The sequence below is a fragment of the Cyprinus carpio genome, chromosome A6, assembly GCF_018340385.1.
Source record: "Cyprinus carpio isolate SPL01 chromosome A6, ASM1834038v1, whole genome shotgun sequence".
Lineage (NCBI taxonomy): Eukaryota > Metazoa > Chordata > Actinopteri > Cypriniformes > Cyprinidae > Cyprinus > Cyprinus carpio.
In genome coordinates this window covers 11,201,140-11,489,497 of record NC_056577.1, presented here as the reverse complement: position 1 = coordinate 11,489,497, position 288,358 = coordinate 11,201,140, and the positions used below count along the sequence as shown (strand labels likewise).

At 38.9% G+C, this 288,358-nt stretch overlaps 5 protein-coding genes, 1 long non-coding RNA gene and 2 pseudogenes across 14 annotated transcripts in view; 4 read left to right on the top strand and 4 right to left on the bottom strand.

Annotated features, from left to right (window-relative positions):
* Positions 1-39,342, bottom strand: part of LOC109054663 (serine/threonine-protein kinase 11-interacting protein-like) — a 67,346-nt gene extending 28,004 nt beyond the window's left edge. Inside the window, 21 exon segments of the mRNA XM_042758049.1 lie at positions 439-617; positions 10,545-10,642; positions 10,882-10,982; positions 12,213-12,516; positions 12,610-12,764; positions 13,863-14,031; positions 25,389-25,499; positions 25,588-25,790; positions 26,256-26,699; positions 30,969-31,050; positions 31,202-31,369; positions 33,481-33,522; positions 33,883-33,972; positions 34,261-34,364; positions 34,919-35,048; positions 37,080-37,151; positions 37,243-37,350; positions 37,446-37,541; positions 37,647-37,721; positions 37,998-38,197; positions 38,971-39,342. Of these exon segments, the coding sequence (XP_042613983.1) occupies positions 439-617; positions 10,545-10,642; positions 10,882-10,982; positions 12,213-12,516; positions 12,610-12,764; positions 13,863-14,031; positions 25,389-25,499; positions 25,588-25,790; positions 26,256-26,699; positions 30,969-31,050; positions 31,202-31,369; positions 33,481-33,522; positions 33,883-33,972; positions 34,261-34,364; positions 34,919-35,048; positions 37,080-37,151; positions 37,243-37,350; positions 37,446-37,541; positions 37,647-37,721; positions 37,998-38,197; positions 38,971-39,022 (2,983 nt within the window). The 5' untranslated portion in view covers positions 39,023-39,342.
* Positions 17,148-19,505, top strand: LOC122145286. Its single transcript, XR_006160230.1, has 3 exons — positions 17,148-17,795; positions 18,201-18,282; positions 19,090-19,505. It is a non-coding gene; the product is annotated as an uncharacterized LOC122145286 (long non-coding RNA).
* A 2,040-nt stretch (positions 39,343-41,382) lies between the features above and the next one.
* LOC122145283 (insulin-like growth factor-binding protein 2-A) lies at positions 41,383-82,157 on the top strand. Its single transcript, XM_042758050.1, has 4 exons — positions 41,383-41,919; positions 78,240-78,409; positions 78,944-79,084; positions 81,763-82,157. The coding sequence occupies exons 1-4, from the start codon at positions 41,559-41,561 to the stop codon at positions 81,922-81,924; spliced, it is 834 nt and encodes a 277-aa protein (XP_042613984.1). The 5' UTR covers positions 41,383-41,558; the 3' UTR covers positions 81,925-82,157.
* LOC122145285 lies at positions 49,542-50,490 on the bottom strand. Its single transcript, XM_042758052.1, has 2 exons — positions 50,286-50,490; positions 49,542-50,169 (listed from the first exon to the last, which is right to left on the bottom strand). Exons 1-2 carry the CDS (start codon positions 50,358-50,360, stop codon positions 49,633-49,635), a joined length of 612 nt encoding a protein of 203 aa, XP_042613986.1. The 5' UTR covers positions 50,361-50,490; the 3' UTR covers positions 49,542-49,632.
* Positions 82,158-84,893: 2,736 nt separating the features above from the next.
* LOC109065433 (insulin-like growth factor-binding protein 5) lies at positions 84,894-89,712 on the bottom strand. The gene is made up of 4 exons (XM_019082418.2): positions 88,966-89,712; positions 86,257-86,465; positions 85,983-86,102; positions 84,894-85,828 (listed from the first exon to the last, which is right to left on the bottom strand). The coding sequence occupies exons 1-4, from the start codon at positions 89,297-89,299 to the stop codon at positions 85,691-85,693; spliced, it is 801 nt and encodes a 266-aa protein (XP_018937963.1). The 5' UTR covers positions 89,300-89,712; the 3' UTR covers positions 84,894-85,690.
* Positions 89,713-150,322: 60,610 nt separating this feature from the next.
* Positions 150,323-264,413, top strand: LOC109112830 (tensin-1-like). Of its 9 annotated transcripts, XM_042758039.1 has the most exons (35): positions 150,323-150,616; positions 150,693-150,876; positions 197,785-197,899; positions 226,345-226,382; positions 235,467-235,535; positions 235,982-236,028; positions 236,425-236,596; positions 237,490-237,540; positions 237,621-237,743; positions 238,562-238,626; positions 238,722-238,805; positions 239,371-239,483; positions 239,610-239,670; positions 241,710-241,785; positions 241,939-242,068; positions 242,159-242,227; positions 242,354-242,470; positions 253,268-254,773; positions 255,965-256,042; positions 256,741-256,928; positions 257,119-257,194; positions 257,954-258,037; positions 258,307-258,333; positions 260,202-260,349; positions 260,475-261,118; positions 261,221-261,310; positions 261,493-261,618; positions 261,691-261,786; positions 261,944-262,021; positions 262,156-262,227; positions 262,312-262,341; positions 262,595-262,763; positions 262,854-262,922; positions 263,048-263,077; positions 263,165-264,413. In XM_042758039.1, exons 2-35 carry the CDS (start codon positions 150,781-150,783, stop codon positions 263,304-263,306), a joined length of 5,079 nt encoding a protein of 1,692 aa, XP_042613973.1. In that variant the 5' UTR covers positions 150,323-150,616; positions 150,693-150,780; the 3' UTR covers positions 263,307-264,413. The 9 variants fall into 9 exon arrangements, with proteins under 9 accessions (XP_042613973.1, XP_042613975.1, XP_042613974.1 ...); XM_042758041.1 differs by having other exon boundaries at positions 150,579-150,876; positions 226,345-226,376; XM_042758040.1 differs by having other exon boundaries at positions 150,579-150,876; positions 242,162-242,227.
* On the top strand, positions 183,201-184,890 carry LOC122145282 (annotated as a pseudogene).
* Positions 264,414-272,033: 7,620 nt separating the features above from the next.
* LOC109055447 lies at positions 272,034-272,947 on the bottom strand (annotated as a pseudogene).
* Between the last annotated feature and the right edge of the window lie 15,411 nt (positions 272,948-288,358).

Sequence of the window (288,358 nt, the reverse complement as noted above, 5' to 3'; positions counted from 1 at the left end):
GATTTTAATGTGCTTACGCAATAAACCATAAATCCAAGTTACCTTATGATGACTCAGACAGGGAAGTCAGACAGGGAAGCATCCATTACTTTCTGTTTGTAAATTGATAGGACTTGTTTTTAATACAAACCACCACCACTACAAAGAATGAGAACCTGTGTACACACATTTTTGGAGGGGTGGTGGAGGTTTTGGCACCTTCATTCATTCAGCACTTCCTTGTAATCTTGTTTGAATTGTTCTTTTAATATAATCTAGGAATCAAATATTTTGTTATAATAAATAATGTCATGGTGAACTGCTAAACAACTGTAAAAGTATGAAACCATCAATTTTTCACAATTTTTAATGCAGTTTCTTAGCAAGTCTACTAAGTGCTACTTCTCATTTCCTTTTAAGAATGTTCTAAACTACATGGTATGCAAAAGGAAGTCTTGCCTGTAAGCTTGCTGAAGAACCATTTGCAGCGGGCACTGTTTCGCACTAGTAGTGTGTACGCTGCCGCCCCCTCATCAAACTCTAGGTGGATACTCTGAGAGCCCAGACCCACCTCCATATAGCTGAGTTCACACAGCCGATGGCTTTCATTTTTCTGCAGCCAGTCTGAGGGCTGCCCTCTGCAACAGAAATGAGAGACAGTGTAAGAAAATGTCAGAAATATGAAAAGAAATGTAAGAGATATGGAAAGTGATATGCTTGTAAACCATTAGTAAAGCTAGTCGGTCAATATACTACCCATTTCAATTGTTTCTGCTAAAACATTAAATTCAGGATTTGTGTATATTTAATGAGATGTATTTCCTTTTTCCATGATTTGAAAGATATGATCATTTAGTGATGAGATGGTTTAAAGCTATAATCCCTTATGATTAAACCTTATCTAGATTTATTAAGCCAGTAACACATTGGACAAAAAGCTCCATGCAGAGTCATGTTGAGGGTGTGACAACACACACGCAGTATTTAATGCCAGACATCATTCTGTACTTGCTTTCAAAACTGAATCTATCACCATGCAGGCAAAAGTTCACTTCAAGAATGAACAAGTTGGTAAGCATGACGTTTGCTGTATAAAAAACAGCAGTGCAAACAGCAGTTTAAATTTTAAGATTACAAGGGCGATGTACTGTATGTAATAGAAGTTATATATACTTTATTCAATTAATATTCAGACACCACTGGATAACTGAACAGAACTGGATGATGGCATCACTGTTTTCTACAGGGCTGCTTAACAGCTGTATTGAACTACTTTTATAATTGATGATCTTTATGGATCTAATCAACACTGAACTGACCTTATCTGAACAATGACACTATTGTTTTTGAGAGCTGCTTTTCAGCAGAATTGACCTCTAAACAGTCATTAAACCATTATCATTTTCCTGTTTAAATTTAAGTTGTTTCCAAAAAATCTGTATTATATTATGTGCTATACAAATAAAGGTGACCTTGAAGTTATGCTGTCAAATCACAAAACTTAGAAAAAAAAAAAGAAGAAAAAAAAATGTCTATACAAATGTACTATGTACATTAACAAGGAAAAATATATTTAAAGGAAAAAAATTTTTTGAGCAGCCTCAGAAGTCGTAGTTGGGTGAGTGGCGCAGTATGTGCAAATTCATAGAAAACAATGTGTTCAACTTTTAGGACACTTTGTGTCATCCACCAGATGTGTGCGGCCTCCTTTAAAGTTTTATGTAGGTTTTATGTAGGTTCAACGAAACATAAACATTTGCTGAAAATTTACTCAACAGGCCATCAAAGATGTAGATGAGTTTTGTTTCTTCAGATTGGAGAAATTTATATAGCTTGCTACTTACATCACCTCTGCATTGAATAGGTGCTGTTAGAATGGCAGCTGCATGTTTCTAAGAAACAAATTCATCATTAAGGTGTTTTAACTTTAAACCGTTGCTTCTGGCCAAAATACCAGACCTTAATTCATAATAACTAGGGCTGCACAATTAATCAAAATTAAATCGCAAAGCCAATAAATTGTGATTAGGCAGAAGCTGCAATTGTCATGCATATCTTTCAGTGAAGCATGGTTCTGTGATCAGCTGTAAATCTCCATCCAAAGGCCAGAGGGTGCTCTCGTGCTGAAAATCCAAATATGCCCTAAAGAAAAAATCCAGGAAATCGCTGCAGCTGAATAAACAGAAGATCTAACTGCTTTCATTGATTCAAAGTGGCTAATAAACACAGGACTATGGCAATATATGGTTTATCTGAGTTCTTATTATAATTTTCATCATAATAAAGTATATCTATAATGAAATGCTAATCAACATAGCCTTTATCACTGCTTAGAATACAATGAAATATTGTGTGCCTTAATTATGCTGTTTAAGAAGCCACATCATCTCATAAAAGGATTTATTTTAAACACTCGACTGATGTTATGAAGTGAATTTGGAGTTAAAACATAATTAAAGTATTTTCACATGCTCTCAGATGGAGCAGCATTAACTACACAGAGCTGTAGTTCACTGAGAAGATAAGCAAACAGCTGTCATAATCAAAAACGATTTCGACGATTTCACAATCTTACAATTATATCGTCTGCGATTATGAATGCAATTTTGCATAGCTTGTCAGAGAACTATGGCTCTGCGTAGTAAATGCTGCCTCACCTGAAAGCAGGTGATGGAGATTTACTGCTAATCACAGAACCGGCTTTACTGACTAAATGCGCATGACACTCAGTAATCACGTGCAATTAATCATGCAGCCCTAATAATAATAACGCTTCCTCAAGTGAAAAAGTCCATCCTCTATTGTCCTCTCACGAGATTTAAATTTTTCCCTTTTCTTTGGAGTGTTACAAGCTCTTGGTGCATAAAGAAGATCTGTAAATTTGCAAAGACTAAAGTCTCAAATCCAAAGAGATATTCTTTATAAAAGTTAAGACTTGTCCACGCCCTCCTAAAATGGCTCATTCTAACACGCCCCGACACGTATACATCACGATGTGGGAAGATTTGCATAACACTGCCCAAATGTTCACACAAACAAAGGCGGCGTAACTTTTATTCTTGCTGTTGCCGCTGGCACCATGTTGTGGAGATGCTGTGTTTGGTTGTGAAAGCCAAGCTACTTTGTTTTGCCTTCCAAAAGAGGACACAACTAGACATCAGTGGTTAAGTTGTATTTACAACACTGCTGTATTCAACCCAAATATTCAGATGTGTACAACGCATTTAACAGAGGACGATGAATGTTTCCTGTGAGAGTAGCCTACAAAGCAAGTGTCTTTTTCTATAAAGTGGGGCATTTACAACTTTGCAAGGACAGTCTGGAGCTTCTGACTCACAGTCTATAAGTACGAAGTAAGTTTACATATGTAAAGAATTTGCCACTGATGATTCAAACTTGAGTTTTAAGCAGTGTAGCGTAGCGTTTGTTGTTTGTCTTTCTCCAATCACAAATGCAGACATGGTTTTATGTTTACGCGGCGTGATACGCAAGTATCACAGTATAACACAGTATAAGTCATTATAATCAGTAATTATGTTCCCACTGGATGCAACAAATGCCTCGTCTATAATGGGTTGTATTGTTTTTGTCTTGTCACGCTGGGACATGCCATCACAGTATGGTAAGGCAGCGTTTCCCAATCTCAGTCCTCTTATCTCGTACGATGGATATTCCACCATGATTCCAGTTTGAAATGAGTGTATATGTTCCATTCAAAGGGCATTAAACTGTGCAAGACATGAATTTAAATTGTATTTATTTACAGAGGTATATGATGTCACACTCGTCTGTGTGCAGGCAGCAGCGCAGCACAAATCCATGAATGAATGTTCGGAAGTGAAGTAAACTTCAACGGATTTCTCCTGCTCAGGGAGAAGGGAGCAATGAACACAGTGCAGTGAGCAGGGATCATATCAATCATAACGCTGTTCATGCACGTAGCTCTCTTCTCTTCGAGCTGGTTATATGAATCAGGTGTGTTAAGAGAGAGGAGGGGTGCGCGAGGACTGGGATTGGGAACCAATGTGGTAAGTGCATAACATTTCCATCACGAGCTTGAGGCATTCAGCCAATCACAACACACTGGATAGCTGGCCAATCAGTTTACACCTCACTTTTCAGAAAGGCAGGGCATAGAGGAGCAACAATAATGTACATGATATGGAAAATTATGTTTTTTAACCCTTAAACTGCATAAACACATTGCATTACTCCAAATACACAAATTAATGTTCTTTTTAGCAATGTCATAAGACCCCTTAAATTGACTAATCATATCAGCAGCACATGTGAAAGTGTGAATGAGTACTAGTTTGGTGAAATCCCTATCATACTAATTAGATTGTAAGAACAGACTGATTGCTATAAAAGGAGGAAAGAAGCGCTTCCAATCATTGTGTTCTTGTTAGCAATGGTTACCCCCAAAGAAAAACGGACAGCTATCATCGCTTTGCATCAAAATGGCCTCACATGCAAAGAAATTGCTACAAAGAATATTGCACCTGAAAGAACCATTTACCGGATCATAAAGAACTTCAAGAAGAGAGGTTTGACTGCAGTGAAGAAGTCTTCAGGACGTTCCAGAGTGTCTATCAAGCGCCAGGACTGTCTCCCTCCTGAGGAGGGAGCTACGGAATCGTGTAACCAACAGTGCAGAGCTTACTCAGGAATGGCAGCAGGTTGGTGTGAAAGCATCTGCATGCACAGTAAGGCCAAGACTTTTGGACAATGGCCTGGTGTCAAGAAGGGCAGCAAAGAAGCCACTTCTCTCCAAGAAAAACATCAACGACAGATTAAAATTCTGCACGAAATACAAGGATTGGACAGCAGAAGACTGGTGCAAAATAATTTTCTCTGATGAAGCTCCCTTCCGACTGTTTGGGACATCTGGAAAATCGATTGTTCAGAGAAGAAAAGGTGAACACTTTCATGAGTCCTGTGTTGTGCCAACAGTGAAGCATCCTGAGACCATCATTGTGTAGGGTTGCTTTTCAACCAAGGGTGTGGGCCCTCTCATAAGTCTGCCCAAAAACACTGCCATGAATAAAGTATGGCATTAAAATGTACTGCAAGAGTGACTTCTTCCAACCATCCATGAGCAATTTGGTGATGATCAGTGCATTTTCCAGCATGATGTGATGAAGTGGCCCGAAGATCATTACATCGAAATTTTGGATCCATGGACAGGCATCTCCCCAGATCTCAATCCCACAGAGAACCTGTGGTCAGTCCTCAAAAGGCGAGTGGACAAGCAGAAGCCCACAAATCAACTCCGAGAACTTATAAGGCAAGAATGGATCGCCATCAGTCAGGATTTGGCCCAGAAGCTAATATCCAGCATTCCAGAGTGAATTGCAGAGGTTATGAAGAACAAGGGTCAACACTGTAAACATTGACTCATTCTATTTTTTTTTTTTGCCAATGAATGCCTTTAAAACGTATGATATGTTTATCATTGTTTTTCAGTATCCCATAAAAACATGGAAAAATAATCTACAAAAACAGACTGGCGGCAGTGGGCCTCAACCCTAAAGGGCCATGAGCCATATTTCGGCGAGTCCTGAGCATGCACGCAGGCAGTTCAGCGCAATGTGCGCAGTCGGACTCGTCCAACATTGCGTCAGCGTGGGCCAAGCCCAGGCAGGCGACACAGTGATTATGTTTGGTTGGCAGGTCAATGAGTCCCAGGCAGATACTGCAGTAGGATGTCATCTTTGTTCTTGATGCGTGAGCCAACGTGAAGGAGAAGATTCTGACGTAATTGTCGCATGCAAAGCATTTATACTGCCTCTCGAGCTTGTCAGTATTTGCATGCGATTTGCATACTTCCCGACAATTGGCCAGTCAATTGGACTGGCGCAAGCCATTAGGACTTCAGGAAATGTGGAAGGAGAGGAGTTCCCAAAGCAGATGGTTCGCTATGTCGAGAGACAGCTTGAAAGGGAACTTTCTTTTTCTTTTGTTATAACAGGGAGATCTGTGAGCATGTGGAATTAGTGAAAACAAACATTAGTTCAGAGCGGATTCTGACTAACTCTGATTGGCCATTGCTTTAAACAGAGATGCCTGTGATTGGCTCCAGTATTCAATGCTGCAAGAAACTTTTGGTTTTGTAATTCAAAACCAGACCGCGCACACAGGTTGTGGCTGTTGTGAGAGGGGTCTGTGATGATGTGTTATGTTCGTTTTTTTTCTCTGTGGTTTTGTGAGTCGTTAATGTTGGTTGGGTGGGTGCAAATTATTTTTTCTTTTGTCTTTACTGTCTGTTTGTGTCTTCTTATATCTGATTTGCTGGCTGACCCAAACCAGACAGTTATTGAAGTGCACAGAACCGATTCAATAAAAGCTGAGTAAAACGGTGTCATCTGCACCTGTGGAAGGCTGAACTTTTTCAGTTGACAAAGGAAGTACAACGTCTGCTGGGTCTTTTTCACAAAGGAGTAAATGTGAATGTCCCACTTCAGGTCCTGTGAGATGGTGGTTCACAGGTATCTGAATGAGTCCACTGCTGCCACAGTGCTGTTCATGATGGTGAGTCAGGGGAGTGCAGGTTTTTTTCCCTCTAAAGTCCACAATCATCTCCACAGTTTTGAGCATGTTCAGCTTCAAGTTGTTGTGACTGCACCAGACAGCCAGCTGCTCAACCTCTTGTCTGTAAGCAAACTCGTCACCATCCTGGATGAGACTGATGACTGCGGTGTCATCAGCAAACTTCAGGAGTTTGACGAAGGAGTCTTTAGAGGTGCAGTCATTTGTGTAGAGGGAGAAGAGCAGTGGAGCGAGGACACACCCCTGAGGAGCTCCAGTGCTGATGGTGTGGGTGTTGGATTTAAAGGGATAGTTCACCCAAAAATGAAAATTATGTCATTAATGACTCACCCTAATTGTCGTTCCAAACCTGTAAGACCTCCGTTCATCTTCAGAACCCAGTTTAAATATCAAAAACTACGCCTTTATTAAGCATTGTCTTCTCTCCCGGGTCTGTTGTGAACGTGTTCACAGCACTGCAGTTTAGTGATATCCGGTTCGCGAACGAATCACTCGATGTAACTGGATCTTCTTGAACCAGTTCACCAAATCGAACTGAATCCTTTGAAAGGGTTCGCGTCAACAATAAGCATTAATCCACAAATGACTTAAGCTGTTAACTTTTTTAACATGGCTGACACTCCCTCTGAGTTCAAATAAACCAATATCCCGGAGTAATTCATTTACTCAAACACTGACTGAACTGCTGTGAAGAGAGAACTGAAGATGAACACCGAGCCGAGCCAGATAACGAACGAAACATTGACTCGTTCTCGTTTTCAATGCTTCAAAAAATTCTAACGGACCCTCTGATGTCACATGAACTACTTTGAAGATGTTTTTATTACCTTTCTGGACGTGGACAGTATACCGTGCATACATTTTCAATGGAGGAACAGAAAGCTCTCGGACTAAATCTAAAATATCTTATACTGTGTTCCGAAGATGAACAGAGGTCTCACGGGTTTGGAACGACATGAGGGTGAGTCATTAATGACATAATTTTCATTTTTGGGTGAACTATCCCTTTAAGTTTTCCCAGCATCACTAGCTGCTGCCTGTTTGTCACGAAGCTATTGATCCACTGACAGATGGAGGTGGGTACAGAGAGCTGTGTCAGTTTAATCAGGAGGATATCCGGGATGTTGGTGTTAATAGCATCGCTAAAGTCCACAAACAGTATTCTTGCATAAATCCCTGGTTTGTCCAGGTATTGGAGGATGTAATGCAGTCCCATGTTGACTACAGTACATCATCTACAGCCCTGTTTGCTCGGTAAGCAAACTGCAGGAGGTCCAGCAAGGGTCACGTAAAGTCCTTCAAGTAGGCCAACACCAGTCTCTCAAATGACTTCATGACCATAGATGTTAAAGCAACAGGTCTGTAATCATTTTATCCCGTGATTTTTGGTTTCTTGGGTACAGGGATGATTGTGGAGTGTTTGAAGCTGGAAGGGACTTCACACAGCTCCAGCAATCCATTGAAGATCAGTGTGAAGATGGATGACAGCTGGACAGCATAGACTTTGAGGTAAGCTGGGGAGACACTGTCTGGGCCTTTGGCTTTTCTAATATTTTTCCTGAAGACTTTGCGTACATCATCTTCACAGATCAAGTGCAGGCGGAGAAGTAGTAGGGGAAGGGAGGGGGAGGGTGTTGATGGCTGTGTTGTGAGACGGTCAGAGTGGGTATGGTGTGTGAGACCAGGCTTTTCAAACCTTCAGTAAAACTCATTCAAACCGTCGGCCAAATGTTGATTCTCCACAGTGCTGGGGGATGGGGTCTTATAGCTGGTGACGGTTTTCAGGTCCTACTACACTAATGTAGGGTCGTTGCTTGAAAATATTTTTTCAGCTTTTTAGAGTAGCTTCTCTTAGCTACTCTTATCTACCTATTCAGTGTGTATTTGGCTTGTTTGTTCAAGGCTTTGTCCCCACTCCTGTAGGCATCTTCTTTGGTCTGGCGAACTGTTTGACTTTTCCACTGAACCAAGGTTTGTCATTGGTAAATGACAGTGATCAGAGAGTCCCAGAGCTGCTTGAGGTACAGAGTGGTATGCATCCTTTAAAACTTTGTAGCAATGGTCTAGTATATTGCTGTCCCTGGTAGGAAATGCTGTCCCTGGTAGGAAATGTGATGTGGTGTCTATATTTTGCCAGTTCGCAGGTGAGATTAGCTTTATTAAAATCACCAAGAATGATAATAAAAAAGTCCAGGTAATGCTGCTCTGTGTGTGTGATCTGATCAGCCAGCTGTTCTAGTGCCGCGTTGCGTCACATCAGGGGGAATGTATGCAAATTACCAGAATAAACAAGGAAAACTCCCATGGTGAATAAAAGAAAGCTTCCAAATTTGGGCAGCACATATTTTTAAACACAGTCACATCTGTACACTAGCCTTCGTTGATATAAAAACATAATCCACCTCCTCATGTTTTCCAAGATGACTCGGGGATGTGATCCACTCTGAACAGCTGGAAGCCATTAGATGAAGCTCGCTGACCAGGATGGCTCCGTTCAACCAAGTTTCCACAAAGAAAAGTGCAGCAGAGTTTAAAAAGTCCTTGTTTGTGCGGATGAAGAGTAGTAGTTTGTCTGTTTTATCTGCTAGGAAGTGGAGATTCACCAGATGAATGCAAGGCAGCAGAGTCCTAAAACTGAGCTCTCAGAATTTCATGAGCGCAGCAGCCCAATTCGTAAAATGTCTGAATGCTCAAAAGTCAGCAAAAAACTACTTGGTGTTATTTCTGAATGGTGTGCTATTTCTGATGTCTAGGAGTTCATCCTTAGTAAAGCTGATTGGAAAAAAGTTACTTAGAACAAACAAACAAAAACAGTTAAAAGTTCCTAAGGAGCTATAAACCGAGGTAGCCATGCATGGCACCATCTTGTTCGAATTTTACTTTGAATTTTACATTGGTCTTACTAACCGATCTTACAAAAGGGAATGACTTTTGATTAAATAAATCAGTGAAACTATCGTAAAATCAACACCAATGAGAAATCGTATGAAATCCAAACACCAGTAGTCTCAGGAAAGACAGTTGTCCATCACTACATTCATGACTGCAGGTAAACGCAGCTTACGAGAAGAGAGTCGAGAAGAGAGCTTATCTGATAGCGAAATGATCTTGAGACAAAATGCTTCCTTTAATTTTCCTCGAGGAAGAGTGGTTAAAGAACAGAAAACACAAAGCGCTGTAAGAAACTTTGCTTAGCACAACATTATCTATGTGTCTCTGGAACATCTGTGTTGGCACGTTCTTATTATTATCAAACTGAGGAGCCAACTTTCACCCGAGCATGTGGATATTATTGTTTTTCTCAACAATAACACGTGAAACAATATAAACATGATAAACATAGGCTGACTTGAGTGCATGGACGTTCTGTACTGTAATTGGCATGGTCCGCTTTATTTTTTTCTGTTTGCTCTGCTTAAGCTCAAATGCTTTAATCCTTATATATGCATATATATTATTTCAGTTGAAAATGTGTGTAAACGTATATATTTACTCTGCTGACACATAAAACCCACAATACTGCTGAAAGTTTCAGTGTTTCTTTTTTCTGGACTACCCATTCCCAGCTGAAAGATGCTCTTTGAAAGCCTGCATTTAAAGGTGCACTAAGCAATATTTAAAAAACGCTTTTGATAACAGTGTCGGAACAAGTCCCAAAACACACTCGCTGCCAATCAGCAGTAAGGGGCATATCTAGTAATGATAGGGAGAAGAGAGTGCTCAGTGAGTGCACTGGATGGATATTAGCAGATTGACTACAGAAAGCGAGAGATGGCAGATAAGAAAAAGAGGAACATTTTGAAGAAACAAAACATTTAAAAGAAGGGTTATGATCGGGCAATGCTGTGGCCATCAGGCATAGCATATTTTGCCATCGTCACTGCCAGGGTTGTGTACGTACGTGTGGGGCAGAGTTATCAAAATAGGGGCAAGGTCCTGTTGGGGAATGGGAGTGTTTGTTTTGATGCTTTCAAATACTCAGTATGCCTTTAACTGAAGAAATTTAAGTTGCTTACTCAGACTGTGAGGTGATTTCTAAGATGTAGATGTACTGGTCCAACACAACCAAAAGAGAACGGAACTCCACTACATCCCCAAACTTCACAATTGACATCTGAAATCAAGATAACCCAAGAATAGGATACTATAACTAATTCCAGCTTCACAAACACGCAGAATGATGCAGTTAGAAATGCGGAATTACTTTAAACACTTTAATCATAATTGGAATTTAAACTTAAAGGGAAATACTGGTTCTAAACTGTGAGAGAATAAAAGGCTGGTGCGGAGGGAGTTTAAATGTCTCTCTATGTGTTTGGTTTTATTGAGGGCATTGTATACATGTTATCTTGCCTTTAAAAAGCAGCGAAACTCCTCTTCTCCCCCAAACACTTCCACATCCAGGAACAGCTGAAGCCGATGGTCCACTGTCTCTGACAGCAGGTCAAACTGAGCTGAAATGAAAATAATGTTTAAATCCCTCATTGGAATAAAGAAGTAAAAAGGTACTATGCCAAACATTATGATTCCTTCTCTGGTACAAAATTAATGTGTTGCATTAAATTGGTTAAATTAAGCCCCTTTCACACTGCGATTCTGGAAAATACACTGGTAATGTGTCCCGGCAATTGTTCCCGGGTCTCTAGCTTTTGCCCCTTTCACACTGCCAGCGATTTCCCGGAATATGTGCGTGCGTTCACACACAACCCGTAAAGGTCCCGTAATGACACGTGACATCAGGATGTGACGTGTAATGTACAAGTCGAAAACGCTAGGCACGTTAACTTTCACTTAAGCTGGCGAACGATCTCAGCTTCAGTGTGGATAGTGAGGAGCTAACTGATCTCTGCTTTATTACAGTTTGCACATATATTTTTTGTCGCGAACGTTGATCTGCCTTCCAAACAGAGTTGCACGATAATGTTAGTCATCACTACGACACACCCTTTACGGCACTGGTTCTGGCTTTTGTTCACACAGAGCTTGTTCTGGGACTGAACACGGCAACGTTACTAGGTCCCCAAATGTGTTTGCGTTCACACAGAATGAAATCCGGCAATTTTCTGGGATCAACGTGCAGTGTGAAAGGGGCTTTAATTAATGTTCTGCATTATCTTCTACAAATACAAGAGGAAAAAGAAAACTATTACTTTTATCATTTTGGTCATGTTTACAAAGCACTCAATGAGTTTCAAAGCTACGTTATTTAACTGGCAATCCTAAAATTGACTTGGGCCCAATACATTTACATTTAATCATTTAGCAGACGCTTTTATCCAAAGCGACTTACAAATGAGAACAGTAGAAACAATCAGATCAACAAGAGAATAACAACGGTATACAAGTGCTATGACAAGTCTCAGTTAGTCTAGTACAGAACACGTAGCCAGGGTATTTTTTTTTTTTTTTTTTTTTTTTTTGAATGGAATATATGAAAGACAAGAAAAAGAATAAGTACTAGTATTAGTTGGTTAAATGCAGGCGAAAAAGATGAGTCTTTAGATGTTTTTTGAAAATGAGTAAAGACCCAGCTGTTCGAATAACTACAGCTTTTCTTGCCATTTCCAATCACAGTCTGAGTCCATCCTTTTCAGGGTAGTTTTTACTTCTTTAAAACAAATTCTCACTGCTGTCACCCTTTCTAACCTCTCCACTGATCTTCATCCCAAGAGTGGACCACCTACCATTGTTGGAGCATTTTGTGGACTTTGGTGACTGTTGGTCCTGATGTTTCTGATATCTGTTGTTGCAGGAGTATTCAGCCACCTTCTCCTTAATCTCCTCTGAGTGACCCTGCACTTGTCCATCAGTTTTGCTGTAGTTGATTAGTTGAGAGGTTCTCTGATCAACCCATGTCTCATTATGGTTAGTCAGACAATTAGACAGGAAGTTATGGGCTGTGTGGAAGTAAGCTGTGGCTCCCTCTGAATGCTGAGGCGAATGGAGGGGGCTGCCATGGCATAGCAAAGACTGTCCTGGGACCAACGCCTAGGGGAATTAAGCAAATTAAGTGAGTGAAAAGAGAACATTAACATTATACTGTCATGAAAATATCAAGTCAAAAAGAGCATAAACCCAGACCTCATTGAGCATGGGTTGAACCATGTTGTCCCTGTCATCAAAAGTAAAGTATCTGGCATCATTCTGTTCAAATGGTGTACTAGTGGATGGAGCTGATTGGGCAGCCAACTGAACTACATGATCACTATTGCACTCTAAGCAGATGACAGTACAACCTGCAAAAAATAAAATAAATAAATAAATAAATAAATAAATAATAATAATAATATAAAATAAGGTATATAAAGATAAATGCTCCTATCCTGAGACATCCAAGACCATCTAATACAGCTCACATGTTCAAATGACGGCAAAAAAGAAAATCAAAGAGATGCACCTATGCCATTCAAGGTACACTCACTACAGGACAGAGTGTTCTTACTCTTTCCTTCAGATTTATTTTAAGGACATTAATGCTCCTAAAATAAACACCTTCACTGATCAGTGCCCCATGCAGAACCAACTAAATGTTTGGCCTAGATGATCCGCAGGACACCAAGCAAACAGACTGAAAGCAGCTGAACAAATGTCCCAGAACCTCTGGTTTGCGTGTCAAAGCACATTTTAAAACTATGCAGCACTGCAGAGGAGGAGGATGAACTGTGTATTAGACCAGTCATTAAACAGAAAATAGCCTGCAGGATGTAACAGTGGAGAGAGAGGGAGAGAGAGGGAGAGAGAGGAAAAAAAGAAAAACTCTATTAAGCTGGTTACGCTGAAAATAGGTCATATGATAAAATTATTGGCTGCCTGATGGAGTCCCAAGATAAAAGGCTCTCACACCCAGTGCTTGGCAACCACTCCATATTCATGAAATTCTTTAATAACATATTTTATCCAGGTTCTCTCATGTTCCAACAAGATGATCACCCACTCATGGTAAGCATGATTCATCTTTCCTGATTAACTTTATCTTGTGTTGAAAGCTGAGATGAAAAAAATTTTTTTTTTTTAAATAAATCAGGACCCAAAAAAATGAAAATAAAAAATATTTGCCATGCTAACAACCAGTATAAATCAACTGGTGTAATCTCAACTATTATGAGACAATAGAATATTGTGTTTTATTACAATGAGGTGGCGGCAACCACAAGCTAGTCATGCCAGAATGATTGTAATTGCTGTAATACTAATGAGAAGTGTGCTGGGAGTTGCATGTGTTTGTACCACTCCCTGGAATATTCTGGCAGGAGAGTATGTCCGCCTATGCTTCCAGGGCCTTGCTCATGACCGAAAAATAATTATCTTTATGACTGTTAGGGCCATATGCTTACGGTCATTCCTTAGCTCATCCAGGTGGCTCAGGCTGCTGTCGGATTCAGTCACTGACCGGCAAAATTCAGTCTGACACTTTAGGCACTGTAGCCAGACTGTCTCTGGTCTCTCATCATCAACCTGCTGCTTGTTTTCCTCCACGACTCTGGAGAGAACCTCCACTAATACCTGAGGAGTTAGAATTGTAAACTCAATTAGGTAACATTACATTGCTTTAAATTTTAAAGTTCCATCAAAGAGTCAACAAATTGTGTATGAATGTGTCAAGAGATTTAAAAATATAGCTGCAAACAGCAATTATGGGGCCAAGCACAACAGAGGTAAAATGAAGTGCTAAAGAGTTGGCTTGAATTACTCAGTAAAGACCACTTACAGTTCTCCTAAATAGCAGTAAAAGTTTTTAGCTAAGAGTTTTCTCTTAAAAACCATTCACAAAGCTGCTGAGACAAACTTTTACTAAGGAATAGAAAGAAGTCTTAAGCTAAGAGTAAGGGTGGGGTTGACCTCGTTGTTATGGATGACGTCAGCATACTTACTAACTATGCACACAGTGATTGGCTGATAGGAGAGGGGTCTCTGTCACAGATTTATTCATAGAAATATTGTAGAGCACAATATTATTTTGCCATATTCAAATAAAGGTTTAAAAATAAAAATGTTGCCACATTCAAATTAAGATTTTAAAATGCATGCCAAGTGTCACTAATTAATTAAGTACATGTTCAGCTAATTGTCAGCCTCTTACATGGCTGCATCTCAAGAGACTGCATAATTTAAGCCACAAATTATGTTTTATAACTTTATTTTCAACTAGACTGCAATGATTTATTTTCCATCATTCAATACATTTTGCCTGTAAATAAATGAAATTTTGTTATGTCATTGCAGATATAGATACATAAATCACAATATTGCATTAATGAAGAAAAGCCTCAGCATTCAAGGCTCTATCGCCTGTTGCCACAATGGAGTACAGTGTCTCTGGGTGGACTGCTGAGGCTGATTGCCAACAACAACCATTTTATGATTGTTTGTGATTTGGCCTTAGTGATTTAGGAGTCCTCTTGTCTTATCTTAACTTTTCACAGATTTAGGAGTTAGTTTTAATGTTAAAATGCTTTGTGAATAATAGAACACAAATGTAAAAAGTCCTAATTTTAGGACTGACATGCCCATTATTTGTAATTTAGGAGCTACTTTTAGCCTTAAGATGTTTTGTGAATACGGCCCCAGGGTTCTCCAACCCTGCTCCAAGAGAGCTACCTTCCTGCAAACTTAAGTTACAACCCTGCTTCAACACACCTGTCTGTAGTTAAGTAGTCCTGAACACTTTGATTAGCTGAACTCTGCAGTATGGTAGCTCTACAGGAGCAGGGTTGGAGACCCCTGTTAAAGACATTTGATATAGCATTTTGCTACAAAACTCAAAATGGTCCAAAAAGGCTGACATAGGAAAATTAGGTATTGTTTGGTCAGAAATTATAAACAGAAATGCAGACAACTTTTATATATTTTGACCAGTAGGTGGCACTGTGCCCTCAGGTTATGCTTGTTATAATACAGTACATAACAAGTTTGGTCTGAATCCGCTTAAGCAGGGGTCTACAAACTCAGTCCTGGAGAGCTGGTGTCCTGCAAAGTTTAGCTCCAACTTGCCTCAAAACACCTGCCTGGAAGTATCTAGTATGACTAGTTTCTAGTATACCTTAATTAGCTTGTTCGGGAGTGTATAATTAGGGTAGGAGCTAAACCGCTGGAAACTGGCCCACCAAGGAGGAGTTTGGAGCCCCCTGCTTTGCGGAGATATAGCCTCACATCCATTTTTGCACATATTTCATCAAGTTCATTAACACACTTTATTGAAATGGTTTGGTATGACAAAAAGTGTTTGATAACTTTTTCCATCATTCTCTGAAGATGATCTGTGCTGTCTAGGACAAGTTCGAAAAAGTAGATTTTTTTTCAGAGGAAAAAGATATTTTGCTTCTAGCTTCGACCTTACAGTTCAAAAATTATTGACAGAAATATGAGTGCAAATTTGGCCTACGGTTGTGCTACATAGTTTGAGATAGAGACTCCAAATTTGCTATGGTTAATACTGAGACTGTTCTCTATTTGTGTGCCAAATTTCATAACTCTCCTACAAACAGTTCTATAAGTTTCATAAGATACATAAAAATTAGTAATATTAATTATATATTGATCATTAACTTTAGTTCATAGTTCATTTATAGTTAATGTTAACATAATCAAGTTTAAAATGTAAAAATGTATTTGTAATTTTTTTAATTAACAAGCTCTAACAAGCACAAGGAACAATACTTTTACAGCTTTTATCAGCCTTAGTTATTTCTTTTCGTTTCAACAGTCATGTTTAATGACCATCTTTAGATATCTTCACAAAGGCCATAGCATTAAAATGACATACATATGGATACTCTCACACTTTATTTGCTTCTATTTTAGAACACTTGATTCTCTAATCAAAATAACAAAATATGTTTACTATTCACACCGGCATAAGTGCACCGCCGGGTCACATCTAGGAGAACTCGCAGATATCACACACACCAGACGCTATGGATTTTTGCTGATAGTTCCTACAATCAGCTATCTGTGCCAGTTCAATCAATCAATTGGTTCGACCTCTAGTTTGCCTCCACATGACCCAAGGAATCAGATGAATGAAGAATTTTGCCTCTAGACCTTACAGTTCAAAAATTATTAGCAGAAATATGACTGCAAATTTGGCCTATGGTTGCACTACATAGTTTTGAGATAGAGACTCCAAATTTGCTATGGTTAATATTGAGACTGTCCTCTATCTGTGTGCCAAATTTCATAACTTTCATGCAAGCTGTTCTATGGGCTGCCATAAACTTACAGAGAGGAGGAGGAAGAGGAAGTTGAAGAAGAAGAAGAAGAAGAAGAAGTAGAAGGAGAAGATGACGAAAAAGACTAACGGATACAATAGGTGCCTGAGCACCTTGCGTGCTTGTCCCCTAAAAAAGCATGTGTTGTTGTCAGATGTACATTTGTTAAGTGCAACCTTTTCAAACACTGCAAAGGCTCAGGTTGCATAGGTTGTGAAATAGCTAATCGCTTAGCTTGTAATTAGTGGTGCACCAATCGGGAATTTTGAGGTTAATACTGATCACAGACTTTTTTTTTTACAGTAGGTGGCCAACCAGAGTGTGCTTTCTACCACTGCGAGCGCCGCCGCCGCCGTGTCCACAAAGTGCATTTGCAGCTTTTGACCGCTGAATGGCACTTTAACCACAAGTTATCAAGCAAATGCATCAAAGCACATTTTCACAAATAGCTGTCAGCTTTGCCTTGCTGGTGTGTTACATTTAGGCTGCGGTCAGAGGAAAATGAAAGAAAAACACTGTAGTTAAAATATTTAATATTCACAGATGAAACTTTAGTAGCCTACTTAATAAGTTATGTTCACAGCGAGCACAACATGCTAACTGCTCCCAGGTTCACAGTCCGCGGTTTGATTTTACAAAATCAGTTTGGGCGAATGCAACTTATTGATCATGAGCCAAACATTTAGCAAGCCAGGAACACATTCAGTCTACCTGAAGGAAGACGTATTTCATTGTAAGTTAATGCTGTTAAATAAAGAGAAAAAAATACATTAAAAACAAACAAACAAATTATAAAAAAAAAAAAAAACACCTACGCTGCGTCCGAAATCGCATACTTCCATACTATATATTTGGTGGGAGAACAGTATGCGAAGCAAGTAGTATGTCCGAATTCTTAGTATTCGAAAAACAGTAGGCGAGATGTACCCGGATGACCTACTACTTCCGCCCGAATTCCGTAACACGCATACGATGGACACTACACTATCCCATGAGGCCACGGGAGAGGACTCGTCATACTGAAAATAACGGAAAACCGCGACGCGGCTGTTTTGAAGTGTGAGTACCTTATGTAAAAACGTTTTTCATCGTGATTAAAGTGTACTTGTTTAACATAATCCAAGTAAACGACTGACTTGTTGAAGGTTTACACATTGTAAACCGATGAGTTGATTTTGTGTATTGAGTGTAAAAAGATGTTTAATAATCATTATCGATCAGATGCTGTGCCTCAGCTTGTTAACGTTGCTTTCTTTAAACAGACCGCTCGTTAAGTAATTTAATGAGATAAAGTTACAAAACTTTAAGTAATTAAAAAGAGTTAATTTATATTTTACTAGTGTTGATATTTTGATAAAAAAATTGTTGGATAACTTACATGGCAAACTATTGTTAATGAGTGCCTCAGCTTGATCATTGATCATGAATCATCAGTAATGTTTAAATCCTGTTTTGATGTTACAGGGACTGATGAACACAGCCTTGTTCTCATCCACGGATGAAGACTTCTTCACTGAAAGCATAATGCTGCAATCAAAGGGTTTCAGTAAGTATATAAATGAAAATTAAACTTAACTACACACTCTTCACTAGATCTTCATTGATTTATGCTGTTTTTTTATTATAATATTAATTTCCAGGTATTTCCAGTAGCTATTTTGTCAGTTGTAAAGTGCTTAATAATGAGTAACTTTGTATGTTACATTTGTGCACACTTATTTTGTAGAAGTTTCCAGCTGTTTTTTAAACAAGCAACCTCTTAACATCTGAAGAATGTTGTCTTGAGAATGGGTGCCACACTTTAGAGAAATACCCATGAACCAAGTCACATTTAAAATTATTCTATTTATTTATTTTCTACATGAATAAGAGAACAAAGCTTCAGAAAAAACCACATTAACTTTTGCATAAAATAGTATAATAGAGCTTAAAGCAACACCAAAAGGGAATTTCTTAAGACGTTTTTATAATAACGTCAGGAAAATGAACTTCAGGGGCTTCAGTTCAGTAACTGTATGTGTACAAGATGAGGACTTTAAATTTGGGTATCAAAAATGAGTGGGAAAAAGTGAAAATCTAAAATTTACCCCAGGGATAAAGTAATACATTTGTAAAATTAAACTCAAAGTAATATAACCCCCAAGTGACATTTGTGATATGTTGCTAGAATTTCAAATAACTGTAATATGAATTCCCAGTTATGTGTGTATTGTGTATATTTATATGTATATATAAATACACGTTTAAATTAAAATATTTAAAATTACCTTCATAACTTACACTAGCTTAAACAATAGCAATATGAGAACATGAACTGATTTGCAGAGTTTTAACCTGTTCAATTGTCCTACAGGTAATCATGCTCTTGAAGAGCTGGCACACTGTTGTCTGGTGTGACACACCTGTGGACAGATTGTCCCAAACATGCTCTCCTGTGCTGGCTTCTGTTTCGGGATTCCAGTGTATCATTGTCATGATCCTCCACAACTTCTGGATCAACAATGTCCTCATTCAGAAGACCGAGGTCGTGGAGCACCACACAGCATGCAGCAACATCTGGCACAAAGGCAGGGCTCACTTCCAGAGCCTTGAAGAAGAAGAAGATGGAGTGCCAGCTTGTCTTCAGCATCCTGAAGGCTCTCTCAACAATGTTCCGTGCACAAGCATCATTGGTGTTGAAACAAAGCTGTACAGGTTTCTGTACAGGCTGTCTGTATGGTGTGATGAGGCAGGTGGGCACTCAAACAAGGACACTCACCATCTCCCAGGATGTGTTTTCCTGCAGGTGGATAGGCGGCCAGTGTAAACAGGGCTGTTCTCCAGCACCATGGCATCGTACACAGACCCAGGATACTCAACAAAGATATCAAGGTACTTCCCCTGGTGGTGGCCTGCAGCTGAACAGATTGAAACCATTTCCTGTTGAAATAACATTGGGCTTCACTTGCCGGTGGTTCAGTTTGTATGTGACAGCCTATTGTTCCAGCTACCAGAAGGAAACCTGGTCCCACTACCTCCAGGTCATCTGCGGTGGAGAGGGCAATCAGCCTCCTCAAAATCTCCATGACAGACTGCTCATTCTGTGCACAATGTTATGCAGCTCTTGGATGTCGAAGGCCAGAGACAGCAGCCTGTATGATGCTGCTCAGAGTCTGTTAATATGTCGGGGGTTTTTTTAGAATATAATTTCAATAGGTTACACATTTTTTGCTGATTTATCTATATCTATCTATCTATATATGTGTGTATATTATCTTTAATGTATATATTATGTATTTATGTATATATTGGGTGTGTTTGTACAGATATATGTATGTAGCTATATATATATATATATATATATGTATGTGTATGTGTATATCAAAATTTGTAGTTCTTTTTTGAAAACTGGGACGCCATGTCATCCGGACTAAAGAGGACAAGGACAACCCAAGTTGTTATCAGCGCTCAGTTCTGAAGCCTGCATCTCTGATGGTATGGATTTGCATGAGTGCGTGTGGCATGGGCAGCTTACACATCTGGAAAGGCACCATCAATGCTGAAAGGTATATCCAAGTTCTAGAAAACAACATATGCTCCCATCCAGACGTCGTCTCTTTCAGGGAAGACCTTGCATTTTCCAACATGACAATGCCAGACCACATACTGTATCAATTACAACATCATGGCTGCGTAGAAGAAGGATCCGGGTACTGAAATGGCCAGCCTGCAGTCCAGATCTTTCACCCATAGAAAACATTTGCCGCATCATAAAGAGGAAGATGTGACAAAGAAGACCTAAGACAGTTGAGCAACTAGAAGCCTGTATTAGACAAGAATGGGACAACCATTCCTATTCCTAAACTTGAGCAACTTGTCTCCTCAGTCCCCAGACGTTTGCAGAATGTTATAAAAAGAAGAGGGGATGCCACACAGTGGTAAAAATGGCATTGTCCCAACTTTTTTGAGATGTGTTGATGCCATGAAATTTAAAATCAACTTATTTTTCCCTTAAAATGATACATTTTCTCAGTTTAAACATTTGATATGTCATCTATGTTGTATTCTGAATAAAATGTTGAAATTTGAAACTTCCACATCATTGCATTCTGTTTTTATTCACAATTTGTACAGTGTCCCAACTTTTTTGGAATCGGGTTTGTACATACACACACACACACACACACACACACCCATATATATATATGTGTGTGTGTGTGTGTGTGTGTGTGTGTGTGTGTACACAGTATGTATGTGCATTCATTCAAGTTTATTAATTGATTCATGTTCCTTTTGTTTCTTCTGTGTATTTTTATTTGTATTCATTTATTACAATAAATTACTTTATATCCTTACATAAAATTAGGCTGTCGTTCTGTTCACAGCTGTAGCTGTTGTTATTCTGAGGTAAAAATAAAAAAAAATTATGAGCTAAATTTATATTTAGTAAAGAACGCTGACAAAAGCGGTAAGAATAACGAAAAACATCGCCGATGTTCGCTCAGTAGAGTGGGCTCTTTAAATTTTTGCGCTGTTGTGACGATGTATGTCACGTGACAATGTCAACATGGCGGATGTAGTACGTCCGAATTTCATTCATACTACCCACATTCATACTATATAGAACGTACTTTTCTAACGGTCGAGTAGTATGTTCAAATTCAAATGTAGTACCCAGTACTGGCTATTCTTAAACTTGGACCTCATTATACTGAAGCATCAATCCAAACACCAGAAGCAACCTACACTCTCTTAAAGTGTTCTTTCATTGACAAGTATGCATTTTTATTCATTCACAGGCTATATGGTTTAATAATGTTTTAGTTCAAAAATATAAGTGCCATTGTTTAAATTAAATTGCTTTATTGACTGGTCTATTTCATAGACCTTCATTTTTTTTAATACTGAATTTAACTTGAATCTCAATACTATTAAACTGACTTTAACATCTCAAGGAGTTTATAAGTTGAAACGGGTGAAAATGTCACAGTGCATGTTAAATAGCTTAAATTAGCCTAACTTGTAGTAACTGAAGACCTTGATTGTATTTTACCATGAAACTAACAATATAAATTGATTGTTTTTAAAATGAACAATTCCTGTATAAAATGAGACAGCAACCTTTATATCAAACTTTTTAAATTGTCCACAGATGAGCAACGCAGAAGGCAGGTTCTGCGCCAGAGCGCACAAAGTGAATGCATACACAATTTTTAAAAGCACGCAAAAATAAATAAATTATGTTTTTGAGAGGAAAAAAAAAATGTCATGTATAAGTCACATTTTATTACATTCAGAAATAATAACGGCAGCCCTAATAATGTTACAATGTACCAACAGGATATTTTTTAGTTCCCCTCACTTTAAAACAAATCCTTTAAATGCAACTATCAGAACAGAACAAGAATTACAAATATATAATTCTAATGGACAAATATAATTGCAGTATATAATAATATAGGCTTAGCTATAAACAAAATAATGATAATAATTTAAAGCAAAACATAAGGTAAGGTTGGGCTTACCTCTTTCATTTGGGACAAATCCAAACGTTTCCATATTCAAAATGTTGAAGCTAAACTATTATTCACTAGGTAAAATAGGCTTTGTTGTTCACATATGTTTTAGTATCGATGGAAAAAAATCATAATGAGCAAAAAATATGCCAAATGTGCTGTTTCCAATGAATATGTGCGCGTGAGGCACCAGCGCGATCAAACAGCTGAAACAGAAAATACTTAATTTTTGGTCACACAGTAAAGGCAAAATTAAAGGCAAAATTCGAAATGCTGAACCGTTCTCATTTCGCTCTGCATATGGAACCTGAAGGATTTTTTTTTCTTTTATTTGCCAAGAACGAATTGAAATGAAAACATTTACCTTTTAATCTGTGTATTTCTGTTTAATAACAATAGCATGCAGAAAGAGCCTTTGTGTAAAGGTCTTTCTTAAAATTTTTGATGCGTAGACTGTAGCCTAAGACTATCCCACGGTTTGAAATTAACTCACTGTAAATTTTCTAATGGTTTTAAGTATGTTCCAATGTTATATTATAATGTTATTGTTTTACTTTGTCGTTTCATCTCCATTTACAAACCAAAATTTTAGTTTGCAACCCATGCCTTTGCGCCACCTGGAGGTAGCTTTGCAAATAACTTTAACACACGACTGACTTGCAGTTAACGCCGTGGCCCTGTGGTGGCGATACACGCAGCGGTATTACCTATTTTGGTTGTCCACCTACTGTTTATATACACAGTGTACATTTACATTCATACAATTCACATTTTGGAAATACTAACATTAAAATTAGATATGAACAGTTTTGTTGTTACTATCAAAAATATTTTTTACACACTGGCAATCAGTAAATACAATGAAATCACATGCAGCATAAATAGGTTAAAAACATCCAGTGAAAAACAATAAATTCAAAGATTAATTTTCTGTCTTAGAGTTTTGTTGTGACACAAACCACTAATCAATAACTAACCAAACGTGGTGCAGTTATTGAAGGTTAAACTGTTATTGCTGTATAACACATAAATCTCTGTAGATAAAAAGTAAGAACATTGTTGAACTGAGAGAGCAAGTTTGAGTGAATGAGACGGCGATTGTGCAAAAGCACGCAAACTGCCTCTATCGCTCCAAACTCTTTGAGTGTCACGACTGACGTCACAGCAAACATCAGTCCCACCAGTTGTTATGCGATTGTGGAACACAATGCAAAATCAACAAAATGCTAAATTGGCCATTTTAACGCATAACTGGTAATTTTGCCACAAAACAGAAACTACAGTTTTCCCTAGACTACAAATGTCGCACTTGATGGCAAATTCTTCTGTCATATGGCATTCTTAATTTCAGGAATATTTTTACTAGTAAAAACACAAATTCTTGATATATCAAAAATGACATAAACAGCAGAAATTAAATTCTTGATATCAAAATTTAATTCCAAATAGCAGAAACTATTACTGATATCTGTAATTGAATTTTCAGAATTATTCAATTACATATCATACATTTGCAACCAGATTTGACTTTAAAGGAGATTCATATTTATATCAACAATTCAGTTTTAACTAGTTAAAGGGGTCATATGACATTGCTAAAAAAAGAACATTATTTTGTGCATTTGGTGTAATGAAATGTGTTTATGCAGTTTAAGGTAAAAAAAAAAACACATTATTTCCCACATACTGTCCAGTATTGTTTCTCCTCTATGCCCTGAATTCTGAAACGCATCAATTTTTACAAAACTCATCGTTCTGAAAAGCGAGGTGTGCTCTGATTGGCCAGCCATACAGTGCGTTGTGATTGGCCGAATACCTCAAGCGTGTGACGGAAATGTTACGCCCCTTACCATACTGTTATGCCGTGTCCCGGTGGTGCAACAAGACAAAAGCAATAAAACCCATTATAAAAAAGACATTTGTTGCATCTAATGGAGACATAATTACGGATTATAATGACTTATACTGTCTTTTTACACGTTGCGTTGCATCACGCCGAGTAAACATAAAACCATGTCTGCATCTGTGATCGGAGAAACGACAAACAGCAAGGGCTACTCTACACAGCTCAAAACTTGCTTTTGAATCGTCAGTGGCAAATTATTTAAATACGAAAACGTACTTACAGGCTGTGAGTCAAGCAGACGGCATTTTAGGCTACCCTTCGCCGCTTTCTACCGCCAGTCTGACAAGCGGGTCTGTGACTAGCGCCGAGAATGGCTGCAGGACCGGATGGCTGCTTGCCTGTGCTGGGTTACCTCAACCACCCACTCCACTTCCCTGTTGCAAGTCGTGTGTTTTTCATGCTGTAGTGATTATGTGCTTATGTTGCTGAGGTGTTTTTTCCTGTTCCCACACTGTACTCCCCACAGGAGCATAGTCTGGGGGTTGTTTTTTTTCTCTCCTCCCCTCCCTCATGTTATGCTGTGTTTCTTCCTCAATTCCCTGTCTTCCTGTCCAGTCTACCCCCTTGTCATATTGTATGTATGGACAGGTTGATGGCTAATTTTGCTGGTACCTGTGACCAGTGACAATAAAGGCTACTACTACTACTACCCTCCCAGATTCAGGAAACAGTCCTTCGTAAAATGTGCAGCAAACATCTAAATATTTGGGTTGAACTGTCCTGAAACAGTGTTGTAAATATGACTTAACCACTGATTTCTAGTTGTGTCCTTTTTTGGAAGGCCAAGCTAAGTATTTTCGCTTTCGCAGCGAAAGGCAGCTTCTCCACGACAGGGCGGTGGCGGCAGAAACAATACTACATTGAGAATCAAAGCTATGCCTTTTTCTTTTTGCGTAAACATTTGGGCGGTGTTATGCAAATCTTCACACACAGTGACGTAGATATGTGGGGGCATGTTTAAACGAGGCATTTTAGGAGGGCGTGGATGAGTCTTAACTTACACAAAGAATATCTCTTTGGGTTCGAGACTTTAGTCTTTGGAACTTTAGATATCTCACCTGTTCACAAATATCTTGTAACACTCCAAAGAGAAAGGAAAACTTGAAATCGCATCATATTGAAATTGAATTTATACTAAAGAAAGGTGGATCCATACAGCCAAACTTGAAATATCGGTTGTACCTTTTAGGATTATATCCCAAGCAATGGTTGATTATGCTTGATTCTATAATGATGAATGATCCTTCTGACCTGTAATGCTTCCTGTGGCTTGTCATCCAACATTATGTAACAACGTTTACATCTTTCACGGCTAATGTACCGTAAGTGGAGCTCCAGGGCTGGGTGAGTCATCTCCATGTTCTATAAAATGTAAGAGAGAGTGTGAAACTAAGACAAATATGCTCCATCATCTTATAGATCCTTATAAAGAGAAAATATGTCATCTGACCTCCACCGTGCAGATGGCCTCAGTGGTCACGACACCTTGCAAACTGTCTAGTTCCACACGTTTTATAACACACCCCTGGTGCATGTCTACTTCCAGCAGGCAACCCTGCCGCACTCGTAGGAAAAGCGGTTCAGAGGTCCTTTTCTGATCTCTCTCCACATCCTCTAAGAGCAGCCCCACCAGCATTGGTCTGCACAGGTCCACTGTTAAAAAAAATTGTAATGATGAAAAAAAAGTTCTGACCACAAACTAGACAGGTTATAGGACATTGAGGAAATAGAGATGTATCAAGAATTTTTAGGTGAGTACCAGATCTTTTTGTCATTATAAATACATAAAACAATATGTACAGAAACAAAGTGCTGGTGTTTCTGTGTATGGTAATCAGAGTTGAAGAAACTATTTTAAAAGTGTAGCTTGCAAATTTGAAGTAGTTAAACAACAGTCAAGCTACTGAAAATAAACAAAAAAGTAGCCAACTGCAAGTTACTTAAGAATACACAACTGTTCAACAGTTTTGGATAAGTAAGATTTTTTTATTTTAATAAAAACTTTTATTATACATTAGTGAAGACTGATAGTGGATGGTACTATAATAACAGTTTAAATATCAGTATGTAAAGTATATTTATCAGTATCAATGTATCCCTAGGAAGGAACAGACAGACCTCCCCTATCATCATCTTCTTCTGCTGGAGGTTTTGGGTCAGAGTAGGCCTCAGTTGTAGCTTGAGTGTTTCCTAGACTCATCTCAAGAGTTGATTCTGTGTTTGGGGGGCTGTTGCCTGTATACTGCAAGGTGGACTCTGTCTCAGGCTGCAGGTCTGTGCTCTCCATCTCTTCTTTGTCCACTTCCTCTTTCAGTTCAGAGGACAGCAGCGGAGGAGGGAGCAATTCCAGACTAGTTGGAGGTGTGTTCATTTTAAGCAGGGGGGATGGAGGTGTACAGCGGCACTTGGAGTTCACTTCATTGGTTACACTCTCCACTACTGGGAAAGCTGGGTTTACTGGAGTATCATCAAGATGATGCTGGTAGCGTAGCCAGTCCTCCCCTAACTGCTCTCAAAAACTGTCCATTCTCTCAATTTCCTCCTTATGGGGGAGGAAAATATCTGAAAAGAAAGAAAAATTTCACATGAGAAGCGTAATACATATGCTTGTTAAATAAACAAGCTTGTCAATTCATTTTAACTGTAAACGTTATCATTGAAAAGAGTGAACTTTAAAATGCTCTGTGAAGAGTTAAAGGGATAGTTCACTGAAAAAAATTAATATTTGCAAAATCATTTACCCACCATCATGTAATTCCAAACCTGTAAGACTTTCTTCTGCTGAACACAAAAGTAGAACTAGAAAAATGTTGGTAACCAAACAATTTTGGCTCGCAAATCACTAGCCCGACGTCCCAGGGATATTGTGTTTTCCATTCGGGCTACCAAAATGTATCACCGCCCTGTCCAACGGGCTATCTTGAACAGTGACATAAAATTCCTTCCTTGAATTGCATTGTTCACTAGCTTGTAAGGGTAAAACGTATCATAGTTGATCGTTTGCACGTGTTTCACGTTTACACTTGGCATTAACATGCGATCACCGTGATCCGATCAAGTAGAGATCTGATCAGGCGATTCTCTGCAGACTTACAGGTGCTGGTAATATAATTAGAATATCATCAAAAAGTTGATTTATTTCATTAATTCCATTCAAAAAGTGAAACTTGTATATTATATTCATTCATTACACACAGACTGATATATTTCAAATGTTTATTTCTTTTAATTTTGATGATTATAACTGACAACTAAGGAAAATCCCAAATTCAGTATCTCTGAAAATTAGAATATAACTTAAGACCGATACAAAGAAAGGATTTTTAGAAATCTTGGCCAACTAAAAAGTATAAAAATGAAAAGTATGAGCATGTACAGCACTCAATACTTAGTTGGGGCTCCTTTTGCCTGAATTACTGCAGCAATGCGGCGTAGCATGGAGTTGATCAGTCTGTTGCACTGCTCAGGTGTTATGAGAGCCCAGGTTGCTATGATAGTGACCTTCAGCTCTTCTGCATTGTTGGGTCTGGCATATCACATCTTCCTCTTCACAATACTTAGATTTTCTATGGGGTTAAGGTCAGGCGTGTTTGCTGGCCAATTAAGAACAGGGATACAATGGTCCTTAAACCAGGTACTGGAAGCTTTGGCACTGTGTGCAGGTGCCAAGTCCTGTTGGAAAATGAAATCTGCATCTCCATAAAGTTGGTCAGCAGCAGGAAGCATGAAGTTCTAAAACTTCCTGGTATACGGTTGTGTTGACCTTGGACCTCAGAAAACACAGTTGACCAACACCAGCAGATGACATGGCACCGCAAACCATCACTGACTGTGCAAACTTTACACTGGACCTCAAGCAACGTGGATTGTGTGCCTCTCCTCTCTTCCTCCAGACTCTGGGACCCTGATATCCAAAGGAAATGCAAAATTTACTTTCATCAGAGCACATACTTACATAACTTTGGACTACTCAGCAGCAGTCCCGTCCTTTTTGAAGTGAGACGGCTGTCTGTTGTTCAAGAGTGGCTTGACACAAGGAATGCGACAGCTGAAACCCATGTTTTGCATATGTCTTTGTGTAGTGGTTCTTAAAGCACTGACTCCAGCTGCAGTCCACGCTTTGTGAATCTCCCCCACATTTTTGAATGGGTTTTGTTTCACAATCCTCTCCAGGGTGCGGTTATCCCTATTGCTTGTACACTTTTTTCTATCACATCTTTTCCTTCCCTTCGCCTCTCTATTAATGTTTTTGGACACAGAGCTCTGTGAACAGCCATCCTCTTTTGCAATGACCTTTTGTGTCTTGCCCTCCTTGTGCAAGGTGTCAATGGTCGTCTTTTGGACAACTGTCAATTCAGCAGTCTTCCCCATGATTGTGTAGCCTACAGAAGTAGACTGAGAGACCATTTAAAGGCTTTGCAGGTGTTTTGAGTTAATTAACTGATTAGAGTGTGGCACCAGGTGTCTTCAAAATTGAACCTTTTCACAATATTCTAATTTTCTGAGATACTGAATTTGGGATTTTCCTTAGTTGTCAGTTATAAACATCAAAATTAAAAGAAATAAACATTTGAAATATATCAGTCTGTGTGAAATGAATAAATATAATATACAAGTTTCACTTTTTGAATGGAATTAGTGAAATAAATCAACTTTTTGATGGTATTCTAATTATATGACCAGCACCTGTATTTAAATATTGCGCGGGAAAGACAGATCCGATCGGTTATCCAGATAGAAATGTCAGTTGATGTTGCCAAGTGTAAATACGCTGTGCTCTGATTGACTGATCCGACCTGCTTGATCGGATCACGGTGATCGCATGTAAATGCCAAGTGTAAACGCAGACTAAGTTTTGCTGATTTTAACATTCAAGTGTTTTAAACCATTCACACGCATTCAGAGCTGTGCGCATTCATTCAAAGCGCACACAGAGAGCCGCGTTTCAGACCATGCGCATACACAGAATTGATTCCTCTTTTGCATATCCTTGATTCTTAATGAACACATACACAACAGAAATATCTCAAAATAACTGTCTCGGCAAGTATTCTCGTAAACACAGTCGGTTATGTCTAAAGTGAATGTAAACAGCGGTGAAAGAAATCTCAAGTGCATCACTGAATTGGATTCATGCATTCGGTCTTAAAGAGGCAGCAGCCTATTGTTCCATTAGTGGCACCTGCTGTCAGAGAGTGACATTTGCGTCTCGTTCACAAAGCTAAAATCAGACCATTCTGTTTTTGCTTCAAATTTCAAAATTATACAATCTAATTGCAATCTAAATAAAATATATTTAGCATCTTTGTTTGGATCATGATTAAAATGCAGTGGATGCCTCTGATTTTAAATGGAAAAAGCACAGCCAAAGCCTTAGTTTGTTTATATGAAGAGATTTATTTTATTTGATTTTATTTAATTATTTGATTTGGGATTTGTTAAAAAAAATTCAAGTTAGTTTTATTATTTGACATATTTCAATTTCACAAAAAAATGTGCAGTATTTTTTGGAGAAATAATAAAAGGACACCTTTTCATTCATAATTTGTCTTTAATCTCATTTAATCTCAAAATTTTATTGTGAAATCAGTATCGTGAACAGTACATTCCTATATGCTACTAGTTTTTGCTGTGGTATCAAAGAAGTATTCTGTTATTTAAATAATAAAGAACCATTTTTTTTTTGTTCATCTGCAAAATGAACTGATCTGTTACTCAAAATCTGATGTGATAATGCAATATTATTCCAGTCGTGGGTTTTGTGATCCGTCGCACCCCTACTCTCTTGACTTGTTATTTGAAGAAAAAAAAAACAATCACTGAAGTTTTAATCATGCTGATTTGTCTGCAGTGAAGTTCAGCCGATGTCTTTTTTCTATTTTTTTTTTTTATTCGGGCTACTTAAATAAATTTCGGGCTACCCAAATCTGAAGAATGTCTGCCCGAAGGGCTACTAGCGATTTTGAAATTTTGGGAGCCCTGCCTTTACATGCATTCAAAACAAAACACTGGCTACGTTTACATGCACAATTTTTGGTTCAATCGGACTAAATTCATTCCGATTGATGAATCTGAATGTAGTGTTTACATGAACTCTAAATAAAGTGATCGGGTTAATGTACACGTTTATATGTCACAAGTTTCAAATTGGAATTGATTTTTCTTTTGAGATGCGCACACTACACAAATATAGAGTTTCTCATTGTTTGCACATAATAACCAATCTCCTACTTGGTTTCTCTATTTGTTTTAAACAGCAGAATTAACATTTATCTATTTATGGACAAATATAGACTACATATAAACCACTGTGCCGTGCTGCTCATATTTATCACGTCGTAAAAATCCCCCTCCCCTCCCCTCGCCCCGCAAAACGGGTTGCCTGTGGATGAGCATCCAAAACAAGGACTGGTGGAAGGTTGTTCTGCTCCACTTCACAGTTGCCGAGTGTAAGGATTTACACAACACTTTATTCAAAAGGAAGAGCCGTTCGTTCCACGCGTCATATGTCATTATGCTATTTCTGTGTCATTGCACATGCACATGCATTTCAAACCGATCAAGTGTTTACATGTGCTCTCAATCGTATTAGAAAAGGAATAAACCACCCCCTTCAATCCGATCAAAATTTCATTCAGATCGAGCTCAATCGGATCGATTAAGGAGTTTACATGAAGGCTTTTCAATCCGATTGAGCCATCAATCCGATTACAAATGGATTATTTGGTTGCATGTAAACATAGCCACTGAGAGTTTTGTGACAGAATTTCCATTTTTGGGTGAACTATCCCTTTTAAGGCTTGTTCATCACATAAGTCATGTGTTCATCACCTTGTAACGCAGACTGCACTCTGACCTCATGGTCTGTGTCACTGGGCTCTGAGATACTGGCTCTCCTCACCTTTACCTTGTTCTGCTAATGGCAAGAATTTGCACTTCATGTCATGCATCAGATCTTATTAACATTTTTAAGGTGGCGTCACATCACTCCATCAACAGTCATGTTCATTTAGTTTAACAGTGTAGCACAAAAACGTTTGGGCAGATACTAAACATGTACTTACTCTGTGTTTCCTCTTTCGAACTCGGGTCACTCCTGATGTGCTTACAGTCACACTGTCAGTCATGTCCCCGCCTCCACTGGACACTTCCTGCTCTCCTTGGTCAGGTGCCATATAAACTTGAGAAGTGTGGGAGGTCTGACCAACCAGCTGTCCGGGCTTGGGTAAGATCTTTGGAGAAAAAATAAATAACACACATATATATATATATATATATATATATATATATATATATATATATATATATATATATATATATATATATATATATATATATTTAATTAAATAATTAAGGAGCCACAGAACTTAAATATTGACATTAAATCTCACACACACACACACACACACACACACACACACACACACACACACACACACACACACACACATATATATATATATATATATATATAAACAAAATTATATTTTTTCTTAGGATACATTTTGAGTTTGGCCAATACAAAACTCACAATATGTGTGAAAATGGAATGAGTTAATTAACATCTTTCCACCATGAGTCCACATAAAGCTATTTGTAATAAAACCGATATGAACCAACAGATATGTGTCCAACATGGCTAAATATTTTTGAAAATTCAAAGTAGTTATTTTTATTTATTTACATTATTTACAATATTAGTTTTCTCTATTAATTACTACAGTTAATAACAATGAATTTAATATCTTATGAGATTGTCAAAATTAGTGACATTGCTGTAGTAACATAACCATTCATGTTAGATTTATGTTTGACCTTGGTCTGTGTTGGCATGCAAGACATTTGAAATACAAAAAATGATTTAGCCCTATTGTGAAAAATAAATAAATAAATAAATAAATAAATAATAATAATAATAAAATAAATAAATAAAATAATAATATATTCATTATACAGTATGAACAATGGGTGTCACTGTCACATGCAGTCAGTGAAGCATTATTGACCTAAGTGAATGTCATCTTTGGCCTGTACTTGTGTTAAGGAAGCATTGAAGAAAAAACAAAGGGAAAGAGAGAGAGAAAGAAAGAGAGAGAGAGGGAGGGAGAGAGAGAGCATGAGTATGTGAAAAAACACAGTTGCACAGTCATTGCTAAGTCATGTGTCATGTGAGTGCTGATGTCATGGACCCCAAACTGTTTTTCTGCAATGTGTTGAGACTAATTTTTTGCATTTCAGATGAGCTTCTCTGTCTGAAACACAACAATCAGTAAAGACCTTTCTGAAGACATTCTGTGTCTTTTGCCACTGAACACATGAATTTCATGTAAACTGTTTCATTTTAACAGAAAGGATCTTGAATTTTGCTAATGTAAACAATCCTGAAAAAAACAAAACAAAAAAAAAAACAATCTGTAACAATTCCACCATCCTTGATTGCAGAATTTTACCACTATATTTAAAGCAACACTATGTAACTTTTTCTGTGTTCAAAATGTGCATGTAATAAGTAAGTACATCACAAATGAATCTACAAAACCAACTTTTTGTCTTATCCCAAGTCACTACGGTACATTTATAAGTGATTATTTTTGGACTATTGTAGCCAGTTCGGGTTGTCACCGCTGCAGAGTAACACATACAGTACCTGCGTGAATCACCATAGACATAAACTTGGAGAAGTAGCTCTGGTTAGAACGTTCTTCCGCGGGATGCGTGCAGTTCCGTTTATTAACCGCTAGAGCGCCACAATTTACAGAGTGTTGCTTTAAGACTTTGTTGCCATTGAAGGACATGAAACTGTTCTAAATCCTTTTCGATGTAAATGTGGGGAAAAGTACAGAAAATGTAGCAACTCTGACCTATAGGCATAAATGTGTTTTATTTTTTGACAGCAAAACTTAGTGGCTACCTCTTTCACACCAGGATGCATTCCATACAGAGTCCCTTAAAATGTTTTCATATCAGTGAAAGATTAAAAAAATCAGAAACGTATTCAATTTATTTATTATTATTATTTAAAATCACATGATTCATTAAACATCTGTGATTAACTGTTAAATGTGATTCATTTAATACTTTATTTTTTATTTTATTTTTTTATCATCAGCTGTTGTGATTAAACATTCATTAAAGACTAGATGTCATTGTGATTGTTGGGCTATGCCTGCAGCCATATGAAGTTTAAACACCACTTGGTCAGAGGAAATAAAGCGCTTTGTTGCCCACTATTCTACTGTAAATTAAAAGCAGATTTGCCTCCCACAATACAGCATGAATTACATGAGAAACAAGTAGAGATGAATGACCTGAGATGGCACATTAAGTAACATTTGATACCCACCAGCTGATCAGACTGGGACAGAGGGGTGCCATCCAGCTGGAGCTGAAACGCAAGCAGACATTAAAACTTCAGCTTACAACTCTAAAACATCTGCAGAACAGCGAGAAAGATCTACAAGCAAACATCTCACTATTACTTTTAAAAATGATATCAGAAAAAATGTGGAACTGGCACCTCCCTGTGGTAGCTATGATAAACATGAATACAATCAATGTATATTATTTAGACATACTGTAGTTGGTCATTTAAAAAATCAATAGAGACTGCTTCATATTTTTCAATGCCACATCATATAACCTGATCATACTGTACTGTACTGTACAGCTTTAACATGAGGACCAATTAAAATAATGACTTGGATGTGCACTGTTTATAGCTGTTCGCAAACAAAGAAAGACTCACCCCTTGGAAAACAGCTCGTGCAGAGAGGTGGTGGATAGTCGATGCCCTGTGTGTCTTTTGAAAATACAAAGGGTTTCCTTCCAAAGTTAACTGAAAAAAGATCAGAAAACAGTCAAGGTGATATATAGGAGAAGGCAAAAGAAAATCACATCTTCACATCTTGACATAATCACATTCTTCAGAGGAAAATATTCATGATCCAGTTGGCTGAGCTAGAAATACAAATGTGTCATTATGATCCTCATCAAGGCCAAATTTGTAACTATGGCGTCATAAAAATGCTGAGACTACAATCTGGGATTAAGGATAATCACTTTTCGATAACTGAAAAAAGCAGTTTAAGCTAAGCTTTACGTAGGCAAGGCGGGTTTATCTTACTGTATTAAGATTATGAAGGAGGGACAGAGGTGCCAACTGAGAATGCTCCATAAGAAGGTTATAAACCAGGTCAAGAGACTGAAGTGATGACAACTGCTCCACCCCTACATTTAGGAAGATACATTTAAATTAGATTAATTTTTATTTTAGTAAACTAACTGTTTATTCAAACTAATCACAGTTTGTTAAACTATTAAAAGACAAACAAATGATTGCATCACATATACAGTATTTTGCAATCAAGAGTTCTTACAAATTGTAGATATTAAATACAAAATTGTTTTAAAAATATGCAGTGTACAAAATATTAACGAATTTCTTTATATAATATATAATAAAGACTATGCTGTCGTTTTGAAACTCAAAAACGTTCTATTCATTTTTCGATTTTTGTTTAAAGTAATTTCTTTCAAAATGTTCTTAAACATTTCAAAAAGCCAACATGTGTCAACTAAAAAGCTCAAAATAATTTCAACATTTAATTGTGATAGAGAAAACAAAAACAAAAACAAAACAAAGAACAACAATATTGAAGAAATGTTCTGTAAAGATCCAAAGTGGAGAATAATAGGTTAAAAGGTGGCATTTTACAATGTTCTTCCCAATGATAATATAGTCACAGTAATTCAGCACTGGAATACAATCATGGAAAACTTACCACTGATAGTTTCCAGTTCATTGTTTCTAAGGATCAAGGTTGTGAGTTTGGCTTGGGCACTGAGGCCCAGAACAGGTGCTTTCTGGAGGTTGTTATAGGCTAAATTCAGATGCTCCAGTTCAGTAAGAGGCTTGATGGAGACAGAAAATGTATGAATAAATTCACTCTGTCCTATCATTTAACATACCGTTAATCTAGGGGGCCCCCTGAAACAGTTGATTGTGACATAATGCATGAGAATTTGTATTGGGTGTGAAATGGTATCCCATCACAGATGTAGACAGAAAAGGTAAAAATAAATTCACACTATTTTTATTTTGCCCAATTTAGCCCTTTTTAAAGACTTCCCATCTACAAACCCGATTCCAAAAAAGTAGGGACACTGTACAAATTGAGTAAAAAAAGGAATGGAATAATTTACAAATCTCATAAACTTATATTTTATTCACAATAGAATATAGATAACATATCAAATGTTGAAAGTGAGACATTTTGAAATGTCATGCCAAATATTGGCTCATTTTGGATTTCATGAGAGCTATACATTCCAAAAAAGTTGGGACAGGTAGCAATAAAAGGCCGGAAAAGTTAAATGTACATATACGGAACAGCTGGAGGACTAATTTGCAACTTATTAGGTCAATTGGTAACATGACTGGGTATAAAAAGAGCCAGAGTGGCAGTGTCTCTCAGAAGTCAAGATGGGCAGAGGATCACCAATTCCCTCAATGCTGCGGCAAAAAATAGTGGAGCAATATCAGAAAGGAGTTTTTCAGAGAAAAATTGCAAAGAGTTTGAAATTATCATCATCTACATTGCATAATATCATCCAAAGATTCAGAGAATCTGGAACAATCTTTGTGCGTAAGGGTCAAGGCCGGAAAACAATACTGGATGCCCGTGATCTTCGGGCCCTTAGACGGCACTGCATCACATACAGGAATGCTACTGTAATGGAATTCACAACATGGGCTCAGGAATACTTCCAGAAAACATTGTCGATGAACACAATCCACCGTGCCATTCGGCGTTGCTTGCTAAATCTCTATAGGTCAAAAAAGAAGTCATATCTAAACATGATCCAGAAGCGCAGGCGTTTTCTCTGGGCCAAGGCTCATTTAAAATGGACTGTGGCAAAGTGGAAAACTGTTCTGTGGTCAGACGAAACAAAATTTGAAGTTCTTTTTGGAAAACTGGTATGCCATGTCATCCGGACTAAAGAGGACAAGGACAACCCAAGTTGTTATCAGCGCTCAGTTCAGAAGCCTGCATCTCTGATGGTAAGGGGTTGCATGAGTGCGTGTGGCATGGGCAGCTTACACATCTGGAAAGGCACCATCAATGCTGAGAGGTATATCCAAGTTCTAGAACAACATATGCTCCCTTTCGTCTCTTTCAGGGAAGACCTTGCATTTTCCAACATGACAATGCCAGACCACATACTGCATCAATTACAATATCATGGCTGCGTAGAAGGAGGATCCGGGTACTGAAATGGCCAGCCTGCAGTCTACATCCTTTACCCATAGAAAACATTTGGCGCATCATAAAGTGGAAGATGCGAAAAAGAAGACCTTAGACAGTTGAGCAACTAGAAGCCTGTATTAGACAAGAATGGGACAACATTCCTATTCCTAAACTTGAGCAACTTGTCTCCTCTGTCTCCAGATGTTTGCAGGCTGTTATGAAAAGGAGAGGGGATGCCACACAGTGGTAAACATGGCCTTGTCCCTACTTTTTTGAGATGTGTTGATGCCATGAAATTTAAAATCAACTTATTTTTCCCTTAAAATTATACACTTTCTCAGTTTAAACATTTAATGTCATCTATGTTGTATTCTGAATAAAATATTGAAATGTGAAACTTCCACATCATTGCATTCTGTTATATTCACAAATTGTACAGTGTTCCAACTTTTTGGGAATCGGGTTTGTACCAACCATTCCGTGATTGTTTACTATTTTTGCTAATTTGATTATACGTTCAGTTATCAACAAGCGTGTAGAACTCTGTTTAACATGATATTACATATTTTTTTCACACACATCCACAGATTTTCCTTCAAATTCATAAAGAAAATGAGCAAGAAATGCAAAATAAATTCTGTCTAATACTTGTCATGAGCAAATAAATAAATAAAATTGAACAAAAGCAACCTACCTTCAAAAATTCAGCACAATCTTGGATCTTGTTGTGGCTCAAGTCAAGCCACTTTAGGACATTTAGCAGACTCTAAAACAATTTAGAAAACTGTTACATGCAGATTCCAATATATGTTACTCTATTTGACATAATTCATAAGTTTAAAACAGGAGCTTCTTACTAGTGACTCGTCAAGAAGGGAAATGGAATTGTAACTGAAATTAAGGGTATGAAGTTCTAACCAAGGTAAAGCTGAGATGAGATCTCCTCCACACAGAGAGAGAAGCTCCTATTAAACACACACATAACAGTTACTTTTTTTATGTATACAAACATGGTTAAGTTTATAGTCACTGTGCCAATGCTTGTTGGAGCAAAAATGACCTCTAGAGAACTGACACCTTTTGAGCAAGTGAAGACTTCCAGCTGAGAATACACTCCTCTAAGACCTTCCAGACAATGAGGAGGAATACGCTTGAGCTAAATAGGAAGATGAATCAAACAAAAAGCAACATTTAGGACAACATGGCAGAATAAAAGCAACAAACATAATTGAATGAATTCGGTTAGTTTGTTCTGAAATACCTCTAAGTGTTTGAGGGACTTGAAGAGGAAGATTTTCACAACATACTGTAGTTTCACGCCAGGTGGATTTACAAGCTATTTTACAGACACATATGATCAGATCATTGCAGCTCAGTGTATTGGACTGGCAAATTATGATGCATTTCAATACACAAAAGAGATAAAAAAATAAAGGGTTAATCAGGACACTTTGAGGAAGTCAGAAAATCATCTTAATCGAAGATGATATACAAAAATGTAGTACTAATTAATATGGAATAATTTTTTCCTCAGACTATCAAAATCAAGCTGTACTCCTAATAAATTTGGAATTTCATAGACACATCAAAGCATCATCAGAACCTTTAGTACCTTGAGTGATACTGTCTTCTGCAGCATGTCAAAGAGGAACTAGACTTCCAGAGGGGCAGTGTCTGCTGGGTGGGACGGAAGGGCCAGAAAACCATGCTGATGTGTTCGTGAGAGAAGATGCCGCTCGAAGAGTTGTGTCAGGTGCTGTAAACATCCCACCTGCAGAGTGAGAGTACTGGAATCATCCAGTACCGAGTCACCTATAAAGAGAGCAGCGAGAACATAAGGCATAGCTTGAGCATGCGAAGCATCCTCAAACATATGCAAAAGTGCTCTCAGATTTTATTGACTTTATCTCTGTCAACGTGCAAACATAATCTTTGTGCATTATTTTGTATAGCAGTGTCCACATTAGCAGTTGGATATAGGGAGTACATTGCTTTATCCCCATGTCTTCAACATAAAGAGAATAGCATTCAATTCTCAAGTTGCACTTAATCCTACTCAATCTAAATCCAAACCTTGAAAAACTGTAGATGAGTGACTGTGGACAACTTCTTTGTTACACTTTTTGCTGTGTGGGTTTTTAATTTTTTTATTTTCCCCCTGGAACTGGGCCTAGTGAAACTGCTTTAATATACAATGCTAAAATTAAAATACTGCTTTTATACCATTATTTCACAGTAACGTGGCAAGTCTGTGTACAACCGTTAACTGGCTAGCCTGAGTGGATGACATCCTAAAAAGGGTGAAACATATTATATTAACAGAAAATTATTGCAAGCAAAAAGGGAATTATTATAATCTAATTATCATAAATAACATATTTATAATTGCAATAAAGACAGAACAGTAATTTGGGTAATAAAATAGGCTTATAAAACTAGATGTAGGTGAATAGAGGGTGCATTGCACAACCAAACATTCCTCACACTGTTTCTCAACTGTAAATACATGCAAGCCGGGTGCCATCTCTTCCTATTTCAGTTATGTTTACAACTAACAGCGAGAAAGCAATATTAATTATTTTTACCATTATAAAAGATATGAGCACATAAATTCAGGTATCCAGACATGCTCCACATATTAAAATTTTCAATTACAATATGCTTACACCGGCACTTAATTTTAATCTTAACCGAAAACTGGCAACTCTTTCTGACGTTCCAAAAATGAGGGTTGGTGAATATCTGTTCTCATGAGATGCGCTAAAACATATCTTATGCTCCAAGAAATACGTGACCCATAGCTTCAAATATCGGTACATCCGGTTTTAAACCGGCATTGGGATTCATGGAATTAGGTAAATTCAATTCCCTGTCACATTTGTTGATATCCTGATAGTCGTCAAATGATCTTGTTTCTTAAAGGTACGGCGCCCGAAGAAGCCAAACAAGTGAATATTTAACTAAGCGCGCCCTCCTGCGTCTTTCACGTACACAATAAAAAGAAAAACAAAAGAAAACAAACAGAAAGAGAGCATTTATTAAGGCGAGCCGTTTAAAGACCTGAAAATGTTAAATAAACTATCCCTTAAGACTTAAACTGTGATTTTTTTTGTTTATTAATGAAAAATCCTTTTTCTGTGTTAATTGCCCTCACTGGTGGATATCACAGTCAAAACTCTTATCTCGTTGACATCCATTTTTTCAATAGCCTAAAATGCAAATCTACTTGCCTTACCAACCTGATTGTGTAACTGCTGTTTTTATGGTAGACATGTAACGTGCAACTATGCTTGTTCTCTCTTTGCCTTATGTCCACACTGGCTAAAAATCTACTCTTATTATCTTGGAAATCAAACAACCTCAGGAAACAGTATTCCAAAGTACACACTATAGTGTGCACTTACAGAATCCAATAAGTAGCCTATTTAAACATATATGTTTAATATAGCTTAAAGTCACACATATCCAAATCTACTTATATTTGAACATTATCTCCATTAAGATAATGTTGATTCTGATGATAGTTTATTAGATACAAACAAAAATCACTGTGTTAGACACATAAATCGCTCTCTTTGGGAAACCAGTTTAAACCAGGCCAAACATTATGCCTTTTATTTATTATATCTGACCTTCAGAATAGGCCTATTTTTTTCTTAAATCTCTAATATAAAATCACTGAAATGCCTTGTATCTTAATGTGAAAAGTTTCTCTAACCAATTTCCACAGTGGAGTATGCCATATAGACGTTCCTCTGGGCACTTGTTTACTCAGAAAAGTCCTTGATGGAGAACTGCACTTAACCAACTAGAGATACTGTGGCTTATAGCCCTCAAAATCTTAGAGAAACCCAGACACTTTACAAACTCTGGGTACACAGACATGGGTTATGAATATGTGGGTCTCCAGTTGGATTCTTTAAAAAAAAAAAAAAAAAAAAAAGAAGACATATGAGGTTCTGCATAAACACTCCTGCTTCATCACAACACCCACATGACCTGACATTTCAAAAGTCCCCTTTCTCCATCAAAAATCTCCAAGGTGAAAAGGAAGCTTGCCAACCAGAAATACATAAAATGCCATGAAATCAGAGGGCACCCACAACGAAAAATAATCCTCATTTATATCCGCTGTAGCTATAGGTCTCACATGGAGCAGCTATTTTTGTACCCTTAAATAAACAACGATTAGTCTCAGAGGGGAACAGAGTGTGCTGGGCTTTGCTCAGGACGGGTTAATGGTTGTTTGGTTGGTAAGCATGATACCTCGACTCCTGGCCCCTGCAATCAATAGGCAACAGAGAGATTACATTCAGCCAGTCCTATAAGTACATGAAGGACCACTGACATTTAATTTTAATATGCACAGAGTTATAACCATGACTACAATGGCACAAAATAGTTTGCTTATGTTTATTCACTATATCAGTGAATAAACATAATGCTGAGATACTTAATGCCAACTACAGCCCAGACAGAACAGACATGTGAGGGACACTTCACTGACCACTATCTCTCTCCACGCCAGTCATTTTAGAATGGACTCAAAGATTATAAATTAATCTTTTTTTCATAACATATTCAATAAATATGACCATACTGCACATATTTAGCCTATGTGCATTTTTTGTAGTGCGTGCCTTAATTGTCAGATGAGAACAGGCTCCCCCTGTTGAAAATAAATAAATAATTTTAATATCTTAAATTCCCCTTGTATTTCAAGAATTCAATTTTATTAAGCCATTTAATTTATCAAGAGCCTGCTGGTTTAGCTTAGCTCAGGAATTCTCTCAATGCCTGTTGGAGCTAAACATGACTTTCTTACTCCAGCTGCTATAAGCACTTTTATTTAATGACAGTCTTAACATTACACATTAAAAAGTTACGATTCAAATATTTATTCTAAAATATATGTTCTGAAATTGAGGCAGAACACAGGACTAACATAAACACAAACGACCAAAGGCGCTGACACTGTAGTCCTTTTGAGGATTTGTTTGACAAAGCTGCAGCCCGCCTGTCATCTCCTGTGATGTCAGCAGCATATGAACTCTGATAGAAGCCCACAGCAGCCTCAGTTAGCCGTCACCTGTCCGCTTACACTTCTTTATCTTTTCTTCATACCTGCATAAGTTAGTCCTCCGATTCTCAGAGTTTCTGCATCGTGGACACGATGCTTTTCTACGGGAGTTGCAGTTTGCTGCTGGCACTGGTGACTTTTCACGGAGCCGCTCGTTCGGAAATGGTGTTCCGTTGTCCGAGCTGCACTGCGGAGCGCCAGGCGGGTTGCCCGATTCTCACGGAGACGTGTGCTGAGATTGTTCGCGAGCCGGGCTGCGGCTGCTGTCCAGTGTGTGCCCGGCAAGAGGGCGAGCTGTGCGGCGTTTACTCACCAAGATGCTCCAGCGGTCTGCGGTGTTACCCCAAGCCGGATTCGGAGTTGCCCCTGGAACAGCTGGTTCAAGGTTTCGGGAGATGTGGACGTAAAGTGGACACTGAGCCCACAGGAAGCGCAGAGCCTCGGGAAGTCAGCGGTAAGTTATTTAAATGGTTTACAGGCTATAGGCTAAGTGATTTAAATTTATGATTTGTTGCAGTAGCCAATCTACCTAAAGTGAGCTATAATATGAGATTTTAATAATTTTCCTCTTCCTGCTAGCCTACATAATGATAACAAATCGATTTAGTAGGCTTAAAGTTTCCGTTAACATTTTAGAATGTGCTGTGTTTGATTATTATTTTTATTCCTTTTGAACAATTGATGAAAAACGCATTTCAATATGTAATAGTGACAGAAGGCATTACATTAGATTTTTTTAATAACATATGAAAAAAAGTACAAATATTTAATAAAATACTATTTGTCCTTGACAAAATGAACGATATAGGCTAGCCTATATATCTTTTCACAAAAGTTTTCTATTCTGTGTTTTGCTGATACTGCGGTTCTACTGCAAATTATCAGCAGTCATCGATAAAAGACTTGATTAATTGGTTGGAGCTCGATATCAGTTGAGTGAGCCTTCTCTACAAAAGACAGCCCACATATTTTAACAGCCTTTAGGCACTTGTAGCAGTCTGAAGTCTATGTTTATAGTTTTGTCTCTGAAATTAAACATTAGGTGAAGAAGGAAAAAATTAAATAAAAAGAAATCGTTTTCTGGAGAACTAGGGAGTAGGCTACATGGAATGCAATAGTGATAGCAAGACGGATTTTGGGCTTTGACCCTGTCCTGCAGTAGGCCTACATTTATCAAATTGTGTGCGTGTGTGTGTTTGTGTGTGTGTGTGTGTGAGAGAGAGAGAGAGAGAGAGAGAGGATGGGTCTATACAGGAGGACGGGTCTCGACCAAGAACAAGCAGTGGCGCCTTTAGGAAAATTTTAATTGGGTAGCCAGATGGGTCCAGTAAAAATGTTAAGGTGGCACGCCAAAAGTAATTTTAAAATAGTGCTTTGTCTTAATAATATATCACTTGCTGCATATTCATATATGCACTAATTACATAGCCTAGGTAAATAAATAGCCTACATATGAAATAAATTATGATTATGGGATTATTGAGTTTTTAGTGCGAAACAACACAAAAACGGTCGGAAATAGCATTAAATAAAAAAAAAAAAAATCATAATAATTTAAAAATTAAAAAAATCGAAAGAATTTATGGCGGGGCTGGGAAGGTTAGCACAGTTTGCACCAAAAATATGCATGCAAAAGTTTCTCAGTCAGATATTTGCGGAGTGGATGATTTTTAACATACCAACCTCATTGGGGTAATTTATCTTGAGCAAAGAGAGAGAGAGAGAGAGAGAGAGAGAGAGAGAGAGAGAGAGAGAGAGAGAGAGAGAGAGAAGTAAATGTAAATTTAATTATTGTAGCCTCACCTAGTGTTGGACTGATGCATGTATGTATAGGCTACCTGTATTTGTATATGTAGATAGCCTGTGTATATATACCTGTATATGTGGGATTTGGGATCATAGCCTATCAGGTTTAAGGGTCTCTGTGATTTACATCTCTGAGGCTCAAACAATTTTAGGGAAGAAAATTATTATTATTATTTTAAAAAGGTCTCCAGAACTTAGCACTTTAGGTGCCTGGTCAAGTGGCTAAAGAGGGCTTTAGTCCTACACTTGGGATGAGGAGTCTGCTTTTCGACTCCATGATAAATTTTTTTACAATTTTAGAACTTTTGATCATGAATATTGATGATGAAGCAGTTCCAAGTGCTTTTAAACAGAAAATAAGTTTAGACTACATTGGCCAAATTCCTAAATATATCGATTATTAGTTATTAGTGTGAGTGAATTGGATCGCATAGTTTGGAATCGTTTACAAAAGAATTAGTTTGAATTGGATTGCAAAACATCAAAATGTTTTTTTATTTTTTTTTTATTTTTTACTGTAGTGAATGTGTGTTTGTTAAATGCTACTAAAGGCTCCTCCACAGGTCTGCAAAAAAAAAAAAAAAAAAAAAAAAAAAAAAAAAAAAAAAGCACAGTTTTATCAATATATCTGTCGTAACAGACTTTCAAAACAGGCCTGATTTATATCTGTAGTACAAAGTGTTCATGAACCGTGCAAATACTGCATCTCCACGTCCTGTGCTGGTGTTGTTAAAATAGTGGCACCAACATGCTGGATTGTACAGCACTGTCTTGGTAAACGTGGCCAAAAAGCTGTCGATAAAAACAAACATTTTTGGACTGTCTGTGGGCAAATGTTCGTGCCCAGTGTGAATAGGTCCATAGGAATCCATTGTTTTTGTTTAAAAATCTTGAACATTCATAGCGAATATTTGATCTTGGTTCTTTGAAGCTCTACACAAGGGCTCTCCAAATCCTGTTGTGGCAGAGGGCATGTTTTCTGGTGAAAGACAGGAAAACATACACTTCCTGCGAATGACGAGTGTAGCTGTTTAACACCATCTGCCTCACTTAACATTGTCGTGACTTCAAGAGTCCACTTACACTTACTTACACTTACCAACTACTCCATCTTTTCTCCTTTTACTAAATATTTATTGATTTACATTTACATTTAGCAGACGCTTTTATCCAGACTTACAAATGAGGACAATGGAAGCGATCAAAATCAACAAGAGAGCAATAATATGCAAGTGCTATAACAAGTCTCAGTTAGTTAAATGCAGTACACGTAGAAAGTTTTTTTATATAATAAATAAAAAGAAAACAGATAGAATAGAAAAAGAATAGAGCAAGCTAGTGTTAGAGGCCTTTTTTTTGCATTTGTTAATTGTATAATGAATAAAAAGAAAAAAAAAAACATATAGAATACAAGATTAGAGTTTTTTTTTTTTTTTTAAGAAAACAATCAGTTAGTGAATGAATAGCGTGCAAGTCTTTTTTAAAATAATATAATTAAAATAGAGAGTGCTAGAGTAAGAGGGTCAAATACTGATATAAAAGTCTGTGAAAGTGATTTTGTTCCTCTTTGGGATAGCACAATAAAAAGCGATGTTCACTTGCAGAACGCAAGCTTCTAGAGGGCACATAAGTCTGAAGTAATGAATTTAGGTAAAGGGGTGCAGAGCCAGTGGTGGTTTTGTAAACAAACATTAATGCCTTGAATTTTATGCGAGCAGCTATTGGTAGCCAGTGCATATTGATTTTCACAAAAACAGACCAAGAAAAAACAATAATTTTGTTGAATAACTGCAATTTAGAAAACATACAATATAATAAGAGGTATGTGTGGAAAAAAACATGATGAATATTCCATTGCACATAAATATTCAAATATAACTATGTCTAATTGTTTAAGGATTTATGAATGATAAAGTTCCATATGAATTCTAATCTTCAGAAATTTAATTAAATTGAGCAGTATTTAGAAACTGAGAGAGGATTATCAATTTATTCATTCTTTATTAGATGACAGAGAAATTAAAGAGAAAATAAAGCAACTTTTAAAAAAATATTTTGAAATCAGTGATGCTGTGATGTTCATCTCATTATCTTATTGGAAGGGGCAAAGGCAGTACAGAACACAAAGACATGACTGAAAATTATCAGAAGGAAATGCATTTGCTGTTGTTGTTGTTGATGATTATGTTATTTATTTATTTTAACATTAATTTACAAGACAAGAACGCCTTGATCTTTATCATATGCAACCATACAAACGAAACCCTGTGATAGACTCCAGCATCCCCCTGACCCTACATGCGTATTAGAAAATGGATGGATGAATGGATGGATACATGGATATATGGATGGTTGGATATCACAAAATCCATCAGAATTACAAGTACTCAACTCAAGAGCAGGCACGTGTCATAAACACACTGGTGTGTAACACACACAGTTTTACTGTTTACTGCATTTTATTATTCTAAAAAAGAGATGGCCACTGGTATTGCAATGAATGAGAAAAAGAAATTTGACTTTTCAACAAATGCCCTTGCTCTCAAGTTATCTAAATAGTTTGGTAGTCTGAAATTGCCAAAATTAAGACACTTATAAAGCCACCCTTATTAAACATATAATGATGAGGATAAATGAAGAGTCTACAAAATCGTGGAAAGATGGAAATTTATCAGAGATGACTGGATAATAAATACTGTATAGGGTTTTTAATAAGATTAATTGGTAGTAACATCTACACCACCGAAGTCATAAATATAAATTAATAAAATATCTTTATTAGTACTTACATGCTTTAAATAAAATAACATAAAAATATCAGTTTAAGCATGTCATTGTTCGTTTACAATTATAAATCATTACAATCATAAACACAATTGTAAATGTTATAATAATATTGACCCCCATTTTTGCATTTTCAAATTTTTTTATTATTTTCATTGAAGTTATTTATTAAAGAGAGTTAATAAAAAATAAATAAGAACAATTCACCCATTCATTTACAATATAACCAATATTTTCAGGTTTCATTAAGTTATCGACAGGGCAGGGTGAAACAGAGAATGGTAACAGGCAAACAGACAGAGAACAGTAAAGAACAGGGCTGGACGGATTGACAAGGCAAAAATGTCACAAGACAGCAGTCAAAGGGAGAATTACAGTTTTTTTCAATTGCTTAAGCACAATTTTGAAAACAGGGCCCAGTTTTTCAAACCCCTTCACACAATTAGCACAACACAACACCAAAGTAGCACAACACCATAGATAATTTGCAAAATGGAACACTTTTGTAAAAACTATACAATGTCTTATAAAAACCTTATTTTGTTGTCATAACATAAACACAACCATCATATGGTCTGAGTCTGTTTGAATCAGTTAAACACTCCTGTGCTCAACCTAAAACACTTTTAACATTTACACAGAGAAAGTGTAAAAATAAATTCACCAACACCACATGACACCAATTGTGCAGATTAATGAAAATATTAATTTTATGTACTCAAGTCAGACAATACTGAACATTTCAACAAAACATTCATAAAACATTTTCCAGTTTTCATACAGTATTACTGAACGTACCATTGTACTGTAAGCTTAAAGTAATACTGTAACATAAATTTCATATCCAGTTCAGTACCAAATAAAAAAATAAAATAAAAACCTAAACATCTTTCCGCCTAGCTGGATCTGGCCACAGGGCCTCATCAATGTCACAGGCAACATGGGAAGAATCGTTTGGAGTGACGAATCCACCCTTATATGGATGCTGCTTCAATTTGATCACATGCTTCCTCCATAGCTTGAATGAGGGCCATCTGGACATAGGGCTGGAGATCATAAACCTTCCACCGCCATGCTGAGAAGAACTCCTCAAAGGGGTTTAGGAAGGGGGAGTATGGTGGAAGGTGGGTGTTGGTGAAACCAGTTTTGGACCAGAGCAAAACGATGGAAAGTTACATTATCCCAGACGACAATGTATTGCATCTGGTCCCTTTGGTTTGCTGCTGTGATAGTGTAATCTGTCTACAAATGTAAGAATAAGGTCAGTGTTGTAAGGACCCAAGTTGGCATGGTGGTGGAGGACCCCATTCTGTGTAATGGCAGCACAAAGGGTAATGTTACCCCCACATTGCCCTGGTACATTGACAACAGCCCTGTGGCCTATTATGTTTCTTCCCCTTCTTCTCACTGTTGTCAGGTTACTTTTTTTTTTCAATTGTTTACATGCAATTTTGAAAAATGGGTTCTTTTTTTCCAAAATATAATCACAATTATCCAAACACCAAACTCAATTTGCATAATTCCTAGATTGTTTGCAAAATGACACACTTTAGTCAAAACATACATATTTGTGAAAATGCTATTAGTTTTCATTTAACAGTCCTCAATGATCAGACACTATTGCAGCCAGTTTCACACTGCTGTGATAAACACATTTGTAAAAAATGTGATTTTAGGAAATAGCATGTGTTAGATCTTTGGTCAGACATTGTTATGTAAGGGATAATTTAGATTTAAAAAAAAAAAAAAAAAAAAAAAAAAAAAGTGACAAACCTACGGAAGTTCTAAGCGGCCATGCATTATAATTTTTTTTCTTTTTGTTTTCTCGTTATAACGACTTAATTTTCTCGTTATATCGACATAACGAAGTTCATTTTCTCGTTATAACGACTTAATTTTCTCGTTATATCGACATAACGAAGTTCGTTTTCTCGTTATAACGACTTAATTTTCTCGTTATCTCGACATAACGAAGTTCATTTTCTCGTTATAACGACTTAATTTTCTCTAAGAATTTACAAAACTGCGCCAGCAGGTGGCACTATAGACCTGAATATAACTGATGGGGTGTTGTATACTATCCACTTTACTGTATGCGGACCTTCCTCGTGATCGCTATAATTTTTGCAGTCTTGTTTATTACTGACATTTAATTAATTCATAAATGTTAAATGCTTGAATCAATATGAATATTTTGTGTATTAAGTTCCTGCTAGATGCATGAGTTTCACCAACGCATTCTGTTTCATCAATAACTGCTTATCAAAACCAAGGTTGACATCACTGTATTCTGTTTGCACCAATATATATTATATTTGTGCTTCTTTTAGGCTCATGATTAATTTAAATTTAATTTTAATTTAATGATTAGGTAGTTAATAAGCGGGAGATGTTCTGTTTATCTACAGTAGGACGGGATTTAACGATGTAGGCTGATGTGCTTCTTTTCCTTATTACTAATCTTTGTTGTTAACCATATTGATGAGAAATGTGATGTATATGTAAAATCCATAGGCTAATTTAATTCAGTTTTGTTCTGTAATGTTGTAATGGTTTTTTTCTACACACATACATTACACGTACACATGAACGCTCTTTTCAAACAGAAGCTTATAACACACATGATATCTGCCACATAATGACTACTACAAATTACAAATTATATATAATTTTATTTCATATAAAGGGAAAATTAAAAGTGAGTTTAATCCAAGCAGCTCTAATGGCACGGTGTTGCCATTTAAACATTTTAATTACAAAAAACAAAATGTTCGTTGTACTGTCTCTGGAAAAAATCAACAGTGATTGATCAGCCTTTATTTATACAGTATTGTAGACGTTATTATTACCTAGGCGAAGCAAAATTTGCTGAAATATAGGCTACAGTAAGAGCGCCTGCATGGCTGTCCATCAGATGCCTGTCAAAGTTGAGTTCGTTACTATAGCAACAGTAAAACTTTCATGTCGTTATAACGAGAAAACAAACTTTCGTTATGTCGAGATAACGAGAAAATTAAGTCGTTATAACGAGAAAACGAACTTCGTTATGTCGAGATAACGAGAAAATTAAGTCGTTATACGAGAAAACGACTTTCGTTATGTCGAGATAACGAGAAAATTAAGTCGTTATAACGAGAAAACGAAAAGGAAAAAAATTATAATGGATGGCCGCTTAGAACTTCCGTACAAACCCACCACATTCTTCATGATTAGTTTGAGATATAGGGAGAATGTACACAAATAGGCCTACTATAAACTTACCAAGCACTGCACAACACTGATGCTGCAGACTGAATATTTCAAGTATTTATTTCAATACTTTCAGTATTTATTACCATATTCAGTTACAGTAATCAACCAACAATGAAATAAATGAAACAAATAAAATCTGTAGACAAAAATTACTGCATGAAGTACATACACTTTGACTTGAAGAAAAACTACTGTAAAAGCAACAAGAATACTGTAACTATTCATCATCTCTCCGTCTGGCTGGATCAGGCCATAAGATTTCATCCACATCACAGGCTATGTCTTCATTGGCAAGCCACCATTGGAAGAATCGCCTGTGACAAATCTACCCCTGCACAGAAGCTGCTTCGATATGATCACAGGCCTGCTCCATGGCCTGAATGAGGGGCAAACCGTCATATGGCCGCAGGTTGTATACCTTCCACCGCCATGCTGAAAAAAATCTATTGGATTCAGGAAGGGGGGAGTATGGGGGAAGGTATAATACTTCAAATTCAGGGTGCTCATGGAACCAATTCTGGACCAGAGCAGCCCGATGGAATGAGACATTGTCCCAAACGACAATGTACCGCATCTGGTCCACTTGGTTTAATGCTGTGACAATCTCGTGCAATCTGTCAAGAAATGCAAGTATTAGATTTGGATTATAGGGTCCCAGATTTGCATGGTGGTGGAGGACCCCATTTTGTGTGATAGCAGCGCCAAGGGTGATGTTACCCCCTCGCTGCCCTGGCACATTGGTGATTGCCCTGTGCCCAATTACATTTCTCCCTCTTCTTCTTGTTTTTGCAAGGTTAAATCCAGCCTCATCCACATATATAAATTCATGTTGAATTTCAGCAGCATCCATTTGCAAGACTCTCTGAAACACATTAAAGAAAATAGGATGCTATTCAATATCTATAGCACAGTATTTTTGTGACAGAACATTATAAGCAGTGCACAATACCACACCATAGTAAGATGAACAATACATACCTCCACATACTCATTGCACAGATGTTTCCCTCTCTCTGAATTTCTGTCAAATTGTTCCCGATACAGTTGTTTCATGTATATTTGATTTTTCTTGATGTTTCGACCTAATGTTGACAGAGAGACTTGTTGGATGTTATTGAAAATATGGTCATCATTGATGATATTGGCTTGGATTTCTCACAGCCTGATACAAGTACAGGTCCTTCTCAAAAAAATTAGCATATTGTGATAAAAGTTCATTATTTTCCATAATATAATGATAAAAATTAAACTTTCATATATTTTAGATTCATTGCACACTAACTGAAATATTTCAGGTCTTTTTTATTTTTTTAATACTGATGATTTTGGCATACAGCTCATGAAAACCCAAAATTCCTATCTCAAAAAAATTAGCATATTTCATCCGACCAATAAAAGAAAAGTGTTTTTAATACAAAAAAAGTCAACCTTCAAATAATTATGTTCAGTTATGCACTCAATACTTGGTCGGGAATCCTTTTGCAGAAATGACTGCTTCAATGCGGCGTGGCATGGAGGCAATCAGCCTGTGGCACTGCTGAGGTGTTATGGATCACCAGGATGCTTCGATAGCGGCCTTAAGCTCATCCAGAGTGTTGGGTCTTGCGTCTCTCAACTTTCTCTTCACAATATCCCACAGATTCTCTATGGGGTTCAGGTCAGGAGAGTTGGCAGGCCAATTGAGCACAGTAATACCATGGTCAGTAAACCATTTACCAGTGGTTTTGGCACTGTGAGCAGGTGCCAGGTCGTGCTGAAAAACGAAATCTTCATCTCCATAAAGCTTTTCAGCAGATGGAAGCATGAAGTGCTCCAAAATCTCCTGATAGCTAGCTGCATTGACCCTGCCCTTGATAAAACACAGTGGACCAACACCAGCAGCTGACATGGCACCCCAGACCTTCACTGACTGTGGGTACTTGACACTGGACTTCAGGCATTTTGGCATTTCCTTCTCCCCAGTCTTCCTCCAGACTTCCTCCAGATTTCCGAATGACATGCAAAATTTGCTTTCATCCGAAAAAAGTACTTTGGACCACTGAGCAACAGTCCAGTGCTGCTTCTCTGTAGCTCAGGTCAGGCGCTTCTGCCGCTGTTTCTGGTTCAAAAGCACACCCTGTGCACGGTTGCTCTGGATGTTTCTACTCCAGACTCAGTCCACTGCTTCCGCAGGTCCCCCAAGGTCTGGAATCGGTCCTTCTCCACAATCTTCCTCAGGGTCCGGTCACCTCTTCTCGTTGTGCAGCGTTTTTTGCCACACTTTTTCCTTCCCACAGACTTCCCACTGAGGTGCCTTGATACAGCACTCTGGGAACAGCCTATTCGTTCAGAAATTTCTTTCTGTGTCTTACCCTCTCGCTTGAGGGTGTCAATGATGGCCTTCTGGACAGCAGTCAGGTCGGCAGTCTTACCCATGATTGCGGTTTTGAGTAATGAACCAGGCTGGGAGTTTTTTTAAAAGCCTCAGGAATCTTTTGCAGGTGTTTAGAGTTAATTAGTTGATTCAGATGATTAGGTTAATAGCTCGTTTAGAGAACCTTTTCATGATATGCTAATTTTTTGAGATAGGAATTTTGGGTTTTCATGAGCTGTATGCCAAAATCATCAGTATTAAAACAATAAAAGACCTGAAATATTTCAGTTGGTGTGCAATGAATCTAAAATATATGAAAGTTTAATTTTTATCATTACATTATGGAAAATAATGAACTTTTATCACAATATGCTAATTTTTTGAGAAGGACCTGTATTGGTCAAAACCATGTTCACAATGGCTGCCTCTTGTGCACGAGTGAACATAGGGTCCCTTCCACCTTGGTGTCCTCAACCCTATGTAAAAAATAAATATATATATATATATATATATATAAAAAAATAAATAAATACACATGCAGCCTACTGTCAAATGTCACAGTAAACAATATTGATAAGTACAGCAAGCTTCAGTTTCAATGTACTGTGTGGTTAGCTTACCTGTTTTCTCGATGAAATGTCCGAATTACTGACACAACAGTATTTCTGTTGAGATTTGGTTGAACTCTTTGTCCAGCTTCCATCAGTGTCAGTCCATGGTTGATGATTTGGTTAGTAAGTGTTGTATGGATTTATTGTTTAATTTTTGTGCCTCGTCTTTTTTGTTCAGGTTCTATCAACTCTTCAAGTCCTTCTCTACCTCTTCCTCTACCTAGGCCTCTTTCTCTATCTCCTTCTCCTCTTCCTCTACCTAGGCCTCTTTCTCTATCTCCTTCTCCTCTTCCTCTACCTGGGCCTCCTCCTCTATCTCCTTAATCTCCTCTTTGAGCTCCCCTCTCATTCTCACTCTTCTTCTTCTTCTTCTTCTTCTTCTTTTTCTTCTTCTTCTTCTTCTAGTTCCTTCCATTTTTGTTAAAGACAGGTGAACTCACCTGCTGCCTTTTATAGCACACCTGAGTGCTGCGTTTTCAAATTAGCACATGTGTGCTTCCACACCTGGTGGATGTGATTATCCAATTCGTTCATTAGTGTGGTCATTGGCAATCCGGGGCTTTGTAATGACAAGCAAGTAACCTCACAATTCTTATCTGTGTCTAAGGTGTGAAAATGTGTGTAGAGTTCACAAATCACTGTGTGTAATGGTTTGCAAAAAGGGTAAAGCAGACATTGTGTGTAATGTTGTGCAAATCTGTGGAGGTGTTTTGCTCATTGGAGTAGAATTTTGCAAATTGTGTGGAAATTTTTATTTTAGTGTGTAAACAATCGTAAAAACTGTAAATCCAGCCTCATCAATGTATATAAACTCATGCGGGACTTCCTCCACATCCATTTGCAAAACTCTCTGAAAACAGCAAAATATCACATTGTGTAGATCAATATACTGTAGGTCTGCTATACATTAAAATTACATGTACAGTAAAGAGATTATGTGTGCAGTACGCAATACTACAGTCAGTGAACAAAACGTACCACCACATATTCACGCGCAGGACTTTCACCCTATCTGAATTTCTTTCAAATGGCACTTTATACAGTTGTTTCATCAGAACTTAATGTTTTTTTAAGGATACGGGTTATTGTTGACAGAGAGACCTCTTGGACATTATTGAAAATTGAGTGATCATTGACAATATGGGCTTGAATTTCTCTAAGTCTGATTGCATTATTGGCCAAAACAAGGTTTATGATCTGGCTCTCTTGCTCCTGTGTGAATATGGGGCCCCTCCCTCCTTGGTGTTCTCGATGTTCAATTCTATGTTGGACAAACAAAATACATGTAGCTTACTGTAAAATGATACATGAATAGATACTAAAACTGTTGATACAGTACATGCAGTAAGCTATGGATTTTCTGTTGACAGAAGAAACGTTTCTCACCTGTGCTCTTGACGAAATGTCCGAACCATAGATGATTGTGTTGATGATTGGTGTACCTGCTTAGGTTAGGCTGTACTCTCAGTCCAGCCTCCCTCAGTGTTATTCCATGGTTTATTACATGGTCCACAATTGTAGCACAAATTTCGTTAAACAGATTTGGTTGTCTTCTTCTCTGTGCATGTCCTACCCCTCCTCCAGGTCTCCCTCTCCCTCTCCCTCTCCCTCTCCCTCTCCCTCTCCCTCTCCCTCTCCTTCCACCTTCTTCTCTCCAGCTTCCCTCTCTCATCCGGATTGTCCCTCTTCCTCTGACACCGTCCATTTTTGTTGAAGACAGGTGAACTTACCTGTTGCCTTCTTATTGTGCTTAAACCTGATTGGTGTGTTTACAATTAAGCAGCAGTGTGTGTGCACACTGATGGTGTGTGGCTGTGTTTAACCATTTGGTTCATGGGTGTGTTCATTTGAAAGCCTTTGCTTTGAAATTGAAAGGAAATGACATGATAAATTTCTGTCAAATGCATACACGTGTGTTTAGTGTTTTGCAAATCACTGTGTGTAATGTTTTGCAAAAAGTGTGAAGCTGACAATGTGCTTACAGTGCAAATCTAGGCCGGTGTTTTGCTCCTTGAGTGTAAGGTTTTGCTAATTGTGGGAAAGTTTTAATTTTAGTGTGTAAGCAATTGAAAAAAACTGTAATGGGGAGGAAATCAGGGAACAGGTGTGACAAGTAATGACCAGCAGCTAAAAGGGAATTCAAAAGGAAACACATGAAAGAATACAGAGCACTCAGACAAGCAGGAGAACGGGATTAAACACCCACAGATCAGGCCAGACTCCTAACAGTACAACTTCTAGGCAATGGAACTCATTGATTAGCGACCAGTTCAGGATGGCTCTACTGATGACATTTAATGCTGCACCCCACCCAATCCACAAAACAGCAGGAGTAAAGGGACTGAGACAAAATAATTTGATGCAGCAGACACTGGGTAAATCAAGTGAAGGGACTGCAGCAGCACCACCACCAGACTGAGAACCTTTGACATTTGATACAATCGCACCGGTGTGATTATAATCAGCTCATTATCATCAGTCATTGCTGATACGCTGCAGAGGTTTGTTCAGTGTGCATGCTCTCTGGCTGAATTCTGCACTCTCTCATCTCATTGCAAATTTTCTAATCATAAACATCAGATTGCAAACGTGCATACTATGTAATTAAGAGATTCATTTCACAGTGTAGACAGCTTCATTGATAATAGGCAAACAGTAGTTTTTTGAGAGTGCTTAAACTCACGCTATATTTAAGTCAATGAAAATGTTATTTGATAATGTAAATGTTTGATAATGATAATGTAAATTTGAAATATTTAAAATAAAAATAAAAATGAAATAAAACCAATAGGCCTACATCAGTTATACACTACTGTCGTGGCTGTTGTGTGTCACATAACCCAACCATCCCCCCTACATGCCCCACTGTTGCCCCCTCAAAAATTTGATGTGCATGAAGTTCCTGCCCCAGAGGAATGTTATTTCTACTTAGGGGGGCACCCAAGGACTGCTTGCTTAGGGACCCCAAAACATTAAACATGCCCCTGCTTGTGAGTTGGCACCCATAAGGGCATAAGGGTGAGTTGGCTTGTTTGGAGCATTTGTTTCAGAATCTGGTGCATTTTCTCCATCAGTTTGGTTAGTTTAGGCATATATGAACATGGAAATTTAAAATTAATTGAAAATTAACTTAATTTAAAATTAACTCTAGAGTGGTTTGATTGTGGTGAGAAAGAAATCATATCAAATGGACCAACGAACCAATCTGTATCATAATTAATAATGGTAAATGTGTTATATAAAAAGCAGCAGTGTCTACGTCTGTGACTGAGCATATTATTTTTTTTAAAAAAATATGCTCTTTAAAAACAAAAGAGCACCTTCATATGCTCTTTTTCAAAACAGGTGCACTGAAAGAATGCTAACCCGATTCAGCCTTGGTTCTCACTCGAAATTACTCTGGTCAGTGAGAGGACAGTTTTACTCACATACCTGCAGACAACACATTTTTGTATGCTTTGAAATGTTGCCTTATTAAAGTAAACATAACTAAGAAGAAAATTAAACATTGTAACAATTTCAGTCCTTGTTTCAGATCAAAGCAAATGATCTAAAGGTCTGAAAATGCCCCAAGAGGCTGGCATTTGGTAGAGAGACAGCCTTTGCACACAAACACACCTGGGTGCCTGACAGTATGCAGCCTTTATACAGCCTTAAGAACCTTCTCAAGATTCAAGATTTTTATTCGTCACATACACGATTATATAGAGAATATATAGCCAGCAGTGAAATGTGAGTACAATAGCCTTTCACTAGCCTTTCTCCAAGTGGAATAACATAGCTGAATGAAAGCCTGGGAGGGATAAAGAACTGGACTTACTGGACTTATTTTTAGCATGAAGCAAGCAGTCACAATTCAGTAGATATTACAAAGCCCTCAGCACCTGGCAGAGGGACTCAAAAATAAACGGACTGCTTATGAGTAATACCTACAGGGCTGTGGGGAAGCAGCACCCATTGGACTAAAATAGAGCAAACTAATCCCCCAGTTTTCTGCAAGAGTGGGTATGGCTGCGCTCCCCCCTAGGGTGACTCAGCAACTCAAATACCAAGAATCTTACTGTGTCTGTGTCCAGAATAAACTCTGTAGCACCCCGCAGCAGCTTGGAGATAACACAAACAATGTGAGAAATGTTGAGGCGAGCACGCTCGGGGTGGAAGCAAGCAATGGTGTAAGGTCCTCTTTGGAATTTGCAGAAGTGGTGATTTTTTTAAATTAGATTTTTTTTTTTTCAGGAGTTATAATTCATACATGCTGATCTGGGGCCGAGGATGTAGGGCAGCACTGTTTCCCAAAGGCCCGAATTGTGGTTACTCAGTGAATGTGCGATAACCTCACAAGAGGCAACCAAAATTTCTGACATGTCAGAGTTTCATCCGACCGTCCGATTGCCAATCGGGAGAGGCTATTCACCTCTCGTTACCCCCTATACATTGTATGTCAAAAGACACATGACAAAGCTGAAATTTGCCCCGACTCTTAAAAAAAAACTCTGTCTGTCTGGCTGGACACCACCCGCACGAAAAATTCAAAATCAAATTACTAAGCAACCCTTGAACAGAATAACACAAAATAGTATCATTTTAAAGCTTAGAATCTCAGCTTTTTAATGCATGTAATTATTTAGATCAAATCTTAAAGAGCGCTGAGCAGTCCCTCTAAACCAAAGTGTATCATATTTTTCAAACCACTGCCTTGATCAACAAAAAATATAATTTGAAAGCTCAGAGTCTAAAAAATATCAAACATATCATAGTCATTGTTAGTCATTGGAACCTTATTAAAGAGTTTCAGATGGTGAGTAACGTGCTGCATGTGAAGTTAAGGATGATAGCTGTTTGGAAACAGAACAGCCCTGTGTGGGACTATTTTCAGTTTAATTATGAAAATGGAAAAAGCAAATGCATTATCATAGCCATTCATATGATTTACGGTGTTAAAATTAAAAGGAAAAAAATCCCACAAAAAATAAATTGTTCAAAGCGATTACCGCAAAACACAAATTATTCATGACTAAAGATGTGTAAAAGGAGAGTACCATAGAAAAGGCAGCCTGTGCTAGTAGCTATCAGTGTGAGGAACAACAGACTTTGACACTGTGTTTCCAAAGATCTGAGGTTTGGATAAAAATATATAAGAAACTTGATAATTTGCTTGGAAATTTTGTTTGAGAGTTTAAAGGGTTCATATGATGCAATTTCAATTTTTCCTTTCTCTTTGGAGTGTTACAAGCTCTTGGTGCATAAAGAAGATCTGTAAAGTTGCAAAGACTAAAGTATCAAATCCAAAGAGATATTCTTTATAAAAGTTAAGAGTCAACCACAAAACCTAAAACGGCTCGTTCTAACATGCCCCCATATCTCTACGTCACTATATGGGAAGATTTTCCTAATGCCGCCCAAATGTTTATACAAAGAAAGAAGGTGTAACTTTTATTCTCTCTGTTGCCGCCGCTGCCATGTTGCGGAGTCACTGTGTGTTTCGTTTTGAAAGCAAAATTGCAGTACTTTGTTTTTGGCCTTCCAAAAGAAGACACTATTAGAAATCAGTGGTTAAATTGTATTTCAACACTGTTCCAGAACAGTCCAACCCACATATTCAAATGTGTGCTGCACATTTTATGGAGGACTGTTTTCTGAACCAGTAGCCTGCAATGCCTCCATGGCAAATGGCTGTTTCTATAAAGTTGGGCAGTTCAAACTTTGCAAGGACAGTCTGGCGCTTCTGACTCACAGCCTGTAAGTAAGTATTTTTATATTTAAATAATTAGCAAATGATGATTTAAACGTGAGTTTTGAGCAATAGAGCAGGCTTATTGTTTGTTTTATGTTTACGCAGCGCGATACATAACACAAAGAGTAAAAAGACATAAGTCATTATAATCAGTAATTATGTGTGCCTTGCTGGTTCAATTGTGGTTCTTTTGGAAGTTGGGTTGTGTACGGCATGGGTTGTGGCTGACAACAGCCCTAATAAACACCCCTCGTGCATCAAAATGCCTTGTACTTGTCTGAGAAGAAAAAGAATCGAATACAGCGGGAAGGGCAGTAGCTGATTGAGTCCTGACTGAGCGTGCATTAGCCGAGTAGCTTCTATTGTCTGCTGGTGAGAATTGATAATCCAGTTCGTATTAAGATGAAGGTTATGCGGGAGCTGGGGCAGTCCATATGTTTGGTGTGCACACTGCGGCAATTTCCTATCAGTAAATGGTAAATCCTTTGAAAAAGGAGCTGTGTGAGGCTGCAGCTGTGAGTGAGAAAGCGAGCTGGCATTACCCGCCACTGCTGAACGCCATGACATTAGTCGGTGGTGTCGCCGACGCGTCAATTTAGCAAGAAGTGAGGGGCCTAAAGGTAAACATGGCTCCCATGAACTGAATCAGCCGATTGGAATAAAAAACATCAAAATACTCTGGCAGATCGGACTGTGAGGCTTTTCATGCCCAATTTGAGTTATTAGCTCATGCATTTGCTTGGTCAGAGGAACAGAAAGTTCTTCAGCTTGCTCTTTGCCTGACAGATGATGCACTTTAATGTTTGTTGCTGCTTGACACTAGTGAGAGGGCTGATTATAGTGCATTGGTTGGTGCATTGAGATGCCGCTTTGGACAGTGTTTCCAGTATTGTTCTGAGTTACACAGCTGTCAGAGAATTCCAGGAGAACCACTAAGGGCTCAGGCTAGCTTATGCACATATTCAGCCATCAGTGCAGAGCGGGCTGGCCTGCGATCAGTTCATTGGTGCTCTTTCCCCAGCAGAGCTGTGCATACATACACAGATCGCATACCCACATGATTTGGCAGAGGCCTTGGAGTTGGCACTGGAGAGGTAAATGGCAGTTGAAGCAGCAAAGTGAGGGTCAGCAATTGACCCCTCCCCCACCATCAGGGCAGCTGGAGGGGATGAGATGGCATCTCCAAAAGTGGCTGAATGAGATTACAAAGATGATTCGTGGGTCGGCATTGCCTCCACCCAGGCAGCAGACACAGGTCGCCTTTGGGGGTGTGGTCAGCCGAGACATCTGGTTAAGAAATACCCTACGCTGGCTAAGAATTCGGGAAACAGGAAGGGGTCACAGTAGGTGGGACACTGCAGACCCCCAAGCCCATGTCCCACTCATCACCAAAACAAACAGACTGCCCACAATGAATAATGGAACCATAATTGCATTTATGGCATTGAATGCTAGTTGATACAGGGTCTACAGTGACTGTGGTTCGTCCTGAGGTGGTGCCAGATGGAACGCAACTAGAAAACTTGCATTGATTACCAGAGGATCAATGCTGTGACATGTAAAGACTCGTAGGTGTGGGTACTGGCAGGTGCTGCTGACGCCAGAAGCTTGACCCAGGCCAGCTTTCTGCACAAGTAGAGGTTTGTGGCAATTTAAAGTTCTCTTTTTTGGTCTTTGCAATGCACCGGCCACATTTGAGCACTTAATGGAGAGGGTACTGGAAGGCATTCCGCGACAGCAGTTTCTCGTATTTTTGGACGATATACTGGCACATGGAAGCTTGTTCCAGTCAGCTATCACAGCTTTAAGGGCAATGATGGAGAAGATCTGATTGGTGGGTCTTAAGTTACATCCCGATAAATGCCGACCGTTGGGCAGGGAGGTGACCTTGGGGCATCGGATAGGCAATGAAGGGATCGGCACTGTGGAGGACAAAGTGAGAGCCGTACAGGAGTGGCCTGTCCCAGTGAGCCAAAGAGAGTTAAAAAGCTTCCTGGGTTTGGCATCCTATTACAGGAAATGTGTTCAGGGTTTTTCCTGTATCGCTGCTCCCTTATATAAGCTCATGCAGAAGTTTCTGTGCTTTGTCTTGACGGAAGTTGTCAAAATGCTTTCAGTACTCTGAAACAAGCTCTTGCATATCCATCCTGGCGCCTCCCAAACCCCAACTGCCTTTCGTGCTGGGGATGGAATAGGTGCAGTCTTATCCCAGGTGTGGCCAGATGGAGAGAGAGTATAGGCCTATTTCTGCAAAGTGCTCAGCAAAGCTGAAAAGAGGTATTGTGTCACACGGCGAGAGCTGTTTGCTGCAATCTCTGCCATCAGGCATTTTAAGTACTACCTGTTTCACCATATGCTGATCATGCCTTCTTGCAGTGGCTGATGACGTTCAAGGAACCAGAGGGCCAGATGGCTCGTTGGCTTGAGGAATTGAAGAGTTATGGGTTCACTGTAACACATCGTGCTGGGGAACGGCATGGCAATGCCGATGCTCTGTCGAGACGGCCATGTAGTATGCAGGAATGCAAGTATTGTGAGCGCAGAGAAGGCAGAGAGGTTAGCCTGAAGGTGGATGGAAGCAAGGGACCCAAACTGGTCTGCCGGGAGCTACAAGATGTAGATGTCACTCAATGGATGGAGAATCAGAGGCAGGACCCAGACATGCAGTCGGTGATGCTGTGGATAGAGGCACAGCAGCGGCCATCATGGGAGGAGGTAGCGGCCCTCTCCCCATTTACCAAGGGATTGTGGGCTGTTAGACGGCTGGTAGATGGGGTTCTCCAACGAGCATGGGTGGTGCCAGCAACAAGAGAAAAGAGATGGCAGGTCGTGGTTCCTGGGGACATGCAAGAGGCAGTGTTAAAGGGTATGCATGGCTTTGCTGGATCAGGCCATTTTGGGGTGACAAAGACACTTTGACGTCTGCTTCAGGCCTTCTACTGGGGACGGCTGAGGCGTGATGTGGAGAACTTCTGCAGGCGCTGTGATCTTTGTACAGCATGCAAAGGGCCACCGGGTCTAGGGCCCAGCTACTGTACAGCAGTTTGGACATCATGGGGCCATTTCCTTGCATCACGATGGGAAATCACTTTGTTTTGACTGTTATGGATTACTTTATGAAATGGCCTGAGGCCTTTGCACTGCCTGGCCAGGAGTCTAAGAATGTTGCCAATGCCTTGGTGGAGGGCATGTTAAGTAGGTTTGGGGTTCCCCAGAGTATCTATAGTGATTTGTTTATAGTCTAAGGTGTTCTCTTCCATGTGTGAGCATTTGGGGATTAACAAGACCTGCACCACCCTACTCCACCCCCAAAGCGGTGACATCCTCATTCTCTCTTATTTTGAGGTCACTGTAGCCACCAGATCCAGTCTGTATCCAGATCAGATGGTCACTGCAGTCACCCGGATCCAGTACGTATCCAATCCAGATGGTGGATCAGCATCTAGAAGGGACCTCTACAGCCCTGAAAGACAGCGGAGACCAGGACAACTAGATGAGCCCCAGATACCCTGTAAAGACCTTGTCTCAGACGACCACCAGGACAAGACCACAGGAAACAGATGATTCTTCTGCACAATCTGACATTGCTGCAGCCTGGAATTGAACTGCTGGTTTCGTCTAGAGAGTGGGATTATCTGCTGGCTAGCAAGCCTGGTTTCTCCCAAGGTTTTTTTCTCCATTCTGTCACCGATGGAGTTTTGGTTCCTTGCCGCTGTCGCCTCTGGCTTGCTTAGTTGGGGACACTTCATTTACAGCGATATCGTTGACTTGATTGCAAATGATTGCACAGATACTATTTAAACTGAAGTGAGCTGAATGATGACATCACTGAATTCAATGATAAACTGCCTTTAACTGTCATTTTGCATTATTGACACACTGTTTTCCTAATTAATGTTGTTCAGTTGCTTTGACACAATCTGTTATGTATAAAGCGCTATATAAATAAAGGTGACTTGACTTGACATCCACTCATCAACACAATTGGGACACCCATCTGCCACTGGTCTTAATGGCATGTCGCTCTGCTATTCAGGACTCTACCTCATGCACACCAGCCCGGCTTTTTTTGGGGATGGAGATTAGGACCCCTGCAGAGTTGGCCTTTTGTCGGCCCCCGTATGCTCCATCTATACCTGCTGGACCCGAATGCTAGACAGCTCCAGGATCGCTTGGACTCTGCCCATGCATATGCCAGGAGGCAGCTGGTGACTGCAGGTATGCGGCAAAAGAGGGCTTATGACTTGTATGCCTGGGGCCATGACTTTGGGGTGGGGAGCTAGTTTGGGTTTACAACCCACTGAGGAAAAAAGGAATGTGCCCGAAGCTGGACAGCCACTGGGTGGGACCTTGCCCAGTATTGGAAAAGCTGGGGGAGGTTGTGTATAGTGTACAGTTGCCTCCTAGGGGGCGCAAACTGGAACTGCATCAAGATAGGCTGGCTCCTTACCGGGGCGCTGCAATACTGCAAGGCAGCACGGGACATCTGTCACAAAACACTCAGACTCCAAGGGGGACAGATGGGGTTATCGACTGATATGGCCAGTAGCGGCCAGCAGGTGACATCGCTGTCCAACACCCCTGAGGGTGATCGTTCAAAGGGCTCAGAGGAATCATTACCAGAAGGCCAAGCTCACGCGCTCCTCAGGGGGTGTACAAGGAGGAAGAGGAGACCCCCAGTCAGATTTAGAGGGTCGAGGACTTCACTAAGATGGGGGTAGTGTAGTATGTTTAAAATGTTGTTGTGTTGTGGGTAACAATGTGCTTAATGTTAACTTTGCATTTATTAATTTTTGTGTTGCAAACAGTTATTGGATGTTCGAGTTGGATGTAAAAAGAGGCTCCGCCCACTGTGTGTGTTAGGTGAAAAAGACAGAAGGACAGAAAAAGAAATGTGTTATTTTATTTTATTAATATCCATTAGGCCTATACACTTGGTCAGGAGAGATGTTTTTACGCGGGACAGCCATGAGTTTCCAGTTCATTTTCAGTTGCCAGCTCTTGAGCAGCAGCACTTGCACAGCTCATGGGAGTCGTGACTCATGTATGAAAGATAAAACGACTACTGAGCGAAAATATGCAATAATAATAATAATAATAATAATAATAATAATAATAATAATAACATTAAATAAGCAACATTTCTTTAGTTTTGTTAGGTTTTAGCTCTCATAATACACTATTTATACAGTAATCGCATCAGGTGCAGATTCACAAACTAGTGGGTATTGTTTGTTACCACGGCAACCACTTAAACCACTTAAAATGCTCTTAAATCTAGCAGTTATTAACTATGTTTATTATAGTAAAGGCAGATCACTAAAGGATGAGGCGATTGTGCCGGCTATACTGTAGCCATAGTGCAGCAATTCAAGAATATTGTTTGGATGCAGTAGACATTCAATAAAATTAAGACTTTTAGATTAAGAATTAATAACAAAGAAGTATAGCTAAATAAATAGATACAGACAATCAGCAGGACACCAGGATCTCTCTTTTCCGGTCTGCTCCTGATGGCCTGTACAAGAATGCCGTAAGTTTAGAACTGTGTCTAACAATAAAGATTATTCAAGATTCAAGATTTTTATTCGTCACATACACAATTATATAGAGAATATATAACCAGCAGTGAAATGTGAGTCAGGTCCGCTCCATGGACAGTGCAATTATTAAAGAATACAACACAGAGGAAAATATACATAAATATGAAGGTTTGAAAGAATGAAATAAAAGTAAACAATAAAAATATAAGAATAATATATATATAAAAAAGTATACTGGAGAATTAAATAAATAATAGAAAATAAAATGTATATGAAAGTATACTGTAGTCTTAAATATTAAGATACACAGGAATGTACAAGAGGCGAATGTGCAAACAGGTTGTGACACTTTCAATATGTCAATATGAGGTAGGGAATGATGAATATCTTACTGATTAAACAATTATTAAGTGGAGACATGTAGATGTAAAGAGGCTGGTTTTGAGTTTAGGAGCCTGATGGCCTGGGGGAAGAGACTCCTCCTAAATCTCTCAGTTTTTGCCATCAGGCTATGGAAGCGCTTACCAGATGGCAGCAAAGTGAAAAGACCGTAACTATTAGGGTGTTTTTTTTACTTGTTTGTTTTTGCAGCGTTTGAAGTAGATGTCCTGCAGCGAGGGAAGAGCAGACCCTGTGATGCGCTCAGCTAAGCGCACAACTCTCTGCAGGGCTTTGCAGTCTTGACTGGAGCTGTTCCCATACCACACTAATAAACACTGAGGGCAAATGATATACAAATGAGGGCACTTCAGGTGGAAAAGCTTGTCCTCGGTGTTAGGCCCAATCCCAATTATACCCCTAACCCCTACATTTTGCGTGTTCACTTGAAGGGGCAGGGGTGTCTCAATTCTCTTTTGGATGGAGGGGGAAGGGACCGATAGCCCTTCAAACTAAGATTTTTTGGGACCTCACTTTAAACGAAGGAGTATGATTAATTTCCCTGCATACGGCAACATGGCTACCCAAGCAAGCAGAGAGACCCATAAATGTAAGTATTTTTTAGCATATATAAGAATTTTAATAACAATTATACTACGGGGCCGTTGAATGCTTGAATCTGATTGGCTGACGAACGTTCTGAGGTGTGCAATTACTTTCAGGGAAACGCACGGCGAACGTAGTTCCAGGCAGCTCTCTTGACTGCATTACAGTTCCATATCACTTAGCATAGTTAACTGTAATAATGGACATTAGCATACAGTACCTATACAGCACACTAGACTAACAAAAACAACAACATGACAGACGATTTTCCGATTTTGTAAATACACATGACATTTCTCACTAGCGAGGTAATAACAGCGCTGTTTAGAGACTCTGCTGCAGAACACTGTTGAGGGACGCACAGAGGTAGCCTAATTCACACAAGCTCTGTCTCTCTCTCTTTCTTTCTCTTTCTCTGTGTCTCTGTTTCTTTTGCTCTCTTTCTAATAACTTCATTAATAACTGCATTAGAATGCTATCAATGGCTCAAGCCTCCATTACCAGCTTTAAAATGGCATTTTGGAACAAGCAAAAAAGGCGTTGGATGAGATGTGGAAGAAATAATCCTAACCACAATAGCAATTTAAGTACAAAAACTGGGCGAATCCCTTTAAATATATCATCTGATTGATGTCTTGAGGTGTGGTTACCATAGTATAAGCGGGATAATTGACTTGGGGCCATTTCTCGTCGAGGCCGCATCACCAACACCCGGGTGTGCATTATTTTTCTAATAATTCAACGGCCTGTCATCAATTATTCCTTAAATAATCTTTTTTTTTATGTTGCATTAAATCTTGTGTTCATATGTACGGTTATGTTCTCCAAAGAAACATTTGCGAAAAATTGCCATGATAAAAGTTTGCTAATGTTATTGACTGCACGATAGTTCCACAACATATTTTACTGATACCCGCTGATTTGACAACTTAAATACTAGTACGGTGGCAGGTAACTTTTTAATCTTTTAATGCATGTCTGATCATTGTTTTTACGTCCATGAATACATGGAAGTTTGTGATAAACATTTGCGCATTTTCATTGATGTAGGAGCTAGCGACTACGTATGATGACTTGTAACGTTGTAGTAGTGGTGTCCCATTTCTTAGGGGAATAATTTCACCCCTACCCCTTGACACTCTGGGTGCTTCTCAATTTTTATTTGTGCATCCTTGTTTCCTTTTCTCTTTTTCTTCTCGTCTTAGCTCCACCCCTTCAGGATGCGAGGGAAGGATACAAGTAAAAGACGCGGATGGAGGATGGAGGAATTGAATCAAGTGAAATGATATATCCTCTTTCCCTTTAGCGTCACTTCAAAGCATCATCAGCTCCGCTAAAGGGATCTGCCCTTATGTTATTAAAATTAAAGTTTAAGACATCCATAATAAATATGAGGGCAATAAGACCAGCCATGGCCCGATTATTGATGACTTTATAAAGTCTTGAGGAGTGAGTGTGAGGAGTCCAATTAAACCTCCAATTAAACTTATCTATGTCAAAATATATGATTATTGATTTTAGGAAACAAGCCCACCCACATGAAGTTACATCTATTAAAAGTCAGAAAATAGAATCTGTGCAATCTTACAAATACCTTGGGACCATCACTGACTCTAAGTTGAACTTTGAAGCAAATTGTGAAGCAGTGTGTAAAAAGGAGCACCAGCGTCTGTTTTGTTTAAGGAAATTGGTCCATTTTCACATTGTGTGGACCATGAAGATGTTATTTTATCGTGCTTTTATTGAATCACTCTTAACATTTTCTCTGGTGTCTTGGTTTGGAAACTTGTCTGTAAAGAACAAGAATTCACTAGAGTCAAATTGTAAGATGGTCTAGTAAGCTGATTGGGGAGCTTAGTCCAGCATCCCTGTATACCAGACAGTTACAGCGGATGAATTACTCAATTCTAAATGATGACTCTCATCACTTGAACAATGAATTTAAACTTCTGCCATCTAGACGTAGATTTGTATTTCCATATTGTAGAACTAAGCGGTATAAAAACAGCTTTGTGCAAGCTGCTATCTCTCAGTTGAATAAGGATTGGTCTTAGGAACATTATTTTTATTTTATTTTATTTTATTTTATTTATTCGTGATTCTGGGAACCTTAAAGCACTTTTATCATATATGCTGTTTAATGTCTGTGGTGTCTGTAAAATGTGAAAGATGTGAGAACTTATAACACTGGAAACTTAGTCTACCTACTGTATGGGTACAAATAAAGTGAACCGGAACCTGAATATTAATAAAGCAAGATGCCCTGTTTTGAATATATGACATGTAGCCTATGGTTTATTTAAACTGCAAAGGTAAAATATAAATTATAATTTTTACAACAGATGTAAAGGGGGAGGAGAATTTATATGTGCATCAGGTTTTTCGATGAAAAACACTTCCGCAAAGGATAGACCTGTGTACCCTCGCTCATAACTCCTCAGGAAGCCTCCTCACTGCTCAATCCTCGTCTCCTCACGGTGCAATTAGAGAACTGAGAAGTCCCTCAAGATGGCTGACCTCGATCGGTTTCCGGGACATAGAATGGAGAACCGAGGAAACGAGGAGGGATATTGAGAAGCACCCTCTGTTTCAAGGGGCAAGAGGAAGGGTTCTATGAAATATTATATATTATTATGAAAATCCTGTCAATTAATACTCCCATTATTACACTTCTTTTTTCATTACATGTTGCCCCCCAAAAAACATTAATATGCAACTTAGATTTAGTTTATAGATACATTGTATATAATGAGAAACACATTTATGGTCATTTTACCCACATTTTGCAGAAAGAAAAATGGTATATTGAATCATTCTGTTATAACATAGCTGAGAATCATCTTTATACAAAGTTTGGTAAAAAAAAAAAAAAAAAAATCTTGAAAACTAAAGATGTCCTGTATCGAGGACATAGATATGGTGGCCATGAAGGGCAAACCAGATTACAATTCTGAAAACAAAATAACAAATTACAAACACAAATGCAAATCTAAAAAACAAAACAACAATTCAGAAAACATTATAACAAGTCAGAAAACACAATGACAAATTCGAAAACAAAGTTACCAGTCAGAAAACACAACAACAAATCCGAAAACAAAACAACAAGTCAGAAAACACAACGATAAATCAGACAAACTGGAAGAGGTAGGTATAGTTTGAGACAGCGCCATTGGGATTACTCACAGCTGACTGGATGAGACATCTGTCAATCAAAGTATACAGAAAGAACCAGCCAAAAACAGCAGAGTCCTGGTAGAAAGTTCAGAGATGGTTTTAAAGTAGCTCGGTTTAAATGTATTGTATGAATTACGCTTACTATTTAATAAAACATACGGAGTGTCTATTTATACTTTATCCAAATAACCTGCCTTATTAGCATCTTGGTAATGATGCTTTGTCTGCTCTAGTGGTGCATGTGGTTAAGTGTGTTTTTTTGGCTTTTTGATGCGATCGACCCAGGTTCGATCCTACCTTTTGCCAAACTTTTTTTTCTCTTCAGTATTGTAGTACATTATAAAATAGTATGCAATAATAACGTATTGAATGTAAATTATAATTTTAATTCAAATTATTAAATAGATGCCACCTTATTGGTACAATAAAGCCCTCCCTACACCTACCTATTACGAAATACCCAGGAGGCTGAGGATAACAGAAAGACAGTTTTATTCAGGCACAAGCAGAGGAGCGGGTAGTGCTGGGAAAAGTGATATGGAGACTGGCAGTGATGAATGGATCCGTAGTAGAGGGGTAGAGACGTCAAGGTAGGGAGGTGTACCACACACACGCACGGAGATGGCTGGGAACTTCTGGAGATCGCTGGAGACAGGTAAGTAGAGATAGAGTTAATCCTTAGAGTTAGCATAAAGGTAAGTCCTTGTTGCGAACGAGACCGGACACTGACTGAGTGCGTGTGTGTGGTATTTGTAGTGCAAAGGTGATTGACTGTTGATGAGGGTCAGGTGGAAGTGCTCAGTACTCAGGTGAGGGCGTGCGCTGTGATTGAATGGAGGTGGAACCTGGCGTGTCTGTAACACTACCCTAACCCTACTCAATAGTTTATTTTCATCTTTTTGATTATTTCCTCATAAAATAAATGCCTTTACGATGTGATACGAGATTTGAAAAGGGAGAAAAAAAAGTTTGGCAAAAGGTGAGATCGAACCTGGGCCAATTTTATTTTTTTGATTTGCATTTGTAATTTGTTATTTTGTTTTCAGAATTGTAATCTGTTTTGCCCTTCATGGCCACCTTACATAGTGTAACATGAATGAAATATCTCATATTATTTTTAATGCTCTAAACAATGTAAAGACATTGAAAAAAAATACAAACATTTCCCTAAAACTTTTTTCTCGGGTCTTAAGAGTTTAATTTATTTATACAATTAATTTTGAAGTCAAGATTTCGCAAAAGTAAAAAAAAAAAAAAATGTTGAGAAAATGGCAAATATCCATTGATTATGTACTGAAAAGGAAAAAAGACAACACAGCAAGTGAAGGAAATCTTATTATCTTATTGTTATTATGCACAAGTATACTGAATCTAAGTAAACTATGCAAATATTCAAGTGTTTCTACTTGCTGTAAATGTACTAAACAGTCTGCTTAAATGTAAAAGTGTTCTGTTAATTACTAAACTATAATTACTAAAAATAAAAATAAAACAAAAATTTAAATCAAAGCTGCCTGAAATCTGAAAAAATAAACAGATAATTTAATATAAATACAACTCATTTGAAAATGCAGAACTCTAATAATGTTTGTTAACACAGGATCAGAGTCATTGTATTATCAAATCTATTTTTATATGCTATGTCATTATATAGAATATGTATGACTTCTGTAGCATGGCACAGGTTCTGACAGGTTTAAGGCTTGTCATTAGCATACAATAGCAATCCTAATAAAGATTTAAATTGTCAATTGAGAAAAGTTTTTTGTCATAACCTTTGTGTATAATCCAGCCATCTGCTTACTGATGAGAATTTAGAAAAAATTGAAATATATTTATCTGCTCTTCTTTCACTGGGAAAGAAAAAAAGATCCTTGCAAAGTACATAGGATATTAAATTAGTGTTGAAATAGTGAAACAGATCTCTATCTTATGGTTTTCAATGCCATCCCTTCAGTGGACAGTAGAACAGAGATTTTGATCCCAAACAGATGGAGAGGAAATTTTTTTATTAAGGCAAGGAGCATGTAGTTCCCATGTACCATTAGTGCTGACCACCATGCTAGAGTTCCAGTGCAGTTTGCATTGGAAGATGCCAGATAAGATGGTAGTGATTAAGCTTGCTGGCATGACCCTACACCAACAACTTGGCACCCCTTACAGCACTTTAAGTTCTTTACCCATTCAAACCAGCAAGCCTTTTGAGCATCCATCTAGTTATATTCTCATGGTAGATGTAAAGGTAATGGAAACAACTTACCAACCAGCCCTCAGGTTGTAAAAATGAATCAAATTACTTTTAGTGTGTTCTTTTCTTTCCTGCTGGACAGTGATGATTGGCCCTCCATGTGGATTATTTTAAGAATTGCCATACTTTGTGGATGCATCCCACCCCCTTTTATTTCCTGAAGGACTTGGAAAACATCTGCAGATTAAAACAGTTCCTTCCACTTTCCATTGAATGTTTGTACTTGGGGAACATGTGGAGACATCCAAAAAGTCCACTGCAGCTTATTAAGGGTGGCTTGTGAACACAAATAGATGGAAAACATGAAGATAAGACTTTTGAACATAGATTCTTGGATTGATTAAAGTTGTTCTTGGTATGTCCTCAAAGTAAGAATTGAACATTTAGGTAGTGTGATGCAAAAATTATGCTTCATGTTTTCTAGACATTGCTCAAAGAGAAGATGGTTCAACTGAGTATTAAAATCTAAGTATAAAAAACTATAAATATAAATTTGTGTGTGTGTGTATATATATATATATATATATATATATATATATATATATATATATATATATATATATATATATATATATATATATATATATATACACACACACACACACACACACACATATATAGGCAGTGCTACGGGTGGACTTAGGGGGCTAAAGCCCTGAATGTTTTTACTATGTCCTGTAGGAATCATCACTGAGTTTTCATGTGCATTCAAATAATTTCTATTAATAGCACAGATTTACTCTCTGCACATCCAACAGCGTCTACTTGCACTGTCATTCAATCCTGACAAGACCCGCCCATTGAGGCTTGTACTTCTGATTGACATATAAACTGGCTAACCACTGATAAAAAGTTACAGCAGTTGCTTCAGTGTATAACTAATACAGATAATGGCTAATATTTCCCACAATCCATTGCACTTTGATGAATGATTCGGTTGATAACTACAAACACTAATAAAAAGTATTAAAGGGGTGGTTGACTGTTTTTTTTCTAGGCTTGATTGTGTTTAAGGGGTGCAGTCTTACATGTGTTCATGCTTTGTTTTTTAAAAAACACATTATTTTTCACATAATTTACCTTTTTTATACCACACCACCCTGTCCCTTCTCTCACAAATGCCTCAATTATTTCCTGTTTTTATGAAGCCCCTCCCTCAGAAATACACAATGGGCTGAGATTGGTTAGCTGGCTCAGTGTGTTGTGATTCGCTAAACCGCAGAGTGTGCGTCTGAACTCCCGCCCCTCACCTCAGCAGCATGTGCTGCGGTTGTATTGTAAATAATGGCATTGTCTATTTTGCTTATCAATGTGAGCCCAATTGAGTTCAAGTTCAAGTTGAGCTTTACTGTCATTCCGCTACATTTGTGGACTTACAGTAGAACGAAATGTCGTGTCTCACAGGACCACGGTGCTACATAAATACACACATACTGTACAACAATGAAGTAAAACAGTATAAACCTATACACAACTAACCTACTGACAGATTTTGACTATAAATACTATGTATAAATGTTTACATATACATAAGCTAAAAAAAACAGACTATTCGAATGCTTCACATAATACTATACCTATACACAACTAACCTACAGACAGATTTTGAATATGAATATACTATATATAAATGTTTAACTATACATAGACTGAAAAGGAAAAATATATAGACTATACGAATGCTTCACATAATACTGTACATGTGCAAAGAGAAACATCGTAAGTCAAGCAGCTGGTTGGGGAACAGTGCAGGATGATTTGTAGTGCACGAGCATGTAAACATACACATACACATATTTGAGTCTTTTGTGGGTTTATGTACACACAGCAGTGTGTGTGAAAAGTGTCTAGTGCGCATAGAGGAGAATTGCACAAAAAAGGATGTTTCAGACAGTTTTTCTGTGATGTGGTAAGGTTAGGGGCGTGTGGGGGTGGAGGAGGTGAGATGGTCCATGTTTCAGGAGGTATGGGGTTTGTGTGGGGTTTCAGAGGAGGGTGGGGTGATTTGAGTTCAAGGCTCTCACAGCCTGGGGGAAAAAGCTGTTAAGCAGTCTGACGGAGCAGGCTCTGATGCTCCGGTACTGTCTTCCTTGATGGTAGGAGCTGGAAGAGACTGTGTGAGGGATGGGTGTGGTCCTTTTCAGCCGGCGGAGAATGTGTAGCCGCTGTTGTGCCTTCTTGGAGAGTGACATGGTGTTGGTGGTCCAGGTGAGATCCTCTGTGATGTGCACCCCCAGGAATTTATCGATGGTCAGTGGGGGGTGGTCAACAGAGTTTCTCCTGAAGTCCATCACAATCTCCTTTGTCTTCTCCACACTGAGGGAAAGGTTGTTAGTAACACACCATTCAGCCAGCTGTGCCACTTCCTCTCTGTAGTGTGTTTCATCACTGTTGCTGATGAGACCTACCACCGTTGTGTCATCCGCAAACTTGATGATGTGGTTGGAGCTGAACTTGGCAGTGCAGTCGTGGGTCAGCAGTGTGAAGAGCAGTGGGCTGAGCATACAGCCTTGTGGAGCACCTGTGCTCAGTGTGGTAGTGCTCGAGGTGTTGTGGCCGACATGGACTGACTGAGGTCTTTCAGATAGAAAGTCCAGGATCCAATTAAAGAAGGAGGTATTTAGGCCCAGCAGGTTTAGTTTATTAATGAGCTGTTGTGGGATTATTGTGTTGAATGCTGAGCTGAAGTCGATGAAAAGCATTCTGACATAGGAGTCTTTATTTTCTAAGTGGGTAAGAGCCAGGTGGAGGGTGGAGGAAATTCCATCATGTGTAGATCGGTTTGGATAATATGCAAACTGGACCGGATCGAGTGTGTTGGGGAGGCTGGTTTTTATGTTGTGCATGACTAACCTCTCAAAGCACTTCATCATGATTGGAGTCATTTAAACAGGACACAGGTGATTTCTTTGGTAACGGTATGATGGTTGTGGTTTTGAGACATGTGGGGATGACTGCCTGGCTCAGCGAGGTGTTGAAGATATCTGTTAGGACGTCTGTCAGCTGTGCAGCACAGTCTTTCAGTACATGGCCAGGTACGTCGTCAGGACCCACAGCCTTGCTTGGGTTAATCCTAGATAGGGTCTTCCTTACAGCTGCAGCTCGGCTGGAGACAGACAGAGCACTTGGTCGTTGAGAGGTATGGGCAGTTTTTGTGCAGGTGTGTCATTCTGCATTTCAATCCGTAAATAAAAGTGATTGAGTGCATCTGGGAGTGATATGTCATTATCACAGGCCTGTGGCGGGGGCTTGTAGTCCCTGATGGTCTGAATGGCTTGCCACAGGGTCTGTGTGTCTCTGCTGTCTGTGAAGTGATTGTTGATTTTTTGAGCATATGATCGTTTTGCATTTTTGATGCCACAGGACAGTATGGCTCTTGCTGTTTTGAGGGCTGCTTTATCTCCTGATCTGAATGCTCCATCACTGGTCTTTAGCAGCCAACGAACCTCTGCTGTCATCCACGGCTTTTGGTTTGCATGTGTGGTGTAGATTTTTACGTGCGCCCCTAGTTTTCTCTTCCTCTTCTCTAAAGCAGCACAGCATGGCCTCGCTCCGTTCGTTACATGTTCCTGGGGATGGGGTTTATCTGGGTCTGTAACGTATCGGACCCGAGAAGTAATTCGTTGTAGTCCCTTACAAATCATTTTGTAGGCATTAAACTGCCAGAATTTTAAAAGAAGATATTTCCGTTTGCATTGAACTTTCAGTGCTGCAACTTTGCAGATATTGTTTATGCTCCAACAGCAACATTGCACGCTAACTAACATTAAAAAAGTGAAATCGCATTCAACCACCCCTTTAAAAAACTACAAACATGGTGGATGCGTGCGACCGACGGTTAAGTAGAGAGGTTTAGATAAAGGGATTAGAGTTACAAATAATCAACATTTAACCTGGTAATATTTTTTTTCTTACATTTTACATTACTGTGCATGCGTGCTTTTAACTTAACTTCCGGTAGACTTCCAAATAGGTAAGTAGGACCTAACTTAACTTCCGGTAGACTTCCAAATAGAATCAGTAACAACAGCTAAGTAGTCCCAATAGAGTAGCTTATTTTTGATAACAAGCAAAATATGTTTGCTGCGTAAAACAGATGGACTTACTGAAAATGCAAATTCATTCTCTGCCAGCAGGAGGTTTCCCCAGTAACGGCTGTACACAAAGCAGCGCTGAGCTCACAAAAACGGTGCTTTATCAGGCATACAGTATAACATGCAAGATTAAATGAAAGTGACATAGAAAATTTTCTAAAGATAGTCTTCCTTCAGAAATATAGTAATATAAAAACTTTTCGGGTCTTTTTGGGCAGGATAAGCGTTATATTGAAATTGTTTAGGTGGGTGTGTCAGCTGCATACTTGCGACACAGGTGACTGATCCAACACAAAATACAGTATACTGTATTTCTTTATGTATGTAATTACGCAGGAAATATTAAACATGGATATATATCTGGTATTAGTGTCTGAAATTGATTCGGATGTACAATACATATTACAATACAAGACTGTTTTTTTATATTGCTCTATTGTATTGAAATTCAGAGCTTAACACACATCATCTTGGAAATAAAGCTTCATGCCTTTAAGTCTGTAGCATTTGCAGTCATTGTTATTTCTCTGTATACATTATGATGTGTTTATTATTTTATATCCTGAGGGAGCAATATCTATTTCAGATTCCTCAAGATTGCACGAATTCTATGGCATTTTAGCATTACATTTTCCAGGAGAAGCCTAATGTGTTTAATTAATTATTAATTTAAAATGCTTTGAAACATGTAGTGTTATTCTATGTGTTGACGTCATTTTAACTGAAACAGGAAGACAGGGCGGGACATATCAAGCAGCCCTGCCTCTTTTTTAAATAGCCAAAAGCGTTTGTTTATGCCACAGCTTGGCCCGACAGTTCAGAGCAGTTGAGAGAACAGCCACAATCACATCCGTGCCTCTTGGACCGGAGCAGAGTTGTGCAGTGCAGTGGTTAGCGTGACACAGTGCAAAACCAGACTTCTTTTTCCTCAATGGAAAGTATATTTACACTGTCTGAATCGTTCCCTGTCCCCTATATCAGTGGTTCCCAACCACATTCCTGTTTGGCAACCAAATTCTTGGTGTTTTCCATGTCTCCTTAATAAACACACCTTATTTAGTTAATCAGATCTTTTGTAGAGACTCCAAGACCTGAAATGGGTGTGTCAGACAAAGGAGAGATGCAAAATGTGCAGTGTTGGGGAGCCTCCAGGAATGTGGTTGGGAACCATTGTCCTATATAGTGTACGTGCCACTCACCGTAAAGAAAATACTAATTCTGTAAACAAGTGACCGATTGCAGCTGCGGCTCCAGCATCTATTTATAGTGTAGGGGGCGGGCTCTTCGGATTCTAGCGAGCATTTGATTGGACAGAAGATTTGATGAGGAGATGAAGTGCGATGTGATGTCATGAAAATCCGTGATCCATTTTAGCGGAAATGAGAGACTGTACGTTTTGAATGCTTATATCTCCTAAATGCGAATTTTGTCATTGTTTTGGAACTCACCAGCTTATTTATAACCTCCGTCTGATGTTCATCTTGTTCTGATATTCGCTACAGTAATGTTGAATACACATAACTTTTTAATACGCATTAAACAAATAACCATTAACATGCTCAGGAGGTTTGCGTTGTAAGAATGTACAAAGATACTTAAAGGGGTAATCGGATGCTAATTTCACTTTTACATATTTTTTTTACCTAAAAATAATATCCCCTTTTTTAAATCAAACTGTTTTCAGCTTCTTGTCGGTGTGACATCACATGGACGAAGGCCGCTCCCACGATAGTTGATTGACACGGCCATCTTACCTTGACCTGCCCTGAGTGAGCTGTAACAGTCTGACCACCATTGTTTCACCGCCGGAGCAGATGTAGACAAGAATGGCTCCATAGCGATTGAGGTGTTTTGTTGTTGGATGTAATAATGAACATAGCAGTCATCATTTACACAGACATCTGAGCCACTGAAGTGGATTACTTTTGTTTGTGAAGGGAATGCACCCCGATCTACCTAAATGCATGTTCACGCAAATCATTCCTGATCCAGCTTTACTTACAGCAGACATGAGTATAAGGGTTTTTAATGAATCTTTGCAATTGCTGTTCCAAATAATGTGCTAGTTAGCAAGTTTCATGCCTAAAATAAACAGGCTCTCAGAGCAGGTTCCTCACCCCACAGAAGAGAGGGGCATGTTCAGCAGAGTTCATTAGCATTTAAAGCAACATGCAAAAAATGGGTTGATTTCTGCAGAGCTGTTTTTGACAAGTTAAAAATGGTGTTTTTACACTACCATTGAGAAATTTTAACCAAAGTATGTTATAGACTTTTCATCAAGAACCTAAAGAATCATATCAACTTGTGAAAAAAATGGGCATCTGATGACCTCTTTAAGATATAAAAATGCTGACTTATTGGGTGATGTTTTCTTATTAAAACCATACAATTTCACATAGAATGTATGGGAATACTAGAGAATACCAGTATGGCGGCATCCAATTCTCTATTATAGATCAATGGACGCGACTGCATAACATTATAGTATGTCCCAAAACTTGCCCACTCTTCTACTACACACTCAAAAGTTTGAACATTTTCTTCACCTAAAAAGTACATACTTTAAAGGTGTAGTATAAGTAGACACATTGGGACACGGCATTTCTTACTTCATTCCTGAATGAAACAGTCATTTTGAAAGAATCGACTGAATAAATGACTCAGTGACTCACTTATTAACTTATTAAATTTTCTACTGGTAATTTTAGTTTCACATCTAAAAGTATCATTCTATTTTTTATTTCTATATAGCCGTTTTTATATTTAAAACATTTATCTCATAAACATTATTTATGCAATTTGTAAGTGCAGTGTAAAGTAAGCATGCCCATTGTATTGTCTCTGGGCTAAGCTCCGTATATCCACTCACCCTAGAACCGCCCCTGGCACTAACTAACATAAACTAACAATGAAAATATGTTATAGCCTTTATTCATTTTTTATTCATGTTAGTTAAACTTCGATTTTAAAAACTTTTTAGTAAATGTTGAAAATATCTTAAGAATTATTGATTGTTAGTTCATTTGAAATAAAGTTAACAAACCTTACCGTGAAGTGCTACTATATATAAAATTTTTAATTTTGCTCCATCATCCAGACGCACCGGCTCTGCGTGTGGAGGCGAGAGTACACTAATCTTCAGTGTTTACATAAGAAAGGACAACATGTGCAGGACTCTAGTGCCGCTTTGCTTGGTGGGGGTATCCTCCTTTATGCCAAAACAGGCTGTTGTCGAAAGCAGAAATCTTTCACCTCTGGAATGGAAAAGCCTGTCACTTGCATACCGTTCACCTGATTTCATTCCACTTCTGTAGAACCTGCTCGGATACTAGCTTCAAAGAGATCACCACTGAGGTTAAGCAGCAAGCTCTTAAGAAGTGTTGGCAAGTGGAAAATTAAGAGCGTTTTTGTTATTACCTGCTGTTCAGTATCACTATTTATTGCTGTGGTATGTTAGATTTTAACCATGCATTTTGCGCCTTAGTTCAGATTTAATTTTCATGAATGCTGAAACACCTCCCAGATGTCTAAGAAGCTTTAAACTCTAACTGTTTAAATTATTTAAATTGGTTACTTTTTGTAAAGTGGTTGTGTAAGGAATAAATGACCATTTAAAAATTATGTCTAGCTAACATTCATTTATCTGACATCATTTTCAATAATTCAATGGCCCAGACTCAATAATTCTGCAAATAATTCTAAAGACCAATTCAAAAGACACAAGTCTGTTTCTATGCAGTTGCTAGATCAAGAGAGAGAGAGCAATACTAGATGAAGAGAGAGACTGTATGGAGTCAGTGTAATTCTCAATATTAATATATCCATGATCCAGAAATGTGTAAGCTAATTCACATTTGCAAATTTAAGTGCATACTTTCACAAAATATACCACATTATGATAGAGACTCAAATCATCGCTTCTGGTGTCATAGTGTTGTGCATAGTGTTCATGTCTGTTTTACAATTATGTATGCATTTTCTAAGGATGCTCCTCTAACAAATCAAATGTGTGCTGTTGTTGTTGTCTAATTCAACCAAACATGGCAGGCATAATATTTATATATTTTAATTTGAATTTATATATATAAATAATAACCTTACTTATACTTTTAATAGTTAATAATAAAAGGTAAGCATATTAAGATTACTTTTTGACTCATTTAAAAAATCTATGTGTCCTATCATCAGGTGAGGTGCAGGACTCTTTGCACATTGGTCTGACTGAGGTTCCTCCCATAAGGAAGCCCACCAAAGACAGTACATATAAGGAGAGTGCTGTCCTTCAACACCGTCAGCAGCTGAAGACCAAGATGAAGTACAATAAAGTTGAGGATCCTAAAGTGCCGTATGCCAAACAGGTAGGTGATGAAAATAAAAATAAAATCATTAAAATTGCTTTAATCTAGTGGTTAGAGAGTTTGACTCCTAACCCTAAGGTTGTGGGTTCGAGTCTCGGGCCGGCAATACCACGACTGAGGTGGCCTTGAGCAAGGCACTGAACCCCCAACTGCTCCCTGGGCGCTGCAGCATAAATGGCTGCCCACTGCTCCGGGTGTGTGTGTGTTCACTGCTGCGTGTGTGCACTTTGGATGGGTTTAATGCAGAGCATGAATTCTGAGTATGGGTCACTTGGCTGTATGTCACTTCACTCGCTCACTGACTCACATAATTTAGCTTATTTATATGGGCCTTGACCACAATACTGTGATCAAATCTGACCAGTCTGCAAACTTCACATGCACAGTAACATGTGCAAAGCATGTTGTATGCTCACACACATTGTTGCATGCTCTGTTCTCAAAGGGGGATTTGGTAAATGGCAAATATGACAACATTAAGAACATCGCAATCTGACCACAATTTACATTCACACATTTATTTATATATTTTAGAGCCAGTGTCAGCAGGAGCTTGACCAGGTGCTGGAAAGGATTGTAAAAATACCCTTCAGAGATAACAGGGGCCCCCTGGAGGACCTTTATTCCCTGCATATACCCAACTGTGACAAGAGGGGGCAGTACAACCTGAAACAGGTATTTAATTCCCTATTCAGCAGCAACAAGTTCAAAGCAACACACATTTTTGTAGATTTGCCATATCTGGACAGACATTAAATACTTTTTGGAAAGTTTACATTTCACAGAGTGACTATAATCCATCTAAACCTATTTTAATAAGCGTTGTGGTAATTCTTTAATAATTCTTTAATATTAAATAATACTGTGCAGACAGGCAGCTTTTAATACCTGATATTAATTGAGACTACATGTAATATTTATACCCTTTTAAAATTAATTTATCACATGGCAGGATCATTTACTATAACCTTGCAAAAATTAAAACAAAAAGAAAGAAAGTAAGAGTTACTTTGATATTAATATAAATTTAACAATCCTCCAAATAAGTTGGTAGGAGCTTATTTATCTAATTGTTTATTTTATTTTGTCAGCCTAGCTCTGCTTTCCTCACTCCATTGACAGTTCATCCCTCCTTCTCCATATCTTATTTCTCCCATCTCCTCCTTTCATCATCTCATCTCATCTCATCTCATCTCATCTCATCTCATCTCATCTCATCTCATCTCATCTCACCTCTTATTTTCGGAATCTCTCTCTCTCTCTCTCTCTCTCTCTCTCTCTCTCTCTCTCTCTCTCAATCTTTTATTTATTGTCACGCCACATTTGATTAATTTACTGTGGAGAACTTATTCTGCTCATCCATAGAAATTATTTAAATGTATACATTTACCAGAAATTTTTAAACAAAGTGACTTATAATGCATTTAAGGCATAAATCTTATCTGTTTATACATTCTGGAATCAAACCCATGATCTTGGCATTACTAATGCCGTGTTTTACTTTTAACTTTACAGGAATACAAACAAATAGATGCCTTAAAGGAATATTAAAGAAATACAAGTAAAAATCAATTTGTGGGCAAATATTAATTGCATAAAAATTATTTCTACATGACATACAGTAAAACCAAAAATTATTCAGACATCAGATATAATTTTTGATATATATATATATATATATATATATATATATATATATATATATATATATATATATATATATATATATATATATATATATATATATATATATATTTTTTTTTTTTTTTTTTTTTTTACTTGTGGGTGCAGGACACTATAGTTCATTTATGTAAGTTAGGACAGGAAAATAAAGTAAACTGTGACATATTATACTTCCAAATTCAGGATACAGTGGACTACCAGTAAAACAGATAATAATTTGGGACCAAAAGTTATTCAGACACTTTGACCTGATCATGTTTTGCTTAAGTGTCATCTGACATTATCAAGATGAATTTGTTCTGACACAGTTTAACTCTGAGTTCTTGTTATATTTTATTACTATTTTCTAAACTATACTGAATAAACTGTGATAATGTTGAAGGTGTCTGAATAAATTTTGGTTTGACTGTATATGTATGTACACTGCTGTTCAAAAGTTTGGGAAGAGTAAGACTTGTAATGTTTTTTAAAGAAGGCTCTTATGCTCATCAAGACTGCATTTATTTGATCAAAAATACAGGGGAAAAATTTCAATTTAAAATAATGGTTTAAATTGTAATATCCTTTAAAATATAGTTTATTTCTGTGATGCAAAGCTGAATTTCCATCAGCCATTACTCCAGTATAAAGTGTCACATGATCCTTAAGAAATCATTCTAATATGATTTATTATTAGAATTATCAATGTTGGCAACAGTTGTGCTGCCATATATATATTGTTTTTTTGGAAACTGCAATATTTTTTTTCAGGATTCTTTTATGAATAAAAAGTTAAAATGAACAGCATTTATTCAAAATATAATTATTTTCTAACAATATAAATCACTTCTTAACAATTTAACATCCTTGCTGAATAAAAGTTTCAATTTCTTAAAAAAAAAAAAAAAACTTGTAACTTTTTATTCATCAAATAATCCTGAAAAAAAGTATCACAGGTTCCAAACAAATATTAAGCAGCACAACAGTTTCCAGCACTGATAATAAATCAGCATATTAGACTGATTTCTGACTGATCATGTGACACTGAAGACTGGAGTAATGATGCTGAAAATTCAGCTTTGCATCACAGGAATAAAATAGATTTTATTGTATATTAAAATAGAAAAATTTTATTTTACGTCATAATATTTTACAATATTAAATTTTATATCTATATATATATATATATATATATATATATATGTTAATTGGTACAGTGGCTTGTGAATATACATACACACACACACACACACACACACACACACACACACACACACACACACACACACACACACACACACACACACACACACAGTCGTTTTAAGGTTTTAGAGTTTATGCATTCTGTTGTCAAAACTGGATATTACTTAACAAAAAAAAGGTACGTAAGCAATATTTTCCACACTAAAATCATGGTCATATGCATATTATTTACATCTTATGATGTAAACAAAAAGCATGTTACACATCTTAAGTATTTTTAGTATTCCCCTTCACTTCCATTGTGTGTGCTTTTAACTGTAAAGGAAAATACTTTTTAAAATTGTGTTTGTGGTTATCAGCATTCTGCTACAAATTTTGTCGATTAAAGTTAAAGTAATTCTTAAAGTTGTACAAACGCATTCCTTTCAAATCTTTCAAATGTTTATTTTAGTTCTAAAAACTTATTTTGACTATTGTGTGTGTTTCAGTGTAAGATGTCAGTGAATGGACATCGTGGTGAATGCTGGTGTGTAAATCCACACACAGGAAGACCCTTCCTCAACTCTCCACTGATAAGGGGTGATCCCAACTGCAGCCAGTACCTTGATGCTCTAGAGATGGATCCCTCTGTTGACCCCCAAAACTACTAACATCCTGAACCATCCCATCCCTCCCCATCTTGACCTTCAAGCCTATTATCACCCATGCCCCTAAAGGAGTCAATGTTTTACACACTCTAAACAAGCTACCTATACAACTTGTGTCTTTATACATGTTTGCACTTCTCGGTTTAAGATGGTATGAAACAGTATTGTTACAGTTAATGTACTGATATAAGTAAGGAATAATTGACTCCGGGCCGTTGAATTATTAGAAAAATAATGCACACCCGAGGTGGTGATGCAGCCACAATGCGAAGCGGTTATTTTTCTAATAATTCAACGGCCCGCAGTCAATTATTCCACTTATACTACGGTTACCACACCTCAAGACATCAATCAGATGATATATTTAAAGGGATTTGTCCGGTTTTTGTACTTAAATCGCTATTGTGAGTAGGATTATTTCTTCCACATCTCATCCAACGCCTCTTTTGCTGGTTCCAAAGCGTAATTTTAAAGCTGATAGCATTCTAATGCCGTTATTAATGAAGTTATTAAAAAGAGAGTGAGAGAGACAGAGACACACAGAGAAAGAGAGAGAGCTTGTGTGAATTAGGCTGCAGCAGAGTCTCTAAACAGCGCTGTTATTACCTCGCTAGTGAGAAATGTAATGTGTATTTACTTTCTGAAAATCGTCTGTCATGTTGTTGTTTTTGTTAGTCCTGTAATTTCCGTTATCACAGCTTTACCATATGCCAAGTGATATGGAACTGTAATGCAGTCAGGAGAGCTGCCTGGAACTTCGTTCGCCATGCGTTTCCCAGAAAATAATTGCACACCTCAGAACGTTCGTCAGCCAATCAGATTCAAGAATTCAACGGTCCCCGTAGTATAACTGAGCTTATAGTACTCATTAAATCCAAGCTAAGTGATGACATATTACCTGAGGACTAAGATTAGCAGGCTCGTACTACTTTTCTGTAGGAAAATATCTAAAATTGTGAACTTATCTTTAATACTTTCACATACTTTGTATGTATCTAGTGCTTATTATGATATATAAGTTGTATTCTTCTCATGATGTTACTGGTGCTGTTTGTTTCAATACACTTCTTTTATAGGTTGCCCCCCTCTCATATTGTGCAGGGAATTCTATGGTAATGAATTTTATCGAACAGGACAGTGTTCCTTTTGACAAACACTGAAGAAATACATTGTAAGTCGGTGAGCTCGTGCCTTACCTTGAATGATTTACAGACATAAATTATATGGGGCTGCTTATGAGTTAGTTTAAAAGACAAAAATCTAATAATAATAATAATAAAATTTAAAAAAAAAAGATGTATGCTAACAAAAATTGTTTATTTAATCTTCTGTTAATGCAGAAGATTATGGCAGAAGAATGGTATTCAAACCATTTAGTACTAAGACTATGCAGTTTGTACTAATGCAGTTGATGTTTCGTTCCAATTGCATGTAACTACTGACATCTGGTGGTGACAAAGGAAGAGAAAACAATTATAATACTGCACAAAAGCCATTCACTAACTATTTTAACTTAACATTGTGATTTACTCTCTGTTAGATTGTCACTTGGTATTTTGGACCCGATTTTTTATGTGTACACGAATAAAGAAGTATTTCCAGGTATTATTTGCAGCTTTGTTTTTTTCCAAGTGACAAAAGTCATAGGTGTCTTCAAATCATTCATGAAGGCAGAACAAACACATTACATAAAACTTAAATATAATTTTATATATATATATATATATATATATATATATATATATATATATATATATATATATATATATGCTGCACACGTAATTAGTGATGCACCAGTTAAATATTTTAATTTACTCCCCTCAGTATGTTCTTCTCAAACTGTATCTGATGAAGCACAGTACACAGACAAAGTGTTTCTATTATTATATCTGAATATCTTTATATATTTATTAAATAAATGTTTTGTCTTTACAAAATAGACAAAAATAAGAGTACATAAATTACATGGCAAATAAATATTGCACACAGGTATTTTGATGTCATACAATTAATTTGATCATCCATATTACTTGATTTAAGCTCAGCTTAAATAAGCAATTTAAAGCTATTAAAATAAAAAGAATAAGAATCTTAAACTGAAAAGGTTATGGGAAAAATTATTTTTTTTTTTTTATTTTAAATGCAAATCAGAGTCACTCCATTATTAGATCGGCATCCTACAAAACTTGTCACACTCCTCTCCTTTGTATTTTTGTCTCATAACAGTGAGCCTAACTCCACAACATGGAGTGGTACCTTTCAGAATTCTTTCCATGTTACTGATGAGTAACAAGAGGAATATTGTCCTTTAAAAATCTCACAGAAACACTAATTTGCCTAGAAACTTTGAGGATTATGGCTAAAATAAAACAGTCAATCTGGTTTACAGGTGATGATGACAGAGGACTTTCTACAATTCTACAAACAGGGAACAATTCTGAACTGCTGTTAGCCTCTGATCTGACACGCAAGTCACACATGCAGTGTGAATAATCTCATAAGCATAAAGAACATATTTTTTTATATCATGGGGGGGGGGGGGGGGGGGGGGGGGGGCGGGCAGAAACTTTGAGGATTAGGGCTAAAATAAAATGGGGAGTGGTTGCACCAAATTCAAGTATGCGGGCCAACACCTAATGGTGCCTTTGGTACTTTACTACTATAGTATTTTCATTGAATTTGCTTTTTTGAATCTACACTCCTGCAAACTAAAGGTCAGCATTTTGAGTGTTTGCTTTCCCTCTGAGGCCCCTTTGATGTCTTTGATGTAAATCAGTATTCAAATATTGAGTAGAAAAAGGCACTGAGATTTCCATAAGAACCCAAGGACCCTGATCTGTTAAAGTTTGAAAAACTAGAAAAATGGCTGGTTGCTTTGTCACAGTTAATTGAGATGGTGAGCCTTTCTTATTCCATAGTGATTTATATAAACTGCATGCTTATATATGTGTCTAAACTTATTGAGAAGTTGTGCTTTGCGTTCTTTAATAGGAAATTTGTGTGTTTGTTTTTACAGTACACTAAAACAGTGGTTATTAGAATATAAATTTCCCTATATCATTCAGCCTGGCAATACAATATGCCAAGACAATAAAAATTATGTGCCGAAACCTTTGGAAAGGGTTATACTGAAACACAGTGTGTGAAGTTTATACATGTTCTTTTCAGTGAATAAGTCATATGAAACAGTCATATTAATACATGGGGATAGTTCACCCAAAATGCAAATTCTGCCATCATTCACTCACCTTATCATTCCAAACTTCTATGCATTATTTTTGTTCTGTGAAAGACAAAATAATACACAAAAGGTCTGATGCTTTGGACCCAACTGACTTTAACTGTATGGACAGAACTGTTGGAAATCTTACTTTGTGTTCCACAGAAGAAGGAGTGTCCTATAAAATAATAGGTAAAAAATGACATTTCATTTTTAGGTGAACTATTCCATTAAGCTCATGAAACCTTCTAACATGTCTGTTATATAAGATACAGTGGAAACAAGTCCATGACTCTAGTACATTTCCCAAATGATCCTTGATACATCCCACCAACCTTAATGACACATGAAGATCAAAGGATTCAATAACTGCTGCATGTGATGAGCATATCCTCTGCCTAGCTTTAAAAAAGGTTGTTTTTATATAATATGGATTTTCCACAAATAAAGGTCGGACTCCTTAAGATTAAGATTAGACATAATTGGCAAATCACATAATATGGTAGATGAAAGACAATCTCATTGTTACGTGACCAAATCTGAGTTGTCTCATTCGTTGTTGTTGCTGTTGCTTTCAAGATCTTTGCATTGGATGTTGCCTCCATTAAAGTCAGTGCCCGGCATCTGAACTCCGTGCTTGTTTACACACCAGCAGATGCCTCGCTTGCGCCCCCTGGAGGGTTTACACTGTCACATAAAACCAAAAATGGACAACAAAGTAAGCAATGTAACTTGACCCTGCCCTCAGCCAAGAGCCATGTGTTTATAGGAAAGAAAACTTTCCGACAACTAAGCTTGCCAGTAGCTGACATCTATAAACATGCTGAAGTGCAGAACTAACCTGTTTGCGCTTGAAGAAGCCTTTCTTATCACAGTTAGGCAGGTACAGTGAAAGAGCCATGATTCTGGAGGTGTCCTTCATCCTCTGGATGATTCCATCCAGCTTTCTTCGGCATGGACCCTACAGTTAGCACAAATATCATTAACAGAAAAGTCTGGAAAAGGTGTTAGGCATTAATACAAACATTATAACATATAAACAATATAAACAGAATCAGCATGAAATCATTAGTGTTTTTCACTATCATCAGATGGACTTTGATGAACAAACTTACAATGTCAGACTGATGATTGTCCTTTCTGAAGAGCGGGTATTCAAAATTGCCCCTGATCCTGAGTTTAGCCTCCTGTCTCTTCTGATCATTTCGCCTGGCCTGTGCCTTCTTGCTGTTAATGTGGTCTCGTTGGAATAATGGAACTTTAGCCTGGGGAAGAAGATCCTCTGTTACCTCTGCAACGTGGGCGTCTTCATGTGACTCACGATCTAAAAAGAGGACAATAGTCAGAAGCAATGGCATAACTGAGATCCATGTAACAAATACACCAGGGTTGCTTGCACTATCAAGACACCTGTATGCCAATCACAAAAGGCCGCAATGTACTGGTATGCTTTAAGTTGACTACAGTCACTTTGTCATCATCTATCCACAACATAGACTTTTATCGTTCTGCGCTGGTCTAACAGTACAGTATATCCACAGACAATGTTGTTCATCATTTTATTGGTATGTTGTTTGTAAAGATGGCTTAGCAAGACTAATGTTTAGTATCTGAGAACAAGCCACTACTCTTGAAAAGAGACAACAGATTTCTTTTTTTTAGCTGTTGGCTTTCTCTCGTGTCATCTCATAATGAAAACTTTTTTAGTGAATAACTCAATAACTCAAGTCTTCCAGGAAAAAAAATAAAAAATAAAAAAATCTGTCAAAATTCACTGAACATGCCTTCCTCACAATATAACAATAGTCTTACCACAGAAACTTTAAAGTTATTTAAATTCAGAAATAGCAAAAGCCAGGTATTTCTGAATAAACAGTCTGTAAAAACCTATCATGGAAGTTTTCGATGCTACATTTTCACTTGTCATAGAATCTAATCAAGCATGACAATAAGCCGTCAACAGTTTGAACTCAACCACCGGCTCTATTCTTTTAATTGAAAGCAGAGATGCCAGATGCCATCTTCAATTTGCCTAGTCTCTACCCTCTTCCTCTCTCTCACACGTCACTGCATTGCCCAGCTGTACAGTGAGTAATCAGATTCAACAGCTTGACCCATTCCTTGCCCCTTCTGCGTCTTCAGTGGAAAAGCTAAGCAGCCAGGGTCACAACAGATCTCTCAAGCCATTTGTGATGACATCATTGACAAATCAGAGAAAAAAAACCTCAGCAATCTTGGAAATCATTGAATAAATCAACAGTGTTTCCGCTTCTTTCTTAATCTGTTATTTTATCATCTGCCATCCATTAGTTAACTGGATCTTTCATTTGGGGGATATTGTGTTTTATTTTAGTGATGTTACAAGTGCACTTCCAAGTCTCCTAATCAGAGGGTATTGTTCTGGGAATGCATGCTAATCTGAGATCTGTGCAGCCCTGAGAGAGGAGGTGTGCTCATTCTTTCTCTCTGCTTTGTGTTCTAAATGTCTTCTGTTACATATTGTTAACATGCCTTTTATCACTAAAATCCCATTGTTACAGTACAAAGGTGGAACCAAATGAGTGCATTTACACAAAATGTTTAATACGGAGCACCACACATGGCATGCAGGGGAAAAGTTATTGTGGCCATGCATTTAGAAACCATTCCCACAAATTATGAATGGTATGTGAAAAAGTTTTATAAAGGTTTTTTTTTTTTTTTTTTTTTTTTTGTATTGCAACCACATCTTATTTGTTTTTGTAACTTTTTAGAGGATCTAAACTATTTTACCAATTTGTGTCCTCAAAACTTGCATTGTCCTTTTACTGTGTGTATGATAAGATTCATATCTGACCGCTGTTATGGGCAGAGACAATTGGCTAGAAAAATAAGTTTCATTTTGAATTGGGGAAGAATTCAATATGCAGGCACTAAATTTTCACAACAAAACTGAACTCAATCAAGATGTATCTCATCACTACACACAGAAATAAGTTGCAGGAACACTTTCTTAATTTATATCCACAATATCATTTTTTTTATGCCAGACTTATTAATTATTTTTTGATGAATATAGAGCATGAAATAAATAAAAATGTGAAACTGATTCTACATTAATTTATTGAACCATAGCAACATCATTGCTCTTTTTGATACTAGGTGGGTCAGAACTATTGTACTTTTATGTAGCATTCCATCTTTACACAGAATATAGAGGTTGCATAGAGTCTCATCTGTGTAAATATTAGCTTTTATTTTATTTTATTTTATTCAGAATGCTGCCTAATTCTTCCAACTCATTCTCTGTCAGAACCATTCTCAAGGCTTCCATTCTGGGCTAAATTTATGACGACTTGCAAAATGAAGATTCAGAGTTAAATAGCTGCAGCAGCTGTTTTCAGTAAAAGTGATGAGATCGCATAATCACAGTTTTAAGAGTGCTGACAGCTGAGTTAATCGCTGATTTTTATGGAGCTGAAAAGAAAGGCAGGGGAGGCTAAAGCCTGTGAAAGAGTGTGATAAAGAGAATGACAGAGAGATAGATCTGCTGGTGTGTGGGTGGGGGACTGCTGGGAAGGAATTTGATTTGAATACCAATTCTGTACTCAATAAATATAAAACTCATCCAAATGTTATATAATAATAAATCCTAAGGATGTTCTGTTATGGATGCCCTGACCTAGATAATTAAGCATAGATAGATAGATAGAGAGAGAGATAGATAGATAGATAGATAGATAGATAGATAGATAGATAGATAGATAGATAGATAGATAGATAGAATAGTTCAATAAAATATTTTCAGTCATTTATTTCATATACTGCATGTCAATAAAACGTACCTCTAGGCAATGGTTTGTATACACCTTGTTTCTCGTTCATGCAAACTCCTTTGCCGTAAAGCAGAGCATGCAGCGGCTTTTCCTCCCCGTTTCGAGGTAAGCAGCGCAGACCCTGTCCACAAGTGCCCGTGTAGACTCCACACGCTTGCCCCTCGGTCAGTGCGCAGGTCAAGCAGCATCCACAGCCGGGCTCCTTCACCACCTGACACCCCATCCGCACCGGAGGACACATGGACATCGCCTTCTGATCGCACGGCTCACAGGGAACGTACGAGGCCGAAAAGCCGGGTAGTCCCCATACAAATGTCATCAGAGTATACAAACTTATCAGCATTGTACTGTAGAGAACCTATCCACCAGCCTTGAATTAGTTGAACCGACGCTTTCTTTCGTTTGAGATGCCCGAGAACGAAGGTGTAGGGTCCGGTTAAAGAAGAAAGTGTATCGGTGTATCAATTATTAATCCTCTCACCACTTGGTAGAAGAATCCAATGTTGCATATAACACCTGAGATCTATAAATTAAAAGGCAATGCCCTGAGATGAAATGGCATCAGCGGAATTCGGGGGAAGAGCACAAACCTCAAAATACGTGTAATCAACACCTTCACCTCTATATTAAAAATGAAATCAATATGTGCCAGTTCTATTAGAGGTTCTGCAGCTTAATCAAGTGTTCACCCTCGAGAGCTCTGCTCATGTTAATCGCGTTGAAGGGAGGCGCACTGCACTTCTTTTAAAGGCACTGGTGTTTCTTGGGCGGATCCCGGAGTGATGCTGTGCAAAAACGTAGCTATTCGGAGCATGTTCAGATTAAACGAAACGCTAACAATAAAAAGATATGAGATAATTGAATAGCTACTGCAAAAGTAACAATCTGGCAATCACATGAAAGTAGTAATTACTGTGACTAATCATTTAACATAAAGTTAAAGCTAGCTATATAAATTAAAAGGCTATATAAAAAGATTTAAGATTTCTGTTCAGGCTCACGGATGTCTTTTTTGGTCCGTGTAGGTTTTTTTAATAGTTCGGAAATAGCTAACGAAGAGATATTTGATCGTATAGTTTTACCTTCATATGTAAATTAGTATTGTGAACACTTATTCGCACAAATTCATAGCAAATTTCAGTCTAAATTTTAAGATTAAATCAGATTAATTATTATATAAGATAATTATTAGATTAAGTTTAAGTATTTTATGAAGTATTTGTTTTATGATGCACAATGGTTAACGTCACCAAGTTAACTAACTATTAAAAGGGGTCATGAATTGAGAAATCAGCTTTTACTTGAGCTTCTGAGAAGTCATCTTACTAAAAAAATATTCTGTAATTTTCAGAACTGAATATGTCCTTGTTACTGAAATAAAAGTGTTTATTGACACCAGGCCCAGCAAACGCCAGATCCTGGAATGTTCCTACTTATGACATAATAGATAGGTTAAACACCGCCTCCTAATTCTTTAGCACCACCCATTGATTAATGCATGACATACTAGGGAAATAACGTAAATGGCGCTAAGCCTGGATCGAGCAACCAAGCAATAAACATGCCGTTAAAAAATCACAAAATATTGTGCAGTGCCTATTTGTGGAAGAATACGGTCAATGCATAACCTTCCTTCGGATTCAAATATTAGGAATGCGCGGTTGAACTTTATTTTAAATGAAGTTTCAGCTCACGTGAGTAAAACATTGAGCATTTGTTTACTTCATTTCATGGATTCCTTTGTAAACAATACACAGGTCAATGCTGGATTTGCAGAGAGACTGAGATTAAAAAGCAATGCTGTGCCGTCTATATTGGATCCGACAGGAATGGCGCAGCACACTTATGTGTGTAAAACATATTTGTAACGTGTCACTATTGCTTTGTTAGAGATCGCTTGATATGTCCTAATTATGTGTATGTGTCTAACCAAAGTCACAGAACTCCAACTATGAAGGATGTAGCTCGTCAAACAGGCACTCGGAAAGTTAGTTTACTAAGCAAAACTGTTATCCAATCATAGCAGTGGCCGTTAACTTTCAAGTCTTCAATGTGGCACGCCCATAAAAACCAAGTGTTTCCCAAGCCGGCCTCAAAACCAAAGTAGAAAATAGCCTGTTACTTATTGATTTTGATGTTTTTGAAAGTAAAAACTACGCAAACATCATAAGTGGACCTCAGACAACAATAGGCTATAAATAATTAATAAAAAAGCCAGTTCATGAATTTGTATTTTTTTCCAAAAAAGGACACTTAGAATCTCCAAAATGTCACCAAAGAACCAAATGATATAAGAAGCCCATATAAGCACATAAGAAAGAAAAAAAAAATCTGAATTTTATAGTATGTGTACAGTGCAACAGCAAAGAGCTTTGTTACATTTTAGAGAAGTCAAGTTGCGAAACTGAACAGGACTACAAGGAGATGCGAAAAAAATACTAAACCAACCGCCTGCTGACTGCATATATATATATATAACTACTACAGTGCACGGATCCATTCAGTATAACTAAATACAGCAACATAAACATGACAAATCAAAACATTATCGTGAATCTGTGGGGAAACAATTTGAATGTATGGAAATGTCTGTGCCTGTGCATAAATACGATGTGAGATTAGTGCATCAGGAGCACTCATACATGCGTTAATACCTTTATTGCAGTCTTCATCAATCAAAACTTTACTAGCGAGTCTGGTTATCCAGTCAAGAAAACATAGTTTGCGTCTCATCTGGCCATACAGCGGTGGGATGTGTTGACAGTCGGTTCAGTCTTTACTTCACACACAGCGTGATGTGTGAGAGCTCGCACTCTTCAGAGACAATCACATAATATGACAGAGCTCGTGTTTAAAAGTGAAACACACTGGAATGAATAATTCACTGAAAACACTGAAAATTCACAGATTCTCTGTTCTCTCTGCAATCTCTGATGTTATCAGCCTGGTTTCCTTTGTATTAGCACTGTTTTGGACGCAAAATGTTTTGAATGCATTCCCTTACTGGATCATTGGACTGAAAACTTTCCTGGAGTTTAGCGCCTTAAAATGATCTGATCTTAAGCAAAAAAGCAAAATTGGGTTAAAGGGTTAGAATAGAAATTGTGCTTCAGTAATTTTGTGTTAATTGTGTTAAATTATTTTTAGGATTGTAAAATTAATTGCATGCCTTAACGCGTTAACGTTGACAGCACTAATGTGAATGTAAACAATCTGCAAAGTTGTAAAGCTGAAAGTGCACGATAAATAAAGTTACTGCCTCCCAAAATAAAGAATCGACTCTGTACAGTTAAAACTAGTCGTTAGTTATTTGAATCCCACTTTCGTGATGGCTACACGTCACAGGGTAACACATTTGCATAATGCGCACCTTTGTTCTATGTTGGACGGCTGCGAACATGTCATTCTACTGTCGCCTGCTTCTCTAATCTCGGGGAGTTCAATGTGGGATTCACAGAATGCTTGCTGTTGAAAGATGGATAAGTATCCTGTTTATTTGGACCAGCTGCTCCATTGAATCACAACCTGTAAGTATGATAAATAATAGATGTTTATATTTTCTATAAAGCATTCAAAAAACAGAACTATTGAAATAGGCGTATCGTTTCCGAGGCCGCTGTACCCCGTAGACCAATCACAACAGGCTGGGCCATCTGACCAGGCTCACGGAAAGGAGGGGTTTAGAGACACTAAATCTTTGAACTGCTTTGAACGAATCGTTTGAGAATCACTGATTTTTTGACCTTGCATGCATGTAATTCTATTGCAGAGGACTCCCAAAACAATATTAGGAACTGTAAAAATGGCATGATAGGGGCACTTTAAAAACGTTTGGCTTGTAAGTATATGTTTTTTAAAAATCCTGTAGCGTGAGCCAGGCTTAAGTGAGTGTGTTGTGTCAATTAAAAACCATCTTAAAGAAAAATAATGACTTCTGAGCTTTAAGTGTGCATGGCACTTTCTAAGGCATGGTTCATGTTTATTTATTTGATTTTTCCAAGAAGAAGTAAAGTCAGTACATGATAGTAGGACATCACAAAAAAGACAAAGTCCAGGGTAAGTCCATCATATCACTGGGTAGCCTCTGCCTGTGCACGTTCATGTATTTTAGAGGAGGCGTGTCTTCAGAGAGTGATTATGCTTTCAAAATTACCTTGCTATTGGTAACCTAGAAATTGCCTACACTACCTTTAAGATAAGAACTGCCAATAATTAACTAAAAAAAGAGGGTGTTATAAACAAAGGATTAACTAAACTTGACATGGGTGGAGACCAAGCTGGTAGAATGGAGGACCAGATCGATGCTGCAGGAACAGAGGACCAAGGTTGAGCCGGTGGGACCAAGGACTATGGATGATGAAGGATCATGATAGAGCCAAGGAATCGAAGATCTGCGGTATAGCCAAAGGTTCATAAGTCCAAGGAACTCAGAGTGCTGAGATAAAGGTGGATGGTCTGAGATTTAGAAGACCATGGTGGCTCTCCCCCTACATGGCCAGTTTTCCCCAGTCATCAGCCAAGTTTATGTGTTGTCGTAGTTCAGTGAAATACTTTACGTTAAAATATTTACCTAGCCATTCCCTTTCGAGTCAGTTTTGGAGTTGTGCATCTTGAATCTGAGATGCTGAAGTATGCACTTTAAATGTGCATAACAGACCTGTAACAGACTCTCAAACTTGATTAGGCCGAGGGACTGGATTATGTCAGTGGCCCTGAAACATATCTGCTTTCGTGTTCAGCACTTCATGACAGAAGTTTTCTATTGTTGTTTAGCATTCACCAGTTGGTGTGGAACTTGACACAATGGCCTGGTAAATTGTTCCATGTCAGTCATTTTGTCTTTTATACAAGTGTTCTTGGTCAGCAACCAAGTCATGCTGCCAAGTTGCATACACATTTGTTCAACTAGGTTCAATACTAAACAATGCTATGGTGAAGGTGCTGGGGCCGCCTCCGCCCTCCCATCACGCAACATCATCTCCTCATAGGTGATTTAGCAAGATGCTTAGCCTGAGGACGGCAGTGCATCCTTGTTTCCCTGAGAGGAGGTCATGAGAAATTGCATAGCTTGCCATGGTACTTTTAGCTTAGAGTCTGTAGAGCAATGCTCTTTTCAGATGTAGGATTCTGGCAATGAAGATCAGTGCCGCTATATATAGCACAGTCTTTATGGGTTTGAACATTATTGGCTAATGTAGGACATTGGTGCCATTCAATAGGGCTTCAGTATTTCAGGAAAAAGAGTTTTCCCCATAGCATTAGCTATTGATGCAACATCTTGTTCCCTCCTTTTAAGAAACCAAGGTTACATTCAATAACCTGAAAAGTTCTGTGTGTTACCTAAGAAGTCTATATAATAGGGCTGGGTAAAAAATATTGATTTCTCGATTTTAATTGATTCTCATTTTTATGAAATGATATCGATTCATAAATCCCAAGAATCAATTAGTCTAGCCTGTCAGATACTGAACGGAACATTGTAACACCTCCCATCCAATAAATCAGAATAAGCTTTGAGATTTGTTACTTTTGATATGAAACAAAGTCTCAGATTTGAATTTTATTTGATTCCATTTTATTACAATATTCAAATGCTGAATGCCGATCTGGCGTTGTTTAATGTGGAGTGACAGTACTCTGTAGCACCTCGGTTAGAAGCGGCACCATATAACATATTTAATGTTTGAATAAATCCGTCAATTTTTGTAACAGCCACCATTTAAATGTTTATATTTCAAAAAACAAATCTGAGTAGATTATATATAATTATGTAATTTAACGTTAAAGCTATATTATAACTTTAATATTAGGCTACAAAAACTTCATTGAGTAAATTTCAAACTTCAGGTATATTTTGCAGCATTAGTTTTTAGTCATACCCTTTTTTTTGTTTGTTTTTTGTCCTGTACCTGATATATATCTAAAATAACTGATATTGAATCAAATCAGAATTGGAATCAAAATGAATCACAATCTTGTGAAGGATAATCAAATCAAATTGGGAAATTTGTGTCAAAACCCAGCCCTACTATATAATGTCATTAATTTGTATGTTCACCTTTAAGTTTACCATTCTTTTGGTTAAATATTGGGATGTTGTTACAGCCCCCACTGTGGAACAGAGCCTACAACATCCCCCTGCCCAACTCACCCAACCAACAGAACCCTGATAAAACATGTTCAGTGGTTCATGGCAGCCATGTGAATAGGCTTGGGGTCCATGTCAAGCACAGGCGCAGGTTCAGGGTCAATATAAAAAAAAATAAAACAAATGCAAAGGCTGGAGCGGACTCTGGCAGGACATCCAGGGCTCGAGAAGGCTCAGGTTTCCTCCACCTCACCCACTTTACAAAAGGATCCACTTATTTTATTGACAGATCCTACAAATTCACTCAGTGTCCCTCGAGAAGCATCGATAGGCAACCCTTATTTGTATGGTTAATTTAGTCCAGCTTGATAAAAAGAAACACTGGCTCTGTGAGAATAATGAATTTGGTATGAAAAGCCCAAAAAATTCAGGGTGATCCTTGAGGGGTCAATCCCAACGAGTGAGGAGGGGGATTTGAACAGTTGCTAGATCCATTTTTGCGTTGGTTCTTCTGTAACGTCATGGTAGAGACCCATATTTGGGGCTTTAAATCTGGACTGTCTGCAAAGCAAGTGCAAAAATGAGAAAGAGAAAACAATGATTATGCGTATTATCAAACTAACAGACTCTTTGGGTGATGAATCCTCAAATTGTGCAAATAATCATCGATTCAGATACACCCAAAGTTTAGCATTGAATTAAAGACAATTAAGATTTTGAGCAATCACTAATCAGGTTATTTGCAATGTCTAAAAGTCACACACTGACAAAAACAGTATTAGAAAGTGCAGAGCTAATGACTTTGTAGCTCTTAACTGTTGATGATGTTGACCTTTGCTTCTAATATCCTGAAGTCTCTCCTCTCATACATATGAGGCAAGTATATAGACAGAAGTGTGTCACCGCTGAGGTCACTGGGAAACCCCATCAACACCCTGATGTTTCAACAAGGAACCTTATAACCTTTAATTCAGATAATGCCACGTATATTTCAAGAAGTCGCATTTGCCCTTAGGTAGATGCTTTAAAACAAAAAGATCTATTCAGGAGCAAACCTGCAGGACAGCCGTGTCTGGCTAAGAGGCTTTTTTTGTGGCACTGACAGCTATAACATACAAATAAAGGCATTAAATTGTGAACATTAGTTCACAAAGAAACTATATTTCTCTTATTTTGACAATAAGACTGTCACAGGTTAACCTGGTGACTCTATAAACTTGGACTTACAAACAAACACCCATTTCACTGATACTGTGTATTGCCGGCATTATTAACATCTGTGTACACCTCAGGAAAGTTTTATGGAGTTTTTGTTTTGTTTAGTCTAAAGTTTGTTGCTGCTGTGTTTTTGGTTATAGTTTCAAACTCTTGATTGTTTTCCTTAAAGTTTGTTATTATTTTTGTATTGGGGGGGGGGGGGTTTAGAAAAACTTGCTTTTGCCATTTAATTAGTTGGTAACCTCTTTCTCTCTGTTAATGGTTGTTGTTTTACCTGTTTGGAAGGTTTACGGGTGGTGTTGAGTGTTTATATTATTTAATTTGATCCTTGCAAACTAAAACGTTGGTACTTAGTTGGTATGCTCTATAGGTGGGGGCTTCAGCCTATAAATAGACGTTATGGCTGAAAGGATTTCAGTTCTGATTGTGGACTCTAATGCTGAGCAGTGTTGCAAACTTGGGCCATTTGGTTTAGCCGGAGGTAGCACATTGTTGCTGTTTTCTTTTCTTTTTGTACAGTTTTTGTTAATTTTTGTCTTCTCCTGCACTGTAAATATTTTAGCACCTTCCAATAAAACACCATTTTTGGATTTTGCATCAACTTTTTGTACAGCACGTCATTTTCCTTTTCCACTCCAACTGGTTGGCCTCCTTACAAAGACATTATGATGTATGTTGAGATTGTGAGGTCTAAAATAGAAATTTGACTAGATTATTAACATAACATCAGCGAAAACACAAATGATAATTTCTTCAATAAACTAATTAATAAATATGTGATTTAGATTAATGATTTCATATTCATAGAGTACATGAGTTATTGTGTGCTCATTAGTCATGTCAATGCTAAAGGCATTCCTGTTGGTCACTGAGAGCATGACTATAGCAGCGCCAAGGTAATGGGTTTAATTCATAGGGAATGCATACTGCTAAAATATATAGCTTGTCTAAAAGTGTATGTCAAATGCATCAAATGTCAACATTAATGGGAACCCATTAGATGCTTAATGTGGAACAGTTTAGCAGGATCTCCCTGTTGAAAAAAAACAGTGTATGCTGGTTAGGTATGTTTTGAAGCATGACTGCTGGTTTGAGCTGGTCATGTGCTGGTTTAAGCTGGTCATGTGATGGTCCTAAACTGGTCATGTGCTGGTCTAAGATGGTCAAGTGCTGGTCCTAAGAAACTAGCTCCTGCTCAGGACCAGCTTAGTACCAGCACATGACCAGCTTAAACCAGCTCATGACCAGCTAAGGACCAGCTTAAACCAGCTCAAACCAGCATTTATGCTTCAAAACATACCTTACCAGCATATGTTGTTGTTTTTTCTACAGGGCTGTCTATCTCACCTCAAGTACACAATTGTGTCCTGGCTGGCACCAGTGGATACTTTATGGAATTATCATGATATTTATGTCTTTTCTTGATCTTTCCTATTATATTTTCTAGTAGTAATAGTAATAGTAAGGCTAGTGTCAATAGGCGAGTCCAGGGATGCCTGTAACATGAGTTAAAACTACGGATGTAACTATTACCAGCGGGGTTTTTCAGCTGCAGTTAAAAATCGATTCAAATATGTGACAGTTCAAATCAGTTGAGATGCCAAACAAATCGCGATACAATTGGAGAAGGAGTAGTTTTCTGGGAGTAGTTAGAAATGTTTGCGTGATATTTTCTTTTCATCTTTCCTCTGAACAATGCATTTTAAAGTAGTGTTCATAAACACAGCGCCACTTTGTTTATAGCAGTAACCCAGGAAACACTGTATAGCTGTTGTTCATAAGCACCACCTGCTGTCAGAGAGTGAATCTGTGTCATTCAGTTCATCTGCTGTTTCCTTCAGATATGTTGTATGTAGTATAGTTTCAAAAAAACTATAGTCAGACCATTCTGTTTTTGCTTCAAATTTCGAAATTATACAGTTTTATTTAGATTAAAAATTACTCATGCTGCATGTATGCTGCATCTTTGTTTGGATTATGATTAAAATCCAGTGGTTGCCTCTAATTTTAAATGGAAAGAGCACAGACAAAGCGTTAGTTTGTTCATATTAAGAGATTTAATTCATTTATAGAACTTACTTGTTTGATTTGGGGTTTGTTTTAAAATTTCAATTTAGTTTTGTTATATTTCAATTTCACAATGAAACGTGCAGCAATAGCCTAATAAAACAACACCTTTTCATTTACTGTAAAATGTATTCAATCTCATTTTGTTAAAAAAAAAATGTGAGAAAATCGAAACATGCAATCAAAAGCGTGAATCGAATTGAATCGTGAGTTGAGTGAATCGTTACATCCCTAGTTGAAACTTTATTTTATTTATTAAAAACTGTATTGAAAAGGTATGTGGTGTTGTGTTCCTGGACAAAAAGTATTTTATGAACATGTTCATGATGGGGCACACAGGAGAAAACCTGATGCCCCACCACTGCATCATTCACCTGAATGCCCTCTGTGGAAAGGTGTTGGACATGGGACATGTAATGAGTTTTAAACAAAACATTAAACTTTTTGTTCACATGGTTTGAATAACTGGCAATTCAGGATATTTTTAGAGGAGGTGCATAAGGATGTGCCATACCAAGCAGAGGTGCACTGGCTAAATTAGGTTATTGTGAAGATTTTATGATATGCTCATTGCTCGTTTCATGGAAAGCAAACAAAATGTCATCCTTAAGCTTCAGAAAAAAAAAATGGCTGAGTGACTTTTTTTTTCTTTCTTTTTTACATAACAGAGCACCTCAAATGCTGTTAACGTAACACTCCAGGGTCGAAAGCAGCTGATCACTGAAATGCAAGAGTTGGTAAGGCATTTCAAATAAAACTCTTTGGTAGGGCCAGATGTTCCTAGGCAACCTGTTTCACTTTCCTCTTTTCCATTCAGTCAGCGACACAGTCCAATTCCCGACTGAAGTGTGAAATGAGCACAGTGAAAGTGAAATTCAATGGGAGATTTGCTGATTTTGAAACAGAAATTCAACCTTGACCTGTTTGCAAATCCATTTGTTGATATTGAGACTTCACCTGAGCACTTGCAGTCGGGAACTCAATGAATTGCAGTGCAATACTCATCTAAAGACCAAGTGGCAGTCAGTTGAGGCAGCCAAGTTTGCACCTCTACTCTCTGAATGCCATAGCTTTGCCTTCATGCTGTTCAAATCATGTCTATGTTCAGAAGCACCTACTAATGCAAGCTGATGTTCTCCGCAATAAAGCTTGCCAAGACATTCCACAGTTCTTGCCTCAAAGACCAGCATTGGGTCTCAGTATTGAAAGTGGCCATAGCAAAAGACATTAACCCTAGAACAGACAAGATAATTTTTAAGAAAAGGTGCAGAGTGTCTGGTAAGACTTATAAAAGCACAATGTCTGATTTGCTTAGGTTTGGCATTATAAGCACAGAGTGTCCTGGCTTTTCAAATTAAGAGATACCAAAATAAGCCAAATAATAAAATTTTAGATACAACTTATTGACTTGGTTTTGCTTTGTCAAACACTTTTTTGCTGCAATCCATGAATTGTTTGGTTTAAGAAAAATTACTGTTTTGTTTAACTGGCAGTTGTGAATATACAAAATCAGCAAAAAATACTATTTTACTTTAGTTTTGTTGGACAAAGAATTTTTTTTTGTTATTTCGTTAAAGATAAGGGAAGATAAAGGATAGGGGAAGTCATGGCCTAGTGGTTAGAGAGTTTGACTCCTAACCCTAAGGTTGTGGGTTTGAGTCTCGGGCTGGCAACACCACGACTTAGGTACCCTTGAGCAAGGCACTGAACCCCCAACTGCTCCCTGGGTGCTGCAGTATAAATGGCTGCCCACTGCTCCGTGTGTTTTCACGGTGTGTGTGAACTTTGGATGGGTTAAATGCAGAGCACAAATTCTGACTATGGGTCACCATACTTGGCTGTATGTCACGTCACTCACTTATTATAAAAAGCCTGCTGTGACACAGATGTGTTGCAATGTTAAGTTTTGAAATACAGTTACATCTAAAAAATTTTTTATATAGTTACAATTTACATGTACACTAGTTACAGGACACATATTTTTACAGTAAACAAAAGAATCCTCTAAATATACTGTATGTCTGCCCTGATTTTACTCACAGCCCTCGGTAGGGCCCTTATATTTGTATATTTGACACCCCTGTTTTATGTTATGTAAAATTTAGTTTATTTTAACCTTATTTTAATCTCTACATATGTTTTACCCCTGAGTACCTTTCAGAATGCAACCCAGATAATAACAAAGAAAAAAAAAGACAAATTCATACAGGCCTATAGTTCTCAAGAGAAATCCAAGTTACCATAGTTAGGATTTATTTTATGAAAATAGGAAAGGAATATGCAGTAGTCAGCCAGAGAATTCACAGGGAGCAGCTCACTCTTTTAAAAGTTTAGCTTATATGCTGAAATTTTAGCAAATTGTTTCAGGGTGTTCATGATGACAGGAACTGAGAAATTTGTGAGTAGCACTTTTAAAGTCCTTGTTATCCTGAAGCCAAGATTACTAAAGGCACAAGTGCAATGGCAAAAGTAAAAGTAAGAGAGGGCCCTGCCTAATGCCTCGATAAAGCGGGATGGGGAATGAGAGTACACTATATGTTTCCACTGATGCCACTGGAGCAACAAATAGTTATTTGATCAAAGAAATCATCACAAAAGTATTATTTTTCTATTAGATGGTAATATTATTCTCACTCTGTCAAATGCCTTCTCTGTGTCAAGAGATAAGACAATGTCTGGTATATCGATGATAGGTGTAATACGAATATTGAGAAGCTTTCTAGTGTTGTAAAATAAATGTATTCTAATCATGAATCCTCTTCGGTTTGTAGAAATTATTTGTGCTAAATCTTGCAAAATAAATATATAAAATCTTGTAAAGTAAATTTTGTTTTAAAATTTTGTAGTCAACATTCAACACATAGTCAACATTCCTTTGAGGGCCATGACTGTCCTGCAGAGTTTAGCTCAAACCCCTCCAGAGCCAGATTTGAGAAACCCTTTTCTGGGAGTTTAGGAAAAAGGTGTTGGGAAATTTGATCCATTACAAGTTTGAGATCAAATATTAAGGGGAGATCTGAGGTATATAAATCTATATAAAATGCTAAATAAATGTTATTTGGATCATAGGTGATTGCTCCTGTGGTGACCTTATTCCAGGAATCAACCTTGAGGCTGCTGCAGCTCTAGCTTGGTGGGCCATCCTCCCATTTTTAGAAATTTCCATATCAGAAAGCACCAATTACTGTTGCCATGATACTGCAGAGGCTTGAGCTTGCAAAGTCACCAGAACCAGTGCCAACCCAGAGCTGCATTCTCTTTTGGCTGTTCTGCATAATATGAGAAAATGCCAGGCTAATCTAATCATGTTTGGTGAAGTGCTGAAGCTTGTGTTTGCATGTTTGTGTGCATTACTGTAAATTCCAGAGATGATTTTTTCTGGGTGTCACTTTGCTAATCTAACTGTATCAATGAGGAATAAAGCTTACCAAGACATTCCACAGTTCCTGCCTCAAAGACCATCATTGGGTATTGAAAGTGGCCAGAGCAAAAGACATTAACCCTAGAACCCTAACCATGAGACTGCAGAGGCCTGAGCTTGCACAGTCACCAGAACCAGTGACAACCCAGAGCTGCATTCTCTTTTGGCTGTTCTGCATAATGTGAGAAAATGCCAGGCTAATCTAATCATGCTTGGTGAAGTGCTGAAGCTTCACTTTGCTAATCTAAATGTATCAATGAGGAATAAAGTCATATTAAGAAAGTCATATTAGTGTTGATGTCTTAGTGGTAGAAGATAAATTTTATCAGATATGAAAGACAGCAACAAAGAGGTAGACAGCATGAGGATGATCAAGTGATATATGGAAATATCCTTGAATAAGGACTCAAAGGATCTTTTGAATGACGATTAAAAATGTAATTATAATGTAATGTAATGATTGTATATATAACAAATTTTATGAATTGAACCTAGTACTAAATCAAGGAGTTAACTGTTATTATTTTGAAAATAGACGTGACTAGGCTGTGTATACAAGGTGTCGAATAGGTCACACAAGACTCATTCATATTTATTGAATGGGGAAGAGCAACCAGTTTGTGATTAATGTATGAATATTTTGAGTATAAAACATATTTTAATAGAATGTCCATTTTTAAACAATGTTTTTATTCAGAAAATATATTAATGGATGTATTTAAAAAGTAATTAAATAAAAAAAAAAAAAATTTAATAATTTAAATTCTTGTCATATAGTAAGTTCAAAGACACTACATAATTGTCATTGCTATTAGTTTTGTTATTCTTATCATCATTAATTTAGTTTACATAGTTATTTTGTGTATGTTGACTTTTTAAGACTTTTTTATATATATTACTTTAAACTAGGGCTGTCAATCAATTAAAATTTGAAATCTAATTAATCACAACCTTTTTCTGTGATTAATCGCGATTAATCGCACACTTCATGAAATTTAGCATAGACCATTTATCTTGTTTCAAATGTTTTTGTTATCATCTACTATATTTAGCAAAGTAAACTAAAAGATTGAAGGGTGAATCTCAAAAATATTTTGAAAAAGTATTTTTTTTTTCAAGCTTTTTTCAAGCTAAATTTTGATGTCTTTCCATAAAAAGACACTTAGAGACTCCAAATGGACACCAATGAACCAAATGATATAAGGAGCCCATAAAAGCACAAATGAAAGAATAAAAAAATAATTTTTATAGTATGTTTACAGTGCAACAGCAAAGGGTTTTTTACATTTTATAGGAGTCAAGTTGCAAAACCGAACAGGACCACATGGAGATGCAACCCCCCCCCCCAAAAAAAAACCAACCTAAACCAACTACCTGCTGACTGTATAAACATATCTACTACAGTACACGGATCCATTCAGTATAACTAAATACAGCAACATGACAAATCAAAACATTATCGTGAAAGTGTGTGGAAACAACGTGAATGTACTGAAATGTCTGTGCCTGTGCATAAATACAATGTGTGATCAGTGCGTCGTGAGCACTCATACGCATTAATATAACGGACTCACGCGTGCTTACTGTATGACTCCTGTACACCACTGCAATCGTCTTTACCTTTATTGCAGTCTTCATCCATCAAAACTTTACTAGCAAGACACATGAGAAAATGTAGTTTGCGTCGCATCTGGCCATACAGCGGTGGGATGTGTTGACAATCGGTTAAGTCTGTACTTCACACAGCGCAATGTGTGAGGGCTCATGCTTTTCAGAGACAATCACAGAATATGACAGAGCTTGTGTTTAAAAGCGAAATACACTGGAATGAATAATTCACTGAAAACGAAACGCGAGTCTCTGTTCTCTCTGCAATCTCTGATGTAATCAGCCTGGTTTCCTTTATATTAGCGCTGTTTTGGACAGATTGTTTGAATGCATTCGCTTACTGGATCATTGGACTGAAAACTTTCCTGGAGTTTAGTGGCTTAAAATTATCTGATCGCAAGAAGAGAAGTAAAATTGGGTTAAAGGGTTATAATAGAAATTGTGCTTCAGTAATTTGCATTTAGGATTGTAAAATTAATCACGTGTTAATGCTTTTACATTGACAGCACTATAGTAAACATTATTTTGAAAGGATATTGAATTGATTGAGTGATACAATTGTTTTGGGATAAATATAGCCATTGCTACAGACATGGAATTAAATCATAAATAAATATATTAAAAATTGTAATTAATGTAAAGAGTACATTGATTTTCCTTTTATTTTAAAGGATATGGCTCTGCCAGTTAATAAATATGCCACCCACAAACAATGCCGTACGGCCTAGTAAACGCTCCCGCTGTATTCCAGAGCTTCATGGATGAAATCCTCAGAGAATTCCTGAACCGCTTCGTTCTTGTATACATTGATGACATCCTCATCTTCTCCAATATCCCAACGGAACATCAATATCATGTGTCACAAGTGCTCCAACGGCTCTGTGAGTTCTCCCTGTTCCTGAAGGCGGAAAAGTGTGTGTTTCACCAGACTTCCATCGAGTTCTTAGGTTACCACCTCAGTGCGGAAGGAGTCAGAATGGACAACCGTAAGACCAAAGCCATTACCTCCTGGCCCACTCCCAAGTCTATCAAGGACTTACAGCGATTCCTGGGTTTTGCAAACTTTTACCGTCGATTCATAGACAAGTACAGCATGATAACAGCCCCGTTAACGTCACTCCTGAAAGGAAAACCAAAAACCCTCCACTGGAACCCCGAAGCTGAACATGCCTTCCAAATGCTCAAAACCGCCTTTGTCACGGCTCTGCTGCTCCAGCATCCAGATCCTGAGAGAAAATTCATTGTAGAAGTGGAGGCTTCAATGACAGGCGTTGGGGCTATCCTGTCACAGTACCCTGAAAATTCATCCAAACCCATGCCGTGTGCTTTCTTTTCCCGAAAGTTATCACCCGCGGAGAAGAACTACGACATTGGCAACCGGGAACTCCTGGCTGTAAAACTCGCCTTGGAAGAATGGAGACACTGGTTGGAAGGGGCCAGACATCCATTTCTCATCCTTACTGACCATAAGAACCTTCAGTACTTGAAAGAAGCCAAGAGACTTAACCCTCGCCAAGCACGATGGGCTCTGTTTTTCACCCGGTTCCATTTTCAGATAGCCTACCGTCCCGGATCAAAGAATACAAGAGCAGACACTCTGTCCCGCCTCCACGCTCCCGAGGAAACTTTAGACAAACCCGAGCCCATTTTACCCACCAAGTTATTTGTCAATCCTATCCAATGGGACCTCGATGAACAGATCCGTGAGTTATCACAAGACTTACCCGCTCCTCCAGAATGCCCCGCAAATAAGATCTACATACCTAAAGATCTCCGCACTCCTCTCATCTCCTCCGCTCACTCCTCCATTGGGACAGGTCACCCCGGCATCAACAAGACATGCTCCACACTTCAACACAAATACTGGTGGCCAGGAATGCTGAACGATATCAGGACGTTTATTCAGGGATGCACACTCTGCGCCATAAGCAAGGTACCACACCAATTACCCTCCGGAAAACTAGTCCCGTTACCTATCCCGCACCGCCCCTGGTCCCACATCGGAATAGACTTTGTCACTGATCTTCCAGTTTCAGACGGAAACACATGTATCCTCGTAGCCATCGACCGATTCTCCAAAGCATGTAAACTGATCCCTCTGAAAGCCCTGCCTACCGCCTTTGATACAGCTAAGTTACTCTTTGAACATGTATTCCGCAATTTTGGCATCCCTGAAGACATTGTGTCTGATAGAGGGCCCCAGTTTATCTCTCGGGTATGGCGAGCATTCTTCTCCCTCCTTAATGTCACAATCAGCTTAACTTCCGGTTACCACCCACAAACAAATGGACAGACGGAGCGAAAGATTCAGGATGTCAGCCGGTTCCTCAGAATGTTCTGCCACTCCAACCAAAATCTCCGGAGCCACTACTTGGTCTGGGCAGAATACGCCCAAAATTCTCTCCGACAAGCATCCATAAACATGACTCCATTCCAATGTATCCTAGGCTATCAGCCCCCACTGTTCCCCTGGTCCGGTGAGCCCTCCGAAGTCCCCGCTGTAAATACCTGGATGCAAGACAGTGAAAGAGTTTGGGATCAGGCACACCACCACCTAAACCGTCACCGAATATCTGCTGATGCTCACCGTTGCCAAACTCCCACTTACCAACCTGGACAATTGGGAGTGGGCTGCCTCCCCAGGTTTCTGGGTATTTTTAAGTGGATGGTCCCTTAAGTGGGCTGAGTAGAATGCTCCCCCTCTTCAGGACTTTAAGTGAACAGCCTCTGCTTAGAGTGTAGCTGTCTGTGGATGGTTATGCTCCAGCTCAAGCTTGCTTTGATCTGAAATATAGCTGTCTAAGAGCAGCTCTCTCAATGAAGCACTGAAGTCTTGTCTAGGAATCTGTTATTCAAGGATAGCAGTGTTCCAGCTCAGAGACTGCTCCCCTTTTGGGTTTTAAGCAGTGGTCTCCTTGAGCCTCTTGCCTAGACTGTGCTGTCTCCCCTTTCTGGGTCTTAATAAGTAGATGACCCACTCCGTGGTCTGGGCAAACTTCGGCCTTATATGAGGGAACTGTTATTCGAGGCCGAGCCCTCTAGTGTTATGGCCACTGCTTACATCAGGCTTTGATCTTGGACTAATGTGTTTATGTGTTCGCACTTCAGCGAATAATTTTTTTGATGGTTCAGATCTCACTCTTGTAAGCTCCTGGTCGATAACACAGTGCTTCGCTAGCCTACTGTGGTACTAACACTGATTGGGGACCTCCTTAGTATAATTATCTGAGGGTGGTTATATTCCAGCCATTGTTATGTCAGGACGGGCTTTCTTAATACAGCTATCTGAGGCTAGCTGTGTTTTAACTGGCAAGTTGCGGTGAGCCCTCTCCTGAAAACATAGTTATATGAGGTTAATTATGTGTTAGCTGTTCCCCTTTACTAGAGCCTAGCTATCTGAGGATAGCTAAGTGATTGCTCCCCTGCTTAGGATTTTAAGTAGTGGTCTCCTTGGCTATCTGGGCTAGCTGTGTATTGTTCATTCTAGAATGGTCTACGAGCCTTCATGAGACCCTTAGAATATAGCTATCTGAGGATTGCTGTGTTCTAGCTCAGCAGCTACTCTCCTTAATTTAGGTAGCGATCTCTTTGAGCTCCCCCAGAGGCTTTATAGTTTAGCCTCTTCAGTGGTCTTGTGTATCCAGGCTAGTATTGCTCACATAGCATAGCTATCTGAGGATAGTTGTGTTCTTAACTTGGGTGGGATGTTCCCCTTTATCTAAATTGGGTTCCCCCAATTCTGCCAGGTTATGTGAGCAGCCCAAACGAGACACTGTGTCCCCTCGCCATGCCTTCGACCTGTCTGTTTATGTCTCCTTCAGACAAATAAGTTGGTGACGTATTCAGTTGCCCTTTTATGCTTCCAGTCATCCGCCTATAATGTCACGGGCCACGTGGACCAATAGAATTGGCGTTGTTTCACACATTCTTGAGACAACGGTCATGCTTGCAGCATTACCCATTGTGTCCGCTAGAGGATGCAGCGTCTCGTTCCCCTTCTCGGGCAACCATGGTGACATGCGTAACCCAAGACATTGTCATCTTGTGTATTTAACCCCATCATGGCGGATGGCAGCAGGCTCCGGCAGCGACTCCTCCGCTCCCTCATAGATGCCAGCCATCCCTCCTCCCTCCTGGGATTCAGCACCAATTTAACAAAGTTTGAAGATCGGGAAGAAGGAGACGGGAACTGGCAAACATTTAAACACTTTAATAAAATAAACAAACACGAAATGAAAGTAAAGCAGCAGTCCCTCGCGGACGACTGCCAGACACAAAACACAAAATAAAGTCCAGGCCTGGTCCTCTTGTCCAACACTGTCGTCACTCTGCCTTTCATCCTTCTGGAGCTCCTGCATGGGACTCAAGGCCGGTGGGTGGCACAGGTATTGTGCATTAGCATTTACTCCACCAGCCTCACTCTGTTCCCATGGCTCTCAGCCCTGCCCCTCTAGTCACAGGCGAAAATGATCCTTTCAAATATAATCTGACAATTTTTTTATTGATATCATATACAGATTGTGTAGGTAACTATAAAGTTTACTTTACTCTTCTCCCAGTTTACCAGAGACCCACTTTAACGTGTTTCGGGAGGAGAGGATGAATTTGTGTGTTGTAAATCCCACAGCTCAGATTCAGCGAGAACTAACAAGGCAGCGCCCATCAACTGGTATAGACCAACTAACACGGTCGATATAAAAGTGTTTAAACAACCAAATAGATTTACTTGCACATATTTTAGAATCCGTATATCAAATATTTCATAATATAGTGAGCATGTCTATGAATATTTTAAATTAAAACAAGAAAAACTAAATAAAAGTGATCCATGTGTCATACAGAGCTACTGTGGCTGTGATTTGTCACATGACAAGCATGATGCATCGCCACGGAAACAATAAGGCGATACATTCTAAAAATGCTGAGGGCTCAGCTAGAATATTTTAAACTCGCATCCGAAAGGGTTAAGTTACTCTGTTACTCCCAATCATTGTCCGGTATTGTTTGTGCTACACTGTCTCACATCTATGTGGATTTCCTAAGATTACTTTGGTTTAATAAACACGCTTCAATCTGAATATTCTTCATCATCATCTGACTTAATTGTGATTAAGAAAATGTATATTGCAGCCCAGTTTGTTGAACTTTCATGAGAAAAAAACTCTCTATCTTGGACTACTCTGCCCGATTCTGTCAATTGGCTATAAAAACCCAAACTTTAACGACAAGACACAAAAGTCTCTTTATTGGATCTGGGTGAAATATTATTTCCTGCTGAGCCTACCTGAAATGGAGAAGGGAATCTGAAGAGAGGCAATCCTCCAATATCTGCAGTATGCCTACCCTCAGCTGGTGCTAGCGTTAATGGCCACTGCAGAGCCTGAGCACTCGCTATGCTACCTGGGGACCGCGCTAATGCCCTCCATGTACCCTAAGCCCATGCCAGTGCCCACAACAGAGCCTGAGCATGAGGCCTCCTCTGTCTCAAAGCCAAAAGTAGCCACCCAGGCTGACCAGGTGTGTGTGCCAACTTCTACCTATGAACCATTGGGAAATAGAGAAGAGGGTGACAGCATCCCTTTACTGAATCTGCCCAACTTAAAGACTTCATCACCACTGGTTCTTCCCAGCCCAAAGCCTTCATCGCCATTGGTCCTGCCCAGCTTAAAGACTTCATCACTGCTGGTTCTGCTCAGCTCAATGCCTTCATGGCTGCTAGTCCTGCCCATCTTAAAAACTGCATCCCTGTGTATAATACACCAACCCTGCCTTCCTCTTTCACCTCCTCTGCACAGGCTAATCAGACCCTCGGCCCACCTTCGCTGGTGTCCTTCAGTCCCTGTGCTGCTCTTTTGGCTATTTTCTTTGTGGATCCGCCGTGGACTACTAGTTCTCCAGCTCAGCCAATGTGTGTCAGCTCCTGTGTTCCACCTCAGGCCTCCAGGCCTGTTGCTACAGCTTGGCCCGTCAGGCAGTCTATGCTCCACTATGTCTCCACCATGCTTTATCATCCCACCGGCTCCACCTTAGTCAGACCTTACTCATTCTGGCCCCCCCGACTGAGCCTGGTTTCTCCAAAGGTTTTTTCTCCATTCTGTCACTGATGGAGTTTTGGTTCCTTGCCGCTGTCGCCTATAGCTTGCTTAGTTGGGGACACTTCATTTACAGCAATATCGTTGACTTGATTGCAAATGATTGCACAGATACTATTTAAACTGAACTGAGCTGAATGATGACATTACTGAATTCAATGATGAACTGCTTTAACTGTCATTTTGCATTATTGACACACTGTTTTCCTAATTAATGTTGTTCAGTTGCTTTGACACAATCTTTTTTGTATAAAGCGCTATATAAATAAAGGTGACTTGACTTGACTTGACATCGTCCTTCCAGGTTACACCGTTGCTGTGGCTCCATACTGTCCTCCAGAACCTCCGTTGTTGCCTGTTCCCTTCAGGCTCTCAGCTCCACCAGGGTCTCTCGGCTACACTGCTGGTCGTTGGACTGCTAACTCTGACTTGGCTCCTCTCACCAGCGATTTCACCATGGGTCCACATACCACCTGTGATCTGGGCGTCCACCTATTCCATCCTGCCATTGTCTCCTCCCTGGTTCCTTCCACTGTCAGATCCTCCATGGCTGTGTCCCCCATCAACTCTTCCAGAGGTCCTTCGTCTATTCTGCCCTGGTTCCTCGTACCTAGTTCTGGTTTTTCGCCCATCCTGCGTCTGCCTCCAAAGCCCCCACACTCTCTACCCTTTGTCATCTGTTATGGTGCGAGGCTGCACCTTTCCAGAGGTGAGCGTTCTGTCACCATTATGTTCATTTTAGCTTTATTTTGTTTAATTTTCATGGACCCTCATGTTTCTCTTGGATTCTGTCTGCCTATGTTCATGTTTGCACATCATTTATCAATTGTCATGGTTATTCATTATGTTTCCAATTAGAGCTTACTTTTGAGTTACTTTTGCTTTAATAAAAACCCTTTAATTCGAATCTTCTTCATGGTCATTGTATTTAATTGTAACATGTCAGCTCAGGTCAATTAAATAATATTAAAAGTTACAACTTTTGATCCTATTAATGTATCAGTTGCCTAAATGTTAAAATTAACATAAATTTTAATTATTTTTCAATTTCAATTTGTTAACTTATGTAGTTATGTAAGTGTTTTATAATTTATTTTTTCTGTACAGATTTTTTTTAAATAATTTGCACCATGACAAATGCTTTAGTATGCCATGTTGTATAGTGCTATATTTTATAACTTTATAGATATACCTTTTTTTATTACATATAAAAATGTAAAGATATATAAAAAAAATATAAAAAGCTAATTCAGAGGACGCGGTGTGCATTCAAGTTCATGGGACCTAGCTGGTTCAGAAGTTTCCTCTCCTATTTCTCACTGTTACATCATTGTTTATCCTGAGCAGTGACATGATAAATTAATGAATAATGAACTTTTTCTATATTATTAATTACTGCTTTCACTGGAGCTTTAACTTTGTTACCTTTGCTATTTAGCACACATTGCATTTGTATATGTAGCTCCTTCCCTGTGTTTGAGGTGAGCGTTCCTCTCACAGCAAATCTGGTAAGAATCTGCTCTATCAGCGGAAATAACTCACATTACTGCTTATTTGGGGGCTTTTATATCTCCTTATCTCTGACTTTTCTGTCTGTCATGGATTACAACGAAAGGTCAAGTACAAATTAATGCAGGTGTTTCAAGGTTATTTATTTATTTACAACAGGTCTGTGTACTTGTTTTAATTTTTATTATTATTATTTAAATCCATGCTTCTTTATTTAGTGTGTGAAAATGCTTCAGCATTTTAGTTAAATTTGATGTAAATCATTGAGTTCTGAGCTGATCACTAAGCTCCAGATTCCCATACTGCCTATAAAGCCAGTGGGAATTTCCCAAGGAACATACAATGTAGTCGAGAATAGAACCAACACATACATCACATTTTATCATTATCTGGATACTGGAACCCACATGTACAGTCAGTATGCATTATCCAGTTAGTTTAATAGTGGCAATCAACAGTTATTGCAGTACAAGTATAGAGTCTATTGGAAAAACATCCTTTAGAAAAACAGCTCACGTTTTGAGATGTGGAATTGACAGAAAACTGCTTTTCTTTGAATACGCAAAGAAAAGGCAAACAATGGGAGCGAGAGAGCTCATTAAACTGTATTTGTAAGTGAGGAGCATGGGAAAGTCAAGGTGCATTGTGATCATTGTGTGTCATTTGATCAGTCTGAAATTTTCACTTATACCACAGTAACTGAAGATTTGTGGTGTGCATCCATTTATCAACACGTTGTGTAACACAGACATTTTACATGCACACTGAAATGAAACTAACACAATGTAGTCAGAAATCATGTTTTCAAATTATGTTGCATGACAATGAATTACAAGTTTGCAAGGATGTCTGAATTACAGGGGGACTGGTACTTATGAACAAGTAAATTACAAAGCAACAGTAGATGATGGGCATACACTTGGAGAAAAAGTGGGAAAAAAGGAAAGCTGCAATTTAATGAATAGCAGAAAGTCTAAGTAGAGGTGTTGAATCACAGGAACTCAGAATCCAGCCTGGGTCATGTCCTAATTCCTTGTGATTTAGTCACTTTATGCTTAAGATGTTTTCACTGTTTCACTGTTGTGGTTTCAATATCATTAAACAATGACAAAGCCTATACAGCTTAAGCAATGCTGTACAAATGACCCAGACATCATTGTTAAATCTCCCCAAGGAACTGCAACAGAAAGAGAGAGAGAATAAGTTATCCCATTAGACAGACATATCAATTTTCTCTAAAGACCTACTTTGGGTTTTCATATTCAGATTTAAAAGGGAATTTCACACAGCAATCAGACCAACAAGAGAGCAATTGTATACAAGTGATGTGACAAGTGTCAGTTAGTCTAGCACAGTACACATAACAAGTTTTTTTTATTATTTTTTATAAATTAGATAAGAAAACTCAAACAAAACAACAACAACAAAACAAACAAACAAACAAACAAAAAGAATAGGAATAGTCCAGAATAGGTAAGTGCTAGTAATAATTTGTCAGGTGCTGATGAAAAACATGTCTTAAGATGTTTTTTACAATATGGTCTCGGAAGCTTAACTAATGGTACCTTGTTGTTGAATGTAACCAAACATTCTTATGTTCACCAAAACGGCATTTAGTTGATCAAGTCAAAAACAGTAACGGAAGAAAAACAAACCATAAACAAACCTTAAACCTCCAGTCCACAGTTAGACTGTTTCTACAGGAGGCAATTGTTTCACTATCAAACCCTCAAAGTAATGTTAAAATTAATTATATTTGAAGTAGGGAACAATAATAATAATAAAAAAAAATTCTAAATAAATTAGCCTTTTTAAGTAATATAGAACTTTCTATTTCTTTAGAGTTCACACAACTGACACCTCTTAAGTAACCAGGAAATTGTCTTTTTTAAATTTACTTGAATATAAATTTTGTCAGCTTTCTTTTTGATGATAATCATGTGCTCACAGGATCAGGGATGCGTGGGACATTTGAGGAGCCTGAAAGCAAGAACCCACAGCTGGCAACCTGTACTGTAGCTATTAACTGGTTATCCAGAGAAACTAAACAAGGTTGATATGTGTCATGGCATGTACATTTACTGTGCATATTTGTACTGTTGAAATCTTTTCCTCTTCACCAAATACACACATTTTAAATGTCCAATTGTAGGTTTAATTGACCAATTCAGCTGCTCTTCATTATTATCCTCATCAGGTCTCATTTCACATTTCAGTAACTCTTGAAAAAGACTTTCAGGTCTACTTCAATTAACTTCATGTCTTTCATACTCCACTGATAGGCCAATAATTGGGTCAATATAACCATAAAGTGCCTTTCAACCCTCACAATACTCATACATTTTGGTCTTAAAGGGATAGTTCACCCAAAAATGAAAATTTGTGATTATCTGCTTACCCCCAGGGTACCTCCACTTTCATTATAAGACTGACAGACTGCAACGGTTTGTGTTAAAAATCTTCGTTTTTGTTCTACTGAAGTCACCTACATCTTGGATGCCCTGGGGATAAGCAGATAAACATCAAATTTTCATTTTTGGGTGAACTATCCCTTTAATTTACCATTTGCTTTTTGTAATGTCATAAACAGTAGACAATTAAAGGAACACTCCGACTTTTTGGGACTTTAGCTTATTCACAGTATCCCCCAGAGTTAGATAAGTCCATACATACCTTTTTAATTTCTGTGTGTTCTGTAAGTGTTATTTGACGCACCCACCGTTAGCCTAGCTTAGCACAAAGACTGGATGTAAATGGATAATGGTAGCATAGTAATCCCAATAAGTGACAAAATAATGCAAACATTTTCCTATTTACATGTTGTGATCTGTATAGTCACAGCGTGTACAAATAACAAGGCTATATGAGACAGAGACCATTTTAAATCGTATAAATACTGGGAACTATATTCTCACTAGGCGTAGGAGCACAGCTAACGTTACTTGGGCGGAGTGGCTACTTGGGCGGGGGTAATTAGCGCAGCACACGAGACGCCCTGTTGATGGTTCCGTAAACAAAACAAACGTGACTAACTAGCTAGAGTTGACTTGTGCATATTTTGTGTATTGACACACTGTATGCAATGGCTATACTACAATTTCATTGAACTATGAATGATCATTATAACAAAATCACTTACTTGGTGGACAGCTGACCATTAGGTTCACTTGGCATGGGGCGTTTCTTCCAGTTGATCTTGTCACAATGGGAAAAAAAAATGACAACTGCCAGGTGTATTAGGGCAGAGAAATCTTCCGTGGTAGTGACGCAAATATTTTGATTGTCATCAAGCCTTGACATTGATGGCAATACCCGGTCCCATTAATTACAACAAAGGCACTCGGTTTCTGTCGGCATAGGTTGGCATGTTCCACATTTACACCACCAGTCCGTGTTCGTTCTGATTCTCCCTTCGACATCAATCTGTTCGGCATCTTGTCTTACAGCTTCCAAAGTTTGTAACTCCTCGTCCGTGTATTCTGGCTCAAAACTATATGGTTCTGGATCTTGGTTTGATACACAGTAAAATTCCTCTGAGTCTGACAATTCCTCAAAGTCAGCCATTATCAGGAGTCACGTCTAGCTAGTTAGTCACGTTTGTTTTGTTTACGGAACCATCAACAGGGCGTCTCGTGTGCTGCGCTAATCACTCCGCCCAAGTAGCCACTCCGCCCAAGTAACATTAGCTGTGCTCCTACGCCTAGTGAGAATATAGTTCCCAGTATTTATACGATTAAAAATGGTCTCTGTCTCATATAGCCTTGTTATTTGTACACGCTGTAACTATACAGATCACAAAATGTAAATAGGAAAATGTTTGCATTATTTTGTCACTTATTGGGATTACTATGCTACCCTTATCCATTTACATCCAGTCTTTGTGCTAAGCTAGGCTAGCGGTGGGTGCGTCAAATAACACTTACAGAACGCACAGAAATTAAAAAGGTATGTATGGACTTATCTAACTCTGGGGGATACTGTGAATAAGCTAAAGTCCCAAAAAGTCGGAGTGTTCCTTTAAGTACTTTAGAAATATATTATCTGAGCTCAAACACATTTTTTAGATAACTATGGTGCATTATTCGAAGCATAAACCATACATTATGTCCACACTGTCATGGACACATATATTACTATTAAACACGTTTTCTTTGCAATATTAAGATTCAAATTATATTTTCTGAAAGGTATGATGTCCCTTTCCTAAACAGGGTTATTTGTTTGCTTTCAAATTATAAATTCATAAAGGATTTAATGTAAACCATGTGTTTTTAAAGAAACTCATACAATTTGCACAAGTATTTTTTTCTTATTTGGAAAAAACTGTGGTATTTGGATGTAGTTTTTTGTCTGCATGTTATTGCCCCCACACCTAGCTATTGAACACACTGGATTATATAGATATGATTGAATTATTATTTAACATTTTATTTTAAAATATCAAGACGACAGGGTGGACCAGCACATGATGGGGTGGACACATAAAGCAGAACACACAAAGCATGACAAAATATGATAATGTATAAAATACGACAAAATATAATTACATTCTCAATCACATTCCTTTTTATTTTTTAGCTATATTAACTAGAAATTAATGCTATGTCAACCCTGTCATGTGTATGTCCACTCTATCAAGTCTCAGTGTCCGACAGGTTGGACATTTTAAAGAGCAGGTCAGATGGGTTTTTGAAAAATCTCTCTTTTGCAGTTTATAACATAGCTATCCTTAAATGAAAACAATCTGCAAAGTTGTTAATCAAAAAAGTGCATGATAAATATTGTCTCTCAAAAGAGAGAGTCGGTTCTGAATCGCCGTAACGAGTCGTTATATTTTCGACTCTTTTGGCTGTTTGCCTGTACGTCACTGGGTAACACATTTGCATAATCCCCGCCTGCCCGCGAAATACGAACAGAGTCTGATCTGCCCACAAACACTTTTGCTATTAGTGCGTTTACATCATGTTGAGAAGACACGGTGTTCAAGGATACCACAGAAATACAATTCGAGCCTTTTGTTGTGTGCTTGTCATTTTATCAAGAACTGCTTCTCTAATCTGGGCTTTTATCTTCGTTGGCTTCTAATCTTCTTAATTTGGACTAACAAGCTCTCTGAACCACGACCTGTAAGTAGTACGATTGATACGTTAGGTGTACATTTTCAATTGAGTGCTCAAAATATAATTTTTTTGTGCCAATATGTGATGTATACCTAGTGCAGATTTAGGTTTCCAGGTAAAGCACGATATTGCTGTCTTACTGAAGTAGTTCTAAAAATTCGCAGTGAACGTAAGAATATGTCGATTATTGTAGACTGACGTTGTTCTAATTACTTTGTTTAATAATAAAGAATGTAGTGTAGCACACAGACTTTATAATAATTGTGAAATTGCTGTTTGTTGTGCTGCACTGGCAGTTACAGGGTTAATGCGGGAGAGATGAGTGATTTAGGCTGGTGCTCCTGTGATACAACTGTTCTGCGTTCTGATTAAAAGTTAAGACCAAGCGTCTTTTGTCTGTCGTTCTTCAAACATTACAGTAGACATATTTTGGTTTACAAACTGTATTGTTTAATCAGTTAGTCACGTTAGCATTCGGCTAACGTATCCACCTAGTGTTCACAGTTTAGCAGCTAAACTTTAGCTGTGGGCACGATTCGCTTGCATAAGTGTTTTTGTATTTTATGTCACTATAAGAACGGATTGATTATATTATTGTTTTATGTAAAGGCGCTTTGTCAATGGTAGCGCTGGCTAACTGGCTCAAGGACTCATCTCTGTGCCAATCACAAGAGGTTTGGCCAGCTGACCAATCAGAGCAGAGTAGGCTTGAGGAAGGGAGGGGCTTGCTCCGAACTTGCTTGAAACTAATCATTTCCTAATCATTGGCAAATGACTCTAATGTTAAATGTATATTCTGAGAAAATTACAATGTTTTCTGACCTTAGATGCATTTAAACCTGATGTAGGGGACTCCAATACAATATTGGGACACTTTAAAATACCATCTGACCTGCTCTTTAAGCTTCATTAGCATATTAGCTTACAACAATTAGTCGTGGCCTAGTGGTTAGAGAGTTTGACTCCTAAGCCTAAGGTTGTGGGATCAAGTCTCGGGCTGGCAATAGCACGACTGAGGTGCCCTTGAGCAAGGCACCGAACCCCCAACTGCTCCCCAGGTGCCGCAGCATAAATGGCTGCCCACTGCTCCGGGTGTGTGTTCACAGTGTGTGTGTGTGTGTGTTCACTGCTGTGTGTGTGCACTTGGATGGGTTAAATGCAGAGCACGAATTCTGAGTGTGGGTCACCATACTTTGCTGTATTTCACGTTACTCATGCACAAACTGTGACTAGCTAAATAGTTAGTCTGGTTGTTGAAGAGAATTTGGTATATTTAAACTTACATATTTTATAAATACTGTATTCTAATCACTTCCAGCATATTTCATGCCGGCAGGGTGAACATGTTAAGCTTTGGAAAAGCAAGTAAGCAAACCAATGCGAAGAAAATTTGTCAATTGAAAAGTCACTAACTTACTGACCTCAGCTGTTGAAATTCCCGTCACTGAAGAGATAAAAAAATCTGTTGTCCTAATGTCACTAAAGGGGATGGCCTTTTCTTAAAGGGGCGGATTTCCAAATATGACAGGGTGGACAACCGTTCAAGGGACATGGACAAACTCTTCATTTTTATTAAATAAAAATATTGTTTTTATAATCAAATGATAAATACACTCAAATCGAGTTTAACAAAAATTTAACAAAATATTATTAAGAAAAAATAATTTTATGATTTGACTATATTCTACTCTCATTCAAATGTAATAAGCAGTGCATGGGACATAGCAAAATAACATGCATCCTATTATACAAAACTAAAAAAAAAAAAAAAGAAATCTAGAAAATGTATTTAAAGATCCAAGTAATGCTTTTGTTATGAATATAAAAACTTAGCCTAATATAACACACCCTTTCATAGTCATTTTTTTTTTATGTTAAGTTATCATGGCAAATTAGTTATTTATCTATGGGACAGCAAAAGGCACCCTACAGTGATATTGACCCAATTGTCATTTTGCCTGTTAATTGACACAACTTCTCTTTTTCGGTCACTTGTTTACTTTCTGATCTGTCGCCTTTTAAATAAATAGAAAAACTGGGCTTTGGTGACCTCTTGTGGCCACATTACCATCGAAGGGATCATCCACCATTTGACCTCATTAGAAAGTCAGTGTGAACCTGGGTTCATGAGTTAGTATTTTAATTGAATGAGGGTTTTGATTTTATCATTAAAATCAACCACATCCATTCATACCTTTAGTGTTGCTTACATATTGATCAGTGTATGACATCAAAGTCATCTGCTATCTATAACTATCGTGGTACTCTGAAGTCAAATACTAAACGGTCTGTGTCAGTCGAACACACCTGTATGGTTGATTGGTGACAAATATGATGCAAGGCGACAAGTCATGGCATGATGGAGCCTAAAGAATGGACTTATATACCCTTAAAATTCAAGACATTGGGGCAAAAATGCCCCTGTATGAGATTTTGTCTTATATTTAGATCATATGATACTACAGTTAAGCAATATGCATGAGCCAGAATGCAATATAACACAATAAGTGCTGTTCAATAAACGTAATATAGTTATATTTTAAACAAAATATTGTCTGTTTTTACATCTTGCGGATGGAATTTTTTATATCAGGATTGTGTTGTCAAAAGTACCGATGTCAGTACCAGTCGGTACTGAAATTTAAAAAATATGACAATTCCAGCATTTCCCACTTGCACTTTGAGCGCTGTTTTAAACAATGGCCAATAAGGGGTTTTTGAGAATCCACAGCATTCAAAATGCTAGTGGGAAATGATTCTGGCAAAAAATGTTGGCATCGTCACATTTTTAAAATTTCAGTACCGACTGGTACCATCATCGATACTTCTGACAACACTAACCCAATATATAAAGTTCCATCGGCAAGATGAAGCTCAGAATGTGTTTGCTAATTTTGTAATATGTTGCCGAGACACCAGCATCTGATTGTTTGGATGACACAAAGCTGTAAATCCCGGCGTCCACGAGCATTTTGCTAATCGTTATTCTAGTGGAATAAGCGATAGCCGGCACTGTTCTGACAGTGGTCCGCTGGTTTATAATAAAATGTCTGCTGGTGGCCCCCGTTCGGTCCGTGGTTCATAATCAGTTCCCCACATCAGAAATGGCCCAAGGCATAAGCTATCTAAGTGGCTGCTTAAGGCACCCGTGGCTGCCAGGGGGCCCGCATTAGTAGTACATGAAATGACTTTTTTTTTTGTTGTTGTTGTTTTTTGTTTTTTTTTGTATGTGTGTGTGTGTGTGTGTGTGTGTGTGTGTGTGTGTGATATATTATGTCAATAGACAAAGTTAATAATAATAAAAAGCTATTTTAAGTATTTAAATAATTAAATAATCTATATGTATCATATTATATTTTACATAGTGATGAATAATGCAGGCACTATAAGACAGATGTATGACTTTTATGACATTTATTTTTTCCTTTTTATTAAAAATATCCACAGACTTGTTAACTACATCATGAACTACAAAATACAGCCTATTATGATTGCCAAATATGTGTAAATTAATTTGTTTTGTTATTTATACAACCTTAATGACCATGTTAGTTGATCAAGTATGATGCATGCTGGATGGAGTTGTGTGGATCTGTCAGATTAACATCACATAAATTCACACATTTCTCCCGAAATACATGAAGGTAAGTGGTCAGTGAACTGGGAGAAAAACAGAGTGGACCTTTTATGGACCTTGATACTGTTATTAACTTGTCAGTCTATGGAACAGTCACAGGCCTCCCGGTTTTCAACCAAATTATCTTAAATTGTGTTCCGAAGACGAACAAAGCTTTTACGGGTTTGGAACAACATGGGGGTAAGTGATTAATGACAACATTTTAATTTTGGGGTGGAGTATCCCTTTAAGTATGCCACTAAGTACTACTATAGGAGTTAAAGTACAAATTAACACTTGACCTCTCTTATGGGTTTGCTACTGTTACAATTAAAAATCGTAGAAGGGTAAAAACATGCCAGATAAACATTAGTATAATGTAAGCAACACAGCTACAACAAATAATCAGTCATATTGGTGGCATTCAGGGGCCCCCATGTAAAATTCTGCTTAGGGCCCATAAATGCTAGGACCGGCCCTTAGTGCCCCACATGTTGTTTATTCTCTCTTCAGCCAGAGGGTTATGCAAAAGAGAGGATGAGAGTTTACTCAAATGTTCTTGTATAAAAGAAATAAAAATGTTCCCTGTGTATCCAGGCAGTGGGCCCCTAGCTCCACTGTGAGCAATATATATAATGTGAAGAGTTGGAGGTTATCATGTGCAGTTTGCTACAAAACATGCACTCCGCAGTCTGTTAATGTCAGCAGTAGAAGGGGAGTCAGCTCAGATTTTAGAGGAAGAAATAATCTCCTTATTGACCAAAAGAGCAATTCAGGTTTTGCCGTGGGAGGACAGCCAGCATGGATTTTACTCCCAGTACTTTGGGGTTGGGGGAGATGCTCACTATCACATAAAAATTTACCTGGCACAGAATATTCCCCAGGTTTGCCTATCATGGCACAATCTACGAATTTTTGATAATCAAGCATTGCGTTAGTTCAGGCAAGCCACGTCAGTCAAGCTCGCATCAGCTGATAGTCAGCTGTTCCTGACGTGTACCAATCCAGTTTTGACACTTATCATAGCGGTCCATTTAAATTCCCATTCTCCAGCATCTCTTCTATCACATCACTGCTCAAAAAAATCAACTCCCTCCTCCAACCCCAACTCCACCTAACTGAACCTGTATTCTAATCTGATTTTTTTCTCTCTTCTTCGTATACATTTCTCTATTGCAAGCATTCTCTGTCATGTATTTTGTATTTCTACAACTCGTGTAAATTGTGAATAGTAAATATACTTTGACAAAGTGGACTTGACTGAAGTTCCATTTATGGTATTTTGCCATGCTTGTTTAGAATATCAGTGAATATCTGAATATGTAGAATATCTGATGTTGGTACAGTGCTCTCAGAGGAAAACAATTTGAAGAGGCTCAAGTGAAAGCAGGATTCATCTGTGGTGCAGTTATTTGATCACAAAAAAGTACACACATGCTTTGTATGTACTATCATACAGTAAAAAACAAACAACATTTTATATCTGAAAAACAAATTATTATTGTTAAGCACATTATAAACATCTACATATTTGCATGAACTATTTATAATAAACATTGGTCTAAACATTCATAGACTCTAACCATGGACGTAGCTAGCAATTTAAGGATTTAACTATAAATTTATTTATGAAGCTTTTTCTACAAAGTAAATGTGATATTTCACATTTTTAACAATGTACATGAACTGCAGAGAAATCTGGAGACAATGAAAAACTCTGATGAAGATATACCATTGCCATGCTTGATGACTCCGGACCCAGACAATCAGATGAAGGTGATCAACAGGACGCAGCCATTTTAGCTACTGTAGGGTGACCATATTTTAGTTTTTCAAAAAGAGGACAGTGCGGGCAGGCCGGGCGAGCGGGGCGGGGGGCTGGGTTGTGGTTGGTTGGTGGTTAAAGTAATGCCGAAACATATAAACATACATATTTTACAGTCACCGTTATGCATATTGATCATAAACACAGCTAAAAAGCTTCCTACCAGTGGCCCTTCTTCACAAAATTTAACATCTAGCACAGTTTTATCATAGGTAGAATGCAAAATGTTTTGAAAAAATGTTTTGAAAAAAAAAAAAAAGCATTTCAGTCAAATGTAATTTATGCAACATTTCAAACCCTTAACCCATGGGGGAAAATCAAGCCATGGCAACAGTTTAAAAGTAGCCCAATTCAATAAAAAAAAAAAAAAAAGAAAAAAAAGAAATGCGGACTTGACAACCCTGTATCCAACACAAGCTGCAGGAGTCAGGTTTCATTGATCACGGGTTGAGAGGAGAGATGGCTGACAGATCATGCTAAAGGATTTGCTGCTTAACAGACCCTGAGCTCATTGACAAATATCTGATCTTCCTTTACACAGAGCGCACGTGATCGCGCAATTGAAAATGAGGATAAACAGCGAGCACTCATCCAAAAGAGATTATTCTCTGCATATTGATAGCAGCCTCCTGATGCGCAAAAATGATATGCAGTATTAGAATGTTTGCAGGAGTAGGCGGGACTGGATACAGTCCTCACAGGGCTCAAAAACAAAAACGCACACTATGAATGCTGACTGTAAAAGGCAAAAAGCCGTATCCTGAACATTTTGAGTGATTTAGGCCGGACGCCTTTTTTAAGATCCAAAAAGATGGCATGTCAGGGAAAAAGACGACGTATGGTGACCCTATTTTAGCGGCACAGTGTTCTACTTTTATGCCGGCCATTTACATCTGAATGTTATTTAATTTACACTGAACACAACCTATAAATAGATTTTAGAATATAAACTGTTTTATCGTCTGTTCAGTAAGACTAAATAGAAAGTGTGTGCCTGCCATTGTGCATTAACTTGAATTAAACCCAACAAATGTCTGTTTTAAAAATAGTGGATGAGTAATTCACTCCTTTATTTGCTTGATAAAAGCCTTCTTTGAGATAGTTTTGACCGACATGTTTATTTAGTGTGGCAAGAAGCATGGCTGTGATTTGTGTGCAGTGTGGTTGCCATGACAACCTCACACGCTTGCTGCTGATCTATGTGAATGTGAATTTGTAGATTTACTATAGCAAAACTAAAATATGTTTAAACGTATGACTGACCAAATCGACTGGCTCGGTTTGGCCCCCCAAGCTCAAACATCAAGCTACGCCTAGGACACTGACATTTATCATGCTACAGTGTAAACATTCATATTATTTTTATTTTGCATTGTTTTATATTATATAGAGCATAAAAACATCCTTGCGTCCAGAGCCGTGTTATCCTAATGGGCAACATGGGCTGCAGCCCAGGGCTTTGAACACTAGGGGGCCTCCAAGATAATTATTTTTAATAGTGATAATAGTTTTTGATTGAGTTAATTTTTCTTATGTAGAGCATCGTTGTCACACACCCAAATTAAGAGAACATGCATTACATACAGGTCATCATTCCCTCAAAATGTCAAACGAAAATGTAAGAAACTATGAAAGTGATACTAAAAAGTGAAAACAGAAGCAAAAAAAAAAAAAAAGTAAAGTCACCTTTATTTATATAACAATATTAATTAGGAAAACAGTGTGTCAATAATGCAAAATGAAAGTTAATGAATTCAGTGATGTCATCATTTAGCTCAGTTCAGTTTAAATAGTATCTGCGCAATCATTTGCAATCAAGTCAACAATATCGCTGTAAATGAAGTGTCCCCAACTAAGCAAGCCAGAGGTGACAGCGGCAAGGAACCAAAACTCCATCGGTGACAGAATGGAGAAAAAACCTTGGGAGAAACCAGGCTCAGTTGGGGGGCCAATTCTCCTCTGGCTAGACGAAACGAGCAGTTCAATTCCAGGCTGCAGCAAAGTCAGACTGTGCAGAAGAATCATCTGTTTCCTGTGGTCTTGTCCTGGTGGTCGTCTGAGACAAGGTCTTTACAGGGTATCTGGGGCTCATCTAGTTGTCCTGTTCTCCGCTGTCTTTCAGGGCTGTAGAGGTTCCTTCTAAGTGTTGCATCACCATCTGGGCTAGATACGTACTGGATCTGGGTGACTGCAGTGACCATCAGATCTGGATACAGACTGGATCTGGTGGCTAAGGTGACCTCGGAATAAGAGAGAAACAGACTAATATTAGCATAGATGCCATTCTTCTAACAATGTAACAAGTACATCGTGTGTTATGGGAAGTGTTCCCGGTTCCAGTTTACCTAATTAACGCAGCCTAAAATTGGATTCTGATATTAGCGGATTTAACAGATTCTGATATTAGAAGTGTATTAGTGTGTTATGTGTAAGCCAGGTTAAAGAGATAGGTCTTTAATCTAGATTTAAACTGCAAGAGTGTGTCTGCCTCCTGAACAATGTTAGGTAGGTTATTCCAGAGTTTAGGCGCTAAATAGGAAAAGGATCTGCCGCCCGCAGTTGACTTTGATATTCTAGGTATTATCATATTGCCAGAGTTTTGAGAACACAGCGGACGTGGAGGACTATAATGTAACAAGAGCTCGTTAAAATACTGAGGTGCTTAACCATTCAAGACTTTATAAGTAATAAGCAAGATTTTAAAATCTATACGATGTTTAATAGGTAGCCAGTGCAGTTTTGACAGGAACTGGGCTAATATGGTCATACTTCCTGGTTCTAGTAAGAACTCTAGCTGCTGCATTTTGGACCAGCTGGAGTTTGTTTATTAAGCATGCAGAACAACCAGCCATTAAAGCATTACAATAATCTAACCTTGAGGTCATAAACGTATGGATTAACATTTCTGCATTTGACACTGAGAGCATAGGTTGTAATTTAGATATATTTTTGAGATGGAAAAATGCAGTTTTACAAATGCTACAAACGTGGCTTTCTAAGGAAAGATTGCTTTCAAATAGCACACCTATGTTCCTAACTGATGATGAAGAATTGACAGAGCAGCCATCAAGTCTTAGACAGCATTCTAGGTTATTACATGCAGAGTTTTTAGGTCCTATAATTAACATCTCTGTTTTTTTCAGAATTTAGTAGTAAGAAATTATTCGTCATCCAGTTTTTTTATATCAACTATGCATTCCATTCAAATTGGTATGTTTCGCCGGGCTGCGAAGAAATATAGAGCGGAGTATCATCAGCATAACAGTGAAAGCTAACACCATGTTTCCTGATGATATCTCCCATGGGTAACATGTAAAACGTGAAGAGTAACGGTCCTAGTACTGAGCCTTGAGGTACTCCATACTGCACTTGTGATCAATATGATACCTCTTCATTCACTGCTACAAATTGATGGCGGTCACATAGATACGATTTAAACCATGCTAATGCACTTCCATTAATACCAACAAAGTTTTCTAGTCTATGCAAAAGAATGTTGTGGTCAATAGTGTTGAATGCAGCGCTAAGATCCAATAGCACTAATAGAGAGATACAACCACGATCAGATGATAAGAGCAGGTCATTTGTAACTCTAAGGAGAGCAGTCTGTATTTGAGATCAGTCTGTAATTAACTAGTTCTTTGGGGGCAAGTTGTGGTTTTTTGATGAGAGGCTTAATAACAGCCAGTTTGAAGGTTTTGGGGATATACCCTTATGACAATGAGAAATTAATAATAGTCAGAAGAGGATCTATGACTTCTGGAAGCACCTCTTTTAGGAGCTTAGATGGAATAGGGTCTAACATACATGTTGTTGGTTTAGATGATTTAACAAGTTTATACTATTCTTCCTCTCCTATAGTAGAGAATGAGTGGAACTGTTCCTCAGTGGATCGAAAGTTCACTGTCTGATGTGATACTGTAGCTGACGGCTGCATGGTTACAATTTTATCTCTAATAATATCGATCTTAGAAGTAAAGTAGTTCATAAAGCCATTACCGCTGTGCTGTTGGGAAATGTCAACACTTGTTGATGCTTTATTTTTCATTAATTTAGCCGCTGTATTGAATAAATAACTGGGGTTATGTTTGTTCTCTTCTAAAAGAGACGAAAAGTAATCAGATCTAGCAGTTTTTAATGCTTTTCTGTTACTGAAAGGTTACTTTCCCGCCAAGCATTACGAAAAACTTCTAGTTTTATTTTCCTCCAGCTGTGCTCCATTTTCCGGGCTGCTCTCTTTAGTGTGTGAGTGTGCTCATTATACTACGGTGTCAGACTGTTTTCCTTAATCTTCCTTAAGCGTAAAGGAGCAACTGTATTTAAAATGCTAGAAAAGAGAGAGTCCATAGTTTTGGTTATATCATCAAGTTGTTCTGAGGTTTTGGATAAGCTAAGGAATTGGGATACATCAGGAGGATTACTTACAAAGCAGTCTTTTGTGGTAGAAGCGATGGTTCTACCATACTTGTAACAAGAAGTAGAATTTACAGTTTTAGCTATATGAAGTTTGCACAAAACTAAATAATAATCTGAATTATCATCGCTTGGCTGCATAATTTCAACACCATCAACATCAATTCCATGCAACTGTATTAAATCTAGAGTATGATTTCAACAATGAGTAGTTCCTGAGACGTGTTGTCTAACCCCAGTAGAGTTCAGAATGTCTATAAATGCTGATCTCAATGCATCTTTTTGATTATCAACATGGATATTAAATCACCAACAATTAAAACTTTATCTGCAGCCAGCACTAACTCGGATATAAAATCAGCAAACTCTTTAATAAAGTCTGTATGGTGCCCTGGTGGCCTGTATACAGTAGCCAGTACAAGCATCACAGGGGATTTATCATTAACACTTGTTTCTCTGGATAATGTTACATAAAGTACGATTACTTCAAATGAGTTATACTTGAACCCGCCCTCTGAGAAATACTGAAAACATTGTTATAAATTGAAGCAACACCTCCCCCTTTACCTTTTGGATGCGGCTCATGTTTATAATAGTATATTTAGTATATTTGTGGGGGAGTCGTGGCCTAATGGTTAGAGAGTCGGACTCCCAATCGAAGGGTTGTGAGTTCGAGTCTCGGGCCGGCAGGAATTGTGGTGGGGGGGGAGTGCATGTACAGTTCTCTCTCCACCTTCAATACCACGACTTAGGTGCCCTTGAGCAAGGCATCGAACCCCCAACTGCTCCCCGGGCGCCGCAGCATAAAATGGCTGCCCACTGCTCCGGGTGTGTGTTCACAGTGTGTGTGTGTGTTCACTGCTCTGTGTGTGTGCACTTCGGATGGGTTAAATGCAGAGCACTAATTCTGAGTATGGGTCACCATACTTGGCTGAATGTCACGTCACTCACACTTCACTTTAGTAATCTTAGGGGGTAGACTCATTTAAAATAATGTAATCAGGTTTTAGCCAGGTTTCCATCAAACAAAGCACATCTAGGTTATGATCAGTGAGCATATCATTTACGAAAAGTGCTTTTTGTAAAAAAAAAAAAAAACAAACAAACAAACAAAAAAAAAAACCAGGGAAATTAAGAAACTCAGAGAAAAAGACCCAAGCATATGGCTTTCTTTAAATAAATTCTGAAGACCACATTGAAGTTGAAACTGCTGACATAAGAAAAGACAATGAGACTAATTCTCTATCAGCTACAAAATCAGCCACGGAGCTTTGCGAATCGAGACATTCTCATCCTTGCCCACTTTAGGTAGGCCGAATATACCCCCTCCTTCGGGCAGCACTTCTGAATCAGGTGAGGATGATACAACTGATACAGGCCAGCAGTTTTCTCCAGTTAAAGAATATATTGCATCCACTGATGTTGCTTGTTGGGGCCCTGCTGTCACTGAGGAATTGCATTGTTACTGGGTTAGTAAGGGCGTGAAAGTATCCCTGTTATGTATGTCAAAATGTTCCATGCATCAGAGCGATTTTACAAAAACCAGAAGAGGTATTTAAGCAAAACCTTGTTCACTCGCTGTATGCATAATGGTGAAGATGTGCAAAGAGAATGGCTAGTTTATTTTCCTTCAACTGAAAATGTGTATTGCTTCTTTTGTCAGTTATTTGGGCAGTCTCCTTTTTCTTTGCTTCACTCTGTTGTTTGTGATTGGAAACATGCATACGAGCGTGCAGAGGAACATGAATCAAGTCAGCCTCATAGAAATAACATGGCACAAACACAGGCTCATGGAATAGATGCAGAACTGGAATGAGTAATGTGAAGAAGAGCAGAAATATTGGCAAGAAGTTCTAAAAAGGATGGTTGCGGTGATACAGTTCCTGTAACAACACAGCCTTGCATTCCGGGAAGACAACTGGGATGATTGGGTCTCCAAACAATGGCAATTATTTAGGGATATTTGAACTTCTTAGCAAGTCTGACTCTTTTCTTGCAGAACATATGAGAAAATATGGAAATATGGGGAAGGAAACTTCGTCTTATCTATCTAACGCCGTATGCAGGGAATTTATTGCACTGATGGGACAGAGAGTACATGTTGAAATAATTCTTATGAAATAGCTCTCATTTGTAGTATGTTATGTTTCTACAGAAGGGGAAGTATTTGAAGTATATCTTCCATTTAGACACACAGGAGATTCACTTCACAAGTCCGTATCAGGGATTCTAAATGAGATTAATCTTGATATTGAAAACTGCAGAGGCCAGTGTTATGATAATGTGCCTAACATGCCTGGTCTTTATAGAGGTTTGAGGGCTCACATTCAGGAGGTGAACCCATTAGCTCACTGGATACCCTGCACAGCTCATTCACCTGAACCTTGATGGGATGAACAGTGTTGCTTGATGCAGTGAGACCATTTGTTTTTTTTTTTTTCTTTTTTTTTTTTTTTTTGATTTATACATTCATGCTTTCCTTTTTTTTTTTTCATTCAGCAACCCCTAGGCGATGGAAAGTTATTATGGATAGACTTGAATCAAATGAAAACAGTTGGCTAGAGACATTAAAAGGACTACAGTCAAAAATCTGCTACTCAAAATGAAGCTCAATCTCTTATGAAAAATATGGGTCGATTTTGAGACATTTTTATGCATATTATGCAACAAGATCTTGCAAAACTTTCAGAAAATGAGCAAAAAGTACACTTAGATCTAGTGACAGCTGTAGAAATGCTTCAGTCATATTTCATTGCAATGATTCAGTCACTTGCAACTTTTGTAGAAAATTTACATGAACAGTTTGGAGAGTTGAAAATAAATTTCTGCTACCCAAGAATACAGGACCACAACCACTCGCAAAAGACAAAAGAAAACAAGATCAGATGAATCCACAACTCTCAATCATATCCTCACAGGGTAGTGAAAAGTCTTGTGTAGATGTGTTTCTCAGTATGTTACAGAGAAGGTATAATGCATACGAAGAAACCTACTGCTACTGGGGCTTTTTAACTTGTCTAAAAGACATGCACACTGAAGAGATGTGCGCAGCCTGTTTGAGTCTCGTACAAAAATACAGTGAAGACAGGAGCATTTAGGTGATGAACTTGTTCAGTTTATCTTGTTTTGCTGCTCCCTGACCAATGATATCTCGTCTAGAAATGTAATGCTTATCCTCAAAGAAAAGCAGCTCTGGTGTAATTTTCCCAATGTCAAAATTCCGTTAAAGGGGTCATATGATGTTGCTAAAAAGAACATTATGTTTTGTATTTGGCATAATGCAGTGTGTTTATGCAGTTTAAGGTTCAAAATACACATTATTTTCCACATAATCTACATTATTGTTTATCCTCTATGCCCTGCCTTTCTGAAACGTTTCAAAGCTTATCATTCTGAAAAGCGAGGTGTACGCTGATTGGCCACCTATCCAGTGAGTTGTGATTGGCTGAATACCTCAATACTGGGACGCCGTCTCCCGGCACGACCAGACAAAACTAATAAAAACCATTACAAACGAGTCATTTGTTTCATCCAGTGGAGGCATAATTACTGATTATAATGACTTATACTCTTTTTTTACGCGTTGGGTATCACACCGCGTAAACATAAAACCATGTCTGGATTTGTGATCGGAGAAACGACAAACAACAAGCGCTACTCTAAACTGCTAAAAAAAACTCTCATTTGAATCAACAGTGGCAAATTATTTAAATATAAAACATGTACTTACAGGCTGTGAGTCAGAAGTGCCAGATTGTCCTTGTAAAGTTGGAACTGCCTCACTTTATAGAACAGCCTTTGAGCACAGACCCATTGTAGGCTAGTCTGCAAGTTCAGGAAACAGTCCTCCATGAAATGCGTCACACACCGTCACACACTGTGGGCTTGAGTGAGGAACGGCAGGCGGGTTAGAGAACGGCGTGGCCAGCGGATTCGACAAAGGATTTTTGTGGGGAAAACGGGGTAGTTTTGCTTTCACAGCGAAACACACAGTGTCACACACATGTGACGACCCTGGGCTGGACTCTTCGTCCACGGTGAGGATCAGCTCTAGGCACGACGAATAGGATATCGTCCTCTTTTGGAAGGCCAAACAAAGTAGTTTTATGCACCAAGAGCTTGTAACACTCCAAAGAGAAAGGACATTTTTAAATCACATCATATGACCCCTTTAAGGATCTTTCTCACCCTCCCTGTGTCAAATGCATTGGGAGAGAGGTCAATTTCAAAATTGGGAGAAAAATAAACTAAGCACATAAATGCATGAACAAAGGTTGTCAGAAATGACATGCTCCACTGGAGCACTACCCAGCTCGTCTCGCTGGGTTCTGCGGAACCGCCACCATACCCACATCTTGAACAGTAACCAGTGAAGGGCCCGGTTCAAGAGACGCAGGTCCAATATTGGTTGTAACCCACTGCCTTTCTTGGGTACAATGAAGTAGGGGCTGTAAAACCCCATCTTCATATCAGCTGGAGGGACCGGCTCTATCGCAACCTTCGCCAGTAGGACTGCAATCTCCACATTCAAGACAGGAGCATTGGTCGCTTTCACTGCCATGAAACAGATGCCACTGAGCTTGGGGGGACGCCGGGTGAACTGAATTGCATAGCGAGGCTGATGGTCCACAGAAGTCAGTGAGACAGGCTGGGTAGTGCTAGCCAGGCACCCAGATATCTTGCAAGTGGGACAAGCGGAACCACCAACGTACCCACAGGCAGCGAGGTGGAACGCAGGGACCCAACTCAGGTGGCTTGTGAGTGGACCAAAGAGGGGTCTGAGTATGCAGTGCAATGCTTACCTGGTTCCACAGTTTGGCAGAGAGTGCATGAGTAGGGCCTTTGTTGATGCTTTCAAACAGCCCACTGCTGCCTGCTGGTGACAGAGGAGGATGAGTTTGGTCCATTGATCCTTCTGCGACTCTTCGTGCCCTCCTGGGACCCAGAGATAGAAAAAAATGCTCTTTTGTCGAGAATTTGGGTACCATCAATTGTGAGGCTGACAGTGGGGCAAAATTAAACAAAAGATTCTCCACCTGGCCTTCCTCTGGGGGAGGGATTGGTGCTATCACCATCTCCCGAAGAGCAGATCCCTCAATCTCTGGGTCACCCGTCTCAAGGTCGCTTGCTCTTCCGCTCACTGGCAGGTTTGATGGGGGCCTGGATGTGTGTGGCGGCCTGCTTCAGGGCCCTGCTTGGCTGGAGGCTGCTGCAGATGTGGCGCAGGATCAGGGGCAGGTACAAGGGAGCGTTCTGGGGCGCTGGGGCCGGCGGATGGGTGGAGGCAGCAGCTGCCCGCCGGGGGAGGATGTGACAAATTGCCTCAGTCTGCTTCGGCAAAAAGCTCTCGACTGCGTCACTTAAGAGGCCAGTCTGGGACATAGGGGCATTGAGGAACCATACCTTGTTGGCATCCCTCATGTCGCCAGACACAGCCAGAGATGGTGCTCCTGGACCACAAGCGTGGACATCGTACAACCCAGAGAACTCGTGGTGACCTTCATCACTCTGAGCGCGAGGTCATTAATGGTTCGGAGTGGTGGCAGCACAGCCAAATCTTCCTTTCCAGAGAACTCTCCCTCCGATGCAGTAATCGACATCTGGCCGTCGGGAGGAGCACCAAAGGATACTGCTGGTACACTCTTTGAAGAGAGCCCAGCACGTTCCTTTGGCAGCTAAACAGGAAGCAAAGTGCTAGAGGTGTGGTGGGCCCCCGAGGGTTGGTTCCCTGAGGGGTTTGCCATCAGTGTAACCCTCAGACCGCCTGTGCTACTGCCCAAAGTAGTCCTCGACTGGCTGCCTCCAGGGTGAACACTAGATCACGGCAGAGGCAACGGAGCACCGCTCCTCTGGAGGTAATGGAGCCTGGTCCACAGCTCCAAGATGGTCATCTTTCCATATGACTCATCCACGAATGCCACCTCAGCATGGTTAATGCCCAGACAAGTAAGGCAGCAATCGTGACCATCAACCATCGGCAGGTAACGACCGCATCCAGAAACACACAGGTGAAATGGCGTCTTTAAAAAGAAGATCCATCATCTTTACAAAGAGACACCCATGTAAGGTCTTTTAGAGAAATTGCTCTTTCAGGGAAATGCTCTTTTACATGCTGAGATGCACAGGGGAAATGGCCTAATCGCAACCCACTCAACACAGGAACAACCATCGCTGAAGCACCGTCCGCCAACACAAGAGGCATCCTAGAGCGCGTTGAACTTGCCGTTCACACAGGAATACTGGTAGGAGCGGAACGATATTGTCACTTGGCTCCGAAGCGTAAAAACCTGGTATGCCTTGCACCGGCTGTCTTTTTATGCTCATGCTGTGATCAGCGCAGCTGGATGCAATCTTTGCATGCCAATGTACATTGGCTCATGTAGCTTACACTCAAAGTAGATTGGTCTCTAAGTAGTAGTCTCTCAATTTGTCGGTCATCAACGTGACTTCAAGAGTGACAGACTGTTACGTGCTGTGTATGTTTTGTCTTTTCTCTTTTTCCCTCCCTCTTCCGTCTCTACCATTTTGCTCTCTAGTCTGTCGTCTTTGCTCTCAGGTCTCTGCTGGAAGAAGAAGTCGACTGTCAATCATCATTAAGGGCGTTGTCTCCGCACAAATCCGGTGTCACCCTACTGGTTAAAGGTTTCTCAGCATGCCGCATTGAGTAGCTCAGTGTGTGTGTTTAGGTGTTTTGAGTTGAGACCTGTGTTTAGAGTTTGTATTCTTCCCTTGTGAATGTGTGAACCTAATGGCTGTTTTTTTTTTCTTTGAACTAGCCAGATTCTGAGTTGAGCATTAATAAGAGTTAACTGTTTTCTTCTTTTACTGGGGGGAATGGGGAACAGGTAAGCATGTCGTGCGACCTAGGATACATATTGCCTGCAGCTAACAAGTTTTAGACACACTAGGTAAGAGGTGAGCGCCTTCTTTGTACTTTTGTTTTGTAGTCAGTGTAGTTTAGTTGTGGCGTCGCATACGCCAAAGATTTCGGGTTTGTTTTCTACATTTTTCTTTGGTTAGTTAAGTTAGAGGGTTTTGGGAACTTCGTTTAAGAACTATTTTGGTTTATTTCTTTTGTTGATTTGGCACCACCCTCGTTCCTCTTTTCTCCTTAGTTTAATGTATGCTTCTTACTTTTGTTTTCTAAATCATGCATTGTACTGTTTAAAGCTCACACGCTGTTTAGTGGCTTCGGCTTGAGGAAATTAAAACATTCAATTGGGTTAAACTCTATTTGTGCCTGGTTCACAGCAATATTAATAACTAAATGTTTTGTTCCAACCCCTGGGACTTTAAAGATCGTAACACTGACCGAAAGGGAACTAGGTATTCATATCTTAACATAATAGGATGAAGAGCTTTTATAAAAACACTATTTTATTGTAATGAAAATATCATGTAGAATAGTTATATCATGTATAGCATTATCAGGCACAGGCAGGCCAGCTAGAGAAAAAAGTTGTAAAGAATAGTCAGTAAAAGTACATGAAAATGATCAATATTTGTGTTTTCTTTTGTAATTTTGTTCTGTTTAATAAATGCAAATCTGATCTTCACCATATCATGCTTGTCTCGTAATTCAAATGTGCAACAAATTTTGGCGACCCAGCCAGGAGAAATAACAGAGAAAATTATCATTTGAGACAGAAGCAAAAAGGATCGGAAAAAGCATGGATTTAGAATGGATGCAAGACAAATTCGCAGAGAGACTGGCTGGATTTAGACCAACTGAAAGAGGTATGTGTCTTCATGAAAATTCACATAGGAGAAGATAGAAAGAGACATGCATTAATAAGACTGATGGGTGAGGCACTGTAAAAAAACTGTTGAAGATAAGGAGGAAGATATAGCACAGAACTCTTTTACAAAGTTGTTAGCCCTGTGTAGGCAGCTCAAAAACAAGAGGGCATTGTCCAGTCAGTTCAATAGAATTTGGAGGGTGGCATGACTCACCATGGATTCCTGAAATCGCACCTGTTCAAGCTGTTATGCTCCAATTGATCGTTCGCCGATCATAATCTGCCGATAATTGTTTTGGGAAGTTTCGAAGATCAGATGACGCAAAACCCCTGCAGTTTATGCACTGCTAAAAGGGTTTCACCGGTCTGGTAGGGCTGTAGTACTCGAGTCCGGACTCGAGACATTTTTCTATCGTCTCAGACTTGTCTCGGACTTGCCTCAGACTCGTTGTGTTTGCACTCGGACTTGTCTCGGACTTGGCCATTTGACTCGCCAAATGTTCTCGTTGGTCTCGACCGAGTCCAGCAAAAAAAAAATATAAAAATAAATAAAATAATTCTCCTTCAAAACAAAACCACATTTGCATGATGTCGCGACTGAAAATGTGTGAAAACCGCTAGGTGCGCCGCTTTCTCCTTTTTTCCAAAGCACTCTGTAGCCTGTGCTCTATGCTTGAGCTCCAGAGGCGTCTGCTGTTGCTAGGCAACCATGACCTGCTCTCCATGAAGACGCAGAAGTTTCAGCAAAAAAATAAATGGATTTCCAGCACTAAAAATCCCTTGCAGTAGCTCTGCTGATAAATTCATTTAAAAAATGGCTATCCTTGTACAGCTATGATCAGCTGTTTCTCCATCTTGGCTTAGCTTTCAGTTTTGTTACAGGAAATTATGTGCATGACCAGCAGCGCACTTGCTGCGTTCTGAAAAGTTTAGATGTTTCTAATTTAATTTTCTACCTGTTAGATTGTGTTTTATTTACGTCTACACCTAGATAGCCTTAAACTTACATTTTACAATAATGAAATACTAATTAATGTTGTACAGTATAGGGGTTGCAAGACTACTGATTTCTACTAGTCGATTTTTTAATTAAAAAAATACTTGAGTTATTCGACTACTCGTGGTTCATGCTATTGTAAATGAAAACACATTAAATAGTTTTTTTTTTTTTATCAATAAACGCTTATTAATGTATAGCCTTATGCAACAATTACATATGTACATTTTTAAATCGTTATAATTATGACATTACATATTAAAATTTTAATATAACAGCAGTATTTGTATCTGAAACAATCACAACATTTTTCGTATCTGCATTCGGATACAACGTCGTACAGTTATTTGATAAGACCGTTATGACTTTTTATCTTTTCTTTTCGTATGTCATGTTTTTATGTCATGTTAAAAATAATTATTAATTTCTTAAATAATATTTATCATGCAAGCAGAGAGATGTCATGACAAACGTTTAGTGATCATTTGAACACGACTGAATCCATTCAATGCGCACATTTTCATTACGCAGAACTCTTTAAGCGAGTCTATAATGTTTAGTGAACTTCACTAAACAAATGTGTGTGTGCCACGCAAACCAGCAAAAGGTAAAGATGCAAACATGTAGGACAAGTAGAAAATGTATCTGTATCTATGCTGATTATTAGCCTACTCTTTAGAGAGAATTGGTTTGGTTTTTGAGAGACTGAGACGCGCAAAATGGCTGTTTGATTTGTGAGCGCGCTGTTTATTCCATTCATTCGTTTCAAATCGTAGCCTAAGCTTTAAATCATTGCCTTTTAAATATATACAAATAATATAACGTGTATGATGCATTATTATAGGTGAAATTACTCTTGCAATGCTCTGATTTCTGAGAGATGCACGGAGAGGCAACAGCAATGCAGTGTTTGATTTGCGCTCTTTTCATTCATAAAGTTTACATTCATTCACTTCACACTCTTGACTTTAGAGTTCTGTGTATAATATTGCGCTGATCCCCTGGCTCAACTGTTATCTAGCAAACACCAGACTGTGCCAGCTTCAGCTGAGTACTCAGGCCGAATTATTCCTTGTCCGTTATCCGTGCCATTCAGAATAAGGTATTCGCTTCAGGCACAACCCTAATTATAACATTACATATTTTATTTTTACATGCAACATAGATAAGGTCATAGAAAGTAACAGCTCCACGCAATATTGTAATCCTAATATTCACGTCGTACTTGCAAAATCTTTGTATGCATTATGGTTAATACATGCTCGAGTAGTCGATTGTTTCCGACAGCACCGACTAGTCTATGCAAGCGTTAGTACAGTATGACAAAATTTTCGCTGTATTTATGTGCGCATGCCCAGTAGAGCCAAACGTATCCCTTCTAGCCTTAACCGCGCGCATTTGTCATATCCTGAGCTTTACGTGTGTGTGTGCTGCGCCATGGCATCAGTCATTTTAATTTTTGACCACAGACATAATGTCAGCAACAGCAGCATTATAAAGTAAATAAAATGTAAATAATAATTTGACCCTACAGCTCCAAACTCGGTCCTAGAGGGCTGGTGTTGTTTAGAGTTTAGCTCCAACCCTAATTAAACACACTTGAACCAGCTAATCAAGCTCTAACTAGACACACTAGAAACTTCCAGATAGGTGTGTTAAGGCCAGTTGGAGCTAAACTTTTCAGGGCATTGGCCCTCCAGGATCTAGTTTGGAGACCCCTGTCCTACAGAGTTGTTACTATGCTTTTTGATCATTACAAATAATCATGTAAAATTATTTTCTTAGAATAGGAGATATGCTGTCTCTCGCATCACATACATTATCAGTAGTTAAGTATGTGGTCTTGAAGAGGATCCTTTTTTCTCTCATATGGACTCTGTCTTGACTTGGACTCGAAACTTTTGGACTTGGACTTGACTTGGACTCAAACCTCTTTGGACTCGGTCTTGACTCGGTCTCGACTAGTCCTGGACATGGACTTGACTTGGACTCGACAAAGCTGGACTTGACTACAGCTCTACGATCGAGTTGGTAAAGATGGTAAGATTTGCTTCCTTTATTACTTAAAGTAGCTGGCTGACGGGAGTCTCTTTGCCTGTGAGGGTGAAAGTTACCGCGTTGCCGCGTGCTGTTTGTGACGGAGCCTCTTACCCGAGAGGATTAAAGCTACGGTGTTAAATCTGTTTGAATAAGGTGAGTATTATTAGTAACACATATTGTTTGGCAAGGGGGCCTCTTCACCTGTAAAGGTGAAAGCTACCAAGTTGAAGTAAGCTGGTTAAAAAAAAAAAAAAACAGTGTGAAGGGATTTTTGTCATTTCAGCCAAAGAAACCTCTTTGTCTGTGAAGACAAAAGCTAGCTGAGATATTTTTCACTTCCCTATTAAGATGGAAGAGGAAGGCAACATTGGGTTTCCAGCAGAGATCCCTGCAGGACAGGTACAACATCGGCCTGAGCTGGATCTTCAAGAAGAAGGTGTCGGGCGTAAGCGATCTCGCAAGCGCAAGCATGTAGAAGGGGACGTGGATCACCTTCAGAGGCAAATGCAAGGAATGCAAGAGACTCTGAATAATTTGTTACAGGTGCAGCAGTGGCCGGTGGGGCCGCCAGGCCCTGGGGAACTGGTGCAAAAACATCCATGCCGCAGATGAGATATCTGTGATAGCATCTGGAGTGTTTGGAAGGGAAGGCAATTCAATGGCATCAGATCAGGAGGACATCTCTGATTCAGAAATGGAGGATTTTTCTTCTCAGGCCTCAGATCCTGTTCCTTTGGATCCATTGGATAAGGCAGTGATTGCTAGAGCAGCAGAGCGGGCGAACGTGACTTCACAACCATCCTCAACATCAACTTCGGTGTTTGATAGAGGCTCTCAGCGCCGAAAAACGGAAGGTTGGCCTATACTTCCAGACTTTGTGACAGAGTTGCATTCTTCATGGAAGGTCCCAGCTTCCACTGCCCTCCCTAAGACACAGCTGGGCAGCCTGGCAGGGGCGGCAGCTTACGGGCTTGCTTCAGCTCCTCAGATTGGACCCACATTTGCTATGTTGGCAGGAGCAACCACCAGGGCTGGCAAAGATGCTATACACCCTAACAAGCATTGCAGGTTAGTTGACAGTCAGCTAAAAAGAACCTATCATGCCTCTGCCTTGTCTGCAAGACTGGCATGCACCAATTCCCTCCTGTTGGTTTATTTAGAGGGTATACTGCAGAATTTGTCCTCTACCTTGACGAGTGATGACATTCCAGAAGCATTAAGGGTGGTTGACATGCTGATGCGAGGAACAAGGGCACATGCCCAAGCTCTGGGACAATCGATGGCCAGTGTGGTTCAAGCGCGTCGTCAAGTATGGCTGTCCCAGGCCAATCTTTTGGACCAAGACTGCATGGCAGTCGTAGCAGCTCCATTGATCCCTGGCGAGGTCTTTGGGCCCCCTTCAGAGGCAGCATTGGAGCAGTCCCGTAAGACAAGGGAGTTGGCACGCTCTGTGCGTCGGACACCAGTTATACGTGGGCCTCGGACATCAGCGGGGAGCAGTAGCTGGACTTGCCCAGAATCGTTACCCCAGGCCTAACCAGGGCAGTGAAGAACTGCTGGCCAAGGGGCTCTAGGGGGACCAGGCCAGGGAGTTCGACAGTTCTTTCGTAGGGGCAGACAGGCAGAGTCTTCCATCACACGGATGTCAGGCGGAAGAAATCGTCGCTGACAATCAGTCTCCGGCCACACACTTCTCCAGTTAATAGCTCCTCCACTGGCGCCAATGCACCCAATGTCCATGGGTGCTAAGCACCTTGGAGTTTGGATACAGGCTCCAGTTCAGATCAAAACCACCAAAGTTTCAAGGGATTGTCCCTACTGTTCTGGGAGACGAGAACCAGTGCAAGTCTCTCACGGCAGAGGTATCGGTCCTTTTAGGAAAAGGAGCAATAACAAACCTGCCCTTGGGAACAATGGGGCAGGGGTTTTATTCCACCTATTTCCTGATTCCAAAAAAGGATGGGGGTCATCGTCCCATCCTCAATCTCAAGGGATTCAACCGTCATTTAAAACGGCTGCCTTTCCATATGCTCAACATATCAACCCTTTTAACCTTCATCAGACAAGGGGACTGGTTCACAACAGTGGACCTCCAGGATGCTTATTTTCATATCCCAATTCACAGAAACCACAGGAAGTACCTAAGGTTCTACTTTCAAGGCAACGCATATGAGTACAATGTTCTCCCCTTCAGTCTGTCATTGGCCCCCCGCACCTTTACAAAATGTATGGATGCAGCGCTCATCCCCCTTTGTCGTCAGGGCATACGTATAGCAAATTACCTGGACGATTGGGTAATCTGTTCCCCTACAAAACAGCAGGCCAGGAACAACACAAAGGTGGTCCTAACCCATTTACAGAACTTGGGGCTGAAGCTGCACAGCAGGAAGAGTTATCTCATTCCCACCAGGGCAGTCACATACCTAGGGTTGACTTTGGATTCAACAACGATGAGAGCATCTCTGACTTCTCAGAGGCGATTGGTGTTGGAAGAATGTCTATCCCGGCTCCTCTGGAAGAAGCAGGTTACAGTGAAGTTTGGTCGGAGGCTGCTTGGCCTGTTGGCAGCAGCCAGTCAGGTGGTACCATTGGGATTGCTTCACATGCGCCCTCTGCAGCTATGGTTAGCAAAATACAAAGTGAGTCCATACAAGAATGGACAGCAACTGATTCCAAGGGATGGGGATTGTCTTCCAGCAGTCCAGTGGTGGCTCTCGACTCCAGGCCTAAAGGAAGGAGTCACACTGGGCCCTTTATGTTTAAGGGAGATGATAACAACAGATGCGTCACTGGAGGGCTGGGGTGCTGTCTGGCGAGGCAATCCAGCACAAGGACAATGAGATGCCTCGTGGAGAGGAGCACACATAAATCTCCTGGAACTGGAGGCAGTATTTCGGGCCCTGATCCATTTTCGGCCTCAGCTTCGGGAGAAGCATGTCATTGTTCGCTCAGACAGTACCACAGTAGTGTCATATATAAACCATCAAGGTGGATTACGTTCGACGTCCCTTTACAGGAGAGCTCGGGACCTCCTGTTATGGGCACATGCTCAGGGGGTGTCCCTGAGGGCCTTACACCTCCCGGGAGAGGACAATGTAGCAGCCGACCTTTTGTCCAGGGGAGGCCCCAGGCCAGGGGAATGGCGACTACATCCGGCATTGGTGCAGGAGATCTGGTCTCGGTTCGGGGGGGCTCAGGTAGATCTCTTTGCCTCACTGGAAACCACGCATTGTCCCCTGTAGTATTCAATAGTGGCCCCCTGCTCGATGAGAAAGGTTCTCTCGATGGTGTCAGTCCAAGGAAATGGACCCAGTTTCATGCGGAGTGGAGTTAGTTTTGTCAATTGGTGTCCATCCTCTTGTGAAATGTTTTCTTGAAAGGAGCTCGTAGATTAAGCCCATCTCAAGCTCGGTTGGTTCCCTCATGGGAATTGGGCATTGTCCTAAAAGCTCTGACAGAACATCCCTTTGAGCCATTAGACAAATTGGAGTTAGAACTTCTTACGTTGAAGACAGATTTTCTCTTGTCTATTGCTTCAATTAGGAGGGTAAGCAAATTGCATGCCCTTGTCGGAACACCCTGCATGCCTGAGACTGGAGGAAGAAGATTCATCCATTTCTCTCCTTCCGAACCCATCATTCCTGCCAAAAGTTTTGCCTCGTTCTTATGTCTCCAGACCTTTGATACTAGAACCCTTTCATCCCCCTCATCATGATTCAGCAGAAGCAGCCAGATTACATCTAATCTGCCCAGTCAGAGCACTGAGGAGATACATTGCTTGCACTCAACAGATCAGACAGACTAATCAGCTGTTTGTCTGTTTCGGGGACTCAGTGCGGGGCCAGGTGGTGTCCAAGCAGCGGCTTGCAAGATGGGTGGTCAGGCTGATAGATCTAGCCTACCACAGCAGGGGAAGGCCTCCTCCCAAGGGGGTGGTGGCCCACTCTACCACAGGAATGGGGGCCTCTTGGGCATTATTTAAAGGGGCCTCTCTGAAAGAAGTGTGTGTAGCAGCAGGTTGGTCGTCCTCTTTGACATTCGCCAAGTTCTATCTGGATCTTGCAAAGACAGTTTCATCTACTATTCTGCAAACAGCAGAACAGGTATAAACTGCTTTATGTTAAGTTATGTCAAGGTATTATTACCTGGTGGTTTTGTTGTAAGTTATATGAAGAACTAATAAAGGTTCTGTTGCATTAATCATGTCCTGGTTATTGCCCCCGCTAGATTTCCCCTCATGACCTTATCTGGTACACAGTTGACCCATACTGTGGCGTGTTGATGAAAAAATGAAAGAGAACGAACCTAGGTTCTATGAATGAAGTCAACACGCCACGAAGCATGGTCACTCGGGGACAGCTTTGAGCCAGTCGGAAAAAGAGAAAGGGCCGGCTGATTAACACCTGTATTTAAAGGAGGTGATTACAAGCGGGGCGTGGTTAATTTGATATACCGTCTCCTGACAGCTCATCCTTAACGAGGCTGATCCATACTGTGGCGTGTTGACTTCATTCATAGAACCTAGGTTACCCGTGTAACCCTTCGTTATATTATGGGCTGTTGGCATGAATTGTACTCGTGATAGAGCGGTGCTGCAGCGGGTGAAAACCACGACGCTCCGACTTTTAAAAAGTCCTCTCCTCGCTCCAGTCAGAATAACACCGCTCCGCTCATACTCTGCTCGGCAGCGTGTCTCAAATGCGCGGGGAGGGTTGAGCTCAATCAGAACTACGAGCCCTGAGTGGAGCATTGGCCGTTATATTTTGTTGCGTCCATACAATATTTTTTAGAGTGTGAAATATAAATTTTCACAGAATGTAGCCTATTCATGAACAATATATTGAAGTTTTTCTAAATCCCAAACAGAGTCCAGACATCAGTAAAGTATCCATTTATGAACATGTTTTAATAGGCTTTTTTTACAGATGTGACAAAAAACACAAAAGTTTTTTATATATTTTGTAGACTTTATGTGATTTAAAATGCACAAACCAGAAGCACAATATCTGCAGAGAAGGGCTGGCCATTCTCAAAACATAAAATATCAATTTTATTTCAATTTTCGTTTTTGTGTTTCAGAGGAAAAATCAGTGTTAAGACAACTCTCCATTACGGACTGTTCTGGAAGAAGAATTTATGCAAACGCATATAAAATGCTTTAAAAACTTTAACAGAGATGTCTAGAGGGTATTTAATAGGTCTGCCCCCACGTAAGATTTTTCTAGTTACTAGTCGTTCATTAGTCATTTTTCGTTGCATTATTCAACTAATCGCAGGTTTATATTAAATTTACATCTATAATCCATAATGAGCCTTAATATATTCCGCGCTCGAGCACATGCATTAAGTTTGCCACAAAGCACAGGCAGAAGTAGCCCAATAATTGTGAAAAAGGAGACATTTTAATTATTTATTAATAAACAAATGTTTTCTTGTCGGCTGCGAGATGAAATTCACAGTGTTAACTCTCTCCACATGGACGCGCCTTTAGAGAGAAATACTTCTGTTTTGAATTGATTCGTTTAAAAGACATTTCAAGCTTTCTGTAGATATGTTTCTCATGTATGTGAGACACCACAATTTTCAGTTATTTCATTATCAGGAAAAAAAATCACGTGACTGAGAGGGCGCCTCCCTGTCATGCATGCGCCTTAATAATTTTCGCACAAACACTTGAATATGAATAATAATTCACATTTTGCATATCCATTACAAAGAAAAAAAAAAAGAAAAAAAATATATATATATTTTACATGCAATTATCCTAAATAAAACCAAACAAGATTTGTAATGAAGATAAAATATGTAGACAAATAAGAATAAATGCTGCGAGCACTCAGCATCATGCGCGCCGAGCAAATCTTGCACTGATATTTTATGTAATATTATACAAACCTGCATTTAAATGGGGCTGCAATTTATTTTAATTTTTTATTTTTTTTTATTTTTTATTTTTTTACTTAAATTACATGAAGCAAGTAAAGAAGACTGAAGTTGTCAATTAATGAAGCTCTTTTTTTACATCGTGTGTATTTCGTTGATTATAATGAGAGAACTTGAGTTTAATCATGAGGACGTTTTATTAATCAGTCCATTCTTTAGAGTCCATTCTTTAGAGTTTTATTAATCAGTCCATTCTTTGGATGGCCACCTACTGTATGCATCAAGAAGTGGTTTAAAAAACAAAATAACGTTTAAACGTTAAATTATTAGCTCACCTGAAGTTTCTGAATGCTTAGTCTCGTTGTCATGCAATAAATCGGCAAGATGGGCTTTGGCATCCTCTCTGGCTTTCTCTGGTAGAAACAGCAAATGCTTAAACCGTGGATCCAACATACACGCGCTAATAGGGAGAGATTTGGCTGCTGTTTCAGAATCTAGTTTAAACCGCATCACCAACTTTTTCTGAACTCTCTCTTTGAACGCCTGAGTGGCTGTGAGATCACCCGCGCTGGGCCGCAGAGTGTTTTCTGTCAGATTAAGAAGCACTGGATATAGAAAGGACAGGCCGACATGCAGCTCTCCACACATGATTGTTGTCGCCTTAGCTAGCGGCCTCAGTATGGGAAGCAGCTGTTCAATCAGATTCCAGCAAGATGACTTTATAGCCAGAGATTTTCGATACTGGACATTAGTTACCATTTCGTCAGCGAGTACAGCTTGAACTGGGATTCTCTGCTCGTAAAAGTGATCCAAAATATCGAACGTGGAATTCCATCTAGTAGCACAATCACTTTGAAGTTTTCTCCCTCTGATGGATAGCTGCTCCTGACGTGCTTTCAAGGTGCGGGTCGCCACTGAAGAGTGATGGAAATGACTGACGATACGCCTCGCAGCGTCAATGGTCTTTGAGACCACAGGTAAATCCAAACCTGACTTAACTGCAAGCTGTAACGTGTGTCCGTTGCAACCAATGGGTGGGGCAAGGCCTCACAGATTTCCATGGCCAAGTTCATATTGTTGACGTTGTCATGAACTGTGCAGAATACCCGTAACTCCCACTCATTAATGGTTTCTGTGAGCTTCTGTGCAATGTTGCAGGCAGTGTGTCTCCCTGGCATGATAGTAGTGCCTAACACACTTGATTTCAACTCCCATAGTTCACTGATGTAGTGAGCCGTTATTATTATATATGGGTCCATGGTGCAAGAAGTCCAGAGATCAGTTGTGAGGGAGATATTCTTGCTTTTCATTTCAGATGCAATGTCCACTTTTAGAGAGTCATATTTGTGGCCAATTATTTTCCACAGTGTAGCATTCGATGGAACGGTGTAACTGGGTTTAAAGAAGTTGATAATTCCCCTGAATCCCTCTCCTGAAACTGCAAAGAGTGGTCTTACATCCTTCACTATAAAATCCACGAGTAAATCTGTTATTACCTCTCTTCTCCTCTCTGTAATCGGGCGTTTACAGAATTCACCTATGCTCGTCTGCTTCGTGGTGTGCATCTCACTAACATTTGCCTTTGTGGTTGGGTGTTTCGATCGTAGGTGGTTGTGCATAGCTGTCGTACTGCTGTTGTATTTTAAAGTAGTCTTACAGAGTTGGCAAATTATGTTATTTTTGTCATCCTTGATGAAATACTTCCACACATCAGATGCGTTGTGTCTGCTGATTACGTTCGACATTATGAATTAGCCCATTTCACAATGACATCAACTAACTTCCGCTTTCCTGCAAAGTATCTGTAATTCTGTTATACAATTACACTGGAGACTTCTCTAGAAAATGAAGGACTTGAAATATGAAAGGAAGTTAAGACTAATAATGTTAATGCACACTTGAGTAGTCGATTGTTCCCGACAGCGCCGACTAGTGGTTGAAGTAGTCGATCACTCGACTACTCGACTAGTCAATGCACGTCCTAGTACTGTATATCTATATATATGTATATATATATATATATATATATATATATATATATCAGCCATAGGTAATCACAGCGTGACGATATACAGCCATATCTCACATCTACGAGTGTGATATTGCATTTATACAACAGTTTGACGGCACGAGTGTGTAAATATATAAGAAAAACAACAATGAAGTGTCTTTAAAAAACCATTTGTGCAGAACTACTTCCTTTTGCCACAGATTCAGATCTCAGTTTGACAGTTTAACAGCTGAGCACAAGCCTCCGTTACTAATTTGAAAACGTCACTTTAGAACTAGTAATGAAGGAACATTGAGTTGCTTCATTAAAAGCTTATTGTATTACTGTATTAAAGGCTCTCTGTATTATATGTAGAGCATTATGAGAGAGAGATGGACTCTGAGTGTGATTACCTGCATCTGATACAGCTTTCATTCTTCAGCTCAATCTCATATTCACAATAAAACATTAGTTTGAATGTCAGCTGAGGAAAGAGATATCTTTGTTGTACTATCTTTCATCTGTTAAGGGTGATTTCCGATGACAGCGCTGATCAGTGCATATACTGCATCTTACAAGCTAAAGTAAAAATAAATTGTAAAATTTCAGTCTCTTTTAGTATAAAAGTCTTTACCGCTGACTCGTAAAACAGTCTCTTGTCGCCATCTAATGGAGGAACAATGTCACAAAAATCACCAACACGAACACACACACACACACAGTTTCGCAATACTAAATACTACTATGAATATAAAATAGTATTTATTGAATAATAAACAGCAACAAAAGCCATCATGAAAGTTGCTAGAAAACTCAGTTAAAAGTACAAAGGCAGTGCTCTGATAAACAGCTTCAAAGTTACACAAAATATAACTTGATGAGATTTTTGCCCTCAGACAAAACAATTTCCTCTGGAACAAATAATAGATTAATAAGACAAACAACTGCCTGTTAGAATTACCCAAAATGAATTGTATCTCATGCTTAACCACTATAGAGACATCAGAGCCAGCGGCAAATTCCAGAAGATCTGGCCAAAACGAGGGAGCTCTCTGTGGGTTCATGAGCGCTGAATGGCCACTAACGGAGCTCAAATCTCCAAAAATGTTGAAGCAAATTTTCAAATAGATGTTATTTTTATAAACAAACTGCATATTTGAAGTCCTGTGAATAATTGTTCCGAAGTGAGGTAACTTCAACAGATTTTCCCTGCTCAGGGAGTAGGGAGCAATGAACACTGTCACCGTAAACAACATACAGTATATCAATGTGTGTGTGTCTGTGTGTGTTAGATCTTCTTTGACACTGAAACAACATTCCAATCAACCAATAAGATTTGAGGGACAAGTTTGCAGTTTATGTCAAGTTTATGATAAAATCAGATTGCTCAGTTATTCATCCCTCTAACTTTAGGGATATATTGTGGTTTTAGGTTTAGGGGTAGGGTTAGAACTATGGACAGGTTGTTCCAATATATATATATTTTTGCCAAAACTGGCTCAGATACATTTTAGGATGACTGGGGCGCATTTGCGGCATCACATGCGGGGCACTTTAGGCTCACGCCCACATTAGCCAGTGCTTACTGTGCCATATTTTTGCCAAAACTGGCCCAGATACGTTTTAGGATGACTGGGCCATATTTATGGCATCATATACGGGCCACTTTAGGCTCATGCCCACATTAGCCAGTGTTTACTGTGCCATATCTTTGCCAAAACTGGCCCAGATACGTTTAAGGATGAGTGGGCCACATTTGTGGCATCATATGTGGGCCACTTAAGGCTCACGCCCACATTAGCCAGTGCTTACTGTGCCATATCTTTGCCAAAACTGGCCCAGATACATTTTAGGATGAGTGGGCCACATTTGCTGAAACATATGTGGACCACATTTGGTTTACACCCTGATTAGGCTTTGTCAATTGTGCCACATTTTTGCCAAAGGTGGCCCACATTTGGTTGTCACTATTTGGGCCTTATTCTCTATTTATCACATGGGCCGCATTAGGGTCACATTCTTAACACTGTAAACATCTTTGCCTAAAGGGGCCCATATGGGATTTGATAAATTTGGGCCATTTTTGCTATTTTACATCTCGGCCACTTCAGGCTTACATCCATTTTGTCCGGGCCATAAGAAGGCCAGCAGTGCCATATCATTGCTAAGTGGCCCACATCTGGATGCTATCTAGGAAACAAAACAATAAAATGCAAGAGTGTCACAAAAATAAGCATATAGCCCATACTGTCATGGTACGTTGTTGCAGGGAAAACATGAGGCACAAGTAATCATAAACTGTCTTTGTTGACGAAACAAAGGGGAGGTTCCAACATAGAAGCTGAAGCAAGTGCACGAACTTAACGAGTAGACCCAACAGAAAGGAAGGAACAAACAGGAACTTAAATAGACAGCATAATGGACAAACACAGGTGCCAGAAATCATAATTAAACTAAACGAGAACAGGAAAAAGACCATATATGTAAAACTAGGAACAACAAAGGGTAAAACAAGAGAAAACAAGTCCAAAACACTGACAAGGTTGCCCTGGAGGATGGTACAGGATGGAGACACGGGAGGCCTCCAGGGCTGACTTCGGAATGGCCGACGGACTTGACTGAGGAATGGCCAGTGGGCTTGAGTGAGGAAAGGCAGGTGGGCTTGAATGATTAACAGCTGGTGGGCTTGACCTAGGAACGGCCTGCGGGCTTGACTGTGGAACAGATGGTGGAGGGGTTCCAGATCGGGATCGGAGGCTCCATCCAGACACTGGATGACCAGCTCCATGCAGTTGAGGTTGGTGGTGTTTGGGAGTTCAACGGGGTGATGGTATGTGATCCCGAGCCAGAACAGTGTCACCAGGGTCTCCCCATCGAAGGAGCTGGCGAGGGAAAGTGGCACAAATGCCACTGCGATGTACATTGCTCCTTCCTCCATTATAGCAGGGAGAAACAAACAGGAAAACAAAAACAAAAACGAAAAACAAACACCGGGGAGAAGGGGTGCCACTTACTGTCTTGGTCGGGTCTTCTGTCACAGTTCATCGTTGCAGGGAAAACGCAGGAGGCACGAGTAATCTGCCATGCAAAGGCAAAAGCCCGTAACTATGATTTTTGTCAAAAATTAGTTATTGATATTTTTGGGACATTCAAGACATCCTTTATCATGTGCATAAGTATGTAGAGTCAATTTCATTGTTTTTCAGAGAAAATAATGGGTCGTCTCAACCGTAACTTCGAAAATCCCCGTAGAAGCCAAGGCAGAACACCATATAACAGCAGTTACCGCTCTTTCACTTTGTTTGGAACTGTCAAACTGAGTAACGGGATTCTGACTTTGTTCAACTGCGCGTCAAAATGAAGTTACGGTGCCGGCTTGGAGTTTTATGGTGTTCTGCCTTTTTTTACTGTCCATTAAAGTCTGCCGCATTTTATTTACGGTGTAGACAAACAAATTACATAAATTGTGATCTACCAAACAGCTCCATATAACAAAGCCCTGTAAAGACAAGATACCTTGACAGCAATACGTAATCATAAATAACCTTTAATCATGTCACTTCTAGTTGGACGCATGTGGACTCGAATACCATAGGTAGCATGATTAATCATACAATCAGTAGCCTACTAACAGTTTGTAATTAAATCCATATCCTACCTTTTCTTGTAACCTGATAAAAGTAATCCACAGCAATGAACATCATTGGAGATGCTTAATCCACATTCTGAGCATTATTCTTGATTGCTGGCATTCACATCAATCCACCAGTCATTCTTTTAGGTTAGGCTACTTCATATTTCAAGTCAATATAAAAGCAATTATGCTATGTCTAGCATTCTTTTATATTACTGAGCATAGCAAATAAATTGGTATCCACGGTATCCACATGTTTAACTTTTAGTCTGCTTGTTCCGTTAAAAAAAAATATATATTAATTAATAGGGTCACATTAACATATGCAATAGCCCATATGTGACAGCCCATGATCACTAGATTTTATACAGGTGTTACTATAATGATTTTGTAAATGGTGATCAGCAACTAAATATTGATAATGTGGAAGTTACTGCCTTTTGCCTTGGTGTGACTTCTCAGGTTTTGCAGGAAATGCAAAGGCAGAGTACATTAACTTCAAAATAGGGGTAAAATTTTAATGTAGATAATTTTCATTACTAAAAGTGTCCTACCTAATTAATTTGGCTGGACAAGTAAAAAAACTTTAAAGTAATTTTTCTCAGTTTCACACTCTAACGAGTTAAGGTCTTTTGCATTTGTAGGGCAGTAATCATAAACCGTCTTTATTGACAAAGGGAGGGAGTCCAACATATAAGCTGAAGCAAACGCACAAACTCAACGAGTAGACCCGACAGAAAGGAAGGAACACAGGAACTTAAATACACAGGATAATTAACAAACACAGGAGCCAGGAATCATAATTAAACTATCAAGAACAGGAAGAATACTGTATATATGGAAAACCAGGAACAAAGACAGGTAAAACAAGAGAAAAAGTCCAAAATACTTACACATACTTGTCCTACAGTTTTTTTTCTTTTATCTTGTTAATCTGATACTAATTTAAAAGAAATGTATTTTGTGAAGTCCTATTTATTTAATTCCTTTTTATACCTATACTCTTGCATCGTGATTGGTAGGATTAGATGGACAATTTCCACCCAAACATTTGTTTCAGTAATCCTCATCCTTTTAATGAAGCACATTTCTCAAACCCCAAATAAATCTATACCAAAGCAAATAAGATCAAATCAGATATGCTATGCAAATATATATCATATATGTCATATAGACTATGGTAATAGGCAGCTTTATGGGCAAGGGAGCTTGGGAGATTCATGTTTCTCTGATCTAGCACAATGTCTGTTCATATAAAAAACACCCCACATTCAAAGTGAATGTGACAGCACAGTCAATATGGCGGCACAGTGATTATGGGAGTCTGTTGTGTTTAATGATGATTTAGCTTGGATGAAGTAGATTCTGCAGATGGGCTAGAAAGTGTATATTCAGCACTCAATCACATCTATTTATTGATGTTTTACACCCACTTCCTTGATTCTGTCTTTTTCTATACATATTGATTATATGGTGTTCACTGGTGCCACTGAATTTGTCTTTTTGGAGGTATGCATAACTGTAAAAGTGGGAAAAAAAAAATTGCTGGGGCAAATGAAGAAACAGAGAGTTTGAATATGTATCTGTATCTCTTCCCCCATTTCTGCCTTTTCCTCTTGCCAATTTTTGGCATCTCTTTCCCTCTCTATCTTTCTGCTTGCTCTCTACTAATCCTGCTCCCCTCCCCCCCCAACCCTCTATGCAGTTAGAGGGTACGTTTGTTAGTGAAGCGTGGCGACTCTGCAGTGGTGCGGTGCACCTGCAGTTGGATGAGCACTTGACACCAGAGAGCGTATTACACAGAGCTCACACATGCATTTACACAGGCACACATATAGAGGTAAAAGAAAACACACACAAATGCTTTCCACAGAAACCCAGTTGCACACGGCACGTTGTTTATCTCCCTTGTGCGTACAGCCTCGTGTGAGACTGCGTGCGTGCATCTGTGTGCATGTATGCATGTGAGGCTGCCTGATGACATGCATTCATTATCTGCTTTGAATTCAGAGACTGAAATTCACTTTATTTCTGGCTTTCTCACTCACTCTCCCTCTTGTGTCCTTTCTCTATTTTCTCCTTTCTTTCTATATCTTAGCCTGTATCCTATCCTATTTACATCTGCCTTTTTGAGATTGTGATACTTTGTTTATCCTGTTAATTACTGAAATGTTTTCTCCTTCAAAGTGTATTCCTCTCACACACATTCAGTTTCTTCTCCAACGTTTTTCTCCTTTTCTACCTCCTCATCAAAAGCAACTTGACTCTCTGCTATTTCTAGTTTTTCCCACTGCATGTTCCTCTCTCTCCCTCCCTCTCTCTGCTTTTTCTCTCACACCCTCCCTCTTTCCTCCTCATCCTCCTTCGTCAGACAGAATGCTGCAGCATCCACTGAGTCAGGTAACGTGTGTGCAAGCAAGAGTAGGTTAATTCTTGCTACCTGCTCTGTAGCTAAAGGGATCTTTTCTTCCATCAGCTCTCTGCTATTGGATTTACCTGGAGAATAAACACAGAATAGAAAGGGTGATTTTAAGGAAGCAAAAGTGTGATAGAAAAAGGCAACTATGGCCAGGCTAAACTGGTGTCTGGCCGCAGTGATACGCTGGGGGAAGTTCCTCTTCTCTTGTTTCTTTCCACTGAGAGCAGCTAGGAGAGATAAGGTAAGGCTGCATTTGTTTGACCTACTCTGCACTGACTTGTTCCAATACATTCACACAAACTGGGGTCACCTTTCACAGCTAATTGTGAATGGTACCAGACAACAGTCTGGTCATTCAGACATGCCCTATTTTTTCAGTCTTTCTTTACCTGTGGTGGGTTTGAGCCTCTCAGTGCCTGTTAAAAAAGTCCACTTTGTGAAGTCTTGTCCTATTTCTATGGGTGTCCAGAATGTTGTGTTCAAAAAACTGTCCTACTGTACACTGTACATAGTCACTTTAATTTAACTTGTTTGAAAGATAGTGTTACTAGGGACAAGTGTTGAATCACATATACAGTTTTGCTTGTATGATAACAACACCTCACAGTTTTGATGTCCCCACTTCCTCACTTTTTTATGTTATTGCCAAAATTTTAGACATAAAAATGACACTGCCGCAAGGGGTCCCATAGGTTTGTGCTGGGTTAATGGCTGCCATTTTTAAGGAAAGAATAATTCTGTGGGTACATTATGAATCCTTTGCGCCAGATTGTTTTGTTAGTGCAGTAGAGCTTTATGAGTTTTTTTTGCTGAACCAAACCCAGAACATGTTAGCAGAGTGCTTGGTGGTGCCTGCTTGCTTTGTAGCATGATAATCCCAGTCTGAAGATAATGAGAGTGGTCAGATTAGGAATCAAGTTTTCATTATGTTGCTCATTTCATGCCTCAGTGTTTTTTTCAGTGCTGATGTGCCTGCAGGAAAAAAACAAAACGAAACATTTTGCCGCAGAATTACTGTTTTTTTTTTTTTCTTGTACCACTCACCCCACCCCCAAATTACACTCTATCCCAGCACACATTCTCATTCTTCAGATCCTGCCAAGACCATAACCCAGCACTATTCATCCAACTTCCCCATCACCTCATGGCAACACTTCAACATATCTTGCTCTTTGTAGACCCTTTCCCTTCGTTCATTACTGAAGCCCCCTTCTTCAGCTACAATGATGTGCTGACCAATACTTAGATTTTAGTCATCAAACCACTGGTGATATCCTAACCATATTACCAGTTATTACTATGATACCTCCCTTACCCAACCAAAATTGAAGAAAATAATTACACTTCATTACAAAAGCATTAACAACTTGAATCTCTACAGTTCTTGAAAGATATGCAAAGTGCATGATATGGATTAATAAAGAAGCCACTCCATATAACACCCCATAGAAATGTTACATTATGTGTCCTTATAATTTAACAAATCACACTTGTAATGAAAATATATACAGAAGGGTTCAAACCACTGACAATCAGTGCAGGCCAGGTCATCCAAACAATTTTGCCCTAAGTGCAAAGGATCCACAGGCATGTGAAAGGTGAAAGTGCACCTTTCAACCATTAGAAAGAGACTGCAAGGTCAGGAAGGAAGAAACTTAAAAAAAAAAACAACAACATCAAAGGCAAGACAGGAACAATTTACACTGGAAAATGATTTGTTTAGTGACATGATTTGTGAAGAGAACCTTATGTGATCTTTGAAGGATGTTTGTGCTAGTGTTGTGGTTCAAAGTGTTAGGCTGCTTCAGGGCCCAGGGAATTTTCCATCATACTAAATTATTCTAAACGTCAAAATCTCAACCAAAGTGCTGTCATAAGTCATGCTTAACCCCATTAATACAACAGTTCATAATTCTGGACAAATAGGCATTTTTGCATCATTGTAGAATAACTTACTGGGAAAAGAAAATTATATATATATATATATATATATATATATATATATATATATATATATATATATATATATATATATATATATATATATATATATATATATAATAAATAAATAAATGCATGTATTACCTAATGCAGCAAAATGGCATTAAATCTGATCATATGCAATCACCATTAACAATGTAGTTACGAACATTTTAAATAGAAATATAGAGGTTTCAAAGTAACTGTCTGTATATATATATATGTATATATATATATATATATATATATATATATATATATATATATATATATATATATAGATAGATAGATAGATAGATAGATAGATTGCAGTGTAAAGTGATAAGAGGCTGCTTAGATGATTTTGAAATGATATGGAAAAAACTGTAAAACATTTTTGCAATACATAGCAGAATATGTGAAACACACCTGTGAACAAGACAATTAATGTATAAACTTGTTATTTGAAGACAAAAGCTAAATAGTCATAGAAAAACACATTGCTCAGAATAGGTTTTTAGTTATATGTGCTTATATTAGAAAATTGATCATATAAATAATTTTAATAACTTAAATATTTTTTAATAAAAAATAGGGGAAAAAATGTATATGTTATCACTTGAGATAATTCCATTATAGTCAACACATTTACCTAATCAGACAAGATAACCATTTAATTTGTGTGTCAGTTGTAAAGACTTGTAAGAAAAGGCAAAGAACCATGGGAGCATCAGCATCTGAATCTGTTCAATACATACATACAGTAAGTGTTACACTTTTCATGTTTTTGTAGCTGTACTTTTTATTTGGTGAAAACATTTGATTTTCAGAGACAGAGTGGCTTTATTGTCATTTCAGAAATATCCAGCTTGTACATGGTGAAATGAAACAAAGTTCCTCCAATATCATGGTGCTACAGTTCATAAAATCAACACAGGACTATGAGACTGACCTAGACCATACTGACTAAATTAGATTAAATAAACAAAAATAAATTAAAAATAACTAAAATAAAAACTAAATCAACTAAAATATGAAAAGATTAAATAAGATTACACAGATACTTAGGACTACAAAACATGCATGTGTGCAAACAGCCTGGTACAGTACAATACCACAGAACAAAGCAAAGTACAAAAGAACATTTGAAAGTAAATAAATCAATTTCTGTCATGATAACTCTCTGAGGGAATGGTATGGTAATGTACATGACAATATTAATATATTTGGTCTTGGCGGAATAGATCTACTACACTGCTGTGGCAGAGGAAGTAGCAAGATTTGCTACTGCCAATACATCCACAACATGCTGCTGTAAGCATGTAAGAAATATTGCTGCTGCAAATGTAACATACATGTAATAACCCCCATATAGCATACATGAATCACCTCATAGCAGATCTATACAGGTGGAGCTGGGGAAGGTGTGGGTTTCTGAAGCAAGCTGCAACTGCTACGGTAAGCCCTAGTAATATATTTGAATGCTGTGCAGCGAGCTCATTGGCTACTGATACAGGAGAGAACCAATCAGTTGTGCCATATGATAATGATGTCATTAGGTCAGACTGAGTTAGACCTATCGGACTGCGCCATATTTTCATGCCAGAACTCTGTATAAAAATTTGTAAAATCTTTCAGTTGCTAGGGGGTGCCAACTCTGATCCTTTGTGTGTCGCTCCATGGAAGTGTGTTGTTTCCACTCAAAATGTTGTTTGTGTTGAATATAAGCATTTAGTATGAAAGGACCCTACAACCATCCTAATGCTGACTCATGTTCCACTCTTCTAATTACACAAATTAATTTATAGTGAGCCAGGCTGGATATAACTCTGGTCTGACCTGAACTGCACCTCTTATTGCCTTTCTGCAAGATGAGCCCTTTAGCTAGAATGTGAATGCCTGCCAAAGAACCACAGGCAGACAGGATTTGGCCAGTAGAGTAGAGAGTGCGTGTACACCTTCTGGGTGGTTAAAGATCTGTGTTGTTATACTGTGTTCAGATATTTGAAAGGGATCCATTAATATGACACTCTGGGCTCAACTACCATAAAGGTCCCTTGAGCAATCCATTTAACCTCAGGTTGCTCAAGGGGGATTGTCCCTGTTTTAAGTGCACAGGATAATAAAAGCGCCCTTCCCCCAGCCCCCTTCCTTCAACCTCCAGTAGAGATCTGTCAGCCCATCCATCCCAGAACTTATTTAATTAAGTCAAAGAGAAAGATAGAGTAGACTCCATCCCATATGTACTGATCACTCTCACTGGGAAGGAGGTGGTTTGGTTAAAAGTGGGAGAGGGAATTAAAAAGGAAGGGGGACAGAGATGCCAGTTAATCTTTTAACCCTGAAAATAAACCGTCTGTCCATTAAGATCTCTTTGAAAGCTCCCACTACACATGTCTCCCAGTGGCCTGTTGCACAAATCTGGTTGAACAAACTCTGAGTTTCTGAATAGGTTTAGAGTTGACAAGAACAAACAAATCCAACCTGGCATAGATCGAGTTCAGTGGGCTCACAACGTTTGCTATAAATATTCTCTCAGAATTTGATCCAGATTTTTTTAAATTAACTGAATTTAATTAATAATTTATATGTCCACCAAAGGGCTTAAAAGAAAACATGTAAGTCTAATCAGTTTCAAAGCTTTTTATATTCTAAAGTTGTTGTTTTTTTTAATTTATATGTTCATATTTAATTTAAACTAAATATTTAATATTTATTAATGTTTAATATAATTAAATGTTTAATATAAATTGTCAAATATACATTGCTTAGGTGTGATACAATAATGATATAAATAATATATAATGAATATAAAATAAATATAATAAATATTTGACAGCAAAAGCTGGGCAATTTTGTCTCTAAAATTCTTTCACTGTATGAACCACATTAATTTGGTGCATGAGATAGAAGGGGAGTGACGATTGTGCATCAGATATATGTCACTTTGCCCAGAGCTGATTGGTTTTGGTTTGTGATCTCCCACCCTGAATAATACCTTCTCCAGAGTAGGTTAGTTGTGTAGTGTAAGTTACAATGGTGATGAACACTGCAAAACATTTATCCACCTTCTTGAGCCAAGTTTGCTCAAACTAAATTCAAAATGAACCGAGTAGCCATTAAAACTTTATGTAAGGCTATATAAGGCTTTATGCAAGAGGCCTCAGGCATATTTCTTGTAGCTTTTCTGTGTTACTACTAACTGTTGTTCTGCTATAATTATTATTATTATTATTATTATTATTATTATTATTATTATTATTATTATTATTAATAGTCACCTTTTTTGATATTTATCCAACAAATTATTGGTCAACGCTGTATGTGTCATGATGATCATAATGCTACTGATTGATGAAAGTTTATCTATTTTGCAAGAAAACATTTTATTTTATTACCAAAACTTACTATGCACTGATAACTACTACTGATAATTAATGATAATTCAAGTGTGCAAACAAGTGAAATAAAATATATAGCCTAGTATATAAAAATTTAGAAAAAAAATGGAGAAAATGTGTTGACAAATAAACAATTTAAACATACATTGTAAAAACAGACATCAAATAGGGCAAAATGTGTTAACATTTCAAGACACTATGTCTTTGGAATGCTATGCAAACATATACGTAACTACCGTAATATGTCCAAAGGTTTGGCATTAGTGACTTACATTTTGAATCATGCTCGCATTCAAGCTCAGAGGATCTTGTGTTCCTGGCTCATTTTGATTTAGACTTCTAAATTCAGTACATTTTTAACTTGAGGCTCGTTTGACTGGATCATTTGTATCAGTGAGTTGTTGTCTTGAAAACAGTGGTGTAATGTAACGAAGCAATAATACTTAGTTACAGTTCTTATAGGGGGTCTATGCTTTTTCACTTTTTCAACTTTAGTTAGTCCGTAAAGTTTGCTGTTTGAGCATAAAAAAGGTCTGGAAAGTTACAAAGCTCACAGTCCACTTCAAAAGGAGATATTTTATTTAACAGAAATCACATTTCAAAAACTACAACGAATGCAATTGATTTGATTTTGATGCAATATTTACAATGAAGCTCACAGCAGGCGGCCGTGGCTATATAAAAGGGGCAAAACAAAATCAAGACTTTGTAAAAGAGCATAATAGGACCCCTTTAAGTATTTTTGGGAGAACCTGTATTTTACTTAAGTTTTTATATTTCACTAAGTTTTTATAACGTTCACTTTTACTCCAATATATTTACTAATTAAAATGTATACTTTTACTCTGAAACATTTCCCCTTAGCATATTGTTACTTACTACAAAATTATAAAGTTGGAAGAACACAGAATCCAAGAAAGCAGGTTTGATGAATCAGTGGTCTGGCACTTGCAAGTTGAAATAAATACACTTGCTTTGTGTATGATATGTATGTATGTATGTGTATTAGAGGTCTGCATGCCCATCGGGACCCAATGGGGCCTGACATGCTGAGTCCAGTCGGGCCAGGTTTTTTATGTATTGAAAGAGCGAACTAGAAGATACTGAAGCTTTATTGAACAACTCGTGGTCGTACAGGCAGGGATCAGTACCAGCAAAACACAACAGTAGAGGTAACCAGAATCGTCGTCAAACACAGGCAATAGATCGGGGTAGCAGGCAATATTCAGAGTCCAATAAACAATCCAAGGTCAAGAGGCGGGCAGCAATGGTTCAAGAGACGGCAAACAAGCAGAACTGGTAAACAGGAAATCAAACACGGGAAATAACGCTTGGAAATGTCAGCCGGAGCAAAACAAGACTTCGCGTTAGACTGATGGAGTTGTGCAGCTTAAATAGCCGTACAAATAAGCTGCACCTGTGTGATGATCAGAGTCCGAGGCACGGGGATGATGGGTATTGTAGTTGTGAATCAGTTTAAGTGAGTGTGGGTGCGTGAGAGTCAATATTCAGGAGATGGAGCCCTCTGCTGGCCAGTAGCGGGAATCACGGGGGTTCGTCTCCGTGACAGAGCCCCCTCCCTGCGAGCGACTCCTGGCGCGAGATGGTAGATGACGTCGGGGTCTACCGCGTGGTCGAGGGGCCGGTCTCTCCGGATGTAACCGATGGAACTCAGTGATGAGGTTGGGGTCTAGTATGTTGTCAGCATTGACCCAGGATTGTTCCTCCGGACCGTACCCCTCCCAGTCGACCAGATACTGCAGGATGCGTCCACGACGCCTGGAGTTAAGAAGTTCTCACACCTGGTAAGTTTCCTCAGTCTCAATCTGGACGGGCTGGGGACTCTGCTCACGGGACCTCCCCTCTCCCTCCTCTCCAGGGGCCACAGCGGGCTTGAGCAGAGATACATGAAAAGTGGGAGAGATGCGATAGGTGTCAGGTAATGCAAGACGGAATGAAACAGGAGTGATCTGATGTGTAATCTTGAATGGACCCACGTACCTTGGACTTAACTTCTTGCAGGGTAGTCGGAGACGGAGATCTCGGGTAGAGAGCCACACGTATTGTCCGGGTTGGTATACAGGCCCAGGACGCCGACGGTGGTCAGCATGTTCCTTTTGATGGTGGATGGCTCGTTGAAGATGTACGTGAGCTTGGTTCCAAGTCTCCTCACTGCGTTGCAACCAGTCCGTGACGGCGGGTACGTCGGTGGGTTCCCCGGACCAGGGAAACATGGGAGGCTGATAGCCTAGGATGCACTTAAAGGGAGTTATACCAGTAGCTGGCTTGACCAGAGAGTTCTGTGCGTACTCAGCCCAAAGGAGGTACCGTGCCCAATCTTCTTGGTTGGAACTACAATATGATCTCAGGAGAACCGGGTGAGTTCCTGATTGAGTCTTTCGACCTGACCGTTGGATTGAGGGTGGTAACCGGAGGTCAGGCTTACGTTTACATCGAGGGCTTGGAAGAAGGCTTTCCAGAGACGGGATGTGAATTGAGGACCTCTATCGGAGACTATATCTTCCGGTAGTCCGTAGAGACGGAAGACCCAGTTACAGAGTAGTTCGGCAGTTTTGCAGAGCAGTAGGCAGTTTGGGTAGAGGAATAAGGAGACAGGCTTTGGAGAATCGATCAATCACAGTAAGAACAACAGTGTTACCTTGAGAGACAGGTAGATCAGTGATAAAGTCTATTGCCAGGTGGGACCAAGGTCGTTGTGGGATGGGGAGTGGTTGGAGTAATCCGGCTGGCAATTGGCGGGGAGTCTTGTGCGCATTACAGGTTTGGCATTGTTGGATGAAGGCTATGGTGTCTTTGGGTAATGATTCCCACCAGAACCGGTTCTGAAGCAGATGAATGGTAGCCGTGATACCTGGATGACCGGATGCGGGCAAACAGTGCGTGTGGTTGAGTATTGATCGCGTAGAGTGGGTGGTACGTAAACCCTATCAGGAGGACAAGTTGTTGGAGGTGCATGTTGAGAGTTGTGTTGTTGGATAAGTGTCATGATGTCCCATTGTACGGGTGCAATGATTACCTTGAGAGGGAGTATAGATTCAGGTTCGGAGGAGATCTGTTCATCTTCGTGAATACGGGATAGCGCATCTGTCTTTGTGTTCTTGGAGCCCGGACGGTAGGTAACTGAGAAGTCGAATCGGGAGAAAAACAATGACCATCTTGCCTGCCGTGGATTGAGGCGCTTGGCTGAGCGCAAATACTCAAGGTTCTTATGATCTGTTAGTACAGTGAAAGGAAAGTTGGCCCCCTCCAGCCAGTGTCTCCACTCCTCGAAGGCCGCCTTCATAGCGAGGAGTTCACGGTCTCCTACGTCGTAGTTACGTTCAGCAGCATTGAGTTTGCGGGAGTAAAAGGCACATGGGTGGAGTTTAGCGGTAGAACTCTGGCGTTGAGAGAGAATAGCCCCGATACCAGTGTTGGAGGCGTCCACTTCGACGAGAAACTGAAGAGATGGGTCAGGATGGTGGAGTATGGGTGCAGTCACAAACCGTTTCTTTAGTTCTTGGAATGCTTGGAGAGCAGCCTCTGACCAGTGTAGCCGATGGGTTCCTTTTTTGACCATTGACGTGAGGGGACTGACCACAGAGCTGAAGTTTCTGATGAAACGGCGGTAGAAATTAGCAAACCCCAGAAAGCGTTGGAGTTCCTTTAGTGTTTTGGGTTCGGACCATTTGAGAACGGCATTGACTTTGCTCTCATCCATGGCGACCCCCTCTGGACTGATGACGTACCCCAGGAAGGTGGTGGAGGTGGTATGGAATTCACACTTATCCGCCTTGGCATAGAGTTGGTGTTCAATGAGTCGTTGCAGCACGGCTCTCACATGTTGGATATGTTCCTCCAGGGTCTCTGAATAGATCAAGATATCGTCAATGTATATGATAACAGTCCTATTTAGCATGTCTCTGAAGATGTCATTGACAAAGGATTGGAAAACCGAATGACTATTGACCAGTCCGAACGGCATCACCCGGTATTCGTAGTGCCCACTGGTGGTTGAGAAAGCTGTTTTCCACTCGTCCCCCTCCCTAATGCGGATGAGGTTGTATGCGCAGCGCAAATCCAATTGGTGTGTAGTATTGTGCAGTTCGTAGCTGTTCTAATGCAGAGGGCACCAGTGGAAGGGGATAGCCGAAACTTTACTGTTATCTCGTTGAGTCCACGATAATCGATGCAAGGGCGCAAACCTCCATCCTTCTTACGGACAAAGAAGAAGCCAGCTGAAGCAGGAGAGGTGGACGGACGTATGAACCCCTTCTCCAACTCCTCCTCGATGTACTTGGCCATAGCTTCTGACTCGGGTAATGATAATGGAAATACTCGTCCCCGGGGTGGTGATGAGCCTGGAATTAGATCAATGGCACAATCGTGACTGCGGTGTGGTGGTAATGTGTTTGCTTGTACCTTGCTGAAGGCGGTGGCGAGATCGTGATACTTTTTGGGCAGATTGGGAATGCTGGTGGAGTCCGAGTCTAACGTGACGACTTGCACAGTCATGGGAGAGATGGTCGGAAGGCATGATTTCTGACACTGGGTGCTCCATCCAAGAATTTGTCCCTCTCTCCACGACACCTGAGGGTCATGCAGTCGGAGCCAGGGCAAGCCAAAAATAACAGGAGTGTTAGATACAGGGAGCACGTAGAATTGAATGGTTTCTTGATGTAGCAGACCGGTTAACATTTGCAGTTCTTGAGTGCGGTGAGTAATCAATCCAGACCCCAAAGGGCGTCCATCTATTGTGGCTACAGACAGAGAATTTGTACATGAAATTAGAGAAATGTTATTCCTTTTGGCAAATTCTTCAGAGATAAAATTCCCAGCTGCTCCTGAGTCAAGTAGAGCAGTGGTAGCCACGAACGTTGTTAGTCTTGATTACCAGAGGGACTGAGACACAGTTAAAAGATGCACTCACCGATTTAGGAGTACAAGAAGAGCGACGTGACGGGCAAGTAATTCGTTGATGTCCCCGGAGCGCCACAGTAGAGACAGAGTCGGTTAGACATGCGGCGGTGACGTTCCTCAGCCGTCAGATGATAGGAGTTGATCTGCATGGGTTCTGTAGTTTCTTGCGGATCGGGTTGTCGTAACGGGGAAGAGGCGTTGAGCGCTGACACGGCGAGAGCGTTGTAGGTTATCAATGGTGATGGTTAGCGAAATGAGATCACTCAGAGTTCTCCCCTCATCACGGCAAGCGAGTTCGGTTTGCAGTTCGTGATTAAGCCCCTTGCGAAACAACACTTTCAGCGTGTCACTCACCCATGACGTTTGAGCAGCCAGTGTAGGAAAGTTCATGGCATATTCCGCTGCTGTTAATCCTCCCTGCGATAATTCCAGCAGACGCTCACCCGCTCCTTTCCCCTCTCGGGGGTGATCAAACACCTCACGGAATCGCACCAGAAAGTCAGTGAAAAAGTGGTGAACGCTGTTCCATCCTCGCGCCATACAGCCGTTATCCATTCCAAAGCTCTTCCCGTTAATAATGAGCAAACGAAGGCGATCTTACCAGCATCAGTGGTGTAAAGGGTGGGTTGTTGCTCGACGAACAGTGAGCATTGCAGTAGGAAGCCCTTACACTTGGTAGAGTCCCCGTCAAATTTCTCCGGGTAAGCCAGTCGTGGATTAACTTGCGCTGGCGTTCCTGCTGCGTGGGCAATGGTGGCCGCTGCCGGTGGTGGTGACGTCACGGCAGTGCTGTGGAGGTTTTGAACAGCCTTTACCAGTTCCTCAGTGATTGAAGTCAAAATGATTCAATTGATGCTGGTTAGCAGCGATTTGACTTGCCTGGGCGGCCACTGTAGCACACAGATGATCGTAAGCCGCTGGATTCGGTTGTGGCGAAGTCTTCTGTAATAAGTCATCACCAGATGGGGAATCCATCTTGCAAGCTTTATTGAACAACTCGTGGTCGTACAGGCAGGGATCAGTACCAGCAAACACAACAGTAGAGGTAACCAGAATCATCGTCAAACACAGGCAGTAGATCGGGGTAGCAGGCAATATTCAGAGTCCAATAAACAATCCAAGGTCAAGAGGCGGGCAGCAATGGTTCAAGAGACGGCAAACAAACAGAACTGGTAAACAGGAAATCAAACACGGGAAATAACGCTTGGAAATGTCAGCCGGAGCAAAACAAGACTTCGCGTTAGACTGATGGAGTTGTGCAGCTTAAATAGCCGTACAAATAAGCTGCACCTGTGTGATGATCAGAGTCCGAGGCACGGGGATGATGGGTATTGTAGTTGTGAATCAGTTTAAGTGAGTGTGGGTGCGTGAGAGTCAATATTCAGGAGATGGAGCCCTCTGCTGGCCAGTAGCGGGAATCACGGGGTTCGTCTCCGTGACACCAGGCTAGGGCCATTTTTTTTTTTTTTTTTTTTTACAGATTGGGCTCGGCTACTGTATGAAATACCGTGTTTAATCTTTTAAATCATATTGATTATATTATAAATATTATAAGCTACATTGTCTATGCAATACACAATGCATACACACGCATTAGCATACAGGTGAGAAGTTGACCATGCTAGAGCATCAGCAAGAAGTTGGAGCATAGGAATTTACTAAAAGTTCCCAATGTTTTGGAAAAAGCTGCATTTTGGAAGAGTTTTGATTTGATTACAACAGCAAACAGTAAATCAACTGGTCATGAGCAGTGCAAAAAAATTTAAAACTAAATAGGCTAAAGTGTGCCGCAAAGCCCCAGCAAAAGTAATTACCATGAATGTGTCAGGGAGAAATAGTAAGGAGATATTTGAATTATTTATTAATAAATTTGTGTTTTCTGAGTCTGTGTGCAAAGATGAAGATGATGATCCTGACACGCCATCTCATTGGACGCACCTTTAGAGAGAAATGCATATTTACGGATTTTATAATGTAAAGTAGACCCTGTACAGTTCCGAGTGCTGTATTCTCTTACCTTTATGAGTAAAAATGACGGCACCGGTGACTCTATGTCCTGTAAAGCACACTTAAGCTCTCCACACTTGAACTCAGTTGGTAGCAGTAATGCACTAATAAGGTAGTTTGCCAACCGCCAATAAGCAATAAAAGAAGAAGAAGAAGAAGTTTGCACATGTGCAAACATAGCCGAGGGAACGTATTTCGTCCAGGAGGGGGGGGGGGGGGGGGGGGTTGGGGGGGAGAGATATAAAACTTGGGGGGGGGGTCACGTGACAAGAGTGACAGTAGAAGACACACTATGTAGGCGGATCCATAAGTGTTACTTTTACTTTTGGAGTGTTACAAGCCCTTGGTGCATAAAGAAGATCTGTAACGTTGCAATGACTAGTCTTAAATCCAAAGAGATATTCTTTATAAAAGTTGAGAGTCAACCACTCCTACCTAAAATGGCTCATTCTAACACGCCCCCACATGTCTACATCACTTTTTGCATAATGCCGCCCAAATGTTCATGCAAAGAAAGAAGATTGCTATGTGGGAAAATTTGCATAAAGCCCTGTGTGTTTAGTTGTGAAAGTGAAACTACATTGTTGTGGGGAACAACAACAACAACACACAGATGCTATAGATGATAATGGAATAGAATTGAGTAGGATGCAGTGATGTACTAGGATGGAGGGGTAACAAATAAATATAAGGATATTGCACATTTTTATTGCATAAGTGGGGAACATTTAACTGGAGTGCCTAGTGTAGACACTGTAGTGTCGACTGCAAACTTCAGGAGCTTGACAGAGGGGTCTTTTGAGGTGCAGTCGTTGGTGTAGAGGGAGAAGAGCAGTGGGGAGAGAACGCATCCCTGAGGGTCACCAGTGTTGGTGGAGCAGCTGTTGGACATAAATTTCCCCAGTCTCACTAGCTGTTGCCTATCTGTCAGAAAGCTGGTGATCCACTGACAGATAGAGCTAGGAAGAGAGAGCTGGGTCAGTTTGGTCTGGAGGGCTGTTGGGATGATGGTGTTGAAAGCCGAACTATAGTCCACAAACAGGATCCTCACATAAGTCCCTGTTTTGTCCAGATGTTGCAGGATGAAGTGCAATCCCATGTTGATTGCATTTCCCATGGACCTGTTTGCTCGGTAAGCAAACTGCAGGAGGTCCTGTAAGGGTCCAGTGATGTCCTTCAGATAAGCCAGAACCAGTTTTTCAAACGACTTCATGACGACAGATGTTAGAGCCATGGGTCTGTACGTAGTTAAGTCCTGTTATCTTGGGTTTCTTTGGAACGGGGATGATGGTGGAGCGTTTGAAGCAGGAGGGCACTTCACACAATTCCAGAGATCTGTTGAAGATCTGTGAAAAGATGGGGGCCAGCTGGTCAGCACAGGTTTTCAGACAGGCTGGTGTAACGCCATCTGGGCCTGGTGCTTTTCTTTTTTTCTTCCTGAAGACCTGGTGCACATCGTCCTCACTGATTTGAAGTGCAGGGGGGGGGGGGGGGGGAGGGGGATTGCAGTAGGTGTTAACGGTTGTGTAGGGAGATGGTCAGAATGGGTGTGGGGGTTTCAAATCTACAATAAAACTTATTCAGGTCATTAGCAAGTCGTTGATTTGCCTCAGTGCAGGGGGATGGTGTCTTGTAATTTGTGATGGCTCTCAGCCCTTTCCACACTGAAGTTGAGTCGTTGGAAGTAAACTGGTCTTCAAACTTTTTAGAGTAGGTCCGTTTAGCCACTCTAATCTCTTTGTTCAGTGTGTTCCTGGCCTGATTGTACAAGACTCTGTCCCCATTTCTGTAGGCATCCTCTTTGGTCTAACAAAGATGTCTGAGTTTTGCTGTAAACCATGGCTTATCATTGTTGAATGTTAAATAAGTCCTGGTAGGAATGCATATATCCTCACAAAAACTAATATAGGATGTCACAGTCTTTGTGAGTTCATCCAGATCGGTGGTAGCAGCTTCAAAAACACTCCAATCAGTGAGGTCAAAACAAGCGTGTAAATCCTGCTCTGTTTCGTTGGTCCATCTCTTCACAGTCTTTACTACAGGTTTAGCAGATTTAAGTTTTCTGCTTGTAGGTCGGTATAAGATGAACCAGGCAGTGATCAGAGAGCCCCAAAGCTGCTTGTGGAACAGAGTGATATGCATCCTTTATTGTGGTGTAACAGTGATCCAATATATTACTGTCTCTGGTGGGACATGTAAAATGCTGTCTGTATTTTGGCAGTTCACGGGAGAGATTGGCTTTATTAAAGTCCCCAAGAATAATCAAAACAGAGTCTGGGTGTTGTTGTTCTGTCTCTGTGATCTGATCAGTGAGTTTCTGTAAAGCCAGGCTTACGTGCACTTGCGGAGGAATGTAAACACTCACCAGAATAAACGAGTGAAACTCCCGTGGTGAATAGAATGGCTTGCAGTTAACAAAGAGCACTTCTAGATCTGAACAGCACATCTTCTTTAACACAGTTACATCTGTACACCACCGTTCATTGATGTAAAAGCATGTCCCGCCGCCATGCGATTTCCCTGTTGATTCTGCGTCGTGATCTGCTCTAAACAGCTGAAAGTCCGGCAGATGGAGTGAGCTGTCTGGAATGGCTTCATTCAGCCAGGTTTCCGTGAAACACAGAGCAGCACAGTGTGAGAAATCCTTATTTGTCAGAGAGAGCAAAAGGAGTTCTACATCAGCTCTACGTCTGTTTTGTTGGGAAGAGAGCGGAGATTTGCCAGATGGATGCTAGGCAACGACTTTCGAAATCCATGCTTCCTGAGTCTGACAAGCACTCCAGCTCGCTTTCCCCGTCTGCGCGTCCTGAAGCGTTTGATCAGCGCCGCTGCTCCGCCGACAACAACGTTCAGTAAAACATCCAAATACAAACCCGATTACAAAAAAGTTGGGACACTGTACAAATTGTGAATAAAAACAGAATGCAATGATGTGGAAGTTTCAAATTTCAATATTTTATTCAGAATACAACATAGATGACATATCGAATGTTTAATGATGAGTAAATTTTTCATTTTAAGGGAAAAATAATTTGATTTTGTATTTTTTTGAGTGAAAAATTATTTGATTTTTTGGGAATAGGCCATGTTTACCACTGTGTGGCATCCCCTGTTCTTTTTATAACAGTCTGCAAACGTCTGGGGACTGAGGAGACAAGTTGCTCAAGTTTAGTTATAGGAATGTTGTCCCATTCTTGTCTAATACAGGCTTGTAGTTGCTCAACTGTCTTAGGTCTTCTTTGTCGCATCTTCCTCTTTATGATGCGCCAAATGTTTTCTATGGGTGAAAGATCTGGACTGCAGGCTGTCCATTTCAGTACCCGGATCCTTCTTCTACGCATTCCATGATGTTGTAATTGATGCAGTATGTGGTCTGGCATTGTCATGTTGGAAAATGCCAGGTCTTCCCTGAAAGAGACGACGTCTGGATGGGAGCATATGTTGTTATAGAACTTGGATATACCTTTCAGCATTGATGGTGCCTTTCCAGATGTGTAAGCTGCCCATGCCACACGCACTCATGCAACCCCATACCATCAGAGATGCAGGCTTCTGAACTGAGCGCTGACAACAACTTGGGTTGTCCTTGTCCTCTTTAGTCCGGATGACATGGCGTCCCAGTTTTCCAAAAAGAACTTCAAATTTTGATTTGTCTGACCACAGAACAGTTTTCCACTTTGCCACAGTTCATTTTAAATGAGCCTTGGCCCAGAGAAAATGCCTGCGCTTCTGGATCATGTTTAGATATTGCTTCATTTTTGATCTATAGAGTTTTAGCCGGCAACGGCGAATGGCACGGTGGATTGTGTTCACCGACAATGTATTCTGGAAGTATTCCTGAGCACATGTTGTGATTTCCATTACAGTAGCATTCCTGTATGTGATGCAGTGCCATCTGAGGGCCCGAAGATCACGGGCATCCAGTATGGTTTTCCGGCCTTGACCCTTACGCACAGAGATTGTTCCAGATTCTCTGAATCTTTGGATGATATTATGCACTGTAGAAGATGATAACTTCAAACTCTTTGCAAATGTTCACTGAGAAACTCCTTTCTGATATTGCTCCACTATTTTTCGCCGCAGCATTGGGGGAATTGGTGATCCTCTGCCCATCTTGACTTCTGAGAGACACTGCCACTCTGAGAGGCTCTTTTTATACCCAATCATGTTGCCAATTGACCTAATAAGTTGCAAATTGGTCCTCCAACTGTTCCTTATAAGCACATTTAACTTTTCCGGCCTCTTATTGCTACCTGTCCCAACTTTTTTGGAATGTGTAGCTCTCATGAAATCCAAAATGAGCCAATATTTGGCATGACATTTCAAAATGTCTCACTTTCAACATTTAATATGTTATCTATATTCTATTGTGAATAAAATATAAATTTATGAGATTAGTAAATTATTCAATTCCTTTTTTACTCACAATTTGTACAGTGTCCCAACTTTTTTGGAATCGGGTTTGTAATTGAAATCCGATAAAAGATTTGGTGTTGTGTTCTGCCGAATGTTCCGCAGTTCATCCCTGGTGAAACTGATCATGTTTGTTAAACAAAAAAAACAGGAAAAACAAACAAAAACAGTACAAACACTGGAGAGCCAAGCATTGAAGCAGCCGTGTGCTGCGCCATCGATAGCCATGAGTTAACTTCTGCCTAAGTCATTTTCTGGTAAGATATCTGTACTTTTACTTAACATGGCTTTCAGGTACTTCATCCACCACTGCTTTAGAACATACAAAAATGAATCATTCAGTGAAATTTGTGAACTGCAATCGTGTCTCAGAGCAGGTGATGATTTCACGTACCATTTCAAAATGACGAGGAATGACATGTTGTTATAAAATGTAGAGGAGTAAAAAGTATAATATTATGCTTTGGTATGTAGTGAAGTAAAATAAAAATGCTCTGATAAAGTACAGATACTTAAAGTACGTGTTAAGCAATACTAAACATGTTCTGAGTTTTTCACACCACAGAAAAATGTGTTAACAGCGTGTCCACTGTCTGCGCTAAAACCACACACATTCGCGGGAAATCTGCCATCTCTCTCATCTGTCAAATACCTCTACTACCTGAATGGATGCTCCCACTAGCAGGTTAATTTAAATAAGGAGACCGAGCTGTTCAGCAATAGTTTATCGCAACCAGGTAATATGCAGTTATGTGATGAAGGCATAGTTAGCTAGCAAACTGTAGGCTGTAGTAACCAAAACCAGTAGAAGGCAAGCCTGCAACCTTTAGCCAAAAAAGTGTAACGGCAAATGCTAACGCTTCTGGTTTGCCAGTATGTGGGAAAGGAGACCAGAGGCCTTTTTTTTTTAATGCATGTCAATGGAGGAGAGGCTTCACTACGCTGAATAAACAGCTTTTTAGAGAAAACAGCTTATCATTTAATGAATCGACAGCCTATCAGCTAATCTCCAACATGTTTTACACTAAGCAATACTTCTGGATTGAAATATTTTTAGAGATTACAACGTAAATGCTGTTTTATAAAAGAACTCACTGACTTTTTGCAACAGGTGGGATACAGCTTACGGCATTTCTCATTCATTTCTATCGTATCCAATCTCCTTATTTTTCAATCCAGATTAAACCAAATGAAAATAGTCTCATTATAACTGCCGTTTTGATCCTCTGAGCAATGTGATGTCACATTGTCTAAGCCACGCCCATGGCCGCTGACTGAAAGTCTTGCATTATCGTAGTTTCTGCCCTCAGCAAGTTGTGTTTGTTTGTACCCTGTCCTCCATTTTCCCCGCACTCGAGCAGCTGTAACGTCAACGTTTCATAAGCAATCCCGGTGGTCTGTGTTTGACTAAATATAAGAGTCTTCATTTTCTCCCAACATCTAAGCCACTGAGGATGCAGTGTCACTCCGAGATGTCCTGGTTCATTCTCATAGGTGTTTCTCCTTCATCTGTGTCACACTCTGGTTCATACATGTATGGCTGAACACTGGTACTCTCACTCTGTCATGTTGCTTCTACCGGATGTTTTTTTTTTTTCCTTTTTTTTCCCCTTTTTTTCCTGTAAGTATGCAAAGCAGAGATTTATACACCATGCCCTCTTCTGCAGCTCATTTGCATTTAAAGTGATACACACCAAAACAGCTCTTTTTTTAGACATGCCCCAAAAAAGACATTTTCCACATTATAATAAATGATCTGTGGGGTATTTTGAGCTGAAACTTTGAGGTGCCCTTTAACTGTTATTTGATCCCATATTTCGTTTTTTGTTTTATTTTTGAAAAGATCCTGCTTTCTTACACATTCACACACAAACATACTCACCAGCCACTTTTTTAGATGTTTTTTAATCATGACAACTCTCTGAAGATTTTAGCATGGTAATGGATATGACAATGTTAAAGGGGTCATGTTGTTGCCGCTACCGCCATGTTGTGGAGATGCTGTGTATTTAATTGTGAAAGGAAAGCTACTTTGTTTGGCCTTCCAAAAGAGGATGATATCCGCTTCTTAATGCCTAGAGCTGATCCGTGCTGGTCACTGAGGAAATACATCAACTTTGCGCTGTGGATCGCCAGATCAGACTGTTTCCAGTTTCAACTTTGCAAGGACAGTCTGGCACTTCTGACTCAGCCTGCAAGTATGTTTTTTTTTTAAATATTTAAAGAATTTGCCACTGATGATTCAAACACGAGTTTTGTAGAGTAGTGCTTGTTGTTTGTCGTTTCTACGATCACAAATGCAGACATGGCTTTATGTTTACGCTGCAATGCGTTAAAACACAGTATTAGTCATTATAATCCATAATTATATCCCCACTGGATGCAACAAATGCCTTATTTGTAATGGGTGTTATTGGTTTTGTCTTGCTGTGCTGAGAGATGGCAACACAGTATGGTAAGGGGCGTAATATTTCCATCACACGCTTTAGGTATTCAGCCAGTATTCAACACATTGGATAGCTGGTCAATCAGCATACATCTCACTTTTCAGAATGATCAGCTTTGTAAAAAGCAACGTGTTTCAGAAAGGCGGGTCAAAGAGGAGCAACAATAATGAACATTATGTGAAAAATTTGTTTTTTGAACCTTAAACCACATAAACACATTACATCACACCAAATACACAACATAATGTTCTTTTTAGCAACGTCATATGACACCTTTCATGTATTTGGTCTTGGTTTAATAGTTGTGATGTGTTTGTGATTGTGGTTATTGCTGTAGTTGTAGATTATTGCTGCTGCTGCTGCTGCAAGCAAGTACAGGAACTTGCTACAGCCAATGCATATGGCGATATGGTGCGGAGAGTATTTAAGAAATACTGCTGCTGCACAAATAATATAAAACATAACCCATAGCAGATCTATACAGGTGGAGCTGGGGAAGGTGGAGGGTTTCAGATAAACTCTGAAAGCACGCTGCAGGAATCTCAAGTGAATGCTAGCCAGCCATATAAATGCAAGGCAGTAAGCTCATTGGCTGCATATGCAAAATGAACCAATCAGATTGTGCCAAGTCATTTAACTCTCTGAATACCATCAGTTACATTAACAACCCCCGTCAGCCTGCACTAACTAGAGTTTCATGACTGAACTATATATTTCAGCTGTTCAACCTGTTCAACTGCTTGTTAACTTATATAATCAGCCAATAACATGGCAGTAACATGCATTTAGGCATGTAGACATATAAGAGAAAATAAGAGATGAAAATGGATAATAGAAAGCGCAAAGATAGTGCTGAAAAGGCCAAAATAAAAATAAAAAATAATTTTAAAAAAAGCTCTGGAAACTGATGCGGCCAAATACATAAAGGCTGATTTATAATTCTGCTTCAAAACTACACCGTAGCTACGCCGTAGGTTGTATGTAGTATGTGCAGGCTGCGGCGTAGCCTGATGTGCACCTCTCCAAAAATGTAACAGCGTGTCAAATCTACGCAGACTTCCAGCGATGTGATTGGTCTGCTAGTACCCCTCCCTCCATATGTATTTGAGTTTTGTGTATGTTTTGCACTTTAATATATTTTAATGTTACAAAATAAAACAAAGCAAAGAACAAGTGTCTTATTTATTATAAAATGTAGCATTACATCACTTTGTTGTCCACGACAAACAGTTGTTCTGCCATGGTACAAGTCCTTGTGGAGATTGAAAGAATGCCATCTTCTGCTGTTCCATTGTCCGTCTCTTTTTTGTAGTTTTAAATAAATGATCTGTTCTTCGATATTTATTTGCCGCCGTCACGGCTGATGCTTCTCCGACAAGCAGCTGCTTCTTTTAGGTGTCTGTGGGTTACACAAGCAGCATGCCCCGTGGACACTGCAGACTAGCGCTTTGCATGAGTAATGCACATCAACGTGGACAACGACGCAGAAGTATAAATGAAAACCGATACACATCCTATAGCATAGAGGCTACACCGTATGTCTGACGCAGAAGTATAAATCAGCCTTTAGCTGGGTACATTTTTATTTGAAACCAGCGAGAGTACAATATATGAAGACGAGATGGCCGGTAAGCAACATTAAGCTTGTTAGGAGCAGTCCAAGATGATGGCGGCCTTGCTAAACAAAGATGTCTGCAAACCACCGTTCATGTTAATGCATCAAAATTTTTCTTGTAGCTCTTCAGCAGCAGCAGCCTCTAGCCCAGTTTGCTGCTAACAGTGAAGAGCCAGGCCCAGGAATGTTACAAGCACTAGTCATGAGACCAACACACCAGAATGGGCAGGTATGATTGTCATTGAGTGAGTATAAAAATTAATATTAATGAAGAACACCTGCTCAATGAAAAATGCCCTGAGATAATTAATGATGCCAGATGATTCCGCTATTGTACCACAGTGTGTGAATAAGCAAACATGATCACATTAGTTACAATATAATAACTTTCTATATGTTGTTGTTTTATATATGAGCAATATCACACGAGTAGATGTGAGATATGGCTGTCATTCAGCCATAAGTAATCACACGAAGTAAGAGCAACAACAAATCCTGATAAATTCATGAGAGAGCATCTCTTTCCTACCTTTTGGGGTAATGCGGCTACAAAGTATGGGAGTGAGAAAGAGGCAATGGCTCAAAGCCTTCTTGTAGAAAAAGGTCTACATGTCTCCCACTCAGGTAGCAGGGTCAGCCTGCAAGCCCTGATGGCATAATAAATGGTATGGAACTTCTGGAAGTAAAGTGCCCTATTCCCAAGAACAACACCACCTCTCTAGCAGATCATTTCACTATGAATAATAGTGACATCAAATTGGTTGATGGGAAGCCTGAATTACAGAGGAACGGAGTCAGGGGCTACTACAGTATTTAAGCCAGGCTACCCATCTTAGAGGCTTTTACTTCACAGATGAATTTATTGCTGGATGATAAATACTTACCTACTGGTAAACAAAGATTAACAGAGTTTTAAAAAGAGTGTACAGATGCTAACATGGAGGGGGGAAAGTTTTTAATGTGTCAAGGCAAGTTTTCAATAATTTTGAATTTATTTGATATTTCCTTGTTATTAAATGCATATGTGTACATGGCTAAAGCAGCAGTCTGAGCATTAAATGAAAAGTTAATTTTAAAATGAAAATCATGTCATTATTTACTCACCCTCATGTCAGTCCAAACCTGTATGAGTTTTTTTTTTCTTCTTCTTCTGTTGAACACAAAATAAGGTATTTTGGAGACTGTTTGTAACCAGACGGTTGACGGAAACCATTGACTTCACAGTGGAGAGAAAAAAAAAAGACTATGGAAGTCATTGGTTACCATCAACTGTCTGGTTACCAACATTCTCCAAAATAAATAATATTTTGTGTTCAACAGAAGAAGAAAAAAAGAAGAAAAAAAAACATACAGGCTTGGACTAACATGGGGTGAGCAAATGAAGAAAAAATTCATTTTAAAATAACTTAATTATCTGCTTCACTTATCAGTTCACTAAAGCTGCACATATACACAATTTTATCTATCTTTGGCATAAGGGTGATAGGCAAGGTTTGTGACAACACCTTGCATACTATCAGTCTTCTAATTGCACGTTCAACATGAATTCTTACATTTGAAATCCTGCAGCCACATGTGACTTTTTCTTCTGTCAGCTGTGTTTTGTTGGTGAAATGAGGAATTATAATACTGATTTGCCTCTCAAACAACAAGTCTCCAATCAAACAAAAAAAACAACCCTATCCACCATCACTTCATCTCCTCGATGAAGGTATTCGAGAATGGCAGAATCAAACGTGATAAATTTGTCACTACAGCGTCCCCCTTATGTTGTGGATATAAACATTACTAGACCACATGGTGCAAAAGCCACTAAATACTTGATAGTGTTACAAGCATAGTAGTGGCTGTACGATTCTAGGTTCCCTGGTCTTTGGACTTAACTTTCACTGCAGTCTAAGATACAGGTAACATTAGGATAATGTTGCTTGTATGCCTCTGCTGTTGTGGCCCTGATTGTTTCTTTGAGGAGCCATGGTATCAGATCCTTCAAGACTACAGCCATGGTGTCAATCCAAAAATAAATTATCCTGCTCACTTGACTCACTGATATACAGAATCGAATGTCTAGATCTTCTATCATAAGGTTTAATTTCAGCTTCATTAGTGTGATCAAGGTTTGCTGTCAATTTCGGTCTGGTAAGCCAGATTCTCATGGGGATGCAGAACCGCTACAAGGCTATGAAATGTGTGGATTGGGAGCCCGGTGTACAGATTTGAGTCATAGTCATTCATCAGAGTAGGAGTCTTGAATGTATTGCACTGCATTGACTGGTTTACATAAGTTACATTGTTGATATAACCAGGGGCGTTTCTAGGATTTTCATTTTAGGGGGGCTCAGCCCCCAATAAGGGTATGATTAAAAAAAATATTATTTGACTATTAGGGTAGGGTTGTATACTACTAACCTTATTGTAAACCACTATTTCATTGTATTTCCCTGTATTTCATATATGGGAGTAGAAGTACTGACTGAGCCATATACAACACCGTAAAAAAAAAAAAAGAAAGAAGAAAAATTTAGTTGTGACCAGTCACTAGAAAATTTTGAGTTGGGAATGTAGATTTTTTTTTTTCTTTTACAATGGAGACTTCCTGATTCATTATTAGGACATTCATGTTTATCCTTTGACGATACCACTGCTTTTTCTCATGAAATGTACGTGGAAATTGGCAGACAATAAACAACATAAGGGTTCAATGACTGCAGTGAATCTTGGGAATACAGTGGTATTGTGTGTGAGAGGCTGTCTACGTTCTATTCTCAACTGACTTGCTCATTTGCAGACCTACTCCCGCATGACAAGAAAAAAATTTGTATATCCATCTACAATGAAATATAAATTATTATTATTATTATTATTATTGAGCTTTTTAGTCTTTATAATCAACAATATGGTTGGTTATACATCAAGTCACCCCCTGAAAATTTATTTCATTTCAAATCATTTAACTAACCAGCTAATATTCATTAAGAATATAGACAAAACATGTATTAATGTAATTGTCTGTTGGCAACATGTTTAATCTGTTCTATATGTATTTCTATTTATTAAAAATAACAACATGAATTATCAATTTGCCACTTCTATAAATCAGTTACTTAAAAAAAAAAAAAAAAAATCACAAATCCCTTTACTATACTCACCTCTTACTCTAATATACAGTATGTATCATGATACACTAATGATTCATTATTACTTAATACAAAATTATATTTAATAATACAAAAACAAAATAACTCCACATGATGTGTTCTCTCTCTGTGCCCTTTAGTGCTTTCAGAAAATGATGTGTGTCTTTAATCATTTCTGTGCATGGTTGCATAATGTAATGCCAAAAATACACAATAATATGTTTTAAATTTTAAAAAGTAAATTAAAATAAATTATGATCGTTTTCTAAAGTACGTTTTCATGGGTGTTAATCGCTTCATTTTTGTTGGAAGAGAAAAACAACTATCACACTGTGATGAGGGCTGAAGGTGAACGCAGCGAAGACGTATTGGTATTGGATGAGAAACCGAACTGTGTATTGGTCCAGTAACATTATGTAAACTGCAATTACAAGAACTGCACCAATGCAGATGTCATATCATAGCAATCTATCAATAAATGCACACACACACACACACACACACACACACACACACACCTTGTACTCTCTGATGTTCGCTCTGATCGGCGCCCCTGCGGATTGAAAAATGTGCTGAATTCATGCAGACTCAGATCAGGGGAGGAGCTGAAACTTGACGCAGCTTGCGGCCGTTTCAAATGAGTTTTTAAAGGGGACTGAAGCGATTACAAATAAATTAATCAAATTTTTTTTTTAGGGGGGCTGGGCTGAAGCCCCCCTATAAAGGGCCTAGTGACGCCCCTGGATATAACAATGCTCCTCGAAGATGTGGTCTTCCCACTGTGTTCCAACAGAGGTAAAGTTTTTAGATGTGGTCATCAACATCTGATTGCTTGGGACTGGGGACAGATGCTAGACACTCTTCTCCAGGTCTCAGTTCATCCATTCCAGGGTGCTCTTGATAAACACCAGCTCCTGTAAATACAGACAAGGCATTATACAGTGAACCATCTAAAATTAGCTGGGTTATTATATGGTACAGGGTGATTTCTATATTAGATTTTTTGAAAATTGTTAAATATTGAAAACTAATTCATTTTAGGATATAATAATGCAGAATTTTGGTTTAGCACTAATGCACTTTTAATTGCCATTGCATGAAAGAAAAAAGGGCTGACTTTCCACATTTTGTTAACCAAAATGAGTTAATGAACAAATACTTTTAGGTATTACTTTGTTAAATGTTGCGATTTGAGCTGCAATATGGTAAACATCAAACAGATCAACCCATACCCACTCAGAAGACTCTGATGCATGGTTGTTCAGTTGCATTATTCACAATGACAAACCATCAAAGCAGTGACACAGGGCATATTTAGTCTCTGGACTCATACAGTGGCATAAACCTGGTGCAAGTCACTGTCTCCTACACAGCACCATTAAGCAAATACCAGGTGTACTGTTTTCCAACTTGGTCCAACTTGAGTTTAAACAGCTAATAGATGAATGCCTCCAGAAAAAAAAAAAAAAAAAAAAACAAAGGCCAGAATAGATCAGGAAGATAAGAGAAAAGAAAGGCAGCTAAGCCACCAGGCTTTTGCCCTTAAAGACATTAATATTTTTTCAGTTGTTTCGGATTGTTGCTGTTGGCTTGTTTGGGAGTAAACAAAGAAAATTTGACAAACTGTTACACTGCTGGCCACAAGTTAATGTAGATAACACCAAGCAACATGTTGGCTCCCCTTTCTTCACTACACTTCACTTCACAAAAATGTAAAGTCTCATGTATTGCGTGACATCTAGAGAAGGAATTGTCGGTGGTACTAAGCACTAAAATGGAAACTAATAAGGCTGCATTCACACAGTCTGGGTTTGGGATTGAAAACCACATTTTCTTATGGGTACGAGCTTCCAGCTAACAACAGAGCAGGGGTGTCAAACTCAGTTCCTGGAGAGCCACAGCCGTGCAGAGTTTAGTTCCAACCCTGCTCCAACACACATACCATGTAGTTTTCAAATAAACCTAAATGATTAGATTAGCTGGATCAGATGTGTTTAATTTGGGTTATATCTAAACTGTGCAAGGCTGTGGCCCTCCAGGAACTGAATTTCGCCTATTAGTTCAATAATATTCTTCCGGTATTTTCCTCTTGTTTTATTATATTATTGATAATAATTAAACTTGTATTGACTGAAGTATGCAGACATCTTTTTGTCGGGTGCTGTTGCCATGGTGAATCGTAATATCGGAGCTCCATTGATCATGGCTTTTTATAGTCATGGGTGCACACACTAAATTTAGAGTCAGCCTACTCAGAGTCGACTGAACTAACTCAATTAAGCTGTTCTTAAACCAAAAACTCAGAGCATCTCAGAGTAAGTCAACTCAGAGCTCAAGTTTTAACTCAGAGTTGGTTGAACCTCCTTATTGAAACGGGCCAGTGGAGTTCATTCATCATCCTGTAAATTTTGAGCAGTGTAGTTGTTTCTCCGATCACAAATGCAGACAGGGTTTTATGTTAATGCAGCACGATATGCAATGCAACGTGTAAAAAGACAGTACAAGTCATTATAATCAGTATTAATTTCCCCACTGGATGCAACAAATGCCTCGTCTGTAATGGGTTTTATTGGTTTTGTCTCATCGTGCCAGGAGACAGCATCACAGTATAGTAAGGGGCGTACCATTTCCGTCACATGCTTGAGGCACTCAGCCAATCACAATGCACTGGATAGCTGGCCAATCAGCGTACATCTCGCTTTTCAGAATGATGAGCTTTGTAAAAATCAATGCGTTTCAGAAAGGCGGGGCATAGAGGAGCAACAATAATGTACATTATGTGGAAAATAATGTGTTTTTTGGAACTTAAATCACATATACACATTGCATTACACCAAATACACAAAATAATGTTCTTTATAGCAATGTCATATGACCCCTTTAAAATTTTTTAGATATTTGGACCTGAAATAAGCCAGAAATACTCAGTATGAAAAGCATTTTTGCAGCATGAATGAATGAGGTATTTAAAGGAACACTCCGACTTTTTGGGACTTTAGCTTATTCACAGTATCCCCCAGAGTTAGATAAGTCCATACATACCTTTTTCATTTCTGTGCGTTCTGTAAGTGTTATTTGACGCACCCACTGCTAGCCTAGCTTAGCACAAAGACTGGATGTAAATGGATAATGGTAGCATAGTAATCCCAATAAGTGACAAAATAATGCAAACATTTTCCTATTTACATGTTGTGATCTGTATAGTCACAGCGTGTACAAATAACAAGGCTATATGAGACAGAGACTATTTTTAATCGTATAAATACTGGGAACTATATTCTCACTAGGCGTAGGAGCACAGCTAACGTTACTTGGGCGGAGTGGCTACTTGGGCGGAGTGATTAGCGCAGCACACGAGACGCCCTGTTGATGGTTCCGTAAACAAAACAAACGTGACTAACTAACTAGACGTGACTCGTGATCATGGCTGACTTTGAGGAATTGTCAGACTCAGAGGAATTTTACTGTGTATCAAACCAAGATCCAGAACCATATAGTTTTGAGCCAGAATACACAGACGAGGAGTTACAAAGTGCTGTAGAACACTCATCTCATCCTGATTAATAATTATCACAGAAAATGTATAAAGAATTATTACAGGAATTGATATATTTGAAATGCAATTTATTACAGCTGACCAAATACATTCAACAGCATATAATACAGTAATCTTAGATAATTGCATTACAATAGCCAAGAATATGGGGAAAGTAATAGCACAAGGCAAATAGTTTTTGCACAATGAACCCACAGACAGTAACGTTAGCCTACTATTTCACAAACATTTTCTCAAAAAAGAAAACTGCCCATCCCCCTCCAATTCATTAGCAAGTTGAATGTATTAGTCCTGAGAGTTACATTTAGCGCCGCTCATTTGTTATTGAGCGATACAGTGTAAAAAGTGTGTTCATGACAACACAATAATAACAATAAAGGGGATACACGGAGCCCCTATTCACGTAATAGTGTCACTACTAAGGTTATATTACATTAGCATGGCACTGTTACAGTATGGCTAATGTTAGTCATCTCAAAACATAACGGAACACTTACCGCAGCAACAGGTGATCCAATTTGTCCTGTCTTTATTGGGATGGCTGTATCCTTTATCACACGTTTCATGGTCCGTGTGGCAACTTGCATTTTTTCAAAATAGTCGTCTACAGTAAAATGTTCAGAGCAAACGAAATACTTGATGGTGTTTACAGGTGTGTTTGGAACTATACCCAGAACAAGTAGCCATCGATTCATCAGGTCAGCGTTTTTGGTTGGAATTCTATGAAACATCATAGTATTACCTGGTCTCCCCTGTTTATTGTCGCAGCTCTTTACAATACAGCGAACACCCATGATTGTACACTATAAATTTACTATCTAGTAATTGCTAACTCTATTACTCCAACTCTGAGCGAACTCTCTGCTCCTCACCACGGCGCGTCTCGAGTGCTGCACTAATCACTCTGCCCAAGTAGCCACTCCGCCCAAGTAACTTTAACTGTGCTCCTACGCCTAGTGAGAATATAGTTCCCAGTATTTATACGATTAAAAATAGTCTCTGTCACATATAGCCGTGTTATTTGTACACGCTGTGACTATACAGATCACAACATGTAAATAGGAAAATGTTTGCATTATTTTGTCACTTATTGGGATTACTATGCTACCATTATCCATTTACATCCAGTCTTTGTGCTAAGCTAGGCTAGCGGTGGGTGCGTCAAATAACACTTACAGAACGCACAGAAATGAAAAAGGTATGTATGGACTTATCTAACTCTGGGGGATACTGTGAATAAGCCAAAGTCCCAAAAAGTCGGAGTGTTCCTTTAAACATCACTTACACTTTAAAAAGGGGGAGAAGACTGTAATAAATTCTGGGTTTACCTAAAAAACCTGCTCCTGACCAGGTTAGGTTCATAGAGTAAGTTACCACGGAAACTGACTCTGAGTATAAGTTACCTGTCTTTCAGAAACAGGCTTGATTTACCCTGCTTTCTCGGGTTTAATAAACCTCCCATTCTGAAATGGAAAACCCAGAGTTTCCCTCATTTCAGGGTTAACATAGTCATAGTTTTCACTTAACCTCCTTTCTGAAACAGGTCCCTGGCCTTGACCATGGCTGCATCCGAAAACTTAGGCAGGTGACTTGCTGCCTCGCTGCCGTCTCAGGCAATGACTTTGCAGGTAGCGTTTTTGCACGAAGGCACCTCATGAAACTGATTTTGGACAGGGTTCTGAGGCAGAGTAACGGTTTAATGATCTACAGCAAAATATAGAGAGCTTTGGTGATAAATAAGTGGATAGTGGCATTACTGAAATATTAATTTCTCACTAGAAATGACATAAAAAGTGGAAAACGTTGATCAAAAACATACATTTACTCACAAACTGACCACCGACTGCAACTTTCAGATGCCATCTTTAGTCTTTGGCTTATCGGTCACAGAATGGAATGCATAGGATTGTGGGATATCAAAGGCAGCGAAGGATACATCTATGCTGCCTTCAAAAATCGGCCAGATGAAGGCATCTCAGGAGACAGGAACTGAAACTAACATTGAATTCGGACTTGCCTTGATGCCTTCCTACCTTGGAATGCGTCCTCTGAAGGCAGCATTTTTCAGTTTTCGGACGCAGCCCATGTCTATGTGCCTCGATGCTGCTGCCATGTGATTGGCTGATTAGATATTTGCATTAATGAGCAGTTGAACAGGTGTACCTAATAAAGTGGCTGGATATACATTTGCTTTATATTTGACTGTTAGCCTCCCTGCTTTCCAAAATATTGGCATTAGCATGTCATCAAAAAATCCATATCACTAGTGCATCCTGTTGTTTTGGTGTACAATTTCAACTTCTTTGCTTTTCATAAGTTATTGCAGTCTCTACCATGAGAAATTGACCTGAGCCTTTTAAGCCCATACTGTACAATATATTTAACACTTCCCAAACAGTCTGCACTAAGGACCACAAAAATCATTTAGAACTCAAGTTGATTTTTTTTTTAATTATCTATCTATCTATCTATCTATCTATCTATCTATCTATCTATCTATCTATCTATCTATCTATCTATCTATCTATCTATCTATCTATCTGTCTGTCTGTCTGTCTGTCTGTTTGTTTGTTTGTTTGTTTGTTTGTTTGTTTACCAAATTAAATTTTATTTATTTTTTTATTTATTTCTATTTTTGTATTTTTTTACCATATTTATTTCTATTTTTGTATTTTATTAAGACATCCGGGATAAATGACTCAGCTGAGCTCAATAAAACCAAAACATGTGCGTCCAGGCTTAATTGGTTGCACAAAGACCAAGCCAGGATGAGCAGACACGGATTCATTAAGCCAGGTGAAACCAATCCTGGATAGGTGCGCGCTCACGGCTCACTCAAATAGACCCCGCCACAGATCACAGATTAACTGATTTACCATGGCAACTAGAGCCGCGTACTTTTCCCCGTCGGAAGCAGAAATCCTCATGGAGGCATACGAGGAGGTAAAAGATATAATTAAGAAGAAAGGCAACACCGCCACAGTGATAAAGCAAAGAGAAAAAGGCGTGGCAAAGTATTGCAGACCGCCTGAATGCGTAAGTAGTGCACAATTACACACTCACCGCTCCGCTGAAACATCACAATTACAAATCAAATATTTAATTCACATCTCCAAAAACGCAGTTGTACTGTAATTATGAAACGGTTAAATTTTTTATTGAAATGCAACTGCATATATGAGTGAAATTGTGTAACGTACTCCCATCACACTGTATAAAGCTATGATATATTATTATTATTAAAGCCTTACATTATTATTTTACGTTACTACGCTCAGTACGGTTTAATCTTAGCCGTTGTACTCTGCTTATTATGTTGTCCACCGGTTTTTTTTTGTGTTTCCCCTGCTTTTATTAATGTAAAGCAGCTTTGACAGAATGAAACAATTGTGAAAAGTGCTATATAAATAAAATTTTCTTGAATACATAGATGAGCTATAATAATACTCACTTTAATTTATATAGCGCCTTTCAAAGGACCCAAGGTCGGTTACTCACTGCACTGCAAAAATGTCTTTCTTACTTAGTATTTTTGTCTTGTTTTCAGTCAAAAAAAAATATCAAAAAAAAATCTTAAATATTTTCTAGAGCAAAAATAACCTAGGAAAATAAGCAAAAAAAACTCTGCCAGTGAAACAAGAGAACTTTTCTAAAAGTAAGTGTTTATGGAAAAAGTAAACTTATTTCAAGAGAATTTTTCTTATTATATTGACAGATATTTAATTTTTTTGCTTGTTTTAAGCACACATTTACTTGAAGTTTATATTTTTTGGTCTAAACCTATACTTCTTTTGCTAGGTCATTTAGAAAATCAAGAAAATACATCTTTAGTGTTTTTTTTTTTTAAATATTTTTTACTGAAAACAATACAAAAATACCAAGTCATTTTTGTCAGTGTGACTCCATTAAATGTTCTTGTGATAAAGAATGTGTGTGTGTGTGCGTGTGATGTAGATTAAACATGAACGGGCCAAAACGGACATGGCAGCAGGTCAAAATCAAATACAAGAACATTCTGCAGAATGGTATGGTCCCTGACTAATATTTAACAAAGCACAAGCATATATTGTACCCAGAAGGTGCCTGCTCACACATTGTCTGTACTGTTTTAGCAGTGAAAAAGAATACCCACAGACAAGGCACGGGTGGTGGGTCACCAAAGGCTGACCTTACCCCAGCAGAGGACATGGCCTTGGAGCTAAATAAAGGCAGGCCCGTCTTAGAGGGTATCCCTGGGGGGAAAGAGACGAGCATAGGTTCCTCCCAAGATGCCACCCGCGTCATCCAATGTATGTCCTTCCATCTCTACATGGAATACAACCACATTCATATTGAATCAATTTGGACTGTCTGACTTTGGTTTACCTATTGCCTTGCAGTGTCTGGCAGCACTGTGTTCCTGTTAGAGCCACCAGCACAAGCACCAGACGATGCTGATCCAGTGAGTACTCCATCAAAGGCATACTGTAGGCCTGGCATGTCTTGTCTACTAGCTTCAATATGAATCCGATTAAATGTGATAGGGTGAAAGCCCCAGTGCAGCAGCAACAGCACATGATGGAGACGATGATGAGGAGGAGACCATCTCTGTGGATTCCAGAAGGCATGAGGTATCATGTTAAGACTGTGAAAGTACTATTTACTCTACAATGGTGAGGAGTCCTCATCAAAATCAAAAAATCTAATTTCTTTTACAGGACCCAGATGTTATACAGTGGGAAAACCAGCCTGGCAACATAGTGCGTATTAATAAAAGGACACCACATCCTGCCAAATTCCAGCTGCGCTAATTGTATTGTGTTCACAGAGCTCACAAGCTATCAGAAAGTTGTATGGCAACCACCTCCGGTGCCAAAATAGAACTGGCAGACATAGACATTCAGTACAAGAAGAAAAAGATAGAAAATCTTGCACTGGAGTCCGAAATAAAAAAGAGGACAATTAGGAAACTGGACCTTGAAATAAAAAAACTTGAGAGGGAGGTGAGATATGCCTTCAATGTACACTGTATGCTAACTGTAACACAAATGTATTAATCATTATTTTTCTTTCCTCCCCCAGCTCCAAGAAGATGACACAGCTCAAAAATAAAAATTAGGTATATTCTTGTAAAGTCAAGTGAGCCATGACATATGAGCTCTTATTGTGAGCACACAGGACGGTGGCATCTTTCTAAGGTATTTTTTATTTTCACAGCAATCAGTACAACCAAGTCATCGTTATAAGGCACCGGCCTCTTTTGCCCACCCCCCCAGCACCAGGTGTGGCCACTAGCCTATATGAAGGCCCAAAATTGTTTGTTCCTTTCTGCTCTGACAATGGCATGCCCATTCTTGCGAGATGTGGTGGATGAAGAAGCACTTGTGCTGAGGAGAGCCTTCAGGCGAGAAAGGGTCTTCAGGGACCGGTTGGACCCACTGGCCTTCCCTGATGACCATCTATATGAAAGATACAGGTTTTCTGCAGATGGCATCAGGTATCTATGCAGACTACTGGGTTCCAGGATTAAGCACCGCACTGCACGGAGCCATGCACTGAGTGTGGAGCAAATGGTTTGTGTGGCCTTGCGCTTTTTTGCAAGTGGAGCCTTCCTGTACTCAGTGGGGGATGCAGAACAGCTGAACAAGGCCACAATTGCCGCACAATAAGGAGTGTGTGTCTGGCTATCAAAGCATTAGCAGATGTCTTCATCTCCTTCCCTGGCCACAGAAGACTCTGTGACATGAAAGAGGAGTTCTATAGGATTGCAGGTAAGAGGATCTACAAATTACAGGACAACTGTTAACACATAGTAGGATACTCATTACTTTGTGTGACAGGTTTCCCCAATGTCATTGGTGCAGTGGACTGCACACACATAAGGATAAAAGCCCCCTCAGGTGCCCATGAGGCCGATTTTGTGAATAGGAAATCCTTTCACAGCATTAATGTTCAGGTGAACATAACTGTTTGATATTGTCCATTGACGAACACTCTGCATTGCCAATGATGTGCATTGATTGGTGTAATATTCCTCATCTTTATGATTTCAGATGGTCTGCAATGCTGACTGTGTGATCAGCAATGTTGTGGCAAAATGGCCTGGCTCAGTCCATGACTCCAGAATCTTTCGGGCCTCTGAAATCTATCAGTGCCTATCACAAGGTAAGCCACACAACCCCTATTTATAACCATCATGGCTGTGTCAAGAATATCACTGTGTTTATGAGGTAGTAATGATGAGATTTTGTGTTGACAGGTGAATTCTCTGGTGTGTTGCTGGGAGACGGGGGTATGGCTGCCAGCCTTTTCTCCTGACACCTTTCACAGACCCCCAGGAAGCACAGTAGGCCTACAACCATGCCCATGCCAGGACCAGGGCCAGAGTTGAAATGACCTTTGGCCTCCTGAAGGCACGCTTTCACTGCCTTCACAAATTAAGGGTCAACCCTGTTAGGGCATGTGATATTACTGTGGCTTGTGCTGTCCTCCACAATGTGGCCTGCCTGAGGAAGGAGAGGGCCCCCAGAGTGCCACCAGCCATGGACTGGGACAATCTGGCAATCTTCCCTGATGACGACAGTGGTCGGCTGCTGAGGGACCAATATGTGTTGAATTATTTTAGTTAGTATGTGTGCTTTCAATTTAGGTAAAAAAATGTCCTGCTGTGGCAGAGGAAATAGGGTTTTTTTTGGGTTGGTTTTTTGACGAATTTGGCCTCTTATGATGTTTGTGCGGTATACTGTGTGTAATACAAGGCTGCAGGGAGGCTACTGCATCCATTCATTTGTCTGTTCAGCTGATGTGTATGGATTTGTCCTGCATTTTTTTAGTGTGCAGACATGCAGGGTGTCTTATATACAGACCTTTGAATGTGTATGTATCATTTTGTATAATATGCTTTGATTCTGTGCTTTCCATCTTGTAGAGTCACTGTGACTTCAGTTTCGAAAGGAGCTGATAGTTTACCTGCTTTGTTTTGTCCTTATTCAATAAAGGAACATAATGTTACACATTGTTTTTTTATATTCATATGGAATGTGTATTTGTTTATATGACAGAGTACTAGGGCCCCATGAGGAAAAAAGGATAAAGTCATAAATTTATGAGGCTGGTTCTTTCTGCAGAAAAGCAACATATTCTTTTTACCGTTTTGATAGTTATGACAATGTGATACTTCATATTCTGGCACATCAGCATGTCTTTGTTTATGAAACCATACTGAAGTACAATTTCACGAAATGCCCCACATCTGTCATTTTAACAACTGTCCTCCTTTTAAAACAACTGGTTACAATATTATGACTTGTCTTTTTTTTCCCTCTGTGGCCCTAATATTCTATCATTTTATATATAGCCTTATAGTCTATGGGAAACTGTAAATTATCTAATGATAGTAACATCATCTAAAAATTATTATTTATCCAAAATGATTGAAATTAATGATCACAAACGTTTAAATAATGACAGTGGGTCTAGTTATATGTGATAACAATGTTTAGTGAGCAGTGAAATAACTATTGGTTTCCATTTGTGGCGACTGCTGACTGACATTAGGGATGAGATTAAATAGATCCTGGAATTTAGCCTGGTCTGGAGCAGGCTAGCTCCACAGAATAAATCTCCATGGTATTTATACCATAACATATCCTCCTGCCTCCTATCCAGCTTTAGTGCAACCGGATTAGGGATCAATTGAGCCAGGATCACCAAGATATCCTGGCTTAATCCCTTATCCTACTTTTGTGCAACAGGCCCCTGATCATGTCTGCTTTATTTATTTATTTTCTGGATTCTATGTTTTATGTTTTAATCATCATCACCAAAAGTGATGGTAATCAAATAGATACACAAAAATATAATCAATTTAATCAATGAAAATATTACAATTTATTTACAACAAAACATTTTCCTTAAAACAATGATTAATTCAAACTATTATGGTATATTAACTTAGATAAAGAAAATTGTAGTTTTCCTGTGTGCTCACAATAGGAAATAAAACTCAGGCTTATTTGATTTGTATGGACACACATGGGGGGATAATCTGGTAACCGTGGTAGCTGTGCTTCCACAATTAGTTCTGTTGATTTGAACACTTTTAACTCCAGAAATTTTATCTCTGAAAAAGATAACACTACACATTTTGCTTTGTAGTGACAAATCAGTCATTTGCAGTGGCTGATAATATTGCGTAGTAGAAACAGTAATCAATTATTCTGAATGAGAATTCCTAATGGTTGCACCGGATGTTTATAAAGCATCGACTAGCAGGCGGAGAAGCCTTCTGTTCAGTTAATATACTGCTTTGACAGAGTACCATACAATTCTCTATTCCTTTTTAAAACTGGCAGATGCTTCAGTGATGGGCTGATCTGGGAATTCAGGCAAGCTAAGCAGAGGAAGGAAAGGGAGTAGCAAAAGATAGCAAGTAGACTGGCCATGAAAAATTTAAGTAACGTTAGCAGGGACATAAGCAAGCAGGCATGCAGGCAAGATGGAAGAAAGCGAGGCTTGGCAGAGAAGGGAGGAGGGAAACTAAACATTGGGGGTGGGCTGCTTGAGAGAGAGAACTGCACTTAAATAAGAGAGGAAGGAAACAAAATAAAAGAAAGAATAAGGAACAGAGAGAGAAAGGAAGGGGAGGGGAACAAAGGAAGAACTGAATAAGGGTATAAAGCAGGGATCCTCAAATCCTGCCCACAAGATCCATTTTCCTGCAGTTTAACCCTAATCAAACACACCTGAGCACCCTTACGTAACAAAAATATATGGGATACACTGCAAAATATATTGTGATATATTACATAATACATTTCCATATATGGGAAACTATTGCTTATTTTTCAATATACAGCAATATATGCATTGACAATGCATGATTATATAGTGATACATACAAATATATTTAGAAATAAAGACAAAATGATGCATCTAATATTGTATTGATCCTTTATTGAGTACATATTGCACATACATGTTTCCATATAAATGTGAATGTACTGTATGTACACACATATACAGACATTTACGGAATGAGTTTCAGCAATTTGTAATTCCCAGCATGCTTTGCTTCTGACTGTTAAAGGAGAGTAAAAATTTTAGATTAAGTGCTATTGCATGGGTTTTGCTCAGTATTATTATGGGGGAGATCTGTTAGTGTTTAATATATTATTTTGAAATTTATTAGCGCTTCTGTTATGTGTACGTTTGTGGGGTTACCATTGTGCTGAAGAGTAGAGCCTCCGCATGATATCACTGACTCTTCTTGATTTTATAAAACTTATTATTTCTATAATTACCTAGGGACACAATTTTTAATTAAACCAAAATTTTAGAGGTAATTCATTAAGTGCCATTTGTCCACTTGAAGATCTTCTTGCTAAAATAAACATTGCTACACAACAAAATTGAAGCTGCTTTTGTCCTGCGGATTTCAGCTGTAACCAAGGATCAAACACACCTGAAACTGAACATGCTAAGCACGCTATTGATATTACAATCATCCACGTGAAGCTTACGGCGGGTAATCAGAGTAAACAAAGCAGCGAGTGTTTTACATTTTATTTTCCCTCAGAAAAGACTCGCTGTGACAAATAAGACATAATTCACCCCAAGAAGCTTTGGATTACCTCTGGATTATTGATGCAGCTGCTAGATCCAGCAGAGATCATAAACAAGAGTAAGAATTTTTTTATTAACCTACTTGTATTAGTTTTCACATAACTTGTACACATTTTACTAGTTAGACTTTTCCCAAACTATAATTCCTGACTAAATGTATAATCAAGTGAAACATTAAAGTTTCATTCACAGCATCTAAATGTTTCACGATGCCAGGATGTTGTTTATTATTATTATTATTATTTTTATTTTTTTATTTTTTTAATGTTCTATAACATAAACAGAAATACGATAAATAAAAAAAAATATGAGTTATAATGTTACTAGCCTAATGTCAGTAAGAATGATTAGACAAAACTTTACTTTGATAGGCTATTTTCTGTTCACGAATATAACCATACAGTGGTGTGAAAAAGTGTTTGCCCCCTTCCTGATTTCTTATTTTTTTTGCATGTTTGTCACACTTTAATGTTTCAGATGATCAAACAAATTTAAATATTAGTCAAATATAACACAACTAAACACAACATGCAGTTTTTAAATGAAGGTTTTTATTATTAAGGGAAAACAAAATCCAAAACTACATGGCCCTGTGTGAAGTAGTGTTTGAGTTCAATTTCTCTAGCCACACCCAGGCCTGATTACCACCACACCTGGTCGCAATCAAGCAATCTCTTAAATAGGACCTGCCTGACAAAGTAAAGTAGACCAAAAGATCCTCAAAAGCTAGACGTCATGCCGAGATCCAAAGAAATTCAGAAACAAATGACAAAGAAAGAAATTGAGATCTATCAGTCTGGAAAGGGTTATAAAGCAATTTCTAAAGCTTTGGGACTCCAGCAAACCACAGTGAGAGCCATTATTCACAAATGGCAAAAACTCGGAACAGTGGAGAACCTTCCCAGGAGTGGCTGGCCGACCAAAAATACCCCAAGAGCACATTGACAACTCATCCAAGAGGTCACAAAGTACCCCACAACAACATCCAAAGAACTGCAGGGCTCACTTGCCTCAGTTAAGGTCAATGTTCATGACTCCACCATAAGAAAGAGACTGGGCAAAAAAGGTCTGCATGGCAGAGTTCCAAGACAAAAACCGCTGCTCAGCAAAAAGAACATAAAGCTCGTCTCAGTTTTGCCAGAAAACATCTTGATGATCCCCAAGACTTCTGGGAAAATACTGACGAGACAAAAGTTGAACTTTTTGGAAGGTGTGTGTCCCATTACGTCTGGCGTAAAAGTAACACCGCATTTCAGAAAAAGAACATCATACCAACAGTAAAATATGGTGGTAGTAGTGTGATGGTCTGGAGCTGTTTTGCTGCTTCAGGACCTGGAAGACTTGCTGTGATAAATGGAACCATGAATTCTGCTGTTTACCATAAAATCCTGAAGGAGAATGTCCGGCCATCTGTTCGTGACCTCAAGCTGAAGCGAACTTGGGTTCTGCAGCAGGACAATGATCCAGAATACAGCAGCAAGTCCACCTCTGAATGGCTGAAGAAAAACAAAATGAAGACTTTGGAGTGGCCTAGTCAAAGTCCTGACCTAAATCCTATTGAGATGCTGTCGCATGACCTTAAAAAGGCGTTTCATGCTCAAAAACCCTCCAATGTGGCTGAATTACAACAATTCTGCATAGATGAGTGGACCAAAATTCCTCCACAGTGCTGTTACAGACTCATTGCAAGTTATCGCAAATGCTTGATTGCAGTTGTTGCTCCTAAGGGTGGCCAAATTAGTTTTTAGATTTAGGGGGAAAACACTTTTAGGGGAAAACATGTAGTTTTAGATTTTGTTTTCCCTCAATAATAAAAACCTTAATTTAAAAACTGCATGTTGTGTTCACTTATCTTTTACTAATATTTAAATTTGTTTGATGATCTGAAACATTAAAGTGTGATGTTAAAGCTGTTCTTCTGAACTTTCTATTCATCAAAAACCCTTAAAAAATATTCTCAGCTCTTTTCAACATTTATTATTATTATTATAATTATTATTATTAATGTTTTTTTTTTTTTTTTTTTTTTTTTGAGTAGCAAATCAGAATATTAGAATGATTTCTGAAGGATCGTGTGACTGGAGTAATGATGCTAAAAATTCAGCTTTAAAAGTCAGCTTTGATTGTTCCTAATGAACTGTTTAACTGCACTTGAAAGTGAATCTCAAGTTATTTTGTGGGATAATTAAATATATTCTAAATAAACTACAAACCTAAAAATATATACATTTATTCTGTCCTAACATTCTTTCTTGTAACTCTTCCCTCTCAGTCACACACCTGACTGAAAGGCTCATTATGCAGCTCATTATGTGGACCTTCTCAGGTGTGAATCACACTAATATTCATGGTCAATCACGCCTACTCGCATATGCCCTTTCGAAACAAAAAGTGTCTTAGAAAATTTAAATCAATCTATTGTTTTCTGGGAGTGGGTAAACAAGATTATATTCACATCATTTTGAAGCAAAAATTCTAGGCTACAAGGTCCATGTTTGACAGTCTTGTGTGACCTTATTTCAGTGACTTCAAAATTGTGTTTTTCACTAACCACGCATAAATGTTGTTTTCTCAAAACCACAATCATGTACATACATGCTATTTAAATATTATTGTAGCCTAGTTTGTACTGAATACAGTGTTTTCAGACTTTAGCCATGTATATGTTGATAAGCAACTGAAAAAAGCACAAAAGTCAGGGCATGTCAAAACTTCTCCAGGCCCCCAAAATTTGCTAAATTTGTGTAAGCAGTACACATCAAAACATGCATACTCAAAACAAAGTGCATACCAGATTCATCATAATTGCGAGTCATGAGCACATCCACAGCTGTAAATCCCGGTTTAGTTAGAAAGGGAAGGGTCCACTGAATGACAACTCATAGAGCACTTTTAGTCAAATGAAGCAATAACGTTGTAATATGGATGATATTTCCTTTGTTTACATCTCATTTCTTTGGGGACACTATTGTTTGTATCCGTTATGGAATAACCTATGCTATCCTTGGTAGTTAAAAACAGTATGGTTTTGTAGCATACAGTGTCACAAACAGAATGAGTCCATCCACTTAAAAACAAAAAAAAAAGTGGAATATTGTATATTGAATATTGTGATGGCTCGTGACGCGCGCTGTGACGCACATATCATCTGATGGGGGCGTAACTTAACGATCAGCTTTTTGCAGAAATAATTCTTTCTTTTTTTTTGTTCTTCAACATTTTTCATATATGTGTGTGTTTTATGGGGAATGTGGCTGTATCTGCATGATTACCATCTCTATGACTGATAATCTGCATGTGATGGACAGCTATCAGTGTGAATGCGGTCTATACGAATAGAGTGTGATTATTGACTGTATGGTGCATCTGTATGATTACCATCTGTATTACTGGCCATCAACATGTGATTACCGACTGTTTGAGTATCTATCAGTGTAAATGCTGTAATTCTAGCAATCTCAGGATGTACTTTAATTGGCATACATATTTCATTCTTTTTTTATTTTTATTACTCAAATTATTCTTATTGTATTTTTCTAGGGCTCAAATAAATCACTTATACGATGTCTAAGATTCTGTCTATTGTTTTATAATTGAAAGGAATCTAATTATTTATTGTATCTTCTTCAGATTTGAAATAGAAACTCATGAGAAATTTGACCTTCAACCCATAATTTTTCTGGATTGCTCCAGGACTGATTTCATGTATTTTTATATGAAATTGAAAAAAAAAAAAATCAGGGTTAATTTTTTTTTCAAGGCACTTCAGTGTCTATAACTTTTCATCTTTTTGAGCATTATCAACTCTGGATGGGGGGCAGTAAAGCCCGAATGGTCTTCTTTCTAAAGACACCAATATTGTGTTTGTAGCACACTGAAGTCAGGAACTATTACAATTTTAAGTTAGGTAGGTCATTTTCAGCTGTGAGTCCCATAATGGGGGTGAAGGTTAACAGGTTATACGCGGTTCAAATGGAAGGCCACATAGGTCATCAGGACTAACAACCAAGTCATTTCTGCTGATTGACTGGCCAGCTTTGAGGGAATTATTCAAATGATCTGTGGCAGGGGTTTATGTCGATGTGAAAGTATGCATCTTTCAGATCCACTGTCAGAAACCAGCCCTCAAGACAAACCTGCGCGAGGATCTGATTCAAAGTTAACATCCTGAATGGCTGTCTCATAAGAGAGCAATTCAGAAGTCTGAGATCTAGAATAGGTCTCAGCCCGCCACCCGTATATGCCAAAAGGAGGGCGGTCTTAAGCATTGCTCAAAGGGAGGGCCCTGTAGGGTCATCAAGACTTTGGACAAGTCCCAGGTTGGCACGTCAGAGGATGAGGAGAATTCAATCTCTGGGAACCGGATTTACTGGCCAGCTTCGAGGGAATGATTCGCTGTAATAGCTGCCGCATAAACTTTGAGCGTAGAAGGCTTGTTGTACTAGCAACTCCTGCAAGAAGTCAGCATGTGGGACACATCACAAGAAACCGGGTCCAGGCTTCCTGCTGCACATCAGTCACAGAAGACTAACCATTTAAGGGCATAGATAGTGCTCTCATAGATAGTGCTCTATCCTGGTGTCTAAAATGGTGTCTCTCACTCTTGCTGGAAGTTGTATAGACTCCCGTTGAGGCTCCAGACATGAAGGCTCCACAGCTCTGGATTTGCTCTATGCCCAAAGTAGGAGGCATCAAGCTATCCTGTAAAGGGAATGTGATCTGAGACCACATTGGTGACTGATATAGGCTACCACCATCATGTTGTCTGATCTGACCAGGACGTGATGCCCCCTTAAGGCTGGCAGGGCCAAGGCTTAAGGTTTTCAGGGCCAGAAAAACCACCATCATCTCGAGGCAGTTGATATGGAGGTGCTGCTCATGGATCGACCGGATAGCCCTATAACAGGGTGCCTCAACCTGTGTTGTAGGCATCCATCATAACTATCTTCCTCCTGGAGGTCAGTCCCAACTGCTCGCCTGGTTGAAACAGGCGAGAAGTTGTCCAAGGGGCCACAGCTTTGATACAGCGATGGGTCACCATGACGTAAAACCGGCCAAGGCACCAAGCGCGGGACGGGACATGGACTTAGAGACAAAATTAAAGAGGCTGCAAATGAAGTAGGCTTAGATGAATCATAGAGGAGGCGGCTGCTATTAGGCCGAGCATCCTCAGGAAAATCCTGAGGAGACGTGAAATCCCTGGCTTGAAATATGCCGCCAGTAACTGAATAGCCCAGGACCATTCCGGCGTAAGCCATGCCTGCATTCAGTCTATTACAGCCCCCAGAATGACCGCTTGCTGTCCGGGAGACAAATTAATCTTGTGTGGGCTGATTTTCAACCCGAGGTGCTCCAGATGGCTGATCAGCAGAAATCTGTGTGCGATTAGTTCCCGTTCTGGTCTGGCTAATACCAGCCAGTCGTCAGGGTAATTGAGGATGCGGATTCCCATTTATGTCAGAGGAGAAAGAGCAGCGTCGATGCACTTCTTAAAAGTGTGAGGGGCCAGAGACAGTTCAAATAGGACTATGTACTGATAGGCCATTCCCTTGATGCAAATCTCACGAATGGTCTGTGACTGGGGGTTATGTGGATGTGAAAGTATGCATCTTTCAGTTCCACTGTCAGAAACCAGTCCTCAGGACAAACCTGCACGAGGGTTCTGTTTTAAATTTACCATCCTGAATGGCCATCTCGTAAGTGAGTGATTCAGAAATCTGAGATCTAGAATAGGTTTGAGCCCGCCACCCTTCTTTGGCATGTGGAAGTAGCGGCTGATAACCCTGACTCGCTGATCGCTAAAGGTACCATTTCCGTGGCACCTTTTGCAACCAATGTTTGTACTTCGGACCAAAGAACATGAGCTTTGTTGTCCCGAGAGTGAGGAGAGTAGAGATGCTTTTTTGTATGTGGATCCACTATCAGTGGTAAAACGTTAAACTGCTCGATGCAGATGAGGTGCGCTAATCCTTACATGTAAAACACACTGGTGGATCAGTGTGTTGCAGGGAGTGTGAAGCACGTGGGACCTATGTCAGCATGAAATCCCTCCAGCCCTATTGCTCAGCCCTGCAATCTGTCTCAGTAAGCGCAGCATGACTGTGGACCTGTGCCAGCATGAATCACTCAATCACTCACTGAGTTCGCTGTTTCTTCCTCCGAGGCAGCTGAGAGAGGAGAAATGAGAGGGGCGGGGTTGCCTTCACTGAAGAAAGTGATCCGTCAGTGAGCACAGCCTCAGCGGTTGACACACAAATATGAAGCTGTCAGCAATACAGAATCATTGGTGACAGCTTTCTACTCCAATCTGCCTAGAAGGATTGAGCTGCTCGATGTAATGAGGAGCGCTGATCCTTACGTGTAAAACACTGGCGGATCAAAGTTGGGGGGGAGAGTAAACACGTGGGCTGTATGCCGGCATGAGATCACACAACCCTTTTGCTCAGCTCTGTGATTAACAATTTCTTTCTCCGAGCTCGCTGAAGAGAATGAGGGCATTGCTGCCTTCATTGAAGAAGGTGGTCAGTGAGCAGAGAAAAGTGAGACTCATGCTCTCAGTGAGAGCAATCTGTCTCAGTGAGCGCGCTGCCCAGACAGGCGACACACTCACTGGGCCCTTCTATGCCACATTCACGGCGCGACATTTGAAACAACATTGCTTGGAAATTTGTTCTTTTAGTGCACCGGATAGCTACAGGTTAAGGCTTCTGGCTTTTTACTCTGTTGGGGCTCTTCGACGACAGCGAGCTGCAGGCTGAGTTTCTTCCTTCTTCTTCGGCTTCATAGTCCAGTGTCAGCAAAGAGATGATCCTCGTTGCTGAAGGAGAATATTCCAATGAAATGGCCCTCTGAGCCGACTAATATAGAGGTCGGCTCTGCCCATTCTGATGGGCTAGAGTGCCATTGGTTTGTGCAGCTACACAAACGTGACCAAATCAGGCTTCAGTACTAGTGTAAACAGGAGTTTCCCCATATACAACGTGAGAGAACATTTGAAAGGGAAAGCAAATTTACCAAATTCTGAGTATACCCTTTTTTTCAGCTGAATATTCATCCATAACTATCAATATAACAAGTTATCGAAAACAGTCTATGTTATTTTTTTTAATAGTTCCCTAATTATCAACAACATTAACACTTATATACAGTCAAGCAATATCACAAGCAAGAGTGCCGTTTTCCTAATATCTTCACAATTGCAAAGTATGATGTTGAACAGTTAAACAAAAACATAATATTACACACTTTCTGTTTTCTATGGTAGCAAAGAGAGCGCAACACGCTACAAAAGAAAAAACACCTGCAAATTAAGAAAACATCATCAATTTGACAATGTACGCACTGCAAATACTCACTACACAACCAAATGCAGAAACATGCTGCAAATACAGAAATGCACAAGTATACAGACCACAACAAAGTTACCGTTTTAAGTACTGTGGCGGGAGGAGCAAACAACAGACACAATGGGTGTGGCGTAAGGCCTTGGAGATGCTTTTATTTAAAGGAAGATCAAACATAAAATGCCCAAAATGGTAATAAAGTGTTCTGAGGGGAAACAGTGTCCAAAATAAACAGGGGATCTGGTGTCCTTGTTGTGCTGGGGAGTTGTGATGGAAGGGCGGTGTTCAGAAAGGAAGGGTACAGGTAGGGTACAGAGTCCAGCGGCTGCATGTGCTTCCCTCTCTGGTCCAGGGCGTAAGGGGCAGTGGCTTCGTCACAGCGACTCATCTTCCCTGGAATAACGGCCCGACATCCAGGCCCGTCGACCACGTCACCGGTGCAGTTCGATTCCGGACAGCAAGTCTGGCAGCTCGCGTCTCTGGTTGCGTGGGAGTCTCTCTACGCTCCCCTCCTGGACCCATGAGGACACCAACATGCATTCACAGGGGGAAGAGACCGGTCTCTATAGGAGAGGTGCACTCGGCTTTTAACAGTGGTGGTCACGAGGCTCTATTCACTTCGGTGTGCCTCATCACACGCCACGAGACCTGGCTGTTCCTGCGCTCCTCCTCTCTTACACACCCACTCCTGTCGGGAACCTGGTGAAGGGTGGCGATTAAGGGACAGGGTGATGATGATAATTAGGGGGAGGCAGCCGATTCTGTCACAGTACTTCAGTGTCAAAATGTTTTAGCCAATCAAATCAAAGAAGGCGGAATTTACTGTGTGTTTACATTTCACAGAATCCGAGCTGTGCGGCATTTGAATGCGAGCTGAGGTAAGATGTAAACAGCTAAAAATGATGAGCCAGTATTACAGTTTACTGTATTTTTCATCATTATCATAATTTTTTATCATAAAAAAATCTCTTGTCAAGCAAATGAAAAGCACAATAAAACAACCCACATTCTGCACTACATGCCAAGTCTTCTAGAATTGTTATATTGTTATAAGGCAGGATTTACTGTTCACATTTCACAGAAATGTGGCATTATTGCCCACACAGAGATCTTATCTCACCAGAGTCAGTCTGACCACAAGGCTATGGCTCAGGTGGTTGAACTATTCCGTTAATTAATATTTTACACCAGTTTTCCATCTATGGGGGTAATTATAATAATAAATAATATTTAAAAACAAAAAAACTTCTCATCTACTTGATTGAAAAAGCCGTTCAAAATTCAGCAGCCAGTTAATCAATTATTCATTGTCTTGAAACTTTCAATATCCATGCAGGATGGCTGAATGAAACCATGTACTGGACTAGACTCTAAATTCCTCTTTTAATAATTGACTATGCCTGGCGGGTTTCTAATGTTCAAGAAACCACTGTGAACTTGAAAACCTTTTTTTTTTTTTTTTTACTCTAGGACATTTGTCCAATTAACTAGAAAAAAGAAAATATTTCAAACATTATCAAAATAATTTATATTTGTTAAATCATCTGGAAGCCATGAGCCAATATGTTTTCTTTTTTCTTTGTCTGTTTGTTTTTTTATTTGTTTTTTGACCTGTTTAAAACCAAAACAACTGTATGCATAGCATATGGCTTGTTTGGTATTGTTCTCCACACATGTGATTGGACCCCCAATGATGCATGTAAATGTACACGCTTCTCCTCAAGGTCACTATAACACACAAATATTTCCCATTCTGAATAAATGCTGTGCTTGGTAAATTAAGTAGTGTTATTTTAGGGAATGAGTTTCCACACTTCTCTCTGGTTTCCACAGCCAAGGTTACCCATGCCAGGCTGTGCCATCCTGTCAATGTGTGACAAAAACCATTAAGATTTAGGTAGATAGTACAGCTGAAAATGCTGAGTATCACACTTTTTCTTACCTTGACCAAATGGCTTTGCGGCACAGGGACTTAAAGGTGCAACAGGTGATTGTCTTCAGAATGTTTTTTTTTTTTTAATGCTGGTTGAAAGTCTCTTCACATCCCGATAGCAATCATTAAGTTAAGTGGTTTAAATGTATTTATCTGTATTTATATATTCTGTGGAAGGTGTAGGACCAAGAAATGTTCATCCAATCATAACGCTCGATACGAGCATTTTAATTGGCTTTCCTACCTGCCTGTCAACGTATGTATTTGCATACCTCTGCGCACCCTGTTCGTGCAGACAGGATACATCATCAGCACATTCACGCACGCTGTGCAGACAGAGCGAGAATGGCAGGCAAGCATCAACCCGATAATCCTTCCTGGTATTGTGGTACTTTTACTAACTGTAATATAAAGTTTTCTCACTGGTGAATGACACATGATGTAGCCCAGTGGTTCCCAATTCCAGTATTCCAACTCTGGTATTCTGGACTGTCAGTGTATATGCGTTCAGGTGGCATGGTTTTGGATGGCGATTGCAGAGAGGGTGGGACGTTCGCTATCAATGCTATCAGGCTAAAGTTAGCATTTTCCAAGATCTCCTACTGCACCTTTAATACATGTGTATTATGCTTGTGTGTGTGGAACAGTTATGTTGACTTCCTTTATGTCATTCTAACAATGAAACAATAAAACAACACAGGATCTAACATCACTTAAAATTATCTGTGAAATTTTTGTAAGGTTTAAAACACTGAATCCCTTGTTCAGCTCATTGAATGCATTTTAACACTCTCTCTCCCTCTTTGCCCCTTTAGACAGAAGACTTTGAGGCTGTTCATTCCCACACCTTCAAGGCTAAGACTTTTAAAAAGGCCAAGAGTTGTGCAGTATGCAAGCAGGCTTTGACGAAGGAGGGCCTGGTCTGCAAAGGTCAGTACTGCCATTAGAACAGATTCTATTAGGTTGCTAATGTGTTGGCAATATACAGTATTAGGCTTCAGCATCTCTCCTTAGGTATCTCATCAAAAATGGTCTGTGTTCATTATATATCTGGTTATCCAAGCCTGTATTTTGTATTTTTGATATAAAATATTTTCTTTACAAAATATTTTGTGTTAAATTTAATTATCTGTCCACAAACTATTAGCCGTACAAATGTTACATTAGTTTTTACATTAGCATTTACAAAGTAACATTAGGATGCTGTATTACCCTACCTAGGAACTAGTGTAAAAAAAAGCCTTTTTGGATGGCAGACATACAAGATTGAAGTGGGGTAGCAAATGGAGCTTGACCAAAACACCACAGAGCTTGACTAACTCACTAGCCATTTATTACTCTTTTGTTCCTTCCATCATCACATTGTCCTTGCCTGTTTCTTTTTTTTTTTCTACTAATTGACAACATTTCTGATACAGTGAAGTTCATTAAAATTGATGCAGAACAGAGCTTCAAACACAGCTGAACACCTAGAAACATCTGGGGCCAGATTTACTAAACATTGCAGAGGTTTCAGTAGGTGAAGATGCAGGCGGCGGCATTCCAGTTTTTACTCCCTCTCCATTTCCAGGTCTTTGGGACTGCTGAGCGGGAGCAGTCCCAGCCGTCCAGCTCCTCATATAGCCAGACCCAGAAACAGAGCGTCGGTTGGGGTCCTCTAAACAGAAAGCGGATCTGCAGACCGTTATTCTGTCAAAGAGGACCTCGGCCAAGCTATACCAAGGCCAAGGCCATACCGAGGGGCACCTTCACTGATACCCATCCCACCCCTGGTGCTTCAGGGCTCAATTAGCTCAGATGAGCGAAATTCCCAGCTGCCGCCCGGCGACGGTACGGCACAGGAAAGCTTGTCCCCTCATGTGAGGGTGCTAGAGCAGTCAGGTCGGTCATTCTCTGCCGGTCATCCACTCCTCCAGCAACACCAGAGGCAGTCTCGTGAGACTGGTTCCCTTAGTAGACTTTCTGACAGCTTGGAAACTTCTGCCAAATGTCTCACAATGGGTCCTGCATACTGTAGAGAGAGGTTACAGAATTCAGTTCAGTTCTCATCCACCTCACTTCAACGGGGTCATTCCTACATTAGAAGGCCCCAAACAGGCTCTAGTATTGGAACAGGAAGTAGACAGTCTCTTGAGGAAGGAGACCATAGAACGTGAGAGAGAGAATCAGGGTTCTACAGCCATTATTTCATTGTTCTGAAGAAGGATGGAGGGTTGTGTCCAATCATAGATCTGCGTCTTTGGAACCGCGCTATCAAACCATTTCGGTTCAAGATTCAGAATCAGAATTCAGAATCAGAAAGAGCTTTACTGCCAAGTATGCTTGTGCATACAAGGAATTTGTTTTAGTGACATAAGCTTCCAGTAAACAGAGACAACAACAACACACAGACAAAAAAAAAAAAAAAAAAAAAAAAAAAAAAAAAAAAGGATAGACAAATATTACAAAATAAAAAAAATAAAAAAAATTGTATGAACAGTTGTTCTATAGATGATAATGGAATGGTCTTTTGAGGTGCAGTCGTTGGTGTACAGGGAGAAGAGCAGTGGGGAGTGAACACATCCCTGAGGGGCACCAGTGTTGGTGGAGCGGCTGTTTGACATGAATTTCCCCAGTCTCACTAGCTGTTGCCTGTCTGTCAGAAAGCTGGTGATCCACTGACAGCTAGAGCCAGGAACAGAGAGCTGGGTCAGTTTGGTCTGGAAGGCTGTTGGGGTGATGGCGTTGAAAGCCAAACTAAAGTCCACAAACAGGATCCTCACATAAGTCCCTGTTTTGTCCAGATGTTGCAGGATGAAGTGCAATCCCATGTTGATTGCATCATCCACGGACCTGTTTGCTCGGTAAGCAAAGTGCAGGGAGTCCAGTAAGGGTCCAGTGATGTCCTTCAGAAAAGCCACAACCAGTTTTTCAAACAATTTCATGACAACAGACGTTAGAGCCACAGGTCTGTAGTCATTAAGTCCTGTTATCTTGGGTTTCTTTGGAACAGGGATGATGGTGGAGCGTTTTGAAGCAGGAAGGCACTTCACACAACTCCAGAGATCTGTTGAAGATGTGTGAAAAGATGGGGGCCAGCTGGTCAGCACAGGTTTTCAGACAGGCTGGTGTAACGCTATCTGGGCCTGGTGATTTTCTTCTTTTGTTCTTCCTGAAGACCTGGCGCACATCATCCTCACTGATTTGAAGTGCAGGAGGGGGGGAGAGGGGGATTGCAGGAGGTGTTAACAGCTGTGTAGAGAGATGGTCAGAACAGGTGTGGGGGGTTTCAAATCTACAATAAAACTCATTCAGGTCGCTAGCAAGCTGTTGATTCGCCTCAGTGCAGGGGGATGGTGTCTTGTAGTTTGTGATGGCTCTCAGCCCTTTCCACACTGATGTTGGGTTCCTTGTCGTCACATAACACTAATGACAGACTCCTCCCTCTTGTCTGCCCAAAGTCATTGGGAAGGTCATCATCTCATGTGGCACATAAACTGCCCGGAGATGCTGGCTGTGCTTCAAGCTCTAAAACACTTCCTTCCAGACCCAAGGGTTAATCATGTGCTTGTCTACACAGACAACACACCAGTTGTCTCCTACATCAACCGGCAGTGGGGTCTGCACTCGTGCCCCCATTACAGGCTGGCGCACCAGATCCTCCTGTGGGCTTAGGGAAAGCTCCTTTCAATCAGAGCAGTCTACATCCCTGGGAACCTCAATCAAGGAGCAGACATCCTGTCAAGACAGGGGCTGAGGCCTGGGAAATGGAGGCTCCACCCAGATTTTGTGGAACTCCTATGGAAGGAGCTTGGCCAGGCATAAGTGGATCAATTTGCGTTGCAGGAAACGGCACACTGTCCGCTCTGGTTCTCCCTCACGCATCCAGCTCCTCTTGGGCTGGACACCATGGTGCAGACATGGCCGAGGCTTCATCTATACACTTTTCCCCTGATCGCTCTGCTTCCGGGAGTTATGGAGAGAGTATGCCGGGATGGGGTCCATCTTCTGTTATTAGCCCCATTCTGACCGGCCCGAGTATGGTTCTCGGACCTTGTGTCCCTCCTTGATGGCTCTCTGCTGCAGATTCCGATCAGATGGGATCTCCTCTCTCAGGCGTGAAGCAGAATCCTTCTCCCCTGCTCGGCATTATGGAAACTGTGGGCATGGCTCCTGAGGGGGCACAGCTCCTAGCATCCGGTCCCTCAACTGAGGTTGTTGAGACCATACTCCAGTCCAGAGCTCCCACCATGGGGAAACTGTATGCCTTGAAGTGGAAACTTTTCACTTCTTGGTGTGGACAGCGATTGCAAGACCCAGTCAGCTGCCCCGTTGGTACAGTTCTGGAGTTTCTGCAGGAGCATTTCTCCATAGGGTTATCTCCCTCCACTCTGAAGGTATACGTGGCGGCCATAGCTGCTTACCACATATCTCTGACAAGCTCCTCACACTGAAGATGATTTTCTTACTCGCCATATCCTCACTGAAGAGGATGGGGGATCTTCAGGCACTTGCTGTATCGTGCCTGGAGTTTACCCCGAGCATGGTTCGGGCGTTCCTTCAGCCGAGACCCGGGTATGTCCCTAAGGTGCCCACTTCTTCGCCGGGTCCTGTACTTTTGCAAGCCTTTTGTCCTCCTCCCTTCCAGGAAGCAGGCTAGGAACAACTCAATCTGCTTATGTTCATAGAGCTGCCCAGTGGCTTAAGGCAGATCAGTTATTAGTTTGCTTTGGTCCGCCTAAGAAAGGTGGGTCCTGCGACCAAGCAAACTATGAATATGTGGGTGGTAGAGACTGTAAGGTCCACACACTCTGTCCAAGGAAGGTATCCGGTGCTGGCTGAAGGTTTCCTGCGTGTTTGGTCTTTTCAGCACATAGAGTTATTCAATTTAGGTTAAACTCAAATCTAACACCATTTTATTATCTAATCTGACTCCATTTTAGTATGACCTCGAATTTAAGTTGAAAGGCAAATTGGTTGATTGTCTGTCCCTAAATATTATTATTATTATTCTGACATTTGATTATTCTAGTTAACTCTTTACTTTATATTTACTCATTCATTAGGAATCTATGTCGCTCAGGGTGTATCATGCCGGCCAATGTATACATGTACCCCATGATCACAAACTCTCCAGTCTGATCATTAGTCAGATGTTATGACTAACTATTTAATAGACCGCCTCATGCTTGTCATTCTTTAAATAGTGGTTCTGTTTAGCCCCCTACAGTCACCTATGTAACAACTTAGTTAAGCTCAAACAATAATCAGAGATAATGGCTTGTACTGTGAAATATGCTATTCCAATCGTGTTTTACCTAACCCCCTATAATTAATCTAATTATATAGCAACTTGAATATAGTTAATGCAACTGCATAACAACTTAACTACAGTCAAGCAGTTAGTCAGGAATCTATAATTTCACCTGATGTGCCTCGTGCTCCATCTAGCCTGAGATTTAGTAGGTACTAACCCTGGACACAGATTTGCAGTAACATACGCCTTCACTTAATCTACTTGAAAAAATAATTTCAGAGTAAGTCAGAGTAAATCAAATGTAACAATTTATTATCAGTCAGGTAAGTATTATGCCAATTACAAAGCCAATTCAGAGATATTAAATCAATACAAGACATCAAATTCTCAAAGATGAATCTAAGAGTAAAAAGTGCATACCTAACTTTTAGAAAAATACATAGTATGAAGTGTGTGGACACACTTTATGCCATGGGCTCATTCTTGCTACAGAAGGCCCTGATCCTCTTGGAACATTTCCTTAAGTATCTCAGACCAAGACTAACAATTGGAACTAACAATTGGAATTTGCATTAACTCAGGTCCCAAACCTGGGTGGTTTACAACTCAATGGGAACAGAAGGTAATTTACATGAAGGACCCTGGGAAAGGGTACTCCCATTACAGTAATCAAAATATCTCTTAACTCTTAGGAACTGTATTATCTTATAGTCTACTTTTGTAAGATTGAGACCATTGTACCAGTTGCACTGAGACATTTCAAATGATACCAGACGACTGTTAGTTCACTTGCATTGACATTTTCATGTAATAATTTTGAGCAGACTGAGTTGAAGGAAGCATGGGTGAAGGGATTTAAAATGAAACAAATGGACAGAAGGGAAGGAGGTCTCCTGTACCTCCACTCTGTGGGGTGTCTCGAAGATGCCTGTGTATGTTTGTATTGTTTGTTTCTCAGGAGATCAAAGTATCTGAGTTTATTTATCCTTACAGTTTTCCCCCCATTTGACCCCCAATGGGTCACATTCAGATGAATCCATTGGGGTCACTGTTAAATGATTTTTCATCTTCGAGATGTTAACTCAGAATTGTCTTTGTAATGTTAGCAGCTGCAGAAATCTTCTGAGGGCTGTATTCATCTGCAGAACACTCAGTATCAGCATGTGTGTGTCGCTTGAGATTGGCAGGTGGATGAATGTCTCCAGGGTTTCTACCAGTGGTTGAGCTCAGCATGTGAGCACAGTTCAGTGGGTCAATCTTGGCCTTTATGACTTGTTCAGTTTACATGTCATTCCTTTATGGAGAAACCTCTGCTCCTTGTGGCACCTTCTCTAGGACTATAGTCTGACCCATCTTCATGAATCCTCTCACCTCCAGCGGTGCGGTTATCTGGGCAGACTTCAACAGGTGAAGGGTTCTCACTGGTTACACACTGGTTTGTGTGAGACAACTAAACAGCATCTTAATGGCTCACTGATTGAACAATGATAAACTTGATGTCATTTTGAAGTGGGAAGAAAGCTGTGAGACACAATACAAGATCATATCAAAACAAAAACTATGAGGTAGGTTAATTTAAGCAGGTGCGAATGGTACATTAGGTCTCGGGTGTCTTGAGGTCTCATGTCATACAGTTGTCCCATTTTAAAACAGCCAGTTCCCCACTACCACTCTGATAGAGTTTAATGGTAATGGAATTTAAGAATGCTTGGTCTGAGTGTCTTAAATGAAAATTAGATAAAAGTCAGAGTAACTCACATATTTATAAAAATGGTATGCATCATTAAAACATATGATAATAATAATAATAATAATCCAATCACAATTATGAAGGTATATATAATAATCACACTGTTCATTCAGGAATCTTCCAATCCAAGCCACTAATGTAGATCCAAGGTTTCTAAGAAGTGACTTAGAACATGATTTAGAATTTTTCTATAATGGAAATTCTGAATTCCTTGTAACAGGTGTGTGTGTGTGTGTGTGTGTGTGTGTGTGTGTGTGTGTGTGTGTGTGTGTGTGTGTGTGTGTGTGTGTGTGTGTGTGTGTGTGTGTGTGTGTGTGAATGGGTATCTGATATGCAGACTAAGTCACAGTTGATGGTTTGGTAAATAATTTAATAATTTTGATAATGTTTTTGTTATTAGTGATGTGTTGGGAAACCAGGGGCCCTCTGGCTTGTCAATCACCCTAATAACAATCAGAAAGATTAAATATTTTAAATTGTATTGGCTCGTCTGCCACGGTGTTTAAAATTTACACCATCGATCTGTGACTAGTCATGCAAATGTGTGTTACAGTGTTGTTCCATGATTTTGCAGACATTTGCCAATAGTATATATGTTGTGTGTCTCTTTTAGCATGTAATTAATTCTGTTGTACTGTTTGAGAGGCAATGTGGTTCTGTCAATGTGAAGATGGACAATATATCTTTAGTGGAGTACCACGTTTGTAATCTAAGCCATCATTGTCTTCTGTGATGTGTAGTGTTCAGACTGGATAGTCTAGATGAGGTGATGATGCAATGGTGGAGGTGTGTGTTCTGTGCTCATGTCTGGGAGATGAATGGAGTCTAATCTATAGCAATCTGTGTTGCAAAAATTTAGTTCCGGTGCTAATCCGGTAGGCCATGTAGATATTTGTGTAGTAATGTTTTACTGTGAGGTGTGAATGGCTCCTTCAAGTGTCTTCGCATCCATTTCCCACATTTCAGGTTATTTTCTAACAATTCTGCTGTCTTGGCTTGATGCAGATGGGACCAGGCACCTTCCTGGTATCTGTCCTCCAAAGAATTGCAGTGGTCAACCTGAGACAGAAACAAATACAGCAAGAATCACAGTAAATTTTGAACTTCTCATCAGTTTAATGTTCAGGCATGTGGAATTATTTTAACTACATTCATCATCATGTATTGTATCCGTTCCAGGTATCGTGCTTCCAGGAAGCAGGCCAGGAACAACTCAATCTGCTTATGTTCATAGAGCTGCCCAGTGGCTTAAGGCAGATCAGTTATTTGTTTGCTTTGGTCCGCCTAAGAAAGGGGCTCCTGCGACCAAGCAAACTATGAATAGGTGGGTCGTAGAGACTGTAAGGTCCACGCACTTGGTCCAAGGAAGGTATCCGGTGCTGGCTGAAGGTTTCCTGCGTGTTTGGTCTTTTCAGCACATAGAGTTATTAAATTTAGGTTAAACTCAAATCTGACTCCATTTTATTATTTAATCTGACTCCATTTTAGTATGACCTCGAATTTAGGTTGAAAGGCAGATTGGTTAATTGTCTGTCCCTAATTATTATCATTTTTATTCTGACATTTGATTATTCAAGTTAACTCTTTACTTTATATTTACTTAGGAATCCATGTCGCTCAGGGTGTATCATGCCGGCCGATGTATACATGTACCGGGGACGTCTCCAGGTTACGTATGTAACCATGGTTTCCCGAAGGGAACAAAATGCTGCATCTTTCTGCCATACTCCCTGCATCCCTGCTGGCACTCGCTTCCGCAAAAGCTGCATGTGCATTTGCCGGATGCGCTTTTATACTTCCTGGTTCCTCACGTCACCCTGTTTGTGACGTCTCGCTTCTCTATTGGACTGATTTCATACATTCTTCTTCTTCTTCTTCTTCTTCTTCTTTATTTATTTATTGAGCACTTTCACACAACCGACCATTGACCAACGTGCTGTACAATATGTAAACACATAATAAAACAGTAAAAAAATGTGTTTGTTTTATTATGTAAACAAATATTTGCAAAATACATAATAAAACATAATAAAACTCAAACATAAAACACAACACTAAAACCACAATAAAATGACTCCACAATTTTAATATACAGAGAAATGTCTATACCCCAAATATTCCCTAAGCTTGTGTTTAAAAACACTTAATGTGGGAGCTGATCTGAGAGAAAACGATAATTCATTCCAGCTATCGCTGGATCTCCACTTCACTGATTAGTTCTAGGAATCATCAAAGCCAGCCTGTGTGTATCTTAGAGACCATTTTGGCTCATATTTCACAATCAGTTCCACCAAGTACAATGGAGCCCTACTATGCAATGATTTATAGACAAAAAAACAAAATCTTAAAATTAATTAAGTACGTGGTCTTGCCTGGCTGTTCCCAAAACATTTCAACACAGCATCTCGTTCGCTTTGGGGAACCATGGTTACAGACATAACCTGGAGACGTTCATCACTTCTCTTATAAAACTTTTTTTCTTGTAAAGTCCATATATAGCTCACTTCAAAATAAATATTTGTGAAACTTTGAAGATTAGCGGACAGGTTGTCAGTTCATTAAAGGATAAGTTGTTTCCTCACAAAAGTTTTTTGCTCAGCATACTGATTCCTTCTTCAACGTTAGGAATAGACATGAGAACCTGCATACTCAAGTACTCAGAAGTGACAGCAATGATCAGTGAAGTGTTTCACCTGTTAGTCAGGTTTTCTAGGAAATGAGCTGAACTACCTCCAGTGTAAACCCGAGGGTGCTACTGAGAGAGTGGGGAGCTGTAGTGACTCTCTTAGTTACTCTCCACCACATTCCTACAGCTCTAGCAAGGAAATTCAATTCAATTCAAGTTTATTTGTATAGTGCTTTTTACGATACAAATCGTTGCAAAGCAACTTTACAGAAAATGAAGTTTCTACAATATTTAGTAGTAGCTTATCATTGGTGACTGTCAGTTTATGTACATATGGCAGAAATGTACGGAAAAATCAATTAAAGACATAATCAAACAGACGATGAACACTATTAACAGCAATCATTATATGATTCAATCAAACTTATAGCAAAATTTGGTAGTTCTGTATATTGTTTCAGGGTTGGCATCATCTGAGGTCCTCTGAGGGGTTGGCATCATCTCTTCTCAGGTGTTCTGGAACCAGACTGAAGCTTGTGTAATTAGTGGCAAAAACAGAGAAACAAATTAGCGTAGCTGCTGTTCCAACCAAGTAAAATTAATTGGTTTAACCCAAGCTAAAGAATAATAATGCACATTTGATCAGATATAACTGCAGTCCAAGATTATGAGATGCATCATTTGAATGCTTGGCCAAAGAGATGCGTATTTAATCTAGATTTAAACCAAGAGAGTGTGTCTGAACCCCGAACATTATCAGGAAGGCTATTCCAGAGTTTGGGAGCCAAATGCGAAAAAGCTCTACCTTCTTTAGGGGACTTTGCTATCCTAGGTACTACCAAAAGTCCAGGGTTTTGTGACCTTAGGGAATGTGATGGACTGTAGCATGGTAGAAGGTTAGTTAGGTACGCAGGAGCTAACCCATTAAAGGCCTTGTAGGTAAGTAACTGAGACGGAACTTAACAGGTAGCCAGTGCAGAGACTGTAAAATTAGGGTAATATGATCATATTTTCTTGACCTGGTACGGACTCTAGCTGCTGAATTTTGGACTACCTGTAGCTTGTTTATTGAAGATGCAGGACAACCACCTAGCAATGCATTACAATAGTCCAGTCTAGAGGTCATGAATGCATGAACTAGCTTTTCTGCATCAGAAACAGGTAATATATTTCGTAGCTTGGCAGTGTTTTTTTTTTTTTTTTTTTAGAGATGGAAGTATGCTGTTTTTGTAACATGGGAAATATGATTTTCAAAAGACAAGTTGCTGTCTAATATAACACCCAGAATTTTTACTGTAGAGGAAGTAACAGTACATCCGTCTAGTTGCAAACTGTAATCCAAGAGATTCTGTGTACTGTTTTTTGGTCCAATAAGTAATATCTCTGTCTTATCCAAATTTAATAGGAGAAAATTATTGGTCATCCAATCTTTTACATTTTTAACATACTCTGTTAGCTTAGGTAATTTAGAAGTTTCATCTGGTCTTGTTGAGATGTATAGTTGAGTATCATCAGCATAACAGTGGAAACGAATGCCATATTTTCTAATAATATTACCAAGGGGCAACATGTATATTGAATATAGCAGAGGACCTAGGACAGATCCTTGTGGCACTCCATATTTTACTGGTGATAATTGAAATGACTCCCCATTTAAATAAACAAAGTGGTAGTGATCGGGCAGGTAGGCTCTAAACCATCTTAAAGCATGCCCTTGATACCTGTATAGTTTTGTAATCAATCTGTAAGTATGTAATGATCTATGGTGTCGAACGCAGCACTAAGATCAAGTAAAACTAGCAATAAGATGCAGCCTTGGTCTGACAAAAGAAGCAAGTCATTTGTAATTTTAACAAATGCAGTTTCTGTGCTATGGTGGGGCCTGAAATCTAACTGAAATTATTCCTAGAGATAATTTTTTTGAAGGAAGGGGCACAATTAAGCAGACACCACTTTTTCTAAAATTTTAGACATAAACGGAAGATTTGAAATGAGTCTGTAATTTGCGTGTTCACTAGGATCTAGTTGTGGTTTCTTAATAAGAGGCTTAATAACCGCCAGCTTGAATGGTTTTGGTATGTGACCTAAAGATAGCAAATAGTTAATAATATTGAGAAGCGGTTTTTCTGCAACAGGTATCAACTCTTTCAGTAATTTAGTGGGTACAGGATCTAACAGGCATGTTGTTGATTTAGATGCAGTGATAAGTTTATTTAGCTCTTCCTGTCCTATAGTTGTAAAGCACTGAAGTTTATCTTTGGGTACGATGAATGAAGCTGAAGTATTAGATGCTGTAGATGCTGTTATCTAATTTATCAGTGAAGAAATTCATAAAGTCATTATTATTAAAATGTGAGGGAATATTTAGATTGGGTGGTGTCTGGTTAGTTGCTAGTCATTTCAATATTGGGACACAGAGCAATTGCGATAAATCAGGCAGGTTATTTGTGAATCTGTCTTTGGTGACTGGAACTGTAGTTCTGCCCTGATGATAACGCGGAGCTCTATAGTTAATATCTGATAATAAAATAAAAGGGTCAGTAACATCATCACTTTGAGGTACAATATCTATATCAGTAAGATTGATTCCATGCGATATCATTAAATCTAGCGTATGATTAAAACGTCTAGTCACGGTCCTAGTCAAAAGCCTTGCAGCCGCATTCTGTACAACTTGTAATCTATCCATAGAAGATTTGTTCAAACAAGTGTACAGAACATTACAATAGTCTTACTGTGTAGAAATAAATGCACGAACAAGAATCTCCATCTCTTTTTTTGAAACCATAGATCTAATTTTAGTAATTTTCCTAAAAGTGAAAAAAAAAAAAAAACATGAACGAACTACAGATTTTACATGTCTGTTCAAACATATACTGTAGACCTGTCAAAAATGACACCCAGATTTCTTATGTCACTGTTATCAGAGGATGATAGACCCTCAATAGCCTGCCTAATCTTAGAAGTAATGTTGTCGGGGCAATAATCATCACCTCAGTTTTATCATCATTTATTTGCAGAAAATTGTCTGACATCCGTTTATTAATGGAGGCCAAACAATTCTGCAGAAGGGACAGTTTGTCTAGTCTATCAGGACTAAAAGAAATTTATAATTGGATGTATATATAATTGGCATAGGGACAGTTTGTCTAGTCTATGTATATATAACCTTGTGGCATACCAATGATAAGAGGTCTGACATATTTTTTGGAAAAACTACTAATAATCTTGCCAAGAGGAAGCATATACAGACTAAACAGCAGAGGGCCAAGCACAGAACCTTGTGGCACACCACGGGACAGAGAAACAGGGTCTGACATGTAAGTTCCTATGGACAAAAAGATAGGAGTATAACCAATCCAGAGCTAATCCAGAAATTCCCACTAGAGAATGCAGTCTATTATTCAAAATGCATTGATCAACAGTATTAAACACTGCGCTAAGGTCTACTATTGTGCTTACATACTGCATTTATTATATCTCAAGGATTCATTGTATTAAATCTTTCACGTTTAGGGTAAACTTACCTATTAAAGCCCGGGACACACCAAAACAACAATCGGATGTTTGCCTTCGTCTGGCTGACGGCGAGCGATGGCCGGGCTAGTTTGTTTGGTGTGTTCCACTCGTCGGCTCTCGTCGTCCTCACTTCGGTGGCAGTTTGCCCGATTCAACATGTTCTGATTGGATGTTTCATTTTGATTGTCAGTTCAGCGAATGAGTCAGTGCCAAGAATAAAAGCAAAAGTGATGAAAACAAGCATGTGAATGAAGGTGGTATAGACAGAAGGCAGTTTAAATGTCATGTGATCTTTCCCAATCATTCTAATATGCGAATGTTTTCATAACAACATGAGCTGCTGAAAATGATTAAAGTTATCAACGTTACTGATATTCAAAATGGTAAGCAAGCGCTGCTTTGTTTACATTTCGTATATCTGCATTTATCTCGTATATTTTTGTTTCGGTTTATCCTTTTGAATGACGAATACAGTATATACTATTAATAGCTGCTGATATGAACAGCTCATTCCTCTCACGTATGCGCAGAACGCATGTGTTAGTTTGCCATCGACTGTAGTCAGTGCGGTGTGTTCCAGCGCAGCTTTTTGGTCCGATGCTGTCAACAACAACGTCAGCTTTTGTTGCTGCTAGTTCTTTGAAGTCGGCTTGGTGTGTCCCGGCCTTAAGCTGACGTACCCATTAAGCCTACTTCCATATTTGAGCTCAGATTATAAAAAGAAACAATTATGTATTATCATACTTGATGTCTTAACAAATTGATGTGTTTTTTTTTAATACATACCTCCTGTAATTTCAAGTCAAACAGATCATTGCAAACTGGGATATGAGTTGCCATGTGTTCACACTGTCTGGTGGCCATTTTGAAAGCTGTCTGAAAACTTTCACCAAAAGGGGAGCCCTTTAAATGTGCTTTTTTTAAGAGATTGATGTTTAGACTTTTGCATATTATTTGGATGTGGGAAATTATTACAGTTAGATCCAAAAGATAGTTTTAGCAACACAGCACAGATGCTACAGAACACAGTTAGCTGAGAACAGTAGCTGTATAAGATTGTGTGCTACACTAATAAATAACTTCACAAGCATTACTGACTAGTACTTTTAAATCCATAGTATTATAAATTGACAGTTCATTGCTGGTCTGTGGTTTTATACTGCTGTACTGCTGTTTAAAGAATTCATATTAATTTAAGGTGAGCTTAAAGGGTACACTACTATGAAAATCACACAGCTTCAGTGTGACATCAATAAGAAAAAGTAGAATTTCATATTGTTAATAATAGTTGTTCATAATAAAATATTTATGAACTTAATACATGACCTAGATTATGTATTTTTCTAAATCTTGTCAAATTAATAAATATTACATGAAGTTTATTGAAAATTGGTGCTGCTCCCATTAAGCTCAGTGTGTTCTCTTTAAACTCTTCCACATTGAACTTCTATGTAAATACTTCATAAACAGACTTTAAATTATTAACTGATGGTTGTCACTTTAAGTTAAGTTAATTGATTTTCTATAGATTCTGTCAACTCTAATCTGCAGACTGGCTCTGACCTTTGGCAATAGTGTCAGCTTATTCAGATTGTAAATCAGTGAAAATCGGGGCAAAGATTGTGTAGTGTATTCCTGTCATGGTTATGATCTGTTTTGGTTTAGTTTTCTGTGTCTCCATTATCCTGTCTAGTTAGTTTCCATGGTTTTTGATTAATTAGCCCCACAACTGTTTCTGTGTCTCCCTGGTTACGTTCCCAGTATTTAGAGCCTGTGTTCTCCATTATTCCTTTGTCTGCTATTGATGTTTGATCATTTGGATTTGTGTTTGGTTGTGCCCTTTCTCTCCTGTGGATTATTAAAAGAACTTTTGATATCTCCTTTTGCTTTACACACCATCACATAACAAGTCCAGCCTTAAGAGACTATAGATAAGTTGACATCCATTTAATAAGAGGCTTCATAACGACCCTTACGAAAAAGAAGTTTATTCAAGTGTGCTATTAGTATACTTCTTTTAAACTAAAAATAGGAAAGTATGCTTTTAGTTTACTTTTTATGTACTTCTCAGAAATGGGCTTTATGTACTTCTCAGAAATATACTTAAAATGACATTTAAGTATACTTGACTTATACTTACAAAAAGTCTAAATATACTTGAACTTTACTTAAGTATACTTAATAAAATAAACTTGAAGTATACTACTTTTTGGTAAGGGGAGGCTAGTTTTTGTGTTCATCCCCATGAATGATATGTTTTATTGGTTTGTTTTATTAGATTTTTTTAATTTGTGTTGCTTAGCTGAACATGGACTAGTCTAGAGGTTGCAATGTGTTTAAATGACACTTCATTATATATTTAACTGATCAAATTGAATGCCTTGTTGCTTGAATTTAGTGTTTTGTTTTTGGTGATTTGACTTTGTACCTTCAAAAATTTTCAATTATTCTTTAAAAAGGTTGTTTAAAGTAATAATTTTTAATAAAACATGATGTGAGCTTAATGGGAACATGGGTGTGCTTAAAGGGTACAAACATGTACCCATTATGCACAGCCTGACTTAATTGAAATGCTTTTGTCATTTAAAATAAAATAACATCTTTGTGTGAGAGATTAATCTTTTATTTTAACATAACTTTTTGTACTGAAACCAATATCTTGTGCACTAAAAATGTCTCACTGTAGATTTTGATGAGCTTAATAGGTACGTTTACCCTAGTATCGTAGTAAAGGTCTAAGTGCAATTGATAAAATGGTCTCAATTTCACAGCAGTCACTTATAATATGAGAAAGATTGAAAACTTGTGAAGAATTCTGTTCTGCTGCTGAGGGGTGTTTCTCCCACTGGGTCTGTGAGAATGTTCTCCCTTCTCCAGCAAGGTGTGACCCTTGGGTCATGAGATCCTGACAAACCAAAAGGTCTTTTGTTTTTACATCTGATTGGAAGATTTATTTGTTCTGGTCTGGATATATAAGCGAAATGGCAAAACACTATTTTGGGATTCTGTAACCAGAAAACCAGATGTGTGTTTCTCTGTCAGGTATGCATTTCTTTGTATTTTCAGTTTTGTTATGTTAAACACATTGTGCTCATAGAACACACATTATAGTTGTTTGTGCTACTACATGTACATATATTCCATCCAGAGGGGGCAACAGATAAAGGAGTGTGTCGGAAGTGGCGGTTCGCGGGAGGGGAGCATTTATGAACCACATGGAAACACTCATCAAGTCTGCCAGAAGCAGATTCCTCTTTCTCTACCGACCAGTCTAAGTTAAGTCTAACAGTGGCATGGGTCATAACGTACAATGAATCCTCATAAACGGGTGTGAGGGAGTAGGCAGTCTCACTGAATACATCCACCTCGTCTCCCATCACAACTAACTCCTCAGAGCAATAGTGGGCCAAAAATCATGCTCTCTGCCAGATCAGTAGAGGCCGCCAATTGAAGTTCACAAAGAGTTTGATTGACAGGCAATCTGACCAATCATAATGCAGAATCTGCCTTTTTGTCCAACAAACAAATCAGATAGGAGAGTACATTAATTTTGGAGGACTTAAACTTGAAAAGTTGTGTGTATTGACGTCTTTCCATGGTTGAAATAAAATACATTCTGATATTCATTCATGTTCATGTTGTGCAAGTAAATATGATAAGACGACAGGACGTTAATTTATGTTTATTTCCTGCTAAAACTAGTAACGAGGAAGAGATTAAAGAGCCGCAAAATGATATTTATTGTTTGAACTTCTTAAAAAAAAAATACTAAATTGAAAACTGAGACCTTGTTTCACACCAGAAGTAACCTGCTCTGTCTTGTCTGTCGGTGTATGTATTTTTCTCTGTGTGAGAACATGATGTGTGGTGTGAGAGCGGCATGGCTTGTCGGACATAGCAACAGTAACCAAGGAGGGCCAGTTTTTGCGAAGCTTCAATTGCATCTGAGCTAGTAATTCAATTGCATCTGAGCTAGTAATTGAAGACTGACAAATGGTGGTAGATGGAGGTGGGAGTGGAGCATTGAAGTTCCACATTGAAAGGGAACAAACATATTCCAATAATGTTTATTTTTCAAAAATATTGACAATGTATTAATAATAATCTAGCAGTGTTATTTTATTGTCATATTTTTTCAACAGTATGTTGTTACATTTTACAAAATTAAACAAAAATAAACATCTCTAATTGGCATCCAGTAAAAAAGCAGCCTTGTCAGAACCGATAATCTTGTGGGCAAAACTCATGAACAATGTCGCTCTTCGAATGAAAGTTCAAGTCCTGGCAAGTGGTCCTTTACCTTGTGATCCCGTACCCCTCTCTCTACCACCCTGTTTCTTGTCAGTTCTCTATACTGAATAAATACCAAAAATAAATCTTAAAAAAAAACTGCCTCATCTCCATGTCAGTGTACCACTATGTTATGTTTTTGTGTTTATCCTCAAGGCTCCCCCTATGGGTACTGACTCTGCTACAAGTACTATTTGCGTATTTTAGTAATCTGGACATGCCAAAATGCAGCATTTATCAAATGGTTAATAAAATTCATTGCATTTACATGAACATATTGCTTGATGATGCTGTACATCAAACATTGTGTAAGGTCATGTAAATGCCTGAAACTTTTTTATGGGTTATATTTTTTAATAAGGTAACCCTCAGGTTACCCTCTTTTTAGGGCATTATGTATGTATTTATTTATTTATTTATTTATTTACTGCCAAAAAATAAATGAAAAGCATTGGCACATTTTTGGCCATTATTTCACTATGCATGTAAACACCATTACCAGCATTCTGGCAGCTTATTCGGTGTGTATTCAATCTCATGTATTGTCATGTATATTGATATTAGTGTCATTTGGAGGGCAGTGTTTTAGAAACAGAGTTACAGAGTCCTTTATTTCTGTGTAGCATTAAAAGTGCACATAGTAATTTTGTACTTATAATAGTACTAAAGTTTGAAAGTTTAAAATCATGTACTCTCAAATGAGTTAAAGGTTCCAGTCACATCAGAAGCCTAATGAAAGCAGATTTGTTTTATGTGGAGCAGGTCACCTCTAGGGGCTGACATCATGATCACATAACCAGCCAAATACTGTCCACTTTTTTTTTTTTTTTTTTTTTTTTTTTTTTTTTTTTTTGGTAATTCCCATTACTGGATTCTTTCTTTCCTGGAATAACCATGAAGCACATATAATACAGTAGTTAAAATAGTGCATTTCTACAATGGAAGGGTACAGTTTCTTTTTCTTCTGTAGTAACACCATGCAATATCCAACATCAAAAAAAAAAAAAAAAGAATGATTTTTATATGTAAATTACATATGTACATTCAGTCAAACTCTACATGGCACAAGCTGATAAGTCCTTGACTTCTATTAGCCAATCAATTTGTTTGCTCCCTTTACTTATAATATTTAAAGTCGCACATCATTTCTGGTCATTTTCCAGCAAGCTTGTCATACTAATCATATTAATCTTAATGTAAGATATATATATATATATATATATATATATATATATATATATATATATATATATATATATATATATATATATATATATATATTATGTTTGATCAAATGATTGCTAGAAGTCTTTTTTCACTAGATATAGTAGATTCATATTAATAACATGGCTCTGTAGAACAGGGATGGTGATGGTTGTGTTTTACATGTTGACATGCTAACTGGTGCATGTCTGTGTTTGTGTTAGCAGTTTTGTAACAGCTTTGTACTTGCTATGTATCAGATGCATAAGCAGATCTAGTCCACTGCGACCAACCGTACTAATTTGTCATATCCATAATAACATGCTAAATAATTCTACATGACTGAATTATATTATATTATATTATATTATATTATATTATATTATATTATATTATATTATATTATATTATATTATATTATATTATATTATATTATATATGGCCATTTCCAGACAATTTAATGCCCTAGGCGAAATCCAAATTGGCAGCATAATTTCTCGACTGCCACAAATACTAATTTTTTGTGTACCTTTTTACTGTAGGAATATTTTAAATTGACCTTTTGAGCTTTTTTAAAAAAAAAAGTGTTACTTTGCCAAAGCACTGACAGAACCCAATGATCTAACGGTGTTGCTGAGCGCTCCAAATGCAAACTTTGCATCCAACAATCCAGCAACAATTGACAGCACTCCAATTGCATACAGGCATCATCAGATTGACAGTACTCTAGCCCAATGATGTTAGGGCATCCAGTCGGGGCAGCAATCATATTTTAGGGTGGCTGTGCCACTCATTATCACAACCCTGCAAAAATGTAGTGCCAGTACGTGCGCTCATTGGTGCCCCCTCCTGCTGGTGGCCCCCTAAGTGCCACATCACATCACAATCACATCACATCACATCACATCACATCACATCACATCATATCACTGTTTGTTTGTTTGTTTGTTTGTTATAAAATTATATACGGTGCATGCTGATAAGTCTTTGAATGCTAGCTAGCTAGCCACAATAAATACTCCATGGTCCTTTATCTTGGTCCTTTATATGTCAGGCATTTTTGTCTATTTTTCACTCTTTTTCACACTCACATTCAACGGTTATGTCTTGAATAGTCATTTGATGGTAAGCTGGTCTCACTGCAGCTTGTTATGGGAGTTCTTTATCTGATACCTTCTTCCATCCCAGCACCACCTGCCCAGATCTGCTTTGGGAAATTTGGGTACTGTATGTCTATTTGTTCAACCACAGAAGTGTGATATGTGCTCACTGCAGCATATCTGTGTATGATGTGACATAGCTTGAACTGTTAGGATATAGGCCGTGGCGTATAGGCTCTCAGTCTCAGAGGCCCTCATTCTGTTTGATCCATTCAAATGGTTAATAGGAGACTATGTCATTGTCATCTAAACCATGCAGGTAATGACTGTATGAGTTTAACACTTTTTGTTTTTACAGCAAAAAAACTTTTTCCTCCCTTCCTTTACATTTGGAGATCAAGTGCCCAGGATCCAGACAATGACAGCAACCCTGCTTGTCTTCTGTACATGCAGTAGATTTGTCATTTCATTTGAAGTGAGTGCAACTTTTCCATGAACAGGAAATAACATACAGAAGCAACACTTCTCTTATTGAATTTTCAGTCATGGAAGAAGAAAAAATTTCAGTAAGCAAAAACTTATCAGCCATTACAGCTGCTTCTGGAAGTGTTGTTAGTGTCTGCTCATTTAAGTACAGCTTTTTTAGGTATAGGCTACACTTAAAAAAAAAAAAATCCTTCAACAAGAAAGTAAAGTACATCTAAGTAAGCACCCACTTCAGTTTCTCTGAAGAGAGACACAAGTTTCATGTACTTACTAATTTTAGATGCAGACTCAGTGGAGCGAGGAACAGCACTATCCTGTGTATCTATGGAGGTGGAAATGGAGGGTGACCAAGAACAAAGCATGGGGGCAGGTTTTCTCATCAAAGCTTGAGCATCTAAAGGTGAAGGTGCCACTCTGATTTACATGACTTAACCTCAGCTTCTATAATTGAGAGCCTAATTGTTTGAGCCTCATACTCTTGTCTTCTTATTGACAAGTCCTTCTTATTAAAAGCCTGCAATTAGTAACAAATCTTACTTTCTACAGTGCTCAAAAATCACAGAACCTCAAAAAAAACAAACAAAAAAAACAGGTTACATCCCTTACTCCACCTTGATCATCAGACTATCCAGTAGTCCTTAGCACTGCCTCTGGCACGTCTTCTTAGAGTCGAAAAAGGGGTGAAGGTCATCCTAGTTCAAGCATTGTAACATGGTTAGCTATGGGGAAAAGTATACAATCGTGCCTCGTTCCTAGTGCATAACTGACCCAGCCTGCAGAGCGGAATAATGGAGAAGCTGTCTCTCTTACAATGATCTAATCATGCTGTGGTGACACCTGACAGCACCACACAAACTTAAATAAGCATAACATCTACTGTATTAGCGGCAGTGATTATGACTGCACTTAAGTTACATAATACAAACTGACTGAAAGTGGTAGCAGCCTGCTATAATCTAAAACTGTCAAGCTTTTATGACCTATACTCTAAACATTGCTGAAAGCTCTTTAGGCACATAGCCCTATCTGGGGTTGACCCTACTGTCATCAGTTCCAAACTCTAAGCAAGATGCATCAACTGAAAGCTCTTGCATATCTTTTACCCTTTTCTCTGATGCCACAGAGTTGTCTCAAGAGAGCACTCACAATGCAACTGAAAGTAAGGGTTCAAACGGCAGGCTGTGAAAGCTTCTATCACAATCTGCTGCTAGAACATTTTCTACAGCACACTTTGCTATAAGGCTATTATAATTCTGCCCTTAACACAGGGCATGTTTATATATATATATATACAGGTCCTTCTCAAAAAATTAGCATATTGTGAAAAAGTTCATTATTTTCCATAATGTAATGATAAAATTTAAACTTTCATATATTTTAGATTCATTGCACACCAACTGAAATATTTCAGGTCTTTTATTGTTTTAATACTGATGATTTTGGCATACAGCTCATGAAAACCCAAAATTCCTATCTCAAAAAATTAGCATATTTCATCCGACCAATAAAAGAAAAGTGTTTTTAATACAAAAAAAGTCAACCTTCAAATAATTATGTTCAGTTATGCACTCAATACTTGGTCGGGAATCCTTTTGCAGAAATGACTGCTTCAATGCGGCGTGGCATGGAGGCAATCTGCCTGTGGCACTGCTGAGGTGTTATGGAGGCCCAGGATGCTTCGATAGCGGCCTTAAGCTCATCCAGAGTGTTGGGTCTTGCGTCTCTCAACTTTCTCTTCACAATATCCCACAGATTCTCTATGGGGTTCAGGTCAGGAGAGTTGGCAGGCCAATTGAGCACAGTAATACCATGGTCAGTAAACCATTTACCAGTGGTTTTGGCACTGTGAGCAGGTGCCAGGTCGTGCTGAAAAACGAAATCTTCATCTCCATAAAGCTTTTCAGCAGATGGAAGCATGAAGTGCTCCAAAATCTCCTGATAGCTAGCTGCATTGACGCTGCCCTTGATTAAACACAGTGGACCAACACCAGCAGCTGACATGGCACCCCAGACCATCACTGACTGTGGGTACTTGACACTGGACTTCAGGCATTTTGGCATTTCCTTCTCCCCAGTCTTCCTCCAGACTCTGGCACCTTGATTTCCGAATGACATGCAAAATTTGCTTTCATCCGAAAAGAAAAAAGTACTTTGGACCACTGAGGAACAGTCCAGTGCTGCTTCTCTGTAGCCCAGGTCAGGCGCTTCTGCCGCTGTTTTCTGGTTCAAAAGCACACGCCTGTGCACGGTGGCTCTGGATGTTTCTACTCCAGACTCAGTCCACTGCTTCCGCAGGTCCCCCAAGGTCTGGAATCGGTCCTTCTCCACAATCTTCCTCAGGGTCCGGTCACCTCTTTCTCGTTGTGCAGCGTTTTTTGCCACACTTTTTCCTTCCCACAGACTTCCCACTGAGGTGCCTTGATACAGCACTCTGGGAACAGCCTATTCGTTCAGAAATTTCTTTCTGTGTCTTACCCTCTCACTTGAGGGTGTCAATGATGGCCTTCTGGGTTAACCTCTTAGCCATGATTGCGGTTTTGAGTAATGAACCAGGCTGGGAGTTTTTAAAATCCTCAGGAATCTTTTGCAGGTGTTTAGAGTTAATTAGTTGATTCAGATGATTAGGTTAATAGCTCGTTTAGAGAACCTTTTCATGATATGTTAATTTTTTGAGATAGGAATTTTGGGTTTTCATGAGCTGTATGCCAAAATCATCAGTATTAACCTTTTGAACGGTATGGTCCCACATATGGGATTCTAATTTCCGTGCCCCTGGGCGTATGGTCCCACATATGGGATTTAGAACTTTCGGTGACGTCGCATAACTGCCAAATTCAAACTGCGTTTTCGTGCGTTGGCTGGCGCTGAGCCAGAGACAGACGTGCACTGCTTTTGTCATATTATCACAACTATGTAGTGTTCTTAACCACATAATTCATATTTTAGGTTTCAGACATTTAAATACACATAAATACTAGTAAAACAATACATTTAGAGTTTGAAAAATACACATATGTCTATGGAAGCAACAATAATAATCCATTCAAATTTAATTTGCAGATGTTTTTTATTCATATCAGATACACATAGTGTAAGTAACTATAAAGATCACTCTATTCTTCACCCAGTTCACCGGCCACTTATTACCTGTATTTCGGGAGAGATTAATGAATTCACTTGCTGTAAATCCGACTGACAGGACTCTCTGAACTGCAGCGCGAACAAACATGGCGGCGCCCGTCTCACATTACAGATCACGATCAAGATCATTTAGAAAGGTTTTTAAACGACCAAACACACTCATTTACACATATTTATGAATCGGAATATCGGATTGTTCATGACATGGTATGCAAGTTTGTGAATATTTGAAATTAAAAAAGGAAAAAAAAAACGAAATAAAAGCAATCCAGCTGTCATACAGTGTTATTGTAGACGCGGTGTGTCACGTGACAAGCCTGACGCGTCGCCATGGAAACAGTAAGGGGAACATTCTAAAATAACGGTCGTCTTAAAAAAACTCCCTCTGGGGGGACCGCTAGAATATTTTAAACTCACCACTGAAAAGGTTAAAACAATAAAAGACCTGAAATATTTCAGTTGGTGTGCAATGAATCTAAAATATATGAAAGTTTAATTTTTATCATTACATTATGGAAAATAATGAACTTTTTCACAATATGCTAATTTTTTGAGAAGGACCTGTATATATTGAATGCTCAAATGTCATTAGCCAGTTAATTTTACTCCTTTATTAGGGCTTTAGTATTGTTCAGAGAAAGTTGTTTTCCATGGCATCAGCTTTTGATACAATGTCGAGTGAATCAAAATTTAAATTGAAAGGGAACTACATCATCAATCAATTTCTAATGTCAGTTTCCAGTTCATTATTTTTACAGATGTCTTCTGTGACCTTCTTACCTTATTATGCTTAACAGTCTTTTAGGGTGAAGTCTCAGACAGTGGCTACGTTTTCATGCACCCAAATAATCAATTTGTAACCGGATTTGACGGCTCAATCCGATTGTAAAACGTTCATATAAACACCTTAATCGATCCGGTTGAGCTCGATCGGAATGAAATTTCGATTGGATTGAAGGGGGTGGTTTATTCCTCTTCTAATATGATTAACCGTGCATGTAAACACTCGATCGGATTGAACCACGAAACTGAAAGGACTGCGCATGTGCTTGACGCAGAAATAACGTAATGACGTATGACGCACGGAACAAGCAGCTCTTTCACTCGGCAACTGTGAAGTGGAGCAGGACAACCCTGTTTTAGATATTCATCTAAAGGCAACCCGTTTTGGGAGCGGGGAGGGGCTTTTTTTTGCGTGATAAATATGAGCAGCACAGCACATCGGTTTATGTGTATATTTATCCATAAACGGGTAAATATTAATTCTGCTGTTAAAAACAAATAAAGAAACCGTGTAGGAAAGTGGTTATTATGTGCAAACAGTGAGACACTCTATATTATCTATGTCACTTTCACTTTTCACTTTCACTATTTGAGCCGTGTGGGCATTTAAAAAAAAATCTATTCCGATTTGAAGCCTGTGACATATAAATGCGCACATCAACCCGATCGCTTTATTTAGCGTTCATGTAAACACTACAATCAGATTCATCAATCGTAATGAATTCAGTCTGATTGAACCAAAAAGTGTGCATGTAAACATAACCACTGTTTCTTCAGACAATGTGCCTTTGTCAGTAGGCCCATCATCCTCTGAGAGAAAATTCCCCAAAAATTTTCTGATGTCTTCTCATCACTGTTTCATCACCCAGCATTACTTTGTATGGCAACAGACCAGTCAAATTCTTTATGTTCAGGAATTATATTATTGTCATAGCTGAAATTTCTGGCAAATATTGGATCTCCATCATTGAAACTGCATATCATAGCCTTTTGTCATGGTGATGTTTCTATTTCTTTTGCTGACTTTTGGTGTCAAGTCTGGATGTATGAAATCCAAAGAGCATCACAGCAGGGCTGCACGATTAATCGCACGTGATTAATTGCAATTGTCATGCGCATTTAGTCAATGAAGCCGGTTCTGTGATTAGCAGTAAATCTCCATCACCTGCTTTCAGGTGGAGCAGCATTTACTATGCAGAGCCATAGTTCTCTGACAAGCTATGTAAAATCGCATTCATAATCGCAGACGATATAATTGTAGGATTATGAAATCGTCGAAATCGTTCTCGATTATGACAGCTGTTTACGTATCTTCTCAGTGAACTACGGCTCTGTGTAGTAAATGCTGCTCCATCTGAGAGCACATGAAAATACCGCATTTAATAACGTTTTAACTCCGAATTCAGTTCATAACGTCAGTCGAGTGTTAAAAATAAATACTTCTGTGAGATGATGTGGCTTCTTAAACAGAAAAATAAAGGCACACAATATTTCATTGTATTCTAAGCAGTGCTAAAAGCTATGTCGATTAGCATTTCATTATAGATATACTTTATTATGATGAAAATTATAATAAGAACTCAGATAAACCGTATATAACCGTAGTCGTATGTTTATTAATCATGTTGAATCAATGAAAGCAGTTAAATCTTCTGTTTATTCAGCTGCAGCGATAGGCATTTCCTGGATTTCTTCTTCGGGGCATATTTGGATTTTCAGCACGAGAGCGCCCTCTGGCACTTTGGATGGAGATTTACTGCTGATCACAGAACCGTACTTCACTGAAAGATACGCATGACAATTGCAGCTTCTGCCTAATCGTGATTTATTGCCTTTGCGATTTAATTTCAATTAATTGTGCAGCCCTACATCACAGCACACACTTTATTGTTTCTTGTTGCAATCTATGCTCCATCTAGTTCTTTTGGCCAACATCTCTGCACCATCTCTCTCATTCTGTATATGATCTTACTTTTGCCCTGGACGCAAACCCGCAGCGTTCACCTGTGTCCTATGAACACTGCTTCCATTCCCATGAAAGTGCTTTTCACTTTAGTCGTAGTCCTGCTCGATGCAGTCTTGTCAGTACTGTGGCAAGTGTCTGGAGATGCTCATGGTAACATAGGCCAGGTCAACATGTAGTCTCCACATAGTCTAACACAGTTGTCGGGCTTTAGTACAGTTACTATGGGTGCTGCCCATTTTGATTTATTCATTGGCTCTATTATTACAGTTTGTTCTGAATTATGTATTGTTAGTAACATATTCTTCTCACTTCATTTTTGAGTGAGATTCCTTTGTATGAGATGTGCTATTTGCACTTTCCTTGTTTCTGTCTTGTGCACTGCCTTTTGCAGCCTCTCCTGTTGACAATTTTGATATGCATATGTTGGTCCTGCAAGTCCCTCAACTTTTTGTTGGTTGTCTCCATTTTTCTTTTTTTTTTACAATAAATTTGTGTTCATTGTTGTCGTCACTTATTCTATAGACCAGCCTCTCTCATTGCATTTCTTTTCATTTGTCTCGTATAGCCCTGTTTTAATTTCTTTCTTTTTTTTTACTGGACTTAACATTTTTATCCTTTGCATCTTAATTCTTAATGAACAAAATTTCCATCTTGCTGCAACACTAATATTTATTTGGCTGACTAGCCATCTTCTTTCCCTTGCTTAACAGTTTGACTTCACTGTTTTCACGCATAATTTTTAACACATAAACTTGGGATAATCCTCACTTTATTTTTCAGTTCTAGAGACTTCAGTATTGGCACCACCCAACCCCCCCCCCCCCCCCCCCCCCCCCCCCCCACACACACACACACACACACCTTATTTCTCTTAGTCAGGATTGTGTAGCTATCCCTTGCAAAAATATACTGTCTGGCAAACTTCTGTGGCAATCACATATTTTCACATGTGAATGAGCTTTGTGGCAAAAAGCAAATTTGCAGCAGACAGTTGTGGCAACCCTGTGGTGAACATGAGTGCAGTACAGGTGCTTCTACTTTTTTGATGCAAATTCGAGGTATTTTTTTTGTGCCATTAGATTATATATCGAAACCTTCAATTATTTCTTGACATGAATACATATTCTAATACAGTACAAATCTCAACATTTTGTGCAGTATTTCTAAAAATATTTATCTTCAACATATAGAAAGGTGACAAATAAATTTACACAAAAACATTAACTCAGCTGATTTAACAAATTCAACTTACTGTATCAGTTTAAATATTATGTATATTTAAATTATATATAATTTAATTAATATATAATTTAAATATATATAATTTAAATATATATATATATATATATATATATATATATATTATAATTTTACACTTAACCATTAAATGTTATAAATCCATTCATTTACTTGTTTTCTATTGTGTTAACATATTAAGCATGACTCCTCCCCTACAGGTATAAGTTCACTTCTTTGTTGAAATCCACATCTTTCATTTTCAAATTTATCAGAAAATGAACTGAAAAAGAGAGTGAAACTAAACTGTATCATGGGGTGACACAGAACATTAGGCATGTGTGATTCATTTCATTGCTCAGACTTCATTAATTTTAACTTAAATGCTGTTGATGTCTTGTCGTACAGATCACATGATTCTTAAAGTCCCTCCATGAGTTTGTGAATGGTGAAGCCTGGGCCTTCATGCTGGAACCTCTCAAGATTTGTTACAACCCATGTTTTTAAGACTGCCAATGACTTCAGTATCAGGGCAGGCTTCATTCTCTTTCAGGATCAACTGGTAAATAAATGAGTTTCTAAACAATCTATATATACAGCTGATACAGAATATGAGCATGGATATCATCTAATCACATCTAACATCATCAGCAGACAGCATATTTACAGACATTAAAATAAAAGCCTCACTACTTCTACATCAAAGTAAATATAAAGTAAAGGAAAGAAAATATGGACACAGATTAAATATGATTCAAGAATTAACATTATGAAATAAATGTTTTTTTTCTAATACACGATGGCCACAGTTAATTGTAAAGTTGAGTAATATCTGTGAAGTATTTATATTTAAAATTTTTAGCACACCATGGTGACTATATCAGGACAATGATCCAAAACAAACATCATCAAAACTGATCAAAATCAATCAAAATTAAGGTTCTGCCATGGCCATCTCAGTTCCCTGACCTAAACTTAAGAGGAGGGTATATCAACATGGACTTAGGAAACTAAAGTATCTGGAGAGAATTTGTATGTAGGAGTGGTCTCTGATCTTTTGTCAGGTGTTCTGCAAACTCATCAGGCATTATAGAAAAAGACTCTGTTGTAATCTTGGGAAAAGAAGGTTGCAAAAAATATTGAATAAAAAAAAGGTTAATTGTGGCCAGTGTGTGTTAGGTTAAAAAAAATCATAATGTTTTACTTCAAATGAAAGTTAAGGTTTTTGTGAATTCTTTGAATTAAACATCAATAGGATTAACAATTCATGTATTATCACAGGCTTGGTGCCTAGACAGACAGACAGACAAACAGGTAGGTGGATAGATAGATAGATAGATAGATAGATAGATAGATAGATAGATAGATAGATAGATAGATAGATAGATAGATAGATAGATAGATAGATAGATAGATAGATAGATAGATAGATAGATACTTTGCTTTTGAAAAAAAATCACTTACATGATTCATGTAGATCTGAAGAACTGTCACACTGACAGAACTTCAGTCATATCTATTGACATTATGACATAAATTTCATGCTATTTTCATATTTTTTGTCATTTATATATTTTGTTATGAAGTAAAAGTACCTCACTTCAGAGAAATTCACTGCTGCAAATTTGCCGCAAATTACCAATAAATTAGCCGCAAAGAAATGTTTTTGCAAGGGACATGCTATTTACACTGTAAACAGTGTTACAGTCTAAATGGTGGTAACTACTGTTTGCACCAAACATACATAGCAACAAATAGCATCTTAAGCTATTCTTGCATTAAGTACAAATAGTTACATGCTATTCACATAAAGTGTAAATAGGAGTAATAGGATATTTTTACTCAGCACAAATATTGTGCAAAGATTAATTAGCCATGGGTACTTACACCTAGCTTCTACAACACAAAGATCAGATAATCCTTACAAAGACCTTTTATAGTGGATTGGTACAGTAAAAATAAATGACTGTATATTGAATCTTGAATTTAACAGATCTATGATTACATTAAATGCATTTTCTTCTTTCCTTTACCTGCAGCGTGCAAGTTGTCCTGCCATAAGAAATGTGAGGTAAAGGTAAATCATGGATTTTTCCCCCCTTCTTTCTTTCTTTCTTTCTTTGTCTTTCTTTATTTCTTTCGTTCTTTCTTTCTTTTCTCAAAGAAGGATGTCTTAGTATTTTCTAACTAACTGTGTATCATGTAAGATTTTGTCATTTAGTATTTTATATTTTTTTGAGAAGGACCTGTTTATTTTTTTTATTTGTGTGTATTTTTTTTAGAATGACATTTGTATTCTTGGTCTGCTTTTTACCCAGAGTTAGGAAACCCTGCTCCGGAGCAGGGTTAGCACCACTTCCGCAGGGTTAACCACTTATTGAGATGCCAAATGTGAAACAATACAGTTTTAGAATGTTAAACCTAGAAGCTTGGCAACAAACATCCCATCAGAATATGTCTCATATCACAAGATTTGTACAGTCACAGAAGTTGTATGTGGTAAAACAGCAATGGAGGATATACGTGCGGACATTTTTACTCAAGATAAGCCAATTATTTAAATCACTTGCACACTGTATTTATCCAATCATTGTTGCTGACACTGCAGACATGTAAATAGGAACTTTAACCCACAGTTTAAGGATGAGCACTCTGTTTTAATTCAGTTGGTCTGGTCTTATCAGTGTTATGTGTAAGCAACATTGTTTTAGTTACCTCTGTGATCTAATAAAGACTTTTGGAATCTGAATCTGCCTCTGCTCATTTTTGATTGCTGGACTTTACAACACCACAAGGCCCAGTTGTCTGGGGAGGGCCCTTGAGGGAGCTTTGCTGAATTTGTGGGGTGGGCGCTGATCTCATGTGGATCACCACTTACTGCCGGGCCCAACGACGATGACACCAGCCCCACTCCCAAACCAGTGCCCAGCCACGAACCATTGGACTGCAAGGAGCGGCAGCGTGAGCTTACCTCAGACAGAGAACCTGACTTCACTGTGATGTATGAGTCAGCGCAAGTGAGAGCGATGGAGCAGAACATCACCTCAGAGCCAGAGTTACACATGTGTGAGCAGGTGTGCGAGCCAGCTGTATCATCCATCGCTGTGGGAGTTCTTCTGGTTTACGAGGGAATGGAAGTGAACCCCGCCCACACTCCTGCAACTGAGAGTGAGTTTCTGAGTACTCTATGTTCTGTCATTTTGATTTCAAAGAGGATGATTCTCTGCCCACATTACTGGCACCCAAATAAGTCTGCTCTTCTTCTGTTTTGCTGGTCCCACCCAGCCACCCTTTCCCGCCTCCTCTCAAAATCTCAAACTGTGTGTCTACCCAAGTCATGTCATTTTGTGTCAGTCCCTCTGTTCCTCCTCAGCCTTTTCTCCAGCCTTCAGCAACCCAGTCCTTACTGTCTCACATTAGCCCCTCAGTTTTTCCTCAGCCTCCTCTCAGTGGCACGGCAACCTGTTGTGAGCCAGCTCCTCTTGGGCATGGGGATCCCTTGGCTCTGTCTCCGGCATCAGATCCCATCATTCCACCTAGGACTGACTCCTCCACCTCCGCTCCTTCCTCCCTCAACTCCAGCTGCAACCATCAGGCTTTCAGCTCCGCCGGGCTCCCTTGGACCATCAGCTCCACCTGGATCAGACATCTCCTCAAAAATGCCACAGACTTGTGGGCTGTCCGCTGCTCTCCAGCCCTCCATCCCTCCACCCCTATGGCTCCATTTGGCTCTGCCCTCCCTCAGGCTCCACCTCTGCCCTTGGTTGCTCCAGCTCCACTTCAGCCCTCCGGTATCTCGATTCTATCTTGGGTTGTCTTCACTGCGGCTCTGTCATGGCCTCCGGGACTTTCAGTGTCACTCTGCTCCTTTGGCTCTTTGTCTGCACTGAGGGCTCCTTCTCCTTTGGCTCAGCCACCTCCACTCTCAATGGCCTAGATCACCATTCAGCCATTCTAGTTCAAGGTCCTTCCCTGGATCACAGCACCACCTGCACCATCTGAATCTTCATCTTTGTGTTCTTGTGTACAGTGGTCGTGACCAAGTATAAAATTGTGGCTATAGTTTTCAAAAAGTGAATATTTTAATATTTGCAGATTTGGCCACATTAAGTTCCATTGTAAATACCTAAATTAATAAAATTACTTTATTATTTTTAATTTTTAATTACTTTATTTGAACTTTTAAAAAACATGCAGTTTGAATGCAGTTTTCTTTGGATATAAGTATCTGCCGAATACATAAAATTAATGTAAATGAAGAAGACAAATCAATAATAACAGGCACAGTTTGTTTTCATAATCAGACATGAGTAATAATACTGTATATTCACAATAAAAGAGGAGTACAAAAATGAAAAACACATAACCACCCAAAAAGTTCCTTAAATTTCTTTGAAGGAATGTGGACTATGCAGTAGTTATCTATGCAGCTAGAGGATGAAAGTGGATGTGCAAATGTATGAAGTCATCTGTACCCTGTTTTGATTGTACTACCCTTCTTCTTAAAAACAGTAAAATTGTTGAAGTAGCTATGTATTAAACATTTTCAAACTTGTAAACATTGCATAGAGAATAGAAGAAAATACAGAACATGTAACCATAACACTGATAGGTTTAGTTTAAATGTTGAGGTCTGTAAACATATAGATCAACTTAATATTTCTCTTCAACTGCTAGATAAAAAAGATGTAGAGATCTGTGTGAAGTCAAACTGTATGGGGCCCCACTACAGTTTATCGTCACATGCACCACTGAGTATGACAAGGTCATAAATATTGGTCAGCAGTTGTTGTGTACAGAGGAAGAGAGAGAAAGTGGGGTGCACATATATTCTTTATCAGACAGATTGTTTTACATGGAAAAAGGACCAGTGCTACCAGGAATATGGACATGTTTTAGAAATCCTTGAAAATGAACATTTGAGAGATTAATATTATAGGTTTGGGTAGATGTGAAATGTTTGTATCCTGAATGTGTTCTTGTCTTGATACTCAACACACATTTTGTTTTAAGGCAATAATAAAATATTTCAATATCTAGTGTGTTTTATTGTTAAGTCTTTGTTTTTAATAAATTGCTAATATAATGTGCTATTTGCTGTGTTAATTTGCATTCATTGCTCTTTTTTCAATGAATTGTTCAAAGTGGAGCAGACTTGTATCTAGTAAAAACAGTTTGGAAGAATAAGGCTTTTGTAAACTTTTAGAAAGGAAACAGACTCTGAAAACAAAGTGCTTTTGTAGGACACCCTAGAGATCCAGATGCTATTGAATTTTTAAAGAGTACATCTGTCATGTCATTCTCAACCTATATGCCAATATATTTCAGGTTCATCAGATTACAGTGGAATGTTAAAGGGTTTTTTTTTTTTTTTTTTTTTTTTTACAGATTTACAGCTTTACCAATAAGAGTCCATATAAGTTATCCACATAAAGTCCATGCTATCTATTCACTAGAGCCAAAGCTTGTGTAATGTATTATGAGAGGAACATTGAAATTTAAGATGAAAATCTTTCCTACTGCTGCAGCTGTCAAATATTATTCTTCATTCAGCATATTTGAACTGGATCGAGTTACGACACACACAAAATCCATCAATGATATCAAACCTTATTAAATCTAAACATATTTGTGAATCAGCGAAAGGGAAAGCTACCTTCAATTAACAGTTTAAACTCCCATTTTCCTTCGCTTCCTGTCACTCATTCAGTGTTGTACCAAAAAGGCAAAGAAATTAATAAATAAAATTCATGGATTTCAGTACATCCTAGGCAGTATTTTCAAACCAGGAGGAGCCACAATCCACAGGATGACTCGAGAAACAAAAAGAGTGCAGCTTTTAATGATCCAAACATAATCCAGACAATAATCCAAAACAGGGAAAAACACGGCAAAAACACAAGATAATCTGAGGCACGAACACATGACAGCAAAACAAGACTGAAGCACTGAATGACACAAAACCACCAACATATATACACCAGCAGGGTCATCAAACTAACAAGACACAGCTGAAACCAATGAAACAATGAGGATGCAGGAGATGACAGGAGCGGAGTGAGGGGATCCATGGGAAATGCAGCCCAGTTAAAACATAAACACAAAGTCCAAAAGAGTGCCCTCTGATGGCTCTTAAGGGCACTCCAGCAGATGACTGTGACAGTACCCCTTCTCTAAGAAAACACAAAAGTTCTGGACAGAGGTGGAGGCGGATCAGGGGGATGGCAGGCCAGGCACGTGTAGGGAAAAAGGACCTCGAGACAGAGGTAGACAAGGGTGACAGGGAGCCGGCAGGGCAGGAGGCCAGGACGACCTCTTAGCCGGCAGCGGGCTCTGTAGTGGAGTCTGAGGGCTCCCGAACTGGAGCAGGCTCTGAAGTAGACTCTGAAGGCTCCCGGACTGGAGCAGACTCTAGAGTGGATTCTGAGGCCTCCTGGACTGGAGCTGGCTCTGGAGTGGACTCTGAGAGCTCCTGGACCGGAGCAGGCTCTGGAGTGGACTCTGAATTCTCCCAGACTGGAGCAGGCTCTGGAGTGAACTCTGGGGACTCAAGGACTGGAGCAGACTCTGGAGTGGACTCGGAGGGCTCACGGACTGGAGCGGGTTTTGGAATGGACTCTGAAGGTTCCTGGACTGGAACAAGTTCATGAGTGGACTCTGAAGGGCTCCCAGACTGGAGCGGGCTCTGGAGTGGATTCTAAGGGCTCCTGGACCGGAGTGGATTCTAGCGTGGACTCGGAGGGCTCAAAGACTAGTGCAGGCTTTGGAGTGGACTCTGAGGGCTCAAGGACTGAAGCAGACTCTGGAGTAGACTCTAAAGGCTTACGGACTGGAGCGGACTCTGGAGTGGACTTTGAAGGCTCCTGGACTGGAGCGGACTCTGGAGTGGACTCTGGAGATTCCCAGACTGGAACGGGCTCTGAGGTAGTCTCCTGGGCCAACAAAGCAGGAAGCTTATGTGGGACCAGCAAAACAGAGAGCTTAGGTGGGGCCGGCAGGGCAAGGAGCTTGGTAGGAGCTGGCAAGGCAAGGAACCTGGCTGGAGCCGGCAGGGCAAGGATCCAGGTTGGTTTAAGCAGGTGGTTGAAAACCGGCCAGCCTCTGCCTAGGAGTTGTAGACTTCTTACGACCCAATGCCAATTCAGATTATTCTCTCACTCAGATCTATATTTTGGTCAAGAATGCAATCTGCTTGCCATGTACTCCTGGGCATTCAAGACTGTGGGAATCAAGTCTTTGCTTTGCATACTATCTGCATGAGAAGTGCCCTCCAGGAGATGTTTTTCCAATGGCCTTCTCTGGGATAATATTTATCTCAGTCCCCATGATCCCAAGCCTGTGTTGCCTCTGCCATTTCCACTGCCTCCACTAGTTCATTCATGAATAATGAGTTTCTATATCTTACCTATGTGACCTTGGGAATGAGCACATGAGTTTGCCTACTGTCTCTGAGGCAGAGCAGATTCCAGATGCATTTCCTAGTCACTACCTGCCAAGAGAGAATTTATTACTCATCTTTCTGGTCATTCATCATGGATTATAACTCCCTCCTGTGATTATGCAGATTGTTTACAGGTGCTTCCTGTAATGCAGCTCCTCAGACAGGTGTTCATACTCTTGTGTTCAAAAGTCTAAAGAAATATGTGCAACAGCGATTTTATTGGATAAAGACGGCTATTATGTGCCGTTCCACATGTGCAGGGACTTCTAGAAAAGGGACCTCTAGGAACATCTAATGTATTTTGAATGAACTGGCAACATCCATTGACATGTGACTTGATGTGTGCAGTAACTTCAGAAAGTTGATAGAAGTTTAATTTCATGCAATTTAAGAGCACCTTTCGGGAGTGACAAGCAATGAGTGAAGACTGTGTCAGTGTAGCTCACATTTCACCCATCTTAGATGCAGGCAAGACAGGACCAGTGCGTGAAGTGGGCCGGTACGCACTGGTATGCAGTACCAGCACTTCTGTATTTTAGTCTTTAGTGTACTGGCACTCTTTTGTTCGTACCGGCACTTTTGACATCATTTGACTTTTGACAGCGTCAGTATCTGTTGAAATAACAGTATATACATCACAGTACCAGGATGGGTCACCTCTCATCTCGACAAATCACGTGAATGAATGCAAGCAGGGGTTGTCACTTTTCCACTGTCTGGCCAGTGCAAGCCAGGGCTAACAACGAGCCAGGCGGGGTCAATGCTGCATGGCTAGTGTGAGCCAGGGCTAACAACGAGCCAGGCAGGGCCAATGCTGCACTTCCACTGTCAGACCAGGGTTACTCTAAAAGCCCGCCCTTAACACACCTCTCTGAAGCAAATGGCACACAACATAATTTCACCAGCGTGGAGATAAATAAATGAAAACTATCGCAAAACAAACTTGACAGAAGCGGACGTTTCAAATCACATTAATTCATTCTGTCAGTTTAACTGATCAGATTGCAGCTGTTCTGACCGAATCCACAACTCAGTAAATGACAATAGATTGAGTGTGTCAGTGGTTACTACACATTTATTGTGTCAGTGTGAAGGGCAGATGTAGGTCAATCGATATTCGAAAGTACGATCAGCAAGGCATGATTGGTTAGCTTTAAAACTGCAACGTAATAATAGCTCATAGGCAATAATAATAAAAATAATAATCATATTATATATAATATAAGATCATATAAGCATGCACACGCACGTACTAACTTGCATATGTGGTTTGCAGGGACTCTCAATATGTCACGATAAGGGGTTTTGTCTTGGTTCTCTCTGGACTCCATTTCCCATAAACCCCTGCCTAGGAACTCATTATTGCACCACAACTGTTTCTTATCAGGGACACTATAAAGGTTGCACACATCCACACACACATCACTAATTATTGCTTAGCCTGTTAACATGTTACTCTGTCTATGCATTTTGACCTTGGATTTCTTATTGGATTACTCTTTTTGCCTGCTGTTGGATTATACCTGTTTGCCCCTGTTTAGATCCATGGCTGTTTATGACCACATTTTTGTCTATTTAAAGCCTGCAGATGGATCCAAATGTCTAACATCTCGTTCTGCACATAACACAGTATAGATGTAATGGTTTTTATACTGAGATAATATATATTTTATATATATATATATCCTTTAACCCTAACCAACCCCTAAACATAAACCACACAGAAAACTTTTGCCATTTTTTACTTTTGTGAGTTAATAGCTTATTTCTTAATTAACTGACAGCCTGTGTGCTAATCTCTAATGTGTTTGCCATTAAATATTTATATTGTTGTGAGCTCACACAGCTCAAGTGGATCAGTCCCCAACCTTATTGACTATGATTATCTTATTTTAAACAATTGTAGTCTTTTAGAATTTTGTACTTTGAAATACATTATTAGTGCGCAAGATTAATATCTTCAAAATCTTGATGCACATTTTGTTTTTATTATTGCTGAAAAAATAAAACCCATTATTACAAACATTTGTCTGTGTCATAGTTCAACAAGCAAGGTTAAACAAAAAGAAAATACAATATTTTGAAGAATTTTGGAAACCAAACAATTGACAGTAGCGATTGACTTCCATAGTGGTTTTTCCCCTCCATACTGTGAAATTTTATGTCAACTGTTTTGGTTACCAACATTCTTTTAAATATCTTCTTTGGAAAAACTTGAGGGCAAGTAAATGATGACAGAATTTTCATTTTTGGATGAACTAGCATTGTTATTCTTATTCATAGAAGAAAAAAAATAATGTTGTTGTCTTTGTAGTGTTTAATATGTATTTTAAGTAGATTTGTATACATGCAGGCTTTGCTGATTGCTCATTGGGTTAAGTAATTAAAGTTTAAGAAAATGTTTCCTGTTTCCCCCACACCACAAAAATTGTGTCAATGAAAAAAAAAAAAAAAAAAGTTTCGGTGTTGGTTTGTCTTAGCTTCAAGACTGCCTGTAGTGTGAGGAAAAACCATCCAAATGTGGGTTGTGAAGGTACATTTCATTAGTTGGACTTACTGGACAAATATGAATCCTCAAGCAAGTTCTGTGTAGAATTAATTACCAGTAATCACCACAAAGAGCATGCTGATTAGAAAAATATATAACTGGTATAAATATAAAATGTCAACACTGGTGACCCCTATATGTCACATTAATAAATACATTTAAAAAATAATGTAACCCTTCCGATTTACCTGTATTCCATGAAGTAGTCATATAAAATGTGCCAAAATGATAAAAATATCATTCAAAGTTGGAAAAAAAGCAATAATCTCTTTTATTTGAGCAACAAATCAAGAGTTGTGAGATAAACAAAACTGGAGAAGAACCACCACTTCAGCCTGTAATCTGACCCTGGTGCTGTTCATAGATGTCAGTACTATACTGTAGTACAACACATGAGAACCTGACAGTTTATTAAAATTTTATTACAATTCTTTGTTATTTGAAGAATATGGTGAGAAATCATGTATTGCATGTATGCAATGTCTTATTCATTAAATATCAAGACATTTATATGTGAATACTTCCGTCACTCCTATACCTTCTGTAAATGTATTCTTTATAGGATTAATTCACAAGACTCCCTTCTACTTCAAGCCTCTACTACCATACCTTGTTCAAAGTCATACATCAATACCTTTTTTATAGGTAGTTTATATCTAGAGTGGGTGAGTGACAAAGAAACACAATACACAAAAATAATTGTGAAAACCACCCAATTCTGCAAACAGTATTTTGGTTTTCAAAAGTTTTGGTTAAACGTTCTTTGTGGTGCAGGCCTCTAGATTTCAGTCAATGAGATGAGACTGGAGCTTTTTTTCAGAACCTCCTTGTCCTTTTAGAACACTCATAAAATTTTGTTTGTTGAGTTCGCTGTTCACAAGAACATTCTCATGATGGGGACAAGAAGCTCAGGTAAATCTAAAGGGTTCAAACACATTTTGTAGTACTGTGGTATGTCCGTGGCCCTACAGGACCGAAATTGGACACATTTGATGTTAAATGTTGAATTAGCCCTTGTATATCTGTGTAACTTAAATTTTTAAGTACAAATTTGTTTTTCCCAATTCTATCAGACAAGTTAGAGCAAGAAAAGCTGTTAAAAATATAACTGCTGCATTCAGTCTATTTTTTTCTATAAGTACAAATTATCTATCTCCTCTTTATATCTGCAGGTAGCCACAGCCTGTGAATCTACAGCAACTACAACTACTACAACAACTACTACAACTAACTACAATCAGGTAAGATCAATCAGGTAAGAATCAGACAAACTGGCCAAAGTCTAAAAAAAATTTTTTTTTTTCTTTTTCTTTTTTTTAGTGGGAAAATTATTTTGATTTCAGCACACAGTTCCAAAGTTTTTAGCAAAAGCATAACTTTGACTATAACACACAGTGGTTATTATTCAGTTGTATTATACAGTTGTATTGGTGGTAAAATTTTTCAAAAGTTTTGAGGTTTTCTTTAATTTATGTTATTGAGCCCCTTTAGTTTTGGTTTTTAGATTTATAGCAAGGAAAAATTATGAAGTTTTGCATGTGTTCTCCAAATGTAAACATTTTGGCAAAGAATCATTACAGACCACACCTAAAAAAGAATTGGTCATATCTGCATAAATATTTATATTTATACATATACAGATCTTAAATTGGATTGTGTGTGTGTTTCTGTCATCCTCTATAACTAGGGTTCTACAAAATCTCCCAATATGGACTTGAAACGAAGACCATCCAGGTATGCATGCTATTATACACTGACATCACAACCTGGAGATCTTTAGAGACATAAATTCTATAAATAATTTTATCAATGCCTTGGATGTTATTGAATGCTGGCTAGTAGAGTTTATTTGTGCTTGTATAATCTTTTGGCTTAATTGGATCACATTATAGCAAATATTTCATAAGATTAATCAGTAAAAGTTGTGTTTCTTTGTGACTAAACTTGAGATGATTCCACATGTGTTTGGTGTGTGTGATTATGCAGTAATAAGCTATGTCTGATACTGTAGCAATTCCCCTATCTGAATAATTTTAGTTACAACCAGAAAAAAAGACGATAATAAGTCAAAATTAGTTATCTGCATCTTTTATTAAGTGTCTAGCATTTGTTATTTGTCTTCCATCTAAGGACCCTAAGTCTGATGCAAAAATTGGAGGAAAGTAATGAGGTGGACCTGGTCTACATCACAGAACGCATCATTGCTCTGTCCTTCACTGGTGCAACAGAGGAGCATAGATACAGTGTACACCTGAGGGAGGTGACCAGCATGCTCCGTTCTAAACACCAGCAGCACTATCTAGTAAGTGTCCTCCAAATTTCACAGCAACTGACAGCCCCAAAAGAATCTTTTAAAAACGTTCTAGTGGGTTATTTATGGTTAACTAGTCATTATGTAATGTGAAATGACAATCTCTTTCTGTGAGGGTGTTAAGGAATCTCTATGTTTAAATTATTGTGCTTGGGTAACTTAGACTTAGTTACAGTACTTAGTCTTATGCTTAGACTTGAAAAGAACCTAAGCAAGAGAACCACTAGAAGCAAGTTACAATAAATAGAGCCAGGCAAAAGACAACATTAAGACTTAAATACAAAGGGAAATATCATTCAAAGAGTCAACGAAAAGAAACCTGAGCGTTGTCCAAAATCATCTTCATCCCCTTGTAATGCACCATTTTAAGTGTCAGATCTTGTTTAGTGGTATCCAAAACCAGAGTGGGGATTATCTTGTGCACTTTTTCAATAATATAATGCACACCAAAGTAAGCAATTTTAATGCAATGGCTAGGGAATACCTATAATGCACTGTTATGGTCACACAATATTTCAACTGAATTGGATAAATGATGATTTTTTGGGACACACACTACTATTGCTTTACTTTCATGTGCATCTGATTAATAGGTAAACTATGCACTCTAATCACAGTTGTTGCTAATGTTGTGGATATTTTAGTTTTTAGTATTCTATATACCTTTAGTTTTAACAGCATTAAACTCTGCACATCCATTTTAGGCATTATTTCCTTGCTCCATCCATTCAGTAATTGCAAGTCCTTGATTGATTGGGGTGTTCTTGCATATTTACTTCTTATGTTATGTTAATGCTATGACCCCTTTGTTGAAGAAGAGAATGTATACAGGTTTGGAATCAGGATAAGCAATTTATGTTTAAACGTTTTGTTTCCAATTTCAGCTGCTTAATCTCAGTGAATGGAGGCATGACATTACCAAGCAGAACCCAAAGGTGAGTTTGTTTGTTTGTTTGTTTGTTTCTGTCAGCTTGTGGTCTTAAAGTTTATTTATGGTTGTGTGCATTTATGACAGGTGCTGGACTTTGGTTGGCCCGATCATCATGCTCCTGCTCTAGAAAAAATTTGCAGTATCTGTAAAGCCATAGACACCTGGCTTAATGCAGACCCTCACAATGTGGTAGTACTTCACAACAAGGTAAACATCATATCACATCTGGCCTTGGGCACCCAATCTCCACCTCCTTCGTCTTGCATGACTGGACTGATATGCTGTCACTGTAATAAAAATCATTTGCTGCCTTAAGTTGAATCACATTGGCTTTTCAATTTAGATTATATTTAACTGATTTTAAAAACAAGTTGAATCTCACATAACAGTTACCATGATTTGTTGATTGTATCATTTTTTACATGTTGTACAATTGGAACTTAATTTACAATGAAAAGGTTGATATTCATATATGACTGGACATAAAGAAAGATACTTGTCTGTTTTATCATCTCAGTAATTAGAGTTTTGTAGACACCTACTTTCTAGTTAGGTATGGAAGTTGGAAAATTATGACCAGAGATGACATAATTAATTTGCATCTTGTCCTGCATGTATGGCTCATGTGATTTGCTCAAAGTTACCTGTGGTCCAATAAGCCAAGACAACATAATTTCAAATGTAGTAATTTGGGCCTGATAAGCAACAGCTATTGAGATGTATGTGGAAACCAGGTTGGTGTCCATTCAAAGCAATCCAAATCAAGGGAATAGTTCACCAAAATAAAAAATGCATCATCATTTACTCACCCTCAACCTGTATGCCTCTCTGTCCTCTGCAGAACACAAAAGAACACATTTTTGAGGCAAAAATAATTGTCTTTGTACAGGCATTTCAAGCTTAGCCAGCATTAAGAAATAGGACATAGTACAAACCGACTGAAATCCCAAAATGACAGTGCCTACTTTGTTTTCACTTTACATGTTCTCCTTGATAATTTGCTAATTTGGCAACATTTCTTGCAGGGAAATTGGGGGAGAACTGGTGTTGTGGTGGGTGCATATATGCACTACAGTAACTTATCAGCCAGGTAGGATGTCTGTATGAAACGTGGTGTATTAAACATACATTAGAGAGCATCATATATCTGTTTAAATTGTTTATATTTTGCATTCATATTTTCAGTGCTGACCAGGCATTGGACAGGTTTGCCATGAAGCATTTTTATGAAGATAAAGCCATGCCCATGGGCCAGCCTTCCCAGAGGAGGTCAGCAATGCACCACACATGCCTATTTTGACTCTACACCAAAAATTGCCATGCAGACTTTTACATACTGATCCTGGAATCAATATTGCCCACAGAACCACACTGAAAATTATGATTTGCTGTTTTTTTTTTTTTTTTTTTTTTTTTTGAGAAATACAGCATTTTGCTTTAGATATCTGTAAATCACATATTTTCTTATTGCAAAGACTGAATGTGATGTGTTTGCATTTCGGGGATTGAACCAGCAGGTGCTACCAAAGTACATGTGCTAAAAGTGGATTTGCAGTGGAACATAAAAAGATGTTCCTGATAATTAGAGTTAAAACTAGTCATGATGTTAAGTCTATGAAGTAGTATGAATAATGATTAATAATACTTACATTCTCCTAAATACAGTATGTGACATATTGATCATTTTTACGTCAATTCGAAGTTTAAGTAAGAGGAAGATATATATCATATACAAATATTTTCTCTTAATGGCTAAAAATATTTAAAATTGTTATTGCATTTTTATATTGCTTTTTTTCATCTTTCCCTTCCATAATGCTGTGTGTATGTTTAGATATGTGCATTACTTCGCTGGTCTCCTTTCTGGCCACATAAAAATCAACAACAAGCCCCTGTTCCTTCACCATGTCATCATGCATGGCATACCTAATTTTGAGTCTAAAGGAGGTGGGTGCACACACTGCTACAACATTCAATTCATCAGTGCAATTTTATGTCTATGTTTATTATAATATGCTCAGTGCAAGCAACTGTAAAATCAGTGATGTGCTGTACTATATCTAACCATGTCAGGTTGCCGACCCTTCCTCAAAATCTATCAAGCAATGCAGCCCGTGTACACATCTGGAATTTAGTAAGTAACTTGCTTCCTGAATCATTTTAATACCTAAAGTGTAGTAGTGATCTGATTATCTTAATTGTAGACATTGTCCATAAAGTTTCTAACATATTGACAGCTGTAACGGACAGGTTTCATCTAGCTTCATTTTCATGGACATGGACAGATTCCTTTTTCCTTTATTCTAGTTCAGAGATGGGCAACTTCAGTCCTGGAGGGGACTACAGAGTTTAGCCCTAATCAAACACACCTGAACAAGCTAATCTGTGTCTTCAAGATCACTAGAAAGCCACAGGGAGTTGTGTTTGATTAAGGTTGAAGCTAAACTCTGTAGGACAGTGGCCCTCCAGGACCGGAATTGCCCAATCATGTTCTACAGTAGTTCATACCAATCCTTAGTTGTCATGGTTTCTGAGTTTATTGTGTCATTCTGTTTAGGTGTTCGTCATTAACCTTGTTGGCTCTGTGTATTTAAGGCTGCATTTACACTTGGCATTAACATGCAACCTGTATCCGGATGTTGTCCACATACACATTGAAAAGACAAGTGTAAATGCACTTATTATGTTAATGTTATCCGATCAGCGTGTCCTGGTCCAGAGGTAGTCGAGGACGCATTGTGATCGGATCTCAGTGTAATGTAAATGCAATCCAGCCATTGTGTCTGCATTCGCAGGTCAACATCACGCAAAACACCGCCCCCTCTCTTGCGAACTTTCAGAAAAAAAGACGGAGAACACCCGTGTGGAGACTAGTGAGATTCCTACACTTATCTTTGATTTGTAAAATGTCCCACGACTGAAAATGCTTTTCAAAAGAAAACCCACCACTTCAGGTTGACTTTGCACCGGGCCATTCTCTGCAGACTTATTTAAATATTGCGCGGGAAAGACAGATCCGATCAATTATCCAGAAGTTAGTTGATGTTGCCAAGTGTAAACCTGCTGTGTTCTGATTGACTGGTTTGCTTTCACACTGCCCTTTTTGCAAGTGAACAAGAAATTGTAAACAAAACCACACATGTGCAATTAGGTCATCCATTCATTGGGCAGAAATTCTCAAGCAGGGAAAATCCGGAAGATCGAAAACAGGCTAATCATGGAAATTTTTTGTAGTGCAATTGTTATTATTTTACAGATTTTCTGTTATCAGCTGCAAACGCAATATGAAAACCTTTATGAACATCAGATGAGACAATGTCATCTATACAATGTTTTAACAAGGATTTTTCGAAGATGAAGAAGTGCTGCAAGATGGTTCCGGTGGAGAAACCATGCTCTTATGTCCGCCTACCATGGCATACTGACAGTGGCACTGCTGAAGATGGATTAGGTATAAAGACAGCGTGCATAGGAAAGCTATTGCAGGCTTTCGCAAGTGTCAGATAACTGTGCGATCGCCCGTCACCCCCAAAATGTATAAATGTTATGTATATTGAATTTACATATTCTTATGATATAAAGCTGAAAGTCTGCATGTTGTTTGCTGTATTAGTATCTGTGTGTGAGAGTCTGGTATAACATCTGTTGCCCTCTTGTTAAGGGATTAACCCATCTCAATCTGCACCTGTGTGTGTGTGTGTGTGTGTGTGTGTGTGTGTGTGTGTGTGTGTGTGTGTGTGTGTGTGTGTGTCTGTCTGTCTGTCTGTCTGTGTGTTTGTGTGTATGTGTGGAGATTGGCAGATATAGTGATAATGCCAAGACTGCAGTTCTTTTTTTATTTTTATTACAGGGTCATTACATTATATCCTTTACAGTTTCTACCCTGGCCAAAAAGGATTCTCAAATAAATTTCTCATCTCACATGCGTCAAACACTTCTCTGTCCATCTCTTTTTCCATCTGTGCTTTTTTGGCATTAATATCCTGACATTCCACTGCTGCTTAAGTTAAATGGTTAAATTTTCATGTTCTTGTTGAGTAGATGATAATATTTTAATAAGCTGGTCTTCCATATAGGCATAGTCTGTATAATTCAGCATTGAGACAGCTTGAAGTATGCCTTTAATAACCTCATCCATCATTTTTCCTTTACCATCCCCTCCATGTTTTACAGTAATGTTCAAGCTGACAGCCACACAGGCATCTGTATCACCATTGAGCCTGGCCTGCTACTAAAAGGAGATATCCTGGTAGGAAGAACAATACTGACACAGTACCATGGTAAAAATATTGACACCGAAATGATTATAGATGAGCAAGAATCTACAAAATGTCTTTTGCATAATATCTTCCCAGCCTGTATCCATTTTGATCTGCCCTTTTTTCCATATCCTCCATCCTGGCTGAAATGTTATCACAAGCGATATCAAAACCCCAGTAGGGATGTGATCTTCAGAGTGCAGTTCCACACATGTGCATTACACAATTTAGCACTGGTCTTCACCAAAAATGACCTTGATGAGACATTTAAAGGTTAGTGTGTTAATTGTCTTTTGCTAATTTATGTTTATTTTTAATTATGTATAAGATGGCATGCAGACTAATCATAAATATGCTATTTAGCAGATGAGAGATTTCCTGAATATGGGAAGGTTGAGTTCATCTTTTCTTTTGATCCAGAGAAAATCAAAGGTAAGCTTATATTATCAAAACTGTAAATTCTACATATCTTTTAATCATCTAGAAGAGATATGATCTTGATAGAAGAGATGAGCACGTTTCAAGGCCTCAACTCTGAAGTTCTTGTTTGTCCCTCAGGGTTGGATCATCTACAGAATGGACCTAGTGTCTCTGTGGACTACAACACCCAGGATCCACTGATCCGCTGGGACTCTTATGAAAACTTCAACAGAAGATTTGAAGACATTAAAGATGGTGAGAGGCACTATTCTTGGTGTTTTCTTGCTGGTGGTCAGACATCTGTGTCAGCTGAATCTTGACGATTCAGAGATTTTATTGCTACAACTGACTTTGGAGCAGGAACAAGGTCAAAATGTAATGGTCATTTGGCCCTGTGCACCGTTTCCTTTGATGTGCTAGTGTGGTCATAAAATGTTTGTGTTCTTGGTGAAGGCAGCTAGGAGCTGGAGGAGGTCAGTGACAGTTGTTCTGCTAGCCTGCTGAATTGCATGAACAGCTAAGTGAACAAGGAGGGCTAAATGGGATATGTGGATTCTCCTCTCACTGCTAATAATAATCTGCTGAAGACTCCAGCGATGCCACTTGAAACACTGACTGCTTCATGGATTATGATTGTTATTTAGGGTATTCAGCATATTACAGATTTAATAAAGTGATTTGACTCTATTGATGGGATTTCTCTTTTTTTCTATCTTTTCAAGTTGAGAAAATTATGTTTCAGGTCATCAGGACACTTTTCCCTTTGCTCAATTTTTATTTTAAACCTACAGTATGTGGTATGCCATAAAGAGCCCTTCCCATGCCTCCTGCCTGAGTTTTAAATAGCATCTAGAGAAATAGAAGGCGTCAGTGGCCCTGCTGTCAGCCCCAGGGAGGGGTGGAAATCTGACACTCCTCTCTTCAGTGTCCTCTTCTGAGAGGAAGGGCTGGTGGGTAAGGCCAGGAGATGTGGGCACCCCAAAACACACACTTGTATACACAATAGATACAGTGGCAATATGAAAGACTGGTGCGTTATTGACATTGACAGGACATTGAAAAATGGCACAGAGCCCTAAGGAGATTACAATTACAAGTAATGAAGCTCTTCAATAAATATATATCTGCAGTGCACTATGTAGACAATCTTCAGATCTTTGGTAACTTGCTTGGGTCTGCCAAAGATGAAAATGGACAATAATTATGCAGCCACTGTGTCAGCAGTATTGCTTAGGGTTCTAGATACACTTTATGGCCAAAGGTATGTGAACACCCCCTTGATTATCTGCTTTGGTTAATGCAGCATTTTGTTCTTTTTTGTTCTGTGGACAGTTCTCAATGCTGTTTTTCTGTTCAGACAGACAGACAGACAGACAGACAGAGAGACAGATAGATAGATAGATAGATAGATAGATAGATAGATAGATAGATAGATAGATAGATAGATAGATAGATAGATAGATAGATAGATAGATAGATAGATAGATAGATACTCTTACAACACAGCATCCCATCAAATACATTATTATTAAAGAGAATAAAGCTCATCTGAGAATGGACAGTTAAGGGTGGTTCAATTTGTCAGCACACACCACTGGACATTTGTGTGTATTCACAAGATCCTTTTGAAATGTAACATCAGGACAATTCAAGTCAACATACTCAAGGAAACTATAATTACTGGAAACTGACTAGTATTAAACTGACATGGAGCATCCTCCAGAATTCAAAATGAAACAAAACAGACTTAAAGAAAAACAAACCGTTTCTTCTCACCACTTCTAATATATATATATATATGAACAAAATATATGGAGGTGCATGATCATCTAATCCTGCCAATAACAACACAAGATACATATACCAGTAGAGAAGGCTGCTTACCTCACTCTAGTGATCATTTTTCCGTCATAAACTCCATCTCAACCTTTATGTCCATTTTACTAATTTGTCCAGGGGGTCCTTAGAGTTTAAGCCAAGCTTGGCAAGCCAAATATGTTTTACTTTATCTATCTGAAAGGTTATAAATGACCATGTCATGTAACATGTCATTTGTTTCTAAATTAAAAAGCAAAATAAATTGGAATGTTATCAGACCCTAAACAGAACATATGATCTGACAGAGAAATTGAAACACAAAGCAAAGACAGATCTTTTCAAATACGGGCTCCGTGATCATAGTCCAGCCAAAGAAAAGAGCAGACACCAAAAAACATAGCTTTTGAAAGTCTCTGTGAGACTGCTGAAGCTAAAGGACACTTTGTACTTCTTGGTTTAAATCTCAAACCTCTTTCTACACATTTCCATTTGTGTGTTTCAGTTAAAGTGTGTGTGGTGTCTGTATTCCTATGACAGAGACAGAGGGGTGTTTTGGGACCGTATAGCCACCAGGGTTTGTTTACAGCTCAGGCTCCATATTTGGCTGCTGCACAGCTTCATGGGATTTTTGGAATGACTGAGAGGGAAGTGTGTGGAACAGAGAGAGAGACAGATTCTAACACTTGGTCAGAATGACTCACAAAAGAGAGCAACTCAGCTTAATGAACTAGAAACAATGATCTCACATCAAAGACACATGGTGAGCAGTGCTATATACACTTGTTGGATACAGAACTGAATATGAATTAGATTTTCCATTGGGCTTGAAAATAGGTAAGTCTTAAAGTGGAAGTTGCCTCATTCAAAGTAATCTACTCATTCTCAAAGCATGTACTGTATCTGTGCGGGTTCAATTACTAGGTGTGATTTTTATGTTCTGCTACTGTGTGTCTTTTTTGTGGATTTTGAAAGATAATTTTGTCAGATTTTTCTGCAAAAAGGTCAGTATTTGTAAATCTAGAAATGAGTTCTGAAATAAACAGTACCAACTGAAATTACCATCAATAATTTCTGAATCTAATTTGATTTACTATTTGGACATTTAGAAAATTCAGCTCTGTATCTCTTTGTTGGATCTGTTCTTGAATCTAAGACTAAATTCTCTGTAATCTAAAAACGGCTTTTACATGTTCCATTTGTGATCAGTTCCTCTATGTTAAATATGCTAGCATTTATTAAAACCTAAAGACGAAGATTAAAAAAGATTATTGTACAGTACAGTACTTTTTTAGTGGAAGATATTTTATATGTTGTTTGTGCTCTTTAGCCCCTTTAGCCGGTGTGGTTACAGATTTAAAGAGTCTTGTCACAGGTACAGTAAAATTGTGACAATCACCTGTGATATGTTTTGAGATACTTTTTTTGTCCCACCTACTTTTCTGAGATAATGTTTTTAGTGACTTTTTTTTCTGTAGGCCTCTTCTATTATTTTGTAAAGCTATGCAAGTATGTTTTTACAGTGCATTACTGTCATGTTAACCTTTATAAATTCAAAAATCTGAGGTCACATTGAATAGACAACACAGAAAGTTTCACAATTTTGAAGCATTCAAAGCAAAGAAATGTTATTAGGTAAATAAATATCAATAAAGATAAATATCAATCATCCATATTTAAGAATTTATTTACTAGATTTCTCTGTCACTTAACAAATGTAAGCAAGTGTCCTTTGCAAAAGACATTTTTGCTTCCACTGAAGGAAACAAGATACTTTATTGGAATATTCTCTAATCATGCTCAGATAGCATGGACCATCAGGTTTGGCATTATATTGTTTCTGCAAGTTTGAGTACATACTGTAAATGCTAATAATTCATGTAGCTTTATGTGTTTTTCAAGTACTTTTTTGGACCCCAACTGGACACTGTTTGGGGCAGGGGCTTTAGCTCCTCTGTATCACAACCTTCTGTAATTAAGTCAGCTGTCAGCACAATCTGTCTGTAAAATCTGTAATTATCATAAGCAGAGCTAGGGGTGGGACAGAGGGACCCAGCAGAAAATTTGACTGGCCCCTTCAGTGCCCCAATCCTGTAAAATTATTGGTAAAAGGAAGACAAATCAGAGATTATCTGGCCAATTAAATGCTACAAAATTAGAACAAAATAAACATAGATTAACTACAAATGACATTTGACCTGAAGTTACTTCTCCTTGAATCCTCTTCTTCACAGAATTTACAATTTAAAGAGAATATATATAGGATAAAAGATCAAATAAAATCGTAGAAATATTTTACATATATATATATATATATATATATATATATTGTCATGGGATGGAAGGAACACACGACAAGGAGAGCTCAAAATAAATACCCCGGAGTGTGGATTTATTCACAGTCGAGGATTTTAGTGAGTAAGGTGCGGGCTGAGTGTCCGAGTGCTCTCCGTGTGGGTCTCCCGGTGCTGGGTGCTCTGCTGTGTAGTGTCGCTCTGGCACTGATCGGTCACACACTGGTGTCTGGAGAAAAACAGGGAGCAAACACAGATTAGTTCTCAGCCGCTTTGGAAACATTAGACTCCCCGTTGTCGGGCCTCGCACGGCTTATCTGGCCACGGGCAAACGAGTCTCAGGTGTGGCCGATCAGCCGGTGATGACTTTCCGCAGGTGCCCTGTATCCGTTTCCAGGGCAACGCTGATCTGTTCTAGTGACACTCGTCACACTCCCCCCCCTAGGCGTTGTCCTGGTCCTGGTGGAAAGATGCGACAGTAACAAGGGGGAAACTGGGGGTGGCTGGGGAGTGACCCCTGACAGACCTGAGAAAGCTGACCAGATCCGGGAAAGTCCGTCTGCATTGCCGTTGGCGGTGCCAGCGCGGTGGCAGATGGTGAAATGGAAATCCTGGAGTGCGAGGAACCATCGAGTCACCCTGGCGTTGGTTTCTTTGGCTCTGGACATCCACTGTAGGGCCGCATGATCAGTGAACAGGGTGAACTTTCTCCCTAGCAGGTAATAACGCAGCTCCAGGATAGCCCATTTCACGGCGAGCACTTCCCTTTCCACCGCCACATAGTTCTTCTCGGCTGCCGTCAGCTTTCTGCTAATGAATAAAACAGGATGTTCCTCACCATCCTGGAGCTGGGACAGGACGGCTCCCAATCCTGTCTCCGACGCATCTGTTTGTAATAGGAAGGGGCAGCTGAAATCCGGGGCGCGTAGGACCGGTTCGGATGTCAGTGCCTGTTTTATCCTTTTAAACGCCTCGTCTGCCTCTTCACTCCAGAACACTCGTTTGGGCTGCCCCTTCCTGTTCAGGTCTGTCAGAGGGGCAGCTATGGAGGAGAAGTTGGGGATAAAACAACGATAGCACCCCGCCAACCCCAAAAAAGCTAATACCTGAGTCTTGGTGTTGGGCCGGGGGGCCACCTGCACAGCTTCGACTTTTTCTCTTGTGGTTTGATCAAGCCCCGGCCCACCTGAAACCCCAGATACTTCGCTTCAAATAGGGCCAGGTGACACTTTCGGGGGTTGGCGGTTAGTCCGGCCCTCCGGAGTTCTCTTAGCACCCTCCGCAGATGGTCCAAATGATCCTCCCACCGCTCTGAATGAATGACCACGTCGTCGAGGTACGCAGCCGCGTATTGCTGATGCGGCCGCAGCAGGACGTCCATCAGTCTCTGAAAGGTTGTGGGTGCCCCGTGAAGGCCAAAGGGAAGGGTTTGATATTGCCAGTGACCACTGGGCGTGGAGAACACGGTCTTGGGCTTGGCGTCCTCCGTTAGTGGCACCTGCCAATATCCTTTGGTGAGGTCTAGGGTGGATATAAAGCGGGCCCTCCCCAGGCGATCGAGTAGCTCATCCACCCGTGGCATCGGGTATCCATCGAATTCTGAGACTTCATTGAGGCGGCGGAAGTCATTACAAAAGCGGAGGGTGCCATCTGGTTTTGGGACCAGGACGATTGGGCTGGACCATGGACTGCGGGAAGGTTCAATTACCCCCAACTTCAGCATGTGTTGAATCTCTTCCTCAATAGCCCGCCGACGAGCCTCTGGGATCTGGTAGGGCCACTGTATAACGACGACCCCTGGTGGTGTTTTGATGTCATGTTGGAGGACACTGGTCTGCCCGGGGACTGTGGAGTACACATCCGAGAACTGACCGATCAGGTGTTGCAATTCCGCTTTCTGTCCGGCTGACAGCTCGGGGTTCGTGTCCACGGTCACTGGTTCCACAACGGCGAGGGTGGCGGTTTGGTCCCGGGTTCCTATCCATCTCTTGAGCAAGTTGATGTGATATAACTGCACGGCGTTTCGCTTTCCTGGTCGACGCACCCGATACGTCACCGGACCCACTCTTTTAATGACCGTGTAGGGCCCCTGCCAGGTGGCCAGAAACTTGCACGCCACTGTGGGTACCAGCACCAACACCCGATCTCCCGTTTGGAATTCTCTCGGCTGGGCAGGCCGGTCATAATGCCGTTGTTGGGCTCGTTGTGCTTTGGCGAGATGGTCCCGGACTAATGGCATTATGTGTTCCTCTGCCGCATTTCGGTAACATGTTCGATGACTGAACGTTGGGGAGAAGGCTGCTGTTGTTCCCAAGCTTCTTTGGCGACATCCAGTAGCCCTCTTGGCTGTCGGCCGAACAGAAGCTCAAATGGGGTGAAGCCAGTGGACGCTTGGGGTACCTCTCGGACTCCGAATAAGACGTATGGCAGCATCACGTCCCAGTCCCGTTTATCCTCTGCGGCCACACTTCGCAGCATTTGCTTGAGTGTCTTATTGAAGCGCTCGGTCAGTCCATCAGTCTGGGGCTGGTATACTGACGTCCTAAGTTGTTTTACCCAGAGTAACCGGCAGAGGTCCGCCATTAGCCGGGACGTGAACGGGGTTCCCTGATCGGTCAGTATCTCTGCTGGGATGCCGACTCGGCTAAAGAACAGGAATAGCTCATGCATGATGTTCTTGGCGGTGGCTTTCCGCAGGGGCACGGCTTCCGGGTACCTGGTGGCGTAGTCGACAATCACCAGTATGTGTTTGTGCCCCCGGGCTGACTTTGGCAACGGCCCCACCAGATCCATCCCGATGCGCTCGAAGGGCACCCCTCCAACGCTGATCTGTTCTCGGGACGCTCGTCACAATATATATATATAGTGACGAGCGTCCCGAGAACTATATATATATATATATATATATATATATATATTATCTGCAATTACAGTTTTTAAATATTTATCTTGTGACATTTTACACTTAGGGCAAGAAATATTCCACAAAAGCTGTAGTAGTAGAATTACCTCTGCTCCACTGAATATTTAAATTAAACATGTCTGCAACAGGTAAATAATTGCAAAGAATATGAGTAGTGTCCTGTGTGTGTGTGTGTGTGTGTGTGTGTGTGTGTGTGTGTGTGTGTTTGTTTGTTTGTGTGTGTGTGATGATAGGATGTTATGCTGAATGTGAATGAGCTGTGCTGTCTTACTGAGCAGCAGCTGGATCGCTGTGTGACCTCATGTTGAATATAGCCTACCCCCACCCCATCTGTTTTAACTCTTACAGTAATTTGTCTCTTGGGCTTTCTCATGTCATTGCCATTCCTGTCAGCTTACCATTCGCTTAATTTCTGTAAATTGTCATTATACACTCACCACCCATGTCTGTCTGTCTGTCTGTTAGTCAGTCGGTCTGTCAGTTAGCCATTCTATTTTTCTGCCTAGCTGTCTACATGCCTACTTCCCACCACATATTCTTTTTTCAGCCTCTCCCAGGTTTTTATTTATTTTATTTTTGTACTCTTTGTCCTTCTGTTATTTATTAGAATATCCTTATCTTTCACTCTCTTTTTATAAATGTGGCCAGTATAACATGATTATGGTATGTTGAACTGCAGTGGCCCTCTGCTTCTTCTCTCTCTTGACCAACACTTTGGCATTATTTAACCATGATATCATTCCCTTGGCCCTAACCTAATGCCATGGCTGTTGCTAGACAGACTTAGTAAAACTGCATCATTCAAAAACAATCATTCATTAGTTACACAATACTGCTTAGTTTTAAGTTACATATCTTAACATGTTATTTTCCAGTTCATAGCATACACTTCTTTTCCAAGGCAGTGTGCCAATTACCAGGGCTGGGAGATGAGAATACACAATACATTGATGATTGGGCGATTGTGGAATCTTACAAATGTTATAGTTGCTGTCTCATTTGCCTTGGCTCAAACCTGAAACCTTGTTTCTAGTCTATTAGCCCATTAGACCTCCACTATCAATGCTTTATAATTAATATAACCTAATTTTAAAGTAAAATAATAAATAAATACATTTAATTTAAATTAAATATACAATTAATTATTGTAACATGTAGTTGATGGAAGAAGTAGTGGGACTAATCAGTGAATTTTACAAAAACACAAGACTCAACACAAAACAAAAACAAGAGTTTGGTTGAAGGTGTACAGTACAGTAGTGCAGAATTTTCATTTATGAGTCCGATTAGCTATGAGATTTAATAAATTATCTAGAAAACAGATATGATTGGGTCGGTGAGGTGGAGCTGAGAATCATTGGCATAGTCAATGAGACTTTATATTTGTGGCAGATAGAATCCAGGGGGAACAAACCATGTAAAGAGAGAACAACAGAGGCCCTAAGATGGTTCCCTAGGGAACACCACATGTGATAGTCACAGATGATGAGAAAAAAAAATCTCCATATTGATTGAAATGCCCTCTATAGTATATACCAGTCAGAGAGCTAGAGACTGAAAACCTGCCTAAATCATTCCAGTCATTAGGATGGATTTCAAAAGTCTATGGGAAAATTTTAAATGGAAGTGAGCATCCCTATGCCCTACTTCCTTTGAAAGGCAGAGCCCTTGAAGTGTGTTCTTTGAAGGGTGTAGGGCATTACTGTCTCCTATAAGTATTTGGAACTCCCTTGACGAAGGAGATGACTGACCAAATGTTACCTTGACAATGCCACGCATGCGTGCAGCATTCAGCACTCCATCAGTTGTCACAAATAATTATTTATTCTTCTTATTATTATTTTATTCAATTGTCTAATATGTCTTATTTACAATTAAACTAAACTTGCTTAAACTTGCTTACACTACCATCTTAAATCATTTTTTAATTACTGATGAAAAATATTTTGTATCACATTAAAATAGACAAATTCAAATAGCCTATTCTACTTACATTTGTATGTGAACTTGAAATCAACCCCAACTTTGCTTTAAAAAACATCACAAGATCTCCTAACAGAAGATCACATGATCACAAACGGAAATCACTTCCGTGAAGTGACCATCACATATTCCCTTCGCTAACAGACTTCTGGAACGACCCTTCGTGAAGGGATTCAGTTGTTCACTTTCATTTGGAACGTCCCTATAAATGGTATCCCCTTCCCGAAGTGCCCTTCAAAGGCACAAAAAAGCCGTTTGGAATTCGCCCTATAAATCAACATAGAACTGCCAGCTAGACAGCAAAAGACATCAGTGATTACTGCCTGCATCACTCTAGTTAATTTAAGGCAGACATTAAAACTATTCTTACAATTTAATTATTATCCTAACAGTTTTAATATTGGCTTGGTAGCATATTGAAAAAAATATAATCAAATCCATTTATTAAAAAAAAAAAAACATAGCTGTTACACTTTATTTTACAGTACATGTACTTACAGTGTACTTACCCAAGAAAGTACTGGGTAGTATAAAGTAACTACATGGGTTAAGGTTAGGTTAGGGAGTAAGTTCAGGGTTAGTACCTATTAGGGCTGTCAAAATGGCTGAAAAACTAAATTTGAATTTTTTACTTAAATATTATCAAAATTCGAATTTTATTCAAATTAAAAAAATAATTTCAGTTAGAGTAAAGAAAAGCTTTTGGCTTCTCTCCTGAGGCCACAAGAGGGCGCATCGAGCAAAATATTACTAATGCTTGTTTATTCAAAGCATAAGATGACATGACTATCTGTGAAAAAAAGTGCATAATGTTTAAAATAATGTTTATAAACCTATTATAATTAAGTTGCATAAACAACTATAAACAAAACAGCATGTATGCATAGTTATTTACAAAGGGCTGAAAGCCAATCACACAGAGTACATTTTTCATTTAAAAACATGAGTTGCAGTGGAATGGGGAAAAACCCTGCCGTAAAGTCTCAAGATATGTTTTTTCAAAGTTGAACTTGCATAAATTTTACATGGCTTTCTAAACATGCAACTGTGATAGATGTCCCTCTATAAAATGTGCAAAATATGTGTTCTGTGTGAACAGCTTGGTTTCAGTTTTGACGTAAACAATATTTTCTCCTCATTGATGTTCTCTTTTCATGCAATATTTGTAATTAAAAAATCTAGTGGCTTCAACTGGATAGGCTAACAAAAACATTATAGTGCAACCACACTTACATTGTCATCGCATCTCATGCGCCACTGATAAGGCCGCCTCCTTAACGCACAACTAAAATTCGAATGCAACGTTTTTGCATTTGAATGTGGATTTTTATTTTAAATTCAATGAATATTCGAAATTCACCAGTTATTACCCAGTAATTGAAATTGCTATAATAAATACATAGTATGCACACACAGTACAGGACAGTAAAATAAAGTGATACTCACATAACTTGTATAACATAATTAGATCAAATTTAGCATTATGTACATTTCTATAATGACAACTCTCTGAATAGTTTAACTTTAATGGATGTGACAGTATTAATGTATTTGGTCTTGGCTGAGTAAGTATGGAGACTTGCTACTGACAGTACATGCACAGACACACTGCTTGGTACATGTAAGAAATACTCCTGCTGCACAAATAGCATCTATAGTGGTGGAGGTGGGGGAGTTTAAGGATTTTGCGCTGCAAGACTTAACCAAACTATAAAAATTTTGAGCTGCATTGCTTCAGATTGATCAGAGACAAATCTGCTTGTGTCATGTAGTGAATAATGTGAGAGCAGCAGATTAAGGATCTATAAGCTGCACAATCTAGAGTTTCATGACAGAACTAGAAATTCATTTTAATGACATGAGGATGAGCTCCCCTGTCTGAGTTTTGTTTCTTCCAAAGATTTTCTCTCTACAACCTTTCTGTTGCATGTAAAAACTATGGATTGTGAAAAGTTCTATACAAATAATACAGGAGGAATTCTATAATATTCCTGAGACATTTTTATAACCTCTTTTTCACATTTCTCTCATTCACAGGTCCAGTAGACGGCAGCCTTTACTTCCAGTTTCAGCAGAAAGACTCTCTTGAGGGAACTGTGTCTGCCAATGGTGGTTATTCAACTGACTGTGCTCCTCCTGTAGTTGAACATGCACTTCCTCTTCCGGTTGCCAACCATCCACTACCAGCTGCAGACCACGCCCTTTCTGTCAGTAGTGACTCAGGAAACTCCACTGCTTCTGTTAAGACAGACCGCACAGATGATGCTCAACAGTCTTTGTCATCCTCAGGGCCTGTGAGCCAAGCTCCCCCTGAGTCTGCAATTAGTCCTTGTGAGAACCAAGAGTTGGGACAGCTTCTGAGTGGGTCAGAGGGACCACCACTTCTCCCTCATCAGAATTTCCTCTCTTTTGCCAACACAAGCCCAGGGGTTGGAGTGCGGCACCTTGTGCCTGCCCAGGTCCACGTTAACGGACAAGCAGGTGCTGAGCGAGAAACTGACATTATTGATGACGAGTTACCAGAAAGCCAGGTGGGAGATAACAGTGTAGGCAGTCTTGGCACATTCTCCTCCTTTGAGGGTCAAAATACACCAGCTGACAGCAAACCAATCACTGAGTCCACAGTAGTAGAAGTAGAGAGGCAACTTGGGAATTTCCTAGAGCGGAGGCCTAAAAAGGAGATGCCTGTGCACCAGCTTCGAGGGTCATCATCAGCACATGGACTGATAGAGTACAGTGGGCAGAATGAAGGAATGTATCGCTCGCAGTCATATGGTGGCCTGATGCTGGATGGAGGACTTCAGTACTTGCCACAAGCTCCTGAACGTAACACCAGCAGCCGAGAGGCAGTGCAACGAGGGCTCAGTGCTTGGCATCAATATGGTCTTGTGGATGACCCCTTCTTTGGCTCAGATGGTGCCCTTCCACGCTTCCCAACTTGTGGAGATGGATCACAGCAGGATGTAGAACAGTCTATAGATGCCCTAAACATGCTCATGCTTGACTTGGAACCTTCACATACACCATTTCCCAAATCTCAGAGTGCTCCCGCAGGTGAGAATATCTCAGCTTTCCAACCACCTTTTGCCCAGACACTAGTCAGACCTTCTTACCAGGCTGACCAGGCCATCTATAGTGTCACTGGTGGCCCACCTCTCTCTTCCTCTGCCAGTTTTGGACAGTCCTCACAAAGAGCATCACCTGCTTACACCATGACTCCACTATCTGAGCATCATCAGAGGGGTTACCAGTCCCCTCAGGCCCTTTCACCTATCTATCAGCAAGATCCCTACAGTATCCGTGGAGGTTCAGGCACAACACCATCCCCAACTTTACCCCTCCCATCTCCAATCAAGCCCCAGTATGTCTACCCAGGAAGCAGTGAGGTCTCTTACTCTCCAGACCTCCAGGGTACATTCCCAGTTCCTCAAAAAAGCACACCTTCATCCCCACTCCCCCCAGTTACCATTGCAAAAGAACCTGAACCAAATTCTGAGGAGGAGACGCTAAACCTTGAGGGACTTGTGGCCCACCGTGTGGCAGGTGAGGAAGAAGGAAATTGTGCTCTGAGTACATAGCTTTTGCAGCATATATAAGATAACTGAAACTGAAAATGTGTCCACTAGAATCTGTAAAAAATCTATAGATTATGTGATGCATTTTTTGGTTTTTGCCTTTGTATTTTTGAGATAACTATAAAAGTTTCCAAAAAAAAAAAAAAAAAAAGAACAATTATAAGCTGAAGCTGGCAGGGATTTATTATAGTTCATTATTAAAGTTTGTAAGTGACAGCTTGATGGATAATCAGGATATGACTCTACCCAGCCTCATTTTGATGTCATTAGAGCATGCAGTTTAGTTTAGCCTGCTACTGGCTTCATTTAACAGTCTCATACAAAGTGCAGCATCTAAAAAAAAAAAAAAGACAATACACCAAGCCCTGGTAACCTAAAGGAGCCATAGTAATGTGAACAAGATCACTTATATCTTGATTTCGTCCTGTAGGAGATCAAACATAAAGACTGGGAAAATTCCCTGCAAGTATGTCCCACTGCATAGATAAACAATGAAGACATGTTCTAATACTGAACTATAAATTTGACCTACACAATAAAGATTGATGAAAGAAGGTTATAGAGGTGTCATCATGTCTCATGTTGACATAGAGTATTCTTGGCAGATACTCACACTGTCCACTGTGTAGGAGTGAATAGCTGCAGAGATGTAAGTCACCATTGGCCAGAATAGACCTTACCACACTGTGCTTCAGCTACTATGCATTCTCTGGCTTGAACAGCAGATTATTGATATTACAGGAAAATACATAAGAGCACCACTCTCTGGCAGTGAATGGAATTGCTCGAACAGGTTTTCTATCAAACATATTCTAATGAGACTGTTGTGTCTCTCTAGTGCTTCTTGGTACCACTAGTAGACCACTACATCATTTTGAGTACTTGATTATTTACTCACATATGGAAAGTCATGTACAATTATACAAACGTATTCTAGTAAACAGAACAGTTTGTAATGTAGCAATGTATTTTAAAGAAATATGTTGAGACCCAGAAAGTAGGTTTCAGATTCACCCTCCTTCATTCTTCTTGTTTCCCCCATTTATGTCTATCTCTGCTGTGGTATATGAATCACCCCTCACACCACTGATTTCCAACCTGCACCTTCATACTCCTCCTCTTCTTCTGATTCAACCCATTCCATCATTCCTCAACCCAGAGTACAACGCCCGCATCCGGGGCATCTCCAAGAGCATGCCCTTCCAGCCCGAACATCATCGTTCCTATTCCTTCTCTGGTTTGTCCCCTCTTACACCTCCACTTCTCCACTTCCTCCACTCCTTTCTGTTCTCTTTCTGCATCTCTGTCATCTTTTTTTATGAAATTGTTAAGGGCCAATCACTGAATGTATGCAGGAAAATATAGTGAGCCTTTAAGTGTAAAACATTTTGTCAGAACTATTATTAGGAGTCAGAGTCATTATTTTGTTAACTGGGCTATTATTATTGGGATCCCAGCACAAAGTCATCAAGAATATCGCATTTTGGGGTATAACGTCCAAACCATACTGTATGTCACAGATTATTTAAATTTTATAGTACTGGAATACTCAGGTTAAACTTAACACAAATTTTTATATGATTTCACAACCGTCTAGAAGTCTTTCACCATATTGGATTTTGGCAAGAACTTTTGTTACCTATTTTTCTTGGCCATTTGCACTGTAATGAATGAAAATTATGTAGGAAGAGTCTCAATATCAATAATTATCACAAACATGTTAAAGTTTAAATTCAACATGGATGTTAATAATTTTCCCTTAATTAAATGACTATAACTTTTGATGTAGGGCCTGACCTATTTTAGTAAAACAGCTATAATTCTTGATATAATCCTTAATCTAATGACACTTAAAATATTTGGCTGAAAAGTTAAAATTGTACACTTCTTACATGTGAACTTCATTTGCTTTAAGAACTTTTTCCATGTGTTTAGGATCACATTCCCGTACAGTAACCCCAGATGAAGCCATGCCAACTATGCGCCGACGAACCACCAGTGAAAGCCAGTACCTCAGCAGCCAAAATGACAGTGCAGCCCACAGAGTGTGTTCTCCATTGAAACCTGTATCTCCAGACTTTGCCAACACAATTGCAATGAACCCAGGTGGACAACCCAAGGAGGTATACAATAACGGATAAATTGTGGAGATAGATGTTTCACTTTATCATTTCATTTAACATTGTAATGTTTTAAATATGTTATTGTAAAGTGTTTTTACTTCTCTTAGTTGTATTACTGTATATAGCATGTATTGGGTATTGTAATACATAATACTTTAATATTTTGTTATCCTATATGTTTCCCTTTCAGAAAACTGTACATAGCTACAGGGAGGCATTTGAGGAGATGGAAACATCTCCTTTTAATCCTACCCACAGTAGTGCTGGTGAGACACATCCCCTGACCCCTACCTTTTCCGTATCACCTAAAACCTTGCCAGAGACCCCCTATTTTAACCTGTGTATGTTTAGCTTCCCTGCAGAAAGAGTGTTCACTCTTCAGTCAGAATTTCAGTCAGAATTATTCAAAACATTGCTGTGTTAATATACAACAACAACAACAGAATATACATATTATGAACAGTTACAATTCTGTCATGACGTTAGGTAAGAAAAGTAAAGCTAAATCGAACAAATTTGCATTGAATGCAGAACTTGCATAGAATTTTTACAAATAACTATTATATGCTGTGACAGGGCAGGCTGCAGGTGAAAAAAATTCTGTGGCAAGGTTAGGCTGAATTCATAATGCTTAAATGCCTTTACCCTGACTTTTGATTGATTGATTGATTGATTGATTGATTGATTGATTGATTGATTGATTGATTGATTGATTGATTGATTGATTGATTGATTGATTGATTGATCAGCATGTTTAGAAATGTGAGGAGCATCCCATAGTCTTTGACAGTACAGTACATAGTAATAACTGATGTTGTAACTACCTTTCATATTAGTTAAATACTTTACATATGGGTCTTGTAAGTGGTTTAGCTCCTTCAGACAAAGCTAGTGATTTAAGATAAATAAGACTTAAAGTCACTTTTATATTATTAGCACTTTTGAACTTAATTTCTGTGTTTTTAAAGTGTTCTTCTTGTGGCTTTTGAACGCTTGAACCTAACAAAGTATTTTTGTTTAAATAGGCCATTCTGGTCAGACCGCTCTTTCAGCCACAGGACTAAAGGCACAGAACCCTACAGAAGCTCTGGTACAACAAAGCAGTTCAGGTGTGTACCTGTAAAACCCATATAGTCCTCTGTCCACTTATGTATATTTTCCAATTTTGTCATCATTTAATAAGTAGGCTGCTTGATTTATTAACCATTACATGGCCAGCAGTGTTCAGAAATACCCCTCTGCCCCACCCCTCTCATCCATCTACAATGCTAAGTCCTCCTGCTGTGCATTCCCATCACATTCACACTGGTATTATTCTTTTCCCCTTTTAAAAAACTGTCATTGCTCCTCTTTCTCTTTTCATGCCTGCTGCTATTAGATTCTGATTCTAGTGATGATATAGAAGGTAAGAGCATTTTGAAATGACAGTGGAAACCCTTACAATGATATGTTCATTATCTCCAAGAATGCTACACTCTCGTTCCTGCACACATTCCATACTGTTAACTCCTGCAAACCAACTTGTATATGTGGGTTTTATTGAAATTGTATTTCAGTATTATAGTGTCAACAATATTGTGCCAAAAGACTCTGCTCTGTAACTCTTGAGGTTTTTTCCTATTTTTAATTAAAAATTTTAAGTCCTATTTTAATGTCATGTGGAATAAAATTATACTTTGCTTTCCAATATTGCCTGCACACCATTTTACATTTTGTTTGAAAACATAAAATTTTGATTTTTTTTAAATTTTCATTACATCATCCCCAAATTTGTCATATACACTGCGTTCCAAATAATTATGCAAGTGATATATCAATAGGATTTTGGTAAAATAAAGAGTCAGATTTTTGTTTGTGTGGTTATTCACATCTTTTTAGATAACTGGTATCAATCTAAGACAGGTTTGTTCAATAGTTTGACAGGTCTTCTTAGGTAAATGGAAACCCTACTTGAAGAGATTGTTCCACATTATTAAGCAAGTCACAGTTCTCATGAAATATGGTGAGGAAGAAAGATCTTTCTGAAGATGAAAAGTATGAAAAACTTGCAAAAGGCATCAAAACAAACAATATTTTGTTAAAAGCAAATAGAGATTATTGAACTGTCAAAAGATTTGTGAGTGACTTAGAGCACAGAAGATCTTGGTCAGATAAAGATTAAGTAAAGTTCCTGTCAAACAAATTAACTGTATTGTAATACAAGCTGTAAAAAAGCTACTGGAGTCTCAAGATCCTCTCCATGCAGACTGACAGATGTGTGTAAAGCTGCGTTTCAGTCACTGCTAACCAAACCTCACAAAGAGAAACCTGCACAGTGGCTGTAGAAACACATGAAGACTTGTTTTTAAATAGTTTTATTCACTTACGAATGCTGCGGTACAATGAATGGTTCAGATAAATGGATTTCTGATAGATGATGAATGGCCATTCTATTCCAATGAGACATCAGCAAGGAGGCGGTGGGTGATGATTTGGGTTGGAATATTGGGAAGTGAGATGTATGGTCATTTTAGGGTGTCAAAATGACTTCTGCAAGATATGTGGAGCTCATAGCTGACCATTTTCTGCTGTGGTATAAAATGAAGAATAGTGCTCTTGGAAATAAAAGGATTTTCATGCAGGATAACACACTAGCCCATGCTGCATAAATACCATTGTGCTAAACTGTTTGAAAATGTGTTTCTACAGCCACTTTGCAGGTTTCTCTTTGTGAGGTTTGGTTAGCAGTGACTGAAACGCAGCTTTACACACAATTGTCAGTCTACACGTAGAGGATCTTGAGACTTCAAACACCTGTCTGCTGCTCAGCAGTGGATTTTTTACAGCTGGTATTACAATACAGTTCATTTGTTTGACAGAAACTTTGTCAAAAATTTCTATTTGCTTTTCATGAAATATTGTTTGTTTTGATGCCTTTTGCAAGACATTGTATTTTTTTCATGCTTTTTTTATCTTCAGAAAGATCTTTTTTCCTCACCATATTTCATGAGAACTGTGACTTGCTTAATAATTTGGAACAACCTCTTTAAGTAGGGTTTCCATTTACCTAAGAACACCTGGCAAACTATTGAACAAATCTGTCTGAGATTGAAACCAGTTATCTAAAAAGATGTGGAAAAACCACACAGTAACCACACAAACAAAAATCTGACTCTTTATTGTATCGAAATCCTATTGATATATCACTTGCATAATAATTTGGAACGCAGTGTAATGTTGCGGCAGTGGCAGTGCAAACTCATTCACAGCTTTTTTTATTATTATTTCTTATAGAGCAACATGGTTTTGTGGGAACAGGAGTCAGAGGAGGGGGATTGATTTCCCCTTTGCAGCATCAGTACTCTCCTGCTTTTGAAAGACCAGTTCCTCCTGCTCACACTTTCAACCCACCTCAAGCAGTTAACAATGCTAGTTATGATAGGTAAGTGTTATCTAAACACTGTCTCTTTTTCAAATTTAAAATATTTGTATTTGTTTGGGAGAATGTACTTGATTAATTTTATATCCTTACACTTTCTCTGTTTTATCTGTTGTGCTCTCTAACAGTTTTGGAAGGCAGTCTGCCTTTGCATCATTTCCATCTGAGCCTGTCCGGGCTCCTCTCTTCCCAGATACCTTTACTTACCTTAACCCTGATGAGGCCACTGTTAACATTGTGGGTGTTCATCACATCCCAGGAAGCCCCAACACACTCCATCGTACAGTTGCCACCAATACACCCCCAAGTCCTGCCCTTCAGCGTAGGCTTGGTGGTCCAAGTAGCCCTGCTTTGGGGCGACGTCTACCAACAGCCATTGGCGGCAGTGAACCAACCACTCCCAACAGCCCTCTTTTGGGTCGCAGTGGCAAGTTCATCCCGCCAAGCCCTGTGCTAGACCGCCACTACTCACCTGCTTCAGTTGCCTCTAGCCCAGAACACAAAGCCCCACCTAGGGGTCAGGCCACTCCAGATGAGAGACATGGGGCAGAGTCCAGGCAAAGCATCAGTTCTTTGGTTCAGCCTGGCCTGGCTACCCGTTCATTTCACCTAGAGCAATCCTGTAGCCCCTCACTGTTCTTGCCCCTGGATGTAACAGCAAGATCCATCGCAGAGAATTCTATAAGTGTTCCAACAGAGAGCATCGAAAGTAGGAGAGCACCCACTCCTACACAAGTGCCACCACAAGAAGCTGTGATTGCCTCAATATATGGTAAGTTAAGAACTGCAGCTAGACATCTTGAAAATAAAATCACTAAATTAAATAATGTAATTATTTTATCAACTATTCAACAAACCATTTGTTCTTTTTCAGCTGATGGACCTCCAGATATTAGAATCAATATCAAATTTGTTCAAGATACATCCAAATTTTGGTACAAACCAGATATCTCAAGGGAACAAGGTGAGAGATTTGATGCCAGTTTACTCTCTTGGTTTTCTCTGAATCTGTGTAGAGTCAAACCCATCTATCATAGGGCAGGCCATATCAAGACACCATTGTGAACATTAATGTAGTTGCTGTGTTTTGCCTTTGTATGGATATTTGGATGACTAGTGATACATTTAATCTTTTATGTTTTTTAGCCATCTGTATTCTTAAAGATCGTGAACCAGGAGCATTTGTCATTCGAGACAGTAACTCATTCAGAGGAGCATATGGCTTGGCCATGAAAGTAGCCTCTCCCCCTCCAATGGTGCAGCAGAAGAAAGGTAACTGCATGCATCACGCAAATCATCACTGCACAGAACTTCATCCTCATTTATCTTTTGTTCTTACTTTAGTTGGAGACATCACAAATGAGTTGGTACGACACTTCTTGATTGAAACCAGTGCCAAGGGTGTGAGACTTAAGGGTTGCCCAAACGAGCCCTACTTTGGTAAGAATGAATTTCCAGTGGTGATGCTTTTATGATTTTCTGTCTGCTGTGTATTGTACTGACTTAAATTGATACCTTTTGAATAGTAGTCTGTAGTCTTCCACCCATCAGCTTGTTTGTGTGCTATAACTTGTACTTTGTGTGTATGTGTTTACAGGGTGTCTTTCTGCTCTCGTTTATCAACACGCCATCACACCTCTGGCTCTTCCATGCAAGCTTATGATCCCTACAAGAGGTGAGAATGATATTATCACCCAATTCCTGTAGCCCCTGTAATTGACCTCTTGTTAATAGATGGCATTTTTGTTTGTATTCCTTAATCATTGACTGACCTGTACTTGTCTCCATGTCTGACCTTTTTGTGAACAGATCCAAATGAAGAGGCCTTGGAGTTAGCCACACCAACAAGTTCAACTATGGATTTATTAAAGCAGGGAGCAGGTAAGTCTCTCTTTCATTTCCCTCATTGCTCTTTGTAAATATCATTTGTCTCCTAATTTCTTGTCAATTTTTCTACCACTTCAGGACCTCCTAAACCTACTGAAGATTTTTATGGTAAATATGGCACATAATCTACTAGCATTTGTGTCACTATTTGCATGCTATTTTTTTCTGCCTATGACAATCAACTACTCTCATTATGTGCGCTTGATACCAGTCCATAAAAGTATCTTTTACCTCAAATAATAGTTATGATGTCCTTTTTTCATGTCATTCCTTTTACATGGTATTGTTTTGGTGTTATTTGTGACAAACATGTTTCTAAATGCAACCTCTGTTTCACACTTATTTTATCTCTTTCTCCCAGCATGTAATGTTTTGTACATAAACTCTGTGGATATGGAGTCACTGACTGGTCCACAGGCTGTGGCCAAAGCCATCACTGAAACACTTGCAGCCAAATCCTCTCCTACAGCAACCATTGTCCACTTCAAAGTGTCCACACAGGGCATCACACTCACTGACAATCAGAGGAAGTGAGTGGATTTTATATGATTAATTAAAAAAAAATTACATAGCCAGCTGTTAAGTGACCTTGGAATAACAAAACTTCATTTTCCTTGTAGGGTTTTTTTCCGTCGTCATTACCCAATGAACATGATCACTTACTGCAATTTGGACCCACAAGACAGAAAGTGAGTATTTTGTTTAAGTATTTCTGTTGGCTTTTCTGTATGGTCCATGTACTACATTTCATCCATTCAGAAATATAATTCTACATTAAATTTAATATGAGCCTCATATCCCATTGTTTTCACAGGTGGAATAAAGCAGAGGGTGGTGTAGCAAAGTGAGTATACCAAATATCAATGTCAATAATTTTGTTAAACACTCAGAAAAAATAATTAATAAGACTTAACTCTGGTTTTTAATGCAGACTTTTTGGGTTTGTGGCTCGAAAACAAGGAAGCACAACTGATAATGTGAGTCATCTGTTTGCTGAGCTGGAACCAGACCAGCCTGCTTCAACCATTGTCCATTTTGTCTCCAAATTCATGCTGAACATCCAGAAACCTTGAGTGACCACCTAGCAACCATCTTGGTTTCTCCACGAGTCTGAATTTTCTCACCAAAGAGGATTTGGTTATACTTATTTTCCAGAGTGGATTATTCTTTTTACATACATTAATACTTTATTTTTTGTTTAATAACTCTGGTGGTTGGGCTCTTACTCTTTCTTCTTTGTGAAGATTTGAAAATGATGCTGTTTATTTAGGTGAAAATCTTGCTGAAAAAAGCAGATTAAGAATATGTCAGGGTTAAAGTACTGTAGTAAGTGTATATGTCAGGAAAAAATATTGTTTCTCTGGCCTTCTTCATTAGGAGGCAGGACTTTACAATATATAAGAAATAATAAAATACAAATAATATGCCAACATTGTGATTGAACAACCAAAGGTAGAGTTCAGAAAAAAGAAAAAAAAATAATGTCTGACAATTATTTCCTTTTTATTTTATAAAAAAAGAAAGAAAAAAAAAAGGATAAGATCAGACAAGTCAAAAACTTCATATTCTTCTTTCTCTGTCCTCCTGTGAAACATATGAAGAAGCCATTGTGCATGTTTGCTTGCAAGAAATACAAGATTAAGTCATTTTTCTCTGAATTCAGAGGACTTTAGTTTGCTCTGCTGTTACTCAGAAAAACATTTTGCAGAATTTTGCTATTCACTTCAAATAACAGACCAAATCTGTTGAAATAAATGAAAATAAATAAGTGTGTGCGTGTGTGTGTGTGTGTGTGTGTGTGCGCGCGTGCACGCGCGTGTGATCTAAAAAATGGCAGAAAATCACCTTGCCAAATTGATCACCACATGAAGACTTGCTACACTTGCCTGTGGACATGGAACTAGCAACTACACTGCAGTCACTGGAAACTTTAAGCTGAAATTCCATATTCATATGGATAGTAAAAAACACACTGGCTCTACCCACAAATGTCCTATGTGTTGGGTAGTAGATGTTTAGCTTGTACTAAACTGTGCTCAACATCCCATTTACAGCTTTGCCCCAGTCAGTGACTGTGAGTGCATGGGTAGGTCCATTTTGTACTTGTCTTTAAAATGTATTATGACAAACCATGACATTTAATGAACATTTATTTTTGCTGCAGTATTACTCATGGGTAACTAATATTTAAAAAGAGTCTATACTTTACAGAAAAACAAAAAGACTTAAAAGTTAAAAATTAATTATTTTAGCTAAAATATTAAAATCAGGTTTTGAGAAGCTCTTGATGTAAAATGTATGTTACAGTTTTTGTCTTTATTTAAATGTGTGTTCACTGTGTCACTGTGTTAGACGATTTAGAATGAAAAGGCATGAATGTGTAAGAAACTGAAAAAAAAAATATATATATTTTAGATTAAAAAAAAAAAACACCAATATATGTATAGAAATTTGCCATGAGTGCTGTAATTATGTGTGTGATTAAAATAGCTCCTGGATTCATGTGGATTATGTTATTGGTCAAAGGGAGGTCAGCTATTTTCTGTTTTTTGTGGAAATGTAAAAGAATGTAACAATATGTTTACCAAACTTGTATAGAATTTCATGTAATGAACTTTCCATCCTGTCAATAATTAGGTTGTTATAGTAGGTTCATTCTCTGTTCACCATCATTAAGTGCTTTATAATCATAGATGGGGCAAAAGAGATTGAATATTTGAAAAAAAAAAATCTAAAGCAACTGACAGGATGAAAAGTGTTTTATTACAGATTTCTCTATAACAAGATGCAATGGTGGTACACTTAAACTCTGAGTTAAGTAAGTCATTAGTAGAAAATCAAAGCAATTCACCTAAAAGTGTTAGCAGTGCAATATTTACTGTAAGGTTTTACTGTTTTTCAAATGTGAGTTCTGGAGCTGCAACACGTTCATGGATGAAATGAGAGAAACTGTGGGGTTTACAGTCAATTTTGTCTATTTTCAAATGGTCAAAAAGGAGCAATTTGACAAACAATGTGCAGTTGAAAATATAAAAAATAAAAAAATAAAGAAAATCATAAAGTGGACCATTGTTAAATGGTGATCATCTTGAAATATATTGAAGGAGATAGTCCAGTATATTGTGCTTAAACTGCTGTGATTTTGTGTTATACAATAGTAATAATAATTGGTTTGTGATGCTGTATAAGTTTCTCAGCAGATGGCAGTGTTTCAAATTAAGGACCACATTAAGTGACAAATATCAAAACACAGCATTAGATTCAGCAAAGGAGAAATATTTTAGTTCCACAGTGTAAAACTTTAAATAGCACAATCTTTGTAACCACCCTCTAATATAGACTGAACTGTTACACCACAGACTGATTCAACAGGAGACTTAATCAGAGCTTAAACAATGACTTCCCTCCGTCATGATGCTGAGTGCAAGGGCATGAAAGTCAGATATGGGTGCTTAGATTTAAGTCAGATAAACAGATTTGTAAGTAGCTCAAACTGAATGCCAAAAATATGACCACATGTGTTTTCTTCTTCTTCTTCTTCTTCTCTCAAAATAGATAGATCTCTGTCATACCTGAAAAAAAGAAAATCAGAATTGGCTGACAGTGTAAATTCAATCATCAATATCTAAGGCCCTATTTATACTGACTGAAATTTTCCATGAAAAACATTCCATGAAAAAAAAAAAAATACATATGTGAAAATAATGATTATAATTAATTTCTAATCATATATTATTGGGGAATGCAACATGACCTAGTAGAGAGGCAAATAAAATTCATAATTCACCATATAATTGAATGAGCTGAGAGAGGGTTTACTGATGACAAAGTTCTCCATGCTTCTTCATTCTCCAGCTTGGGTCATTTCTATTTCAGCAAGACAAGTGGACAAAGAAAGGTCCATACAGAGATGGTTTTCTGAGTCTGATGTGGAAGATCTTCATTGACCAAGAATAAACCTGAACCCAATTGCACCTTCAGGATCAACTGGACCTCACTGATGTTCTTTTGTCCGAATGAGAGCATGTATCCATTTTCCATTATCTAATCTAATGGTAAGCCGTTTTTCCAGAAGGATGCCAGCTGTTAAAGCATAAAAGGAAGGAATACATAGTTTATTTCCCTTCCTTTTGAGATTAAATGTTCAACAAGACACATAAGGCAAATACTGTTTGATGATGGTAGTCCTATGTGGTTTAGTATTGATCATCTTGTTAAATATCTCAGATTTTGTAAGTTTGTCTTTAGAAAGCAAAATATTTGATTTATTTTCAACTTCTCCTGATGCTAGGGGTTTAACCTCTTTATTTGTTAATGCTTTTAAAGATTAAATAAACTTTTCCTCCCTTCATTTGAAAGCTGCTTGGGAAGAAGACCTAGGAATTCAGATTACCGAGACTGACTGGGATAAATGCCTTTCATCTGTTTACTCATGTTCTATAAATTCAAGACATCAGCTTATTCAATACAGGGTTTTACAAAGACTTCACTATTCTAAAACAAAGCTCAGCAAATTCTATCCTTCCGTCTCCCCCATATTTGACAAGTGTAAAGTTGCTGAGGGTACCCTGGCACACCTTTTCTGGTTCTGTGTACAAATTCAGAGTTTTTGGATAGAAATATTCCAATTATTTGCCAAGGCCTATAATTGTGTTTTACTCCCTGACCCAGTGATAGCAATTTTTGGTTTGTCAGATTTGCTTGAGTCTCTCAACCCAAAGGTATGGTTGCCTGTCCAATATGGTATGATTGTAGCTAAGAAAGTTATTCTGCTTTTAATGCTAAAATATTTAATGCTTAATATTCATGCTTTTAAACCATTCAAGAGAACGCGCTGCCTGTGACTGTCCTGACAGCACAGAAAGATGCGTGCCAGTATCCTGCACCAGAATAGTTATCTTTCGCGCTTGAACGAACAATAACACACAACACGTTGATCTTACAGTGATGTCCCCAATGTGTGGTCACAACATGAGCAATCTGAGTTCACAGTTACTAGTTTATGAAACCTTTATGTATAATCCTAAAGCCCTGCAGTCCTTCATCTGTGCCACATTTTTGTCCAGCTGCATTCTCTCACCTTTTCTTGTTCCAGTTTCTCAACAGTTTCCTCTGGAACATTCCTCATTCGCAGAAACTCAATTAGATCATCCATCCTGTAGACATACATATGTTTTTATCCTCTCTAGGCCTTTACCCACATGACAAGTTTGATTACCAGTATTGTATTTAAAGAACACACACAGACACCCATTATGAGTATATCAAAACCATAGTTACTACAGTAAACTCATGGTCAGTTTTGTATGGCTGGTGATGTGTAGATTTAAGTCGTAATTTATTTTTGCACATAACAAGATGTTTTGTCCTGTTTTCTCTGAAAACGTTGTTTAGAATAGGGCTGTTTTGAACTTGCTTCAACACTGCCTCATTGGGGTCTTTATCGAGTTTAGGGACAGTCCCTTAGTTCGGGCAGTGTTTAAAATGTTTGGTTCTGCACTATGTTGATTAGCCTACATTCCATGATAAAACGCACCTGCTCTGCAGGTGAAAACATGCTCATATAACTTAGTTAGCTCGCGCCGCGCGATTCAAACATAGCAGTATTTCATCTCACATTTCACTTGCGTGTTTAGTGTTCGATAATTAATAAACGCGAAATAATCAAAGAGATTTAGCCAACTTATTAATCGACCATTTATCTACCAATGAGAATGACAACTACACGAATCACAACCCAGCCCCCTCTTGTGTTCACGCAACCAATCGTTAAACCGTGCAAACGTTTATGATATGCAACGTTCTAACTTGGCCTACAATTACTTTTAAAAAAGTGTTCAGCTGTTGTTATACAGGCATACTTACATTCAAAAACAGTCCTTCATGATATGCAGCACGCCTCGCTTCAGTCGCTTGCTGAACGCATGTGCACAATGCACATTGCGCATGCGTGGATTAAGTCATAATTACGAGAAAGTTTCTCATTATTATGAGATGTTAAGTCATTATTTCGAGAAAGTTTCTCATTATTACGAGATGTTAAGTCATTATTTCGAGAAAGTTTCTCATTATTATGAGATGTTAAGTCATTATTTCGAGAAAGTTTCTCATTTTTACGAGATGTTAAGTCATTATTTCGAGAAAGTTTCTCATTATTACGAGAAAGTTTCTCATTATTTCGAGAAAGTTTCTCATTATTACGAGAAAGTTTCTCGTTATTACGAGATTTTAAGTCATTATTTCGAGAAAGTTTCTCATTATTTTGAGAAAGTTTCTCATTATTACGAGATGTTAAGTCATTATTTCGAGAAAGTTTCTCATTATTACGAGATGTTAAGTCATTATTACGAGAAAGTTTCTCATTATTATGACTTAAAGATCTTTTTTTTTTTTACTCAACGTGGCGGAAACGGGCTTCTATAGGTATTGCACTTTCACCAATAAGCAAAAAATCATAGAATGTGGACCCATACACATTTACGTTATCTAGTGTACTGATTTATTTTAGGCTACTAAAAATTAATATAAAAAAAATTAGATATGAACTCTATCTAATCTACATTGAGAAAACTGGCAAAAACAAAACATATTTTAACAGTGAAATTCTTAATAGCAATTCCAATAATTCTAACTTGCAATAATGTTTCTATATTAAAACAAAAGTGGCTGAGTAAGTGCATTCATTCAGCAACCACAATCGCAAACAAAATATTCAAGATCTCATGACAGAACACAGACTGGCTGAACAACAATTTAATTTAAGCTGAACATATCACATGGAGATCATTAAACTTTATCTTAAGCCAAATTCACACTACAGGATTTTAAGCCTGATTTAAGCCCAATTTGCAAGGCAATGAGCTTGGGCTGGGAAAAGTCTGGCTGTGGTCGGGTGAAATCAGGCACTTGGCAATCTTTATGTGTGAACTTAGCGACGTATCAAAGAGGCTCGCTGACGCATCCCCATGCCAAATAAATATTTAGTATGTCCAATATAGCCAAGTTCACACTACACGACTTTAAAAGTCGGCAGATTGCTGTGCTGTTCAGACTACATGACTTGCTGTCTGTCTTGAAGTTGTTGTAGTGTTCACACTTCATAAATGATCTGCAACGGGGAGTGACACACTACATGAGCTGACAACAACTCTGTCGCCTAATGACTCTATCCGGTCCCCAAACCACATTTTGTCACAAAAACACACAGTAGAATGGGAATGACGCACAACAACAAGCGAAACAGGAGTTGTTTATCTGAAAATGGATGTCGGGAAGAAATTATTTTGACCGGTCGCCGACTTAACATCACATGGTGTCAGGTGCCGTGACGTGCTACAGCCAATGAGAGAGCAATGCATGGATTGAGGTCAGCAGAAGAAAAACAGGAGCAGCAACATGGCTTTAAGAAAAGTTTGGACAAGAAATGGAGTGATTTTTTTTTTCAGAACTGATCATCACACAAACAGCTTATAGCACTAATTTCTTCCTGACGTCCATTTTCAATTAAACAACTCCTGTTTCACTTGTTGTTTCCCGTACTACTTCTCGCATGTGTTTTTGTGACAAAATGTGGTTTGGGGACTGAATAGAGTCTTTTGGTGACAGAATTGTTGTCAGCTCTTGTAGTGTGTCACCCCCTGTTGCGGATCATTTACATAGTGAACACCACAACAACTTCAAGACAGACAGCAAGTCATGTAGTCTGAAAAGCAAAGTGATCTGCCGATGTTTAAAGTTGTGTAGTGTGAACTTGGCTTAAGACATACCCTTTAAGTCTGTTTTTCCCATTCATTACATTGTTTTTTCTTTGCCACAGTCACCTTTGTCTTGCTCAGCGGGTACTGTAGGGTAGGATATTGAGGCACATTTTTCTGTAATGCTGGTTTGAAACTATAGCAATTTTACAAAATGCCATACAAATGAAAATTATTTTAACACTTAATTTATAACAATTTATTTGTAATTAAACATGGTTCTGGAGCTCCTAATGTCATCACACTATGAAATGTTAAAAAAACAAAACAGTAGTACTTATTTCCGAAATACAGTAGAACGTACGCAAGTGTCTTGTGTACAATCTTGTTTGTGTGATATTTCTTTTATACAGGTTCTATAAAGTTAATATTGAGTAACTTACATTTCCATCAAAACGTGGTCAATTACATATATTTTTTTCCTTCAACAATGGCAAATATTTCCAAAAGTGCTAAAACATCAAACTTTGTGTGTTACCAAGCAATGTACAAACTTGAGTGTTTATGGAGCAATCCCCGTTCGTAACATTCAGTTATCATTCCATGTTACCAACACTGTGTTTTACATTTCCTACTTCTGCTTACTGGTGAGCAGAGCCCCACTCTGACCAATCCTGGAGTGAAAGTAAACACTGACAAAAATAGTCTACACTCCATGCAAAAATCCCACAACCCTACCCAGTTTTCACTGGACAGCAATCAGATATTCTAAGGGCATTTAATAAATATCAGTATTCCTGGATAACCGCTTGGCAAATCAATTTACAGAACTGGAACTAACGGTTGTACAGCAGTAATTGTTTACATTTTAATACTTATCTGCAAATAATACTTCTGGAATCACGGTACAATGAAGTCAAAAAGTAATCCTATCAGATGCTAGAAAGTCAAACTTGCCATGTTTGGCTTCCAAACATTCCTTACAAAAATTATTTTACATTATTTTTGTTCACAAGAGACAACCATATTAAATGACAACGGAAACTAAATGAAATCAAGGATCTAAAAAAATCTTGATCAAAAAACTTTCCATTGGCATTCCATCCTACTGACAACCTCAACCATTATATTTATTTCCCACAAAATATATTATAATTTGATGAGATTTTTATTTTATTTTTTTAATTAGCGCTATTCCTAACAAGAGACATAAAAAAAACCCATAAAAATAATAAAACAAAGGCTATTCATAAAATGTTCTGATTTTAAAGTATCCGATTAAAACTCCACCAGAAGGCCCAATCATTTTGAACCTCATGTCTTGATGCTGGTTCCATTATGTGCCGTTGTGCCATCACTAGCAGCTGCTGTCATAGGACTAAGTTCAGTGGCTATGGCTACTTCCGTAGTCTCTTCCTCTGCTCTTTGATTGCAGTAATGACATGTGATGATAAAGGCACTACACCTTTGATACTGGTATCTATGTTTTCAGCATGACCCAAAGAAAATATTGAGACAGGTTTCATTACAATAGCCCAATTTATTAAAATGTTATCAGCATTTTTTGGAAATTTCATTATAACTTTTGACCAAAATCCCGTCTAGGATGAGTTTGAAAAAGTAGGTTTTTCAAACTATTAAAAATAGTGGGGGGAAAAAAACAGACTTTAAAGCAAATAACGTGGCAGTTTAATCTATGGGTTTAACAAAAGCCCTAGAGCTGACAAATGTCCACCAATAACACATTTTGTTTTATCTATGTGAATTTTTGCTGAAAAATAAACTGGGTTATCCAGGTGCATTTAACCTGGAGAAAGAGTACTTAGTCATTTATAGTATTGACATTTTAACAATACGAAGCTGGCTGAAAATTGGGAAAAATACAGAGTGAATTTTCATTTAATGTCAGCTTTTAATCTTTCTGCAATAATTTACTGCTATCCTTATAATTTAGCTGCATGATGATTTTGATGATTTAGAAATCTAAGTGGCCTGGAGGTTGATATTGTAATATCTATAATCATGGCCACTGCTAAATCAGTCTTTTAGTAATTGACATCCACTCTGAAATTAATGAACAGTTGGTTGGCAAGAAAGCATGCCCCCTCTATGTTCTTTTGCCAACATTTGCTAATTTATTTGCTTAAGAAATCAGAGTGGATGCTACTTAAAGTCTGATTTTGTGGCTGAGATTATCAGTATTTATTGTTATATATATGGTGACTACAACACACTATAATCCATCTTACCTAATAATGTAGAGGCGGATTCAACTGCTCCATTGTATTTTCTCTGTGGCAGGGTAGAATTCATTCCACAGGATGTGCAAATTAAATACAACTTAATAGTAACCAGTGGAGTTAAACACCCACCACAAGCTCCAAAGCCTTAAACTAGGTACTTTCACAACATTCTTTAACTCCTTCACCATCTGAATAAACACAGAATTTGTCCAGGAAGATGATTTGTGGTTACTGCCTTGTGCAGCCATACTGTCATCCTTCTCTTCAGGCTTTATTCTGGCCAATTCTGATTGAGGACTGAGCAATTCTGCTTCCTTCCTTTTCTCGTCCAGACGGGCTTGGTTGAAAAACAAGCTACGCTTGGGCCATGGCAGACAGAAGGACAAGAGCAGTCCAAAAATGACAAGCCCCAGAGAGACTGCACTTAACATTCTTTATGATACACCCCCTAGTGACACATATCTGACCCAGCACAGAGCTTGTGAAGACTCCCATGAGCACAGATGAGTGGGAGTAGCTGGCTACACGCTGAAAAACAGTCGCTGGTACTAGCGAGAAAATGTACGAGGAGTACGCCACACGGGCAGCCATGGCAATGTCATAAAAGAACTCCATAAACTGCATCTCCAGTAATGAGGTTCCCAAAAACAGCAAGAGCCAAATGGAAACATGACTCAAACTCTGAAGGATCAGCACAGGTTTCTAGCATAGGTAATCTGTCAGCAGAAACACAGGCACCAGAACGGACATATAGGAATATGAGAAGACTGCTTTCATTGGTAACCTGTAAAAAAATTTAAAATAAATAAAAATCACAGAAAGCCATTAATACATCTGATATGGTGTAGACAAAGAGCCCTATAGCAGGGATAAGTGTAACGCTTTATAAATGTAACATCAGTAACGTAATAGACAATGCACTTACCTCCACACTAGGAATGCACAGTGTGAAATGGAGATTATAAATAATACCAAGCTTTAATTGTCTTAAAGGGACATTGGTACTACGACTGAACTGAACAACAAAAGAGAGGTAATATTGCTTGTCTCCGAGTATTTATGTCTTTACCAAATGGAATGTTAGTTTTTGGTTCCCAGAACGTTATTTTTTCTGGTTTGTTTTTGGTCAGCCAAGAAAGTTTTCTTAACGTTCCCAGAGTTTTTGGTTCAGGGAACCTTATTCTAACATTATCACCCCGTTGTACGTCAGTAATCATTCCACTCATGACCCAGTATAGTATAAGCGGCATGGAAATTATCTGTATGGACGCTTAATCAGTATTATAAATATATAATATATTGTTTAAGTAATAATCTGAGCACATCAACCATCATATGTAAGATTAAATAAAATTAAATCTGTCCAATAATATGTAAGATTACGGAGTACCCAGATTTCTTCAGCACCAAATAAAAATGACTTCAACACACCAGAAGTGCCTTGAAACACACAGCATTATTCTATGTGGTGACGAAATTTCAACTGAAACCGGAACAGAGGGCAGGACATATCTAGCAGCCCCGCCCCCTTTTTAAAATAGCCAATAGCGTTTTATTTATATCTACTCAGGCCAGAGCCGTTGAGCTCAATAAAGCCTCAATAACAGCCACAGCCTAATAGATTACCCCCTAGATTCAATATGAAACTCATATTAAAACAAAATAGTGTTCATAATCATGTTGAGGCTGTGTGGATCATATGCTGACTCGCGCATATGATCCGCTCCGTGCGATAGCGTCTCTAACCTGGAGCCAAAGTCCTGATCATACTGTGTGTGCTGCCGCAGTTCCCGTGAAACAACATGAATCCAGACCTCATTTGCACCAATCGAAGGCTTATTTACACTGTCTGAATCGTTCCCTATCGCCTAAATTTGTGCACTATGAGCCATTCACTGTACAGGAAATACTACACTGAACAAGTGGACAAAACTGAAGCAAGAACATGTTGTACTGTTGTGCAAAGTATTTTTTTTTCAAACAATGTTATGAATATTTTTCTTGTTTGTGGGGAAAAGAAGAATATGTGTACTTATTTAATTATTTTACAGATCTATTCTCGTTTTGTTTATGTATGATATAATCTAAGGCCATGCTTAAATGTCCACCAAACAGGAAATGACAGGTGAAGCAGAGGGAGCGGCACACAGTCAGTACTCGGGCGAGGGCTCCCTCTGCTGGCATGGCGTTACAGAATCCACCCCCTACGAGCGTCTCCTAGCGCTCTGCGAGGACGTCCCCGCGGTTGCGGTGCTGGACGATCGGGTCTGGCACGATGCAATTCCTCAATGAAGGATCCAGGATGTCGTGGGCAGCTACCCATGATCTCTCCTCTGGTCCGTATCCCTCCCAATCCACCAAGTATTGGAGCTGACCCCCTCTCCGTCTGGAGTCCAACAATTCCTTTACCGCATATGCCGGGGTTCCATCAATGTCCAGCGGTGGAGGTTGCTCCTGGTTCCTGACGTTGGGGTCAGCATTCGGGTGGAATGGTTTCAGGAGGGCAACATGGAAGGAGGGAGAGATACAATAGTTAACGGGAAGCTCAAGTTCATAAGTGACCGCATTAATCTGTCTTAAGATCTTGAATGGGCCTACGTACCGTGGGCTGAGCTTCCTGCTAGGCAGACGTAACTTGAGGTCCCGTGTGGAGAGCCAGACCCTTTATCCAGGTTGGTAGGGAGGATGTGGGCGATGTCGCCGATTAGCTTGAATCTCCTGATTCCTGACAGCTCTTTGCAGACGTACATGAGCGCTGTCCCACACCCTCTCGCTACGGCGAATCCAGTCGTCGACAGCAGGTACTAGTGATGGTTCTCCAGACCAAGGGAACATGGGGGGTTGGTATCCTAGCACGCATTGGTCCAATTGTCCAATTGTTTACAGAATGCTTTCCATACCTGGGACGTGAACTGGGTTCCTCGGTCTGAAACAATGTCTTCGGGGATACCGTAAATCCTGAAAACGTTGTGGAACATCGCTTGAGCAGTATCCATAGCTGTGGGAAGACCTTTCAGAGGTATGAGTCTACAAGCCTTGGAGAAGTGGTCAGTAATTACTAGGATTGTGGTAAATCCATCAGATGGGGGTAGATCGGTGACAAAGTCTACTGATAGGTGTGACCAAGGTCTCTGAGGTATGGGCAATGGTTGTAACAGACCAGATGGAAGTTCTTTGGGGGTTTTTGACTGTGCACACACAAAACATGACTTGACGTAATTTCTTACATCTTTAACCATAGCTGGCCACCAGAAGGAATTTTGCGTGAGATGTAGTGTGCGAGAGATACCTGGATGCCCGGAACAAAGTGACGTATGGACCCACTGCATGACACGTAGGCGAAGCCTGGAAGGAACATATTGTTTGTTATCGGGACAACCCTGAGGTGCGGGTTCATTGCGTTGTTCTCTCTGAATTTCATCCATCAAGTCCCAAGTGACAGGTGCTATGATGATAGACGGTGGCAGGATAGATTCAGGTTGGTGATCTGTCAGTGGATGGTCATGTCTCCTGGAAAGAGTGTCTGCCTTGCTATTTTTACTGCCAGGACGGTAGGTCACGGTGAATTGGAACCTGATAAAAAACAAGGACCAGTGAGCCTGGCGAGGATTTAGTCTTTTAGCACTCTTGATGTATTCAAGGTTCTTATGATCAGTGATTACCTGGAAGGGGTGAGTGGAACCCTCCAACCAGTGCCTCCATTCTTCAATGGCTGCCTTCATAGCCAGTAGCTCCTTGTTTCCAACATCATAATTATTCTCAGCGTCCGTGAGTTTTCTCAAAAAGTAAGTACAGGGAAAAAGTTTGCCTGGTTGTCCATGGCGTTGGGAGAGCACTGCACCTATTCCGCAGTTGGAGGCATCAACTTCCAGCACGAATGGCAAGTTGGGGTCAGGGTGTTTTAGGATTGGTTCAGTTGTAAAGCTGTGCTTGAGGTTAGTGAATGCTTGTATAGCTCGGTCAGTCCATTTCAACTTTGACGGTTTACCCTTCAATAGTGATGTCAGAGGTGCTGCTGTAATGCTGTAGTTCTATATAAAGCGTCGGTAGAAATTGGCAAATCCCAGAAAGCGTTGAAGCTCCTTGACTGTGGTGGGTTGTGGCCATTCGGTGACTGCCGTGATCTTAGATTTGTCTATCTCCACACCTTGATGGCTGACGTTGTAGCCTAGGAAAGATGTTCGTTGCACATGGAATTCACATTTCTCCGCCTTGACATAGAGTTGATTCTCTAACAGCCTGGTAAGTACCGTTCTGACATGACCCTTGTGTTCCTCTTCTGACTTGGAATAGATCAAGATATCATCTATATAAGCCACCACAAATTTTTCAAGACGTCTCTGAGAATTTCGTTAATGAAGGACTGGAATACCGCAGGTGCATTGGCCAGCCCATATGGCATAACCTGGTATTCATAGTGCCCCCTAGTGGTCAGAAATGCAGTCTTCCATTCATCACCCTCCTTGATTCTAATGAGGTTATAGGCACTTCTCAAATCTAGTTTGGTGTAAATCTTAGCTTCTCTGACCTGTTCAAGTGCTGCAGGTGTGAGCAAAAAATCAGATTTTTTGTGACAGTGTAAATGCAGCCAAAGATGCGATGCGGGCAGTGGAAAAGGAAAAAAATGCAAGAAATTGGGAGTTGAGTTCAAGTTCTTTAGAATGTCATTTCATGCATAAGACCCTGCAAGAATCACGAGCACAACATTCAAATGTCATATTACATAGAAAAAACAATAGAAAAGCAGCGCAATCGAATAAAAAAAACTGTAAAGAACTACTACTGTATGTATGATATTTCATGTTTGCATCATGGTGACAGCCTGAAAGCCTCTGTTCATTGTTTTTATAGAACATTTACAGTTGTTACTGGTCTACTGGTGTTATACCTTCAGTCATTTAGAATTTGAATTACCTTGACTTTTGAGATGTTTTTAAAAACCATTTTCCCTGTAGCCTACTATTTCTGAATATATATTAATCAGCCAATCACATGGCAGCAACTCAATGCATTTAGGCATATAGATGTGGTGAAGAAAACTTGCTGAAGTTCAAACCAAGCATCAGAATGGAGAAGAAAGGGGATTTAAGTGACTTTGAATGTGGAATGGTTGATGGTGCCAGGCGGGCTGGTCTGAGTATTTCAAAAACTGCTGATCTACTGGGATTTTCACACACAACCATCTCTAGGGTTTACAGAGAATGGTCCGAAAAAGAGAAAATTTCCAGTGAGTGGCAGTTGTGTGGGTGAAAATGCCTTGTTGATGTCAGAGGAGAATGGGCAGACTGGTTAGAGATGATAGAAAGGCAACAGTAACTCAAATAACCACTTGTTACAAACAAGGTATGAAGATTACCATCTCTGAACGCAGAACACATTGAAGCCTGAAGCAGATGGGCTGCAGCAGCAGAATATTACACCGGGTGCCGCTCCTGTCAGCTAAGAACAGGAAACGGAGGCTACAATTCGCAAAATTGGACAATAGAAGATTGGAAAAACGTTGCCTTGTCTGGTCTGATGAGTCTCGATTTATGCAGCGACATTCAGATGGTAGGGTCAGAATTTGGCGTAAAGAACATGAAAGGATGGATCCATCCTGCCTCGTCTCAATGGTTCAGCCTGGTGGTGGTGGTGTAATGGTGTGGGGGATATTTTCTTGGCACACTTTGGACCCCAACTGAGCATTGTTTAAACGCCACAGCCTACCTGAGTATTGTTGCTGACCATGTCCATCCCTTTATGACAAGAGTGTATCCATCTTCTGATGGCTACTTCCAGCAGGATAATGCACCATGTCACAACGCTCAAATCATCTAAGACTGGTTTCTTGAACATGACAATGAGTTCACTTTACTCAAATGGCCTCAACAGTCACCAGATCTCAATCCAATAGAGCAGCTTTGGGATGTGGTGGAACGGGAGATTTGCATCAATGGATGTTCAGCCGACAAATCTGCAGCAACTGCGTGATACTATCATGTCAATATGGACCAAAATCTCTGAGGAATGTTTCCAACACCTTGTTGAATCTATGCCATGAAGAACTAAGGCAGTTCTGAATTTGAAAGGCGGTCCAACCCGGTACTAGCAAGGTGTACCTAATAAAGTGGCCAGTGAGTGTGTGTGTGTGTGTATATATATATATATATATATATATATATATATATATACAGTGGTGTGAAAAATTGTTGGACCCCTTCCTGATTTCTTTTTTTTTTTTTTGCATGTTTGTCACACTTTAATGTTTCAGATCATCAAACAAATTTAAATATTAGTAAAAGATGACACAAGTGAACACAACATGCAGTTTTTAAATAAAGGTTTTTATCATTAAGGGGAAACAAAATCCAAAACTACATGGCCATGTGTGAAAAGTGTTTGCCCCCTAAACCTAATAACAGGTTGGGCCACCCTTAGCAGCAACAACTGCAATCAATCGTTTGCGATAACTTACAATGAATCTGTTACAGCGCTGTGGAGGAATTTTGGTCCACTCATCGATGCAGAATTGTTGTGATTCAGCCACATTGGAGGGTTTTTTTGAGCATGAACCGCCTTTTTAAGGTCATGCCACAGCATCTCAATAGGATTCAGGTCAGGACTTTGACTAGGCCACTCCAAAGTCTTCATTTTGTTTTTCTTCAGCCATTCAGAGGTGCTCTTGCACTTGCTGGTGTGTTTTGGATCATTGTCCTGCTGCAGAACCCAAGTTTGCTTCAGCTTGAGGTCATGAACAGATGGCCGGACATTCTCCTTCAGGATTTTTTGGTAAACAGCAGAATTCATGGTTCAATTTATCACAGCAAGTCTTCCAGGTCCTGAAGCAGCAAAACAGCCCCAGACAATCACAGTACCACCACCATTTTTTACTGTTGGTATGATATTCTTTTTCTGAAATGCGGTGTTACTTTTACACCAGACGTAATAGGACACACACCTTCCAAAAAGTTCAACTTTTGTCTCATCAGTCCACAGAGTATTTTCCCAAAACTCTTGCCTTTATGTTATTTTTGCTCAGCAGCAGTTTTCGATGATACCTTGTGCAGACCTTTCAGATATATTTGCATTACACTGGCCCTTTCACCAGTGGTATGTAATGTAAGGTATGTAAGATAATATGTTCACATCAGGAAAGTGGCCTCATGATAAATGGGAAAATTACGCAGTGAAGTCTTTATCTGGATATAAAAACAGAATTCATAGTTTAACGCGGATTGTCACGGAATTTCTCAAATTATGAAATAATTAACCAAAAGTAGGTCATTACACTTAAATCAAATCATGATATGGACTAGTTTCTGTAAATATAAAGCCACAAAAGTCAATTTAAAGATGAATCCTGCACGTTCTGCCTGTCTCTGTTAATAAATTACGCAGACGCGCAGTTTACTCACACAGAAGCGTCCGAGATGCTCGCGGGGATTTCAGAGTCTGACCGTCTCACTAAATGAGGACGTAAACACAAGAACAACATCTCCAGAACTGCTCTGAGAGTCACTTCATGAGCATTTTACCGTCTATTTGAGTAAAACTAGCGTCATATCACATACATAGAACTGTAAAGGTATTCACGGCAACCCGTCAAAATAAAAGTCCGGTTTGAAATAACGACAATATAATTTACACAGCCTACTATTACTACTACTAAAATGAAACAAACATTATTTTAAAGGAATAATCACACAACATTTCCTCCATGTTTTAATTTAAATACTGTAGTAAATCCCCTTTGTTTGTCAAAAAATAAAGTTTGCTTAAATTTCAATAATTAAATGATAAAAGATAAAAATAATGTTTTATGCCTTCATTTGAAATACAAATGTAAATACAAATCACAGAATTTCTGAGAGGAAAAAAAAAAAGAAGGCTACTTTAAGAAAAAATACAATTAATAAATTAAGTTGTGTTATGCATTCAAATAAATAGACATGCTAAAACACAGAATTTGGTAACAATAAAAAATATAAATAATATACTAATTTTGTGCAATTATTTGCCTGTCAGTTGAGTTTGTGGCAAAACCCTTTGCAGTGTTTACATGATGTTTATACCTGCATAAAATGTATTAAAATAGATGTTTAATTTCATAAAGTACAATTTGTTTTCAAAATGCACCTACATTTTTTTGCATTTTGTGTTTTTCAATTAAATAAAAGACAAATTTCCCCTATATATTTCATCATTGAGGATTTCTTTAAAAAAAAAAGAGTTTCAAAATCTTGTCTTGTCTCGTTCTCGTGAACCCAGTCTTGTGTCTCATCTCGTCTCGTGGGATAAGTGGTAACGTGTCAAAGGAGTTTCCAAACATTTACAAGCACTTATCCCATGCATATGAACTTACTGTAAACATACTGTAACAGACTAAGAGAACTCACGTGTATCCACAACACAAATGTCTAACAGTGCAATCCCAGTTCTTACACATATTTACGTTTATAAATTTATCAAATGCTTTTATCCAAAGCAACATACAATTGAGGAACACAACATATCTCATGAATACGCTGCGTGTTCATGGATAAGTCTTGCCTTCCTGTGGTAAAATGTATTCCTTTCTTGGTGAGCTGATTATCTATGCTACTTAAAATATTATAGTGCAAGTTATTTAAGCGACAACAACGCAACAGACTTTAACCCATCATATGGAATGACCACATGTATTCCTTGTCTGTCAGTGAAAGCAGTTCAGTCTAAAATCCAGGAGACATGCCCTCACTTGCGCGCGCCCTATTACCCACTGTCTGCCCATGTGCACCGGATGTTTATCTTAAGTTGATGAACGAATCATTCTTTTGAAAATAATCTTTTATAATGAACACCTATGTAACGTTTCACAAAACCAGTCTAAATGATTCATTCAGAAGGAATCAGCCTCGAGTCAACTGACTCTCTGAGCCGATGTGCAGTGTCTTTGGGAAGTTTAATGCTGAAGTCCACTCTATACAAAATATCTTTACTTTTATGAGTCAAAACAGAGCTGTTCAATCAGACGATCAGCCACACGTTTAACATATGCATTCCAGCAAGTCTATGATAACAAGTCTCTAGGCTTCAACCTAACAGATACAAATGATTCAGACTGAACATGATTTGAATATGATTCTGTAGCTTGTTTAATGTGCTATGATGCTTTGCCAAAGGAGGGCACTCAAAGCATGGTATGTAAGAAGGTCTAGTAGTCCATGCCATAATCAAGCATGATAGTATTTAAGTTACTAGCTGGGTCATTCTACAGAAAAGTCCACTTTTGGTATGGCAAGATGTCTTAAAATGTATTTCTTTTTTATAACATTTAAACTTAGACCACATTATATTACCTTTTGACTTTATAAATACACATAAATGAGAGCTTAATGATTTTATATCTTTTTTGTGCATTTATTTAAAGACCAAATGTAGAATTTTTTTTGTCACTGGTATTACCTTACTTCTTTGGCAATTTTAAAGGTTTTTACGAAATATTTCTCTTTTTTTTCAGCACATGTAGTCAGAGTTACATAAAAATAATGATAATGCAACAAATAAGGAGATTATGTTATATTTTTTTTAATCAGGTTTGTTAAACGTGTGATTGAATGATGTTAGTTCATTTGTGCAGCCATGTATTTGCTATAGACGGTTTCAACGGCAACAACATAAACAAACTTTACTCTGCATGCACGCTTTTGTGGCCCTAGCTTAACTTCCGGTAGACTTCTAAATAGAATCAATAACAGCAGCTAAGTAGTCCCTCCAGAGTACATTATTTTTGATAACAAGCAAAATATGTTTGCTGCGTATATCAGACTTACTGAAAATTAAAATTCATTCTCTGCCAGCAGGAGGTGCTTTAAAGCGGGAGAAACAGAGGTTTCCCCAGTAACTACTGTACACAATGCAGCGCTGAGCTCACAAACGCTGCTTTATCAGTCATATAGCATGCAAGATGAAATGAAAATGACATCAAAAATTTAATAGACTAATTAAAGATAGTCTTCCTTCAGAAATACAGTGATATAAAAACACCCGCGCCTCATTTTGATTTTTAAACATGCAGTATGTGCTCATGTTTATTCAACGAAGCCTTTTGGAAAATTGGTCAGTTTTGATATTGTGAGCGCCACAAATAAATAAATGTATGGGAAACACATCCCACAGCACAACCACATGAGCCCGACTTCAGTCTACTCATCACCTTAACTTTAACTGGGTTTGTAGAAGGCGCCATTGCCAGACTGATAAACAAACACAGACCGGAAGTTAACTTAGGGCCAGGTGCGTGTGCCCAATGAAAGCATCTATAACAATGAAATATTTGTAAAAACAGTTATAAACAAGTAATGATGCAATCCCTTCCATCTTAACTCTTGATTGAAGCAGAATTCAATATATGTAAAATTATCATGTCACATGACACATTTTATTTATTGTGACAGAAAAAAGTGACACAGTGAAACACCAGTGACATACATAAGACCAAAGATCCTTATTCTTCAACTAATTAAGTAGATAAGACTAAATTGTTACATTTGGCATACATTTGGCAATTAGTGAAAACAGTTAGTAATAGAGCATAAACATAAACTGATCTTCACTGGTGTTACCCGCAAGGAATATAACACCTGTGACAGTAACACCAGTGACAATGATCATGAAAAAATACATTTTACAAAATGTCTGCTGCAAAGTATCAAACCACATGTTGTCAGTCATGGTATTCTCACTAAATTGAGTAGTTTACTCCATTTGTATTCTAGTTTTTTACAATTCTCTAACAATAAAGTAGGTCATACCAGTGACTTCCAGTAAAAGCTTCATATGAAATGATGAGATAAATGAGAAAATTTCTGATAACTGAAAAGAGATAGTGGATTTCACATGGGCCTTTTTTCATAGATCTTCGGGAAAGAGGAGGAAGGAAGTCAAGTGATGTCATCAGTGTGATTTTTATTTCAAAATAAAAGATTTTTGTTAAACGCTAGTGACAAAGTACATGTAGTACCTTGTGTTCAAAAAGTCTAAATGGACCCCGAACATCCTAAACTCAAACCTTTTAAGCCCCTTTCACACTGAGATTCTGGAAAATACACGGGTAATGTGTCCCGGCAATTGTTCCCAGATCATTAGATTTTGGTTCATTCACCAGTGATTTCCCAGAATCTGTGCGTGCGTTCACACACAACCCGTAAAGGTCCCATAATGACACGTGACATCAGGATGTGATGTGTAATGTACGAATCAAAAACGCTAGGCACGTTAACTTTCACTTAAGCTGGTGAACAATCTCAGCTTCAGCGTGGATAGTGAGGAACTACCTGATCTCTGATTCATTACAGTTTGCACATATTTTTTCATCTCGAATGTTGATGTGCCTTCAAAACACCTGGTAAAAGAGTCGCACGATAACGTGAGTCATCACTACGACACACCCTTTACGGCATTGGTTCTGGCTTTTATTCACACAGAGCTCGTTCCAGGACTGAACCCAGCAATGTTACTAGGTCCCCAACCCGGTTTGCGTTCACACAGAAGGCGATCCGGCAATTTTCCAGGACCAACGTGCACTGTGAAAGGAGCTTTAGAGTTTACTGCCCTTAATGAAAATGAAGTTGCTCCTGTCGTAACAGCTGTGATCTGTATGTTAATGAAGTTCTGACACCTAATTGTCTGAGAGGGTTCTTGGTGTCCCATTCTTCAATTGATCACCATTTGCTCAAGATTTAATCATCCCAAATTATCTGCAAACAACATAAATGTTGACTTTCTTCTTCTCTATAATAATTAAGCCATTTTTTGGGAAACAAGCATGATCAAACATCTATTGTGGAGTGGAATCTGGGTCGGGGCAGACTATAGTTTCTTACAATGGTGATGTATTTTCATGACTGTATCACTACATGTCACCAAACGTCAATACTCATCAGGTTGAGGCATGTTTTCATTAGTGAAATAAATCTATTTGTTAATTACAATATACCAGTAGTCAATAGACTATTTTGTGACACCACTTTAGAGAGTGGCCTGTACTATGCATTGAGTTTGCCTAAAGGATGCTTCTCTGTCCTTCACGCCTCTCTGGGCCCATTAGATCACTAAAATAATGTGTACCATGGACTGTCGATGACTGAATAGAGGCTGTCCTCCTTGCTGGGGGCAATACAGGGTGGGTATTGTAATATAGAGCTACCATGCTGACCATACATTCATCAAATTAAGTCTTTCCATTCTGGTCCCAAGAAGTATCAAACCTTATATTGTTGTATGAATGACTTTAAATAGTATTGTATTAATAAAAAAGTGCCTAAAAGTGCCATATCATACATTTTTTAATCATTCCCCCCCCAATATATAAATACATATAAATACATTTAGACCACTTAACTGAATGATTGCCATTGGGATGTAAAGAGACTTTAAACCAGCATAACAAAAATGTTTATGTAGACAATCAGTTGCACCTTCAAGTTGGGGGAAGCATGGCACAGAAGGGTGGCGTTATTTGCAAAGGTTGTTTGAAAGTTGTAGTTCCGCTCGGCGAAACTAGTAGCACAGAAACTGCCTACCTTAGCTTTAATTTACACTATTTAATCATAAGTTGCACATTTCCAAACAACTTTCATTTGTAGATAAACATAGAGAATAAATATCAAAGCTTCTGAATTAAGAACAAACGTTTCAGCAAAAATTGTTGCATTGCATACATACCTGCTCCAGAGCAGGTTATGTTCCAGGGTTAGTTCGCTTCAGCACATGTGTGATCTACAACATTACATAATATTACAATACGTAATATAGCTTAATTTATATATATATATATATATATATATATATATATATATATATATATATATATATATATATATATATATATATATAATGTATGATATGTTAATGATGAAGTGCTAATATAAGTAATAACTAAGGTAATATATTACTCTAATATGGTTGTTATTTATTGACATATATAACCGTTATCTGTATAAATTATAAAACACTATGACAAGGTAATTTGTCATTCTGTTGAGAATGTCTTGTGTGTTAACTGTTAACATTCTCTGAGTTGACTGAACTTACTTCCAGATGCATTTTTGGAACCAGCATACCTTGAGTAAGCAAGGTTTTTGTTTTTAAGATGTGTTTTGTGTGTTTATGTGACAGTAAATTAACTTGCTTTCTGGAATACACCCCAGGGATCTGTTCTTATACCTCGCTTTATACATCTGAGATGAGTTGACAGATGCCAGATCTTTTAATCCTGATAACTGATCTCTGGCTAGTTTGGTTCTTCAAACAAGTTAGCAGATTTGATTAAAAAATATGGATTAAGTTATTAAATCTGGATTAAGTCTAGATTAAGTCTGAGATTCAGTGGAAAGGACAGATATATTGATACTCGAAACAATAAACAGCAATGTAGTGATTGGCTGGCGGAAAGAGAGCAACATAATGACATTGTATAAGATCAAGGAAACAGCCTAGCAAACAAAATTACATAAAAGTTCTAATACATAAATATAATGAATAAAATGCAAAAAAATGTATAATGATTCCCAAGTATTTTTCACCATTTCTAGTATTTGTACAGGATTTGCATTTTTCAATGTCAAACATATTGTAATTAGCAATTAATTTAATTTTGAAGCTGATTTGTTATACATGACAGCATTAATTAAAGTTTCTTAAAGGGGGTCATATGATGCTTTTTTAAAGATCATTATTTTGTGTATTTGGTGTAACAGAATATGTTGACATGCTTTAATGTTCAAAAATCACATTTTTTTTTAAATACTGTACATTATTGTAGGTCCTCTATGCCCCGCTTCTCTCAAATGTATCATTGTATCAGTCCCTCCTTCTGACAAGCGCAGTCTGCTCTGATTGGCCAACTGACCCAGTGCATTGTGATTGGCCGAACACCGCAAGCACTCGTCAGAAATTTAATGCCCCTTTCCATAATCGCATCTTTCAAAATAATCGTTAACACAGTTAATAATGTCCTTAGTTTTACCATCAGTTCAATCCCGAAAGGGGAACAGAGTCACATGACAGACACAGTGATGAAGCTCGTATGTGTTTGCAGTACACAAGCCACAAACGGTTAAGACAGCTGACTCTGTGATGTGACCTTGTCTCTCTCTTATACACACACACACACGTACACACACACACACGACGTGAAAAACTCCGCATTTGAACAGTCAGTAGCAAATACTTAAACTTATAACAAAACATACTTACAGTAGCTGATTCAGAAGCGCCAGACTGTCGTAGCAAAGTTAAAATTAACTTCTTCCTAGGTTCATGAAACAGTCGTCCATAAAATGCATTGCTGTTCTGTTGTAAGTAATCTTAAAGATTCCTAAATGCATCTACTTTCGAAAGGCCAAATAAAGTGCTTTTGCTTTCACCTAGATACACAGCATCTCCCTGACATGGCTGCTTCAACACTAACTGCGGTTACTGAAACCACGCTTTCTATCTTTGCCTGAACATTTGGGCACCATTACGCAAATATTTCCACATCGTGATGTAGACATGTGAGGGCTTGTTTGAATGAACCGTTTTAGGGGGGCGTGGCAGAGTCTTAATTTTGATAAAGAAAATCTCTTTGTTTTGAGACTTTAGTCTTTGCAACTTCAGGGATCTTATCTATGCACAATCAGCTTGTAACATTCCAAAAAGAAGGGAAAACTTGAAATTGCGTCATATGACCCCCTTTAATCCATAAGATCCATCTTAAGACATAATTGACTGTGTTTAAAGGATTAGTTCACTTCCAGGATAAAAATGTCCCGATAATTTACTCACTCCCATGTCATCCAAGATGTTCATGTCTTTCTTTCTTCAGGCGCGAAAAATTAAGGTTTTTGAGGAAAACATTCCAGGGTTTTTCTCCATAAAATGGACTTCAATGGGAACCAACGGGTTAAAGGTCCAAATTGCAGTTTCAGTGCAGCTTCAAAGGGCTCTACGTGATCCCAGCAGATGAGAACCGACCTTCAACCCGTTGGTTCCCATTGAAGTCCATTATATGGAGAAAAATGAATGCACGGCTAAGGCAAACTGTAGTTGTTGTTTAAGTTTGTTGTATGTTGTATGGTGAAAAATGAATGCACGGCTAAGGCATAGATTACACCAACATTCATTTTGTCCTGTTTTAAAGGGGCCGGTGCAAAATTCTGTGATATAAAGGTGCCTTAGCTGTGTGTGGACACAAAAATTCCACAAAAAAAAAAAAAAAAAAAAAAATCGGTACCTCGAACAAAATTTAATCACGATTGTCAGTAAAGCCGGTTCTCTGATTAGCAGTAAATCTCAATCACCTGCTTTAAGGTGGAGCAGCATTTACTACACAGAGCTGTAGTTCAGTGACAAGCTACGCAAAATCGATTTCATAATCGCAGATGATATAACCGTAGGATTATGAAATCGATGAAATCATTCACAATAATGACACCTTTTTTGTGTATCTTCTTAGTGAACTACGGCTCTGTGTAGTAAATGCTGCTCCATCTGAGAGTACATGAAAATACCACATTTAATAACATGTTTTTACTCCAAACTCACTTCATAACGTCAGTCGAGTATTTTAAATACATCCCTTTGTGAGATGATTAGATTAGATTAGATTATGTAGTGGGATTGCCCCTTTAATAATAGTCTGCATGACCCCTTTAAAAATGGTGCACTGATTGCATAAGGTGGGTGGGTACGTCAGGTAATCTACGTAAAAACGTAGCTATATAGACACAGGTGAGATGTAGTTTCCTCATGACTTTGTATCGATGTGATCTGTTTGCGTAGGTCTTGTATCTCCTTCACTCCTCGGTAAAGGTAGGTTTTGTTCAGCTAGAGAATTATAGATGGAAGGGAATTATAGACTTCGAATATGGTTTAACTTAATTCACATGCTTGATTTAATGTGCTTGTTTGGTGTAATTTTAGATTAGTCAGTTACGTTCGGGCATTCCTAGTGAGCATGTGAGTGTTATGCACGCCAAAGGTAATTTTATTTTTCCCTTCCCCTATTTGTGTGACTTTTAAAATGGGAGAGGAGTGGGGAGGAAGTAAATGAAAACATCTTTATTTGTTTTACAGAAGTTCCTAGCTGGTGCTTTGCTGTGGCTTAAATGCCGTTTCCAGTTTTGGGACGCAGGATTTTTGTGCGCACGCGATTTCACTGAACGTCTTCGCTGTCGCCTGTATAAC

Bases quoted from the DNA above. Each gene is read 5' to 3' on its own strand.
- LOC122145283 (XM_042758050.1), top strand. From the start codon at position 41,559: ATGCTTTTCTACGGGAGTTGCAGTTTGCTGCTGGCACTGGTGACTTTT. The intron at 78,410-78,943 runs GTAGGTGATGAA...TATATATTTTAG, and splicing joins AAGTGCCGTATGCCAAACAG to AGCCAGTGTCAGCAGGAGCT. The intron at 79,085-81,762 runs GTATTTAATTCC...TGTGTGTTTCAG, and splicing joins GGCAGTACAACCTGAAACAG to TGTAAGATGTCAGTGAATGG.
- LOC109065433 (XM_019082418.2), bottom strand. From the start codon at position 89,299: ATGCTGATAAGTTTGTATACTCTGATGACATTTGTATGGGGACTACCC. The intron at 86,466-88,965 runs GTACGTTTTATT...TCCTCTTTTTAG, and splicing joins ATACAAACCATTGCCTAGAG to ATCGTGAGTCACATGAAGAC. The intron at 86,103-86,256 runs GTAAGTTTGTTC...TGCTAACTGTAG, and splicing joins ACAATCATCAGTCTGACATT to GGTCCATGCCGAAGAAAGCT.
- LOC122145285 (XM_042758052.1), bottom strand. From the start codon at position 50,360: ATGAAACAACTGTATCGGGAACAATTTGACAGAAATTCAGAGAGAGGG. The intron at 50,170-50,285 runs GTATGTATTGTT...AATGTGTTTCAG, and splicing joins TGTGCAATGAGTATGTGGAG to AGAGTCTTGCAAATGGATGC.
- LOC109112830 (XM_042758039.1), top strand. From the start codon at position 150,781: ATGGCCAGGCTAAACTGGTGTCTGGCCGCAGTGATACGCTGGGGGAAG. The intron at 242,471-253,267 runs GTGAGAGGCACT...TCTCATTCACAG, and splicing joins ATTTGAAGACATTAAAGATG to GTCCAGTAGACGGCAGCCTT. The intron at 263,078-263,164 runs GTGAGTATACCA...TTTTTAATGCAG, and splicing joins GCAGAGGGTGGTGTAGCAAA to ACTTTTTGGGTTTGTGGCTC.